The sequence below is a fragment of the Tachypleus tridentatus genome, chromosome 5, assembly GCF_004210375.1.
Source record: "Tachypleus tridentatus isolate NWPU-2018 chromosome 5, ASM421037v1, whole genome shotgun sequence".
Classification (NCBI taxonomy): domain Eukaryota; kingdom Metazoa; phylum Arthropoda; class Merostomata; order Xiphosura; family Limulidae; genus Tachypleus; species Tachypleus tridentatus.
The window spans coordinates 46,178,513-46,465,132 of record NC_134829.1 but is presented as its reverse complement, the minus strand read 5'-3'; the positions used below and the strand labels follow the sequence as shown (position 1 = coordinate 46,465,132).

The window sequence follows — 286,620 nt, the reverse complement described above, 5'->3', positions numbered from 1 at the left end:
GCCCGGCATGGCCAAGCGTGTTAAGGCTCTTTCATAATTTGGAACTAATACACTATAGCGAAGGCACCTAGTTAAAAGCACCTGGGCCCAGCATGGTCACGTGGCTTGCAATCTGAGGGTCGCGGGTTCTAATCCTCGTCGCGCCAAACATGCTCGCCCTTTCAGCCATGGGGGCGTTATAATGTGACGGTCAATCCCACTATTCGTTGGTAAAAAAAAAAGTAGCCCAAGAGTTGGCGGTGGGTGGTGATGACTATCTGCCTCCCCTCTAGTCTTACACTGCTAAACTAGGGACAGCTAGCACAGATAGCCCTCGTGTAGCTTTGTGCGAAATTCAAAAACACAACAAAACAAACAAACATATTAATATACGAAGTACCAAACAAACAACAGACGTGTACGCTAGTAGAGAAGGTAAGAAACAAGGTTTGGAAAGTGCGTGCTGGTAGACAAACAAGCTATGTGACGTGGTTGTCAAAAGTGTAAAACAAACCACATCACTCCAGGTTAGTGTTTGTCATTGTCCAAATTTGCAATAATGCGATCATTCGTCGATACTGCATTGAAAATTTGGTATTTTTCTAATTAACATGAATTATTTAGGTATGTCTGACTCGAGTTTGAAACTGTGGATTATTACGGACATCTGAAAACCAGAGCGCATCACATTTATAGCTGTAACTAAATGAATGCTGGAAACCTAGGTGTGTTTCTTTCATTCTACGTGATCTCAATAGAACGGAACGCTTTAGTTTATTTTGAACAAGGGTCATCTGGAGTTTGACACTATGACACTTTCAGTTGCTCCTTGTGGTTAAACACGTCTCACCGGAACACACTAAACTTTCAGTCTCTTTTTCTCTTAAGCAAATACCACGGAAGCCAATTTATGAATGTGCTGTGCCGAAAAAATAAGTGCAAAGCGCACGTGAATAGCCGTTAGGCTTAAAGGTGAAAAAAAGCCTGACAAAAAGAGACTGTTCTCTGAAAAGATTTTATGTCCGCAATAACGTATTGTGACGGGTCATCACTTAGTGATGCTGATGTCATGGTTCAGCCTCGAGCCAACCATCTGAAGGAGAAGTAACAGTAAATGAATGAACACAAACAAGTGTCCGATGTGCGTAGCCTTTTGTCAGAAAATGAAAAAAGTAAAAAAAAAAATCCAGACGTATTTCGTATTTTAACGTTTTCTGCTATAGTTTACTCTAAATGTTTTTTCCCCCATCTGTAAATATTGTTGAGGAAAGAACCTCACTTCTCTTTGACCTTAAGACAACGCGTTAACCCTACTAAGTGTTTTAAAGCACTTGCATTATGATTAGGAGGGCTCGACTGAAATTTTTGGAGACGTTTTATGAAGAGAGACTAAAAACACTTGAGAGGTGACATAAACTGTTTCGTGTCTATAAAACAAATATATTTCGAAATTTTATCACATAAAACGAATTTATAAATTTATTAATAAATAAACAATAAATGTTATTTCTTAAGCATATGATATAAATCAAGTTAAAACTTACCTAAAAATAAAAATTAATTAATTATTTTTTGATTTTTCACGAAAGTTTCATGAACACTTATTTTGGTCTTTCTTCGCTATTTTTACTATTTTACGTGTTAATTTTACGTGACGACTCCATTAAGTGATAACTGAACAAAGTGGATCGCATGTGTCATAAAGACAACGACCACGAATGCGAGGGTTCATGGTTCGCGCTTCACCACTAAAAAAACAAAGTGTCCCGCACATCAGGACAGTGAATGTGAAAACGACAGTCAAATCCAACTCTTCAATCAGAAAGAATGGTCCAAGAGCAGATTGTAGGTGCTATTTGTTTGTGTTGAATTTCGCGCTCAAAGTTACACGAGAGCCACCTACGCTAGTCGTCCCTAATTTAGTAGTGTAAGGCTAGATTGAAAGCAGCTAGTCATCACCACCCACCGCCAACTCTTGGAGTGCTCTTTTACCATCGAATAGTGAGATTGACCGCACATTATCACGCTGCCACGGTTGAAAGGACAACCGTGTTTGGTATGACGAGGATTAGAACCCGAGACCCTCATATTGCAAGCCACCTGGCCATGCCGGGCCCCTGTTTTTAACTAGGTGCCTTCGCTATAGTGTATTAGTTCCCAATTATGAAAGACTATGCATATTAGCCTTTGTGTAACTGTATACTGAGATTCCAAACAAACAAGCAAACTAAATATAACAGACAGTTTTTGAACCACTCACATTATGTCTGAAATAAACGAACACTTTTCAATCGACTGCAATCCCTCACTTGTTGGCGGATTGGTTTGAAACTTGTTAGGATTATATCTTTGTCCAGATTTTTTCATTTTTTATTTTTAGTATTTTTAAGGATTTTATATAGTCAGAGGTTAAATAACCCACAAATGTATAACTTAGGTCCCTGTGCGGTCATATACACAACAGTCGAGATGAAAACTGTCAGAAGTATAATTTTTATGCGCCTAACACCTTGACATAAACTGGAAAATTAGATTCGCTCATTTTGAGCCTTTTTAGTGAGGTCATAAGTCGCACAAAAGAAATTAATTTGGGAAATCTTGGTCAGTTACTCTGCTATATTTTGACCAATTTTCAAAGGATTTGGTACAAAGATACCTTCTTGCATGATGTTAAAACTGGCCACATTTGGATTGCGTGGAGGAGACATATTACAGTGGTCCGAGAATTGTGGCCTTTTTAATTGCTTCAAGTCTTCAATACTGGTGTAACGGATGGACAGCCTTATTAACATCAGTGCTCTTTACAAAGCATTAAAAAGTGAGAAGGAAAAATAGTTGGGAGTTCATGAAACAGAGCTCTTCCAGTTCGACTCTCACGAAATGTAAATGTAAATGGAAGACGGTATCAGTTAAAATGTAAACGTACCAATTTCGTTTGGTGTGATTCCCAGTATTGTTTACTAACATTTCAGGGGTAACCCCCCACAGTGGCTAAGCAATAAGTCTAAAGGCATATAACGCGAAAATCCATGTTACGATACCTTTGGTAGACACAGCATAGACGATCTATTTTGTAGTTTTGTGTTTCACGGCAAACAAATAAGTTATTTAACAACAAATATCCGTGTAACCTCTGGTTATAATACCCAACATGTTAGTACATCTGGGTTTTATAGTTTATCAACATTTCATGTGGTTGATTAGCTGCTTGTTTTGCTTTAATGTGTGTATTTACAAGAAGTTCCACGTATTCTTCTTAAAACGTCTAAATTTAAAGGCTTACAGTCTGTTGTTAACCAGCGATTCCAAAAACAGTTATATGTATATATGTACAGACACACATAGGAATTCAGACGCAAGACTTTTCTCTACCAATATAGAGGAAACATATCGAAAATATTTCATCTACGTATATTAAATGCAAATAATAATCTATGTGTCTGTCTGTTTGTCATTTATCTAACTACTCCTAAGTCGTTGGGTCAGTTTTAGTAAAACTTTTTAAGGTGGTAGTATGGAACAAAAGACATGCTACTAATGGGTTTAGAACCTCCTGCACCCCAATTATTGCTGGTATTAGGTGCTTATTACTCTTTATAGATGACGCTACGTTCTGACACTGTAGACAATTTTTTTAAAATGTTCTATCCACTGGTGGGACAGTGGTAAGTCTTCAGAGTTACAACGCTAAAATTAGGGGTTAGATTTCTCTCTGTGGACACAACAAATAGTTCGAAGTGGCTTTGCTATTAAAAACACGCACATGCATTAAATTTTCTATAACACATCATATTCATCATCTGAGAGAAGACACATAAACGTCTTATACATCTCAGAGAGTGCGCTAGCACTCTCTATAGCGGTTTGCAATAAAACAAATGGCTACCTCTACTACAACAGTAATGCATAAACTGAGATGAAACTTGTACTCCAACAACTATCATAACGCTGATAGGAAGAGCCGTTTCTTGAGTTATATCCACTTCCTACTTTGATCTGTGACCTTTCAACTTTATCCAGTAAGACGCTTCCGCAGTCAGTGACCACCAAATAATTACTGACATGAAACAATGTAAAAAAACCATTAAAAGATGGGTGTTGAAAGTGGATAACAGAAAGCGCTCCTACAGCCACAACTTTTGTCGCTACCTCTTCCTACGAACTCATCCAACCGTCGAGAAACGTGTACCATATTTTAACTATACACATATTGCGTTATTAAGGCTTAAATAAACTTTGATTGAGGTTATAATATATTATTTTGTAAATAAATTGTATGAAAGTTAAAACTTTTGTACTATCTATCAGAGCATCTACCCACACTTTAAAAAAAAACATGTTCATAGCCCGGACAAAAGAAGGGTTCCTCAGTTCGTTTGGCTATAAAACTGTTTTAACACTTACGTAGCAAATTTAAAAAAAAAAAACGTTTCTGGAGTTTTTGTCAATCAAAACTCGAACAACGTCAGATCACATCTGTTTTACAGCTTTGTTAATGATATTATTACAACAAATACGTACAAGTAGAACTTCAGAACATATGCAGTGTATCAATATAGAGCAGAATATTCCTCTTAGATCACTAGGATCTATAACGTGAATCCGTTTCATAAGAGAACGTGAGCTTTTGTTTATTGTTTTTTCATCATATTGATGCCACAAACATATCTGTTGTGGTGTAATTAATTAATTAATTATACTTGTTATAAAACAATAGTTTTGCTTGTTTGAAATTAAGCACAAAGCTACACATAAGCTATCTGTGCTCTGCCCGCAGGTGCTTAAACCCGATTGTTAGTGGTGTCAGTCCTCAGACATACATCTGTGCTATTGAAGATGAAACAATAGCATTCGATTTATTTTATTTTTAATGATACATTCTTTATTGACCCGGCATGACCAGGTTGTTAAGACGCTCGACTCATAATCTGATGGTCACAGGTTTGAATCCCTAAAACATCAAACATTTTGCCCTTTCGGCCAAGGGGACGTTATAATGGGACAGTCAACCCTACTATTCGTTGGTGGTAAAAGAGTAGCCCAAGAGATGGGGATAGGTGGTGATGACTAGCTGCCTTCCCTCTAGTCTTACACTGCTAAATTAGGGACGGCTAGCGCAGATAGCCCTCAGTAGCTTTGCGCAAAATTCAAAACAAACATTCTTTATCTAATACCTTAGGGACTTTAAATTATTAAAAGAGTATAAAATAAGAGTATTGAAACCACATTGTGTTCACAATATCTATTGCCGACAACGCGTTTCACCCAGTCCAGAGCTCATCAGCCCAACAGGGACGCAACAAAAACAACAGTTGTTATGACGTGAACGCCTTTTTCAAGCTGGCAAAACTGTCATAAGGCATTAACATTAAGTATAATATTTACGCATTAATAAAAATATACTTAAACATATCTGCTGGCTTCTTTAAAATTTGGTTTTTGGTCTTCGACAAGATGTTCAGCCAACGACTCTAGCATACTAAGCTTGCATTACTCATGGGAAGTTCTAAGACATTACTTTGAACAGAATGGCTACAGTTTATTTAGAATCTCTCACTGTGTGTCAGAGCATTTGATTGGTTAGATTATACATCATTTTCAACTTGTACTGCGTTTCCTCTGTGTGTGTCAGAGCATTTGATTGGTTAGCTTATACATCATTTCCAACTTGTACTGCGTTTCCTCTGATATGAAATTCTGACGTTGAAGCATTTTTTACGTTCCCTGAATTTCTAGTGAACAATCATAAATTGAACAATTTATGTTACTCTAAAAATGTAAATATTATGCTTGTTTGTTGGTAGATAAACATAAAGCTGCAAAATGGGTTATGTGTGCCCTGCCCACCACAGGTATCGAAACCTTTGGGAGGTAAGCATTGTGAAAACAAGGTGAAAGTTATTGTACAATGAGTATAATTAGGTAACTATATTTTATCTCGTTACTATGGCGATTAATTGTATATACGTGAGTCTTGTCAGAACGTTCTGCAAAAGAACGCCACAAGTTATTATAAAAGTGACGAAACGTGATGGAAACCTTGCTGATTGGTCTTTTAAAGATAGCATCTAAACTTTCCTTTAACTGACTAAAACATTACATTTCAACTGAAAACGTCTGGCGTGGTCTGGTGAATCAAACACTCGGCTACCAATTTAACAGTCGTAAGTTCAAATACCCTTCACCGAACGTGGCCGTCCTTTCAGACATGGGAACTTTATAACGTGACGGTCAATTTATTGATAAAAGAGTAGCCCAACACTTGACAGTAGGCGGTGTTGACTAGCTGCCTTCTTTGTAGTCTATCGCTGCTAAATTAGAGACGGTGAGCGTGGGTAGCCAGCTCTCTTGTTGTTTGTCGCGAAAATTCAAAACAAACCAACCAAATGATGGTGTTACCTTATTTGCTCATTGGTGTTGTTGTATGTCGCGAAAATTCAAAACCAACCAACCAACCAAATGGTGATGTTACTTTATTTGCTCATTGGTGTTGTTGTATGTCGCGAAAATTCAAAACCAACCAACCAACCAAATGGTGATGTTACTTTATTTGCTCATTGGTGTTGTTGTATGTCGCGAAAATTCAAATCCAACCAACCAAATGGTGGTGTTACTTTATTTGCACGTTGGTGTTGTTGTATGTCGCGAAAATTCAAATCCAACCAACCAAATGGTGGTGTTACTTTATTTGCACGTTGGTGTTGTTGTATGTCGCGAAAATTCAAATCCAACCAACTAAATGGTGGTGTTACTTTATTTGCACGTTGGTGTTGTTGTATGTCGCGAAAATTCAAATCCAACCAACCAAATGGTGGTGTTACTTTATTTGCTCATTGGTGTTGTTGTATGTCGCAAAAATTCCAAACAAACCAACCAAATGGTGGTGTTACTTTATTTGCACGTTGGTGTTGTTGTATGTCGCGAAAATTCAAATCCAACGAACCAAATGGTGGTGTTACTTTATTTGGTCATTGGTGTTGTTGTATGTCGCAAAAATTCCAAACAAACCAACCAAATGGTGGTGTTACTTTATTTGGTCATTGGTGTTGTTGTATGTCGCAAAAATTCCAAACAAACCAACCAAATGGTGGTGTTACTTTATTTGGTCATTGGTGTTGTTGTACGTCGCGAAAATTCAAAACCAACCAAATGTGGTGTTACTTTATTTGCTCATTGGTGTTGTTGTATGTCGCGAAAATTCAAATCCAACCAACCAAATGGTGGTGTTACTTTATTTGCACGTTGGTGTTGTTGTATGTCGCGAAAATTCAAATCCAACCAACCAAATGGTGGTGTTACTTTATTTATAGATCGATGTCTTCAAAGTAACATTCACATCTACTTTCTAGACATTTAACACATCTTCACCTCCCTATTGGGAAGTTGGTCTTATAGACCAGCAAGGGTCACATTCAGTTGGACCTGTCTGTACTGTAGTTTTACTTACTGGCAAATGCTTGTGATGATACTACATTAGTGTTGTAGTAAACCGCACTCGCTCCGAACCCTTCCAGGAAAAATGTTCTCATTAGCATTCTTCTGGACAAATGTTCTCATTAGCATTCTTCTGTTCATTTGACATATGGATGAAGAAAGTTTGTTTATTTGAATTTCGCGCGAAACTGCTCTATGGCAACTTAGTTCTATGTGAAGCGACAGAGACATGAATATATGGCAGCCAACTTTTCAATATATAACTTAGCTTTTAACATCGAAGAGTAACACCGATCGTCGACACTATCTTGAACTGAACGTGCAAGCTTGTTCGGCGACGTGTTTCGATCCTACTACCAGTAAACTGAAGTTGAGTGTTATAATCCTCAGGCTGTAACAAACCCATGAGAGAAAACAAATGTAGATTTTGTGGACAAAGGAAGCTTAATAGGATTTTAAAAACTTCTAAAAGTATCTTAAACTGTGTGCAAGTTCACACAGTCTATATAAACAATGGGTTTCTCAATCTTGGGTAAGTTTACACAGTCTACATAAACAATGGGTTTCTCAATCTTGGGTAAGTTTACACAGTCTATATAAACAATGGGTTTCTCAATCTTGGGTAAGTTTACACAGTCTATATAAACAACGGGTTTCTCAATCTTGGGTAAGTTTACACAGTCTATATAAACAATGGGTTTCTCAATCTTGGGTAAGTTCACACAGTCTATATAAACAATGGGTTTCTCAATCTTGGGTAAGTTTACACAGTCCATATAAACAATGGGTTTCTCAACCTCTTGTAAGTTTACACAGTCTATATAAAAGCAATGGGTTTCTCAATTTTGGGTAAGTTTACACAGTCCATATAAACAATGGGTTTCTCAATCTTGGGTAAGTTTACACAGTCCATATAAACAATGGGTTTCTCAACCTCTTGTAAGTTTACACAGTCTATATAAAAGCAATGGGTTTCTCAATTTTGGGCAAGTTTCACACAGTTTATATATAAATAATAGGTTTCTCAATCTTGAGTAAATTTCACACAGTTTATATATAAACAATAGGTTTCTCAATCTTGGGTAAGTTAACACAGTCCATATAAACAATGGGTTTCTCAATCTTGGGTAAGTTCACACAGTCTATATAAACAATGGGTTTCTCAATCTTGGGTAAGTTTACACAGTCTATATAAACAATTGCTTTCTCAATCTTGGGTCAGTTTACACAGTCTACATAAACAATGGGTTTCTCAATCTTGGGTAAGTTTACACAGTCTATATAAACAATGGGTTTCTCAATCTTGGGTAAGTTTACACAGTCTATATAAACAACGGGTTTCTCAATCTTGGGTAAGTTTACACAGTCTATATAAACAATGGGTTTCTCAATCTTGGGTAAGTTCACACAGTCTATATAAACAATGGGTTTCTCAATCTTGGGTAAGTTTACACAGTCCATATAAACAATGGGTTTCTCAACCTCTTGTAAGTTTACACAGAGTATATAAAAGCAATGGGTTTCTCAATTTTGGGTAAGTTTACACAGTCCATATAAACAATGGGTTTCTCAATCTTGGGTAAGTTTACACAGTCCATATAAACAATGGGTTTCTCAACCTCTTGTAAGTTTACACAGTCTATATAAAAGCAATGGGTTTCTCAATTTTGGGCAAGTTTCACACAGTTTATATATAAATAATAGGTTTCTCAATCTTGAGTAAATTTCACACAGTTTATATATAAACAATAGGTTTCTCAATCTTGGGTAAGTTAACACAGTCCATATAAACAATGGGTTTCTCAATCTTGGGTAAGTTCACACAGTCTATATAAACAATGGGTTTCTCAATCTTGGGTAAGTTTACACAGTCTATATAAACAATTGCTTTCTCAATCTTGGGTCAGTTTACACAGTCTACATAAACAATGGGTTTCTCAATCTTGGGTAAGTTTACACAGTCTATATAAACAATGGGTTTCTCAATCTTGGGTATGTTCACACAGTCTATATAAACAATGGGTTTCTCAATCTTGGGTATGTTTACACAGTCTATATAAACAATGGATTTCTCAATCTTGGGTAAGTTAACACAGTCCATATAAACAATGGGTTTCTCAATCTTGGGTAAGTTTACACAGTCTATATAAACAATGGGTTTCTCAATCTTGGGTAAGTTTACACAGTCTACATAAACAATGGGTTTCTCAATCTTGGGTAAGTTTACACAGTCTATATAAACAATTGCTTTCTCAATCTTGGGTCAGTTTACACAGTCTACATAAACAATGGGTTTCTCAATCTTGGGTAAGTTTACACAGTCTATATAAACAATGGGTTTCTCAATCTTGGGTATGTTCACACAGTCTATATAAACAATGGGTTTCTCAATCTTGGGTATGTTTACACAGTCTATATAAACAATGGATTTCTCAATCTTGGGTAAGTTAACACAGTCCATATAAACAATGGGTTTCTCAATCTTGGGTAAGTTTACACAGTCTATATAAACAATGGGTTTCTCAATCTTGGGTCAGTTTACACAGTCTACATAAACAATGGGTTTCTCAATCTTGGGTAAGTTTACACAGTCTATATAAACAATGGGTTTCGCAATCTTGGGTAAGTTTACACAGTCCATATAAACAATGGGTTTCTCAATCTTGGGTAAGTTTACACAGTCCATATAAACAATGGGTTTCTCAATCTTGGGTAAGTTTACACAGTCCATATAAACAATGGGTTACTCAACCTCTTGTAAGTTTACACAGTCCATATAAACAATGGGTTACTCAACCTCTTGTAAGTTTACACAGTCTATATAAAAGCAATGGGTTTCTCAGTTTTGGATAAATTTCACACAGTTTATATATAAATAATAGGTTTCTCAATCTTGAGTAAATTTCACACAGTTTATATATAAACAATAGGTTTCTCAATCTTGGGTAAGTTTACACAGTCTATATAAACAATGGGTTTCTCAATCTTGGTTGAGTTCACACAGTCTATATAAACAATGGTTTTCTCAATCTTGGGTAAGTTTACACAGTCTATATAAACAATGGGTTTCTCAATCTTGGGTAAGTTTACACAGTCCATATAAACAATGGGTTTCTCAATCTTGGGTAAGTTTACACAGTCCATATAAACAATGGGTTTCTCAACCTCTTGTAAGTTTACACAGTCTATATAAAAGCAATGGGTTTCTCAATTTTGGGCAAGTTTCACACAGTTTATATATAAATAATAGGTTTCTCAATCTTGAGTAAATTTCACACAGTTTATATATAAACAATAGGTTTCTCAATCTTGGGTAAGTTAACACAGTCCATATAAACAATGGGTTTCTCAATCTTGGGTAAGTTCACACAGTCTATATAAACAATGGGTTTCTCAATCTTGGGTAAGTTTACACAGTCTATATAAACAATTGCTTTCTCAATCTTGGGTCAGTTTACACAGTCTACATAAACAATGGGTTTCTCAATCTTGGGTAAGTTTACACAGTCTATATAAACAATGGGTTTCTCAATCTTGGGTATGTTCACACAGTCTATATAAACAATGGGTTTCTCAATCTTGGGTATGTTTACACAGTCTATATAAACAATGGATTTCTCAATCTTGGGTAAGTTAACACAGTCCATATAAACAATGGGTTTCTCAATCTTGGGTAAGTTTACACAGTCTATATAAACAATGGGTTTCTCAATCTTGGGTAAGTTTACACAGTCTATATAAACAATTGCTTTCTCAATCTTGGGTCAGTTTACACAGTCTACATAAACAATGGGTTTCTCAATCTTGGGTAAGTTTACACAGTCTATATAAACAATGGGTTTCGCAATCTTGGGTACGTTCACACAGTCTATATAAACAATGGGTTTCTCAATCTTGGGTAAGTTTACACAGTCCATATAAACAATGGGTTTCTCAATCTTGGGTAAGTTTACACAGTCCATATAAACAATGGGTTACTCAACCTCTTGTAAGTTTACACAGTCCATATAAACAATGGGTTACTCAACCTCTTGTAAGTTTACACAGTCTATATAAAAGCAATGGGTTTCTCAGTTTTGGATAAGTTTCACACAGTTTATATATAAATAATAGGTTTCTCAATCTTGAGTAAATTTCACACAGTTTATATATAAACAATAGGTTTCTCAATCTTGGGTAAGTTAACACAGTCCATATAAACAATGGGTTTCTCAATCTTGGGTAAGTTCACACAGTCTATATAAACAATGGGTTTCTCAATCTTGGGTAAGTTTACACAGTCTATATAAACAATTGCTTTCTCAATCTTGGGTCAGTTTACACAGTCTACATAAACAATGGGTTTCTCAATCTTGGGTAAGTTTACACAGTCTATATAAACAATGGGTTTCTCAATCTTGGGTATGTTCACACAGTCTATATAAACAATGGGTTTCTCAATCTTGGGTATGTTTACACAGTCTATATAAACAATGGGTTTCTCAATCTTGGGTATGTTTACACAGTCTATATAAACAATGGATTTCTCAATCTTGGGTAAGTTAACACAGTCCATATAAACAATGGGTTTCTCAATCTTGGGTAAGTTTACACAGTCTATATAAACAATGGGTTTCTCAATCTTGGTTGAGTTCACACAGTCTATATAAATAATGGTTTTCTCAATCTTGGGTAAGTTTACACAGTCTATATAAACAATGGGTTTCTCAATCTTGGGTAAGTTCACACAGTCCATATAAACAATGGGTTTCTCAATCTTGGGTAAGTTTACACAGTCCATATAAACAATGGGTTTCTCAACCTCTTGTAAGTTTACACAGTCTATATAAAAGCAATGGGTTTCTCAATTTTGGGTAAGTTTCACACAGTTTATATATAAATAATAGGTTTCTCAATCTTGAGTAAATTTCACACAATTTATATATAAACAATAGGTTTCTCAATCTTGGGTAAGTTAACACAGTCCATATAAACAATTGGTTTCTCAATCTTGGGTAAGTTCACACAGTCTATATAAACAATGGGTTTCTCAATCTTGGGTAAGTTTACACAGTCTATATAAACAATGGTTTTCTCAATCTTGGGTAAGTTTACACAGTCTATATAAACAATGGGTTTCTCAATCTTGGGTAAGTTGCACACAGTTTATATATAAACAATGATTTTCTCAATCTAAAGGTTATTAACGTGTTTCTCAGTATAAGTTCCTCCCGGTGGACTCAGCAAACAGCCTGATGTGGCTTTGCTATAAGAAATCACACAGACACACTCAATATAAATCTATTAATAGATTTTGTCAAAATAAAGTTACTTTTGTGACGTATTAAAGTATATGCTAGAAACGTTAACCCACGTGCTTCTTTGTGTTTAGTTTTTCGCATGTTGAGAAATTCATTAAACAAGAACACACACATGTAAGGTAAAATATGCAACTGATAGTTAGGAGCAGCTTTCGGAATACAATATATAATAATACAAACAAGCTTTCGGAATACAATATATAATAATACAAACAAGCTTTCGGAATACAATATATAATAGTACATGTAATGTTTTGGAATACAATGTGTAAAAATACACGTAATGTTTTGGAATACATTGTATTGGGTTGAGGAATAATTCGTGAGCGTTTTTTCAAGTAACAAAATATATTCATAAATGAAACACTTTCGCAAAATATTTCATGTCATTTGGTAGATAATTTTTTGCTCTAATAGATGGTGTGTTTGATTTTCATATGTCTTTAATTTTTGCTTTCATTTTCAGCTCATTAAATGGAATGTCAAGTGGACAAAATCGAGCATTTTCGACACCATCTGCTTTTCGCATTTAATTTCTTGCAATTTCGTTTAAAACAATGCATACTATATACCTAGGTATTACATGAAATAAAGTATCATAATAAATGTTTTGGGTGTAATGTGTTCATGCATTGAAGTATTGTATAGTCTTGCATGTAATGCTTGAATGAAATTATTTAAAAACGCTCACGAATTATTCCTCAACCTAATATAATAATACGCGTAATGTTTTGGAATACATTGTATAATAATACGCGTAATGTTTTGGAATACATTGTATAATAATACGCGTAATGTTTTGGAATTCACTAACCATCGTTTAAACCGATATTTCGTTTAAGTAATTACTTTAACTTTAAAGACAATGTTCCGAAAATTCAGCGCTCTTTCGCCATTTATGAATTTGTATGTCCAAGGTGTGACCGTAGCTTCGTGGGCTCTACAGTTTGTCATTTGAGTTAAATGATTAAAGAGCATGCGCAACATACCCCATACAATGAATCAGCTATTATTCAACATGGTTTCCGAGCTTCTGACTATCTTCTTACTACCCAAGATGTCAGCATTCTGGGAAGTGGGCGAATGAAATAATAAATATAAAAAAAACAACAACCGAGAACCAAAGGAACGTTGTAGATTCACAAACACAGCCAACAGCCTGTTTATTACTTTTAATTAGTGCTAATAAATGTGCTTAACGTTCTTTGTATATTCAGCGAGTACAGACGCCTGGAAGTTATTAGAGAAGAGACATCCGAAAATGTATGTCCAGTTTTTAGATGTAGACGATATAGTAATAGACGAACGTCATAGATGTCGGCAAACACAAATGGTTTGGAAATCTTAATGACTTTGATGAGATCACAGAGATATAGAACTAATTCCACCGCATTAGTTTTTCATTTATTAAGACGTGCGGCAACGTGTCGGGTAGTCAAATACAACCTGTAGGACACGTTGTGTGTTGTGTAATAATTTAACGACATTCCACCTTCTGTAGCTCAAAATGTAGCAATCCAAACTATTAAATATTTTTTGTGAATGTGCTACACTGGACTCTTCCTTGACATGTCAAATTTCTAGGCAATCCATTACGAAATACACGAGATATAAAACATCCAGTTTTTATTAAATTATGCACTTTTTTGTCTCTCACTGGAAGAAGAAACGGAAATATACCTGATAGAAACTTTTTATGGTTTTGCTTTATTTTCAGCTTGGCAAACTGTTAGGTCCTTATAAACTACAGTTATGTGTCAAATTTGACCTAAATATAAGTTACACGGGCAAGATTATTCAACAAAGAACCGCTAAATTTCGATCAGAACCTTATGCGCATGCCTGTAGTGTCAGTTTTTTACTTGTTGTTTTATGTTCACAAATCGTCGCGATGTCTAATCAAAAACACCTTAAGTGTTAAAAGAGATAGTGCGACTTATAGAATTAAAATCAAAGTCGGCGACTAAACTGGTAGCTACACTTATAGCGTTGATAAGACATTTATAGCAAACATTTATTCATCAGTTAGCCAGGTCACGTATTTTGTCTTACCCATCCCCAAGTCCCATGCTGAACAACAATGATAAAATATTACGCGGCCTAACTAATAAATGAATATTTACTGTAAAAATTTTATCAATGTTATAAGTGTAGCTGTCAGTTTGGTCACTGATTTTTATTATATTTATTTAATCCTACATTGAATCTCTTTTTGGCCTCTCTATTTTTCACACCTAAGATGTTCATTATTAGATAAGGTTTAACAGTATTGGTTGAAACTTTTTAAAAATGTTTAGATACAAAATAAAAATATTTCATACAAAATAAACCTGTTTGTACGATCATATGAAGGTTTGATACGTAAAACAATCCAGTGGTTATTAGGAGAGAACAGAAACCTTTATGGTGTTTTTTTTGTACACCAAAAACCTTTGTTTTTTTCAGTCATGCAAATATGATAAGTAACAAGAACAGGTTAAGTGGAAGTCATATCTTTAAATATTTTAAGTTTCTGAAAACGATCGGTCTTTGTAAGTCTTAACACTTTATTCAAATACTTAGTCCATTTTTACCTAATAATTAAACTTGTACTAGCATCACGACATTCAAAGTGATTAGTTTTATTTGTTATTAAACCTTTCATCTCCAATACATTTCCAAACAAGTCCAGTTCAATCTGTAACTGAACATATCACCAACTCATTCCCAATGACCAGTTTAGTTCAATCTGTAACTAAACATATCACCAACTCATTCCCAATGACCAGTCCAGTTCAATCTGTAACTGAACATATCACCAAGACATTCCCAATGACCAGTTTAGTATAATCTGTAACTGAACATATCACCAAGACATTCCAAATCACCAACTCAGTATATTCTGTAACTGAACATATCACCAAGACATTCCAAATGACCAGTTTAGTATAATCTGTAACTGAACATATCACCAAGACATTCCCAATGACCAGTTTAGTATAATCTGTAAGTGAACATATCACCAAGACATTCCCAATGACCAGTTTAGTATAATCTGTAAGTGAACATATCACCAAGACATTCCAAATGACCAACCCAGTATATTCTGTAATTAAACCCGTCAATATCAAGGTATTCCCAATCTGCAATCCACTGTAACTTGCAGTTAAGCCTAATATAACCAAAACATTCCCAATGATCAGGGGTGAAAAAGATATGAAAAACTTAAATATTGGGTCGTTCAATAAATAAAAGCTACCTTGAATCAAGGCCTAAATTTTGTTTTGGTTTTATGGCTTACCCTAAGAGTACAAAAACATTTCATAAATTAGATCCCCCTAGTCTTCTAGGAGCACTCCAAATCAAGACGTTATTAACAAATTATGATAAGTATCCCTTGATTAAAGAGAGATCACCAAACTGAAGATTATACAACAGAGTTGATGATAGCATTCTACAAATTGATTAATTTATGAATTATAAATGATTGATAAATGGGCTCTCTGCGCTCTGCCCACCACGGGTTTCGAAAAGTAGTTTTTTTATCGGTGTGAGTCCCGCAGACATATCTCTGTGCCAGCGGGTGGAACATTCTATAAAACTCAGAATAATAATAAATAAGTAAGATCTTACGTTAATCAAGGCTTGATCTGACAGAATTTCTGTCGTATCTAACGATTAATTAGCAAATGTCGCACCGGAAGTCAACGTAAGAAGGATGTGACCACTAAAGCTATAAAATACGACATTCTATTTCATTTTATCAGAAACAAACATGCGAGATGACTTCATGGCAGCACTATACAGGAAGCAGAAATCACATTACGGAAGTAAAAAAAAACAAAACAAACATGCGAGATGACTTCATGGCAGCACTATACAGGGAAGCAGAAATCACATTACGGAAGTAAAAAAAACAAAACAAACATGCGAGATGACTTCATGGCAGCACTATACAGGGAAGCAGAAATCACATTACGGAAGTAAAAAAACAAAACAAACATGCGAGATGACTTCATGGCAGCACTATACAGGAAGCAAAATCACATTACGGAGTAAAAAAACAAAACAAACATGCGAGATGACTTCATGGCAGCACTATACAGGGAAGCAGAAATCACATTACGGAAGTAAAAAAACAAAACAAACATGCGAGATGACTTCATGGCAGCACTATACAGGGAAGCAGAAATCACATTACGGAAGTAAAAAAACAAAACAAACAAAAACAACTTTTTTTTCCAAAAATAAAAAATTTGTACTCAATGTTTTAAGCCATGACACTCAACCCCTCTTAGTCAAAGAATAATTTTGTTAGACTTATTTGAAGTGTAAGTAAAGCACTGCCATCTATAATCAGAAATCGATAAATGTTAGGATTGCCAGCTAACTGTATAGCCCAGCAAGGCCAAGTGGTTAAAGCGCTCGACTCGTAATCCACGGGATCGAATCCCCGTGGCACCAAACATGCTCGTCCTTTCAGCCGTAGGAGCGTGAGAATGTTACGGTCAATCCCACTATTCGTTAGTAAAAAAAGAGTAGCCCTAGAGTTGGTGGTATGTGGTGACGACTAGCTGCCTTACCTCTAGAATTCTTTTTCTTCTTCATGTGTCAAATCTGCGGCAGACATCGACGACCATGTCATGCCAGACTTCTCTGTTGTCAATCCTCCTTATCAACTCGATGTTGCTCATTGAGTTCTTGGTGACATAGTTATTGAGGCTGTCGATATATTTAGTTCTTTGACACCCTCTGCTTTTCCTTACACTGCTAAATTAGAGACAGCTGGCGCAGATAGCCCTCGTTTAGCTTTGTGCGAAATTCAAAAACAAACAAACAAACTGTATATCATATTTCTTGTCTCGAAATGAAAAATACGTTAATTCTAACGGTTATTCATATTGACTGTAGCACATTTCTGAAATCCAAAGATATGTAAAATACTACAAATCCAAGATGGGTTCCGCGCTGGGAGTCCTATGGTCTAACAACGATAGTTCACCCTCTTTACTGTGTAATATTACAGAGTGGTCCAAAATTATTATTCCTATTTTAAACTTTAAAAGTTAAATAACTATAGAAATATTATTAAAATTATTTTTGTTACTGCAAGTAAAAGATTGTTGTATAACCTAGCTCAGAAAATGAATAGCAATTTCCACAACAATGTTAAGCCTATAGTGTTGTCACGGACGTAGATTTTTTACACCCGATGGGGGTGGATGGTTTTTGCAACCACTTATGTGTGCTGTTCAGTTTGCAAATTGGTAATCTGTGATTACGTGAACCTGAAAGCTGTAAACATGCAGTCACAGAGTAATCTTGTTGCTACGATACTTGCATGTATACTTAGGCCTACTGACTGATACTTACGAACTATTGCTTAGATCGAAAAGCTTAGAAGCATGCCTATATTAAAGATATACATTTCGGCTACTGAAAAAGCCTACATCTAGGCCTAATTATGTAATTCGATTGGTAAGAACACGAGAATCACAAGAACAAACACACAATTTGTAGACCTGTGATGCAATAAAACAATTTAACAGAACAAACTGTAGGGGATGATTGTATGCACCATACCCCCCACCTAAAATGAAGGGGGATGTATACCCTCATCCCCCCAGGATCTACGTCCCTGAGTGTTGTTTGTAGTTTTGAAGAAAACAGGCCAAAAGCAGATGGTATGCTGTTTATATTGTTATCAGCTCTGACAAAAGCACAATAACATTGTTTTTATTCAGTTATAATTTTCACTGCGTTTTATTTGACGCTGTAGTGTGTTGTTTTGAAGTCAATATGTGGTTGTATTTTAAGCCCCCCGATGGAGCAACAGTAAGTCTAAGGAGATAAACGCTAAGTTATGAGGCTCGATCCATCTCTGTGGGTGTGGCTTTCCTCCAGAAAAAATAAACCGTATTTTAAAAGCTAAAAACGGCCATATAATGTCGAATTAAATTTTTATTGTCTTAGACAAAGCACCAGTAACTGGCCATTCAACAAAACAATACTAAATAATCGTCTAGGTAACCAGCAGAATGTCACACGCAGAAAACAAAAAATTCCGCCATGCGAAGCGACACACGATTAACAATAAGATTGTTGTGCCATCTATTGGACTAAATATTTATTGAACAAACTATTCGATAAATTATTTATTCAACAAACTGTTGGGTTAGTTATTTCATAAGAAACAACTTCAAAAATCGTTTGGTTAAGCCAATATTTAGTCACAACTCTACAACTAATATTATTAATAAGAATTAAAAGGTAATAACACAACTTGTTTTGTTTTTTTTTGCTGAGTTATTTCTTCTACTGCAAATGAAAGGTTTTTTGTACAGACCATACACTGAATAGTAAATTACGCAGCAATGTTAAGCCTACAGTAAATCTCCCCTCCCTTTCTATATTCTAATCAGTTACTCCTAATACTAACAAGTACTAGCAGTCCTCAGTCTCACAGTTTGAACGCCAGAAGCTGACATAGTATTGGAAATTAATAGACAGAATATTATCAGTAAAACACTAGATGAAATCACCATTGCTGCTCTCTGAAACTGTACCTGTATTTAGTAAAATATCATATATCCATACCATACCACTGACTAGGGACTGAACGAATAAATGTCTATTTTGTGCACAATCACTGCATGGTTAGAAAGAAAACCTGCAAACAGTAGCATGAGATACGGATATGGAAAGTGCAGATATTTAAGCTTTTAGGCCTATAAAAATTAAATGTGCCATAAAGATCTGTTAACAATTATTCTTTCTACTTTTATTAGTTAACATTAACCACGCAGTATGTAAGAAAACAACGATCTTAAAAGCTACTTTAAAACTCCACTATATTTCTACGTTTATTGTCAACAGATGTCGCTTTTTCATTGCATCTGTCATTCCTTCCTAGGGACGGCTAGTGCAGATAGACCTCGAGTAGCTTTGCGTGAAATTAAAAAAAAACAACAACAAGCAGTTCAAGTCGTGAGATGCTACAGGTTCTTCACTTTTTAAATATCTCGCGTCTCCGACTCTTAAAATTAAATTGGATGTGACGATTGACTTTTGAAATGTTTTATTGTAGCAATAGTTACTGACCTTGAACTCCGACATCCACCATCCGGAAAATAATAGCTTTATTTTCATAAGGCGAGAATTTTCCTATAGATGTGGTAAGTCTTAAGGGGAAATATTGATAACATAAACATACGCATATACATACGCTTCACAAAGTTTCTGGGCTTCCTGATGTTTCTAGTGATGTCATCACTATTGTACAGTGTTATGTGCTCTTGTGCTAAAAATATCGATAACACTGCTGTAAAACAGAGTATCTGATATAAAATAAAACAGAATGTCCCGATAGAAAACAAAACAGAATGTCCAGAAAGAAAATAAAACAGAATATCCCGATTTAAATAGCACAGAATGTTCCAATTTAAATAGAACAGAATATTCCGATTTAAATAGAACAGAATATCGTGATAGAAAATAAAACAAAATATTCCGATATAAACAGAACAAAATATCCCGATTTAAATAGAACAAAATATCCCGATTTAAATAGAACAAAATATCGTGATAGAAAATAAAACAGAATATTCCGATATAAATAAAACAGAATATCCCGATTTAAATAAAACAGAATACTGTGATATAAAATGAAACTTAATATTCCGATTTAAATAAAACAGAATACTGTGATATAAAATGAAACTTAATATTCCGATATAAATAAAACAAGTATCTATCGTTTCTGTTTTACTGACTTCAAAAACTCAGTTTCCAGTGAGATGAATTTTGAGGGTTTTTAATTTTTTTTGTCATGTATGTTTTGTCTCATATTTTTGTTATATATGTGTGTGTTACCTTTACCATAACACGGCTGTTATATTCTAGGGCTCGTACACTCAAAGACAGTTCTTGATCTCTAATGATAAACGTAACAAGAATACAATATTTTGATCCTTTGCTTGCTTCTCTACTGAGGCTAACGAAGATAGTTTGACTAAGTTATTTCATAACGGGATTTTTTTAAAAAATCTACCCTACTTTCACTAATAACGGTCTACCCTACTTTCACTAATAATGGTCTACCCTACTTTCACTAATAACGGTCTACCCAACTTTCACTAATAATGATCTACCCTACTTTCACTAATAACGGTCTACCCTATTTTCACTAATAATGGCTAAAGATAAAAGTGTAAAAGTGATAACGAATTATTTTTCTTTTCTTTCTTTTTGTTATAGAAAGTTCTCTGAGAAACGTAGAATAATATGTAGGCAAAAAATAAACTTCAAATTATTGGATAAGCAAAAAATTTTACCCAACAGGAGCATGTCCACCGACGTGGGGAACACACCCCCGATAAAATGTTATGTCCTTCCAACAGTCCTTCCTATCTGAAGTATTGTCCTTTAATTTTTTTTTTATATTCTCTGTGTTTTGACTTCCATAGTCGCAAACGTTTTATTTTTTGCCACGCCCCTAACTAACCCTTTGATCCCTAAAGCTCTCTACTGCCTGAAGCATGGCTGGCTTTCTTTATTTGCAGATACATCTTGTGTAACATTACGAGAAATCCGAAAACAAACAATCAACTCTGTACTATCACTATGGCAATTTATGCAAGAGAACTATCTCAGTTTTAAAATAATAGAGGTCGCTGTGGCTGAATGAATGACACTTTCATTAGAAGGAGAAAACAAAACACTAGATCCTGTTCTTATAGTCACAACTAGTTTTTAGGTCATAAATATATGAACTACCAGAGAAAGTAGTTTTATTTGTATTAATTTCACATTGTTCTCGAGGTTATTGTAGTACCACGAGTATTGGTGCGAACTGATAGTAGGAACAAAAACAGAGTTGATTATTTGAATTTCGCGTAAAGCTACACGAAAGCTATCTGCGTTACCCGTCCCTAATTTAGCAGTGTAACACTAGAGGGAAGACAGCTAGTTATTACCACCAACGCCACTTCTTTGACTACTATTTTTACCAAGGAATAGTGGAATTGACCGTCACTTATAACGCCCCCACGGCTGAAATGGCGAGCACGTTTGCTGTGAAGGGGATTCGAACCCGCGACCCTCAGATTAAGAAGTGAGCGTCCTAACCACCTGACCATGCCGGACCTGACAGAAAGGTAGAAGCAAACCAAACAAGCCCCTTCTCTGAAAGATTTATAGCCTGAAAGACGGCATATCCTTTAATGTATTGTTAAAGGCTATATGCTCACCGCCTTTCAGGTTAAGCATAATGTTACTCTAACATCATTTCAAGAACGTTTCAGCAAAAGCGAAGATATAAAATCAGGTTAGTCTAGCCTGCCATATTCGACACCAGGGTTTATCACATGGGCTTCGTTACAGCGTAGAGAGTTGCAATTTGGTTTATTTTGAAAGACTAAAGAGAAGACAACTAGTCATCACCACCCGCTGCCAGCTTTTGGGTTACTCTTTTATCAAGCAACAGTAGGATTGACCCTCATGTTACAACGCCTCCATGGTTGAAAGGATGAGCACCTTTGGTGGGACGACAACTCAAACCCACGACCTACAGATTGTAAATCAAGTGTCCTAACCACCTGATCATGCGAGTTCTTAGATTAGTGGTTCAGGAGCTACTAATATCGTCCATTTGTTATGGACAACAACTATTATGGTATGGTTACACATTACGTGAGTGAATTGTAATTATTATCGAGTTCATTGAACTTATTTACACGTCAAAACTAGGGTAAAGAAAGAAACACAATATTTTTTATTAATTTATCATTAATATAATTTTATTATTATTCATTTTATTTAAATTAACTTTACTGTCTTGACGAACAACTAAGCTAGCCTTCTAAAATTTGATTTAAAACACTGAAGTTTCTTCAGCGTTGTGTGATGTAAAACTCAAAGTCAAGTAAATATATATACCGCAATATATTTGAGTGTGTGTTTTTCTTATAGCAAAGCCACACCGGACTATCTGCTCAGCCCACCGAGGGGAATCGAACCGTTGATTTTAGCGTTGTAAATCCGGAGACATACCGCAGTAATAGCGGAGAACAAATATATTTCATTTGAATGGAATTAAAAGCTTTCGGACCAGCCATGTTCCAGCAATTTTAATATGTCCAGTTGTGGATAATCTGAAAACCCAGGGTTCGAGCTGCAACACATCACTGAAATGTTCCACACTTTCAACTGTTTATAATAACTGTAATAGTTTATCCTACTAATCGGTTAAATGCTGCTAAATTATGTTCTCCCTTTGGTCAGAAGTTCTAAATCGAGGGCATCTGTGCTTCAATCTTTATAGAGTCTCTAAAGTGACCGTTTAATATCTGGGGCTGTAATTATATTTCAAATCGGTAGGAAGATGGGGTCATGAGCTAAATGTTTGTACTTGAAAAAAAAACCAACCACAAAGCCATTCTATTGGTCACTACAGCTGCTAAATAATCAAATAATGAAACTCTGTGTTAAAACCACGATAATAAAAAATACAGTAAAAAAATGAACTGGAAAGAAAATACAAACATAAAGTATTGTATCTTGATAGCTATTTACTGCATCAGAAATAAATGTACAATTTATATTTCTCACTGAGCTTGGAATACTTGGTCTAATGTCATATTTTCAGATCATATCTTAAAATCATACGTTTTCTAAGTGTTTTGCTTTTAACGTAATCTATTTGACCAAGTTTATAAACGTTAACTTTATTTTACTTTAAAAAAGGGAACACGTCATCTGCGATCTGTTTATTACAACAGTTTCTGTGTTTTTTTCCCGCAAAACGTCACCTGTAGAATTTATAATTCACACCACCAGGTGGAAAGAAATACTCCAATAACAATATTTTACAGAAGACCACCAACATATCAGACAAGCTGCTTGATTAGCGAACTTACGAACACGTAGGCGGAGCGATGGAAAATTTATATCACTTTTTAACCATGCGAAACCTCTTATCATAATTTACGGTTATACCAGAAGCGCTTGACAATTGTTACCTATGTATATCGTACTGATGGAAGTTAACGATTATTCAAAAACAAAAGAAAATTCTTTCTCGTGATCAATCAACGTCAAGCCAGTCTTCAGGAGTTGTCTTTAAAGTTTCGGTTTCTACGTATAGAGCTAACGTTCTTCTACCTACAAAAAGTTGAATTATACAGATGGTCCCAAGTTAATATGCAGAACTGGTAGGTGATACGAAATGAAGTTAAAACAGAAAAACACAACCTTCATAATATAGGGAACTGGTTAAGAAACCGTACTGTAAAAACTGTTGCGGAATAATTTAAAACAGATGACTAACAAAAGGAGAATGGCTTTATGTGAGGTATAAAAGGAATAGAATGAAACAAGAAAAATGTTTGTTCATAAGTCCACGACTGTACAGTGAGCCTTCTGTGCACGTGCTGTGAAGGATCAAACCACGAAATTTAATGTCATAAACCCTTAAAAAATAAACGCAAGAGAATAATAGAAAGATAAGAAAAACGTATTCTTGAAAACATATTGTTATTTTAATAACTGGTTCACTCATTGTACTCTTTCGCAGAGCCAATAGATGGCACCACACTATAATAAATTGATGGGTTTATCGAGGATAGCTAAATAAAAAAAAATGTTTTGTTTTTTAATCATTACCGAGCCACCGTAAAGCAGCCCAGACTTAATGTTCCTGTCTCCCTTCTTGCCAAAAGTTAATGTTACGTCTGCAGTATCTTTCCGTACTCTTATAACGCTTAAAGCCGTTCCTTTTATATCTGGCTTGATCCGGCATTGTTAAAATTAATTAACATGTGTATAACTAAATTTGGAATCACTAGATGGCACTAATAAAACACAAACCAAATTTTGTTAGATTGGTTTAACAAACGAAACTGGAAATAAGTAGCGGAAAGTACTTGAACAATACCAATCTACGAGGTAACTCAGTCATTATGTCCTATTGTTAAACAATATTGATCAACAAGTAAACTGAGTCAGTATGTCCTGTTGTTAAACAATACCAATCTACGAGGTAACTCAGTCAGTATGTCCTGTTGTTAAACAATACCAATCTACGAGGTAACTCAGTCAGTATGTCCTGTTGTTAAACAATACCAATCTACGAGGTAACTCAGTCATTATGTCCTATTGTTAAACAATATTGATCAACAAGTAAACTGAGTCAGTATGTCCTGTTGTTAAACAATACCAATCTACGAGGTAACTCAGTCATTATGTCCTATTGTTAAACAATATTGATCAACAAGTAAACTGAGTCAGTATGTCCTGTTGTTAAACAATACCAATCTACGAGGTAACTCAGTCAGTACGTCCTATTGTTAAACAATATTGATCAACAAGTAAACTGAGTCAGTATGTCCTGTTGTTAAACAATACCAATCTACGAGGTAACTCAGTCAGTATGTCCTATTGTTAAACAATATTGATCAACAAGTAAACTGAGTCAGTATGTCCTGTTGTTAAGCAATACCAATCTACGAGGTAACTCAGTCAGTATGTCCTATTGTTAAACAATATTGATCAACAAGTAAACTGAGTCAGTATGTCCTGTTGTTAAACAATACCAATCTACGAGGTAACTCAGTCAGTATGTCCTATTGTTAAACAATATTGATCAACAAGTAAACTGAGTCAGTATGTCCTGTTGTTAAACAATACCAATCTACGAGGTAACTCAGTCATTATGTCCTATTGTTAAACAATATTGATCAACAAGTAAACTGAGTCAGTATGTCCTGTTGTTAAACAATACCAATCTACGAGGTAACTCAGTCAGTATGTCCTATTGTTAAACAATATTGATCAACAAGTAAACTGAGTCAGTATGTCCTGTTGTTAAACAATACCAATCTACGAGGTAACTCAGTCATTATGTCCTATTGTTAAACAATATTGATCAACAAGTAAACTGAGTCAGTATGTCCTGTTGTTAAACAATACCAATCTACGAGGTAACTCAGTCAGTATGTCCTATTGTTAAACAATATTGATCAACAAGTAAACTGAGTCAGTATGTCCTGTTGTTAAACAACACCAATCTACGAGGTAACTCAGTCAGTATGTCCTATTGTTAAACAATATTGATCAACAAGTAAACTGAGTCAGTATGTCCTGTTGTTAAACAATACCAATCTACGAGGTAACTCAGTCAGTATGTCCTATTGTTAAACAATATTGATCAACAAGTAAACTGAGTCAGTATGTCCTGTTGTTAAACAATACCAATCTACGAGGTAACTCAGTCAGTATGTCCTATTGTTAAACAATATTGATCAACAAGTAAACTGAGTCAGTATGTCCTGTTGTTAAACAATACCAATCTACGAGGTAACTCAGTAAGTATGTCCTATTGTTAAACAATACCAATCTACGAGGTAACTCAGTCAGTATGTCCTATTGTTAAACAATACCAATCTACGAGGTAACTCAGTCAGAATGTCCTATTGTTAAACAATACCAATCTACGAGGTAACTCAGTCAGTATGTCCTATTGTTAAACAATACCAATCTACAAGGTAACTCAATCAGTATGTCCTATTGTTAAACAATACCAATCTACGAGGTAACTCAGTCAGTATGTCCTATTGTTAAACAATACCAATCTACGAGGTAACTCAATCAGTATGTCCTATTGTTAAACAATACCAATCTACGAGGTAACTCAATCAGTATGTCCTATTGTTAAACAATACCAATCTACGAGGTAGCTCAGTCAGTATGTCCTATTGTTAAACAATATTGATCAACAAGTAAACTCAGTAATTATGTCCTATTGTTAAACAATATTGATCTACAAGCTAACTCAGTCAGTATATTCTATTGTTAAACAATATTGATCAACAAGTAAACTCAGTAATTATGTCCTATTGTTAAACAATATTGATCTACAAGCTAACTCAGTCAGTATATCCTATTGTTAAACAATACCAATCTACGAGGTAACTCAGTCAGTATGTCCTATTGTTACACAATATTGATCAACAAGTAAACTGAGTCAGTATGTCCTATTGTTAAACAATACCAATCTACGAGGTAACTCAGTCAGTATGTCCTATTGTTAAACAATATTGATCAACAAGTAAAGTCAGTAATTATGTCCTATTGTTAAACAATATTGATCTACAAGCTAACTCAGTCAGTATATCCTATTGTTAAACAATACCAATCTACGAAGTAACTCAGTCAGTATGTCCTATTGTTAAACAATACCAATCTACGAGGTAACTCAGTCAGTATGTACTATTGTTAAACAATACCAATCTACGAGGTAACTCAGTCAGTATGTCCTATTGTTAAACGATACCAATCTACGAGGTAACTCAGTCAGTATGTCCTATTGTTAAACAATATTGATCTACAAGCTAACTCAGTCATTATGTCCTGTTGTTAAACAATATTGATCAACAAGTAAACTCAGTCAGTATGTCCTATTGTTAAACAATACCAATCTACGAGGTAACTCAGTCAGTATGTCCTATTGTTAAACAATACCAATCTACGAGGTAACTCAGTCAGTATGTCCTATTGTTAAACAATACCAATCTACGAGGTAACTCAGTCAGTATGTCCTGTTGTTAAACAATATTAATCTACTGTAATGTCTTCATGTTTGCTATTAGTGTACAATGTTGATCGTAAGGTGACTTAATGTTTTCACTCTTGAGCGACACCATCCTACAAAGAGACTCAGCAGGTCATACTGTTGGAAAGCGGCAATGTCCAAGGTGATTAAATGTATCATCCTATTGGACAAAACCAGTCAACAAAGTAACTCAATATGTCACAGTTTTGAACAATATATATTTTCAAAGTAATTCCGTGTGTCCTACTATTGGATAAAAACAGTCAAAAAAGTAGTAACTCAACATCTCTGACTATATAACAATACACATTTTACAAGGTGAGTCAGTGCACCCTGTTTCTGTTATTCAGTATGTTCTACTATCAGATCACCTCACTTCACAATATTTAGGGGCAACATGTTCTGTGCTCAGAATGTGATCCTAAGCATTCATTGTTCGTGGCCTGTTGCAAGAAAAACACAGTCTACAAGTTTAACTCGTGGGTGCGCTATAAAAGCGACGACAAAATCCAATTATTGGGCTAGACAATATTAGCCCAAGAGTTGGTGTTGGGTGCTGCCATCATTCTTGTCGTAGTTAGTTCATAATTATGAACGGCTATTCGCAAACAGCCATTTGTGTAGCCTAATGCGAGGATTTTGAAATAGAATCAAACAATTCAACAGATTTGTTTGGTTTATTTTGAATTTCGTGAAAGCTACACAAGGGCTATCTGCGCTATTTGTCCCTAATTTAGAAGTGTAAGACTAGAGGGAAGGTAGTTAGTCATTACCACCCACCGCCGATTCTTGGGATACTCTTTTATCAACGAATAATGGGGTTGACCGAACTTTATAATGCCCCCTCGTCTTACGAGTCTAGCATCCTAACCATCTGATCATGCTGGGCCTAATTCGATATGTAATAACCTGACCTATTTGAAAAGTGAAGGTTATGTGTCTTAGAAAACATAAAGACTTACCCAGGTAGAAAATAAAACTAATAATGTTGATCGAACTATTAACACTTTAATATCTTGCTTTTTCCAGGATTAGAGTCGAAGGAAGACAGCCTTTATTGTGCAAATAAAAACAAAGATATTAGCTTTTGTGAAATAACATATATCTTGCTCTTCGGAGCAATAGTACTAGATGCCTTGAAAACACTAGTCTGAATCTGAGAGACTGCAGAGGAAGTATCTTGTTACCTCTAAAAGTCAAGTATACAGCAGGATTTGACGTGGCTTCGGGCGAAATATATATCCAAACAGTATTGGCCATCTTCACGAAACTGATGGAATTGTGGATGAGTGAAATACCATAGTAGAATAATCCATTATACTACGCCTTTTGGAAAGAAGTCATTGGAAAGAAGTTTCGATCTTATTTGGCAAAGAAAGAAAGCTCCGGAGATCTATAACGAATGATATGGTAGCCACAAAGTTCAGAGTTAACTAGCCTTGAACAAAACCAGGCATTTTGTGGATTCCATAAGATCTAATCACTCTTAGACCAAATCAGAGATTTTATTAATTCCATGTTTCACAAAAGTACCAACTGTATTGTACTGGGCGTAGCTTTAAGAAAAAATAAAATAAAATTACATCAGAGACTTTGAAAAAATTTTCAGATACAACGCCACAAAGATGCTAAGCTGTTATTGATGTCAAAGATGGCAGCACTAAATATTGGCATTAAATACACTTAATTTTATTATTGGACGACAGTTTCTCGTAATTAATTTCCAATAAAGAAGGTTAATATTTGTAGCAACTCAAGGAAAGCTTTCCATAAAAAAACTCATAAAATGAGAATTGGCCCGGCATGGGCAGGTGGTTAAGGCACTCGATTCATAATCTGAGAGTCGCGGGTTCGAATCCCCGTCTCACCAAACATGCTTGCCCTTTCAGCTGTGTGGACGTTATAATGTTACAGTTAATCCCACTATTCATTGGTAAAAGAGTAGCCCAAGAGTTAGCGGTGGGTGGTGATGAATAGCTGCCTTCCCTCTAGTGCTCACACTGCTAAATTAGGAAAGGCTAGCGCAGATAGCCCTCGTGTAGCTTCGCGGGAAATTGGAAACAAAACAAATAAAATGAGAATATTTAGGAGTTCTAATAGAATTGCACACTATATACAAAGAGTAATAATGTTACAGACACTGTAATGTACGACTTAAAAGTCTAAAAGATTAAGTCAATAACTTGGTAAGTTATTTCACTTGAACACTTCAGCACACAATATGTGATTGTGGAAGATGGCTTTATGGAATACTAAATTAAGAAAATCTTCAACCTAACAGAAAGTACCTATGGAAAAGCTTCAACACTGTTATATTAGTTCACGTACGTGAACATGTGCAATTTAAAACTTTTTAAAATTTTTCATCTGCATAAGAAAAACGAAATTCTGGACGAATTTACAAAATGTAAACCTTGTCTGCACGAGTAAGCCCAGAGCCAAATTCTTATTGTTAATGTACCACTCTATTAGCTAACAATAAAAATATCTCTCAGGTTTATCTTACTGGTGAGGGGTAAAGTGTGCCTAAACAACATATACGTGGAAGTTAAAGGTCCCCAAACCATGATACCCGGAAAAGGCAGCCACATCATAACGTGCATGGATAGACTCAAAACAAGATCTCAATGACTACCTTAACTAAACCTATCTAGAACCAGACTGTTATGTATCGAGAGTGGGTGCAATAGAAGAGGACGAAACCCAAACTGTTTGTTAAGGATTACGTGAGGAATCTGTGAGTGGAATGGAATGTTCCACGTTTCTTCATTTACTTATTCCAAAACAAATAACGTAAACATTTCATATGTTTAGGTTTTTTTTTGCATGTTTGTTTTTGAATTTCGCGCAAAGCTACACGAGGGCTATTTGTGCTAGCCGTCCCTAATTTAGCAGTGTAATACTAGAGGAAAGGCAGCTAGTCATCACCACTAACCGCCAACTCTTGGGCTACTCTTTTACCAACGAATAGTGGGATTGACCGTCACATTATAACGCCACCACGGCTGAAAGGGCAAGCATGTTTGGTGCGACTGGTATTCGAACCGACGACCATCGGATTACGATTCGAACGCCTTAACACACTTGGCCATGGCGGACCAGAAATAATCTTATCAAAACTAACAATTATGGTCACCGTAGTTGAAATATATGTGGTGATCTAAAAGTTTTTGCACTCCTGTTAGGCCTGCAGAGTGAATGAACCAGATATCATTACTTTCTATGTCTTTGGGTCAGCCAGTATTACAAAAATCATTTCAGGAAGAAAGATTGGTCAGTGAGAGAGAATTACACACCAATAAAACAGAATATTGAGTATCAGCCTTAAGTGAATGCTCAACATGAGTTTCTGTCCCCACTTCATGTCAAGCTGGGACTCACGTAGAATTTCATAAAAGGAATAAACAAAGATGGTTTCAAATATTTGTCTGCCGAGCTTCAAAAAATCAATGAAGCAAATATGAGATGAGGTATCTCTGTTGGGCCAAGATTTGGAAGATGCTGATAAGGTATCTCTGTTGACCTACAGATTTGGAAGATGCTGATGAACTATCTCTGTTGAGCCACAGATTTGAAAGATGCTGATGAGGTATCTCTGCTGTTGGGCTACAGATTTGGAAGATGCTGATGAGGTATCTCTGCTGTGTCACAGATTTGAGAGATGCTGATGAATGGTGGTTTTTAAACAGTACTCAATCATAAAGAAGTTGCTGCCTGGAAACCGTTCAAATGGTTGTTAAAAAATTCTTAGGAAACACAGAAATTAAAACTGTGCTGTGATGCTTGATGATCTTATAGGAAATAGAGTTCTAGGATGTCACTAAAGATTCATCTTTTACACTACCATTTAAACGTCTCTCCTAATGATCTAGGTACAATGAGCGAAAAGCACGATGAGCTCTTCCAAAAAGATATATTTACAATGGAACAATGACATCAAGAACAGTTAATCTTGCGATAATGGTAGATTATTGTTGGTTTTAGCAGCGTTAAACTGAGAACATACTTAAAAGGTGAAACAAGTCACGCAGATATTTTGTAATGAAAATAATACCATAATGAAAGTTTTGAACTTTAATGTATTTCTAGAATACAATCTTATTATTGCTTTTTCAAACTGATATTGGTATCCATTGTTTTCTAAAAATCTTAAATGCAAGTTTCAATGAGTAAATAAAGTTATTAAAAAAGAGGTGTCATTTTCAGGACATAATAGAATATTTTTGAAAACTAGAGACAGCAATTCTCAACAAGATTTTTAGAATCAGCATCATCAAATTACTCCAAAACAGTTGCATTCTTAGTTGTTGTCTAATGTTATCTATCGATTTGCAGGATGTCTATCATCGTTATTAAACTAATCAGAAACAGAAAAAGGATCTCAGCTGAGTTTTATGTTTTCACTTTTTCTGATGTATCGCACCTAGTAACTGAACATTATTTTTTTCAGTTACATGTTACATTTAGACTTTGAAGGGAGAAGACCTACTTTTCATGATAAATGTAGTGTCCAAAACTGTCATGAACAAATTTAAGCATATAAATAATTATGTCAACGTAATTTTAAAAGACGCTATATAAAGTTTGTGATTGTTTTTCACTCTTACTCAGGTATTGCATGGAGTGGTGGTTAAAGAGCTCGATTTACAATCCATAAGTCACGGGTTCGAATCCCTATCCAACAAGACACGTTCGTCCTTCCAGCCGTGAAAGTATTATGATTTGATGGTCAATCTCACTATTCATTGGTAAAAGAGTACCCCAAGAGTTGTTGGTGAGTGATGTCAACTATATGCCTTCCATCTAGCCTGGTCTGTTATGGCCAGTTGGATTAAGGCGTTCGACTCGTAATCTGAGGGTCGCGGATTCGAATCCCCGTCGCACCAAACATGCTCACCCTTCCAGCTGTGGGGTTGCTATAACGTGATGGCTAATCCCACTATTCGTTGATAAAAGAGTAACCCAAGATTTGGCTGTGGGTGGTGACTGACTAGCCGCATTCCCTCTAGTCTTACATTGTTAAATTAGGGATAGCTAGCAAAGATAGCCCTCGTGTAGCTTTGCAAAAAATTCAAAATAAAACAAGACTTCTCACTAAAATAACTTTTCGTTCGTATTATTTCAGATAAGTTGAGTGACGTTAGATTTAGTTCATTCACTGAAATAACTTCCTTATCCAGCTTACTCCGAGTGCTTTGGTTCAATATAAAATAATGATTATAGCAATAAATATCTTCTGTTTGTCTTTTTATTGTTAAATCTATAGATTTATGAAATTAACATCATCATAAAATATCAGTATTTGTGTTTCAACACAAGCACGTGTGAAAATTAAAGGAAAACGCAGCCTAAATAGTGTTAAGCCTACAATTGTATCAAGAGAGACTGAGCTGTCCTAATATGTTAACTGTTATACTTCTACGATTCCATCCAGAAGTGATCAAATACTCTCACCCATGAGACTGGTATCAAGATGTTAAAATCTATATTATAACAATAAAAACCACTAGACTATCTCTGAAATAATAAGATTTAGCTTATTCCTTGTCCACTGAAAGGGTTTCGAAGTGTTTATCTCAAAATGTCTCAGACTGATGTAAATTAGGTTCATTCGCCTCTCGTCTTTACAAAACAACGTTTGTGAAACAGATGTTTCTGCTAGTTTTATCATGTTTTTAGACGAGTATTTTAATGACCCAAATACCTTTTAGAAGAATAACCAAAAAGTTTCTCGTAGATAATGTCAATTTGAACAGCTTTCAGTTTACATGTTTTTAGTTTATGTTATTCCTTTTCGTTTTTGTTACTTCCTTATTATAAGTATGAATGTGTTTCAGAATTTTGCTTGAAGCTATGCAGGAGCTGTCTGCTCTTAGCCGTCTTTAATTTTGAAGTGGCAGACTAGATAGAAGGAAGGCAGCTGGTTGACAATAACTACCAGCTCTTCGGTTGAAACATTACATTGTTTCTGTGGCGTTTTCTAAGTGAATGTTTACAAATCGTAAAGTTTGTTATCAATTATGCTTGCTTACAAGCGGTGATGATTAACATTTAACAAAAAATGCATGTGATCGTGAGAAGAACTAATTTATTGACTAGAATTGAGCGACACAAGGCGACACAATGAGTTGTATGTGCTCTGTCCACCACGGTTATCAACACTCAGTTCCCTACGGTGTGAGTCCCCAGACATGTCACTGACGGAGAGGAGGCACGTGACAAGAAAGAGTGTAGATTTCTTCATTGAAAATTAGACGAAACTTGAACTTTTTAATGTGGCCTCACAATTAAATCGGCCCAGCATGGCTATGTGGGTTAAGGCATTCGACTCGTAATCTGAGGGTCGCGGGTTCGAATCCCCGTCACACCAAACATGCTCGCCCTTTCAGCCGTGGGGGCGTTATAACGTGACGGCCAATCTCACTATTCGTTGGTGAAAGAGTATCCGAAGAATTGACGGTGGGTGGTGATCACTAGTTGCCTTCCCTCTAGTCTTACACTGCTAAATTAGGGACGGCTAGCGCAGATAGCCCTCGTGTAGCTTTGTGCGAAATTCAAAAACAAACAAACACAATTAAACCACATAATCTTGAGTCAATATATATATTATTAATCAATCTCTGATAGTTTTAATTTCTGCTGTGTGTTATAATTGCATTATATATCTAATCAAAAAAAGTTTAGGTGTGAAAAAAATGGGGCCAAAAAATAGTCGCATGTGCGACTTAAACGAACAAAATCAAAACTGACGGTCAAACTGGTAGCTACACTTACAACATTGATAAGAACTTTACAGTAAATATTAATTCATTATTTAGCCAGGCTGCGTTTTTTGTTCAACTGGGGCGCGATCGTAAGTCAAACCAAATACGCGGCCTGGCTAGAGTCTTATTGTCAAAACTTATTGTCATCATGGAGATATTGTGTCTCAGGACTGCCTTGAAATTTGGTATGTAAAGAAAGGGTCCAGTTTACCAAATCTACTGAAAATATGAGATTGTCTAGAACAACAAATTTTGAGATTGTCTAGAACAACAAATTTTGAGATAGGGAAAATGGTGGTGGGGGGGTTCTTAGAGCAAAGCCACATCAGGCTATCTGCTGAGCTCACCGAGGGGAATCGAACCCCTGATTTTAGCGTTGTATATCCTATACGGAAGATGGAAAATCGCTAAACTATCACCCCTGTTAATGACACGCGCTGATGCCTACAGCAGGCTGTTTTAACCGCATGACACACGTCCGTCACACTACTGTCTCGATCGTGCCATATTTGAGTATGTAATGGGTCAGTATTTCGAATGTTGGGTTAGTAGTAGAAACATGTATTAAAATCACAACCGGATTATGTATTGGGTTAGTGGCCTAAATACGTATTGGAGTAGTAACCAGATCGTGTATTAGGTTAGTAACTGGAACATGTATTTGGTTAGCAACCGGATCATGTACTGGAATAGTAGTCGGAACATGTACTGAGTTGCTATAAAATGTGTATTGCATGGGTTACTGGCCGATAGTCTTTGTTTCATGATATTAAACAAAACTAGGTCAGTGGGAAATAATATGTGATTTCAAAGTGGTCCGTCCGACTTATATTGTTCATAAAGATTGCTTCATAAAATATATAAGAATCATAAAATTGTATGAAGAAAAAAACTGTAGACGCTTACAAGCTGTTTACAACAACTGATAAAGCTTACTCTAAACAACTATAATCTGATACGTAAATAAATAGCAGTAAAATATAGCTTCTTCTACCAGATGAGTTGTATATATATAGAGAGAGGCTCTAAAACAGGTACACAGTTGTGTACGAACATTTTCCTCTGGAGAGCACTGAAGGACAAAGTGTTCAGTAGAAATGTGAAATGCTGACGAAATGAAAGGCTGAATCACAGATGCATTTACAGAACTTTATGTACAAACAGACTTGTGTGAAAAAGTTTGTAGAACTATGAGAGGCAGACTTCAGGATTGTTTGAACAACGATTGGTTACATTGTGAACACCTCCGGAATTAGCTTAGAATTAACCTAATCATAATCGCATTTTATATGTAATGTAGCGTTAAATAAATTTTCAACTGTATACCTTCACTTTAATTACTTTAAATATATTATCAACTACACAAATATATACCTAGTTTTGGGCTACCTTGTATGTTTGTATACATATATATATATATTTGTTTTAGTTAAATATATGTTTAGAATTATGTATAACTTATGCTGTTAAATGTGTATTGCGAAATTCCCACCTATTCACTAAATTTGTAGAAGATTCACGAGCATATGAATCAACAACTTTTTTATATGTAAGTAAATACCAGTATTGTTGCCTTACATGAAATTTCCAGAAAATCTCTCAAGGAAATAGTTTATATAAGGTAACCACCGTAAAGCGGAGAGACAGTTTTATATTTTTGGTTTGCTACAGTTGGTATACTTACTATAAACGTATGAAGTTATTACTGTGATTAACGATTATTAATCAGGAAACAACAAATATTTGACTAGGAACGTTTATAGGTTACAAACAGTACGAACCGTTTAACTTAGGAGAACTAACTTCGAACGTTAGCGTTTCTGCGATAACATTAAATATTTTCGTCGGTGAAAAGTCAGCTTGTAAACAACGTGAGACCAGCCAAGAATGGAGAACCAGTTAGTTACCCATAAGTAAGGTGTGCCGATATCAACTCGAAATTAGTTTGCTCATCGTGAACCGTCAATAAAATATTCAATTCCAGACCAGATAGAAGACTCAATACTGTTTGTAAATTTGTACAACTTTTGTATATAAATCATTACTTGTCATAACCGTTATTATAAAGTTGTATCATTCTCTGTACATTAAAATAAATTTGTAGTAAGAAAGAAAATTGTGTGTGTGAACCTTCTTAGTAAATATCAGAAAATTGATATATGTCGACATTCTATCAACCTCTGAATTAGTTTAAAAGTTCAGGTTATTTCAAATTGTAATAAGTAACAAAATAAATTGAAAACTCGTCCAAGATAAATTATAATACGTTACCATATGTATATATATATACCCTTCTATATGAAATTAATTAGCGCTTGGTTTGTAGTAGAGAAAACATTACTGAGTTAATAATCTGAAATTAACGTAATGCATCCCATCCAATGGTTAACTTCCATTTTCATCCAACTGTCCATGGGCTTATTTAAGCCCATGTAGAAATGCCAATGGGTGCAGCGTAAACAAATGGTGCCAGGTGAAAGAGAAGTGACTTGTCTGAAGATCACGTCGTGTCTGAAACACACTCTTACTGAAAGCTCTTTTGTTTTAGTGCAAAGCTACACAGTGGGAATTTGCACTCAGTCCAGTAAGAAGAATCGAACTCCGGATTTTAGCGTTATAACCCACAAACCTACGGTTGGCTTTACTGATGGAGCCTTTAAAAGTACCAGAGTGAAATACGTGATGAAACAAACGTATTGGAGCGTTAAGTTTAATTTTATTTTAAAATAAAAATAAAAAAGGTCCCACCAATAAAACAGTTGTATATTTACGAACTTACAACGCTAAAATTAAGGGCTCGATTCCCCGCGATGTCCAGAGCAAATAACCAAATGCAACTTTGCTCTAAAACAAGCAAACCGAGTCTTTAAAAAGCAGAAATTAAAAGTCGTATATCGCGTGGTTTCTAAAATGTAAAAGTCGTATTTCCCTTCAAGAAGATATCAGAGAAGATATATTAAGAGAACAAACATCAGGTTTATTCAGCTGTGCGTGTAATAACGACTCGGGCTAGAACTGTCCTTGTGTATAGCCTACTTGCTACGTTAAGGACTTTTTATTTGCTTTTATTAGCCTCACAATTAGTGGAGATTTAGCTTCGGTCACTCACCTTTCATCGGGGGGCAATAATAATACAATACGGGAATGCATTGTTGTCTCAGACCGCCGGTTGTTGTTCTCTGAACGCCGTAAGCCAGTTTTTCATCACAACAGCTTAGCGTCACACAAAAGATTATTTCAGGTTCTAGAATCATGCCTCTGGTCGTGTTTGTTTTTTTTATTTGCAGTTTAAGCTAAGTTTAGTGGTTCGGAATTTTCTTTTGTTATCCATTTCTTTCTTTTTTTATCGCGTAATTTAAACACGTTTAATTTTTTTCCCTTACAAGTAAATATTTGTATTTTATCCCTCGTTTGCGTATTTTATACATGTAATTATGATAAACATCTCTGTTTTTGTTTTCCCAGGACGTGTTCTATCTCTCTGTTTTTGTTTGTTGTTTTTTTTTCAATACGCGTCCACGCGTTCTATCTCTCATAAGCCAACAACACGATTATTCATAATTTTCGGCCATAAACGCCAGACATAAACACGTATTTATTTTCCTTAATTGTTTACAAAACAACTGTATCTGAAAAAAAACACATCCAGAATGAAGGGGACCATTGTTGAATGACCAACGAAAATTATATAACTTACTGAAACAGACTTACTTGTCTGTGTCTCTAAGAGGTACACACTTTTCACGTGTTTCATTACTCTCGAACTAGTTCATTAATCACCATATTTTAAGTAAAAATGAAATATTATCGTGAACAAAAGCCTTTTCACTGTATTCTGGGTCAGGAAGTGAAAAACGTCGTGCAAATATTCTGGCACAAATTTTCATCTGCTTCGATTGTGCCGAGGATTAAAAATATCTTGTAGTATTGTTTGTTTGTTTTTGGAATTTCGCACAAAGCTACTCGAGGGCTATCTGTGCTAGCCGTCCCTAATTTAGCAGTGTAAGACTAGAGGGAAGGCAGCTAGTCATCACCACCCACCGCCAACTCTTGGGCTACTCTTTTACCAACGAAAAATGGGATTGACCGTCACATTATAACGCCCCCACGGTTGGGAGGGTGAGCATGTTTTGGCGCGACTTGGGCGCGAACCCGCGACCCTCAGATTACGAATTGCACGCCTTAACGTGCTAGGCCATGCCAGGCCATCGTGTAGTAATAAACGTCTATGTTTCTTTATGTTTTATGACCAAGTGGATAATGTATGCGTTAAAATACCCAAAGAATATTTATCAATTAAAATTTATTCACCACTCAAAACTTGTTTGTTTGTAATTCAGCACAAAGCTGCAGAATGGACAATCTGTGCGCTGCCCACCACGGGTATCGAAATCCGGATTCTAGTGTTGCGAGCCCGCAGACAAACTGCTGTGCCACTTTAAACTTTTTAAACACTTACTCTATAACATTTATAATAGTAGGTCTTATTTCTAGACTAATTTAATACACGAACGTCATATAAGGCTTAGCTGGAACACAACTTGGAAAATTTGATTTTGCCTTTGGCAACAAATCAGTGTCATAAAACTGATAGAAGAAATAGGAGATAATACATAGGATAATTAACCACTCACAAATATGGCCTGACCTGAAAAAAACATCGCTATGAACATTGTTCAAGCTACATGGGTTCATGTAAAAACCTAAAAGGTCAAAATAAGACGACACAAGTTGACAAAATGGAAAGAGTGCGACAGGACACTTAGGACAACTTTCCACAGTTACGAACTGACAAACTTCGTGTTGTATGAAATAAAGGTATAACTCTTGTACCAAACAAAGGGCTCACGTGCAAAATATTGACGTTGTACAAACGTATTCACTTTTGTTTTGGAGTTTCTGCGGCTATTTTTCAATACGAACTCTCAATTCAAATTCAACAAGTAACTGTTGTAATCATTTTCTATTAGTATTTCGAAAGTCTCAACTAGTTAATGGTAACTAGAATATTTTTAATGACCTATTTCCAAAAGGTGTTCTTTGGAAGTTAGGAATCCTATTGTAGTCAAAACATTCCAACATATTGATAGAATGAGGGCAACACCATATAATGTTCAATATAATCCTTAACAACGTGGTAATAGGAATTGCTGGAAGTGCCTTAATAAAGCTACTGCTGGGGTAACTTTTTACTCTGTTACTAGTGCAATCGCTTGGTGATCGAGAAATATGGGGCTCGAATCTGCTTGCGTGTAACCAAAACAGATAACACGACATAATCGCAGTCGAATAGTCTAGTCCAGATCCTTATTTTGTGATCGCTTAAAATGAGGTAAAACAGATTTCTCAGTCCGCAAACTAAGATCGGTTAACAATATTCCAGTGCTTTCAAGTTTGTTTGTTTGTTTGTGTTTTTTTTTTGGAGGGGGAGTTCTATAAATCCGGTAAAATTCATGTCCTTACAAAATGAACACAGTCCTAAAGGGTGTGCTGCCCAGATGTGACAACTGTAACCATCTTTGACGCAGCAAAGTCCTCGTAAAGTTGTTGTAAAGACGATTTCCAGCAGCTTTGTTCTAATTCCATACTTTGTTCGTTTGGGAAGCCCTTAAATCACTGTACGTTGAGGACTTTTAGATTTCACATTATAAACTCCTATGAGATCAGGCGTGGCTCAGTTAGTAGTGTGCCCGAACCGCGAATCCGAACTTTCATGATTTCACATTACCGAAAAAAAACTCGCTTCGGAATTCGGAACCATGGATGTGGTGTAAGAACTGCAGTAATTTCCCATTACTTTGGGTGCTTAAAGCAATCTGTGTGTCACGGGATTTCAATCTCGTCACCGAACATTCTCGCCCTTTCAGCTAGCTGTGGGGGAGTTATAATATTTCGGGCAGTCCCACTTTTTATTGTTAAAGTGTAGCCCAAGAGTCGCAAGTAAAGAGTATTGATTATTTGCCTTCATTCTAGTCTATTGCTTCTAAATTAGAGACGGCTATCACGGACAGCTTTCAAGTAGCTTAAAGTAGCAAACATATAAACAAATTATTTGATCAGATAATAACGGGCCCAGCATGGCCAGGTGGTTAGGGGCGCTCGACTCGTAATCTGAGAGTCGCGGGTTCGAGTCCCCATCGCACCAAACATACTCACCCTTTCAGCTGTGAATGCGTTAATATGATACGATCAATCCCACTATTCGTTGGTAAAAGAGTGGCCGAAGAGTTGACGGTGGGTGATGATAATTAGCTGCCTTTCCTTTAGTCTTACACTACTAAATTAGAGACGGCTAGCGCAGATATTCCTCGTGTAGCTTTGAGAAAAATTAAAAACAAACGTATAAAATCGGTGGCTACAGGTGACTAACTCAATACCCCATAACTCTGCAAACTATAGGCAGTTAAGAGGCAGTCCTTTCCTAAAAAGTTCTGAAATAACTAACCAAAGAAAGCTCCAAATTCTAATGAATAATTTCATGACCAGAAGGTCACGTGTGAAAATTTCTGGCACATTCTACGTAAAAGGTATTTTATTCTTCCTTTATAAATTACGTATAGAAAATATTTTATAAATTACGTATACATAGCCATATTTTACGTTTTCCAGGATTTATTCTCACTGAGTACCAACGCATATCATAATTGTCGGGTCATAAAGTTATATAGATGTGTTTTTGTTAATTTGTTTTTTACAGAGAAAATATTTAAGATAAAAGAAATGGAGAAGTTTCCTCCACAAAGAACACTAAACTGGTTACATACGCTTATAGCTGCATATTTTAACGAAACACTCGTCGAACAATAGAACCACTTTGTGCCAGTAGCGATATTTGAGCAACGATCGCAAGCTTTTAGATTCGAATATCGTTGGGAAAAAAAAGTCTAGAACACATTTTGATGGATTACGTTACTCAGATGCTTTATATTTCTCTGTGATACTTACCTAAGTGTGTAAAATAAATCTAATGACGGCATATTTTGAGACACGGCCCGACATGGCCAAGCGTGTTAAGGCGTGCGACTCGCGCTAAACATGCTCGCCCTTTCAGCCGTGAGGGCGTTATAATGGCACGATCAACCCCACTATTCGTTGGTAAAAGAGTATCCCAAGAGTTGGCGGTGAGTAGTGATGACTAGCTGCCTTCCCTCTAGTCTTACACTGCTAAATTAGGGACGGCTAGCACAGATAGCCCTCGAGTAGCTTTGTGCGAAATTCAAAAACAAACAAACAAACATTTTGAAACACACAAGTTTACAGTAAAAGTAAAATAGGTGAGTGACTGTACGGTACTCAGAAAATGTGATATTTATAACAAAAGTACTTTCAATTCATATATATATATAATAAACCAATAGCCCTAAAGATATCAAATACATTAATGGTAAATAGACAATGTTATAATCACCACTATAAAACAATAATTATTGAATTAATACAAATCAAAAACATTAGAAGAAGTCTCAAAAATCAAAATTAATTATCCCATTACCAGTTCTTTCCTCCATTAAATGTCATGACGTCTGACAATAGAATATCCATCACTCGTCTTGATGCTATAGCCGATGACAAAAAGTATTAGTAATAGAATAATTAATTTTGATTTTTGAGTCAATTGTAATGTTTTTTTTTATTTATACCTGCACACATACATTTATATACAGTGTAAAAGTAATGCAGAGATGAGCAGATCTGAAAACGTGAAAACTTTAGGCAGACTCTACGACCAAATTGTTCACAGTGGTGACATCTGTACCACGATTATTAATGCAAAGTTTTCGGTGTTTGATATTCATTCTTTAGCACGTTCTACAATTATAAGTAACAACCCAAGAGAGATGTTAACTGTTAACTGAGAAAGAACTGCTGAACTAGTTCTTTAGTATTTAAAGTTAAACCTTTATTACATTGAAAAATGTTTACTCTTGGAGAGGGTGTTTTAGTTGAGATTAATTATTACGAAACTTATACTAACTTAAAACTATTTATTTTTCTTGCTTAAATAGTACAGCTTATGTAACTAAAATATTAGCTTATACATACGTATATATGGCATTATGACGTCTAATATCACTTCTAAAATAATGCATTGTTTTATTTAACATTTTCAAACAATTATTGAGTGATATAATTCATGATTACGTAAGAACCAAACACTAATATTTTAGAAGAAAAATAAAAATACACTTGCTAATATGTTGCAGCATAAATTTAATGCAATGTCAAATAATAATTACTACATTAGTTTATTACAACTACTCTTAATTTACCTAAAAAAAACAAACTAGCGTGGGCCTACTACCATAACAATCTACTAAGCCTTGAGAACATTGCGTTATTACTGAAGTGTAAAACGTTTTTCATACGATATCGCTCAAACCCAAACTAGTCTCACGTGAAGTTTGTTTGTTTGTTGAATTTCGCTCCAAGCTACACGAGGGCTATCTACGCTAGCCGTCCCTACTTTAGCAGTGTAAGACTAGAAGAAAGGCAGCTAGTCATAACTACTCACTGCTAACTCTTGAGCTACTCTTTTACCAACGAATAATGGGATTGACCGTCACATCATAACGCTCAAACCGCTGAAAGGGCGACTATGTGTAGTGTGATGGGAATTCGAACCCGCGAACCTCAGAGTAGGGGTTGAGCGCCTCAACCACAAGACCATGCCCGACCATCCTGTTTGAAGTAAGAAGTGTAATAATCCTTAGCCCAGCCCAAACTAAAACCTTGGTAATAAACGTTAAGCCTCATTTTACTTTAGTAACTTAAATTTAGGCGTAAACTTCTGGTTCTAACGCTGATTATTTACAACTTGCCCCTTCTCAGTGGCTCAGCTGTAAATCTGAGGACTTATAACGCTAAAAACCGTGCTTTGATACTCGTAACGGTCACAGCACACTTAGCCCTTATGCGACTTTACGCTTAAGAACAAACAAAACGAAACTACAGGTTTCATTTCAATGTAAATATTTTGGACATTTAGCTCAAGAACAACCTATAGTATTTATAACTAATGTTTAAAGTCACAGAATTAAAAGCTACCTGTAAAGGACGTGTAGAATTTGAAAATTAATTCAAATAGATGAAATGAAATACATGAAAGTTTATATGACTAAGAGATTTAAAGTGTAATTCACGCTGTAAAACTGAAACTGTTTAAAATGGGAGCTAATTTAAATTTCCGTTTGATTTTCGACTACGATAGTACACCTTAGCTCTCTGTATATATACATTAATACGTTGTATCTAAGATTTTTATACTTTCCTTTTTGATATATTGTGTCAAATTGGTGAAGCCATTTACCTATAAATACTTGTCGACGTAGGGTCAGTTTCTATATATATTGTCTGTTATGAGTTCATTATATTTTGTTTCTAGCTAACATGACACATATTGATTGGATTCGTTAAATATGTACTGGAAATCGTGAGATTTTATGCGATAAAGAACCGCAAAATATTTTTAACTCTGCGCTTGGTCTACCAAGCGGAACCCTGTGAAATAGACACAATATCCACGTTTTACGTCAACTTAATAAACACGTCTCACTCTGTTGGTTGTCTAACAGAGTGTTAACCTCGTGTTGACCGTTCGGTTTACAGAAAGATGTGAGAACTCATGAACTATTCGACGAATTTTTTTCAGGACATATTTTGCTACTTATAGTTTCGACGCTTTCTCACCAATAACAAAATGAATGTGTACAACATGTGCATAACATTTACCCATAATTCCCATGTGGTTTGTAATCCTCAGCACATGAGTTTGTTTTTGGAATTTCGCACAAAGCTACTCGAGGGCTATCTGTGCTAGCTGTCCCTAATTTAGCAGTGTAAGGCTAGAGGGAAGGCAGATAGTCATCACCACCCACCGCCAACTCTTGGGATACTCTTTTACCAACGAATAGTGGGATTGACCGTACAATTATACGCCCCCACGGCTGGGAGGGCGAGCATGTTTTGGCGCGACTCGGGCGCGAACCCGCGACCCTCAGGTTACGAAGTGCACGCCTTAACGCGTTAGGCCGTGCCAGGCATCCTTAGCGAATGAGAGACTTAGAGGTTTTTATGGGTTTTTTTTTCATTCCGATAAGAGCACTAATAGCGTACTATAAATATATCGATTGATTTTTCATCTTAACTCTGTTAAGAACTTCTCCGAATAGGCAGTGAGAAATGCTATCGGATATAAAGATTAGGTAATAGATTTCATTTCTATAATATTTAGCATTTATCACGCTTGAACCGTAATTACGTGGGTTTATGGCTCGTGACTAATCGCCAAAAGAAAGCTAGATGGTTTAAAAGTAAGTACGGTTATGCACTTTCAGTCCTTGTGTAGCTTTGGGCGAAAAACTGAAAATTCAAAATTTATTCAATATGCGAAAACTAAGTTTTCAGGGCTCGTAACTATGGTGATAAATAGATTCTAGCCTCTGACACGAACGAAGTTGACGAACTTGCCTTAATTAATGGAGAAATAGACACCAACCCACGTGTAAAGGAAGAACCCATCACTGCATGTATAAAAGCGCGAGGCGGGTCACCTTTTCGTTATGAATGCAACGAACGGAACACTCTGTAGAAGGAAAACTAGTACGTACATCAACACAAATTAACGAAGGAATACAAGACAAGAGTGTGCCACTTTGCCTTCTGCATATTTCTTGGAAAGCTGTATTATCTGGCTAAACTTAAAATTATAAGTTGCATAAGGAAGATTTTAGAACACACGCATTTGCATATCAAGAGAAGATAAAAAGAGAGAAAATTCGTACTCTTGGGTATTATTTAAAAACAATATTTCAGTGCTCTGCTTAAAGATTTAAATTTTCACAAATAGTTAATATACTCTCGACGGTTTTTTTAATGTTTTATTTCCCATACCTGGATTAACAAACCAAAGGCCCAACATGGCCAGGTGGTCCAGGCGCTCGACTCGTAATCTGAGGGTCGGGGGTTCGAATCCCCGTCGCACCAAACATGCTCGCCCTTTCAGCTGTGAGGTCGTTATATGTGATGGTCAATCCCACTATCCGTTGGTAACAAGAGTAGCCCAAGATTTGGCGGTTGGTGATGATAATTACCTGCCTTCCCTCTAGTCTTACACTGCAAAATTAGGCAAGGCTAGCGCCAAATTTAAAAAGAACAAACATATTACAATAATGTGATGTACAAACGTGTGTGTAGACTAAAAAACCTTTACGTTTCAGTTATGCTGATAAGTTGTAACTACGATTGTATAACGATAAGTTGTAACCACCATTGTATAACAATAAGTTGTAACCACCATTGTATAACGATAAGTTGTAACCACCATTGTATAACGATAAGTTGTAACCACCATTGTATAACAATAAGTTGTAACCACCATTGTATAACGATAAGTTGTAACCACCATTGTATAACAATAAGTTGTAACCACCATTGTATAACAATAAGTTGTAACCACCATTGTATAACGATAAGTTGTAACCACCATTGTATAACGATAAGTTGTGACCACCATTGTATAACAATAAGTTGTAACCACCATTGTATAACGATAAGTTGTAACCACCATTGTATAACGATACATTTATCTTTTCTATCTTCGTTTCGCCTACAAATTTCTAGTTGATCGTTTCTTTTTGACTTCTGCAAATAGTTTTATTTGTACTCACACTTAATCCTTTATTATCGGAATCCATGCACGTGATTTTAGTGTCCTCACATTTAATCCTTTATTATTTGACTCCATGCACGTGATTTTAGTGTCCTCACATTTAATCCTTTATTATTTGACTCCATGCACGTGATTTTAGTGCCTCACATTTAATCCTTTATTATTTGACTCCATGCACGTGATTTTAGTGCCTCATATTTAATCCTTTATTATTTGACTCCATGCACGTGATTTTAGTGCCTCACATTTAATCCTTTATTATTTGACTCCATGCACGTGATTTTAGTGCCTCATATTTAATCCTTTATTATTTGACTCCATGCACGTGATTTTAGTGCCTCACATTTAATCCTTTATTATTTGACTCCATGCACGTGATTTTAGTGTCCTCATATTTAATCCTTTATTATTTGACTCCATGCACGTGATTTTAGTGCCTCACATTTAATCCTTTATTATTTGACTCCATGCACGTGATTTTAGTGCCTCATATTTAATCCTTTATTATTTGATTCCATGCACATGATTTTAGTGTCAAAAACGGCTCGTTTGGGTCGAGAAAATATTTTACATAGAAGAGCGAACAACGTTTCGACCTTCTTCGGTCATCGTCAGGTTCACAAAGAAAGAGGTAACTGACCGGAAGCTGATCACATGTTTGAAAGGGGTTGTGTAACTGAGTGTCGGAACGTAGAGGGCGATGTTAGATGTTTGAATATATAATTTTATTTATTTTATTATATTAATATAGGTATAAAGGCGTTCCTTTATATTGGTTTATTTTGGGTTTAAGTTGTTGTATAAGTAAGGCTTCTTTAATTTTGCGTTTGTTTATGTTTGTTTCTTTATTTAGTATTTGAGTGTTTTCTATGGTTATGTTGTGTTTATTTGACTTGCAGTGTTCGAAAACGTGTGAAGGTGACTTTTTATGTTCTTTGAATCTGGTTTCCATTTTTCTACTTGTTTCTCCAATACAGAAGTCGTGGCAGTTATCACATTGTATTTTATAAATAATGTTGGTGTGGTGTTTGTCAGTGTAGTTTTACATAGTATAGACCTCAGTTTTGTGCCTGGTTTTGAATAAATTTGGTATTAACTGGAATGTCATATTTTGTTACTAATTTTTGCCAAATGTTGGTTATTTGTTTGCTGATGTCGAGAATATATGGTATACAGCAGTATATGTTTTCGTGATTTTTTGATTCGTGAGATATATTTACTTTAGTTGGTTGATTTTGCTTTCTGTCTAGGTGTGTGCGTATAATGTTTTCTACGGTTTGTGGAGGAAACTTATTGATGTTGATGAAGTATTGTTTTATTTTGTCTAATTCATCGTTAATTTTATCTGGTGAGCATAGTTTTATGGCTGTGTTTATTTGGTTTCTTAGTATGTTGAGTTTTTGTTTTGTTTCATGTGCTGAGTCCCAAGGAATGTATAGTCCAGTATGGGTGATTTTTCGGTGGATATCTGTTTTGAATTGTGTGTCGGTTCTTGTAATTTTGAGGTTAAGAAATGAAATTTGATTGCTTTCTTCCTGTTCACATGTGAAGTTAATGTTGGGATGTATAGAGTTAATGTGATTGAAAAAATTAAGTATGTGTTCTGTAGATCTGAATCCCGCAACCGTGTCATCTACATATCTGTACCAGTATAGTGGTGGATGTAATGCTGTGTTAATTGCTTGTGTTTCAACTTGTGTCATAAAAATATTGGCTAGAACTGGTGATACTGGGTTGCCCATACTTAGGCCATTTGTTTGTATATAGTTTTGGTTGTTGAACATGAAGTTTGTCTTTATCGTGGTGAATTCTATGAGGGTTGCTAACTGGTTACTGGGAATGTCTATAGTTGGGTTAGGGTCTCGGATATAGAGTTCTAAGGCTATCTTGCAGGCTTCAGTGGTTGGAACTTCTGTAAGGAGGGATATAACATCGCAACTGGCCATTAAGGCTTTATGATTAAGTTGATTTAGATTAGACTTGAAATTAAAAGAGTCTTTGATGAATGTGCTGGCTGATGTTACATATTTGGAGAATGCCCATGCTATGTATTTAATACATACATACATCTTAATACATACACAAACATTATCCAAAATTTACAGAAAAAACTACTTAAAGCCATGTTGAACACAAAATACAAAGAACTACATGACTTACAAAAACAAAAAATGAACCTAGACATTCAACTGGCATGCTGCATTAAACCAGAGATTTACGGACTTATACAACGAAACATAAACCAAATCAATACTAAGAACGACAGAGACAAAAAGATCTGCCACAACAAAAAACTAGAAAAACTAAGATGCAAACAACAGAAAAGACACCAAAACGACAAACCGTTGACTTACCTCATAATTAACAGATCCGACCGACAATTAAACACAGACGAGATACATCTACTTAACAAAGGACTCAACTTCGCAATAGCACCTAGGTACATTTCAACCATAGAAATCAAAACATGTTTAGAAGACCTAGCCAGGAGACTTGTAATACTTTCTACAGAGAACAAAAACAAGGAAACAACCAAAAACAACCAGCAGAAAGAAGACAACTTAGATAATTTTAGTGACATCCAACAGCCAAACTTCCCAGGTAAAATTACACATTTATATTTTCCAGAAACACCTAAAAACAACATCTTAAACGATTTTTTCAAAGAATTTTCTCACAAAACCACCAACATAATTTCACAAAACAGAAAACTAAAAAACAACCTTACAAAAATAGACATTAATTCCATTAAAAACCTAAAACAAGACAAAAACAAAAAAATTCTAAAAGCAGATAGAGGTAACGCTATAGTCGTAATGAACACGAATGAATACATCCAAAAAATGAATAACATCCCATCAAACACGAACAAATTTAAACCAATACACACAAATCCAACAAAGACATACGAGACGCAACTGAACAAATTGATTCTACAAATGAAAAAAGCCAACACAATTTCACAAACACTTTGTTCCTACCTAAGTAAAACCGACTCACGCACACCGCAAATATACGGCATCCCCAAACCTCATAAACCAGATTGTCCATTACGACCAATAATGTCCACAAATGAATCGTTTAATTACAATCTTGGTAAATACATAGCATGGGCATTCTCCAAATATGTAACATCAGCCAGCTCCTTCATCAAAGACTCTTTTAATTTCAAGTCTAATCTAAATCAACTTAATCATAAAGCCTTAATGGCCAGTTTCGATGTTATATCCCTCTTTACAGAAGTTCCAACAACTGAAGCCTGCAAGATAGCCTTAGAACTCTATATCCGAGACCCTAACCCAACTATAGACATTCCCAGTAACCAGTTAGCAACCCTCATAGAATTCACCACGATAAAGACAAACTTCATGTTCAACAACCCAAACTATATACAAACAAATGGCCTAAGCATGGGCAACCCAGTATCACCAGTTCTAGCCAATATTTTTATGACACAAATTGAAACACAAGCAATTAACACAGCATTACATCCACCACTATACTGGTACAGATATGTAGATGACACGGTTGCGGGATTCAGATCTACAGAACACATACTTAATTTTTTCAATCACATTAACTCTATACCTCCCAACATTAACTTCACATGTGAACAGGAAGAAAGCAATCAAATATCATTTCTTAACCTCAAAATTACAAGAACCGACACACAATTTAAAACAGGAATCCACCAAAAAATCACCCATACTGGACTATACATTTCTTGGGACTCAACACATGAAGATAAAATTAACGAAGAATTAGACAAAATAAAACAATACTTCATCAACATCAATAAGTTTCCTCCACACACCGTAGAAAACATTATACGCACACACCTAGACAGAAAGCAAAATCAACCAACTAAAGTAAATATATCTCACGAATTAAAAAATCACGAAACCATATCCTGCTGTATACCATATATTCCTGACATCAGCAAACAAATAACCAACATTTGGCAAAAACTAGTAACAAAATATGACATTCCAGTTAATACCAAATTTATTCAAAAACCAGGCACAAAACTGAGGTCTATACTATGTAAAAACTACACTGACAAACACCACACCAACATTAGTTACAAAATACAATGTGATAACTGCCACGACTTCTGTATTGGAGAAACAAGTAGAAAAATGGAAACCAGATTCAAAGAACATAAAAAGTGACCTTCACACGTTTTCGAACACTGCAAGTCAAATAAACACAACATAACCATAGAAAACACTCAAATACTAAATAAAGAAACAAACATAAACAAACGCAAAATTAAAGAAGCCTTACTTATACAACAACTTAAACCCAAAATAAACCGATATAAAGGAACGCCTTTATACCTATATTAATATAATAAAATAAATAAAATTATATATTCAAACATCTAATACCGCCCTCTACATTCCGACACTCAGTTACACAACCCTTTCAAACATGTGGTCAGCTTCCGGTCAGTTACCTCTTTCTTTGTGAACCTGACGATGACCGAAGAAGGTCGAAACGTTGTTCGCTCTTCTATGTAAAATATTTTCTCGACCCAAACGAGCCGTTTTTTGCATATAAATTTCTCAACAAGTGGGTTTCTCGACATCACCTTCATTATTTGACTCCATGCAAATGATTTTAGTGTTCTCACACTTAATCCTTCATTATTTGACTCCGTGCACATGATTTTAGTGTTCTCACACTTAATCCTTCATTATTTGACTCCGTGCACATGATTTTAGTGTTCTCACACTTAATCCTTCATTATTTGACTCCGTGCACATGATTTTAGTGTTCTCACACTTAATCTTTCATTATTTGACTCCATGCACATGAATTTAGTGTTCTCACACTTAATCCTTCATTATTTGACTCCGTGCACATGAATTTAGTGTTCTCACACTTAATCCTTCATTATTTGACTCCATGCACATGAATTTAGTGTTCTCACACTTTATCCTTCATTATTTGACTCCATGCACATGATTTTAGTGTTCTCACACTTAATTATTCATTATTTGACTCCGTGCACATGATTTTAGTGTTCTCACACTTAATCCTTCATTATTTGACTCCGTGCACATGATTTTAGTGTTCTCACACTTAATCCTTCATTATTTGACTCCGTCCACATGATTTTAGTGTTCTCACACTTAATCCTTCATTATTTGACTCCGTGCACATGATTTTAGTGTTCTCACACTTAATCCTTCATTATTTGACTCCATGCACATGAATTTAGTGTTCTCACACTTAATCCTTCATTATTTGACTCCGTGCACATGAATTTAGTGTTCTCACACTTAATCCTTCATTATTTGACTCCATGCACATGAATTTAGTGTTCTCACACTTTATCCTTCATTATTTGACTCCATGCACATGATTTTAGTGTTCTCACACTTAATTATTCATTATTTGACTCCGTGCACATGATTTTAGTGTTCTCACACTTAATCCTTCATTATTTGACTCCGTGCACATGATTTTAGTGTTCTCACACTTAATCCTTCATTATTTGACTCCGTGCACATGATTTTAGTGTTCTCACACTTAATCCTTCATTATTTGACTCCATGCACATGAATTTAGTGTTCTCACACTTAATCCTTCATTATTTGACTCCGTGCACATGAATTTAGTGTTCTCACACTTAATCCTTCATTATTTGACTCCGTGCACATGAATTTAGTGTTCTCACACTTAATCCTTCATTATTTGACTCCATGCACATGAATTTAGTGTTCTCACACTTAATCCTTCATTATTTGACTCCGTGCACATGAATTTAGTGTTCTCACACTTAATCCTTCATTATTTGACTCCATGCACATGAATTTAGTGTTCTCACACTTAATCCTTCATTATTTGACTCCGTGCACATGAATTTAGTGTTCTCACACTTAATCCTTCATTATTTGACTCCGTGCACATGAATTTAGTGTTCTCACACTTAATCCTTCATTATTTGACTCCATGCACATGAATTTAGTGTTCTCACACTTTATCCTTCATTATTTGACTCCATGCACATGATTTTAGTGTTCTCACACTTAATTATTCATTATTTGACTCCATGCACATGAATTTAGTGTTCTCACACTTAACCCTTCATTATTTGACTCCATGCACATGAATTTAGTGTCCTCACACTTAATCCTGTCTTACTTAACTCTATCCAGTTTATTTTGTTTATTCTATTAGTTAATCCTTTATTACTCTACCCATAAAGCTGATTCACCTGATCTAATCTGACCAAGTCTTACTTGACTTGGTCCAGTTGTTATTTGTGTCTGTTTTCAATCGTTCATCTCTTGAATCCATGCAGCTGATAATGACTAATCTCTCTAGTCAATTTTCTTTTACTGACTTGATCTAAACTTGTCACGAGTTAATTAATCTTGATGGATTCTGTTAAATCAGTTTTCGCACCAGAGTTGATCATACCGAGTTCTGTTTACGCTACCTCAATTCTGGGTAATGTACAGTATTTCAGGATTATCTATCTACTGATAGTAAAATTCACAAATGTCTTCATTTGAACTTGTGATGAGTATAATTACCTTTATAGTCATTTCTCACATGACAGGTAATCTCACATGACAGTAACGATATATATTCGTTATCAGTTTTACGGAGTTATTGACTCTTAAAGCTGTAATACTTGGGACTGTACCTCATGGATCAACACCACTAGTATTGGTACCCTAGGCTTATGCCCTCAGTAATATTTACACCGTTTCTTCAGTATTATAAGAGAAGTTAGATATTATGCATAGATAAACTCTGTTATACAAAAGTATTTAGGAAGCTATTAACTAAAGTGAGAACAAACTGATATCTCACATTTATGGTTGTTTATGCAGTTAAACAAGAAGAACAGTTAAATGGTCATTAGCTCAACGTTAACGTTCTTTTCCTCACGTTGTTCAAACCTAACATTAAGCTGTCCGTTGTAAGGATACAACTTTAATAGCTTTTTGTACTATCCGTGTTACTCCGTTGTGATCTGGTTCAGCATCATGATCCTGACGATGATGTGATTGTGTTATTAGGAAGTGTTTTTTGAATGTAACGAAAGGACAGTGCTTGTTATTTCAATAGACAAATCACGGACGTTGCTGTTCCAAACAATTCCCACCGAGGTCTTTCCACTTCTCAGTGTTGTGTCTCGTAAGTGGTGGTTAAAACCGATCCAGAAGAGCTAAACAAACTTTATTATAAAATCCTTCATTCCTTTTCTTTTTAAGGCCTGTTGTCAAAAATGGAATAGGAAAGAATTTTCTAATCCGTGTTGTTAAACGTCGTATGTTATACTTGTAATGTCTGTAAGCTTTTCACAAACATCGTGAAAAGATACAAGAAGAAAACGCTCAACTGATTTTCCTAAACATTTCCACCGGAAACAATACAACCAGGACTTATTTAGATAACATTGGTTTGTTATCTTTAATACTTTTCCTAAACATTTCCACCGGAAAATACAACCAGGACTTATTTAGATAACATTAGTTTGTTATCTTTAATATTTTTCTAAACATTTCCACCGGAAACAATACAACCACGACTTCTTTAGATAACATTAGTTTGTTATCTTTAATACTTTTCCTAAACATTTCCACCGGAAACAATACAACCAGGACTTATTTAGATGACATTGGTTTGTTATCTTTAATACTTTTCCTAAACATTTCCACCGGAAAATACAACCAGGACTTATTTAGATAACATTAGTTTGTTATCTTTAATATTTTCTAAACATTTCCACCGGAAACAATACAACCACGACTTCTTTAGATAACATTAGTTTGTTATCTTTAATACTTTTCCTAAACATTTCCACCGGAAACAATACAACCAGGACTTATTTAGATGACATTGGTTTGTTATCTTTAATATTTTTCCTAAACATTTCCACCGGAAACAATACAACCACGACTTCTTTAGATGACATTGGCTTGTTATCTTTAATACTTTTCCTAAACATTTCCACCGGAAAATACAACCAGGACTTATTTAGATAACATTAGTTTGTTATCTTTAATATTTTTCTAAACATTTCCACCGGAAACAATACAACCACGACTTCTTTAGATAACATTAGTTTGTTATCTTTAATACTTTTCCTAAACATTTCCACCGGAAACAATACAACCAGGACTTATTTAGATAACATTAGTTTGTTATCTTTAATATTTTTCTAAACATTTCCACCGGAAACAATACAACCACGACTTCTTTAGATAACATTAGTTTGTTATCTTTAATACTTTTCCTAAACATTTCCACCGGAAACAATACAACCAGGACTTATTTAGATGACATTGGTTTGTTATCTTTAATATTTTTCTAAACATTTCCACCGGAGACAATACAACCACGACTTCTTTAGATGACATTGGTTTGTTATCTTTAATACTTTTCCTAAACATTTCCACCGGAAACAATACAACCAGGACTTATTTAGATGACATTGGTTTGTTATCTTTAATATTTTTCCTAAACATTTCCACCGGAAACAATACAACCAGGACTTATTTAGATGACATTGGTTTGTTATCTTTAATATTTTTCTAAACATTTCCACCGGAGACAATACAACCACGACTTCTTTAGATGACATTGGTTTGTTATCTTTAATATTTTTCCTAAACATTTCCACCGGAAACAATACAACCAGGACTTATTTAGATGACATTGGTTTGTTATATTTAATATTTTTCCTAAACATTTCCACCAGAAACAATACAACCAGGACTTATTTAGATGACATTGGTTTGTTATATTTAATATTTTCCCTGAACATTTCCACCAGAAACAATGCAACCACGACTTCTTTAGATGACATTTGCTTATTATCTTTAATATTTTTCCTAAACATTTCCACCGGAAATAGTACAACCAGGACTTCTTTCCATAACATTGGTTTGTTTACTTTAATATTTTTATTAAACATTTCTACCGGAAACAATACAGCCACGACTTCTTTAGATGACATTGGTTTGTTTACTTTGATTCCAAAGTACGAAATATTAGGAGGAGATCAAAGTTTGGCTGGTAACTCATGTTCTTCTGTGGTGAAATTGTTAACCTATATATATTTTTCCCTGCTTAGTATTTCGTGACTCTCTATAAGAACTTATCAATATCAATGCTCTCACAAGAACGTTTCGTTACAAGTATTAGTTGTCGAACGTTTCGCCAAGAAATTGAATTATGTCCATTCTAAAGAGTCCATTGCATTACGAAATTGGTCGAACGTGACCCAAAGGTCAGCATGCTAAAATAAAATAGTTCGTATTAGTCCCATTATCATCAGACATTGTGGTTCACACTTTGATGTCATGGGTACTTTATACGGTTGACTCATCAGACATTGTGGTTCACTCGCACTTTGATGTCATGGGTACTTTATACGGTTGACTCATCAGACATTGTGGTTCACACTTTGATGTCATGGGTACTTTATACGGTTTACTCATCAAACATTGTGGTTCACACTTTGATGTCATGGGTACTTAATACGGTTGACTCATCAGACATTGTGGTTCACACTTTGATGTCATGGGTACTATATACGGTTGACGGGCAAATCCCACTATACGGTAAGACATGAGTAGCCCACGTGTTGACGGTGGGTGCTGTCGACCAGCTGCCTTCGCTCTAGTCTAGCAATTCATAATTACGAACGATAAGCGCAGATTACTCTTGAGTAATTTCAAGCGAATAACTGATAACAATACGTTTTGAAACATCTGACGTGACCCAGCATGGCCAGGTGGGTTAAGGAGTTGGAGTCGTAATCGGAGGGTCGTGGGTTTGAATCCCCGTCTCACCAAACATGCTCGCCCTATCAGCGTTATAATGTGATGGTCAATCCCACTATTCGTTGCTAAAAGAGTAGCCCAATAGTTGGCGGTGGGTGGTGATGACTAGCTGCCTTCCCTCTAGTCTTACACTGCTACATTAGGGACGGCTAGCGCAGATAGCCCTCATGTAGGTTTGCGTAAAATTCAAAAAGAAACATCTGACGTGTATCATATCGTGTTTCAGCGTGGAACATGTTGGTCGAGAGGTAGACAGCGGTAATTAAACAATACTTCTGTTTAATGAGACTTCGAACTCAAAGTTTTTGCAGTAAAATACAGTTAGATTGAGTGACATTACTGATTAAATGGTAGGTTACTCAGACGCTGGTAACTTGCTTCAGTTTAAGATAACTCATTGGGAACTGCTTCCTGCCGTGTCATTATCGTGATCGTATTAAGTACAAACATGCACAGAAATATATGTAGATACTGTGTTATCACAAATGAAATAAAACGTTTAATGAGAAACGACCGATGCTTTAGTTTAGGTTAAAAAGATAACTTTAAAATGGAAAGGTAACATTTGAATGTGAAAATTGTTTCACCTAAACTGAGTCAAAAACAACATTTCGTGAAAGGTTTTCTGTAAAACATTTGTTTTTTCTCCTCGAAACGATTCTTCTTAAGATGTAAACGAAAAACAGTCAGAGGTCAGGCTAAAAAAAAAACAACAACACTCAGCACGACGTAAATTGCTGTAACATATACACCATAGATAAAGATCAGCTAATGACCCAGAATTACGACATTTTTGCTGTAGAAATTCTGTTCGTTGTTATACTGAAGAAACAGTGAGATAAAAAGTATTAAACGATCTGATAAAACTTTGATGCGAAAAGTTTAAAACTGTTATTAGCGAATACTCTGTAAACGCGGAAAAATATTCGCGAAAAAATTGCAAATAAAATAGTTGAGAATTTTCCAAACGACACTCCTTGAAATCTGTCATATCCGTATAAATGTACTGTTGTTCATAAATATGTATATATATATATGAACTACAGCGTCACTTTTGGAACACTGCCAGGATAATTCAACCAATATTTAAAACACCTTGTTTCTGTATTTCGACAATATTCTCTCAGTATCAGCCAGTTGATGTGATATTACACCAGTTAATTAAAGTAATTGCTAGCTTGTATCTTTTTCCAGGCGAAATATAAAACGAATAAAATAAAAGGTGAATTTTGGTAAACCGAAATGTATTCAGTTTATTTATGTCTTCCGTTCCATACCTGATTTGCATTTGTGGAGTTTAATAAAGTACACGCTTATGATGTTTCACTTATTACTGTTTGTTGGTTGTTGTTGTTGTTTTTTTAAATTCGCGCAAAACTACACGAGGGCTATCTGCGCTAGCCGTCCCTAATTTAGCAATATACGTAAGGCTAGAGGGAAGGCAGTTAGTCATCTCCACCTAACGCCGACTTTTGGGCTACTCTTCTACCAACGAATATTGGAATTGACCGTAACATTATAACGCTCCCACGGCTGAAAGGGCGAGCATGTTCGGTGGGACGGGGATTCGAACCCGTGACCCTCGGATTATGAATCCGAGCACCTTAACCACTTGGTCATGCCGGGCTATTTGTATAGTACTTGATATTAAAACCTGATTACTCCAATTACTTTTTTTACATAGGTCAGAATTAAAACAAAAATTAAAACGCCATGTGACCCTTAGTAGCTCACACCACTAAGCACGAGGCTTCGATACCTGTGATGATTATAACTCAGAGAATCCATTGTGTATATTTATACTCCTGACACACAAACAGTTCAAAAACGTAACGTTCATAATATAAAATCGTAATATTTTAAAAGTTACGGTTGAAACGACGAAATATTGTAAGAGTGATAGTCCTAAGAAATCTGTTGTTTTTCATATTTTATGACACACACTGGAAATATTTAAACATCTTGGTAATGCAATGAGGATTGTTTTTTTCCTCTCTTTCCCTAACTTTGAGTGCTATTACTGTTTAACATTGTTGCCAAAAGACCTAAAATTGTTGTAAAAACAAATTAACTGCAAATGTAATTTTTTTCCCATACCTTTTAATTTCTATAGGTGAGAAGAATAAGTGAAATGCAAAACATCTGGTGTTAATTTGTTTTTAGTCTTTTCCGTTACACAACAGAAATTTTTAAAACTTATAACGTTAAAAACTAGGTTTCGATACCCGTGGTTGACACGGCACAGATAGCTCATTGTGTTGCTTTGTGCTGATAGACAACCAAGTAAACAAACAATTTTAGGTCCTTTGTTTGGTTTAGATGCTTAGTTTTTTTACTTACCATTAATGTCGTGAACTACTTTCGTGGTTAGGATAACGTTTCACTTCGTCATAGTTAATTGTCAAATATAGACTAAATCAGTCGTTTTGTTATTTTTCACCTATGCAGTTTTTGTTTTGGTAAAAAAAAAGAGATTAGCAAATACATTTCTGATCTATTGGTTTGCCTCTCGTTGGAACAGCAGTAATTCTACAGATTTACAACGCTAAAATCCGAGGTTCGATCCTCATAGTGGACATCGAAGATAGTTCAATGGTTTCCCAGTGTTTAACAATGCTATGCGCGTGTAAACAAAGAGCAAGATCTGAAACCGTAGCTGTACAACTGCGTTATAGAAGTGATTACAACAGTTTCAATCACAGTGTTTCATAAACAGTTCATTTTAAACATGTGTCCAACAATAGCCGAGCTTCATGTTTCTATTTAATATTCCCTTTCAGTTTATTTACTTTGATAGATTTTCTTATAAGCTGCTACTTTTAGTGTAGGTTTTCATGAATAACGTTTGATAAATGTGACGTTTCAATCGCTTGTGCGATCATTCCACAGCGCAAGTTATAACAGTAAACATGTTTCTGTAGAAGATATTAATGTTTTAAATACTACACTCACGGTTTGGTTATTTTTATATTGTTGATTTAAATACAAAATTATTTTTTTATCGTTATAACCTACGTACTTCAGAACGACCGTACAAACAAACGAAACGTCGAACTGCCTAAACAGAACTGTGCTTTCTTTGTTGATGTTGTACACGTTTGCTCAGCATACTCTAACCAGTGCAGAAGTTTTTATACAATATTTATGAGAATTTTAAGTCCTTTTAATGTACCGTATAGTAGCCTAAATTAATTTAGGTGTGTAAATAATATGACAATGCACCCATTTTGTTATTCTATATAAAATAGAGAACAACTGTTTAACTAAACGCCTAACTATATGTTGGGCCAGGTTCTGGGGCTCTCAACTCGTAATCTGAACGTCGCGGATTCAAATTCCCGTCACACCGAACATGCTTGTCCGTTCAGGTATAGAGCGTTATTATATGACGGTCAATCCCATTATTCATTGATAAAAGAACAGCCCAAGAGTTGGCGGTGGGTGGTGATGACTAGCTGCCTTCCCTCTAGTCTTACACTAGCCCTCGTGTAGCTTTGTGCGAAATTCAAAAACAAATAAACAAATACTATGATATACACTACTTGCATGTTTCATCCGTTTATTTATCTATTTTTTAATAATGAACAACTCGTAATACATAATACAAAATATTTTATTGTATGCATGATTATAGGACAATAACCTCAATCAATGCTTTATATATAATCAAACTGACAAGGAACAACTTTTGCATTTTGCCTTTGATGGAAGGAAAAGAAATTCGTAATATAATTATTAAATATGCTTTATATGTCATTTTCCCATTACTTCATTCAAACAATAACAGTACAACGTGTTTATAGATTTTGGTAATAAAGTTATAAAAAATATGGCTTTACACCCCTGATAATCATAAGAGAACTTTTTATTCTAACCGCCCTTTCGCATTTCTCAATAATCACTGTAATCCCTTACACTGTTTTCATTCTGGATGTTGTTTGAACACTTTATGCAGAGCAAGAATCGTTTTCTAACTTCGTTATTTAACTAGCTGGACTTGGACGGAAGTTATATAAATTCATGTTTAATGCAAGGTTAGCTTAGGACATGAAAAGTTGCTTCCTTTATGTGTAATTGTAAAAAAAAACTCCCATAAAAACAGTAAGATGCAAAACTGATAATTTGTACGTATCTCCCCAAGAACCCAATGAACCTCCATATGAAATGTAACGCAGATCTATCGAAAGGAAGTGAGATACTAATGAAAGACACACAAACGCCCATAAAAACCGCAAAATGTAAAAGTGAAAATATTTATAAAAACCCCCGCATGGACCTAATGAACACCCACAGCGATTTTGGTGAAGACCCATCCATACCCTGCGAAGTAGTTAGGTGGACATATACAACGGACAGTACAATTATATTTATATAAATTTTAAAATTGTTTGCACTGTACATTTCAGTATATTCAATTTTAACATAATATCTTACATCTCAAGGCATGGGAAGGTTTCAATCAGAAAATGTCCAAGCAATTCTTAAGACAGCTTATCAACTTAAATATTCCAATATCATGAGAGGCCCGGCATGGCCAAGCGTAATCCCGGTCGAACCAAAGATGCTCGCCTTTTCAGCCGTGGATGCATTATAATGTGACGGTCAATCCCACTATGCGTTGGTAAAGGAGTTGCCCAAGAGTTGGCGATGAGTGAAGATGACTTGCTGCCTTCCCTCTAGTCTAGTCTTACAATGCTAAAATAGAGACGACTAGTGCAGATAGCCCTCGAGCTGCTTTGTAGAAATTTAAAAAAAAAAGTATTATCAGATATATGGAAATCTCTAAAATAAGTCCACACGAAACGATTGTCTCGAATATTAAGTTCAGTCAATCAAATGTATGAGTCAGTGTCAACGGAAGTAGTTTCGTATTGTCAATGCAATAGGTATGTTAGTATTACATTTTTTTAACTGTTCACTGTCTAAAAGAATGGCAGAATGTTTATATGTATATATATTTTAAGAATTGTGTTGTTAATAAACGATTAAAGTCGTTACGTTGGCGTTAAGCCTATTTATTAGCAAGTTAATTGGGCGATACCTATATTTGTATTTTTCATAGATGGCTAAGTTACCGAGGCTTATTTACTACTGTCTCTAATTTTGAGCTACTGAATGAAGGGAAAGTAATACGTTTGAAGCATCTTATCACTCATGCTGAGGGGTTGACTGTCATTCTTTTAACGTACCTGTAACTTAAAATGCGGAGTGGATGGGTGTAAATGTTCTTGTGATATTGTATAAATTCTTACCCACCTCGCCAGCACCGAAATCCATATTGCCAATAAATGAAAAATTACATATCTTTAAAAATACATTTTTTTTTATTTCAAATCTAAGCATGTCATGGAGAAGTTATTAAATTTTCGTAACTGTTCGTTGCTAATGACACGTTTATCCCTCTTGTACAGTTTTATTACCACTTTGTTCACAAATCTCATTTTATTATAATTATTGCAATAATTTCATGTTATATATTAACGTAGTTTTTGTTGTTGTTTTTCTATTAAATTCTTTTATTTTTCTATTAAATTTTTCTATTAAATTTAAAAGTAAATTCATCTAAACATTTTACTGTCTGGATTCGCATGCTATTTACAAATACGTTATCAAAATTGTATGTATTTTAATTTCTACTTTGTGAAGGAAAAACAGTTTAATTTTTGAATTACGCGCAAAGCTACACGAGGGCTATCTTCGATAGCCGTCCCTAATTTAGTAGTGTAAGGCTAGATGGCAACTAGTTATCACCACCCACTGCCAATTCTTAGGATACCCCTTTTACCAACGAATAGTTGGATTGACCGTAACATTATAACACCCTCACAGGTGAAAGAGCGAGCATGTTTCGTGTGACGGGGATTCGAACCCGCGACCTTCGGGTTATGTGTCAAGCGCCCTAACCATCTGACCGAAGGGAAAACGAAATGGATTACTGTATTTTTGACTTGAAACATTGTAACACAAACAAGTATTGCCATTAACAGTTGAAACGGATTCGGAAAGAACTTGTGACCTTTGCTGTTGCCCTAGAACAAAGAGGTTATCAGGTCAACAAAATCCTATTCTTCGATATCTCTGCGTTTCTTTAAACACTCCAAAACACAGATCATAAGGCGTAACAGAGTAATACAAGCTTCCTGTTTAGACAGATATGACTCAGTATACTGCCTACAACAAAGAACGCCCCCCATCTTTCCTCTATTTCAGTGGTTATCTTTAGCAGAATTAACTTCGTTCGTTTAAAGCAGAAACAGCAACATTTCTTTTATAATTTGGGGGCAAATATACAAAAAGGTCATATAAGCATTGCCGTCCCTAACGAAATTTCATTATTTGTTTATTTCAAAGTTAAACCACACTGAGCTGTCTGCTCTGACCATCGAGGAGAACTGAGCATTGGCTTTTAGTTTGTTGTTTTTTTTTAATTTCGCGCATAACTACGCGAGGGCTCTCTGCGATAGTCGTCCCTAATTTAGCAGTAAAAGGTTAGAGCGAAAGCGTGTAGTCATCACCAGCTTGGGCTACTATTTCACCAACGAATAATGAGATTGGCTGTACTTTATAACGCTTCAGCATTATAAGTCTGTAGCAGGCTTAGTGCTGCCCCTCTGAGGACTCGTGATTTGGGACTAAAAGACAACAACACTCTCCGCCAATTCTGAGACTGCTATCAACGTCTGGTCGAGTAGAGGGATTTGTCCTTCACTCTTATAACACAACCACGCCCTAAAGTACGAAGCGCGTTTTGCTGTAACGGATCGCAAAACACGAGCCCTTGAATTCACAGTCCGGGCTACGCCTATCTCTTTTATAGTCTTGCTTTTACGAAACATAATATGAACTTTTTGAAACGACATCATTTGAAGTAAACAAAATAACTTGTCAAACTCTCCTCATAACACTGAAATTACTCTTAACATAATTTTATTTTATATAATTTAAGGTGTATCATAAGTTACAAGAAAACTAGTCTTAGCAATTTTTATTGTTTTCAAATCCCCACACAGAAAAAAAAAGTTGTTGAATGTAATATTTGTTCTTCCTGCACCGTTCCGGTGATTATTGTTGTTGTTTCTGACTGGAAGCAAATCAAGTGAAACATTTCTTATATTTTCTTCCTTGCTTTTAGTCGCTAACTCTAATACGATCTGAGAATAACAGTTGGCTCTATCCGTCGATAACAATTCTTATTTCAAGTGTTTTCAAATTCAACTGAATGATGTCAACATGTGTAAGTTAGTATCAAACCTTACATTTCGAAGTTATTTTGTTAGCATATTAATGTCAAATGGTAAAATGTGGTTGGTATAATTAATATACGATCAATAAATAATCTTTATTGGTAAAGTTTAACTAACCTCACCAACAAATGGGTCACCTGTGAGTCTGAATGTTTATAACACTGTAAACAGGGTTTCGATACCCGCTGGTGAGCACAGCACAGATAACCCATTAAGTAGCTTTGTACTTAAAACCAAGCAAATGTAACTCCTAGTGACTTGTACAGCACATTTGGATAGTAAAGCTGGTGTAGCCATTCTGTGAGTTCTAGTATTATGTATTTTTCAAACTGCTCGGTGTTCGACATCCGGATTTGTGAAATCATGAAGAGGTTTACTTTTCTCACATCTCCTCTAAACAAATGAAGCATCACTATACGGCCCCTGCATGGCCAGGTGGGTTAAGGAGTTTGACTCGTAATCTGAGGGTCGCGGGTTCGAATCGCGGTCGCACCATAGATGCTCGCCTTTTCAGCCGTAGGGGCGTTATAATGTGACGGTCAATCCCACTATTCGATGATAAAATAGTAGCCCAAGAGTTGGCGGTGGGTGGTGATGACTAGCTGCCTTCCTTCTAGTCTTACCCTGCTAAATTAGGGACGGCTAGCGCAGATAGCCCTCGTGTTGTTTTGTGCAAAATTCAAAAATAAATAAAGCACCACGATGTCTAGTGGTAAACTTCAGAACTTCGACCGCAAACATGAGTAACAAGTGATTAAAAAACCAATAGCTTTAATTTCAGTTTGTTTGTTTGATATTAATCAGAAAGCTACACAATGGGTTATCTGGGCTCTGCTCACCACAGCTATCGACACCCAGTTTCTAGCGTTGTAAGTTTGCAGACTTATCGCTGTGCCACTGAGAACTTCAGTTTTACCATTGCTGTGTTTTAACTATGCTCATATTATGGTGTTTTCCTTTTTAGGCAAACCAAGTAACCCCGCACCCCTTTATCTTTCTGACACAGTGGCGAGATCAAAGACTTATAACACTAACTTTGGGGATTCGATTCCTATAGTGGGTATACCGCGGATGGCCTATTGTGCACTCTCAAAATGAAACAAATGAAAGCCACATCCAATAAAATCCCAGGCAGTTTTAAAAAGCTGATATTATAATTATCATAACCAAATTTAAATTCATAACCTCTAATAGTTCGAATACATTCCAATGCTTGATTGGTTTGTCGGTAACGTTTTCCTATTAACGAGGTTCGAAGAGAATATGTAGAAAAACCCATAATCCGAGCGGTTGTATTACTAAAAATTAAGTGTTCCTTTATGTAGTACAATAATTAAAACTATTTGAGTGAAAGTAAACAAGCGTTCAACAATATTTTAACCACACTACGTCACATAAAACGAAGTATTACACATTGCAGTTTACAACTCACATTTCCGGTTTTCTTATCGTTTCCGGTACTCAACCTGTACGAAATATGACTAGCGACCGCGATGCAGATAAACCCGCGAATTGTCACCTTCAAATACGTCATCAAATCACTGAAAGCCGTTGGTCACGTGACTAAGTTACTCTCGTTGAAGAGATCTAGACTTGCAGAAAACGTAGAGTAGAGGACAAGGGAACGTCGTGGGGCCAGAGTATCGTGGGGTAAACAGTTTTTGTATAGCCTAAAGTTGTGTTGTTGTTATTAATATATGATGGATGTATTATCTTGATTGTTATGGGTTAATATTAAGTGTCGATAGATGTTCAAAGTAACTATGAATAATCAAACAAGTAGCCTATGTGGTCAACCTACGCCACACATCTCGTGCCTCTACCCGGAGATCTTAGCCCTGATTTTCAGCCATCTAAATGTACGAGACAAGGGACGTGCGGCACAGGTTTGTTCGGCTTGGCGGGAGGCAGCGTACCATAAGTCCGTCTGGCGCGGAGTTCGTGCTCGGTTACACCTAAGACGGGCCAATCCTTCTTTGTTTCCCAGTTTAGTGCGTCGAGGAATTCGTCGAATACAAATTCTTAGTTTAAGAAGGAGCCTCCGAGACGTGGTCTTGGGTGTTCCAAACCTGGAATCTTTAAATTTGATCGGATGCTACAACCTGAGTGACTCGTGGCTCAGTCATGCCCTCGTTCACGAGGTGCCATCGTTGACAGATCTGAATCTTAGCATGTGTAAACAGATCACAGACTCCAGTTTGGAACGTATTGCTCAACACTTACAGAACTTGGAGATTCTGGATTTGAGTGGTTGTTGTAACATTACGAACACGGGCTTACTGCTGGTGGCCTGGGGACTAAGGCGGCTTCGTAGTCTTAACTTGCGTAGCTCTCGGCATATATCAGACGCTGGAATTGGTCATTTGTCCGGCTTAAACCCAGAAGCCGCCGATGGAACCGTGGCTTTGGAACATCTGGGGCTTCAGGACTGCCAGAAAATTACTGACAACGCCCTCAGACAAGTGAGTTTAGGACTTCACAACGTGCAAAGTATCAACTTAAGTTTTTGTGCTAGTGTGACGGACTTCGGTCTGAAGTTTTTGGCACGAATGTGTGAACTGCGCGAGCTGAACCTCCGAAGCTGTGACAACATCACAGACTTGGGCATGGCTTACCTGGCTGAAGGCGGTTCGCGATTAACAACTCTCGACATCAGTTTTTGTGACAAGGTAGGGGATCAAGGTGTACTCCATATCTCCCAAGGTATTTTTAATCTCAGAGACCTCAGTCTCAGTGCGTGCCCCATCAGTGATGAGGGCTTAAGTCGGATCGCTCGCACGCTCTCAGACCTTCAGTACCTGAATATCGGTCAATGTTCTCGTGTTACCGACAAAGGACTTAGTCTTATTGCTGACCATTTGCATCAGCTCCGCAGTATTGACCTCTACGGGTGCACTAAAGTCACCACAGTGGGACTGGAAAAAGTGATGCAGCTTCCATGCCTTTCAGGCTTAAATTTAGGCTTGTGCCCGTTGTGGGAAAACGAAGACACCCAGCCTGTCTGTGATAGTGTACATGTGTATAAATAGTATATATATATATAAATGTACTGTAAAAAAGCGTATACCCCAACTTACACACACACACATATTTGTATTCACACACTTTCACATATAATATCCTGATAATTTTTGAAAACCGTATATGAAGTGAATGAGACGGTCAACAATTTCCTAAGCCTAACATTGTGACAAAATGTTACGAGAGTGACTGCCTAAGAGATGAGTACACTTTTTTTTCTTCAAAGAAAACTACTGTATCATACGTAAGGTTTGAAATTTCTTTTCCAAATTTTATTTTTGAATGATATAAATCTCACATTTAAACTGTATATGTATTATATATTTCTATATATATATATTTTTTATCCCCAGTCTGCCGTTAACTCGTGTAGCACAGGATTAAATATTTGTTTTTAAAGTCTGTATCTTAGTCTAAGGTGTTTAGATCTACAACTTACAAGAAAACAAGTAATACTTAAATAAATTACAGTAGTCACATCAGTCAGGTACACCCACACTGTGGGTGGAAGACTTTATAAAAACTTCCAAACTTACGGTAAGTGTATTTATAATTAATTCAAATATTATTTTCACTTCTCAGTTTCATTCACTCTTTCAATCAGCTAACATCACGAACGAGTCATTACTTCTAACCAAAATAAGTAAATATTATGTTTTATGCTAACAATTAGTTTTACAAACAAATGGTCACCAGTTCTGCGAAACTTTGATGGGGAGATTGTATGCAGTATACATATAAAACTATTTAGGGAAAGCTTAGATCGTTTGGTTTAAGAAAAATATCGCAGGAACTGTTAGTTTGTTTGAATATATGTTATCAACTGCATAGATACCAGAATAGTATATGTCTCTGTTGTATACCTATTTATTCCTATTGAGGTAATTACATTTATAAAGCAAACAGAACATTCCTACATTAACTATCAAACGGAAGCTTAAGGCTCGTGTACGCTTAAAGAGTTTCTTTTTTATTTCAATCACAACTGGCTTCCCATGTTTATAACATTACACAGTGGTTAGTTTTAATATGTTGATTTCGTATACTATATTGGTACATGTAACTTCACATAGTTGGTTATCAGAGATGTTAAAGAGAGTTGATTAGTTTCGACTTTTAACGAATTTAAATCGTTAAATTTACGTTTCAAGAGGTATTAAAATAATGCCATAGAGATAGTATTTCATAAATATTTGAAGTGGTCGATATTTAAGCTTTCTTGTCCAATTTCCATCTTGACATTCAAATAGTCGAGGAATTTGTCTACCAAAACCAAATACCTTCAGGTCATATTTTATAATATTTTACTTAGATTCGGAGTTAACGCTTGCATTATGGGTAGCGTTGTAGGTTTATGTGTGCAATAAAGAAAGAGGTAACTGACCGATAGCTGACCACATGTTTGAAGGGGGTTGTGTAACTGAGTGTAGAAATGTAGAGGGCGTGCTTAGATGTTTGATTATATTTATTAATATAGGTATAAAGGTGTTCCTTTGTATTGGTTTATTTTGGGCTTGAATTATAAACTAATACAAAGAAACACCTTTATACCTATGTTAATAAATATAATCAAACATCTAAGCACGCCCTCTACATTTCTACACTCAAGTTACACAACCCCTTCAAATACGTGTGCCATAGTTTGGATTCATCAGCGTTTAGTTAAATATGTATGGGCCTTTTTTTTTTTGTCACACGTTCGTATGAAAATATATCGAACCGATGATAAAGCTACGTAGTTAATATTTGGAAGCAAGTTAATTTTTCCCGCTCTTTCGTTTGTATTGACAACAGCTTAACTAATTATTTGTCTAATACTAATTCCAACACGAAATGGTCACATGATGAAAGAGTACATTCTAATACAAAAAGCTATTAGGCGCTGAATAATACAAAACAACCGTGTTTATGCGTCCCTATAAGTAATTAATTAAGTGTCAAGTTTAATAAAGTTTAATACCTTTAACTCTGTATGCAATCAGTACACTGATGAAAGTTCAACAGGAGCAAATGTAACAGTAGGGTTAGTTATATAAGAACTGTTACAAAGTGGCCACAAACGTGGGAAAGTCAGGAAGCTTGGGAAAAAAGATGATATTCGTGAAACTTTCCAAAACTCATAAACATTTCTTCGCCTCTATTTATCTTCGAACATGCAGGTGATTGTAATCTCTACTGCTAAGTTATATCTATTACTGATTTTTTTAAACAAGGCCAGTCACCTTGTTACTTCAATTCGTTATAAGTAGCTAAATCATTTCGTTTGATGATGGTTCTTTGAAAGAGAATGCTGTTTGTTTGTTGTTGTTTTTTTCCTTTTGACCATAAAGTTATCATGTCCCTCTTTGAAAATCGTATTTTATGATAGGTATTCTGAAGTGTTACTACCCGTTAAAAATCAAGTGATATTATACAAGTACAATTACGAGAAGAGATTGGAATACCAATGGGTCCTACATATGGTCGGTTGGTTGGTTGGTTGGTGTTTTATGGCATACATGTGCATGTTAAGGTCTGGAAAATCTGGGTTTGTGTCTTAACAAGTTAGGGAAAGAAATGTAAATGTTATTATTTGCTATTATTATTACACAACATCATATCTTCGGCCATATTGTGTATTCTTTAAATAATGTTTTCTGTTCAAAAATTAGCTTAAGGGCCTTTAATTTACATATTCGTATTTGGTGGTTGAAAACGTATCGCTGCTCAAGTGCATAAAACCGTTTAAGTTACATTACATAATGCAAACAAACTTGAATTTATTTTTGAAAAAAATATCGTTATAATATTAGTTTGCCGAGGGGCTTTGCATTGTTCGTTCTACATGATGGGCTAGGTACCAATACTCTATCTACCACAGGTATCGAAACCCTATTTTCAGCGTCCTAAGCCTGCAGATTTGATGCTAAGCCACTGAGGGGCATTGTTAGAGTGAAGCATAAATTTATGTAGTCATAATAATCATGTGTAAATTATTTAGTTTCACTTGGTCTCTTACAATAACGAAAGACCAGTGTTTGATTTCATATTTCCTGTTTCAGCAATAGCTAAAATACATAAACACTGAATTAATATCTAGCGCAAAAGCGAACTTTGCGTTGATCTCTGTGTGTGACATCACACGGTGAATCATATCTAACACAGAAACATCTTTAATCATAACAATAAGAAATGTACGAACTTTTTTATAAACCTCTGTCAATAACCAACTTAGAGAATGTATGTATAGTTAAATCGATATTTCAAGAAATAAGGCGGGTTGACCACGTACAATTTAGGGGTTGAAGGTCATTGTCACTTCAGTGGGGACATTTGTTTACAGTTTTGCGATTCTGCAGCACCACGGTAAATTTTAGGTATCTGGTTTAATTAACGCTCATTGGGGTTTATGTTTAATTTCCCAGTGTTAGTTTGTTTACAAAAACTGACTACCATAGACCACGAACATTAGTTCGATAGTAAATGGATGGCGTTATGGAAATGTGTTATTTTTACTGGGTTCGGTTCTTCCAATTATTCTCCAAATGTCTTTAGTTCTTGATAATTTTACGAGCCAATACATTTTTTTTTTTTTTGCCTTTGAAACTTTTAATATTAAATATTGAATCAGGTTTGTTTACATCTCTAGATATTAACATTGAAATTCACAGATGATCGCTATTATGTTACAACAAGGTTAGTTTCATTTGTAATTAGTTTCAGTTCCAGAAAATATCTTGCTGTCGGACGAAACATTTTAAAATGAGTTACCTCACTTATAAAAAAAAATTACAATTTTTTTGAGCAACTAAATATCTATTTAAACTTATTATAATGTTATTTAACTAGTAATAATAATATGGTTGTGATTTATAAAAACAAATCACTTTAAAATTATAATTCTAATAAAGGAAATATACAGAAAAGGCGTTTCGGGAGAAATACACTTGAAATTTAACTATTTTTGAGTGTAGTAGAACAAAATCTATCTGTAAAACATACCTCATTTTACAACCAATGACAGTATGAACCCTGACATTCTGTAACATTTTGCAGCTATCAAGTGTAATTGAAATATATATCGTGTCTCTTACATGTTTACTGCCATTTCAGGCCCTCTGTGATCTAATTGTTTTGAAAGAACAATAAACTTCTTTGGACCTTGGTAAAACATAAACTAAAGAGTTTGTTCATGAATATATCCCATTCTGTAAAGTTGTCTCAAAAAACAGCTCATTTAAATTTTCACTCTTTAAAACTTTGTGTGATATTTCAGACTCTCTTGTTAATGGTAACAGAAGTATGTAATTAATGAATTATATGTAGAAAAATTAAATAACTGAATAAATGTATATAAAAATGTAGATGCACATGGGACCTGTGTTGTCAGATTCATGATTGGTGCTTTGAAAATTCTGTTTATATGTATATATCGATACATATGTATATTATATTTTATGACCCTGTAAATCTCAGTTTATAAAAACAGTTACTTTAGTATAATGTGTTGTGTGAATCAATTTATTAATATTTATTAAATACAGTTATGCGGGTATTAACAAACTTGTAAAAAAACACGTTATGTGCCTATGTGAACACGTGGTCTGTTTGTTAGCATTACATTATTCTTTAAACAATGTGAACACGTGGTCTGTTTGTAGCATTAAATTATTCTTGAAACTATGTGAACACGTGGTCTGTTTGTAGCATTACATTATTCTTTAAACTATGTGAACACGTGGTCTGTTTGTAGCATTACATTATTCTTTAAACAATGTGAACACGTGGTCTCTTTGTTAGCATTACATTATTCTTTAAACTATGTGAACACGTGGTCTGTTTGTAGCATTACATTATTCTTTAAACAATGTGAACACGTGGTCTGTTTGTAGCATTACATTATTCTTTAAACTATGTGAACACGTGGTCTGTTTGTAGCATTACATTATTCTTTAAACTATGTGAACACGTGGTCTGTTTGTTAGCATTACATTATTCTTTAAACTATGTGAACACGTGGTCTGTTTGTAGCATTACATTATTCTCTAAACTATGTGAACACGTGGTCTGTTTGTTAGCATTACATTATTCTTTAAACTATGTGAACACGTGGTCTGTTTGTAGCATTACATTATTCTTTAAAGTATGTGAACACGTGGTCTGTTTGTAGCATTACATTATTCTTTAAACTATGTGAACACGTGGTCTGTTTGTTAGCATTACATTATTCTTTAAACAATGTGAACACGTGGTCTGTTTGTTAGCATTACATTATTCTTTAAACTATGTGAACACGTGGTCTGTTTGTAGCATTACATTATTCTTTAAACAATGTGAACACGTGGTCTGTTTGTAGCATTACATTATTCTTTAAACAATGTGAACACGTGGTCTGTTTGTAGCATTACATTATTCTTTAAACAATGTGAACACGTGGTCTGTTTGTAGCATTACATTATTCTTTAAACAGTATGAACACGTGGTCTGTTTGTAGCATTACATTATTCTTGAAACTATGTGAACACGTGGTCTGTTTGTAGCATTACATTATTCTTTAAACTATGTGAACACGTGGTCTGTTTGTTAGCATTACATTATTCTTTAAACTATGTGAACACGTGGTCTGTTTGTAGCATTACATTATTCTTTAAACAATGTGAACACGTGGTCTGTTTGTTAGCATTACATTATTCTTTAAACTATGTGAACACGTGGTCTGTTTGTAGCATTACATTATTCTTTAAACAATGTGAACACGTGGTCTGTTTGTAGCATTACATTATTCTTTAAACAATGTGAACACGTGGTCTGTTTGTAGCATTACATTATTCTTTAAACAATGTGAACACGTGGTCTGTTTGTAGCATTACATTATTCTTGAAACTATGTGAACACGTGGTCTGTTTGTAGCATTACATTATTCTTGAAACTATGTGAACACGTGGTCTGTTTGTAGCATTACATTATTCTTTAAACTATGTGAACACGTGGTCTGTTTGTAGCATTACATTATTCTTTAAACAATGTGAACACGTGGTCTGTTTGTTAGCATTACATTATTCTTTAAACTATGTGAACACGTGGTCTGTTTGTAGCATTACATTATTCTTTAAACAATGTGAACACGTGGTCTGTTTGTTAGCATTACATTATTCTTTAAACTATGTGAACACGTGGTCTGTTTGTAGCATTACATTATTCTTTAAACAATGTGAACACGTGGTCTGTTTGTAGCATTACATTATTCTTTAAACTATGTGAACACGTGGTCTGTTTGTAGCATTACATTATTCTTTAAACAATGTGAACACGTGGTCTGTTTGTAGCATTACATTATTCTTTAAACAATATGAACACGTGGTCTGTTTGTAGCATTACATTATTCTTTAAACAATGTGAACACGTGGTCTGTTTGTAGCATTACATTATTCTTTAAACAATGTGAACACGTGGTCTGTTTGTTAGCATTACATTATTCTTTAAACTATGTGAACACGTGGTCTGTTTGTAGCATTACATTATTCTTTAAACAATGTGAACACGTGGTCTGTTTGTAGCATTACATTATTCTTTAAACTATGTGAACACGTGGTCTGTTTGTAGCATTACATTATTCTTTAAACAATGTGAACACGTGGTCTGTTTGTAGCATTACATTATTCTTTAAACAGTATGAACACGTGGTCTGTTTGTAGCATTACATTATTCTTTAAACAATGTGAACACGTGGTCTGTTTGTAGCATTACATTATTCTTGAAACTATGTGAACACGTGGTCTGTTTGTAGCATTACATTATTCTTTAAACAATGTGAACACGTGGTCTGTTTGTAGCATTACATTATTCTTTAAACAATGTGAACACGTGGTCTGTTTGTTAGCATTACATTATTCTTTAAACAGTATGAACACGTGGTCTGTTTGTTAGCATTATATTATTCTTGAAACTATGTGAACACGTGGTCTGTTTGTAGCATTACATTATTCTTTAAACAATGTGAACACGTGGTCTGTTTGTTAGCATTACATTATTCTTTAAACAGTATGAACACGTGGTCTGTTTGTTAGCATTATATTATTCTTTAAACAGTATGAACACGTGGTCTGTTTATAGCCTTATATTATTCTTTAAACAGTATGAACACGTGGTCTGTTTGTTAGCATTACATTATTCTTTAAACTATGTGAACACGTGGTCTGTTTGTAGCATTGTATTATTCTTTAAACTATGTGAACACGTGGTCTGTTTGTTAGCATTACATTATTCTTTAAACTATGTGAACACGTGGTCTGTTTGTGAACACGTGAACACGTGGTCTGTTTGTAGCATTATTAAACATTGAACACGTTCTTTAAACTATGTGAACACGTGGTCTGTTTATAGCATTACATTATTCTTTAAACTATGTGAACACGTGGTCTGTTTGTAGCATTACATTATTCTTTAAACAGTATGAACACGTGGTCTGTTTGTTAGCATTACATTATTCTTTAAACAATGTGAACACGTGGTCTGTTTGTAGCATTACATTATTCTTTAAACAATGTGAACACGTGGTCTGTTTGTAGCATTACATTATTCTTTAAACAATGTGAACACGTGGTCTGTTTGTAGCATTACATTATTCTTTAAACAATGTGAACACGTGGTCTGTTTATAGCATTAAATTATTCTTGAAACTATGTGAACACGTGGTCTGTTTGTAGCATTACATTATTCTTTAAACAGTATGAACACGTTGTCTGTTTGTAGCATTACATTATTCTTTAAACAATGTGAACACGTGGTCTGTTTGTAGCATTACATTATTCTTTAAACAATGTGAACACGTGGTCTGTTTGTAGCATTACATTATTCTTTAAACAATGTGAACACGTGGTCTGTTTGTTAGCATTATATTATTCTTCAAACAGTATGAACACGTGGTCTGTTTGTTAGCATTATATTATTCTTTAAACAGTATGAACACGTAGTCTGTTTGTTAGCATTACATTATTCTTTAAACAATGTGAACACGTAGTCTGTTTGTTAGCATTATATTATTCATTAAACAGTATGAACACGTGGTCTGTTTATTAGCATTACATTATTCTTTAAACAGTATGAACACGTGGTCTGTTTGTTAGTATTACATTATTCTTTAAACAGTATGAACACGTGGTCTGTTTGTTAGCATTACATTATTCTTTAAACAGTATGAACACGTGGTCTGTTTGTTAGCATTATATTATTCTTTAAACAGTATGAACACGTAGTCTGTTTGTTAGCATTACATTATTCTTTAAACAGTATGAACACGTGGTCTGTTTGTTAGCATTATATTATTCTTTAAACAGTATGAACACGTAGTCTCTTTGTTAGCATTACGTTATTCTTTAAACAATGTGAACACATGGTCTGTATTATACTATTCTTGAAATTATATGACACGTGCTTGTTTGTTTGTATTATACTATTCTTGAAACTATGTGAACACGTGGCCTATTACTTAACATAGTACTGTTATTTCAACTCTGTGGAAGAACTCTTTGTCTGGTTTTTCAGTTGTTATAAATTTTAATTTTCTATGTTCCAATGTGTAACCTTTGAAGAACTATCTATACTGTTTATCTTTGTTCAGTTTTTGATGCTTATTTTTGTCGGTATGTTTTCTGCCTAGTTTACCATTGAAGACATTTGTGAAGTATCGGATTATACAATACCAACATTGTATTTGTTACTCGTCAATGAACTGAGCGCAAGAAAAACCGCCACTGAAGTAAGCTCTCTTTGAAAGTTATCGCGTCTATAAGAAGTGTTTGTGTTTTCTTTTTTAGCAAAGCCGCATCGGGCTATCTGCTGAGCCCACAGAGGGAAATCGAACACCTGGTTTTAGCGTTGTAAATCCGTAGAATTACCGCTGTACTAGCGGGAAGCTTTATAAGAAGAGACAAAGGTGAAAATTGCCACAAAAAAATAGAAGTTTTTCCTATAAGGTACTCTTTTGTAATTTGCAATCAAATTGTACTAAACTTGTTAGACATATATATATATAGTTAACCGTTCAAGGAATACAGAATATGAGAGACAAGTGGCTATTATATATATGTATATACAGGTGAGTAGGTATTTGAATTATGTTTTATCTTAAAGGATTATAATGCCGAATGGTTACTAATAAATTGAATATTATTAAATTGTTTATTATTTGTACAGTTTTACGCTTAATGTAAGGCGTAACCATGATTTTTGAAATAAAAGTCTGGTTAATATTTTTTCTTTATTTATTAAATATTTTTATCTAAAAGCTATCGTCATAATACTCAGTATTTTGGAATATCTCACACGAGAATGAGGATTTTTACCCCTCACTTGTTCCAATACTTTTGAGTGTTCTTGAATTATGTAATATATTTTTTAAGAATGAGTGAGACATCTATACATTTTGCTTACTTTAGGAAAATCCGTATTTTCGCCTGAAACCTAATGTTCAATTTCCAATTCTAATTTTTATTTAAGGACGAATATTCTTAAATTTTACGTGTTGTATTTATACCAAATATATATAACTTCTCTAATTATTGTTTGTTTATTTTGTATTTCGCGCAGAACTACATCAGGACTATCTGCGCTAGCCGTCCCTAATTTAGCAGTCTAAGACTAGAGGGAAGGCAGCTAGTCATCACCACCCACCGCCAACTCTTGGGTTACTCTTTTACCAACGAATAGTGGGATTGACCGTCACTTTATAACGGAAGTATGTTTGGTACGACCGGGACTCGAACCCGCGACCCTCAGATTACGAGTCGAACGCCTTAACCCACCTGGCCATGCCGGGTCTCTCTGGTTGTTCACCTCTACCACATCTTGTGTATACTACTGACAAAATGCTAAGGTCAGAAACCTCTGTTTTTCAGGCGTATAGTCTCTAATTTTCTGTTATAACAGACATAAAGCTGAGCATGTTTCAGTACAACCGCTTCTAGATACTTGGATACCTCTTTCGACTCGCTAACTACTAAACCTTAAATATGTACTTCAAATCTCCTTGTATCAGTTGTTGTTGTTTTTAATATTACCGTGAATTATTTATATTTCACAAATGTTTGCAATCTTTGTTGGTTGTTTTTTTTTTAACCTTTCTCAGAATTAACTCATACATTTTTGGTAAACTTATGGACGTCTTATTTCAAGTTTTAAGGGCTGTAAACTGCCACGCGGTTTGCATGATTAAGGATATTAAATTCCATAACCGGTTTTTTTTTAAAAACCTTTTATGCATCACATTGCTTGTGGTTCCCAATATGTTTCACATTTCTTAATTGACTACGAGGCACCCACATATATACATATATATATATAACATATAAATAAAGAGAACGTTAAGTAAATATTATAGTAAAACGACTGTTTAAAAATAGAGGAACAAACCTGTGATGAAACACGTTTTGATTATCAAAGCAGCCTTAACAACCACAACAAAAAAGTTACCTAGATTAAAATTATCGCGAGGGAACAAGCTATAATGTGGGATATAAAATATGTCCTTGCCTTCAGACAGTTTTGTGCTCAATTCAAGGCCTAACTATGAATTTTTGAAATAAAAAACTGGTTAAAACACAGAGTAGAACTTATATCATTGTAGCCTGTGCCCTGATGAACTTTTAATATATGTAGCGTTTTTTTTTGTAGTTGTTAAGAGTTCTTTTGATAATTAATATAAAATATATATGTACCGTCAACATTACGGTTACTTCCAACAGTTATTTCTGGGTTCCCCTACCTATGTAACAAAGAAAATGAATAATTTCATCCAATGTGTTTGGTCGTTTCTTTACCGTGACTGTTGTAGCAAACAACAATAGCGAACTTGACGGTTTCAGAAAAGACAAGTGACGATCGTAAGCAAAACTAACACCAGCGCATCGCTAGTACATTTGACGAAAAATAGGCCTAAGAAACGTGACTTCGCTTTCAAAGACCAGATCAAAATGTGGGGTAATGAGTTTAATTGCTAATGTTGCCTGATAGAAGATATGGCCACCAAAATGACAAATTAAAATATTCGAAGAAATACAGATTCATTCCGTAACTAAGAAGCACAGAAGAAATGTAGATGAGAAAATTATTAATCAAGAAAACACTTCAGTGTTTGCTCTGCTAGAATTAGTGTATGTATATTGTATCGTTACATGTTCACAAACATAGGGTGCCTCAACTACTTGTTTTCCTCCGAAAATCCACGCCAGAAGTTATTTGAACTTTTATACTGTACTGATGAGTCCGAAGCGTGTCACATTGTATAAGCCTAGTTTTAAAGTTAGTACAATGAATTTAATAAAGCTGTGAAAAAAAGAAAATTCACTTTGAGAAACCCAAGCTTAGATAGCTGGAAACTTTTATCCTATGTTAGTCTATTGAGAGTTAGGTTTGTTGAAGACAAAAAGGGATTAGATGGTAATGAAAATGAATTTATTTGACTAAATTGTAATGTTAAAGCTAACCCTAAGCTAGGACTCAAATGTACAAGCAAGTTGAATGTTTTAAAATGGCAAGGATACAGAACAAGGATACGTTAACGTATGTTTAATACCACACGCATTGCTCAATAATATCACTTCTGTATGTTTAATACCACACGCATTGCTCAATAATATCACTTCTGTATGTTTAATACCACACGCATTGTCCAATAATATCACTTCTGTGTGTTTAATACCACACGCATTGACCAATAATATCACTTCTGTATGTTTAATACCACACGCATTGTCCAATAATACCACTTCTGTATGTTTAATACCACACGCATTGTCCAATAATATCACTTCTGTGTGTTTAATACCACACGCATTGTCCAATAATATCACTTCTGTATGTTTGATACCACACGCATTGTCCAATAATATCACTTCTGTATGTTTAATACCACACGCATTGTCCAATAATATCACTTATGTATGTTTGATACCACACGCATTGTCTAAGGATGTCACTTCTTTTGATGTTTTTCCCATTTCTACCTCCCTCTTAGCCTAATTTCGAACACTGTGTTCTCCTTTCCGACCCCTTATCTCACTAGTGGACGCGTCTATCCTCAGGGTAGAAGTAATATCACACAGAGGCACGTACTTATATATAAATATATATACGCATATACATACATATATATATATACACATATATTCTCTATACACATTGACGTAACGCGTTTATCGAGAAGAAAGTCGATCTATCCCACTAAGATGCAACCTATATATAGTTACTAACAGCCTTCTCAGCTGAACCGCAGTTCCTAGCTAGCACCACGGCTAATTTCACTCACCAGGCTTTTCGTTAGAACATGCCTCCAGTTTCTACATAAACTAGTACAGGCTCAATACACATGTGGGCAAATGCAGACCCTGGTAACCATGGTAACTTGATAACGATTATCCCTCGGCGTTTTAGCGTGTATTTATTTTATTCTCTACGGGTCAGATTTCTGAGGAAAAATCAAAATCAGTATCTACTCAGAGATATTGCAAAATCTCTTGACCTTCGTTGTTCTGTTGTATTTCATAGATGACCTCTGGAGTTCACACTGCATCAGAGTAATTACTTTGAAATTATGTATTTCAGTCGTATTGTCACGTGTTTAATTATTATCCAGTCTCTGCAGTTATTATGAAAACGTAACTGAACAGCATAGTTTAACCCGAAAAAAAATAAAAATAAAAGAGAAACTGTCAGAATAAGTAGATAAGTTAACACATAGAAAACAATCACACGTTTGTGGGTTTATATCAAAAGTATTGCAGTAAAGTAGACCACGTATTCAAGTTTTAATGATATGGGTTATACCCTACTTATTATTTCACTAGTAACAATACAACTCTCACCAAGTTTGAAAGGATTACCTGTTTGTTTGCTTTTGAATTTCGCGCAAAGCTACACAAGGGCTATCTGCGCCAGTCGTCTCTAATTTAGCAGTGTAAGACTAGAGAGAAGGTAGTTAGTTATCACCACCCACCGCCAACTCTTGGGCTACTCTATTACCAACGAAGAGTAGGATTGACCGTAACATTATAACGTACTCACTGTTGAAAGGACGAGCATGTTTGGTGTGACGGGGATTTGAACCCGTGACCCTAAGATTGCAAGTCAACTACCCTAACCACCTGGACGTATGCCTACTGGTAAAATAATATAGATACTCATGGCTGGTTGTTTGTTTGCTGGAAAGAGGTGTGTGTATATTCATGTTCCGTGGGTGTTCTACATTGGTACCTCTGTGCATAACATACATCCAAAGATGTTGCATTAATAAATTAACTTCATATTTCAACCCAATGTAATCGGGCATCATTAAATACAAATTTCAGACAGAAATCAATACCTTGAAACCATAAACATTTACTTTCGTGTATGTTTCCTTATACTGACATTTTACTTGACAAGTAATTTTAGAATATCACATTTTCATGTAATCTGCATGTAGCATTCAAGTGTAACATGATATCATTAAATATAAGCTGTAGAGGTAAGTCACTGACAATAAATGGGTACGATTTTTTTTTTTTTTCTGAATGTAGATAACGTCACTTTTCATACGATGTCACATCCAAACATAACCTGCTATTAGCTTACATTACATGTAATTTTGAAGTAAGCTGTTTTCCCTTACTAATTAGAATATCTTCTCTGTTTGCAACATCAGTTTAGACTCCGAGGATACTGGAAGCGAATAAATACCTAAGAAAGATAGGCTCTTAAAAGTCATCGTATTTTGAAGGCTGAGCCAAATACGCATTAATTTGCTATCAATATTTTAATTGATTTTTGTTTATTTTTAGAATACAACTTGGTTTAATTTGCATAGATTTTACATTTTGTACTAATCTGCTATTACTAGCTAGGCTTTACGATTTTTTATATAATATATATAGATATATTACCAATCTACTATTTCTAGCTAGGCTTAGCGATTTTTTGTACAATATATATATATATAGTTTTACCAATCTACATTTAATAGCTAGGCTCAGCAATTTTTTGTACCGTTAGTGTGGATACATCACTATTTTTTAATGACGTGCAATAAAGGGCAAGGTGCAGTCCATAATCTAACTTCTTTACATGAAACAAGGGGGAAAAAAAAAGCCAGAAAAAAATTAGAGCAATTCTATTATGGCGGTCTACGAATCTTTGTCGTGAGAGGCCGAAGACAGTGATTTTTCCTAAAACGATCAGCCAGGCTGTATTCTTGTTAGGCCTACTTTATATCCATGCTATGCCTAAACATGCTGTGGAATAAAAACTAATAAAGGATAGGGAATCGTAGTGACGATGTAGTTGTAATTCTTATGTATACATTGTGCAAAAAAGAAAAGGAAAACAAATAATTAAAATTAAAATGTAGCTGTATTATAATGGTGTACGAGCTGTTGTGAGAGATTTTATTTAGCACCATTATTATTATTAATAAGTACCAGTTGACCACCTGCTAAGTTATAGGTGTAAGCATATCGTACCTTGCAGAGTTGTCAATTATCTAAATTTAATACGAGTTGTCATGATTTAATTCCAAGTACAGGTTTATCTTTCCCTTTTTTTAAAGACAGTATTTTCATGTGTTCAGTTATAGGCATCAAGACTGAGGCAGGTAATTATTTATTGGCAATATTAGCTTTGTAATTTAATAGTTTACGACTTGGAATCAAACTGTATGCAACATTAGGGTAGATGCACGTGGAGATCGATGACCAAAACAACTTAGCTCTGTAAACTATACCATTGAATACCACGCACGCACTCGATAGGTTTACAGATCCTCAAATGGAGAGTGTCAGACTGTTACAAGAAATAACACAGATACACCCAGTTACCACTTACAACCAAGGTTGATTAGCATAAAATCCTGCACTAGAGAGGATTCTCGATGGTTAGGAATCATCTTCATATGCTAGTGTAAACCCACCTTATGGACGACAGCTCCGTTCAAGTAGGCCCGGCATGACCAGGTGGGTTAAGGCGTTCGACTCGTAATCTGAGGGTCGCAGGTTCGAATCCCCGTCACACTAAACATGCTCACCCTTTCAGCCGATGGGACGTTATAATGTATCGGTCAGTCCCACTATTCATTGGAAAAAGAGTAGCCCAAGAGTTGGCAATGGGTGCTGATAACTAGCAGCCTTCCCGCTAATCTTACACTGCTAAATTAGGGACAGCTAGCACAGATAGCTTTGCGCGAAATTCAAAAAACAAACAAAACAAAGAAACCGTTCAAGTAGGCTACTGGTCCATTGTCACTCATCTGCCATGTTAGGGCTGACAGAGATAGGAACAGAAATGCTGAACAGAGAGTGGTTAACGTATTGCCTAAAACAACAGTACATTAAGAAATAGCACTCAAATGGATATACGTATGAGGAATAAAGCTGGTAAACATAGAAGATAGCCCTCAACTGACAGCGGAAGAAGAAGGACAAGGCCCTAACATCAAACTGATAAACTGTTTGCATAAAAGGTGCGCTACATTCCAACAGTCTCACATTATGATTGGTTACTGTAGTAAATACTGCCTTGAGAAGCTATCCGAATTTAATGGCAACCTACTCCTAAGCTCTCAGACACTGAAGATCTTATTATAACTTGCTTTAACTTAATACCTCATGTTGACCCACAGGTCAGAACAGTCATCGCAGTTTGACACGACAGTAGCTTTCCATTATTTATATTCCACTTTCCACAGTATAGCCACCTACCTCTTATTGCTAAATTTGGATGAACTAACAATAATTGCTCAGCACTACAGTTACAGGCTCGCGTATATACCTTGTTTGCTAAACCTACTTTTGAGTGTAATCTATACTTGTCAAATGGGTGCACAGGAAGACTAAAAGATGCAGTGCTAGAAAACCATCTAGAAACCCACACCAGAATCTCAAATTCTTCTGGTAGCGTTCATACTCTCAAGCACTCTCCTACATCAAGGAAAGTCAAGACAAAAACTTGGCTGACATAGAAACCAAACATATGATCAGGTCAGTTATTTTTGATTAATACAATATCCGACCTTGTGAAGAAGAAGACGAAGGCAAGGCCTTTTTTTTTTTTTACGTAGATACATTGATCAGCGTGACAGTAGTGACGTATACAAGAGAATGAATTTCTAGCTTTTCCCATCCAAGCTACAATTAACTAAATATAATATAGAAACCATTTTTAGCTTGAATAAGATATACAGGACCATTAAAAGATGTAAAGATAGGGTTCTTGATCTGAATAGTGTAAGAATCTACACATTTAAGAAACTCAAAGAGACCAACCTGTTTAAGGAAGCATCACAGTATAAACATGGCAGGAAAATAGGTAGAATCTCTGAAATATGGACTGATTGATGCCTTTATTCAGTCCTTACCAAAATCCATAAAGGATGTTTTTTAAAAGCCATTGAATCATTGTAACATAAAAATGTTTAGCATGATCCCAAACAAGGCTGAAACTAAACAACTTGGCTCTCAAACTGAAGCTCTTCTACGATTATCATAAAGTAGTTTTGAACCTGGAAGATGCCCACAATACAGTCCAGCTAACCATTTCTGCTGACAACGTACTCAGAATAGGCATCAGTGTAAGATGGACTATAACTGCAGTAACTACCAGAAAGTACGTAATGAAGCATATAAACTGATAATACTATGTAACACAAATTTTGTTCCTGGATAGTATGTGTTATTTCTTAATTGCTTATGTTGTAAAAGTACAGAAAATGGTCATTATTCCCTTCAAACTTTACTTTTGTGATCTGGATAATAAAATTTAGAAATTAAATCTATTTTATATGTAAAAACGGAAAATTTTCATTTACATAAGGTCTGAATAAAACAACATAGGAATCAAGATTTACATGTATTTATACTAAAGTTATATAAAAATGAACAGAAATGTTTACAAGTGATTAGTTTTTCGAGATTTGCGACTGTAATGTAAATCACTTTCACGTATCAGCCCCCATCATGTTTTCGTTATACGCTCCCAGGTCACAAAAGCAAAGCTTGAAGAGTTTGTTTGTTTGTTTTTTTATTTCGCACAAAGCTACTCGAGGGCTATCTGTGCTAGCCGTCCCTAATTTAGCAGTGTAAGACTAGAGGGAAGGCAGCTAGTCATCACCACCAACCGCCAACTCTTGGACTACTCTTTTACCAACGAATAGTGGGATTGACCGTCACATTATAACGCCCCCACGGCTGAAAGGGCGAGCATGTTTGGCGCGAAGGGGATGCGAACCCGCGACCCTCATATTACGAGTCGCACGCCTTAACACGCTTGGCCATGCCGGGCCAGCTTGAAGAGAAAAATAGCTCTTTTCAATTTACTTTAGGCATAAGCAATTGGGAAATAACACTTTCTGCCCAGGAACAAGAAAAAGTCGAGATTTTGTTATATAGTGTAATCATCATTAATATCAGTCGTTACTACTTGTCCTCTTCATCTGAACCATCCCACATTTACAGTCTAACCACATGTCACATGCTAATCTTTGCTGACAACATTCTAGTGTACATTACGGTCTCTGGCAAAATCGAAAGTAACCCGTGAGGGACAGAGCACAGGTCGCCCACTGTGCAGCTTTGTGCTTAATTCTAAACAAACGAACAAACAGTTAATATACTTTTGTCCCAATTGTTTCAGTCCTGGACAAACAACAAACTCTTTAAGGCAGACAAAGATGAATATTTCTAAAATTATGACCGGGTCTTACGTCTTGTTATGTGATAGACAATAATAAGTTTGATTGGACCCGACTAGTGACATGTCCTGTATGTTGTATGCCAACTCTGACGCCTACGTCAGACTTTTTTTTTTTTAATTTCATGTGCTAGCAGTGTTTGATGACGTTTGTAAGACAAATACGGGTATCCATCGTAATAAAACAATACTGAAATGCTGGAAAGTTTTAGGTATTTTTTCGCCAATAAAAAACTGAGGGTAGAAGCGATCGTGAGTACCTTTGCATATTTGGTTAACTTATAAGCTGTTTTCGTTTCACTGACTAGTTGTCAAGATTGTATAATAACATTATATATCACTCGATTCTTGATTCCAAGATAAATCTGTTTCAGAAAAAAAAAAAGAACAAATTAGACGTAAAATTATCAAAGAAATAAGAAGTTATTTAAGTATATAATACTTAAAACTAGGTCGTTATCGTTTCTATCTTCATAACGTTATCGGAGAAGAACTAAACCGGATGTAATTTATATGGAACTGGTTGTGTTCAGTCGAAAGAAAAAGTTCCGCCCACGTGAGACATATCATGAACTGATTTCCACAACTCTTTTCTAGCGTAAAAAAAAAATCATTCTGTTTCTCTCATCGTCTACTATTTCTATTTCTGGTCCATGTGTCCAGTTTAATAAAACCTTTTTATAACAAACTCTCGGGTTTTTCAAATATTTTTGCCCCTACGGCCACCAGTATATATATACATATATATGTATACATTCCATATGTATTTTCTAGCGAACGTTAATTAATTTCAAAATTCATTGCTGTATTACATAAACCTTATTTATATTAGGCGACGTGCCCCAACCTCTTACAAGAAATCGATATAGGCCCTCCCAGTAGCACAGCTGTATGTCTGCGGATTTACAATGCTAAAAATCGGGTTTCGATACCCGTGGTGGGCAGAGCACAGAAACCCCTTTATGTATCTTTTTGCTTAATTACCAACAACAAATCGATATAGAATAATTCCTATGATTCTTAAAAACAACTCAAACGATATTTAGGTCCAGCAGACCAGATACGTTTTCCGACCGACAACGTACTAAAGAGCAAATATATTCTGTAGTCCTAGGAGAGTCCCAATAGATGACAAAGATTAATCCAACACTACGTTTGTGTGAAATCACACTTGTGCAGACAAAGACCTGTTGGAGGTTACAATGAACTTTTTTTTTATTGTGGTTTTTGTTTGCTGTTTAAGTACAATGATTCCTCTCCCCACCCAATATTAGATAGAATAGACTGGGCTGATTAAATCATTTATATAGTATTATTATTTGTGGTCGGTTTTCACTTAAGTAACTTGTGGACTGTTGCTACGCGAGCTCTGATTATATGTACTGTTACCACCTGGCCCCTCATTATATTTGTTGATTGCTATCACGCGGGCTCTTCCTACGTATACATGTTTAAAACTAACACAATCCAACATCATTCGTACACTGTATCTTAACAACTTTTATACGAGGGAAAGAATTGTCCCGAAACGTTGTGCCAACAGTATTATAGAAGTATTGTACACGATACAATGTCTTTGGTGAACTTCTTAACGACTTATCTGTGTTTTAGCTCTGAATTGGGCAATTCATTTAAGGTAGATGTTAAGGTCTTGACCCCAGCACCATGTATATTTGAAAGTTTTCTTCCATAGCCGATGATGCTACGATAATGGAGGCGAAACATAGTTTTATTGCATGGTGTCAATTCTATTCATTGTTAGCTGTTTAAGTTTTTAAAAATGGTCACACATTACGCCCTATCCTGCACTTCTATTACCATAATTCGTCAAGTTCTCGAAATCACGTATTGATCAAAGCTTTTTTTTTTTCTTTTTTTTACGAGGATGAGGGGTTCAAAAGATAAAGTCCTGTTGGTTGTTTAAGAACATGTTTTAATATTATCTCTTCCTCCGATTTCAGTAAAAATACCAGGCCTAATTTTCACGTGGCGAATCTATTGTTATTCAGGTTCATCTGGTCAATGTTAGAGTTATGTTAAATAATAAATGCTTTCGATGTTCCCTAATACGTACGCGAAATTTCATCATATGTCATTTGTCACTGAAGTTTAATTATTGTAAGATTAGAAATGTTCAAACCTTATTATGATAATAATTTAAATAAGATGCCAGTTTCATTCAAACCGAGTGTTTGTGTTTATTCAATCCATCCTTCCGATAATTGTGTTAAAGAACGTCGTAACATTATTTTATAAGTTTTTGTGTAGCGCAAAGTTACCAGATGGATTATATTATCTGTGCTCTGTCTACCAAAAGTATCAAAACTCGAAATTTAGCGTTATAAGACTTGCCTCTGAGCCACCAAGTGCTGGTTATAATGATGAACAGTAACCTAAGTTACTATTTAGGTACAGGCGAGTTTTCCCAAATACACTTCCGCTGTAAGAGGAATAACGGAATATTCTACAGACATCCAAAGATAGGTAGTTCGTAAGTTTGTTTATTTTGAATGTCATGCAAAGCTACACGAGGCCTAACTGCGCTAGCCGTCTCTAATTTAGCGGTGTAAGACTAGAGGGAAAGCAGCTAGTCATCACCAACCACCGCCAACTGTTGGGCTGCTCTTAATAAGAAAAGATCTCAAAGCACACACTTCTTCCACCCGTAGTGAACCCCTGTGCATAATTTCTGTTGGCACCTTCTCGATGTATTGATTCTTCCAGAAACACGTGCTGGTCACTACACCTTGCAGTTCCCACTACAGGTACTCCACAGAGAGAAATGTGCGTCTTTTTTTTTATTATTATTATTAACAAGCGCTTCCAAAGGTAAAACGTCGTCTCCCGGTAGTACAACGATAAGTTTACAGATTTACAACGTAAAAATCCGGAGTTCAATTCCCCGCGGTGAACACAGCAGATAGCCAGCCCACTGTAGCTTTGCTCTGAAGCAAAGCTGTAAGGCCTTTTTATTACTTAAGTACTCAGTTTTATGTAAATACAAAACAGTAGGTGCTGTCATACTGAAATCTGACCTGTTTCTAAATTTACAGTACTCCGTTGAGATAGCAGATTTACTACGCTGAAATCAGGGATTCGATTCCCCTCTGTGGACACAGCAAATAGCCCGATGTGACTTTGCTATTTAAAAACAACAACAAGAAAACATAAATAATTCAGATGAAACCGTTTACTTTGCTTAGTAAAGCGTCTCAGTCAGTATCTAAAGATATTTTGTTTTCAAGTTTTTTACTTTAAACAACAAGGCACATATTGTTAACAGTTTATTTTGAATACCAATCTTTCCAATATTCGTAAATTTACAATAAACTGTTGACATTGTTTCGTACATTACATCTAAATGTAAAGAATCTAATTAGTAGTTTTTTCTGCCTTTTAGGCATACAAAATCAGGGATTATCCCAGCCATAGGCTTACGAAGTTTAAGTTGTCAGATAGGTTTAAAGATTTATAGGGAAGATGTGGGATTAGTTTAAAAAAGATGATAGAAAATCTGATTGGTTTGAATTTCGCGCAAAGCTACACGAGGGTTATATGTGCTAGCCGTCCCTAATTTAGCAGTGTAAGACTAGAGGGAAGGCAGATAGTCCTCACTACTCACCGCCAACTCTTGGGTTACTCATTTACCGACGAATAGTGGGATTGACCAAATATCATAACGCCCACACGGCTGAAAGGGCGAGCATGTTTGGTACGTCAGGTATTCGAACCTGCGACCCACCTGGCCATCCCGGGCCGTAGGAAATCTCAAAGGGTTTTTATTTTAGAGCAAAACCCGAATTATAGCATGGTAAGTCCGCAGATACGCCGCTGTGCCACTGGGGAGCTTTGTTTTAGAGGTAAGCAATATGGTAAAATGGGGATTTTCCCCTTAAAGAATGTTGACGGCATGGTTTGTTTCTTTTTTTGTCGAATACTGTGAGGTCGGCAAGTGTTCTTTATAAACGTTTTCCTTGCTTTTGTTTTTATAAGTGACAAATCCTAGCAGTGTTCCTGGCTCTGAGCATTTGTTTGGAAATATTACATTTCGCCGCACGTTTAATGTATGCGAGAAACAACTCAATATTCTGACTGAGAAGAAAAGGATTTTGGCAAAGTGGTGGATAAATCACTAAAGCAGCCAAAGCAATATTCTATTGCTAATAACAAAGCCAATAAGATTTTACGATGTATTTATAGAAATGTTGATTGCAAATGAAAATAAGTGATTATTTCTCTGTAAAAATCAGTAGTTATTTGGAATTCAGTGTACAGGCCTGGATTTCTTGTCTAAAAAAGGACGTTGAATTACTGAAAAAGGCTTAGAGGAGGATTACTGTAGGACCTTAAAAAATGATTCAGAGTTATCTTAAATTAATAAACTGAGATCTTTTACTTTTCTTTGTTTGTTTTTGAAACTATATATAATAAGAAGTGATCGTATTGAAGCTTGCAAGACTGTTTGGATGATCGATAGTGTAAAGACATTTGTTTTCTTTGTACTATATACTGAAGGTAATAGAAGAGGATCCCAGAAGTTAAAGATGGAAAATACGGGCTTGGCTCCAGTTAAAAGAGTTTTGTTTTTCTAACGGTTTGATTGCCTTACGGAACGGTTCGGCAATAGTGTAAGTCGACACTTTGCAGAAGTTTTAGCGGGAATTACCTCTAAAGTAAATGGTGGGTTAAGGACTGTTTTGGAAGGCCCAATGTCTCTTGTTGTCCGTAGATTGTGGAGACTTCGGAAAAGTCCGTTTGTTTATTTGTATACAAAGTATTTCAATTCTGTTCACAACTTTTTCTCTAGTTCTTCCATGAAAATATTAAACTAGACCACTTTCTAATCAAGACCCCTAGTCAAGGTTATGTATGACACGCTCTACGTTACAATAAACAATTAGGGCAAACTCTATGCCACAATCAGAAGTCTGATCAGGGTCAGAATTGCAAATTTTCATCGCATTCGAAAGTCGAAACCATTAGAGCAAGATCGCGACACGCAATTATCACAATCTGGGTCACCAAGAACTGTCGTCGACTCAGAACTGACGTTGTAGGGTCTCGATGCTGGCGTAAAAAAATCAGGGCTACCCGATGATGGTCGTGGTAAATCGATATCACAACCTCGGTCTCTAAGAACTCTCAAATTGTCATTAGTTCAAAAATGGTGTTATAGTATCTCGAGTCTGACGAAACCACATTATAGTTTCAATTGTATCAACAAAGAAGGGGGAATCTTCGGTTATTCAATGAAATAAAAAACTAATTTGATACAGATTTCAGATTTTCGGCCGTTATTCTATTACATAAATAGTATGATTACGTCATCATTCTAATTCTGCTCGATGTCAAGTTTCATATCAGCCCTTTTGTAATTTTAAAACACCAATTATAAACCGGGAGTAACATAAGAATACAGTATAGTTCAATATTACTGAACTAAATCTAAAAAACAAAATGTATTTTATCTCTTTTTCTTTTCTTTCTTTGTCAGGCTTGACATGGTCTCGTGGTTAGGACTCTCGATTCGGAATCTGCAAGTCGCCAGATCGTACCTTCGATCTTTTAGACGTGGGGACGTTATAATATGATGGTCATTCGAATACTTGTTGGTAACCAGTAGCCCGATAGCTGACCGTGGATGATAGCAGTCAGGTATCTATACCATCACAGGCCCGGCATGGCCAGGTGGGTTAAGGCATTCGACTCGTAATCTGAGGGTCACGGGTTCGAATCCCTGTCTCACCAAACATTCTCGCCCTTTCAGCCGTGGGGGCGTTATACAGTGATGGTCAATCCCACTATTCTTCGGTAAAAGAGTAACCCAAGAGTTGGCGGTGAGTGGTGATGACTAGCTGCCTTCCCTGTAGTCTTACACTGCTAAATTAGGGACGGCTAGAGCAGATAGCCCTCGTGTAGCTTTGCGCGAAATTCAAAAACAAGACAAACAAACAACTAAACAAAGTTGCGAAAAATTAACGAATCAAACAAATAAAACCTCTTTTCCTTTTTACAATTTCATCGAAAGAAAAACCTAAAGAAAATAGGCAACCTATAATTTTTGTCGCTATTATATTATATTATATTATATTATATTATATTATATTATATTATATTATATTATATTATATTATATTATATTATATTATATTTATCTTTATAAGTATTCTGCTTCCACGAGGTGCATCTCTTTCGCTTCTGGTCGCGTTGATACGTTTTTCGTATTAGGTTTCTATTTGCGACGAAAACCTATATTGGATACTGAATACATGTTTATTGTATAACGTTTACTTTACTTTAAATAAAATTTAAAATTGCGCAGAAGTTCATTTGTGTCCATGTGTGTGGATGAGAAAGTTTTATACATTCAAATTTATTTAAGAATTCTTAGCGAGTTCCGGTTTGGTTCCAGTGTGACTTCAAACCTCGCCAGAATTTAGTTGTAAATATAAAGAAGAAATCGATATCCTTAATTAAAACCACTGCGCGTTCAAGACAACAATTTATTAATAGCGGTTCGTCATACATTGTCGCATTATCCCCTCGTATCTGCGGAGACCCGTATAACAGGATATATCTCAGTGGTCGACTGCAATAACGTTATATGATATGTTTATAACCACTAGTTATCTTCACTTTTGTAATGACTAAGTTATCATTAAAGATACCAAACAGCCCAGTATTTATAAGTAATAGACAGGTGGATGGATGAATAAATACCAGAGAGATAAGGGGGGGGGAGTAATTTGAGCTTTTAACGATTACATAGCAGAAACGAGAAACCCTATTTGCCACATGTACTTATCAACGTGATATGTGTGTTTTTCATACTTTGTTATGGAAACATAAAGTCGAAAGAGTGTTCTAACTTTACCGATGTCCAGTACAATGTATGTGTCAGGTTAAATGTTCCATCACAAGGAAAAACCTTGTTTTCAACACTTCGAATCACCCTCTTATACTAAAAATCATCTACTGGAGTTCTCCAGGTAATAGTCTTTTAATTTTGTGTTTAATATAAACTTTCGATAAAATTATTTTGTCAAACAATTTTAACAAACTAGGTTAGAGGGCGCTACTTCCGATTCTGGTGTATAAATTATTCCGCTCCCAAAATGGTTTGCATGTTATCGAAAACCACATGTAGAGCAACGAAAACAGTAACATGAAAAACAATCCCAACAATGGTTTAATAGAGAGAAAAAAACCGGTTTGTATACTATAAAAAAACAACAACCAAAATCGAATAGTAGAACAATGAGAACAATCCAGACGCTGACTTAATGAACAAAAACGTTTTTGTATGCTATAAAAAAACCAAAAACTATAACAATGGTGACAATCCAGACGCTGACTTACCTAATAAAAGCAAAACACGGCTTTTACATGCTATCAAAAACACAAAAAGTAGAACAATGAGAACAATCCAGACGCTCGCTTAATGAACAAAAAGCGGTTTTTATATGCTATCACAAAAAAGAAAAACAGAACACTGAGAACAATCCAGATAGCTCACTTAATGAAAAAAAAACAACAACGACTTTTATGTATTGTCAAAAAAACAGAAAGTAGAACAATGAGAACAATACACACGCTGGCTTAATGAACGAAAAACGTTTTTATATGCAATCAAAAAAAGAAAAATTGAACAATGAGAACAATCCAGAATTCTAGATGCTGGCATAAAGAACTGAAAACGGTTTTTACATGCTATCAAAAAGAAAAAAAAAACAACAATGAGAACAATCCGGACGATGGCTTAATGAACAAAAAACGGTTTTTACATGCTATCAAAACACAAAACAGAAAGTAGAACAATGAGAACAATCCGGACGATGGCTTAATGAACAAAAAACGGTTTTTACATGCTATCAAAAAACAAAACAAAAAGTAGAATAATGAAAACAATCCAGACGATGGCTTCATGAACAAAAAATGTTTTTATATGCTATCAAAAAAGAGGAAAAGTAGAACAATGAGGACAATTTAGACAATGGCTTAGTGAACAAAAACGGCTTTTACATGCTATTAAAAAAGAGAAAAAATAGAACAATGAGAACAATCCAGATGGCTGACTTAATAAAAAAACTTTCATGTACTGTCAAAAAAACAGAAAGTAGAACAATGAGAACAATCCGGACGCTGGCTTAATGAACAAAAAACGGTTTTATATGCTATCAAAAGAGGAAATATATAATAATAAAAATGATAAGAAAAGAAACCAAAAGTTTTATCAATATGGTATCACCTTTTGTACAAATTATCTTCTATACAAGGTTTAGTTTTCTAGCTTACACGTATTTTATGACCTTTGAGAATTAAATGTTACTTCCAGCTTTGGGTTAACGACATTTACTTTTTGGCCTTAATGTAGAAGATAAGTGTTTTTATATAATGGAGGAAAGCCCCACGAAAATTATGGAACCCCAGAAAGTTGCTTGACCTCTACCAGCTCGACTCTACGTATCTAAACTAAATATCGGTAGGGGGCACCAGCAAGAGGGAGGAATCTTCTCTTCCAGAGTGGCACCTCAAGGTCAGTGTTGCATACTTTACCCAGTCGCTCCGCAACTGCTGTTGTCGCGACAATGTACCAGCCTTGAAATACGGCGTATACAAGTGGTAACTGTAGCACAAAGAGTGTGTGTACTTCTTTACGTAGCTTGCTCAAGGAATGTGTTTTAACGCGAAACTAAGACAATAATAAATAACACATTCTTCCTCACAACAGCCAGCATTTATTTAACCTTTGATGAGGACAAACATTACGTAGGTTCTTGATTAGTCTTGTGTACGGTTTCGTTTTCCAGTCATCCTTAACAAATATTTTGTCTCATTATTGCGGTGCGAAGAAAATTATTTTTAATTTTTACGACCTACAGAGATCCTAACATTAACTTGTTGTTGTTTTTTTAAGAAATTAGAAATGAAATTGCAAATACTCTCGACACCGTACGAACTTCTGACATTTTGTTTATAACGTGCGGATAATCACTTTTATCGTTTAAACACTGCTTCTAATAATAGTAAACAAAGTTACCATAAATCACTGGGGCCTAACATTGTGACGGGAATGAGGATGGAGGGAGATATCAGTCTTGTAGTTGTTGTTAATACTGTATGCACACGAACTGAAAGGAGGGCGGGGGGCGTTCTTCTGTCCTACGTCTTAGGCATCTTTTATCACAAATACAGGGTGTCCCAGAAGCTGGGTCCACAGGAAAAAATACACAATTTATTTTTTATTTATTTATTATTCAAACTACATGCCATTAATAGCCATAAACATAAAATTTCTTGATACACTGTACCATCACTGTATTTTATATCCTGAAATACGTACGACTAACATTAAAATATGTTTAAGAATATATCGTCTATTTTCAGCATGGGTCTAGACTTCTGGAATACTCTGTATTTCTGAATACACACATACAAACACAAGTGTTTGACATTCTCTTTCATATAAGTTTACCCTAAACTAGTTTAGCTCACTCTAGAAATATATATCAACTTACACATTACCGCACGTGCGGTCTCTGAAATAACCTTCTTTGGTTTGTATCAGATCGAGGAACTAAATCACATACTCCAAGTGACAAAATTATTTATCATCATACAAAGTATTCTTTCGATTCTCGTCGTAACTTTACAAAGTATTGTTTCGATTCTCGACGTAACCTTACAAAGTATTGTTTCGATTCTCGACTTAACCTTACAAAGTATTGTTTCGATTCTCGTCGTAACCTTACAAAGTATTCTTTCGATTCTCGTCGTAACTTTACAAAGTATTGTTTCGATTCTCGTCGTAACCTTACAAGTGACTGACTGTATCGTGTATAGAACACTTGAATCACGGCTGAAACTGCAGAAACTTACACCAAGGACATAGTTTTAAAAGAAAAATAAGTGTGCTTATGATATTAGTGATATATTTTATTTACACAGTAGTGTGAAATAAAACACTAAAGTTTTACGCTGATGTTTTACTGTTTTATCTAATTAAAAAGCGTTAAAACGAGACATGTAAGCTATTATCTTGAAATGTTCGCATCGCTACCCTGTGATTTCCAAGCCTGTACCTGTCATTTTTTTTCTGCACATGTTACCCTTAACAATTTCCACGGGTCGTCCTGCCCTCGGGGTCGTTTTTCAGTCTTTGTGTTCTTTTTTTTTTTTTTTTCGCAGTGGGATTTGACGTGGCAGATTCTTATCGAACATCAATCATGCATGAATGTTTGCTCTGCTTTCTCACATTAAGGCTTCAATTTCGTAGCTTCACCTTGGTCGTGGTATACTCGCTTTTTTAAATTAGGTTTCTTTCTGTTTTGAATTTCGCGCAAAGCTACACGAGGCCTATCTTCGCTAGCCGTCCCGAATTGAGCAGTGTAAGACTAGAGAGAAGGCAGCTAGTCATCACCAACCCACCGCTAACTCTTGGACTACTCTGTCACCAATGAATAGTGGGATTCATCGTAACATTATAACACCGCCTCCACGCTGAAAAGGCGAACATGTTAGATGCAACGGGATATTCGAACCCGAGACCCTCTGATTACGAGTCGAGCGTCTTAGCTCCGTGGCCATGCCAGTCCCTTTGAATTATGTAGTTGCATATAATCAGGAAAACTGGAATATTAAAACCATGAAAACAATGAAATGAAAAGAAAAACTATCAAAGTTATACGATTCGCCTATGCGAGCCATATCCTTCTTACCACTTCTACAAAAGAGAAACTATCAAAGTTATACGATTCGCCTATGCGAGCCCTATCCTTCCCACCACTTCTACAAAACATTGTGTTTTTTATTTCAAGAATACACGTGGAATAAATTTTAAAAAATCTTTCGTGTGTTTAAGTTGTTAAATCGTAGAAACGTAACTTTGTTTTGTCTATATAATAATGTAACGAACAGTTTCAGTTATGGTAGCTTATAGTTAAACCGAAGGTAGGAAAATACCAAAAGTTAGGTTCAACTAAAATGAAGTTGAAAATGATGCATGTATATGAATACTCAGCTATGTGACTGAAGAAGAAAGCGCGTGACCTCTACCGACAACGTGAAATAAATCTATCATCCATCCCCTGCTAAGGTGTGGTACTAGCTTCGCTTTGTCGGTCAAGAGTTGGCGGCGGGGCAGACCTCGAGGGAGTGGATTCAGGAAGGAAAAACAAGATACCTGTAGAATGGTCTTCCAACTTGCTGTTCTTTACCAGTAACAAAGAATTGTACCTGAAATCTTTTTGAAAACTTGCTTTGATATATTCAGTTATTTTAACCCCAATATATCCAATGCAGTTCAGCCATCACAGTCCGTACGTACAGTACAGAATAAATGAAAATACACGGAGAGACAGTGAATTTCTAAGGTAATTGGTGTGAAAATTTTTTAACTCTCATGTTTTTTTATAATTATTAATCACAATAAAAATAATTTAAAAATACGATTTACTTAAAAAATAGATTGTAACCAAAATATGTAAATATCTAAAAGGTTTTTAAGTCCGTTTTACTTCACCATGTAGTAACCTAAATTAATTTAGGTCTGTAAATAATGTTATGACATTTGGTCGAATTTATTATTTAATATTACACAGCGGTCCAACTGTTTAATAATTTTATATATATGTTAAATATTTTCTTTTATGCAGTCCACAGCAGAGGTACGGTCGACCGTAGAATGGATTAGACTTATATATTGTAGATTCTCCTTTCATTTTCACTACTGTAGAACAGAAGTGTTTAAAAATAAATGTAACTGTTTTTTTGTTTTTTTTAGTAACACAACAGTTATAACACGTCTAAATATAGTACAGGCTAAACAACTTTCATATTGTTTCACATAAAACGTCTCTTTCTTTGTCTTATATAGGCCATTATTTAATTATCTTTATTGTTTGATTTGATTCATTATTCAATGTTTCATTGTTTAATTACGCTTCATTGTTTTATTATGTTTCATTGTTTATCCGCTCATTGTTTTATACGTCTATAACAAAGACGTATTTTATTAGCTACGTTTCGAATATACCCATTGTCGTACACTATAGCAACAGGTACTTACGTTGTAACATTGTTTCACACAGTATTTTTAACAAACTACTGACGTTATATTATCAAAACAGTAATGCGTTCTTTTGCTGTAACATTGCTTCACATGGTTTTAACAAAGTAATTATGATACATCAAAACAGTAATGTGTACTGATGTCGTAACATTGCTTCACGTGGTTTTAACAGACTGACAGCGATGTGTTATCAAAACATTGGTTGGACATGTTGTAACGTGGTTTGACATCGAATTATAATGCATGCTATTTAGTCTCTCTGCTGGCTATCTCATTCCACAGTTGTGGTCGAATCATCACTAAAGTCGACCAGGACAATAAAATATCAAACGCCTGTCCTCCCCGGGCTTAAAAGTCTTGTTCCGAGCAACACCAAAATTAGCCAGGATAATAAAACAGACCCAGGAAGTTTCCTAAAGTGCTTACATTTTTTAATTACCTCCCGGTTGTAATCAAACGCTGTCCCCGGAGTTAAAGTTTATAAGGACATCCGTAAGAGGTTGTTAACAAATGGCTAATTGCTAATTGCATGCCTTAAACAGATTATAATATACATTTAGGATGAGATATTAAAGATGGAAGTAAATATTCAATAATAATATTTTGTTTGTGCCTTATTTCCGCCATACCAATTTTTTATGTCTCCCTTGTACCGATGATTTACTGTCCATAGGACGAGTAGGCCTGCTAGTGTTTTTATTTTAAATAACACTAATAAATATTTTAATGGATTATCTGCGCTCTGTTTTCTTCAAACCTCGAGTAGTGTTGTAAGTTTATAAATTTTTCGCTGGCCCTCCGGGAAACATTGTACAAAGTGTGATTGTTTGTTTGTAGTTTAGATCAAAGCTACACAAAGGACTATCTCTGCTCTGCACAAGACGGGTATCGAAACCCAGTTTCTAGCGTTATAACTCTGCAGACATACCCACGTGCCACTGGGAGGCGTTGTACAAAGAAGTATTAAAAACAGAAACGTAGACTTGCGTATTATGCGTACCGAAACCAACCAGAATAGACTGCATAATTACCGACATGAAAGATGCTCAAATCACGCACTCTACTTGATATTTTAAGGTGGGTGTGGCGTAGTAGTTAGGTGTTGGGTTGTGTGTCTGAGAGTGTACAGCTTACATCCAGCAAACGTAACAAAAGGAAATCCTCAATAGCCGCGGTACGTAAAATTCGTTTCGGCAGAATCAGAGTAAAGTAGACCACGAGATCTTTTTTTTTTTCGTCATCTTTTATTAACTATATTCTGTGCGCCAGCTATGCAGTGTGGGATACGCGTATATCTGATTCAATTTTGTTACTCGAGATCTCGACCAGCCTACATCTCAAATTGAAATTCTTTAAGGGAGAATGACAATAAATTAATCTACGAGACCATGGGCGTGGTCAAATATATCAATGGAAAGTGTTTGACGTCCTGAGTCGAAAACTGTAATTAGATCTTAAGTCAGTCAAGAGATGGAGGAGCTATTAGCTAAAAGCTTGTACTTGAAAAAAACACAAAAAAGCACAAGAAACTCTGAGCCATTCTACGAGCTGATATTATTCGGCTTAAAAAAGAAGTGCTCCGCGCTTTAAACCAGTTGATGCTTTATAAGAGTGAAGGTCACATATTCGATTAGAGTATCCAAAACATTGGCGGTGGTACTGGCTAGCTGTCTTCCTGTTGTTATATCAGTTCGAAACGAGGGACAGCTAGCGCAAGACCCCCTTCCCTCGTGGCCCAGCGATACATCTGCAGACTTACAACGCTAGAAACTGGGTTTCGATGCCCCCTGGTGGGAAGAGCACAGATATCCAAAATAAATGATCTGATATATTATCTGCAAATATCAGGTAACTTTTAACAAATTAAAACACAAGTTGAAGCACTAACGACAAGCGATAAGAAACTCTACAGACATGACATTTAAAACTAAAAGAACTAGCAACACAGTTAATAAACGTACGGAGTTGAGGATTTACTTAAAAAAAAACGTTTGAAGTTTTCAACTGAACGAAGAAGAACATGCACTACAAGATAAAGCAGAGAATAATATATGAAATGGATTCTGGTGATCATTTATCACGACAGGGACTTGCCGCTGGCTGCTCTGACTTCCCCAGTTATGCTCGTATTGTCGTATAAACAATCGTGAGGGAAGAATTGGAAGAAAACAAAAGCATCGCCTTTCTTTGTATGTGTCTATATTACCATTTTAAAATACAGATAATAGTGGAGCCTTTATTCTATATTTTTATTTCAAGTTGTTAAAATTCAAATTAATATCAAATGAATTACTTTAGTTGGAAACAAAAACTTGTGACGTGGTAACGTTATGTTAGTGAACTGTATCACAAAAACCAAAACGAAACAAAAACTTAAACAAAAAAAGAAACATAAACTGTTCACGTTGAATGAATCTTCTCATTTCTGCTCTTTACCTGCAGGTAGCCTTGAACCTTTCCATAATTAAAAAGAGTATTTGTTTATATGCGGGAAGGTTACTGTATACGTAAAGTTTTATGAAAATTTAAATTTAATCTAGTGATCGAGAACTTACGTTTTCTTTTTTCATTAAAAGCGAATCATTTCCACAAAACACGATATACGTGTTACAAAAAAAATGAATATTCCTTAAAAGCGAATCATTTTCTCAAAACTTGATACGCGTGTTACAAAAAACAAAATTGAATGAATGTCCCTTATCTTAGTCACTCTTAATTTATCGAGACAAAAAAATGAAATGCTGCGTATTCGTTTACAATATTAACTACTGATATATACAGTAAACAGTGAAATCTAACTGCACTTATATCATAATATAAGTTGTCTTAATATTTCTATGCTCTACAGTCATTATGTTTGTTCGTTTGTTTTGAGTTAAACACAAAACTACACAATGGATTATCAGGTATCGAAACTCGGTTCTAGTGGTATAAGTCCATAGACACACCACTGTGCCACTTGAGGACCAATCATTGTGGCATATAACTAAAGCTAACATTATATTACAATATGATAAGGCTTAATATTTTCTCGTTATGCAGTCATTGTAGTATAAAGCTAAGATAAGCATTATATCACGATACAATTAGGCTTAACTTTGTGTACTGATTATTATCACTTTCGATTCATTATTGTAGTACATGCTTTACAGATCTTCGATAAAAAAAATAATAAAGTTTAATTTTGTATGATTTACTAATGTAGCACTCGACTCGTGATCTGAGGGTCGCGAGTTCGAATCCCCATCACACAAAACACGGTCGCCATTTCAGCCGTGGGGGCGTTATAATGTGACGGTCAATCCCATTATATTCGTTGGTAAAAGAGTAGCTCAAAAGTTGGCGGTGGGTAGTGATCATTAGTTGCCTTCCCTCTAGTCTTACACTGCTAAATTAGGGACGGCTAGTGCAGATAGCCCTCATTCAAAAACAAAGAAACAAACAAACGTATGTGATGTTTACCAGAAATCAATACATTAAACTTACACATAACATTTGGATATCGACAGAATTTCTAATCCTACTGTTTGAGGGCTGAGAAGATAAACATAACAGTCCCAAAATACATATAGGTTATATCAAACGGTATAACTTATTAAATAGTCAATCAAACATTTATTTCCTGTCAAGTTTCGTGATAGTTTCTTCAACAATGTTAGTGCCATATATCGTGGTGAGAATAAATGTTATAACAAAGTGTTCGTTTAAGTGTTGGCTATGTCAAAACCGAGACTATTTCAGCTCATGATAAGAAGTAATTATGTAATATTGATAAATGCATTAAACGTTGTTGAAATTGAAATTGTCTTCAAACGGTAAGGTATGTATTTGTTGGAGAGAATTACTGCTGTCGGACATTTATTTAATATTGATACATATTTATACACTGTTAAAACGCTTCTGTAGAATTTACACAACGAAACATAAAAGTTATTACAAAACTACCAGTTGTTGTTACTTAAACCATCGTTAAATTAAAATAATGAAGAAATGTCTACATTTGTATTTGCAACTTTAATGACAGCTCATGCGTACCTGACCAGAGATCCCCTAGGGATTAGGTATAGCCACTGACCAGAAGTTGGGTAACATATGCCGCTACAGAGCATTTGTCCAGTTCCTGAAACAGAATAACAGATTAATTGTCTATCTTACAATGATTTACAGCTACAAATTCGTGTTGAACAGCATCATTGCGACTCTAACCTTGGATCTTCCGATACGCAGTCTGTTATGCTAATAGTATAGCTATCTAAGCGACTTTCGGCCTGTCAGCATTAGATTATTTCAGGTGTAATATTATACATGATAGTATGATTTTGTGTTTTGTCTCCTATTTTGATGGTAAAATATGTTGTTTTTGCTAACCTTTAATTTGTTTTCTTAGTTTATAAATATTTTAAAATTTGAAAGTGAAATCAAGAATAGCACTTGACTACATTTTTACTGAGAAGCCCGCCAACGACTCAGCGACAAGTCTGTGAGATTATAACCCTAAAACCCGGATTTAAAATTCACAGTGAGAAGAGAATAGACGGCCAGCCCATTGCGCTTAACAACAAAGTAATCGAAACCGTGTTTTCTTTCATTTCATATCACGAGAATAGAGAGAGAGAGAAAATAAATTTTAACTAGTCACATTACATAAAAGTATATGTTCTGTAGAACTGAAAACAAATCAAAAGAGATTCAAAACACGTGGTTTTTGAGCGATTCAATGTTTGGGTTTGATTTTGATCTGTAATTTACGATTAGCATTGTTGATTTTAATTTCGCGCAGAGCTACACAAGGGCTGTCTATGCTAACAAGTCCCTAGTTTAGCAGTGAAAGACAGCTAGTTATCACTACCCATTATTAACCCTTAAGATATTATTTTACTAACTAATAGTAGGATTGTCCGTAACATTATAACGCTCGCGCTCTTAAGAGGCGATCATATTTGGTGGGACGGAGATTCAAACCCGCGACCCACAGATTGCGAGTCAAACGCTCTAACCACTGGCGGGATCAGAACATGTAAGCAATATGTTTAGTTTATAACTTTTAAACTAAATTTTCTCTTGAATATGATTCACCTGTTTATTAACCCTTGCGTATTTCAAAATAATTAGTTCAGTACGAGCGTGTTACGTGCACGAATATGATTTATCTCTTTATTTACCTGTCCAGTATAGATGTGTCACGTGCGAAAACAAGCGTTATGTCACAAAATCAAATGCTTTTGTAGATATACCGGTATTAAAGTATGAATATAAAACTGATTAATTTCCTACACGTGATAGTGTTACGTCATGGCGCTCCTCTCTGTAGAGTAGAGATACAAACACTGCTCCGTGTATCAGATTATGCACACAAGTTGAACCGTAAATTATCATGTATCGTATTATAACATCCGCGGGTACAGTTCTTTCTAAAGGCTACATACAGATTCATCGAAGATAAATTACGTCGATATTAAACTATAAATCATCTCTGATTGGTTAAGGTAACCTATCAGAAGCTGTCAGGACATGTTTTTATTATAATCAAGTAGCTTGATGATATAATTCGTCTTTAAACAAGAAATTGTTCTGTCGTAAGGTTTCATTCAACCGCACAGACTTGAAAGCTTTGGCCCTAAATCAACCATATGTCAATTAACACAAAGAAGTCTGTTAACATGTTCAGAATCAATGCAATATTTCTCTAAAAATGTGCATTTTCTTCGCATTATCTGCATCAGTTGAAGCAAGCTCGACTTAAACGCCCCCTAGTGATGTTATCATTAACCTGTCCATATATATATATATATATAACATCAATCCGATTCACCTGTAGATGCAAACAACGTAACGCTGTCACATCAGACTATTATTTCGTCTTTTATTAATTTCTTCTACCGATTTCGTGACTTCAAAAGTCACTCTTTAGGAAATGATTTTACTGAGAATATAACAAGGAAACATAGAAATAACACCTTTCCACTAGACATAATATAAAATAAGTGCATATACCTTCCCAATGTATAAACATATAATAAGTCCACGTATGAATTACTTACGTTACAAATGTTCGAAAGTAAATTAACTTAGTCAATATATATATATATATATATATTATTCAATTAAAAATTATTCTAATTGTACAATTTATAATTATTATTACAGGAACGCCATTCATTTATCCTATAATATCATAGATTTACTTGTTGTTTATGTGACTTTTGGTAACTGTTTTCACTTCTGATTGACTCTGGTGTCTCTGCGGCAAAAGTTTCAAAGCGTATAATGCTAAAATTCTAGTTTTTATACCCGCATTAGATAAAACATTGTATAGTTTTGTGCTTAACAAGCAAGCAAACACGTGAAGGCTACATAACGCTTTGGTTGCTTTACAACTAAAGGCTACATAACCTTTGGTTGCTTTACAACTGAAGGCTACATAACGCTTTGGTTGCTTTACAACTGAAGGTTACATAACGCTTTGGTTGCTTTACAACTGAAAGCTGCATAACGCTTTGGTTGCTTTACAACTGAAGGCTACATAACGCTTTGGTTGCTTTACAACTGAAGGCTACATAACGCTTTGGTTGCTTTACAACTGAAGGCTACATAACGCTTTGGTTGCTTTACAACTGAAGGCTACATAACGCTTTGGTTGCTTTACAACTGAAGGCTACATAACGCTTTGGTTGCTTTACAACTGAAGGCTACATAACGCTTTGGTTGCTTTACAACTGAAGGCTACATAACGCTTTGGTTGCTTTACAACTGAAGGCTACATATCGCTTTGGTTGCTTTACAACTGAAGGCTACATAACGCTTTGGTTGCTTTACAACTCCGTGTATTTATTTGTTCTAGATGGTTGTAGGTGAATACAGATAGAAAGACAATCAGTAGAACGTACACTTCTGACATGCAGCGTTCATCATATTCGTGCCTCAAAAAAAATGTGTGTGTTTTCTGTCATAATCAACGGACACGAACAGTATTTGGCAGGACAACGAGAAATAACATTCTACGTATGTTCACCCAGTTGCATCAAAATTTGATAATTTTTGACTCAGTTATAGAGTAAAAATAGTGTAAAAAATTGATCCCATGTTAACAGTTTCTTTTGAATTTCGCGCAAAGCTACACGAGGGCTATCTGCGCTAGTCGTCCCTAATTTAACAGCGTAAGACCAGAGGGAAGGCAGCTAGTCATCACCACCCACTGTCACCTCTTGGGACTACTCTTTTACCAACGAATAGTTGGTAAACATTATAACGCCCTAAGGCTGAAAGGACAAGCATGCTTAAGTATGACGAGTATTCGAACCCGAGACCCCCATATTACGCACCGAGCACCCTAAACACCTGCCATGCCAGGCCCCATGTTAACAAATAGGGATGTTTGTGAATTTTTATGACCTAGCTGTAACATTGATCTTTGACCCTCCAAAACTAATCACTTCTGAGATGGGTCATAATCCAAATACATACGCTGCTCGCCAAAATCTTAAGACCAATGAACATGAAGAAAAAATATGCATTTTGCGTTGTTATACTCAACCACTTATTTGAGTAGAGCTTCGAAAGATGAAAATAAGAAAAGGGAAAATAAAGATAAAAACTTTTTTAGCATTTAATAGGGAAAATGTGAACACTATGAAATTAGCCTAAATACCAGCTGGTCAAAAGTTTAAGACCATACTAAAACGAAGCGTTAATCGGTAAACAAGTAACGAAATTTAGTCATTTGTGTTTAAGCATAAGCGTTGTCAACATCTTCCACTGACATCTCTTGTGACAATAGGTAAAAACATGGCAAAGGCTAAAAAGGTGACAGTGGCAGAATTATCGAGCTGCAAAAGCAAGGTCTCTCTCAATATGCCATCACTGGTGATATTGAGCGTAGTAAAACTACTGTTGCAAATTTCTTAAAAGACTCCGAGGGATACGGAACGAGAGTGTCAAGTGGTCGGTCCAAGAAAATTTTGCCGGCGTTGAGCAGGAGGATTCGACGGGTTGTCCGGCAAGACACCAGCCGATCGTCGAACCAGATTGAGGCCCTTACGGACGCATAATGCAGCTCAAGAACAATAATATGGTATCTACGAGAGAAAGACTTTAAACACCGTAAACGTCTTCAAAGGCCACTCCTCCTTCCATACCACGAAACAGCTCAGTTAAACTTTGCTGAGAAGCACCAAACATGAGACGTACAAAAGTGGACGAAGGTTTTGTTCTCTGCTGAGAAAAAAATTTAACCTGGATGTTCCAGATGGCTTCCAACGTTATTTGTACGATAAGGATATTCCACCGTAGACATTTTTTACACGACACAGTGGAGGAGGTTCCATCATGATCTGGGGTGCATTCTCCTTCCATAGAACAATGGAGCTTCAGGTTATACAGGGGCGTCAAACAGCAGCTGGCTACATTGGCATGTTGGAGATAGCATCCTTATTGACTGAATGCCCTCGCTTGTGTGGAACTGACTGGATCTTTCAGCAGGACAACGTTAAAATCCAGAATGCCCGCAGGAAAAAGAACTTTTTCATGGCGAATAACGTGATTCTTTTGAACCATCCAGCGTGTTCGCCCGAACTGAACCCCATTTAAAATGTTTGGAGTGGATGGCAAGGGAAGTCTATAGGAATGGACGTCAATTCCAAAATGTGCATGATCTTCGTGAAGCCATTTCTCCCCCTTGAAATAACATTCCAGCCAGCCTTCTGCAAACTTATATCGACCATGCTAAAGCGAATGTTTGCATTTATTCGCAATGACGGCCTCTTGTTCGGCATTTCCTACGCTGTTTAGGACTTCTTTTTGGTATGGTCTTAAATTTTTGACCAGCTAGTATTTAGGCTAATTTCATAGTGTTTGTATTTTCCCTATTAAGTGATAAAAAGTTTTTATTTTTATTTTCCCTTTTCTTATTTTCATCTTTCGAAGCTCTACTTAAATAAGTGGTTTAGTCTAACAACGCAAAATGCATATTTTTTCTTTATGGTCATTGGCCTTAAGATTTTAGCCAGCAGTGTACCAATTTTGTCCAAATTCACTTGGCCGTTTTTAAACTATCTTGTTGAGAAACACAGGGGTGAAACATATAACTTCCGTTACTTTCGGTGGTGGAAATAACAAACTGACCTTTTAAAACATATCTTGTTCCATTTATGATATTTCTAATATGTGTTTCACGTATTTGAATGAGTTTCTTTGACGCACGAGTTGAAGTGTTTCACGTCGTAGTTTTTACCGAAAATATCGTTAATGTTTGTTTGTTTGTTTTGGAATTTCGCACAAAGCTACTCGAAGCTATCTGTGCTAGCCGTCCCTAATTTAGCAGTGTAAGACTAGAGGGAAGGCAGCTAGTCATCACCACCCACCGCCAACTCTTGGGCTACTCTTTTACCAACGAATAGTGGGATTGACTGTCACATTATAACGCCCTCACGGCTGAAAGGGCGAGCATGTTTGGCGCGATGGGGAAAAATATCGTTAAATAAAATTAACTCGTTGCAACATGTAAACGTTTCGCAGTGTAGGTTTATATTTCAAAGCGCTCTTACAGAATTCTTTATTCCATAAGTGGTATCTTTAGAAACTTTTCTTTTCAATCTTTTTCTAATATTTACTTTCAAATATGAACATCGAGAGGAATTACTGTCATTAAAAAACGTAAGTGATTGCTGCTGTATTTAATCAGTCATCAAACTTGTGGGCACAAGTTACCATTACCACAATATGAGTGAAAAAAGAATGTTAACTGCACAAACAAAGTTATATACTGCACAAACAAATATATATATGTAGTGCACTAATGTGTTGAAATCCGTTGATTACACTGTACAACAATGTTTTTGAAAAGTTATGTTATGTTATCTGAATCTATATTATTTATTTATTTACTGGTTTTATCCTTAAGTTATTGAAAGTTTACGTTGCTCCTTAGTAGCAACGTATAGTTCATCCTCATATAAAGTATTCCTTTTAAACATATCAGTTGTTTATTCCAAAGAGAAAAATTGTTTGTCCGTTTGTTCTCGAATTTTGCGCAAGCCGTCCATAATTTAGTAGAGTAAGACTACAAAGAAGGCAGCTAACCATCACCACCCACTGTCAGCTCTTTGGCTTCTCTTTTATCAACGAATAGTGGGATTGACCGAACGTTATAACGCTCCCACGACTGAAGGAGTGAGCATGTTTGGTGTGATGAGGATTCGAACCTGCGATCCTCGAATTACGAGTCGAGTGCCCAAACCTACTGGCCATGCCGGGCCTAGAGTGAGCTAAGTCTTGTATCACGCACTAGTCTTTCAAGTTGCCTTGTTTATCTGCACATTAATTCGAAAACTACATCGCTTCTTTCCTATGTATAGAAGCATAACTCGTCAACACATTCTTGAAATATATATCTTGAAGACTATTTTCCAGAATTCAAGTATTCTTCCGCAATATACCACTTCCTCAGAATCGTTACTTTTGCGAATGGATACAACTGCATTACATACTAATTTTATTTTTAGTGATTTTGATATGATTTTGAATTACTATGCAGTTAATTTAACCGAGTTTAATATAAGCTTTGTAATTAATTGTTGTCTTGCCATAAATTATATATTGTAAAGATATATTGCAAGATAATCAAAAGTTCAATTAATATTTTGCCCAATATAAATACGCCCCCTAGCGATAATCTGTAAAGGTGTGGTCAGGTAATCACACTTGTCTCTAGCTTCATTAACGTTCGTTCTAAAGTGTTATTTATTTCCTATTACATATAACACAGCTTTTATAAAACACGGAGAAATATATTGTAATACAAACAAAAAAAGACGTCGACAGAGTCAGCGTGCTTTGACATGGGGATCAAATCAGTTTCTTTTAACACTTTGTAAAACACTTGTATAAAGAACTTGCAGCTCACCCTTTTTGTTAGAGCTCTGTATTTAATAATGCAATGAGTATTTTAAAGTAAAAATATGACTGTTTAGAAGTTGAGTTTTGTCTACCAAGTCTGTGATAAATTATCTCAGTTGACGTGTCTAGCGTTGACGTAACGGTCGTTATATTTCTACGTGTAATTGACTAGACATATGTTGGTGACAAGTGGTCACTGTTCTGAAGGGTTCCAAATAAATTGGCTATAAATCATTTACTTTGATAAACCCGTATTTTGTCTTTCAATTCGTTACGCCTCAATGTAACATATTTGAAACTCCTATAGAAGCTGTCGCTAAACAACAAATATCACAATTTTATGAATTGTAAACCAAGTTACAAGTTAAAACTTGCCGAATCCTTTGAACAATAACTTTAAAATATGTTTTTAGAGGTCAGTGTATACTTAAAGGTCTGCAGTAGGTTGGGCTTCCTGAAGTTTGCATATCCACTGTTTCACCCTTTCAACAGTGAACGTAAGAGATTACTCCTCCAAGACCACTTAGCTGCACGCGCCTGCTATAAAAGACATACCAAGGGGAGTTGAAACGCTTATAACTCCCCTTGCGTGTCTTCGTGGTCACGTGACCACTTATATAAGCAGGGGAACAGTCTACATCAGAAATAGTTCGTTTTTTTTCTCTCTAGTTTTTTGGTTAACAAAGTTTTGTTGGTTGGACCCTTTTTTCACATTTTGTTTTTCATATAAAACTTTTAGAACGTTGATTTATATGTTACTTTTTTTTTTTTCAAGAGACATTTATTTCCAAATTGATTTTTACATGTTTTTGGTGTGTTTTAAAGTGGGTAAATATTTCCACGTGTCTGTGTATGAACACGATAGCAATAAAATGTTTGTTTGTTTTTTAATTTCCCGCAAACCAGAGGGAAGGCAGCTAGTTATCATCACCCACCGCCAACTCTTGGACTACTCTTTTACCAACGAATAGTGTTACTGACCGTCACATTATAACGCCCCCACGGCTAAAAGGGGCGAGCATGTTTGATGTGACAGGGATTCGAACCTGCGACCCTCGGATTACGAGTCGAACGCCTTAACTCACCTGGTCATGTCGGGCCTACATTAAAATGAGCTGTATATTTTTTGGTTTCTACAAACTAAAATAAAGCTTTAGTGGAAATAATTCAATAATATTGTAACTCCTGAGACATTTAATTCACCGAAGAGTTCAAAATATTGCAGTAACTAAATACAGGGTGGTCTCAAAATAAAACAATTCCCACTCGTCATAAACGTGAAGTGACTGAATATGGTATTCCACAGGAAGCATAGGCCTAAAACAGTTATCTTTGGAATCTCCAGTGATACGTTAAAACGAACTACAATTTCTTACACGCATCTTTTAAAGTCTCGTAATTTTGAAGCCAGGCCGTATAATTTAAAGCTGGTCTAGAAATATCGTTTCGCTCTGTTCCGTTTTGTTGATGAATTCTGAAGATAAAAAGGTTTGAGGACACGAGTTTAAGATTTGGATAAGACAAGCTGGTCTCCAGTTAAGACGGTTTTATTTCTATAACAGGGTGGATGGCTTTATGTAATGACTTGCTGTCAGGGGAGGCCGGCACTTTGCAGGTAGGAACGTAATCAATGAGTTCCTCAAAAATAAAGGTGTACTTAAATTTTACTTTTTTCAACGACATCCCCTGAGGATCCATTGGCCCCTTGCTGTCCGTATATTATAATTCCCTCTTTCTTATTTAGTACAGAGTAGCCTATAAATTACTCACTGTCTTCCCATATGCTTCTTTTTATATTCTTCCGTCATTTTCTATAAATTAACTCTTTATTACAAGCTGTTTCTTTCTTTATTGCGTCAGTCTTTCTAGTTTTTGTCTGATGAAGTTCATGTTAGTTCGTCAAGAATCTCTGTCACAACTTGCACTCTATGCGAACATTCATAAAACGTTAGAAAGATGTACAGTTCTTTAAACACGTGGCCCGGCATGGCCAGGTGGGTTAAGGCGTTCGACTCCTAATCCGAGGGTCGCAGGTTCGAATCCCTGACGCATCAAACATGCTCGCCCTTTCAGCCGTAGGGGCGTTAAAAATGACGGTCAATCCCGCTATTCGTTGGTAAAAGAGTAGCCCAATAGTTGGCGGTGGGTGGTGATGACTAGCTACCTTCCCTCTAGTCTTACACTGCTAAATTAGGGACGGCTGGCGCAGGTAGCTCCCGCATAGCTTTGCGCGAAATTCAAAAAACAAACAATCTTTAAACAGGATGTCCAGCAAGAATTTTTTAAAAAGAAAAATTACTATAGTAAAGTGTTCTGTTATTGGTAAGAGATACAAAACTATGTTAAGCCTCGTCAACCGACAAAAAAGATCATTAGTGCGAGAAAGACAAAGTGTAAGACAGATTTGGACATGAAATACAAAAACCTGTAGGAAACTAACACTAAAAATTAAATTACATCTAATAATAAAATAATCGTCGCAAATGAATTATCAGATGTTAAAGAGAGAAAAAAACAGCAACTTTTATGTGGACTACTAAATCAGTGAATAAATACTTAGTACACAATAGATATAATTACCTGGACATGGGTGTCACCATTAAAATCATCTCAGGAACCACAACGTTCGTGTGCGGTCTTGGGGCTTAACAACAACCAAAACGTAAGACATCCCAAATGTTGGCAAAATACAACTTTAGTTACATGGTCTCTCGATAAGCACTGATCTTCATAATAGAAATAATGCATGACTGCTGTTATTATATATGAAGTTTAGAGAACAATTATGTTATTGTGAAGAAACTAGAATACCCATCTTTTATTTTTCGAGGAGCAGTTGGCAACAGATTTATCCAGTTTTATAAAACGTAAATGTTAGACAATAGCGTGTCCATCAGGAGACTAGTGTGTGTTGTTTGCTGTACTGAAAACACTCAATATACTGCAGTAGTCCATAGATGTGATGAACATACTGTTTTGTTGTTGCTGTTTCAGGAATTATACTACAAGAATATATCGTTGTTGCTTTGTTTCTCACTAACTTATAGCATTCATTCACCTCTCAACTCCATCAAGGAACATAGGGCCGCAATCGCTTGCGGATTCTTCAACAGGTATTTAAGTGAGTAGGTTGTTAGCCCACTGCACCGAGCCGTCCCTAATTTAGCAGTGTAAGACTAGAGGGAAGGCAGCTAGTCATCACCACCCACCGCCAACTCTTGGGCTACTATTTTACCACCGAATAGTGGGATTGACCGTCACATTATAACGCCCCCACGGCTGGGAGGGCGAGCATGTTTGGCGCGACGCGGGCGTGAACCCGCGACCCTCGGATTACGAGTCGCACGCCTTACGAGCTTGGCCATGCCGGGCCAACTTATAGCATACGAATATGTAATTAAACCTCTCGAATCATCTTGTCAGGATGTGACAGGGAAGTATTACCCCTCATCGGTCATCCTGGCTTAGGTCGAACTAAGTGACGTATCGAATGAAAGACCAATGTTTCATAAATCCGCTAAATTTAGGTAAATATGCAGTCTCAAACAGAGAAGTGTCCAAGTTCTTTAGCAGCGTAAAATTGCAAATATGTGGGATAAGGCTGATGGGTTTTATTTGTTTTGAATATCGCGCAAAGCTACACAAGGGCTATCTGCGCTAGCCGTCCTTAATCTAGCAGTGTGAGACTAGAGGAACGGCAGCTAGTCATCACCATACGCCGCCAACTCTTAGGCTACTCTTTTACGAACGAATAGTGGGATTGACCATCACATTATAAACGACCCCACGGCTGAAAGGGCGAGCATGTTTGGAGTGACGGGAATTCGAACCCGCAACCCTCGGATTAAAAGTCGAGTGCATTAACCACCTGGCCATGCCAGACCAGACTGATGGGAGCAGGTGCAATTCATGAAGCTTGTGTGAATGGGTTTTAGGTTAGATTAACTGTTGGGTTACACTAATCTCAAATTATAACATTCGTTTATGGTAAAAGAAAATATTAAAGGTTACGTATTACACCGCACATGCTGTGTTTCTAACATTACATTCTATCTTTACGACAGTAATTTTAATATGAGTGGTCCTGTGACATAGCTTTAATGAAGCAAGTGATCTTACTGCCAAATGTCCATGCGATGTCTTTCAACAACGTTTCTCGAAACGTACCCTACAACAAGAAGAAGAAACGTCTTCCAGCCGTAGGAAGAGACAGAAGCCAAAGTTCTAGTATGTTTACACTGCATGATATACCCTTAAAATAACAAAGTTCTGGTAATAATGGTCTCATTCTGCCTCTTCCCTTGAAGCTTAAGTATAGAAGCAGAAGTTTTCCAACTCTAGGAACAGGCAGAAGCAGGCCATTAAAGCCAAAGTCCTAATAAGACCACACTGTCTAAAATACAGTTGGAACAACAATCATAACAAATACAAACGAACTTAAACAAGGGTTAGAATAATTCCTGTTAAACAAAGTAAATTATTTTAGTTTGTTTGTTTTGAATTAAGCACAAAGCTACACAATGGGCTATCTGTGCTCTGCCCATCACGGGTATCGAAACCCGATTTTTAGTGTAAGTCCGCAGACATACCACTGTGCCACTGGGGGTCAATTATTTTAGTATTAATTTAAGAACTATTAGGTAACTTCTTTTAAGAGGGCTATCTGCGGTAGCCGTTCCTAATCTAGCAGTGTAAGACTAGAGGGAAGGTAGCTAGTCACCACCCCCACTGCCAAACTCTTGGGGTACTCTTTTACCAACGAAAAGCGGAATTGACCCTCACATTATAACGCCCCCACATGGCTAAAAGGGCGCGTACGTCTGGTGCGACGGGGACTCGAACACACGACCCTCAGATTAGGAGTCGAACGCCTTAACCCACCTGGCCATGCCGGGCCGTAGTAAAAGAAGTTATTTAAGAAACCTAGTGGTTCAAAACAAACAAAAGAAACATACATTCATTACAAATTTCATCGAAATGTAAATTGGGTTGGATAATAATCAGAATAAAAAGAAGTGAATATATTAAGCCTATTTTTATTTTCAAACTGAAATGTATTAGTGACTTGCTGGCCGAATCCTTAACTAAAGAAAAATTGTAATACAAATGTGTTTGTTTTGAATTTCGTGCGAAGCTGCACGAGGTCTTTCCATCTGCGCTAACCATCTCTAATTTAACAATGAAATAATAGAGGGTTTGCTTGTTTGTTTTTGAATTTCGCGCAAAACTACACGAAAGCTATCTGCTTTAGCCGTCCCTAATTTAGCAGTGCGACGAGGATTCGATCCCGCGACCCTCAGATTACGAGACAAGCGCCCTAACCACCTAAACATGCTGGACGCAAGAGTAGACGGAAGGAAGTTAGTTGTCACCTTCCACCGCCAACTGTTGAGCTACTCTTTTACCAATGAACAGTGGAAGGATAAGCCGTGATATTATAACGCCACCACAACTGAAAGGGATTTGGTAGAACTGGATTCGAACCCACGACCCACAAATTCGAGTCGAGCGCCCTAACCACTAGATATTTAATACCTAAAATGCTTACGTTGTTTATAAACACAATGCGTGTCATGTTCGTTCTGTTAACTGTTTCACTTTCCAGACTTGATCTCATGCTCACCTAAAACACAATTGACCCCTTAAGGTTTGTTTTTACAATCCAGTTAGAAATTGAACAGTAAAACAATATAATATTGGGACTATACGAGCCAGCAAGCTTTTTTTGTTATATAGTACTTTAATTAGAAGTGGCCGCCGCTATGAATCGCCAAACTATTGTAGCCCTTGATTCATGATAATACCATTTTCAAAATATTTATCACTGAACTTTTTTCTAGTGAATTCTACAAACCAGTGGTTTGCAACCTATGGTACGCGCATCCCTGTGGGCACACGAGGACCATTCAAGAACGTTAAAAATGAAATGAAATAAATCTCACGCCTCAAAATTGAAGGGCAGTGTCTGCCAGTTACCATTGTATTCTATAACCCAGTGCTCAGCGTTTAGGTATTGTCAACTCACCCCTAAGTCACTTCTTTCGATTTAACTTTTTTCCATTAACAATAAATCACTCTTTGTTTGCAAATTATATGCGTCAGAACCACTGCTTCAAAGGTCAAACTGGGAGTACATAGCCAAGAAGATCGTGGAGAGCTGATATAAACGCTTCACGGATACGCTATCCGTATAACGTCACTAAAATATGTATATCATGTAATCAGTGAAATGAAAAGCTATACCATAAAAATCCCTTTGAAAATGATTCAAAATAAATATTTATTTTTTGACAAACCTGAAGTATCAGTTATTTCAGTCTTAGCTTGAATTGTGTATTATAGAAAGAAATCAATTTCGCACTTCTAAATGCAAGGTCGATGTAGCACATTGACCACATTCGTATCCATCGTTGTTCTGGAGCACTTCTATATTTTGCATAACCAATTCTTATTACCTCCAATCCCATGACCATAACAACCCAGAATAGTCCCTCTTGTGATATTTAAAAATTATCTCGTAACAAACAAGTAATAAAGTAGAAACTGTTTAATATATTTAACCATACTGAGTTAACGATAACACAACTGACGATATGAGTACTGCGTGCGCAGTAAATTACATAAATTTGTTTGTTTGCTTTCGAATTTCGCGCAAAGCTACACGAAGACTTTCTGCGATAGCTGTCCCTAATTTAGCAGTGTATGACTAGAGGGAAGGCAGCTAGCCATCACCACCCACCGCCAACTTTTGGGCTACTCTTTTACCAACGAATAGTGGGATTGACTGTAACATTATAACGTCCTCACGGTGAAAGGGCGAGAATGTTTGGTGGAACTAGAATTCGAAACCGTGACCCTCAAGTTACGAGTCGAGCGCCCTAACCACCTGGCCACGCCGGGTTCTTTGCCTGATTGAAACCTAAGCTTCTCCTGTTCTCAGGATTGAAGAAAAGGAGACAACCTCTTAATATACTTAGTGAATTCCTTATTGAAACGTAATTACTCCTATATCCCACCTGAAAGAGGAAACAACCTCTTAAGGAACGAACATAATAAATGCCTTATTGAAACCTGACTATTACCATTCTCCGCTTGAATGAGGACACAGTCTTCAAAATCTCAGTAGCGATGTTGTACAGAACATTTTATGATAATTTACATTATTAATTACATGGATTTAATGCATACTTTCTTAGTAAATTTGGTATGATATAAACCTGTTTTTTAGACGTCAGTGTGAACAAGTTAAAAGCTCTTAGCTTCGAAAGGTTGGACGAGTCATCTTGTGCTTTTCCCGTATGAAACATCAGAGCATGGTTTACCCTAATCCCAGTGCTATATGATCATAACTTTGTTTGTATAGTACTTTCTTGTTTTACCAGGCCCTACAATATATTGCTTTTCACATCGGAACAAGTAAATTATGGGATATTTTGTTCAAGACATAATGTTCAATCAAGCACTATTTCAACAGTTAAATGAATATCATACCAAGTTAGACCTAAATAATAACGTTCGATCACGTCGACCTCCGGGGAAAATTCAAGGGTGATACATATGTTTATGATAAAACTCAAGGTTGATACATGTATTTATGATAAAACTCAAGGTTGATACATGTATTTATGATAAAACTTAAGATTGATACATGTACTTATGATAAAACTCAAGGTTGATACATGTATTTATGATAAAACTCAAGGTTGATACATGTATTTATGATAAAACTCAAGGTTGATACATGTATTTATAAAACTCAAGGTTGATACATGTACTTATGATAAAATGAACCGAGCCACACGTTTATTTTTTTATATGATATTGTGGCATTTGTACGATACGCTGTTTGAATAATCCATGTGTCATATAAAGATAAGGACAATAATTTCATTACAATAGGAAATAGCTCATGTTTAGGAATAATCCATGTGTCACAGAAAGGTAGGGACAATAATTTAATTACAACAAGAAATAGCACGTGTTTATGAATAATCCATGTGTCACAGAAAGGTAGGGACAATAATTTCATGAAAATAGGAAATAACTCGTGTTTATGAATAATCCACGTGTCACATAAAGATAGGGACAATAATTTCATTACAATAGGAAATAGCACGTGTTTATGAATAATCCATGTGTCACAGAAAGGTAGGGACAATAATTTCATTACAATAGGAAATAGCTCGTGTTTATGAATAATCCATGTGTCACATAAAGATAGGGACAATAATTTCATTACAATAGGAAATAGCACGTGTTTATGAATAATCCATGTGTCACAGAAAGGAAGGGACAATAATTTCATTACAATAGGAAATAGCTCATGTTTATGAATAATCCATGTGTCACATAAAGATAGGGACAATAATTTCATTACAATAGAAAATAGCTCGTGTTTATGAATAATCCATGTGTCACAGAAAGGAAGGGACAATAATTTCATTACAATAGGAAATAGCTCATGTTTATGAATAATCCATGTGTCACATAAAGATAGGGACAATAATTTCATTACAATAGAAAATAGCTCGTGTTTATGAATAATCCATGTGTCACAGAAAGGAAGGGACAATAATTTCATTACAATAGGAAATAGCTCATATTTATCTAGGGAAGAAAATTTTAGATTTTCGAGAAAAGCTATTTTGAGGAGTTTAAATGGAAAAATTATACATATGAACATCACTTCCATCATTCACTGGCTTAGTGACGCGTCTGAAGGCTTATAACGTTAAAACCGAGTTTCGATACCTGTGGCGAAACCTACAGCTTTAACAACGAACATCTCCACTTAGAATGCTCCTCCAATACTGGGTAAAATTCACTGTGAAAACTTGGCGAAGTTCAGTTGTACGAAAAGAAAAAAAAAAACATTCTCCGGGTTTGTTAGAAACAGGTTTTATTCTGTTTTTGTTTTTTTTTAGAGAAGGGGCGGAGTTATTGGCTTGGTTTACAAACACAGCTCGTCAGCCATATGAAAAAAAAAATAACGTTATCCTGTTTGCCTTCTTTTCAGTGAATGTTTGATTAAAAATCTGCTATTTTAGCAAGATAAACAGATCGATTTTATATAGTGGAAAATAATTCAGATGTTAGAAACGTTTGTTCCTTTTTCAGCTCTTCCATTATCAAAAACAGAAACCTGGATTCGGGAGTTAAAACCCTAAAAAAAAGTAAAATCGTTACCTCTAGAACTCTTATACAAAAGAAGATCTGCTTATATTCACAATCCCAGAGTGCATGACGAACCAGTGACGTCATATAAGCAGCATGATCCACATAACTTGTAATTGGGTATCTCTTCCATTTCAGTATGATTTCATTTCAGTATGATTTATTTATTTCAGAATAAACCTTCAGATTCCTTCGTTTTCTTCACTCACTTTATCAGAAAGTATAAAAGCAAATAAACACGTATCAAGATATTACGTACTTTATCCAATGGAAGGCGTATGAATTGTAGGCCTTTACAGAATTATCATAGCGTTCGATTACATTTACTTTATTTGCACCAATTATGAGAAACGTCTACATGATACACAAGCAAAAGTACCTCCCCAGTGACAGGAAAAGTTTATCTATCAATTTAAATTATTTCGTGGAAAGTTAATAGTGTTGTATTGTTTGTTTCAGTCAATGTTCTGAACTACCTATACTACCTACTGTGAAAAGTAATTGTTGAACAGTTCAGTCATGTGTTACGACTCATTCAGCAATAATATACCTATCTACATCTTTATTATTTAAATTACGTCACGTTTTATAACGTTAATAATAGTATGGTTAATCCCTAACAGTTTAGTGTGGAATATCCTGTTTGAGAAATAGAATTTGGTATCAACATTATTCATGTCTGTTCTACTGTCATTTAAAATGTTAATGTTGAGTTTTGTCTGCGTGCACAGCTTTTCAAACTGAAGACAGATGAACTATAAGACAGACACCAGGGTTCACAATATATACATATAAGATAATGAATTTCACGAATCTATCACGTCGATAACTGTGATTCTACACACCCGTTATTTGTATGACATTATATCACAATAGTCTTTATAAAATGTTTAACGACTATTTCTGTAGTGTCCAATAAACGTCGACCCACACACGCCCTGGGGGGAGAAATTCTCTACTGAAGGCGAGTTTAGCTTAATACTGGACGTTATCAGGCTAGTTTGACATGAAACATGTAGTTCCCCGTGATGAATACGCTGTTTATGTCATTATTATGACACACAACACTTTATGCAAACGAAGCATGCAGTTGTTTGAGTGACATTACCTGACAATAAGATCAATAATATTCTAACTAAAGATTTATTGGGAATATAAGGTTTTTCTTGCGTGAAAGACGTTGCTACCGAGGAGCATTTTGCTCAGTATCAGAGCTCATCAAGTCGGCTGAGCATGCAACACATATAGATAGCCTTGGTCTAAATTATATCTATATCAGTCGTTTATAGCAAACCAATCACTGTGGATCATAGTGTATGTCTTTACTAATTAATGTAAATAAACAACAGGCTCTAAAACAGACGCCGTTTACAAAATGAGAGGCACGTGAACCGTCTAATTGAAGTCATGAAATAAACTTTAAGCCAATAAGAAAGAGTTTCATCAGTCTACCTACAAATAGGCCGATACAAGTCACTTGGACTACGTTCAAAGTTACTTTCTGTTACGCTTATCTGAAGTAATATACGAAAATAACTATTTCATGGGTATAAAAACACTGGAAAAAAAATGGCGTACCATTCTATTTGTGTACGTAAGAAAGTCCACTCTTAGAAAAATTGGTGCAGCCCAATATATTTAATTATTCTTTCAATAGAATACTCTCTTGCTTATGTTTGTCTTTCGCCAAATAATAACATAACAAATATCGTTTCACGTAGAACAAGGTACACAAATTAATCATTTTTCTCACACAGAGAGGCAAAGACATATTTGAAGGACGTATTGAATGGACTGCACCTGTACTGGGAGTTTTTCGACAACGTTTTGAGGTGGTCACGTGCGCTAGCAGTTCGAAACGTCGTCCATGAACTCCAAATCTGTTCTTTTAACAATGGCTCTAAAGTAAAATTAAATCTAATAATAAAATAAAACTGTTATAACAACTCTCTTTCACTCAATAACGTAAAGCAGTTTTTGGTGTGTTTTTTTTCAGAATTGATGAAACAGGTTTAACAATCCTCAAGTTGTTTTATGTTGTTTTTTTTTATTTTCATCGCTTATTCGGTTTTAACTATATTTGACTCTCCTTTAACAATAAATATATCCGAAAAAATTAAACATGTTAATTGTTAAAACCATCAAAGAAGAGTTGTGCTTTACTACACGTTGTCGTTTTCTTAATGCAAAATCTATACAATAAATCATCAGGGCTGTGCTTACCGCGTGTATCGAAACTCAGTTCAGATTCGTAGTTTACGAACACCAGGTAAATAAGCAAAAAATCTGATTCACGTACTAAACTTCTGAAAACTCAGTAATAAAACCGCCTGTTCATTAATTCCTTTCTTATACCCTATATAAAATACTAACACATATCTAAAGTGATGAACATAAATAAATTCATACTCAACAAATTCTAGCTTCGAACAGCACCTGAACTGAACGCATTAAAAAGTTAACTTCCACCTAATGATAGTGTATGTTTCGTATTGTACATTGTATAACTACATAGTTTGTATTATAAATTTCCACGTGTTGTTGTCTTACTGAAATGTAGATTTATGAATAGTTTATGAACATTAACCAACCCAGTATTTTAATGGCAAATGCAACACTATGAACGTGCCAGTAGACACAATAAAACAAGTAATAATCCAATGTCATGGAGGGTCAGGATGTTCCAAATGACAGGGAGGGTCAGGGTGTTCTTAATGTCAGGGATGGTCTCAATGTCATGGAGGGTCAGGGTGTTCTCAATGTCAGGGAGGGTCAGGGTGTTCTCAATGTCATGGAGGGAGGGTGGTCAGGAGGTTCAGAGTGTTCCCAATGACAGGGATGGTCAGGGTGTTCTTAATGTCAGGGATGGTCAGGGTGTTCCCAATGAAATGGAGGGTCAGGGTGTTCCCAATGACAGGGAGGGTCAGGGTGTTCCCAATGTCATGGAGGGTCAGGGTGTTCTCAATGAAAAGGAGGGTCAGGGTGTTCTCAATGTCAGGCAGGGGCAGGGTGTTCTCAATGAAAAGGAGGGTCAGGGTGTTCCCAATGACAGGGAAGGTCAGGGTGTTCCCAATGTCATGGAGGGTCAGGGTGTTCTCAATGAAAAGGAGGGTCAGGGTGTTCTCAATGTCAGGCAGGGGCAGGATGTTCCCAATGTCAGGGAGGGTCAGGGTGTTCTTAATGTCAGGGGCAGGATGTTCTCAATGTTAGGGAGGGTGTTCCCAATGTCAGGAGGGTCAGGATGTGTTCAATGTCAGGGAGGGTCAGGGTGTTCTCAATGTCAGGGAGGGTCAGGGTGTTCCCAATGTCATGGAGGGTCAGGGTGTTCTCAATGAAAAGGAGGGTCAGAGTGTTCCCAATGACAGGGATGGTCAGGGTGTTCTTAATGTCAGGGATGGTCAGGGTGTTCCCAATGTCAGGGGGTGTTCTCAATGAAAAGGAGGGTCAGGGTGTTCCCAATGACAGGGAAGGTCAGGGTGTTCCCAATGTCATGGAGGGTCAGGGTGTTCTCAATGAAAAGGAGGGTCAGGGTGTTCTCAATGTCAGGCAGGGGCAGGGTGTTCTCAATGAAAAGGAGGGTCAGGGTGTTCCCAATGACAGGGAGGGTCAGGGTGTTCTCAATGTCAGGCAGGGGCAGGATGTTCCCAATGTCAGGGAGGGTCAGGGTGTTCCCAATGTCAGGGAGGGGCAGGGTGTTCTCAATGTTAGGGAGGGTCAGGGTGTTCCCAATGTCAGGGAGGGTCAGGGTGTTCCCAATGTCAGGGAGGGTCAGGATGTTCTCAATGTCAGGGAGGGTCAGGGTGTTCCCAATGACAGGGAGGGTCAGGATGTTCTCAATGTCAGGGAGGGTCAGGGTGTTCTCAATGTCAGGGAGGGTCAGGGTGTTCTCAATGTCAAGGAGGGTCAGGGTGTTCTAACTTGTAAAACACGTTTAGTCGTTTTTTAAATCAGTCGTTTTGTATGTTTCAATTCCCTTGTTCAATAATAAAAAGAAACTAAACGATAGTACATAAATAACAACGACATCGTGTTATTTATCAGACATCAGATATGTTTAAACACAAATTTTTATATCTTTTAAACGAATCAAATTAATTTTGATGAATCATTTCGGATCGGATGAAAAATATTTTCACTTTCAAAACATTGAAACTTAGGGGTTTTCTCGATAGTTACAAGATAATCATCTGTCATGAAATGAACACGAACTTGATCTCAACCGTTACATAGAATAATTCCTCGAAATGTTTGTTTGTTTCGACATTTCGCGCAAAATTATTGGAATGCTGTCTGCGCTAGTTGTCCCTAATTTAGAAATGATAAAGTATAGAGAATAGCAGCTAGTCAACATCACCTACCCCAACTCTTGGATTTCTCTTTACCAATAAATAATGGGATTGACCGTCACATTACAATGCTCTAATGGTTGTAAGGGTGAGCATTTTTGGCAAGAGGTTTCGATCACTAGAACTGCAGATGTCAATTAAAGTCCCCTACCCACAAGACTTTATCAGATCAAAGTTGGATATGTATAATATAAGTTATAAAACGCTTATTATTTTTATCATAGTGTGCTGATTTGCTAATTATTATGTGATTAAATGTTAATTGTTATTATAATGTGGTGTGTACATTGAATAACAAACCTTCATGCATTGTACAATAATATGATACATATGCACGTAGGAGAATGTGTTTTTTTATATCAAAGCCACATCTGGCTATCAGCTGAGCCCACCGAGGAGAATTGAACCCATAATTTTAGCGTTGTACGTCTGTAGACTTGCCGCTGTACTACGGAGGGCAATTTCAAACAGACTTACAGCATTGATAAGAGTTGACAGAACCTGACATGGTCAGGTGGTTAGGGCGTTCGACTCGTAATCCGAGAGTCGCGGGTTCGAATCCCCGTTACACCAAGCATGCTCGTCCTTTCAACAGTGGGTACGTTATAATGTGATGGTCAATCCAACTATTCGTTGGTAAAAGAGTAGCCTAAGAGTTGGCGGTGGATGGTGATGACTAGCTGCCTTCCCTCTAGTCTTACACTGCTAAATTAGGGACGGCTAGCGCAGATAGCCCTCTTGTAGCTTTGCGCGAAATTCAGAAACAAACAAATAAACTTTCGTCAGTTAGTGAGACTGTTTTACCTACCATCATGCCTCAAGCTGCCAATTTGAGTTCATTTTTTTAAGTCGCATACTCAATCCTTTTTTGCCAGCACCTTTTTCAACAGTAATTTTAAAATCGTAACTATATTATTCGGAATGTACCTATACCCTACAGAGCGAGTCATATTTTTTAAAATATATGGTGGTAGTTTTACTTTTCTGAAAGAGTTTTAATTACCCCCACTGACACAGCGGTATATTTACAGACTTACAACGCCGTACCTTTGTGTTTAACTAGAAAAAACACACAACAAAAAACAGTGTTAATAGTTTTCTCTATACTAACGCCATGGAATCTAGACTAACGGTTTCTTGTCATCGCCCCATGCAATAGGTACATCAAGCATTATTATTTATGCTAATTGATTTAGCTAAATATCATGAAACGCTAAATGCTTTTTAATTAGGATAGTTAAAGAAAAAGTAATTTGTGCTGAAAAGTTGACAATAAATAATAACCGTCTACCCGTAGAAAGTTCTAATCTAGTTTGGAAGGCCTCATCAATATTTGTGTGGTCTGTAAGTTCTTTCATCTTATAGTTTTGCTGCTCTAAGTCAGCCGTCTTTAATCCGAATAACAACAACTTAAAAACAGTCCATTTTTACTCTGAGTTGAAGCTCTAGTGACAACGTTAGACCTATAGCTCACGCGACCTTTTGCGTAGGCGAACACAAAACGTTTCGTCAAATTTGAGGGGTTTTTGTTGAATAAGTTTGCAGGTGTGACGTATACTTACACCAAATGAGACACTTAATTGCAGATTGAAAGATTTTTCAGTGTATTTAAAAAATTCCATAAAAGTTAATTATTTTTTTCCATCGAATAAAGTTTCCGTAATTCTAGAACGATAAGAAAACAGTGTAAGAAACTTATTCACAATTAAAGATTTTATATTTCAGATAATTCTGAATGGATTTTCTGGAAACTTGGTATGTGAAGTGAGAAACCAGTAGAGTACATACAATGAAAATATACGTTAGCTTGGGTTACCAAATTCCAAGATAAAGAAAGTAGAAAATCGTTAAATAGTGCTTCCAGCAAGTTGTTTTGGCTACACGAAACACTATCATGTGTTCTAGCATATCGCTTGACAACAACTATTATGGTGTTAACTTCATTAAGTTAGTCAGGCGTATTTTTGTCAGTTTTATTTACGTGACAACATATCAAGATTAAAGTAAGGATTTGTATTACGTATTTATTTTAACATCATATATTATTAATTATAACTTTATCAAATTAACATGTTTATTACCTAGAAAACTGGAGAACCAGAAAGTTTGTCTTCTTGATTGTTGATGTTAGTTCCGAAAGTTAGGGAAGCAAATTATGAATTTTTGTGTCAGTTCCTGTCACTTCGGGGAACTAAGAAAACAAAAGTATGTGTGTTTCCCTATAGCAAAGCAACATCGGGCTATCTGCTGAGTCCACCGAGGGGAAATGAAAGGGTAATTTCTTTGTTAGTTCTGTTTATTTTGGGTGAAATAAGGAAAGAAAAGTGTGATTTCTTTGTTAGTTCCGTTTACTTTTAGTTTAAGGAATGAAATAACTTTGGGTGAAATAAGGAAAGAAAAGTGTGATTTCTTTGTTAGTTCCGTTTACTTTTAGTGAAATAAGGAATGAAAAGTGTGATTTCTTTGTTAGTTCCGTTTACTTTTAGTGAAATAAGGAAAGAAAAGTGTGATTTCTTTGTTAGTTCCCTTTACTTTGGGTGAAATAAGGAAAGAAAAGTGTGATTTCTTTGTTAGTTCCGTTTACTTTTAGTGAAATAAGGAAAGAAAAGTGTGATTTCTTTGTTAGTTCCATTTACTTTGGGTGAAATAAGGAAAGAAAAGTGTGATTTCTTTGTTAGTTCCGTTTACTTTTAGTGAAATAAGGAATGAAAAGTGTGATTTCTTTGTTAGTTCCGTTTACTTTTAGTGAAATAAGGAATGAAAAGTGTGATTTCTTTGTTAGTTCCGTTTACTTTTAGTGAAATAAGGAATGAAAAGTGTGATTTCTTTGTTAGTTAACTTTACTTTGGGTGAAATAAGGAAAGAAAAGTGTGATTTCTTTGTTAGTTCCGTTTACTTTGGGAGAAATAAGGAAAGAAAAGTGCAATGTCTTTGTTAGTTCCCTTTACCTTGGGTGAAATAAGGAAAGAAAAGTGTGATTTCTTTGTTACTTCCGTTTACTTTTAGTGAAATAAGGAAAGAAAAGTGTGATTTCTTTGTTAGTTCCATTTACTTTGGATGAAATAAGAAAAGAAAAGTGTGATTTCTTTGTTAGTTCCGTTTACTTTGGGAGAAATAAGGAAAGAAAAGTGTAATGTCTTTGTTAGTTCCCTTTACTTTTAGTGAAATAAGGAAAGAAAAGTGTGATTTCTTTGTTAGTTCCGTTTACTTTTAGTGAAATAAGGAAAGAAAAGTGTGATTTCTTTGTTAGTTCCATTTACTTTGGGTGAAATAAGGAAAGAAAAGTGTGATTTCTTTGTTAGTTCCGTTTACTTTTAGTGAAATAAGGAAAGAAAAGTGTGATTTCTTTGTTAGTTCCATTTACTTTGGGTGAAATAAGGAAAGAAAAGTGTGATTTCTTTGTTAGTTCCGTTTACTTTTAGTGAAATAAGGAAAGAAAAGTGTGATTTCTTTGTTAGTTCCATTTACTTTGGGTGAAATAAGGAAAGAAAAGTGTGATTTCTTTGTTAGTTCCGTTTACTTTGGGAGAAATAAGGAAAGAAAAGTGTAATGTCTTTGTTAGTTCCCTTTACTTTGGGTGAAATAAGGAAAGAAAAGTGTGATTTCTTTGTTAGTTCCGTTTACTTTTAGTGAAATAAGGAATGAAAAGTGTGATTTCTTTGTTAGTTCCCTTTACTTTGGGTGAAATAAGGAATGAAAAGTGTGATTTCTTTGTTAGTTCCCTTTACTTTGGGTGAAATAAGGAATGAAAAGTGTGATTTCTTTGTTAGTTCCCTTTACTTTGGGTGAAATAAGGAAAGAAAAGTGTGATTTCTTTGTTAGATCCGTTTACTTTTAGTGAAATAAGGAATGAAAAGTGTGATTTCTTTGTTAGTTCCGTTTACTTTTAGTGAAATAAGGAATGAAAAGTGTGATTTCTTTGTTAGTTCCGTTTACTTTTAGTGAAATAAGGAATGAAAAGTGTGATTTCTTTGTTAGTTCCCTTTACTTTGGGTGAAATAAGGAAAGAAAAGTGTGAGTTCTTTGTTAGTTCCGTTTACTTTGGGAGAAATAAGAAAAGAAAAGTGTAATGTCTTTGTTAGTTCCCTTTACTTTGGGTGAAATAAGGAAAGAAAAGTGTGATTTCTTTCTTAGTTCCCTTTACTTTGGGTGAAATAAGGAATGAAAAGTGTGATTTCTTTGTTAGTTCCCTTTACTTTGGATGAAATAAGGAATGAAAAGTGTGATTTCTTTGTTAGTTCCCTTTACTTTGGGTGAAATAAGGAAAGAAAAGTGTGATTTCTTTGTTAGTTCCGTTTACTTTTAGTGAAATAAGGAAAGAAAAGTGTGATTTCTTTGTTAGTTCCCTTTACTTTTAGTGAAATAAGGAAAGAAAAGTGTGATTTCTTTGTTAGTTCCGTTTACTTTTAGTGAAATAAGGAATGAAAAGTGTGATTTCTTTGTTAGTTCCGTTTACTTTTAGTGAAATAAGGAATGAAAAGTATGATTTCTTTGTTAGTTCCCTTTACTTTGGGTGAAATAAGGAAAGAAAAGTGTGATTTCTTTGTTAGTTCCGTTTACTTTTAGTGAAATAAGGAATGAAAAGTATGATTTCTTTGTTAGTTCCGTTTACTTTTAGTGAAATAAGGAATGAAAAGTGTGATTTCTTTGTTAGTTCCCTTTACTTTGGGTGAAATAAGGAAAGAAAAGTGTGATTTCTTTGTTAGTTCCGTTTACTTTTAGTGAAATAAGGAAAGAAAAGTGTGATTTCTTTGTTAGTTCCATTTACTTTGGGTGAAATAAGGAAAGAAAAGTGTGATTTCTTTGTTAGTTCCGTTTACTTTTAGTGAAATAAGGAAAGAAAAGTGTGATTTCTTTGTTAGTTCCGTTTACTTTTAGTGAAATATGGAAAGAAAAGTGTGATTTTTTTGTTAGTTCCGTTTACTTTTAGTGAAATAAGGAATGAAAAGTGTGATTTCTTTGTTAGTTCCCTTTACTTTGGGTGAAATAAGGAAAGAAAAGTGTGATTTCTTTGTTAGTTCCGTTTACTTTTAGTGAAATAAGGAATGAAAAGTGTGATTTCTTTGTTAGTTCCCTTTACTTTGGGAGAAATAAGGAAAGAAAAGTGCAATGTCTTTGTTAGTTCCCTTTACCTTGGGTGAAATAAGGAAAGAAAAGTGTGATTTCTTTGTTACTTCCGTTTACTTTTAGTGAAATAAGGAAAGAAAAGTGTGATTTCTTTGTTAGTTCCATTTACTTTGGATGAAATAAGGAAAGAAAAGTGTGATTTCTTTGTTAGTTCCGTTTACTTTGGGAGAAATAAGGAAAGAAAAGTGTAATGTCTTTGTTAGTTCCCTTTACTTTGGGTGAAATAAGGAAAGAAAAGTGTGATTTCTTTGTTAGTTCCCTTTACTTTGGGTGAAATAAGGAAAGAAAAGTGTGATTTCTTTGTTAGATCCGTTTACTTTTAGTGAAATAAGGAATGAAAAGTGTGATTTCTTTGTTAGTTCCGTTTACTTTTAGTGAAATAAGGAATGAAAAGTGTGATTTCTTTGTTAGTTCCGTTTACTTTTAGTGAAATAAGGAATGAAAAGTGTGATTTCTTTGTTAGTTCCCTTTACTTTGGGTGAAATAAGGAAAGAAAAGTGTGATTTCTTTGTTAGTTCCCTTTACTTTGGGTGAAATAAGGAAAGAAAAGTGTGATTTCTTTGTTAGTTCCGTTTACTTTGGGAGAAATAAGGAAAGAAAAGTGTAATGTCTTTGTTAGTTCCCTTTACTTTGGGTGAAATAAGGAAAGAAAAGTGTGATTTCTTTGTTAGTTCCCTTTACTTTGGGTGAAATAAGGAAAGAAAAGTGTGATTTCTTTGTTAGTTCCGTTTACTTTTAGTGAAATAAGAAAAGTGTGATTTCTTTGTTAGTTCCGTTTACTTTTAGTGAAATAAGGAATGAAAAGTGTGATTTCTTTGTTAGTTCCGTTTACTTTTAGTGAAATAAGGAATGAAAAGTGTGATTTCTTTGTTAGTTCCATTTACTTTTAGTGAAATAAGGAAAGAAAAGTGTGATTTCTTTGTTAGTTCCGTTTACTTTTAGTGAAATAAGGAAAGAAAAGTGTGATTTCTTTGTTTAGTTCCGTTTACTTTGGATGAAATAAGGAATGAAAAGTGTGATTTCTTTGTTAGTTCCATTTACTTTTAGTGAAATGAGAAAAGAAAAGTGTAATTTCTTTGTTAGTTCTGTTTACTTTTAGTGAAATAAGGAAAGAAAAGTGTGATTTCTTTGTTAGTTCCATTTACTTTTAGTGAAATAAGGAAAGAAAAGTGTGATTTCTTTGTTAGTTCCCTTTACTTTGGGTGAAATAAGGAAAGAAAAGTGTGATTTCTTTGTTAGTTCCCTTTACTTTGGGTGAAATAAGGAAAGAAAAGTGTGATTTCTTTGTTAGATCCGTTTACTTTTAGTGAAATAAGGAATGAAAAGTGTGATTTCTTTGTTAGTTCCGTTTACTTTTAGTGAAATAAGGAATGAAAAGTGTGATTTCTTTGTTAGTTCCCTTTACTTTGGGTGAAATAAGGAAAGAAAAGTGTGATTTCTTTGTTAGTTCCCTTTACTTTGGGTGAAATAAGGAAAGAAAAGTGTGATTTCTTTGTTAGTTCCGTTTACTTTGGGAGAAATAAGGAAAGAAAAGTGTGATTTCTTTGTTAGTTCCGTTTACTTTTAGTGAAATAAGGAAAGAAAAGTGTGATTTCTTTGTTTAGTTCCGTTTACTTTGGATGAAATAAGGAAAGAAAAGTGTGATTTCTTTGTTAGTTCCATTTACTTTTAGTGAAATAAGGAAAGAAACGTGTGATTTATTTGTTAGTTCCGTTTACTTTTAGTGAAATAAGGAAAGAAAAGTGTGATTTCTTTGTTTAGTTCCGTTTACAAAGTCATTAATATATTCTGTTTATAGCCAAATGAACTAACAATTAGATGAATATTAACATTGTTATTAAGATATCCTTGGGTAACAATGTTATTAACATATTCTGTTTGTAGCCGTATGAACTAACAATTGCTAACATACTTAACACAATTAATTCTTCAGTTCAAATGCTCGCTCTTATTCTTAGTCTTTCACGAATAATGTGTTTGTAAAAGAAGCAGCAACATACTTAATATTACTCCATTTTGACATGCGCATAAATCATCATGTTGTCGTGTTTCCGGTTTCATGACACGTGTATTATTATCATCAGTTTTTGCTATCACGATGCTGTTGACCACGCGTCGTAACAAAACAGGAAACTCTCAAGTGAAAGTAGTATATCTATAATTAAAACCAACAACATGGAAACGTAACAGGACTTCTTTCGGTGTTGTTAACTTTCCAGTTCTTGGAATTCTGAGTAATTAATGATCCAAGAAGTTTTGGTTTTCTTGTTTCTTGTTGTTGTTTGTTTTGTTTTCAGTCGCGTGAGAAGGACGTTTATCGTACTCGGTAATTACGTCTTTATGAAGTAACATTAACTACATGTTTCAAACGCATAATTGTTATCTGTGAGAAAAGAGAAAACCCTCGTCACATTTATTACTAACGAGAAACACAATAATAATGTGTACGTATCATTAATTAAAGATCTTTTACCCTCAGGAATATCACATATAAATACCCATTACACACTTACAGCCAGTGACTTGTAATAATTTCCGTGCACTGCCTCTCTAACGAATCCATCTACGATGATGATCTATTATAATGGTTGTACATGTGGTAACAACCATCACCCAGAGTTGGTTGGATTTAAAATAGTCCCTGAAACAGAGCACATATCCACTTTTCGGTTTTGATTTCTATCAACCAAAGTTGGCTGGCTGGATTCTGGTAATGTTTTTGTGTTTGGTAATAGGAAACTGTCCGACTGTAGATTTTTTTTTTTCCAGAGAATAGGGGAAGGGGGGAATAAAAATACTCCAAAATAGGTTACATTTCCACTTTAGGAAAAATAGAGTTTTCGCTTTGAATTTAAAGACACGAGCATTTAATCAGTCACAAGAGCCTGTTGTTACCTTTCTAAAAGATGAATATGTAATTAGTCTCAATGTACTTGGATATTTAATAACAAAAGAAAAGTTAGAAGGGAGGACGTTATACAACGTTGCCACTTATACAATTTTTACTTCTTTTAAGAGGACTCTCAGCTAATAGTCATAAAACCGGACACAAATTTGACATTCAATTTTGATAACTTTCCAATTTTAAACTTAACTGAAAACAAAACCAAAATTCCTAAAGGAGTTGCATACTTTGATTGTTAACTTGTGAACTTGTCTTATTATTAGTGATTACACACATACGTCAATAAAAGAAATCAGTTGTAATTAATCAGAATTAATTAATGCACAGACCACAACCGTCTTATATTTATATAAGGGCCTGGTATGTCCAAGCGTGTTAAGGCGTGCGACTCGTAATCTGAGGGTCGCGGGTTCGCATCCCCGTCGCGCCAAACATGCTCGCCCTTTCAGCCGTGGGGATGTTATAATGTAACGGTCAATCCCACTATTCTTTGGTAAAAGAGTAGCCCAAAAGTTGGCGGTGGGTGATGCTGACTAGCTGCCTTCCCTCTAGTCTTACACTGCTAAATTAGGGACGGCTAGCGCAGATAGCCCTCGTGTAGGTTTGTGCGAAATTCAAAAACACAACAAACAAAAACAAACAATATTTATATATTAAAGACGATAAAAACTGGCTGCTGTATACAACTTATTTCTTTCAATTGTGAAATCTCGTTGCAACGCGTTTGTTCAGTGTGCAATCTATATAAGGTCTCATTTGCTTTGCTTGTTTTTGGCTGCTAAGCCTATTCTGCCTTTTTTAATGAATATACAGTTCAGTTCAGTTTATTTCTTTTTGGAATTTCGCGCAAAGCGTCGAGAGGGCAAGCTGTCACTAATTTTTAAATGATAACACAGCTAGCAAACACTACCCACCGCCGACTCCTGCGTCACTCTTTACCAACGAAAAGTGGGATCGATCATTACATATAACGCCTTTACGGTTAAAAGAGGGAGCATGTTCGGGTACTGGATTCAAACTCTCGGCCCTCAGATTGCGAAACGAATACCGCCAGTCCACGCTAGGCCTAGACTGTTCAAAAAGAATGTAGATCGATTTAAGCACCACAGTAAGCGCAATTAGTCGTATTGTTGTTTCAAATTTATTTTAAAAGAATAATAAATATTAGAAGAATGCAAGTTACACTGATGAATGATAAGTAACTTCAGGACATAACCTTTGCAATTACGGCTGAACTTTATAAGCCTGTAAGCCAATTTTGAAGTTAAACGTTAGTATTCTATACAAATGTTAAGGTATAATTAGAAATTTTTAGCTTTCGTGTACAATTAACAACGTTAATATAGAGACTTTTGCATAATTTTAACATAATTCCAATTACCTTCGCTCAGCTATGGTTGAGAACTCTTAAACTTTCAAACGTCTACTTTCAACTTAGTTAAAAAGTGTCCAATAATCTCACCAGGGTTGTATCTTTCCTTTGGATTGTTATCAACTTAGAAAACGACGAAATTAAAGCGTTAAAAGAACCTTAAGTTGTATGTACTACTGTTAAATTTCGCGTAAAGCTACTCGAGAGTATAAGGCATTTACTGTTATACATTTATTTTAGTATTTAAGTTTGTAGGCCCGGCATGGCCAGGCGTGTTAAGACATTCAACTCGTACTACCAAAAATAAAGAGCTAGCTAATTTATGAACCCAGAATTAATTCGCTCATTATGAACCATTGATAAAATATTCTGTTCGAGATAGAAGACTTTATCCTGTTTCTAGAACTTTTGTATATAAATCACTATGTATAATAACCATTATTATAAAACGTATTGTTGTTTGTTTGTTTTGTATTTATACACAAAGCTGCGAAAAGGGTTATCTGTGCTCTGCCAACCGCGGGTATCGAAAACAGGTTTGTAGCAGTATAAGTCCGCAGACATTCCGCTGTGTCACTTGAGTGCGTATCGTTGTTGATATATTAAAATATACTTACGTTAAGAGAGAAAATAGTGTGTATCAATCTTGATGGCAAATATCAAAAATCTGATACACATAAACATCCAATTTACATCTAACTTCAGTGAAATTCCAGGCTATTTCAAATTGTAATACGTAACATAATAAATCGGAGACTCGTACGAGATGAATTACAATACGTAACAAGCACTATTTAGTTTATAAGTGATAGACTAAAGAGAAGTCAGCTAATCAACACTATTCATTGCCAACTCTTTTACCAAATTAAAAGTGAGATGAACCGTCCAGATATAACTCGCATACGGCACAAAGAGTGAGCTTGTTCGGGGATGATATTTGAACCTGCGTCTCGTAGATCGCGAGTCGAGCTGCCTAATCTGATTTCAGTGTTTGAATGTGTCCAAAATACATAGTTCTAATATAACCAGGTGGTTAAGGCGCTTGACTCCTAATGTGAGAGTCGTGTGTTCAAATCTCCGTCACGCCAAAAATGCTTGTCCTTTTAACCGAGGGGGGCATTATAATGTTACGATCAATCCCACTATTCGTTGGTGAAAGAGTAGCCCAAAAGTCGGTGGTGAGTGGCGGTGACTAGCGGCCTTTCCTGTAGTCTTAGACTGCTAAATTAGGGACGGCTAGCGCAGATAGCCCTCGTGTAGCTTTACGCGAAATTCAAACGGAACAAAGAATCCAAAAAACGTTACGGTAGTCACACGCGAACAAAATATTCAACGTGTAACAAATAGAAAGGAAAAGAAAAACTGCAGAACGCTTTTTATGGTATAATTATTCTTAGCACCTTGCTTTCGGGAGATTTCTAGGAAATTATATTATATTGTCTTGAGGCTTTTATGGATTACATCTGCCTGTAGTTCAGTGTGGATGACGTTTCAGTCTAGACAATGTGATGCAGACCATACAGGGAATGGGCTGTTGTCCACACGGAGATTCCAGTCGAATGAGTCGGTAGAACCTTTTTTAATTTAGTAAAACATCTTTACATTCGTGTGTGTGAATAAACGATAAACCGACGTTAATGCTTAGAAGCATGCATAGGTTAAAAACTCCACCGAAAGAAAACAAACAAACAGCTGTTCCACAAACACTTAGCATTTATGATTGGCTGAGCTCTTTTAAGACAAAATATGCTTAAACTTTAATATGCAATACACAACTAATTCCTTCTACAATCTGGTACTAAATACCATCTGGTACTAAATCTGATCTCTTTCTCGCTGTGTGTGTACAGTGTGGAACAACAGCTAGTGTATACTTGTTTAATTTAGGACGTAGTTAAATTTCTAACGCCTTTCTCTGGAAAACAACAACAACGTGTAGAATAGTTTTAACTTCGTAACATTTTCGTTAGTACCATCCATCTGCACTAATCGTATCAAACCAACTACAACAACCGTAACTACCAATTATACCGAATGTGAAATACCAACTATTCAGTTGTATGCTACCAGACATATCAACCGTATAAAATGAACTCTACCAACATCAGAGTGTTATAAATACTAGCCGCATAAAACCAACTTTACCAATCATATGGCGTCAACTAAACCAACTGTATAATACCAACTCTGTAAGTTGTATAGTACCACCTACAACAACTATATCAACAGTATGATAACAACTATACCAATCTCAGAACGGCTGGTATGGGTATTAACACTTTTTTGATAAGCAAAGAGCAACATTTCGACCTTTCTAGGTCATCTGTAGGTTAACAAAGAGAGTTTGCAACTGACCGTTGCCGGACAACCATAACAGCAATGTCAAACCAGCTACTTCAACCGCAGAGCTCCAACTACAACAACCGTATTGTTCCCACACTGTACATTGTTTTCCTTTGAACCTGTGAATACTGACAGACATCAAGAACACAATATTTCTAGTTCTTATTGATAAATATTTAGTTGTAAGTTAAGGTAACATTCTATATTTTATTACTCAAAGGCTTTTCAAACAAAAGTAAAGATTACATACCCTTTACCACCAGAGGGACATGCATTTAAATTATTTCCAACAGCTAGGGCTTTATATACATATAAATATATATTTAAACACATACATATATAGATAGATATATATTTTAATTTCGCAATCTGTAAAACAAAACACTGTTTTAACTTATTGAGAAACACCGTTATTCAGGAAAGAATGTTCCCATTTTTTCTATCACACATTTATATACAGAAAAATGTCCCTAACAAACATATTCTATCATTATAATCAGGAACATATTATTATCTAATCGACTGTAAAAAAAAAATTAAGTTAACAAAAAGCCAGACTTTGACATCGCACTAGAATTAATTATTGCTTTTAGCGCAAAGCCATTCAATGGCGCATCTACACTCTACCAATCGCGAGAATCGAGCCCCGTATTTTAGTGTTGTAAGTCCGAAACGTACCGCCGACCTACGGAATAAGGCGGATGGTTGGAACAGGACCAAGTGATTGAAATCTAGTATGTTATGTCAGCTAACCGTGGTACTCCAAGTATATTGTTCAGAAAAATACACACCTTTCAGTTAGCAGTACGTTTGAGTAAAGGTCCAGTTTGACCAGGTCGTTGAGGCGCTTAACTCGCAATCTGAAAGTAACAGGTTCGAATCCCCGTCACGTCAAACATGCTCGCCTTTTCGGCCATGGGACGTTATAATGTAACGATCATTCCCACTATTAATTGGTAAAGAGTAGCCCAAGAGTTGGCGATAGGTGGTGATGACTAGCTGCCTTCCCTCTAGTCTTACACTCACAAATTACGGACGGCCAGCGCAGATAGTCCTTTCAGTAAACTCGTTAGGATCCCAGGGAAATTATTGAAGTTTGATATGGTGGTTAATAAAGTTACTGTTGTAAAAAAATTCTGTCTTTTTTCTCTATTTATTTTTACACAGTAGAAACTGTTGTAGCGTTCTGGAAAGTTTCCAGTTCATTAATTTAACATTTTCCCCCTGTTTTTATATAAACGCACCAGCATCTTTACACCATTATTATCAAGTTTTGATGGTTTTTGTTTTACGATGATTGTAATCTCGAGAGCTTGAAAATCGTTTCGTGGGTAGCAATTAAATCTGTAAAAATGTCGTGATAATAATAATAGTCACGGTTTTTCATATGATACTTGCAGCCATCAACGTAGGCGCCATCTGCAGCAATGAAATGGAACAAAAACAGAAATTTAACACGCAGGTGTCCCAGTATGTACTGCATGTGTATATACATAACCGAACTTGAGTAATACTATTATACACATACATGTATAATTAAGCAAATGCAAAAGTCGTGTTACTTTCACCAGTTAAAGAATAATACAAAAGCGAGATGTTTGATGTTAAAGTATTAGAAATTATCAAGATGTGGTGATGTTACAGAGAACTCTGATGAAATAAATATAAATCTATATAAATATCACGCTCGCATTTATCGGTCAGAATCACTTCTCGCAAATGTCTTGATCAAACGTTACAAATCTGATATTCTTAGAAAGGATTTTGTCGAAGGAACCCGGATCGCATATTGGCTTTTCAATTAAGAATCATCTTATATCATTTTTGTTTAGCCAAACTCTCAATGCAACGATTATGGTATACGATGGCACAACGTCGCTGTCATAACATTAAAGCTAGTTTCAGTTTCAACCTTTTTTTTTTTTTTACTTGCAAAATATTTTACATAAACATCACTTAACCTACGCGTAATTTCCGTTAACAAATGAGCATTAAGCTAACTTTAATTTCTATGGCTTTCTCGACTTATTTAGGTTTAAAATACGTAGGCACAGTTCGATCAAAGCCATATGGTTATCGCTTCGTGAATACGCATTCAGGCGTCTCTGCATACTCAGCTATGTTTGCCTTCATTACAATTTTGCATTTACTTTACTTTGGAATAACATTGGTTCGATTCATAGACTGCTATAAACACCTTTGAGCTACTTTTTTTCTTTACTATGGGTTTTATTTTTTGTTTTACCTCGAAAACCTTGTAATACACTGAACACTTATAAATCTTTCCCACTCTATACGGCCCCTGCATGGCCAGGTGGTTAAGGCACCCGACTCGTAATCTGAAGTTTGCGATTTGAATCCCCGTCATACCAAACATACGCGCCCTTTCAGCAGTGGGGGCGTCTATAGTGTGACAGTCAATCCCATTATTCGTTAGTGAAAGAGTAGCCCAAGAGTTGGCGGTGGGTGGTGGTGACTATGCTGCCTTCCCTCTAGCTTCACACTGCTAAATTAGGGACGGCTAGCGCAGATAGCCCTCGTGTAGCTTTGCGCGAAATTTAAAACAAACTAAACCTATTCTATACTTCATTATAAATTCAAGTACTTCATTGTTTAATTCACATGTAGCTTTATTAAATAAAATTACGTAATTTTATTAAATCAACTTTCGTCTGTGTGAAGTTGTTCATCTGACCGCGTAACATTTTTTCAAGTAGACCAGAATTTATCGATCTCATACGTAATACCAACCGGAAAGCGTAGCTTGAATGGCGTGCGTGAAAATGACAGAATAAGGAGAATTCGAGTGAAGGTCATAGAAACTATCGCAAATATATTGCGTTTTACGTCTATTTCTATAATAATTTGTCTTCGTAAGACTAATATACAGATGGAAATTACTTTATTAAAACAATATGTTCCATTATGTCCAGTATTATCTACACTCACTGAATGATGTCATTAGAAGTAATTTTTCCAAACTGGGGTCAAAGCCCATCTGGACTAGTCAGTCACCAGTTTTAACCACTTGCACCACAATACAGTAGTGTACTGTCTGCTAGTTAGCAAGTAGAAACTAAAATTACTACACGTTAGGGACGTTTAACGTTGTAATTTGTACTGTCGTGACGTCAGTAAAACGTTCGCATGCCATGCACGAATCACGAAGAATTATCCACTGAATAGGCTACAATACAGCATGACGTATGAACTAGAAAAGCAAGGAATAAAAATATTTTAGCCTTAAATTTTGCTTTCTAGAATACTTTCTAGAAATATCAGGAACTACATCTGGTATGAGTATTTCGTTTTTTTACACGTGGTTTTGACCACCATGATCGAAAGAGAGAGCTATCTGTTAAAAAACTGAATGATTTTGACCTTTTTTATCTTATTTTTAGATATACTACGTAAAATGTAATAATCAGGAAATATTAGTTAAGTGTTTAATCTAATTTCACTGTTCTTATAAGAAGAATTTCCTATCTTTCTACCTAAAAGACTAGGAAACTTACTTTTACCTAATGTCTCTTTGTATATTATCTAAAATATTTCTAAACCTAACTTTGTTATAGTTAAGCATTATATTAACACGATAATTTATTATGACTAATACGCGTTTGCAATTTTCTTTTGAAGTGATTGAGAGACTATATGTTGTTAATTAGCCAAAAATTAGGTAGCTGTATTATATTGACACCTCGTTTAAATAACGTAGTGTTCATCTGAAAGTACTTCAAAACATTTTCGAACAACTTCTTATAGTAAGTTAATGAGTTTTATTACATCCACCACCTTAAACACAACTCACAAATAAAAGGTTTTAAAAAATAAAAGCTATTCTACGCCATAGCTTTCAGTTAATTGTTGAAATATATCTTTAATTATTAGAAAACAAATATGTATTTCTAAATACCTAAAAAACATATGAATTTTGACTAACAATATTTATGTTCGAAGAAAAATAAAACAAGTTTTAAAAACACCAGAGGTCGCTAGTTGGGGTATTTATTTCTTTTAAATATTTTTTATTTGCTTATTGTTAAGTCTAAAGCTCCACAAATGGCTGTTTGTGACAGGCTCATCATAGGTATCGAAACCAAATTTATAGTTTCATAAGTCAGTCATGTGGCAAACAAAACAATAAAATTTTTTTGTATCAATTCTTATAGTGGATCAGCAGTATGTATTTGTATGTGTGTTTTCTTACAGTAAAGCCACATCGGGCTATTTGCTGAGTCAACAGGGATCAGCAGAATGTTCATGAACTTACAACACTAAATTTCTTGGTTCGATACCCCGCCACGGAGACAGCCCATAGCTTAATATGTATTTTCTCTTCAACACATAAAGGCTTAACTTTATTCAGTTGTTTAAAAGATGTAACAGGAATCAAATTATGGAAACAGATAATTTTGGTAATATAAATACAGAATGGACGCTCACACAGAGCAAAATGTATTAATAGATGTTATTTAAAACACCACATGCACGAATAATTTACAGACATTAACAACAAAGTCTAAACTCATACTTAAATTAAAAATATTGCAAACTGCCTCACTCATATTGTGTATTTAACTATTTTTTTTATTTCTAGAAATGTTTCAAGAATATATTGCTTTCAATTTTTTCCAAAAACATAAACATATAAATAAATAAATATATTTTTAACACGCAAATTTTTATGTAACTTTTAAAAATATTATGATTTTTTAAATTAAATGTATTGAAACAAGTAATTTGATACTATCCATTGTATATGGCTTATTTTATTGCTGTTGTTTTTGTACTGAGAATTTAATATATGTAGTATATAATCAGTGATGTCGAAAAAACTCCTCACAAACATGTGGTCAGCTTCCGGTCAGTTACCTCTTTCTATCTTTGTAAGCCTGACGATGACCGAAGAAGGTCGAAAAGTTGTTCATTCCACGTAAAACATTTTCTCAACCCAAACGAGCCGTTTTTACACATATATGCAGTATATACATTTTGACGATTGTTTCAAATAGGCTTAATGTGAGTATGTTGGATTCATTGACGTTTTTCGTCTCAAACTTTGAAAAACAAAGCGTTGAATGCATAGTTCTAACTCCTGCTTCTGCGAGTTCAATACGTCAGATTACTTCTGCACGTGACTCTTTTAAAGTTTTATTTTTCGGTTTCAAGAAACATTGCAGCAGAATCTGTATTTCTTGTAAGCATCGTGCTCGGTTTCATTGTTGTTCGAAATAAAAATTAAACTTGTGAAGTAATAACAATTCTGTATTTATATGTGTAATGTTTATCAGATTTTTTTTTTTATTCACCACATTAATTTCTAATCGTGGCTTTAATCATTCAACTTAGAAGAACCTATGTTCAATGTGTTTCGACAGTAAACCTATGTTCAATGTGTTTCGACAGTAAACCTATGTTCAATGTGTTTCGACAGTAAACCCATGTTCAATGTGTTTCGACAGTAAACCTATGTTCAATGTGTTTCGACAGTAAACCTATGTTCAATGTGTTTCGACAGTAAACTTATGTTCAATGTGTTTCGACAGTATACCTATGTTCAATGTGTTTCGACAGTAAACCTATGTTCAATGTGTTTCGACAGTATACCTATGTTCAATGTGTTTCGACAGTAAACCTATGTTCAATGTGTTTCGACAGTAAACCTATGTTCAATGTGTTTCGACAGTATAACTCCTTCACAACTAGCGCTTCGTGAAGAATGTTTATGTTTATGTTTATGTTTATGTTTATGTTTAAGAAGTCCTTCACTCAACCCTTGCCCGGCATGGTGAGGTGGTTAAGGCACTCGCGTCGTAATCCTAAGCGTCGCGGGTTCGAATCCCCGTCACACCAAACATGCTCGCCCTTTCAGCCTTAGGGGCGTTATAATGTGACGATCAATCCCACAATTCGTTGGTAAAAGAGTTGCCCAAGAGTTGACGGTGGGTGGTGATGACTAGCTGCATTCCCTATGGTCTTACACTGGTAAATTAGAGACGCCTAGCGTAGATAATCTTCGTGTATCTTTGCGCGAAATTCAAGACAAACCACCTACACTTTACAGTTTTGACTAAACGATCAGAAGAGCACTTACATTCGCATCTGAATATAGTTTTAAAATGACTATTTAATATCTTTATTTATGGATTAAACTGAGATTTATTAATATTTCACGTGTACGTTTTTTGTAATTCGACTCAAGTAAGGTGAAAAAAAACAATACTTAAATATACCATTTTAATTCAAACATGACCAAAATGAAATTATTCACATATTGTTATAGTTTTTATACTAATTATTTCCTAAAATCAGGGGTTCGATTCCTCTAGGTGGACTCAGCAGATAGCCAGATGTGGCTTTGTTGTAAGAAAATACAGAAACAAATAATTATTTCATTCGAAAACTAAAACAATAATTAAATAATTTTAATTCAAACATGATCAAAATGAAATTTCTCACATATTGTTATAGGTTTTTTGGTTTTTTTTACTAATTATTTCATTTGAAAACTAAACTTCAGAATATAAAAATCATGTTTGTTCGCGGTTCTTCACGCGCTTTCTGGCACCTTATTACGATATGGCTATTCTATATATCTTCCTTTTGTTTTATATGCTTGAACGAAACCGTTTTAAATCGCCAGTTTTTAGTTTTGCTTTTTAATATTACCATTCAAGTTTCGTATTTTCCTCCTTTTAACCGTTTATTTCGTTCTGTCTGTTTAGTTTGTTTGTCTATTTATTTCGTTCTGTCTGTTTAGTTTGTTCTATCTGTTTATTTCGTTCTGTCTATTTAGTTTGTTCTGTCTGTTTAGTTTGTTATGTCTCTTTAGTTTGTTCTGTTCTAACTGTTTATTTTCCCTCGTCTGTTTATTTCGTTCTGTCTGTTTAGTCTGTTTCTTGTTCAGTCGTCCTCCATGTTTGTACAACGTGTTCTACTGAAATCACTCAAAAGTTGTTACTTATTATTCAGTTTGAATGAACTATCATGCAAAAACTACATGTATCTTATGTGATATTTTGAATTTCGTTTTTAAGATGTAATATTATTTTTATTATATACCGTCTCCGTTTTTTTTAATATAAGTATTCCATTACTATTTCTTTTAATCATTTTTCCTCAGTAGTTATACAGTTTCTGTTTTAATGACAACTTACACGCTTGTACATATATAACTCAATGTTACAAATTTAAAACGCTAAGGTATTCGATTGTTTCTCTGTGGACAGATCGCAGGTAGCCTAGTGTGTAGGTTTGCTCTAGAATAACAACAACAGCATTGTAGACCTGTCCTATGTGATAAGCTTGAAGGTTTATAACTCTAAAATCTAGAGCTCGATCCGTAGTGTGGACATCTTTGTTCTTAACAAAAAATAAACAAGCAAATGAAGGTGCTTAAATTCACTACAAATAAAAATAAGAAAATAGAAAGAGTCTGTTTGTTCTTTTTCAAGTTCGTGCAAAACCACTCGAGGGCTACGTGTACTAGCTGTCCATAATTTTAAACTGATAGTGTAATAGACTAGTCAATAACAACCGTCGTCAACTCGTCGGATACACTTTACGAACTAAGTGTGGGATTTACTCTACATTATAACGATTTCACGGCTAAAAGTGAGCATCTTCGATGAAAAGAATTTAACTCGCGACCTTCCGGTGGGGATCCGGCATGACCACGTGATTAAGGCACTCGACTCGTAATTCGAGGGTCACGGGTTCGAATCTCCGTCACACCAAACATGCTCGCCCTTTCAGCCGTGGGGTCGTTATAATGTTACGGTCAGTCCCACTATTCGTTAGTAAAAGAGTAGCCCAAGAGTTGTTGGTGGGTGGTGATGACTAGCTGTCTTCCCTCTAGTCTTAGCCTGCTAAATTAGGGACGGCTAGCGCAGATAGCCCTCGTGTAGCTTTGCGCGAAATTCAAAACAAACCAAACAAACCTTTAGGTGACAAGAAGATAGCTCTGGCCGCCAACTCATGACAAACTTCACCTAAATACAAATTGGGATTTTACTTTAAAAATCAGCATTTCTTCGAGTTATTACTTTGGTGTAATAAAATATTTTAACAGAAAATATCACAACCCTACTTCTGATGAATACAAAAATAAACACTTTTACTGGTGAGACTAACAAGTAAAATATTATCTTTTTGATAACACAAATTAATAAATTCCTCAAAGGAAGTAACTTACGCTTGTGCTGCCATCTCATGTTATATTTGAAAACGATAAAAACAGCACTTCTTATATGACAGTTCATAGTATTTCGAAGAACGAGCTCTAAAACGTATATAACACTCCTGACAGTCTAAGATACAGACGTGCAAATCCATCATTACTTTAGACGTGGCTTTTCACAAAATTGGAAATCTAGAAAGTTTCACGTTTACAGCACGATTTTCATAAGAACTACTGAAATGATCAAACTTGAAGAACAAAACTGAATCTTTATTCTGATATTTACCAACGGCTCCATGAGTATTGGCGTGACAAGAGCATAGTGAAAGGCCTAACATCAGTTCATTTATTAACAAGAACCGCGCGGAAACGCACAAGTGCATTTTAGGGTTAAGTGTTGTCAGCCCCTCTGGGACTAATAAATAAAACCAAGTTTTTTTTTATCTTTTAATTAGTACACTTAAAATTCCTCGAGTGAAAAAAATGTGTCTCTAGAAGGCGCTTTATGTATGTATATTATTTGCTAAGTCATAACGGAGTTATCTCGTGTAGACCATTCTGCCTTCTTATCCATTCATGTTCCTATGGTCCTTCTCGGGAAAAAATATTAATTGCGAAACGGTTGTTCTCTCGCTTTCTCTTTCTGTTACTACATTTTTTTGGATTATCTTGAAAACCTCGACTTCTTTCCAGTATCTGCTTTTGGTTTTTTTTTTAGAACCTCATTTTTTCACCTTTCTGTTTCATGCTCTAATTACTTGTTTATTTCTTGTAATTTCACGAGTTTTAAATTTTTCCATTACATTTATTGAATATTTTTCTATTCTTTGTTTTCAGCTCTTATCTGTATCTAAGGGGCCCGGCAAGGCCAAGTATGTTAAGGCGTTCGACTCGTAATTTGAGGCCAGCGGGTTCGCATCCCCGTCGCGCCAAACATGCTCGCCCTTTCAGCCTTGGGGACGTTATAATGTAACGTTCAATCCCACTATTCGTTGGTAAAAGAGTAGCCCAAGAATTGGCGGTGGATGGTGATGACTAGCTGCCTTCCCTCAAGTCTTACACTGCTAAATTAGAGACGGCTAGCGCAAATAGCCCTCGACTAGCTTTGTGCGAAATTCAAAAACAAACAAACAAACTGTATCTAAGTTCTTCCTTATTCTTTTTTTTTCTAATTACAATTTTTGAGCCTTTCTTTCTTTAATATCTGCTTGCCTGTGGCTTTGTAGCGCTAAAAATTGAGTTTCGATACCCGCGGTGAACAGAGCACAGAGAGCTTTTTGTGTAGCCTTGTACTTAACAACAAACACACATAATTTAATATTTCCTCTTCTTCTTTTATCTTCTCTCACCTTTAACGTTTTCATTCAATTACTTTGTCTTCACGTTGTCTCTTGCGTAAAGGCCTGGCATGGCCAAGCGCGTAAGGCGTGCGACTCGTAATCCGAGGGTCGCGGGCCCGCGTCGTGCCAAAAAACATGTCGCCCTCCCAGCCGTGGGGGCGTATAATGTGATGGTCATTCCCACTATTCGTTGGTAAAAGAGTAGCCCAAGAGTTGGCGGTGGGTGGTGATGACTAGTTGCCTTCCCTCTAGTCTTACACTGCTAAATTAGGGACGGCTAGCACAGATAGCCCTCGAGTAGCTTTGTGCGAAATTCCAAAACAAACAAACAAACTCTTGCGTAAATTACGAAAGTGTCAACAACGTTTTATTTTTGTAAATTTTTGAAATTTGTTCTTTGCCTCCATTATTTTAAATATTTTTATTTTATTTATTTTTAATCCCATCTCTTGATTTTAACTTTTTGTTTCTATTATTGATTTACACCGTTCTTGTCTTTCATAAAATAAATATTTCTATTGTCCAGTCTTTCTTGTTATTTACCTAACGTCTTCATCTCTCGTTCTCAAATATATGTGGTCCTATTTCTCACGAGTGATGCTATCCTGTATCTTATTAATCTGTAATATTTGATTCTTGTAGTAAAGACAGATATTCCCTAATACTCTCTAACAACTAGCAAGTATAATTCTCTAAATACTCTCCTGGAATAAAAAGGTTTTGAAATTTGAACTTAGTTTTTTTTTTAACATTATTCTTACTTCAGTTCTCCTCGATGTATCAGCAGTAAGATGGGAATTATAACTAATATTCGTGTCTCGAACTCCGTGACGGGCAGGACAAACAAACACAATATTTCGCTTAAAACAAGTGAACAACAAAAAGCCTTCATTGTAATTCAACTCCAAAGTTTCCGCATCAAAAATTTCCGAACTCTATAACTGTTATTTTTCATTATATCCTCTTCTTGTATGCAACCTAAATCCAAGTCTTCGCTTACACAGTTTAAAGTGAAATAAATAACTAGTTTTTTGAATAGGAAGTCAGCTTCACTGCAGGAGAGCTATTCAAGCATTTTTCTCCTATACGTTAATACACCAAAACCGTCACGTCTACATTTAGAGAATGAATATTATGATACTGTAACTTCTCAAACCTTTTGAGAACGATAAAAACCAGTTTTTTTTATAAACAAGTACTCGCTTAAAAGCACTGAATGTGTTTAAAAACAATGGAATTAATTAAGACTAATTAGGCTTACCTCTTCCCCTTCATTATTGATACGCTATTTTCATTTCTATCAACTCACTATTGTTTCTGTTATATATGTTTGGTTTGTTCTTATATTTTTACACGTAGTAGTTGACTGCATTCACTAAATTTCCACTGCCTATGGACTTTATCAGGACTCCAGAGTTCATTATGCTCTGAAAAATTTCAAACAAGGGTTAGAAACGAACCGAAAAGGCACGGCATGGCCAGGTAGATAAGATACTCGACTCGACAGCCCTTGTGTAGCTTTGCGCGAAATTCAGAAACTAAACCGAAGAAGAAAGGTCCATCTTACGAAAATGTGGCCAATAACTTTTAAAAATCCAAATTAGAGTAAACGTAAACAAAAAATAACTTAAGAAAAGGAAAAACAAATAACTCCTCAGAGGCTAAACTTTTAAACATTGAGTTTAATGTAAAACTAACTGGACCATACGCTACAGACTGATGGTGTATATTACTGAGTTAAATGATAATGTTTTCATAAGTAATTATGAAGCAACATTCTATTGAAACTTACGGTCCGATGCTTCATGTAACAAAATGTTCTTCTATCAGATTACAAGTGTGTTTACTGCACCACAAGTTCCAAAATGTTTCTTGAAATAACTAATGATGAATATTTTGTCACGGTTTTTGATCTCTACAGTGTGTGTGAAAAATTCTGACACCATAGGTATTTTATATAATTTCACAGAGTATGTTCCACTTGTTGTCTTTGTAACTCGACACACGTTTGGATTAACAGCAGGAACAACTCGACCTTATTGGCCCGGCACGACCATGTGGTTAGGGGACCTCGACTCGTAATTTGAGAGTCGCAGGTTCGAATCCCTGTCACACCAAACGAGCTCATCCTTTCAGTCTTGGGGAATTTATAATGATAATGTTACGGTCAATCCCACTATTCATCTATATGTGCGAAGCCCAAGCGTTGGCGGTGAGTGGTGATTACTAACTGTCTTCTCTCTAGTCTCCCACTGCTAAATTAGGGATAGCTAGCACAGATAACCCTCGTGTAACTTTGAGATAAGTTCAAAAGCAAACAAAAAAATCGACGTTCTCAGGCTTTGACAACGCTAAAATCATTCAAGTGTCTGAAATTAAGAAAAACTGCTTATCATCTATGTTTCCGGATGTTTAGAATGTATACAAACAATGGTCTTAACTCTATTCAAATAAATACGAATAACTCATACGTAGAATAAGAATATTGTTAAAGAATCGTCCTGATTATTTGTTTGTTTGTTTTCTTGAATTGTACGCAAAGCTACACAAGGGCTATCTGTGCTAGCCGTCCATAATTTAGCACTTTAAGACTACATGGAAGACAGCTAGTAATCACCACTCACCGCCAACTCTTGGGCTACTCTTTTACCAACGAATAGTGGGATTGATCGACATATTATAACGCCCCCATGGCTGAAAGGGTGAGCATGTTTGGTGGAACGTGATTTCAAACCAGCGACCCTCAGATTACAAGTCGAGTGCCTTAACCACCTGGCCAGGCCGGGCCCGAATCGTCCTGAATGACCACCTGTTTCATTGCATTGTTTCTTAATTAAAAATAGAAGTGAATGCTTGTATTCTCTGTTATCTCATACAGAGGTGAAAAGAGCGTTTCGTTGTTATGTTCTAAACAAACCAACAACGTGTCGATGCTGATGTTTTACAAATTTTCACTATAAGTTTCACAATGAACGAACACGTCACCATTGTGTTTTCAGTTGTTTAAATATTCATGTTGTGTTTTGCACCAAAAATCAGTGATAGTAAATGCTACGAGTACGTAAAACTGCATATTGTGTTTTACGATAGAAAAACTACAGTCATTTAATGCTACGAGTGCGTGAAACTACATATTGTGTTTTACAATAAATAACTACAGCTAGTGAATGTTACAAGTTAGTGTTTCGATCTCTTCGAAAACTAAGTGAAATCATATAATGATTGAACGCGAGTCGTAAAGCGACGTTTTTCGTAGAAAATCGTATATCTAAAGAACCCTCAATGTAATTATTAAAATACGTTAAATACGTGGCTTTTATGTAGAAAAAAAAACGAATTTGCTGTTTTAGCGCAAAATCTTCTCAATCCTTATTGGCCGCGGGTATCGAACTTCGAAAATATCCTGATAAACACTGAAACATGTTTGTTTATAACAAAATTACTAAAACTTTCTGACGCCATCACTAATTTTGAATTAGTGACCACGGGAAAAACAGTGGGTGGCACGGTCAGCTCTTGGGTTACTCTTTATCAACGAATGGTGGAATTGACTGTTACTTTATAACTCCCACGTAGCCAAAAAAAAAAAGAGAGAGAGAGAAAAGCAAGCGTGTTTGTTTAATATTGGATCCCGCGACACCCACATTACGAGCCTCGCGGTCTAATAAACAAGCGATGCGAGGCGAAGCTCTGAAACTTGCGGCAAAAATGTGCTTGTAAACGGCACTCTACTTATAGTTTAGGCATAAAGTACGTCTTCCATTCTCCGTTAGTAATCATATCATACAACACGTACTTTTTACATTGTATTATCACGATGGTTTTTAACGATAGGCTGAAGACAAACTAAATGTAGTTTTATAGAGTTCACAAAAAACCCTAACAAAGGATTATTTATATTTTACCTCTTTTTTTTTATTATTGTCCAAGTAAAATGGTTCTTTACTCAGAATATGATAAAGGAATTTTGAAATTAAACGGCACTTTAAGTTTCTCATGAGCAAAATGACCAGGTCAGAGATATTTAAGAATGGAAAATAGCCAGCCTTGCCCTTGAGCCCAGAGATTTGTTGTTGGCGTTTGTAATTAAACACAAAGCTACATAAAAAAGGCTATATTTGCTTTTCCCACCACGGTTATCGAAACCCAGTTTTTAGCGGTGTTAAGTCCGCAGACATTCCGCTGTGCCACTAGGATGGAGCCTGACCAGTCAGTTTGGAAGAGAATAGCATGTGATTCACTGTAACTTTTATAATGACCTACAACTAACTGAATTTATTGATCTTACAAGCTACCAATACGCTAAGCTGGACTCCTTGTAGCACTGAGAAAAGCGTTTTGTTTTCGTTATAATTTTTTTTCTTTTCTTCTTTTGTTTGTTTTTTTACTAATAAAACTAAGACTATCGTACAAAATCGAGAGCGAGATTATTTTTTAATTTTAAATTTTAAGTCAAACCATATTAGTCACAGTAACGAACCTAGAAGCACGAAGAAAAACCTATGGTTCTTCCCACGATACCCAACCCAAGCAGGAAATAGCTGTCGAGATACAAAGTAAAAATTAAGAAGGGGCTGTAATGCTATCAGCTGCTACAGCTGCACAAAATTAATCCGGTGGGAAGACACGACTGACACAAGACAGCTGAAGGATTGTTAATAAGATAATCCGTGGAGTACAAAGGATAAAAAACAAAATCACTCTTCAGATCAATTTTAAATATAGTTTTCATGTTCTGTTTACTGAGTTGGTATCATAAAAGCTCAGCTTTTAAAAATCCAGACATATTTAATTATGTACAAACCTTTAGCTGGCTACAAAGTAAACATGACTCTTAAGTGAAGGATGGGACAGTGAGGAAAAAATCTGACAGAAAATGAAATAAATAGGAAGTGTAAGTTAGAACAGGGAAGAGAAAATAAGGAGATAAAGATGTGCCACACACTACATGATGATAAATGGAATATTTTCTGCGAAAGCATAGAACGCCACCTACTTAATTTTTCCACCTTTTTTTATTTTATGTTACCAAGTTTTCGGCAGTGTTATTTTCATTTCTTTTTTTCGTTTCGTTTGTTTGTTTTTATTTTCGCGCAAAGCTACACGAGAGCTATCTGCGCTAGTCGTCCCTAATTTAGCAGTATAAGACTAGAGGGAAGGCAGCTAGTCATCACCATTCACCGCCAACTCTTGGGCTACTCTTTTACGAACGAATATGCTCACCCTTTCAGTCGTGGGGTTGCATGTTTGTTGTGACGAGGATTAGAGCCCGCGACACTCGGATTGCGAGACGAGTGTCTTATCTACCTGGTCAGGCCGGGCGTTCCTTTCTTCTTCACGGGCAAACTGAGAAAAAGAAAGTTTCACCTTTCGAAAGCGCTCGGGTTTTGGGGTTTTTATTCATACCTACCAAGATTTCGTAAACTCGCGTGTTTTTCTAATACCACGAAGTGGTCAAATTTTGTTTTTGTTATAATAGGGTTTTTTGGGAAACAGTATATCATACACTGAGCTTTTTTTATTATATGAAAAGTAATTTGTCAGATATTTAATACAAAACCATAAACATGCTTCACAAAATAGTTGGACTAAATCTTCTAGTTTTGACAAACCTTATCAACATCACTGACTTGATTCTGCGGGTTTTTGAAATACTAAACATCAGCTGATAATTCGATATGATTTAGAGGTTGCAGAAGTAAGTTTTGATGGACCTTATCAACATGATTTACTCGAACTTGAGATCTCTTCGAACATCAACGGAAAGCATCTAACTGATAATTTTGAATGATTTAGAAATCTTTTGCAAAAGCAGGTTTGTTTTTTTTATCTGTTTATTTTCTTTTAGAGCTTTATACACTCGTGAGAATTACGTTATCACGGTCCTTTCTCGACAACCCACTTTCGTCTCCAAAATTAAAAATAATAAATTACCTTATAATCTAGACTTTCAAGCCTGGGTTGTATCAAGCAACCATTAGCATGTCCTTTGTCTCTTTCTGCTTTAAGCAGCCGAGTGCACACGCTGCCGTTAACAATTGTGCTTTTTTACAAGCGGAGTCATAACGGTTTTAGCCTAAAAAGGTTTCGGTGAACACATACACACACTTACAGATTCAACCACAAAAAATGATTTATTCATACACTACGTTAAGTAAGATCATAGTTCACTACATTGACAAAATATTGTCCGAATTGACCGTTTATTTTCGATACTCGTGAGTTAAGCTGTCTCCCAGAGTTTTATATTTCGAGCGTTGCGCCAAAAGCGAATACTGCAGGAAGAAGAAGAAGAAAAAAAAAGCGCCCTCACTCCAAAATCACACACTCATAAAAATTACATTTCCTGGCCTAAATGATCTATATATATATATATCTTTACACACAAGCGCGTATATATATTTTTATATTAATATTCGAGGTTAATTACTTGCGATCTTTCTGTAAGGTGACATGTAGATATATTGGTATTCAGAAGTATTTTAGCTCACGTTATTTCCACTACAACATTCTGAAGTCGTAATTGAACTACTAATGTTTTGTAAATTAGTTAAGTGTTGTATGCGTTCCACGCTTTGGCAAATTCAAAATATCCGTACTATCCATTGTGATTAACCATCATGAGTCTTTATCTTGTTAAAGTACCGTTAAATTATCTGAAATATTACAATAGGTTGAAAAAAGTCGATATTATTGATTACCAAAACAAAACGAAACTTTTACTTCTGGAGACATAGTAGTTTACACACCCGTTACCTTTGAGTTTTGTTTAAAATGTTCGTGAAAATATTCGATTTTTTAAAACATTCGTGCTTGCATTGATCCCAAACTCAACTCTTAGAAGTGAATTTTAATCACTATTACTTACTTTAATAAATACGCTTTCTCTTCTCTCGCTGTTTTTTACTGCACACATACTTCAAGTGAACAAACATTCGTAAGATAGAATTTCTATATAGTGATTACCCATTCAGGCGAGGCTTACATTATTGATCGACGTCACAGGTCCCAGCAAGCCTAACCAAGTCAGTCATAGAAAACACTGCCCAGCAAACAGAGTTGATTTGATTGATTGATTTAGTGTTTTATGGCACAAAGCAGCTAGATTATCTGCGCCAGCAAACAGAGTGTTAAGAGGTTTTATACCAAGTCTCAAACTTAAAGTAACTGATCCAAGTACACATTATGTGTACATAGAACGAACAACCGTCAGATAATCTGTTATGGATGTCAGGTTTGTTTTAAACAGCTTTTGCGGTTTTCTGTTCATACGAGGCCAAGCGTGTTAAGGCGTTTGACTCGTAATCCGAGAGTCGCGGGTTCGAATCCACGTCGCGCCAAACATGCTTGCCCTCCCAGCCGTGGGGGCGTTATAATGTGACGGTCAATTCCACTATTCATTAGTAAAAGAGTAGCCCAAGAGTTGGCGGTGGGTGGTGATGACTAGCTGCCATTCCCTCTAGTCTTACACTGATAAATTAGGGACGGCAAGCGCAAATAGCCCTCGAGTAGCTTTGCGCGAAATTCAAAAAACAAAACAAACTGATCATACGAAAACAAAAGAACAAAATTGGACAGTGAATAAGAATTAATGGATTTTTTTTTCAGTATCGGACAGTTAGAGTTGTCCCCTCTTACCGGGGGAATGTTATTGTTTATTTTCTAAAATTTTATTTTTGACTGGCAGTATAAACGTGAATGATTATTTCTGGATGAGATTTACACAGATAAAGGTGCACCCCCACACCAGTGGCAGAGCGAAATGCCTGTAGATTTATTCTGCTAGAAACTGGGTTTCAATATCCGTGGTGGGCAAAGCACACACAGCCCTTTGTCTATCTTTGTGCTTAATAACAAACAACGACAAAACACGTGCAGTAGACACGTAAACAAAAACTGAATAGGTAGAAACCAAATTTTTCTTTTTATTAATATATGACTGCAGTTCAACGTATTAACCCTAAATCATATACAATTGGTTAGTATTCACCTGACCTCGTTCACTGTGTTCTTTTCTGCCAAGTACAATGGTAACACAATATGCTTTTGACAATTAGGCGGTAAACCTGTTTATAAAAGTTTTTACGACATACCCATAGATATAGGTTTCGTATGTAACAATAACCACAAGTAAAAACATTTTAATTTCATCTGTTATACAGACACTTCGTACCTCTGAATATAGCCATTGGAAACCTGCACCAGCAGAAAGACGACTTCAGGGGGAAATTGAAAATATCGATATTATACACAACGGTTTATTTGTTGTTAAGCGCAAAGCTGCCGATAGGTTACCCATTTTCTGCCCACCACATGTTATGGTCATCCTACTTTAGCGTTTAGCCTACAACGCAAGATAGAACAAGATACAATGAATGAACGGATGAACCTCTTTCCGTTGCACGATGCTGTAACTCTCATATATGTTCTGCAGATTAAGGAAAGCCTATGTAGAAATATTTTATACAATTTATAAGGATCTGCGGTATTATAAATTAAAATATAACGACATACGGTTCATTTAAAAATGGCCAACTTCCGAGAATACATTTCGTTTCCAATGCCACCCGTAACCGTGGTTGCTAAGTAATTTATGTTATCTTATGCATACTTTAATAGCAGCTTTAATAATATGAAACAGTGTAGCTATACGTAATATAAAATTTAAAACACAAACTATTAAACATATAAATATATGCAAACGAATACTCGAAACTGTAAATCTAAAAGTCGGTATTTTTATACCTGTCATATTTTTTAATTCAAAAGCTCACAGATTCTGTTATCCGAATCGTATGAAAAACTTAGTTAGACACGTGGTTTGGAGCACTCTGGGAGCTGAAAAGTATATCAAATACATAAACATTACTTATTAAATACTGCTTCATTTAAAGTTTTTTTTTTTTTTTAATTTCGCACAAAGCTAAGCGAGGGATATTTGCGCTAGTCGCACCTAATTTAGCAGTGTAAGTAAAATTAGAGGGAAAACCGCTAGTCATCACCACCAACCACCAACTCTTGGGCTACTCTTTTATCAAAGAATAGTGGGATTAACCGTGATAGTATAATGTCCATATAGGGTGGTGGTGGTTAAAGGTGACTGAACTGTAAAATTCAAGGCTCGCGATTTCATGATTCACATATTCATGCCACCTTTGAACTATGAGTGCTCTATAAGAGTGACAGTCAAATCCGTGTATTCTATCAGTTTGGTTTGTTCTGAATTTCGGTAAAAGCTACTCGAGGGCTATCTGCGCTAGCCGTCCCTAATTTAGTAGTGAAAGACTAGAGGGAAGACAGCTAGTCATCACCACCCACGACCAACTTTTGGGCTACTCTTTTACCAACAAATAGTGGGATTGATCTTCACATTATAACGCCCCCACGACTGAAAGGGCGAGCATGTTTGGTGTGACATGGATTGGAACCCGCGACCCTCGGATTACGAGACGAGTACCTAAACTACCTAGCCGTGCCAGGCCATATTCAATCAGATAAGAGGAGTTCACCACCCATCACCAACTCTTGGGCTACTCTTTTACCAATGAGTAGTGGGATTGACCGTCACATTATACCTCTCTTAAGGGTGAAAGAGCGAGCATGTTTGGTGTGACGGGGATTCAAACCAACAACTCTTAGATTACGAGTGCCCTAACCGGTTGGCCATGGCGGGCCTAACTGTAAAATGCTACAACTTAAAACTAAAACTTAAAAATAACTAACTTAAAGTGCCCAGCAGGGTCAGATGAGTTAAGGCGTTCGACTCGTAGTTTGAAGGTCGCGGGTTCGAATCCCCGTCGATGAGCATGAACACTTATAACTCTTTCTCACTCTATACGGCCCGACACGGCCAGGTAATTAAGGCACTCGACTCGTAATGTGAGGGTTGCGGGTTCGAATCCCTGTCACACCAAACATACTCGCCCTTTCAGCCGTGGGGGCGTTATAATATGACGGTCAATCTCACTATTCGTTGGTAAAATAGTAGCCCAAGAGTGGCAGTGGGTGGTGATGGCTAGCTGCCTTTCCTATAGTCTTGCACTGCTAAATTAGGGACGGCTAGCGCAGATAGCCCTTGAGTAGCTTTGTGCGAAATTCAAAACAAACAAACAAACAAACCTAACTTAAGAAAAATAAATAAAACTGTAGTAGGACATAAATATAGAGTATTTGTCAGACGATAAATTAAAGGAAAGTAATTAGCACTTGATGGTATAAAATTACTTAAAAACATTAAAGAAAAGAAGATTTTATAAAATAAAATTACTTCTTAACGTAAAAGAGTAATAATAATTGAAGTTAGAGTAAATTTAAGGATAACCGTGTTTGTTTTAGAAGTGTCTCTCCGGAATCGTACCCCAGATTTTAGCCCTGTAAGTCTATAAACGTACAGCTGACACAGTGGAGTACTGTAAATTCACTGAATAAGTTGGTGAAACGGTATCTTTAAAAAATAGGATCCTCTGTGGCAAATCATAGGGTTTATAAAGCTAAATTTCAGCTGTCGATGGTTGAGGTGTGCAGAGCAGGAGACAATTTGTACAAAACCTGAAATCTGGGAAACGAATCACCACAATTATCATTGTGCAAAGCTAAGCGAACGAGCAACGAAAAAGGATCTAATTTCAGGATTTCGTATTTACTTGGTTGCAATGTCGTACTTGTAATTTTAAACAAGATAGAACCATTTTTGTTCCTTGTGGTTGGTGTATGAATTCATTTTTTCTAAAAAACCAAGAACAAAAAACTGTGTCATATTTCTTGTAATCACTAGTTTCTTTACTTGGAACTAAGCACAAGGCTGTACAATGGGGTATCTGTACTCTGCTCACCACGGGTATCGAAACCCAGTAACTAGCGGTAAGAGCCCCAGGCATATCGCTGTGCCAGTGAGAAGGCATACTCCTTATTGATTATAAGAGTGAATTTGTTTGTTTGTTTATTATTTTTGCGCAAAGTACACGAAAGATATCTACGCTAGACGTCCTTAATTTAGCAGTGGAAGACTAGAGGGAAGGCAGGTAATTATCACCACTCACCATCAACTCTTGGGCTACTCTTTTTATTAACGAATAGTGCGATTTACCGTCAAATTATAACGCTCCTACAGTTGAAAGGGCGAACAAGTTTGGTGTGACGGGGATTGGGACCTGTGACCGTCGGATTACGAGTCGAATGACTTAACCACCTGGCCATGCCGGGCCTACATGGACGTACAACAGATAGTACTATTTCATTTATGTAAATGGAGCCAGTATCTTAGATATGCGTGTGATGTATTCATGACGTCATATCTACACCCTAAGAATGGAGAAAAATAAAGTTCTCACAAAAAACGGAGGAGAAACGGAAAAATCGTGACCCCTATGGCAAATATGCATGCACATAGGATACAAATTTCGCAAAGTTTGGGGTTACACATCGCGTAACAAAATGTTTTTCTAGTATCATTCAAGCAAGAGTTCCATTATAGTAGGATTATTTACACTGTCATATGTAAGCACTTCACATGGTATAGTGCTTTTTCAAATTCTTAGGTTTAGTCAACTAAATAGCAACTGCAAGAGAAGTAAAATAAAGTTATTATCTGTCTAAATATGTTTTGTTGTTGTTAATACTTTGCATGTAATATTTACGATAAAATAAATACAACATGTCGCATTCAACTCGTCTTTCTTAATTAAATCACTATTTTTTTCAGCAAAAATACTTTATTAGAAATTCTGATTTTTTTTCTATACAAAAGACTTGCAATGTTTACTGAAAGATTGCTAAATTTCTTGAAGACATAAAAATCGTACCGTATCGGACGATGTATCGATACAATTGTATCGGCCTGGCATGGCTACGTGGTTAGATGCCCTAGACTCGCAATATGAGGGTCGCGGGTTCGAATCCCCGTCCCACCAAATATGTTCGCCCTTTCAGCTGTTGAGAGAGGGGCTATAATATTCGGTCAATCCCACTATTCGTTGGTAAAATATGTAACTCAAGAGTTGGTAGTGGGTTGTGATGCCTAGCTGCCTTCCTCTAGTGTTTTACTGATAAATTAGGAACGGCTAGCGTAGATAGTCTTGTGTAGCTTTGGATGAAATTCCATAAAACAGTCGTTTCAAAACTTTACGATACAATATCTAAATATATGAGATGTATGTATTTGATATATTTATGTCAAACCGAGTCATTTATTGAAGGTGACACATTTCCACGATCCTTTCACATCTTGTTAAACAGAAATATCCATATATTTCTCTACATCAGCGTGCACACAAAAGCAAACAGTAGCATCATTTTTGCTTTAGAATAAACGTAATTTATTACATCTTGTTAAGCACGTGGTCTATGAGATATAATTTTTTCTCAAAGTTCTTAAGTGACGAACAAACTGAACTTTTAATAATTAAAGTCTTTAAACGCTAATTAAAATCAAACAATTAAAGCCATATGTATATATATATATGTATATGTACATAACTCATTTTTATTGTTTGTGTTTTTGAATTTCGCGCAAAGCTACTCTAGGGCTATCTGCGCTAGCCGTCCTTAATTTTGCAGTGTAAGACTAGAGCGAAGGCAGCTAGTTATAACCACCCACCGCTAACTGTTGGGCTACTCTTTTACCAACGAAAAATGGGATTGACCGTCACATTATAACGCCCCCACGGCTGAAAGGGCGAGCATGTTTGGCACGACGGGGATGCAAACCCGCGACCCTCAGATTACAACTCGCACGCCTTAACCGACCTGATCATGCCGGGCCGTCATTTTTATTGTTAAGTTCTGTTAATATGAATATAATACCTCGTGTTTACGGTTTATTAGTACAAAGCAAGACCACTATTTGCGCTAAATGTAATATCAAAAATTAACTATTGCATAAGACAAAACAGTTACAACTATACAGCCATTAAACCAGCGATTAATTGCTAAAGCCTTATTAATAAAAGGAACGTTAATAGCGAATCTTCGAAATATGAGTAAAGTTACAGAAACTTCTAAAGAGAAGACAACATAAAAATCAAGCAGAAAACATAATTACACAGTTCTGTTAAATACTTTAACATTTATGACACTTGATTAAAGTATTTCACTTCATAATGTAAAATGAATTGTGAAGTATCACTGCAGGCGGAGATGTTAACGTATTTTGCCAATTCCTTTTCAATTGGTTGTAAACCAACAATAGAAACAGTTTAGTGCTTCTAATATTTGAAATAGCAAATTAAATTGTCTGGTGAAAATGTTTGTAGGTACAATAAATAATACAAATATGCTATTGCTGTCTTCTTATGTAAATGGACACTGTTTTTTTGTGTGTTTTTTTATAAAGTGACTTGGAGATTTTCTAATGATTGCTCAAATAAGCAGACTTTCCAAAGCTCATTCTCAGCTACCCACGTCTGCCGAAGCAGAGACACATATTGTTCATTTCTTTGTGAAGTACACAGAATCTGTATATTACTACAACATTGCGTTTTGTGCTTCTTCGCAAGCACGAGCTGTTCCTTCTTTCGCTAATGCTTTGTTACTTGAGTAGGTGCCAGAGTCCAATAGGTTATACACAGTAGATTATTTATATAAAACTAGTTTAAAATACCAAACCATATATTTACTAATTAGTCCTCACGGGCCAGCTTTGTTTATTCGAAGTTAAGCCTAAAGTTACACAACGGGCTATCTGTGCGCTGTCCACTATGGGTTTCGAATGTCGGTTTCTAACGTTGTAAGTCCGCTGACGTATCACTGGGGAACCTTTACAGACCAGGCGACTGATTATATCACCATAACCATCCTTTCGCGATATCTGTCTGTAAACATCTTTTCTTTCTTTTTTTGTAGATATTTGATTAACACTAAAACTACAATTCAGACAACTCCTAAACCGTGATCTGACTGGCCTTATTACACTGGAAACATTAAGCACACAGGTATTCTCAAAGTTACCTATATTTTATATATAAACGAACATAAAGCTAGTACATATGAACAGTGCTAACATATATATAAACAGTGCTAACATATATATAAATAGTTAGCCAACAATAACAATGTTTATTGATTCAGCTATTTCCGATCGTACAGTATGTATGTGAGTACGTGTGTTTTGAAGTAATCGAAAATCCAAACCTATCTTTTAAGAACGGGCCGACGAGTAACATGTGTTCGGTTACAGAAAGTGCATAACCTTTATATGTTTACGGTATTGCATGCTACAATGGGTAATTAATCTCGATTATAGTGGGTGCATGAAGGTAAAATGTAGTTAATCATGCATCGAAAGTTTCTCTGTCTTTACCAATTCAAAAAAAGTTCAACTAAATACGTATTAAACAACAATAAAGTACTGTAGTCGTTAAATTAAGTTAATAATCTTACAATATAAAAACATTTTTCTGCACTTTATAACGTGAAGTTTAATGTACGTAAATGAAAACTGTTCCAAGAATAAGTTAACCCTAAATAGATATGACATATATAGGTTTGTAAACTGACCCTTTTTTGTTAGCTATTTTATAACGTATGCACATGAAAATTGTTCCAAGAGTTAGTTAACACTACTTATATTTAGCATCATATAGGTTTATAAATTAATTCTTCAACGTGCTGTTGCAAATATGTTTCACTACAGGGATACTTTTACCAGTTGTATCTCTTCGTCATTATTAGTTTGTATCAGAAACAGTAAAGTTGAAGTATTAGTCGGTGAAATTATTTTGTAGAGAGTTCGTGTCACAAAAATGAAAGTAATTTTTATAGTTTACTTTACATATATTACATAGACACGCATAAAACCAAGACATTTTTGCAGCAGAAGTAGAAGACTTGTAAAATGAAATATTTGAGACGGTATTTATATAGAAAGATAATTTTATCTATGTAAAATATACTGAAACAACGATGTTGTTTTGTATTTTATTTTATACCGTCTCCGTAGGGCCGAAGTAATACTATAGCAGCTGTTTCATTTTTCTAGTATAATATCCCAAAAGAAAGTTCATAATTCCACCGAATGCAATTTATGCAATTCAGAGTCGTTAGTAATATGTATAATTTCTTTTAAGCCACAAACTGAAATAAATAATATAGTAATACTTCTGTCTACTTACCTTCTTGTTGGTTACAAATAAAATTTAGTTTATCACTGGTGGCCAAATTTGGTTTGCAAGGAAACTTTTCTACAATGAAGTAATCGAAGCTCGTTTTCCTTCATTTCGACAAGGTATGGCGAAGTCACATGGGGTACACCCGTTCACTGCACCATGAAGCAGACGAACATCCGGGAACTGGACTATTTGTGAAATGGTAGTTTAAGAAAAAACATTGAGTGACACTTTTTATCAAATCCAGACGATTTTCGAAGTTATTGAGAAGATACAGTGAATTTATGTTAAAACGTCTGAATATTGTAATCTGTAGATTTATTAATGTTTGCCTTGTGTTTTTCTTTTCACTATTTCTATATATATGAAAGAATCAGAGCAATTTTATTTCGTTAAGATTACTTTTATGACAGTTTTCTTTCGTTTTTTTTGTAGTATATCTGTCTAAAAAACGTTTTGGACTCTCCAAAGAACGCTGGCCTGCATTTTCTTAACATCCCTTTAGAGAAAAAAAAAAAACAAAAAAACTTTTGGTACATTGGCCTTGTAACTCTTATTGGTTGAACATTCCTAAAATGTTTTCAGTTCATGAACATCAACCCTTTGTTTCATTTGTATCCGTATACAAATCTTTTGTTTTGTGAATCCACTAAACTCTAATTGCCGATTATCTCTTAAAAAGCGTTTAGTTCATAAACCACCTAGCTAACAAATTATCGCAACATAGACTTACTAACTATAGGACTTGTAATCAAATCATGTCTTGTTTTATGATTTATCTGCGTGCACGTGAGAAAAGTTTTCAAAGAGCAAACAAAATAGTTAGTGTTTCAGAGCTTAAAAAACGAGTATATCTTTATTTTTCTTTTCCATACAAAAAAACACATACATAGAAAAGTAAATATCAGATGTATGTTAAGCACCTTAAAAAATCAAAGTATGTTAAAGAGCTTACAAAGTGAGATGCATAAAAAACATGTGAGTTAAGAAACTTAAAGAAAAAGTAATTAAGTTAAAGAGCCTTTTGTTTATTTATAGTAAACCAAAGCTACATCACTCTATCTTCTCTGTCCACGGCAAGGGATCGAACATTAGGTTTTAGCTTTGTAAGTTCGTAAAACTACCGCTGTCTCAGGAGGGGACGTTTAAAGAACCTGAAAATCGGCATGTACAAATAAAGATGTACTTTAAAAAAATTGAAAAAATTAAGTAACTTAAAAAGAACTTAGAAACGAGATGTCTGCATAAAGGATTTATCTTAAGCCTCTTAAATATAATAATAAGTTAACTATAACATGTTTTCGGAAAATAAACAACTCCAGTCAGGATAAGCAAAAGAAATAAAGATACTACTACAGCTCCTGATTATTAGGCCTAGAGTAGTGGCACTTCATTCCAGCAGTACGTGTTTTAAGCATAAATAAATAATGGTAATAGAAAGAAACCTTCACAACTAAATATTGCATGTAATTTTCAGCTATCTCACCGGTTGGAACATATAACTTGCAGCTTCAGTGAAAAAGAGCAAAAATGTTAGATTTCTAAGTATCGTCTATCGTGCATGTGGAAGATGATAACATACAAAAAACAACAACCAGAAAATATACATATTTTACTAAGTGCCCTCAGGCAATCATTAAATATATAATATGCTTCTCGTTACCTGGGATATAGCGGATTGTACAGTGTTATAAGATATGTATTTCATACGCTTTCAGCATGTCTGCAAACAGGTTCTACTGACCACAATTTTTCAACTCCTTTTTTGGATTTGTTCCTTCACGCTGAATGAGTGCAGAATATTAAATAGAATTACCTATACACTCCCATAGAACGGTTGTTGAGTACAACTTATATAGATGTCGCTATATTTTTTTTTTATTTATCCACGGATATCTTAAAACATTTCTCATGTAAGGGGACGAAGAGGAACTACAAAGTTCCTGAACACCCCAGTTGGAGAGAGAACTCTTCTGATTTTTCTCTCTCTAAACTGAACCCCTGCCACGTTAGTTTAGTTTAGTTAGTTTTTTATTTAACTGTAACGATTGCCGTTAGAAGAGAATTACATGATAATCGGTGCCTAATGGAGGCGTAATGAAATTACGTATAGAAACGAAGTGAAATTCGTAAAGGTTAGTGAAATACTTTCTGTGTATTCTCAATAATATTCTTTAGAGATGAAGAATAAACATTTTAATTTCTTCTTTTCAGTTTAAGTAAAGAATCTCGTGGTACATCGTATTCAATTTTCTTTACAATGCACTTTTACAAATCCCATCACTAATATTCTAGCTAACGATACATATCCTAATTTAGCTCACTATGTGCACCTGACGAGGTAGATTTTGTTTTCGAAAACAGGTTTCCAGTTTTGTAAAAACAAATATTATCATCTCAACTGTTATTATATCATTTACATTTTTCCCCTGAATCATGTGCGGGTACGTATATGTTTGTCTGCTTTGGTAGAACACTTGTACTCTTTGAACCGAAAAAAAGAAGTCCTTAAAATAGCATTTTCCGTTATTAAATGTAAACCGTCTTTTTTTCTCACCATTTCAAATCTTTCAATAGTTATTGCCTTTACTGAAATTGAAAAAGAAGAAACCTGCCTTTCATGGTAGTTGGCGGTGGGTGGTGATGACTAGCTGCCTTCCCTCTAGTCTTACACTGCAAAATTAGGGACGGCTAGCACAGAGTAGCTTTGTGCGAAATTCCAAAAAACAAACAAACAAACAAACAGCCTTTCATGGATTGAGTTGTTTTGGTGCAGTCTGTGCCTTTTATTGTTTTTTTTTTTTCACTATTAGAGACTACTACATTACAAACGAGATGACGCTCAGTACTGTTATTACAACTTAGTACTGAAAACTTCAAACGTGGTACAAAATTTTAATATCCAAATAAAAGATGTCAAACAGTGCAGGTGTCCAATGTGACAGTTATAAACTATGTTTAACCACACACCTCCATATAGGCAGATGATGCAATAAGTTTACTACACAGTTACTACGTACAAAGGGTATTTTGGAACAAGTTAAACCAAGAAACTGTATACAGAATAAACAAAACTGGATAAAAAAAACGTGGTTTTTATTGGTTTCCTGATATACATAAATCAAGAGAAAAAATATTATGACACATTGGCAATCAAGTGATGGAAAATGGAATGTGAAAACTCGCAGCATGTCACATGCACACACCTATATCATTCTGAACATGTATATTATCAGGAAATGTGACATATGAGGCTGTTTGGATAACAACACAGAAACCAAGTTTACTTCCAAATAATGTGGGATCATTTTGGCATGACAAATACAATGTTAGTTTTGCCCAAACATGAAAAAAAGGTTCTTGGTTTATTAAAGTAGGAGCCCAAAAGGAAGTAAAAGATTAGTGGGTTAAGAAATAAAGGAGGTTAACAAACGTTTTATTAAGGTTAAGCTACAAGTTTATTTAGAAAAATAAAAGTATTATCAAGTGATGTACAGACTAACAGAAAATGGCCGTCAAAAACGAGGGGAAGTAGTTTCATCTCTGCACTTTAAGCTTCATATGAAAGACAGATAATTTCCTAAAGTCCTAAATCCCTATTTGTAAAAAGAAATGTTTAGGCAGAAACAAAAACAAAGGAGATAAACTATATGATGCTGCATATTGAGATGTAATCCAAATTTTTAAACACATCTGTTTCTCTATATTACCAGAGATGCTATGAAATATGAGGTGTAAATATACTAACTAATCTGCTTAAAGATAAATTACTGATTACATCTACAGACAAGAAGATGAAAGGGGTACAAACTTAAAAAACAAAACAAAAATTGAATAATTATTTTTCTGGCTAAATCTGCACAGTCTTATTAATGTATTGAATGTAACTCATTAAGTTTACAGTAATTGCTAAAACCTTAATTTTTCCACCTAGCTTATAAATACATTTCTAACTCAGAACTACATGTTATAAAGCAGTAGTTCCAAAACTCTTTCCATTCTGTCATTCTATTTTAAAATTATTCCACACAGCACATCATAAGAAAGTATGATTCATGCAAGACTACAAAGAACGAATCACTTTTCTGTTAGTTCGATGGGTGAATTTGTTTTCCCATGTAAACAGTCTATCCACCACTGCTTATTTTATTCCATGGAACTCTTGGATTCCATACGACATAGTTTAGGGAAAGTAGCATGATGAGACATGTATGAAAACTCTAAGAATGGTATGGGAGTATCAAAACAAAACAGTTTGATTTATCGAAGCTGAAATGGTTTTGTATGTAGTGTATATAAAATTTAACATTCCAGTGTTGAAACTAAACAAACAAAGGTATATGTATCTTCAACTATTTTCTTTGTTTTAAACATTCAACTCCTACTGGCATTTTAATTTAAGAAGGAATTCAGAACCAAAATGTAAAATGATCATCTGACAAGAAACCAGTTGTTTTTTTCTCTTCTTAATAGTTCTAGTTGTGTAATAATTCTGAAATATTAAAATGTACATTTTTCATTTCTTTTCCCTACACTCTTACCAAGTACACATTTCCAACGTACCTTACAACAAGAACAATTACAATTTACAACTGTCAGTGGTAAGTATTTGGGTTTCACTAAGTAGCTTGAGAATACTCACAGTCATGGACTTTGTTAGCTTTTAATGAACAGCTAAATATCTACATACATAACAAGAAGGTACACTTGTTCACAACACTGTTTATGACTTATAACAGTTCATTCAGAATTTTTACCTGCGTACAACAGTGATTCCTTTTGGATTACACACCACACTTGATATCAAAGAAAACAAAGAACTCAACATTTATTTATACACTTATCACACTCACTAGTCTAAAGTTCAGGAACTCCTAAGTGATTAAAAAATGTAATTTTATAAATTTCTTACCTGCTTCTGGAATCAAAGACAAGTATTGTATAAAAAAACGGAATAATTCTATTTACTCCTCTCAAGAAGAAGGCTTTGGACCTTAACGAATTTTAAGCATTTCATGAAAGAGTATTTTAATATTTAAGTTTTATTGATAAAAGTTTTTGTCAAGAGTTGTATGACAAAAATTACTAAAATAACAAATATGACACAATTTTTAATAACTAATCATTCTCTTTAGTCACATTAAAACTTTTATGCCATAAGTTTATCATGCAAGGCAATTTTTTGAAAACAGTCTTTTAAAAACACTGTATGAAATAAAAAGTTATAAAGCTATAATGAGAAGGAACAAATTACTTCCATGAAAATTTAAATTTTACATTTCAATTTTATACGATTTATGTCACATTTCTGATTAATATAAGGAAATTTATCATAAAGTAAGAACAAATCATTTAATACCTTTAAAATATTCAATAACTAGATGTTAATTATAGGTAAGAAAGTTGAAATTGTTGATATTCTGATGTCTTAATACAAGGTGTATATTCTCATTTTGTTTATAAAACAATCACTGATATTTTATTCTGATACAAATCAAGAAGCACAGAGAAGTAATAAATTTAATTAGGTCAGTTTTCATTGTGTTCTTTTTTCTGTAATAAACACAAGTGGCACCAGGAGAACAATAAATCCAACGTGTTTTTCTTGTAACAGTTTTCTCATCAGAGTTTTGTTGATAAAAACTTACAAACTTACTCCTGTAGAATAAAACTGGAAAAGACAATAAAAAATGATTCTAACTCTGTAATTATCAAAGAGCCAAATGTAATTTATGTACATTTCCTCTGATTAATAAACATTTGTATTTTGTACTTATGGCAAAGTTACTAAGGCTTTCTGCTGTTATTTCTAATTTTGAATTACTGACCAAATGGAAGGCAACCAGTCAGTAGCACACTTATTACCCATGCTAGAGGACTGACTGCCACTCTTCTAACACCCGCACAGTTTTAATTGTGGCTGTAGAGTTCTGCCATAGGACTAACCCATGCTTTTAATTATTATGTCCTTTAGATTGGAACTACAGTAAATCTTAATTATTAAAATTAAAAGTTGTTTTCCACATTAATCAGTTTCATGTTACTATTAAAAAAAAAAAGGATTATAAATAATATGTTATAGAAAGATTAACTTAAATATGTTAGAAAATATCCCTACTGGAAGTTCTGCAAAAAAAACTGGATTGCACAAATCAAACCCAGAAAAACATACAAGATATTAAGAAATTTTATTCAATTTATTTATATCCAAAACGGCTCGTTTGGGTTGAGAAAATATTTTACATAGAAGAGCGAACCCAAACGAGCCGTTTTTGCATATAAATTTCTCAACAAGTGGGTTTGTCGACATCACTGATTATTCAATTTATTATTTACCCTGATAATAATTTCTTCTTCTTATAAGTAAGAAAAAACTAAAACTAAATAGTTTATGGTTTTTTTGTTTTCAACAAACTTTTATTGTATTCAGGTGTTTTAGGTAAATTTCCAAGACAAAATACTTATTGCCAATGATGGGTTTATGTTAATAAGAAGGATCTCATGGCACATACAGAACATTTCTTGTGTTGGACACCTTACTCTATTTCAAAGTCGAATAATTACTAGAAATTCAATTTATGCCTATTTCGCACAAATTTTCCTGTGAAAACTGGTAGTCCCTGAGAATATAAAGGGTGACTGCCCAAGTATTCTAAAGATCTGTTAGTCCGAAATTAAAATTGAATGAATAAACAAATTCATAGGTCCCTAACAGACGACTTCAATTACATATGAAAATTTTAAACAATGCAGCTTGGAATAAGTTTGCCAAACCAGCTATTGCTTACTACTTACTATCATTTTTACTATAAACAACAGAAGTGTTTGAATCAAACCAACACTGTAGTTTGCAGCTCATTGCACTTTGTTAGTGTCAAGGACATTTATTGTTACAGCACTGTGAAATAAGAATCTTGAATTTCTCTCACGAGAGGAAGATTACCAAATCCAACTTTGATGAGTAATATGCCGACTTTGCAGCTAACACTATCTATTGCATATGAGAAAATAACATTTGGAAAATGATGATAAATATTATCCATTCATTCATGAAAAACTGCAACATCTTACATCATATCCTAAGGTGATTTTGTCATAAAATTTCACAAATGTGACCAAACTATCAATGTAACATTTAACTGTTAGAAAAAGAATACATCTTTGGAGTAATAGATCCTTGGACTAATGAACCATCATCAGATAAAGTTAATTGCAAGTTACTTCCATAATAAAATAATATTACTGTTTAATTCAAATTCCTTTTTTTTTTTGAAGTACAGTTACAAATCATTTAACTACATGAAATGTTTATCAAATTGTTTTGGAATAGAGCTAATAAAAACGTACTATTCGAAAATATCATACTATGAAAGTAAATAAAGGTTTATATGATCAAAATATGAATTTCATTAAATATCAACATAGCTTATGACTAAATAAAAGAAAAGGAATATCTTTGAAATATCCTTGGTAGTTTTTCTAAGATATTGAGGGTCTAAAAATAAAGTAAATAGAATGACTAACTTATCCCAAGCAATACCAAGTAATAACTATTTTCTAATCCATGAAGTACAACAGTAAGAATATTAACTTCTCAACAATGTAATTAGTTTTCACTGTAATTAAATCAGAGAAAAACCAAAACCTTTAATATCACATGCTATAACTAAGTAAGGCACTACCCATTGAAATGAAAACTAGTGTTTTATCTCTGACACCATTTTCAATATATTTAACTTACAGATTTGGATATCTGACCACTAGAGATAAACTACTACAAGTCGTTATTCACCTTGTAAGTTAAATGAGAGCAAATAACAACTAACTCTTTAAAAACAATAGGAGGTATTTAAATCAGTTTGCAGATACTGGAATATTCATCACACAGTATGACTTCATACTATTCAAACTGTTTGAATATGAGATATTAAGATTTAATCATATGCTTCTGTGTCAAGTCCAAAAATCCTTGAAGTGCTAATCAAAATGTTGCCATATTTCCAAAGCAGGATCTCTGGGATGATCCAGATTTAATGTGTTAAAACAAACTGAATATTTCCAATCAACTTCTTGGAGTTGTTACTGTATTGTGTTAAAGTGTAGTTATTTACAAATATCTAAATTATCACTTTTTTCACACAAAATTCATGAAAATACTTAAACAAAGAAGAAACTGAACTTACAAGGAAGGTTTTTTCAGCTGAGCTAGCTATGCATAGAAACATATAAATTTTGTTTACTTATGGAATCATCCACTGTTTTAGAAAACTTTTCTTAACATTCTATAGATAATGAAGTAAGTGTTTGATTTGTTCTTCATTATTACACAATTTTTTGAAAAACTTTAATTTTTTAAAAGCAAAATGCTTGAAAGATAAGAACATTTATGATAAAACAGACAAAACAACAAGCAATTTGAACAAAGTGTTTTTGTTTCAGGAAACAAAGTATCAAATATCACAAGGAAAAAAACATAACCATAAGAATGCCATTCTGATAGCAAGTATGAAATAATTATATACATCACTCATAATTTCGGATAATTTCTAGACTTTACATTACTTATTTTTAACCTAAAAATGATATAGAGGAAGACAATATCAACACAGAAATCACAACATTTTCTAGCTATACAACTTTTCTAATAAAATTCTATTTAACTGCTAAAAGAAGCAATTTTTTAAAGCACAGTGAATACAGTACAATACTAAAATAAACAAAATATACTACAGTTTTCACTTCTTTTTTAGCTAGTTTACTATGTTTATACATGCAGTATAAGGATCCATCATACTGCCTAAACTGATAAACAGAGTGTTGGGTTATAGTTTCACAGATGAAATGTAACACACACAAATATCACTATGATAAGCTAAGTCGAAAATCTCTTCTATACACAACACAAAAACCATAAACACATGGGGGAATAACCTTCTCTTAAACACATTCCAATCAGATTTACGTGTTAAATCTTGCTTCTTTACAGAAACGTGTAGCTGGGTGTTTTGGTGATAATCCACATACCATAAATCATTTTACACAACAAAAACACTTTAAAAGGCAATACACTTTTGTTCCTTGAGAACCCCGATCTTACGATTGATGCTATTTATAGTCACTATTTGACTGCAAAACCACTAGTGCACTTCACTTTGATTCAATGTGTTTAAACTACAAAAATGACAAAGAAATATACGATTCAGACATTTTTTTAAAAAACAAAGCCACTTTTCTTCTTTTCAAGTAATTAATAAAAGTTAGCAGCAGTAGGAAAGAACTATAATATGTTAATTAACAGCAATAACTGTAGAGTATTAGTAAAAATATGTTTATATATAACACAGCTCTTGCGATATTGATTCCATACATGTCGACCAATTTATCAACTGTTATCCTAATCTGTGCAATGTAGTAGTAGAATTATGAAAGGAAATTAATTAGAATATAAAACACAATATTTAGTTCGTTATTTTCAAAAAAACAGAATAGCAAGGAAAGAAGAAAAATTATAGAAATTGCCCACAATTGAAATCCGATTTTTAAAACCATATACCTGTTAGTGTTTTTGTTTGCCTTTAAGTTGTTGCTTTTTAAACTGAATGTTTACAAAATTTTTCTCTTCTTTTTTAGTACAAACTGTTCAGTGATCAGAACTAAAGTTTGTCTAATCCTATAATAATAATTATCATCATTGTATAATAATTATTATAAATATAATTATAATTATAAATACAATAGTAAATTATAGTAGATTACAAAACGTCGGGAAGTTCTCATAAACTAAAAAGATACAGTGAAATTTTAATCTTTCTCAAGATTCATACCACAGATAAAATGCAAAGAATTTTAAACAAAATATGAGAAACTGCTGCACATATATTTTAAACAATGTCAAAAGTTTTGAACAACTATCATAACAAAAATGATGAAAAAGAAATTATGAGATGTCTCTCTATGAATTACAGACCTCAGAATGTTTGTGCTTTCTCTCCACCTGCAACTTGCTTGAAATAAAGTGATATTAGGATACAAGCTGTGAAGTTCAATGAAATGTATGAAAATAGTAAACTAATTTCAAAATAATAGTTAATTTTTTGCAGTTTTGTGTCCCTCTTTACCCCCTGTACACTGATTGGTCGTCCCATCTTTACGTCAACTCTTTCAAACGTCCATTTCCTTGTGTTTCTTCAGGTCTTTGACAAAATTTCTGAAAAATAAAAAACAATTATTACACATGTTGGACATTTTTGAATAATTAAATAACAGAAAGAAAATAGTATTAATAAATAAATAAAGCAGGTTGCCTTTTGTGTTTGTTTTTTTACTTATGAGTTTTTCACTTCATATTTTTTAGATAAATTATTCAAATAGAGACAGATCAAAAAGGATAAAAATATTACCATTTTTATTACAATTATCACAGTTGTATATATTTCATATTTATCTTGCATGTGTTTCAAACTGGTCATTTTCCTCTAATAAAACAGTTTTTGGTAGTCAGTGATGTCGAGAAAACCCACTTGTAGAGAAACATATATGCAAAAACGGCTCGTTTGGGTTGAGAAAATATTTTACGTAGAAGAGCGAACAACATTTCGACCTTCTTCGGTCATCTCTTGTTCGCTCTTCTACGTAAAATATTTTCTCAACCCAAACGAGCCGTTTTTGCATATATAGTTTTTGGTAGTCTTACATATAACGTGTTACATAATTGTAATAAATTTACAAATCATAAAGATTTTTCTCAGTACTTTAAAGATAATTTGAGATTGTGAAAAATATATTATTATTATTACATGCATAATTCAACACACTTCAGTATATTACATGTGCTCATCTTAAAGAAGTTTCTAGAGTAAAATCTAGGATAGTGGTTGCTCAGGTATGCACAACATTATAATATCAGTTTCAACAAGAATCTATACTCACTGTGTTAGTTGATATTATGCCTGTCAAGATGGTAAGCTCTTTTCTTCAGTATCCTGGAACATTAAAAACTTCACTAAACATGCTGTAGTGTATTATATATAAAATCAAGGTTTAATTATAAAAACAAACTTTAAAATCATGATTAAAATGAATAGAAAACAAAAAGGTTTATAATGTAGCATAACATTTTGAAATAACATAGACCTATTGGTTCACCTTGGCTGTTCCGTCTTCTAAACTACACTAAAACTATCAAAAAATCAATTAAAAAAAATCTTAAAGATAGCCCTCGTCATTTATATTCTTATTTTGAGTAAGCAGACCTCTTTTGTGCATTTTGAGTTAGTTTTACAGGTTTTAAAATTCAAATCTCCAGTAAGCAAAAAAACTAAAAACAGAAATCACAGGAGAAAAATAAAAAATAATGGATTATAGTTATCCTAACAGCAATTAGTTGTTCTTGAAAGCAGTTTTAATCTGAATCAATGCACTTAAGTTAATCCAGGATAAAGACTACAAAATAATCAGCTCTCATCTTTACATCAAATCTGTAAAACCAAGTGTGACACACAAATGAAGATTAAGCAGCCTGTTTACAGGTATGGACAATTCTATAAAACCAAGTGTGACACACAAATGAAGATTAAGCAGCCTGTTTACAGGTATGGACAGTTCTATAAAACCAAGTGTGACACACAAATGAAGATTAAGCAGCCTGTTTACAGGTATGGACAGTTCTATAAAACCAAGTGTGACACACAAATGAAGATTAAGCAGCCTGTTTACAGGTATGGACAGTTCTATAAAACCAAGTGTGACACACAAATGAAGAATAAGCAGCCTGTTTAGAAGTATATGCAGTTCCAGAAATATAGATGTTTCCTGATTAGAATAAAACTCACAGACGTCTTTGTTTCTGAATGTTCTTTCTCTTGAGCATCTTCAAAATTTGTATCTTCTTCCCAGTCTATCTTTCCATTGGTAGAAACAAAATTTTCTGCTATTTCCTTCAGTAAATGCATCCTGTTTTCATTCTATAGAGCAAAGAAATATACATATATATTTGTACTATATACTAGTTTTCTGTTCTGTATTTTTAAAACCTGTACTTAACCCTATTCAATACGTGCACTAATTAACCAGTAGAGATTCTAAGGGTTAGACTTACTCTTGTCTCATTTAGAATTGTTAACCACAGGAAGCACGATTAATCAAGAGCAGCATCCATTGCCCATGTGATCACCCTTAACCAATCATCAGGACCGGTTATCAAAGTTATAACATCTGAATGTTTATAAAGTTTGAACTTTTTTAACTGTATGTAAATAAACAACTACTGAAAAGTAGTTAAACTTAGACAAAGTTTTGTTGGTTTATTAAATTTATTTTCAGATAATGTATATATACTAACTGGTTAGTCAAGAACTTTCAAATGTAAGGAACTGTCATAATACAGCAATATAAAACAGTGATAAAAATCCAAGATTGGCAAGCAAGTTGAATAGTTTTAGGCAAACTGCATCAATGAAAAGAAGCATCTTAGTAAAGTACTGAAAAGATGTTTGTTTGTTTTTTGAATTTTGTACAAAGCTGCACGAGGGCTGTCTATGCAAGCTGTCCCTAATTTAGCAGTGTAAGACTAGAGGGAAGGCAGCTAGTCATCACCACCCACTGCCAACTTTTGGGCTACTCTTTTACCAATGAATAGTGGGATTGGCTGTTACATTATAATGCCCCCACAGCTGAAAGGGTGAGCATGTTTGGTGCAACAGGGATTCGAACCTGTGACCCTCAGATTACGAGTCGAACGCCTTAAACCACCTGGCCATGCCGGGCCTAAACAATTTAGAGAGATAAATTTGCCCACAAGTACATTTGTTTCTTGTGTGTTTTCCTATAGCAAAGTCACAACAGATACCTACCGAGTCCACAGAGGTAAGTCAAACCCCTGAATTTAGCATTGTAAATCCGTAGACTTACTGCTGTACCAGCGAGGGATCCAAGATGATGTATAATAACCCAAGTGACAGTTATAAGTTACCATAGATGGTGATTTTGTTGAGAAAATAATTATTTTTATCCCATAAAAGTTTAATTTTCTGATTAAATTATTTTAATAATAAATTATAAATGAAAAACAAAATAAATTACAACCATCCACACAATGAATATGATCCTGGAAAAGAAACACAAAAAAATACCTCAGATTTCATTTTGTCCATTATCTGTCGTTTCTCTGCTTTTAACTTATCAACCTGCTCGGCTGTCTGCGCATTTTTAATTCCAGACACCTCGAGCCAAGCAAGATGGGCATCTTTTTCACTTAGAGCTGCAGACAAAGCTTTTTGCCTTTTGAAGAAAAAAGTAACTTCTTATATTTAAAAATCAATGATGTTAAAACTAATTCCAAGTGTCAAAAATCAAAATTTTCTACTACGATTATAGTACAAGATCACCAAAGTGTTGCAAATCATATTATTTGAATTGCTCTCTGTTCTGTGCAAAAATAAAATCAAAAACTAATCCAGTAATTAATGGAATATTTTTAATGTTTGAAAAAATGAATGAAAATATTGCAGGTTCATCAGAACAAATAAAACATTGGGGTGGGGGCATTCAGAAGTAATTCAATTTATCTGATAGTCGACAAAAACAATTCAAAATATTCAAATAGTTGACACAGTAACAAGTACTGTATTGTACATCGAAAAATGTATAACATACAAATTAAGTTCTTTTCTGTACATTACAGAGTTGCATATTCACACACACTTACCTTGTTGTGTGCATTTGATATGTCACATTACTTAAAATGGGTTTTGTAAATGCTGACTGCATAGAAACTCTAAGTAAAGAAATTTTGTTCATAAGATACTGGGGAGGAGATCTCAATGATATTTGGGCCTCTAAGTTTAATTATTGGGGGCACTCGCTCAATGTATTTATATACTTGTTTTGTCATTTGGACATTTTTTTTACACTTTACACCTTCAGGGTAGTTTTGATGATTCACAAAACTACAACTGTTTTTTCATTCACCATCATATAGAAAACAAAAAAAAAAGTCCAATGAACTGCTGTTTCTTTCAGTGTCCCACATTAAAATTGAAAGTATAGTTCAAAAACTATCAGAAACCATAGAAAGTCTGCATGTTCTAAGTTCAAGTACTCCTGGTGATCATTGAGTTTATAGAGTTGATTCACTTTAGTGTACAATTATATGTTGTGATGTGTGACATCTTTGAATAACATAAGAAAACAATGTTAGATGATGAAGTGATATGGTTAAATAACTTGTCAGCTTCTGTGTGTGTTGTATTATAATACAGTGATGACACATTATCAGGCACTGATCAATATTACAGATGCATGTCAAGCTACTTACTAATTTGGATTGTATTAGTTCCATCAGTAATAAGAGAATAACATGCTGTACTTTGATTTGTACAACTCAACAGATGGTTCTTGTAACATAAACCAAAGAGCATGAGTGATAACAATGTGAGACCTAGGTAAAATTCATATGAAAAATGTTTTGCACCACGAACCTGATCCATAAATATATCCATGAAAGTTTTATTTATTCTACAAGAAAATAGAAATAAACAGTTGAGCTGAAAACCTTTCATGGTCATAATGTTTCACTGCAAACTCCATCACTATCCTTTGGATGTTGGCAAAATGTTTTTGTATTTGTATTGCAAGTGTTCTCCCAAACTTTTATCACTGCACAGGAATTCTCTGTTACATACCTCACAGAGTATTTAATTTTACTTCCTATCTTTTACATTATACTGAGTATTTCTGTCCCCTTCCACCAGGTTGTGTGTAGAGAATTAGGATTTCTGCATGGACACTTTTCTATTTGTAAAGTAACATTCACCACACAACGTATAGAAGTTTGTGATGAAAAGAGCTACATGTATTATATAGAGGACCCAGCAATACAGAAGTTGGAAGGACTATTTTGTCCAGGTTATTATCAAGCATCCATGAAAAGTATGCATCATTTTAAAGTGGCTTATGATAAAGTATGGAAGTAGAAGACATTTCAGATTATGAGAAGCTAAATAAATGAAATGGTAGAAGTGAAAATCCTGATAAAGTGATGAGTATTCACCTTTTATTAATGAACATAAACTGAAACAGGCTGAATATATAGTATGGCTAACTTACATGTATTAACTACTTAATCAGAAGTTTAACAGCTAAATAAATACTTTTAATGGAGAAAAAAAAATCACTTCTAATGTACAATAAAAGGTAGAATTCTAAAGTTATTCTAGCAAATATCTCAGATAATTCTCAGTTCTTTGGTACTCACTTCATTTCAAATGTTTCTTCTAGATGGCACTTTCTCTCTGAAACTAGTTTTTGCAGTTCAGATTCCTTATTCTTGAGTGACACTTTTAAGATTGGACACTTTGTGCAACGAGCATTATGGGCATTCTGAAGTGCTTTTAATTCAGCTACCAGCTTACAGATCTATTAAACATATTAAGTACAGACACTTTCCACTATCAGTATTGTTTAATTTTATATCCTTGATCATTAATATTAAACATTAAAAACAAGGGGTAGCATTTCAAAATAAGTTCTTACAAACAACTAACTTCAGTGATAACCAACACGTAAACTGCTGAAACAGTCTAAAAAAGAATCCATAAGCATCCTATAACTCAGAAAAAATCTAAATTATACAATTCTTACTGAATTTCAGTTTAATTATAAGATAATATAAATTGATATTTTTACTTTTCTACAAACTTTTAATCCAATGTATTATGTGCATGATTATTCACCCTTTCAAAATTCATATGCAAACAAAATCTTATTTACTTATAAAATCACTTCTTATAAAACAAATCATACAAAAAACTTACTCTCGTTTCTGCTTCTTTGTAAAGAGATTCCTTCTGGGCCAAAGCAACTTCCCTATCAACAGTTATACGAACACTCTCCCTTAAACCTTCTTCAAGTTCTTCAATTCTCTGTAGCTGTTGTAGAGCTTGTTCCTGAGTTATGAGCATCCAAAACAGCAAAGATGGATGGCAGGGGATAGGGGTGAAGTGGGTGTGTGGGACAAAATACAAACAAGACAACAAACTTGAAAATAATAATAAAAAAGAAAAAACGTGGTGATGAACAAATATAAAAAATTTTCAAATGAATCTTCATAACCAACAAATAAAAACAAGAAACTATTATTTAAAAATAAATCAAGAAACATACAGATTAAAAAAAAACTAAAAAGAAAGGTAAAAATGAAGGCACATTATTGGTGGTTTGATTTTTGAGACCAGAAACAAAATTAAAATCATAATAAAAGACTGTAATAAGTACACATTAAAAAAGTCAATGAATAAAAATCAAACGAGATTAAAAGAAACTTGAAAAAAAACTAGCGGCACCTGATGGCTGTTGGTTGTGAAAAGAAGGGAATATATATTAAAGTAAGGAAAAATAATAAATTATTTATCACAGCAAATATATAAAAGCATCAAAGTAATAAGTTCAATCTCTATTGTCCTCAAATCAATCCTTAATTTTATGTTAAGTTATGCTTCCTGGTCAGAGTTGTTTTTTTTTTCTGTCAAACACAGAGTTTCATCTGGAAATTAAGGGTTTTTTTTGTTGGCATATGATGTAATTTTCTGACATTTGCTATATCTTGTGTTTTTGTTCGTAAAGAAAGCAAAACATATTATATAATGCAGATTTTTATAAAAGTTTCTAATTTGTAACCAACTGTTATTAAAATATTTGGCCATTTCTTTTCTGCAAGAAAGCTTAATCTGTATTGAAACTAAAAGTTTGAATAGACAAATTAGCATATGCTGTTATTAACTTAGATTGATACGTACTTCACGAAGGTGTTTTATCTTTGAGATAACGAGTCATGGAAGATTCAAGGCAACACTATCTTTACAAAATCTGTTGTAATAACAATTCCTCATGTTGGATAAACAGAATTACAGAGTCATAGGTTTAGGTTTTTATCTACACTAACAATGCAATGTGGATTTTAAAAATAAAATATTTAAACGTCAATGAATTATGTTTGCTCACCTGTGCTTTAGCCGATTCTTTACTAAGCTCACCCTCTCGAAGACGGGCTTCTTCTAACAGCTGTGCACTTTTTGTCTTCTCTGTTTGTTGACTTCTTTTAATATTATTGAGCTTAGATTCTTTTTCCCTCAAAGAACTATATCGAAATAACAGTGAATACAAATGAGGTAATTAATATTATTTCAAATTCAATACAGTTCCATATTGTACAAAATAAAAAATCAGAGCAACCAATATACATTGCCTCATGAAAGCTGTATTGATTCCTGGATCTAAGTTTACAATTATTGACTGCTTCTCTATTATTCACCTACAAGTCTGTATCTATGGAAACATTTAATACATCTGCAAAGTTTATGGAAATACAAGCATGAAGAACTTTAACAAATTGTATTGTATTTAATTTTAACAATTTTTTTTTTCACTACAAAAGGCAAACTTGAAATACAAAGACAATGACGTGACTTTATAAAGTAAATTCAAAGTTCAAAAACTAACTTTTAACTACAGATATTCATGCAAAAAAGGACAAGAAAGACTGACTTTACAAGTTCTATTTCATATTCAATTGATAATTAAAAAATATTTGGAAATATATACTACTTATTCTAATTAAGTTTACTGTTGGTTAAGGGTCTGTTGGACCAACTTTGCCATTAGCCACAGCCACATAACATGTTAAAAGTAAATGGTAATAATCCAACTAAGAAGACTAGAACTTTGTAACTAAGATAATGTATATAACAATTTATTTATAAAACACTACAATCCTTCAATTTATTGTCATTGTTTTCTACCAGTTTTGTGAAGATTACTCTTCAAGAAGTAATTTTTGCAGACAATCTACAATAAAAATGTTTAAACACTACTTATTTGCCAATTAAAATGTGGCATTTCAAAGTTTTTTTTTACTTATGGATTATTTGTCAATTATATCCTGAAGAGTGAATCTCTGAAGTCATAAAAACAATGGAAAATAACAAAAAATATAGAAGAATTTGAGGATTGTAGTTTTTCTTATTTTAATCTGCATATGGATACTTGTATGTGTTTTAGTGATAACTTATTTATGAATAAATAGAAATGTACAGTGTCAGTGTTTCTGGTTAGACTATTAGGTTTGTTATTATTTTTTCAACAACGTTTTGATTGTAATTATACCAAAGATAGTGCAGTTAAAGCAGTTTACAGTGATACAAAATCATGTCTTTACCAAAGACCAAATCAGCTGAATGTACAATCACAGAAACAACTTTGAAGTTTAAGTTTTTAACCTTAATGAATTTAAGCGAGATATCTTAACTGAGTAAATATATTTTAACATTAATTTTAATTTTCATATTATACTTAAGAAAATAAATAAATTACAAGATGATTTTTAACAGAATTTACTCATATCATATAGTTAAAATAACAAGAATAGTGCGTTTTTCTTATAGCAAAGCCACATCGAGCTATCCACTGAGCCCACTGAGGGGAATCGAACCATTGATTTTAGCCTTGTAAATCCATGGACATATCGCTATATTAGCAGGGTATGTACAATAAGAAAATAAACTAGCAGCTAACTAAATTTTAATGACTAATTTGTTTGATGCTTCCTTTCTTATGATAAACATCAATAAATCCATTTAGTCCTTTTGTTAAACAACACACAGCTTGAAACTTGTCTCACAAAAAGATGTGTAAAAAGTGCTTCATCTATCCAGTCTTACACTTGAGTTTAATCTCTCCTGTATTGAAACAGTGTGAGTAGCTTTAAAGTTTATTGATAAAGGGCATAATAAAATAATATTTTACTAGGCTGTAAATAAATTATTATTTTGGATTAAAAGAGACTAACAAAGAAGAATTGCTATTTATCAGTTACATGAGCTATACTATTTTGTTGAGGACCAGCATGGTCAGGTGGTTAAGGTGCTCAACCTGTATAATCTGAGGGTCACAGGTACAAATCCCCATCACACCAAACATGCTTGCCCTTTCAGCTGTGGGGGCATTATAATGTGATGGTCAATACCTCTATTCGTTGGTTAAAGAATAGCTAAGTGTTAGTGGTGGGTGGTGAACTACTCTTGTCTGATAGAATACAGCCCGGCATGGTCAGGCAGTTAAGGCGTTCGACTTGCAATCTGAGGGTCGAGGGTTCGAATCCCCGTCACACCAAACATGCACACCCTTTCAGCTGTGGGGGCATTATAATGTGACGGTTAATCCCACTATTCGTTGGTAAAAGAATAGCTCAAGAGTTAGTGGTGGGTGGTGATGACTACCTGCCTTCTCTCTAGTCTTACACTGCTAAATTAAGGACTGCTAGTGCAAATAGCCCTCTTGTAGCCTTGCGCAAAATTCAAAAACAAACAAATCTATTTTGTTGGATTTTTAAAATCAACCTGTGATTACAACCTTTTGTTCATGATCACTAAAATACACTTACTTCTGTAAATCTTGTATCTGCTTATTCAAAGAAAATTTATCCTCCTCCATGTTGGACATGATTTGTAACAGCCTTTCTAGTTCTGTGGATGAATGTTTAGCTTCTTCTTTGAATTTTTCCACTTCTTTCTGACCTTCCATTCTGAGTTTTTCTAGCATAGAATTTTTTTGACGTAGCTCAACAATTTCTCTGGTTAAAGATTCATGCTGTCCCAGTCCTGCCTAAATTTTAAGACACTTGATTTATCAAGAGAAAATTATATATTTGTCAAAACAAAATCACATTTTACTTCCTTCATCATCTCCATTTATATACAAAAAGTTCTCTATCTATAGTGTATTTGAAACTTGCTTCTTAAATTCAATTCTGTCAAATTCAGTTTTAAGAAATTTATAATGTTTTTCTACTCTTATAATTAAGCAATCAATTTCAAATGTTATTATATTTCTTCCATTATTCTATATTAAACAAGAAAACAAAGACTCATCAAGCCTAATGTTTTTAAATCATAATATTTTACTTAAAACCCAAATAATTTTGTGTTAAAAATGAATTTTTGTCAACCTGAAAATATACGAAAGAGAACATCTCACCCAAAATGTAGAAGTATTAAAATGTAGAAAAAATAATTAATGAAAACTGATTGTCTAATTTTCTTGAAAATGCATACAGTTCATACTACACCTAATCTGTGATGTTTTCCCAAAATTGTTTTTTGCTCATGTAGTTTCTTATTTATTGATTATTCCTTCTGCTATTTTGTTCAATGATGAAGTTCTCGTTGCATTAAAAAGATGATCTCACCTTATATGTAGAGCACATTGGTTTTGAGTATTATGAAACTGACACAAGCTTCCACTAGCAGTGACATACAGATGTTGTGAATGATTGTTGAGAGTTACGGTAAGGGCCAGTCACGTGAGATATAACCTCGTGGTCTGACCACCAAATAAAAAGCCATCCTTACGCTTGAAATTTAATTACAGCACAAAGAGGACACAGTAGTCTATCTGGATCTAACCAAGGAAAAAGGTGGGAAATGGAAGGAAGGAAAACTGGTGAGGAATAATCCTCCCAAGCTGCTGACATTTTGGAAAGAAATAATTGCTCTAGTTAAAAGAGAGTACATGTGGAATGTTGATGACAAATAAAACTGACCTATGACATCCACAGGCTAATAGAGGAAGGAAATAGGTCTTAAAAGATATGTGGAAAATCAAGCACAAGGACAGTGGTTCAAACAGAGGCAATAAAGAACCATATTCACATCCCAATCCAGAAGGATCACATGCTGAGGTGGACAGCGACAAGAGGAAAAATGTAGGAATTGTAAAATCTTTACAGTAGTAGGAAAAATGAAAAGTGTGGGATGAGGCAATCCAATTACCTTTGAACCAGGAGAGAAAAGACCCCAGATCAAAGAGATAAATGAGGACATTCATAATGTGAGGTACCCTGGGTCTAGGATGAGTTCTCCCAATGACAGAAAATGCTATACTCCTGTTGATAAACATTTGTAGAAAAATGGTGCATGAAACAATTAAAAAAGAAGCTAGTTTCTGAGAAAAACCAGATTTCCTCTTTAAGGGCAGAATAAAAACCAGGAATGAAGCTAAAGGATATGAAAAGCTGAATAAAATGCAGATGATTAAAGCTGACACAGAAGGAATGGAATACGAGAAAGAAATAATGGAGGGGTAATATTAGAGCTGGAGAAGCTATGGGAACCACAGTTGGGGAAGCCAGTAAGGAGCAATCAGCAGAAGGACTTGACACAGAGTGGCATAGATAATTGAGATCATCCTGTGGAGAAGATAGATGGGAGGATAAACATTCAGGTATTTATTGGTCTAATCTTAACTGAAAGAACTGACAACCAGAGCAAAAAGAGGAGGAACCAGACATCAAAATAAAGGTAATTCAGTACTGAGCATAATATTAATGTCTTATGACTGATTATAATATAAACTTAAAAAGAATTGTGTGAAGGTGGATACTATGATAAATAACACAAACATCTTAACTTTCACACTGTTTATTTATAACCTTATCACCACTGTGCCTATTCCATACATGGACTATAGTCCTGTATTCAAGGCTCGGCTTCGTGCCACTTGGCAGTTAACTTGGAGTGAGTAACATGACAACAAGCTTTTCCAAATAAAATCCAATATTGGACTTTGGCCGTCTAGCTTCCATAAGGTTCGGAAGGAGGAAGTTGTTCTAACTAGACTACGCATTGGTCACAGTTTTTTAACTCATCATTTTCTTTTATCTGGAACTGATGCACCAGTGTGTAGTTTATGTAACACTCAAATCACTGTAAGCCACATTTTACTTTCTTGCCATCATTACGACTCTCAACAACGGCACTATTTTAAATATGTTCTGTCCCAAGGTTTGTCCATAACATTAGACAGTCTTATTGGTGACATTGACACTGTCCACCTTGATAAAGTTATTAGTTTTTTTAATGGTCATTAATATTTTTAATGTCATTTAAGTGTTTGATATTTATTCATTACACCTTTTTGATTGTGGTTCCCTTTTAAGGGTCTCAATCTCTCTAGTTTGATTTGAAATTGGAAAATGGCCATGACACTAAATAACTCGACACCAGGACTGGAAAGGCCAACTTCAGGTGACTAACGCTGCTGTTTGAACTACCCGTTAGTCGTCCTGGTGAGTTATTACTACAATTTTGCTGCATGTCTTTTAACACTTTTATTACTTTAGTTTTTGATACTGGCCATAATGACACATAACCCAGAACCAGGACTGGAAAGGCTAATTTCAGGTGACTGACAGTGGTTCTTGTACTTACCTGTTAGTCTTCCTAGTGGGTTATGATCATTACCATTATGAAAGTCTTTTTACAAGTTCTATTACTGTAGTTTCTCTCTTAAGATTGTAGACTAGATATCAACATTGGTTTTATGCCATTTATGTTTTTCAATTGCTGTTTTGTTTTACCTTCATTTCTTTTTATGAATTTTACTACATTTACTTTACTTTTACCTTTTTACTGAACATTTGGCAAATTATTATTACAATTTTACTACATGTTTTTTAAAACTTTTATTACTTTACCTTTTGATAATGGCCGTAATGACACATAACCCAGAACCAAGACTGGAAAGGCCAACTTCAGATGACTGACAGTGGTTCTTGTACTTACCTGTTAGTCTTCCTGGTGGGTTATGATCATTACCATTTTGCTAGAGAAAGTCCTCTACAACTTCTCTTACTCTGCTTTCTCTCTTAAGATTATAGACTAGGTGTCAACATTGGTTTTAAGCTATTTATGTTTTTCAATGCTGTTTTGTTTTACCTTCATTTCCTTTTATGAATTTTACTACATCTACTTTATTTTTACCTTTTTAACGGACGTTTGGCACAGATAGCCTAGCTGCTTTGTGCCATAAAACACTAAATCAACCAACAACCCAACCATTTATAACCTATTATTATGGTATTCATATTACCTCATCACATATTTTGTATAAACTTTAGGAACTCACTATGTATATACTTAAAACATGTTATACATTGTGTGATGCTCATGATAGCTTTGTAGGAAGAGGTAGTGCCAAAGTAGTGTTTTAAGTGTGCTGTCTGTTACTTGTTTTCAACTCCCAGTTCTTAATGCCTTCTCACAGTGCTTCATGTGATTAATTAATCAATAGTCATTGGGCACAGAAGTATTCCATAGGCCAGAGTTGAAAGGTAATGGGTCAAAGATGGAAGTGGGTATAACTCAAAAAATGGATCTTCGTATCAGCTTTATGGTGGCTGCTGGATAGAAGCTTCAACAAAGTTTATGTAGTATTGCAAGACTGCAAGACATTTCTGTCATTGTATTCCTTCATAGAGAGTGCTAGTGCATTTTCTGACATGTATAAAATGTTTACACAAAATGTAATAAGGATGTGGCATTATCTATGTCTGTAGTTAATGTTAATCTACATCAGAGATAATAAATTCTCAATAACAGTAATAATATAATGGGGTAGTAGGAGGCTGTGAACCCTTATTAGCATACTGCCCCTTGTTCCAAACTACTGAGATTGGCCTAGTCGTAGTTATATGAAGGACAAATAGATAGACACATACATATTTTTATGCTTTATATATATAGAAGTGAGTAGCTCACCTGTTTTCTTTCTTGTTCCATATAAGCTAATGCCTCTTTCAGTTTTTTTAGCTCCTTCTCCAAGATATCCACATTATTCTGTTTTCTTCTAGTTGTTTCTGTAATGTTGTGACTTCAGAATTATGCACCAAACTAATTTTGTTTGAATCATTTTGTTGACTCCGTAAGGCCTGAAGTTCTGCCTGATGAATAAAATGATTACTTTTTGTAGTTAATTTTATGATATTATTTGATGTAAATATATAAAACCTAAATACAGGATCTATCAATGTATAAGAAACACTGCATAGTTTAAAGCTACAGTTAGAAAGCTGAGAAGGGCTTTGACAATTTGAGAAATGATGGAGTATCTCTTGAAATGGTCCCTCACACTTTAAAGGCATTTTAGGGGTTTAGTGTCCTTCACATGGGTGAGAATCAAGTGCTGGAAAACAGGGTCCATTGAATAAGTACTTAATTAATAAATCAACTCAGTAAGCTTATGCCCATTGGTTTAAAAAACTAATTAAAATATGTGCCTTTGTAATATTTTTAATATATCTTTTTAGATACTCATATTAGGCCAGTCGCTAGCTAATGCACAAGTTAATATCAGCAACAAGTAGGTTTACAAATTTGGTGGTGTTGTCAAAGGCTGCCAATTTGTAATACTGCAAAAGAGGTATTATTGAAATGTTTCAATGTATTTGATATGTATTTATTATGATCTGTATATTTATTTTAAATTATAATTTACATTCTTGAAAATAAAATGTGAACTGAGTCACATTAAAGGTGTATTTTATTATGAGCAGAATTACAATGCTTAAACAGCAGAAAAAGAGCATATAGGCTTTCAGATTTAATTATTTTAGACCCATAATTTCTTGTACATTCTGCAGGAATTGTTTCCATGATGTCCTATTAATAATCAACATACCTTATATGATTTATAGTCTATTTATAAAAGATTAATAACAACACGGTTTGGGTCAGTTTTTCAGCCAAAGAGATATAAATGTTATTGAACACTACCACTGTGCAGTGGGTAAATTCAGATTTCTGGCAGGATGCTGGCAGTGCCTCCTGGGGTTTAAAAAGTGAAGCAGGTCTATAATATTAAATTAAAAATATTATTTATGTTAGGGTTATTAAAGTATTAATTAGAAAATCAAATTGGCAATAGCTAGAGTTTTACATTTGGAGAAAAATTTCTTCTTAGAAGTTGATACCATAAGAAGTGTAATTGGAAGTAAAAATTCAAATTTTTATGTTAAACATTTTAAAAGTTAAAAATATAAAGATTCAAAAATCATAAAAAAGTGTTGTACATTCAGTTTCCTAACAATTTGATGATTTAGAATGATATTTATTTTAAAGGAATTTAAAGATAAGACTGTAAAGTTAGGTATTCAAATTGCTAAAATTTAAAGTTAATATTATTTTGTATCAAGAGTGATGAAACATGGTTGTGTATACTAATTACAATGATGGAGATAGTTGATAATGACTTATAGTATGAATGAAAACATATGGATGTTACTAGTAGCATATTTAAGAATTAATTAAAATTAATAGTAAAATAAAAAATGAGCTCACTGTACTTAATATGTCTGTTTCTTTGATTCGTAATATGGGATTAACTACAAAAAACATGTCTTTCAAGCTATTATCTTAACATTTGGATAAATAAATGACGTTGCACCTCGCACTGTAAAATATTGGTTTTACTAACAGTAATCATACTAATGTTTATAACTTTTCAATTATTCTTTGTGTGTCATGGCTAATTAGTAAATGTATTTGGAAATATATATATATATATAATTCACAACAAACAGTAATTCATTATTCCAAAAACTTAACTGCTAAGAAATGATAAATTACTTTATATAAAAAACACAAGAATAAATTAGAACTTAAACATTCTCATTAAAATATGATATACAAGTTCTTCTTAGGTTTCTTTATTAAATCAATAATTAATGTGAAAAAATGTAAATAGTAACAGTAAAAAACACAACAGGCTTAATGAAAAAAAAAACATAAATGTTTTCTGACATTTTTCAGGGTTTTTGAAGTTTTTTTTCCCAGTGATGAAGTACTGAATAAAATAAATATAAACATCAATAAGTTTTATAGAAAGAAGAAAGGAGAAAATCCGTTACTTTCTTCAACATAAAAATATTACGACAAAACAACTGCATTTACTTAGTCATGCACATTGTGTTTCAACTGACGAGTTATTCCTCACTATAAAATATATAAAATCATAGAACTGTGCATATAAAAGAAGGCAGTAAAATGTGTCAAAATCATAGAAATAATTATTAAACAACAGAAACAGCAGTCAGAAATAATGAAAAAACAAAATATGATCTTGAAACAAATAGTGCAATGCTCTATCGCAAAATGAACCAAAACTGAAACCATGAGTTGGGAACTCCAAATGGCTGAGCAATGTCCACTAACCTCCCTGTTTTCCAGTTCTTGCACTAATCTCTCCAACTGATTCTGAAATCTCTCTCTTTCAACAGCAAATGACTTTGTTTCTTCCTGTGCTTTACTAAACTGCTGTTTTAGCTTTCTCATCTCTTCATGTAACATTGAATTTTCAGTTTTTTGTTTTTCAAAATCTTGATAAAGTTTTTCGATTTCCAGGGGCTGATTTTGTTCAGAAGTCTGACCTTTACTAACTTCTCTTGTAGCTTTAATAGTTCTTTTTTATATTTTTGAATTTCTTCATTAGCTCTGTTTGCTTCTTCTTTCTTTTTCGCAATTTCCTCTTGCATTGACTTTAGTTCTAAATCTTTGTCTTGTGTCTGCAAATGTTTTTCTTCTTGTATCTTAAGTAACTGTTGTTGGTATTTCTGGATATCTTCATTAACTCTTTGAACCTCTGCCTTATGATTTTCAACTTCGAGCTTCATTCTCTCCATTTCTCTGTCCGTTTGCTGTCTCAAAACACTTTGGTTTCCAGCCTCTTCTTGTAATTTTGTCACCTGCAATTGGTATTTTTGGGTTTCCTCTTTAGCTTTTCTAACTTCATTCTTGTGCTTTTCTGCTTCTTGTCTAAAACTCTCCAACTGTTTTTCGACTTCCTGTTTCCTTGCACTCAATCTTCTGACATCTTCTTCAATTTTTCCTAAATGTTTCTGATAATCCTGAATTTCTTCATGTGCACTTTGTAGTTCAGATTTATAGTTTTCCACCTCTGTCTGAAGTTTTTCCACCTCTTTGCGAGTTTGATATTTTTGCTTATCACTTTCTTCTTGAGAGTTTGCTAAAAGCTTCTTATATTTCTGTACCTCTGCATTCACTTTATCAATATCTGCTTTACGATTATGCAGTTCCGAATGTAATCTTTCAAACTCTCTCTCAATGTTTTGCCGTTCCTCTTGGAAACTTGTTTCTACGGTTTCTTTGTTTTGAGCCAGAAACTGTTTTAGCTGTTCTTTTTCATTTTTTGTGCTTTGAAGGTCTTCATTAGTCTGTTGTAACTGCTTTTGGTTTTTATCTATCGTCAGAAGAGCTACACTTAATTTTCCTTGAAGTTCTTCATTCTCTTCTTCTGTTTTGTCACATTTTCTCTCTAGTTTTTGGAATTCATATTGTAACTTTTCAAGCTCTGTTTCTGATCTTGCCAAAATATCTTGGTTTTCTTCTACTACTTCTCTGTATTTTTGAAGCTCTTTTTCATATACAAGAATCTCCTCATTTAATCTGTCTTTTTCCATCTTGATTAGTTGTAGCTCTTTTTGTGATTTTTCAAAGTTTCTTTCTAGCAACTTATTTTCTGCCTGTAAGTGTTCCAGTACACTTTTATCATGTTTCTGGGTTTCTTGTAAACTGGCAATATATCGGTTAGCATCTTCGGCATCTTGTTTTAACTGAGAAACGCCTTTCTGTAAACGATTATTTTCAGACTTAGTTTGCTCAATTTCTGATTCATATTTGTTCACAAGCTGCCTTAGTTTTTCGGTTTCGTTGGTCGTTTGCTGACGTTCTTCATCTGACTGCTGCTGGTTAACATAAAGTCTTTCTAGTTGTGCTTGTGTACGGTCTAAAGCAGCTTGAAGATCTTGTAGTTCTGTCTGCAGAGATTTTTTTTCTCTTTGTACTTCCTCTAAATCTGTAAGAAGATGACTTAGTTTTTCCTGTAAAACTTTATTATCTGTTAATAACTTCTTCTTCTCCTGTTTCAGTTCATCTTCTAATAATATTTGTTTATCATATTTATTTTTGAGCAGTTCAAGCTCTATTTGTTTTTTATCCCTATCTTCTGTTATGTTTTTTAAATGTATACGAAGTCTCTCCACTTCTTCTGTCAAATGTGCATTATCACTATTTAATTTCTCAAATTCATCCTTTTGTTTTTGTTCAGAAGATACGTAGTTCCTAATTCTTTTCTGTTCAGCATCTAATTCAACATTCTTCTTCTCTGTATCTATTCTTAAATTATTCAGTTCCATTTCAAGTTGTTTGACTTTTTGAGAAAGTTCTTTATTTTCGTCAAGCATTTTGTACATTTCTTGTTCGCTCTTATTTTCCAATGCAGCGTACTTTTCAAGTTTAGTCTTAAGAGAGCCTAATTCTGTTTTCAGTTTGCTTCTCTCTGTGCGAGTCTCATCTAATTTAGATTTTATTTCATCCAAATTTGTGACAAGTGTTTCAATTTCCTTTTTGTGGTTATCTTCAACTGAAGTACATCTGAGAAGTTTTTCTTGTATTAACACAAGATCTTGGTGTTCTTTCTGTTTTTCCTTCTCTAATGTTCTTAAGTCATTATTTTGTTCATCTAATTCTGCTTTTAGCCTTTCATTTTCTGAAACTAATCTTACAATTTCCTCATGCTTATCCTTAGTTAAACTATAACTGTAAAGCTTCTCTTTAAAGGACTCAAATTCTCCATGCTTTCTGTCTTTTTCTCCAAATGCTTCTTCCAACTGTGAACTCAACTCAACTTGATCACTTTTAAGATTTTTATTTTCTGCTATCAACTTTTGGATTTCATTTGCTTGTTCATCGTTCATTAATACATAACTGTTTAGTTTCTCCCAAATTACTCCAATTTCTCTGTGTTTTTTATCACTCTCTCTTCTTTCATTTTCTAAATCAATTTGCAATTCATCTACGTTTAACTTCAGTCTTTGATTTTCACTTACCACATTCTCAATATTACTTCTCTGATCACCTTTACTCAAAGTGTAATTTTCAAGCCTCATTTGTGCTGACTCCAAGTCTCTTTGTTTTCTCATTTTCTCTCTTTTTAGCTTATCCACTTCAGTTTGAATATCATCTAAGCTGTTCTTAAGTCTTTTGTTTTCTGCAGAAATTCTTTCAATTTCTTGTTGTTGCTCTTTGTCCCTGGAAATATAGCTATTAAGTTTTTCTTCTAAAGATTCTATTTCTTTAAGCTTTCTGTTTCGGTCTAGTTGAACCCTTTCAAGTTCATACAGTAACTTATCATGCTTCATACTCACTTGCTGATTGTTAGTCAACAACTTACCCATTTCTTGCCTATGATCACCATCACGTGATGTTTGCTTATCGAACCTTGCCTGAAGTAACTCCATGTCAACTTCTAACCTATCTCTATCCTTTCTTGTTCTTTCAAGCTCTTTTTGTGCATGGTTACAAATTTCTTGAAGACCATCCTTTTCTGTTGCTAGTCTCTCATTTTGGAGCTTTTGTTTCTTTTCACGTGATGCATGTAAATCAAGTTTCTCTTGGATCATTTCAATTTCAGACTTAAGTCTGTCTCTTTCTCTTTTTATTCTTTCCAATTCTATTTCAAATTGTTCCACGCTATCCTTCAACTTTTGGTTTTCTTCTGTCAGTTGGTCAAAATCTTGTCTTTTATTATCATCATACAATCTATACCTATGAATTTTTTCCTGAGCAATTTCAAGATCTTTTTGAAGTTTTTCAATTTCCTTTACATGTTTCTGATTTTGACCTTCAAGTTTCCAAACATCAGTTTCTCTAAATTGATATTGTTGTTTAATTTTTTCCAGTTCATAGTTTATTTTATCATAATCTTCATGTTGTTTGCTTTTCTCTACCTCTTTTTTCCCATCATACAGTTTGCTAACTTCATCTTGCAAATTTTGAATTTCCAAAACCAGTTTATTTTTTTCTTCGTAAACCCGATCCAGATCCATTAAAGCTTTGTCATACTTATTTTTCAATTTTTCTATATCTGCCTGACTAACTTCCAATTTTTCATGAGAATCCTGGTATCTGGAAATCTGTGTTTGATACTGCCGTATTTCAATTTCCATATTATCTCTCTGAGATTCTAGCTGACCATTTTCATTTTGGGTTCTTCGGAGCTCAGTTTGGAGTCTTTCTACCTTTTCGTACATTTTCTCTAAATTGGTTTGTAACTTCAATACTTCCTCTTCATGTGAATTTAATGTTCTTCCTGCTTGAGATTTAGTTTTATCAAGGTCTACAAACATACAATCAATCTCTGCTTGTAAGCTGTCTTTCTCATATTGAACTTTCCGTAGTTCTGTTTGGGATTTATCATACCTATCTTGTAAAACTTCCAGATCAAGCTGACAACGATCAAGTTTACTTCTCAGTTTTTCTTCTGATTCTTTAAATCTGCGCAGCTGAGTATTTGCTCTATTGTAGTTTTCCTGAAGAGTCTCAAAGTCTTGTTGAGACTGCTTATGGTCATCTTTAGTTTGAATGGCAGTTGTTTTGGCTTTTTCTAGCTCCAAAGTTAGTCTTTCCACTTCAACTTGTGCTTGTTCTAACCTTGACTCCAAATTATATACCTCAGACTGCTTTTTATCCAATTTGTCTTGAATTTTTTTATTTTCAGCACGGCATAGGTCTCGACTGTCTTGTACTCTTTCCAGTTGTTCCTTCAGTTGATCCTGTTTTTCTCTTAGCATTTTTGTTTCATTATTGAAACCTTCATATTCCATTTGGTTCCTTTCCATTTGAGTTTCAGTTTTTTTCAGTCTTTCCTGAACAACTTCATATTCAATTTGACAGTTTTCTTTTTCCTTCTGAATTTTAATCAACTGAGCCTGAAGAAGATCAGTCTTCTGTTGCAATTTTTCTATTTCATTATGGCAATAATCCTTCTCTCTCTGTAAATTCTGATATTGAAGTTGTGCTCTTTCACATTTTTCTTTCAATTTTTCAGCTTCCTGTTGAGTGGATTGCTTTTCTTTTTGTAACTTTTCAATTTCATTTTTCATGTGTTGCATTTCTAGTTTGATGCAATCCAGCTCACTCTGAGTTTGCTCTCTTTCTTCTTGAATAATACTCACATTACTCCTGACTTTTTCTAGTTCATCCTGAAGCTTATCAGACTCTACCAGTGACTTATCTAAAGCAGACTGAGTTTTCTCATGAAGCCCTTCTAACTTATTTAGCGCTATCTGAACCCGTTCCAGTTCACCTCGTAGTTTATCTGATTCTGTGAAAGCATTATCTCTCTCAACTTGAGCCCGAGCGATAGAGTTCTGCAATCTGTCATATTCTTCTTGAATACTCTCTCTCTCTGACTGAGCATTTTCTAACTTAGCTTTGAGTCTGTAAATCTCCCCCTGAGATCTTTCAACTCTCTCTTGAAGCTGTTCAACTTCTCCTCTCGATCGATCTTGCTCTGCTTGATTCATTCGAAGTTCGGCCTGAGCTCTTCTAAGCTCACATTGGACTTTATCCAGTTTTTCCTGTAACATTTCTACTTCGTTCGACTGATAACGTTGGGATTTCAATCCGTACGTTTCTTCTGACCTACTTAATTCTGCCTTTAATTTATCGAGTTGTTCACGTAAACGGTCATTCTCCAAACCCAAACGAGAACTTTCACCTCTTCCTCTCTCCAAACTAGAATGTGTTCGGTTCATTTCAAACTGAAGTTTATCGAGCTCAGCCCTAGCCTGCCCGAGCTCAGATTGAGAATTTTCAAGTCTGACTTCAACCCTATCTTTCTCAGAAGCTGTTTTTTCTAACCTCACCTGTAATTTCTCCATCTCACTCTCTAATGTGTGCATCTTCATCTTGTACTCGGCTATCTCTCGCTCATGAAACTCCTTTTCTTCATTTCTTTCCTGCTCTGCTCGATCTCTTTGATCCCGAAGTTGGCTTATTTGTTTTTCTTTATCACTGATGGCTTCTTCCAGACTGGAAACTGCTCCCTCAGATGATGAGTGGTGAGCTTGTAAGGCTGTTAATCTAGCCCTTCCCATGTCAACTTGGTTGTCTTTTTCTCTTAGCAAATCCTCAAGGTTTTCAATCTAGCTTGAAGAAAATTAAGTCAAAAGTCCTTCTGTATAAACTTAACATCATATAGTGTACTGAGCTCAGATGTTATTATAAATATTCAGTTTGAAATCTGAAAATTAAATTTATTCATTAAATAAGCTAAAAATGCAATATGTATGTCATACCTGATTTTAATGTCAAACTTCATTAACAATCAGATCATATAATACAAACATATATCTAAAACTAAAAGTTTATTCATTCACAAGATTTGTGTAAACCTTCACATAAATCACTCACCATTCATGATTTACTGATATGTGCTTCTAGAAGGTTCACATTCTAAAAAATAAAATATCTAGAAACAAAAAATATTAACAACAATAACAAACAAACAGGTGTTTAATAACCAGTTTTGTTTTTGTAAATATTGATATTTTACTTAGAACTTTAATAATATACTGCTAATGATTTACAGATTTTCTACTTAAACCACTGGATTTTACTTTCACTCATACAAGACTGGACTTTCATAGTTCATGGTGTTTACTATGATACAAATATGTAAGGACAAGTATGATACATTAAAACAATTACAAATATGAAAATTAGCAAGTAATGTTACAACCACAACCAATATTAAGTTGTGAGTAGAATAGTATCTATCAGAACCACCCTTTGGCATTGCCTGGCATTTTGTAGATTGTGTGGTTGCTTTCAAGAACAGCATTTTCCAGTGCAAAATATTACAATCAAGGGTTTAAAATTTTAAAGACAGCAATATCCTTGGTACTTAATATAATTAGAAAACAAAGGAATATGGATCAACTTAGGTTACTAGGACCATCCAGAAAGAGATTTACAACAAGTCACACCAGTCATGGTAGGCAAAGTGTAGCATTTTAGAACAAATGACTATCCATAAACACAAAGATCAGTTGCAAGATCCATTCATGTATCTTAAACAACAGTAAGTAACATGGCCTTCACTTGGAAGAGTGACACAAGTCACCTATATACAAGTTCTACTGTTGCATAACTCAAGCAGCTGGAAATTAAATTGGTATTCGTGTTATTCTGTAAGAAGACGTTGTTCAAGTCACCATAAACAGAATATATGGATTTTTGTATGACTTACTACTGAAGTGAGTGCTAGGAAACTGCCACAATTGTACACTAGATGACTGATGGAAACCATGCAAGAAAGATGACTGTGGATCTGACATGAAAGACAGAGCATAACTGTACGTAGCAACATGGACAGTAAAACAGTGTTGAGTTTCAAAACCATCTCAATATAATATACTCAATTTCTGTATATATTTAGAGTAATGCCACTATAAAAAAAGTTAACAATATTTTTCCAAAAATATTCACAGAACAGAGAGACGGTAATAAGAAGACTGGCAGTAGTTAAAAATGTTTTTCTAAGACAATCATTACGTTTATAGTGCAAATTAGAATTGTTTTCATCAATATAGTTTTCTATCACAAATGTTTTGTGCTTTTTTTTGGAAAAAAAATCTTTATCCGTGCTGAAAATTAATGCGAACTATATTCTACCTTTCTTTGTAAAACGTTTATTTTCCTGTCTTTAATTTCCATGTGATCCCTTAGTTCCTGATTTTCATGTGTTAATTTGTTCTTTTCTTGTGTGCTTAATGTAGTCTGTTGGGTTTTCTTCTCTATTATCTGGTTTTTCTCTTCCAGTTTCATTCTCAGTTCTTCAACCTGTACAAAAAAAAAATTTTACTATAATGGATAAGAAAAAATCATTTATTTTCTACTTAGCTATGTCTTTATGACAAAGACAAAGCACACAGTATCATAAAATTAATATTATGAAAACCACAAGCACTTTCAAAAGGTACAGATTTCTTCTTCATTGGTAAACAACAGGTCCATTCACTATGATGTAATTACTATAAGTGCAACATTAAGTGCAATATTGTTGAAAAGACAATCTTTCTTCTGTTTTGGCATTAAATAAAATATTTAACTTTTGTCAGATTTGGTTTCAGTATCAGTTTCAAAACTAGTCCTAACAATCCAGTACATATTTCAAACAGCTGTGTTATAACTTGTCAGTATTTTCTTTCTTGCTCTTATGATAGCTATAAATTTCTAATAATGAAATAGAACACTAAAAATACGTCATACGCTTCATGTAAGAATAGTTAAAAGTACAACATGGAATGAACAATTAAAATATATTTCAACTAAAGTTAATTGAAAATTAATTCAACCCAACATGTCAAGTAACTACTGAAATACTACAAAATTTCTAAAAAGAGATAATAGAAACAGAAAAGAGAAGTAACAAATAAAAATAACAAATGCAAATCAATAAAGAAATGAATTTACAAACAATAAAATTTGTTCAGCCATACAGATAAGTCATTAATGCACTTGTCTTTTGTGAGCAATTAAAAAACAGAGAATAAAACAACAGTTAATTCATTAATAGTTCAAATATTTTTACATTAAAACTATTATTCCCAAGGGAAAAAATATTCAGTTAACTGCTAAAATATATATGCAAGTAATAAATCTCAGGATATGTCATATCTTAATATTACTATCAATTTGTTATGCCTGTATAAAACATCATTTTTTTTTCAAGCTGATTCAAACATTTTTAATCCCTTATCATACATGGAAGGGTTTTTATCCTTACCATATCAAAAAAACAGGTGTGAAGCACATGGATGGTGAGCGAGACATTTTTCATATATATACTGGTGAAAATGATGAATAGAATGCATAAATATATGAACAGAGATGATGTCTAGTGTACATAAATACACAGGTGGAGATGATAAAAAGTTAAGCAAGCAAAAACTAACAATTTGAAGTAATTGTTTAAAAGATTAACCCTTCTTTTCATGTTATGTGCCCCCTAAATTTTCGTTTTGAAGTCATGGACATATGTTAATTTTGTTCTTTTTTAAAATGCATAAGTTTTCTTGAGCCACCTGTAATTATTATAACCAGTTTCAAAAAAAAACAAAAACTTTACTAAATACATTTGATAGACTAGTTTAATTTTGAAAGAACATTAATATAAGAAAATAAAAAGTAACAGGTACATGTGTCAATACAGAAGATATCTTAATGATTATTTATTGATTTATTTCATTACTTACATCAGCCTGAAGCATATTGTAGTGCTCTTCTTTGGCACATAGAGATTCCTTGAGCACAGCTATATGTCGCTGATATTCTTGATGTTGTTCTTCTAACGTTCGCATCTTCGCTCCCATTCCTAAAATTTCTTGATCTCGACGATTCAGCTCGATTCGTAGTTCCTCAACCTGTAGAACTAACTTCAATCACAAACAGGTTGTCGCAAACAATTAGAATATGAGTTTTAGTTTAGATATTACGTCCCAGTCGTACATTATAAAACACCGTTATATAAACTATTCTTTAGCAAGTTAAAAACATGCCAAAACATCCCTAGCACTTACAACAGGTGGACCTCTTGTTTTTTAGGAATACAGGCAGATCTATCTGTCAGGTTTGTTTTAATGTGATTTACCAGATTTTTGTATTTCTTTAATGCTTATTAGTATAATAAACTATTCTTTAGCAATTATATCTGGAAGAAAAAGATGTTTTATGAACATCATAAAGCAGTCATGTTTCAGCCAATGCCTTCAGTATATTACAAAAATTAAATGATGCTGTTTAGAAAACAAATTTTATTTTATTAATGAAAGATCAGACATCAGCTGATTTCTCAAATAAAACATATAAAACATACAAAGTTGTGCTCAATTTTGATACAAAAAATATAAAAATCTTATTAAAAAATTAATCAAACTAACAATATTGATGCAAGCTATATTTTAATTTGCTAGCTAGAGGGAATAGATGTTTGTTTGTTTTTGAATTTCGTGCAAAGCTACACAAGGGCTATTTGTGCTAGCCATCCCTACTTTAGCAGTGTAAGATCAGAGGGAAGGCAGCTAGTCATCACCACCCACTGCCAACTCTTGGGCTACTCTTTTACCAACGAATAGTGGGATTAACCCTTGCATTATAACACTCCCACGGCTGAAGGAGCGAGCATGCTTGGTGTGACGGGGATTTGAACCCGCAATCCACAGATTATGAGTCGAGTGCCTTGACTACCTGGCTATGCCGGGCCACAGAGGGCATAGAACACCTAGCAAGTTCTAAGATTTGATGTCAGGATTTTTCAGAGCACATTCAAACATAGATTATAAGCTTATCATTCCAAAAATAAATAGTTTAGTTAGTTGAAATTTACTTGAAAGATAGTCAAAGATAAAAAGATATTTTGTGAATAGTGTAAGGTAATCATACCTCGGTGAACCCCACCAGTGTCCTACAAAAATGCAACAAAACTGCTAAAGAGCAAAATTTTACTTTTAATAAAAGATCACAAATCAGATGATTGTGCAAACAATACAACCGATACAAGCGGGTGCCAAATTTTAATAATGAGGTGTTTTTTTTTCAATAAAAAAATCCAAATGCACCTTTTAAATTAAAAATGGTAATAATTATATAAAAAACATATTATCCACCAAATAAACCATGAAATATATTTCACACAGAAATGCTTTGAATAAAAATGATGCAACCAGATTACTTTATAAAATACTAACGTGTAGTCTATGTCCATGTATGTAACGTTATTTAACACTTAGCAGCAGGGCACAGATACTTTATTTTCTGCATTTAATTTTGATATAAAAAAAAATACTAGAAATACCAATCACTTCCAATGATGTCAGACCTTTATATATCTAATCTTTATAAAACATGTTCATTCAGAAAACATTTCATTTGAGAATGTTGTAGAAATTTAGAAACTTGAAATCAAAATAAAACTTCAGGCAGATTTTGAAATGGGCAACAATAGTAATAGTAGTAGCAGTAAAACTTTTGACTTTGAAGTTTGAAGATACTTTTTTCAGATAACTGCCAAAAAAACATCAGTAAATATTGATAGCTCTTCAGGACAGTTCAAAACCAAATTCAAATTTTAAACACATATTAAACATTGGTTTCAGAAAGTCTATAATGGTCTTGTTTTCCAAACACTAATTTTTAGTTGAGACATAACATTTCACAGAGTGAGTGTTTCAAGTACGAACATTTAGCTCACAACTCTTCCATCTCATGATTAATTTCAGATTTAATTACAGTTTTATACTCAGGAGGCCAGGTCCTTTCAACAAGGTCTCAGAGACTAATTCATTTTAATCCTGCTTAATCCTAATAAGAAATAAAATCAAAATCAGATATGCATGAACACATGATGGTGCACAAAAATATAGCAAATAAAGATCCCATTCATTAATTTACTCTAATCCTGCCTAAAAGAATTTAAAATTTGGATAAAAAGTTACTAGTAATTTGTACCTAAATTTTGCTATCTTTCATCCAATATAAAGTTAGAATTGAAGAGCAAATTATTAGGTATGTGTGTGTGTGTGTGTGTGTGTTTTCTTATAGCAAAGCCACACTGGGCTATCTGCTGAGCCCACCAAGAAGAATCGAACCCCTGATTTCAGCATTGTGCACCCGTAGACTTACCATCGTACCTTTGGGAATCAAATTATAGAAAGTTACATCAATGATAATTATTTATCACAGAAAAAACTAATCTACATAATCTAGTAGGATCTAAAAATTTTACCTCTTAACAACAAAAAACTTGTTTGATTTTCTACTAATGTGTATAATACCTTTTCATTTGGAAAATTATATCATTAAACAGTAACATTACAAATTAAATATTCCACAATATTTCTCTGATATATCTAAGAATAAATTAGGAATAAAAGTAATAATGGATGTAAATGCAAAAATGTTAATTCACAATTTTAGAAGAAAAACTATATTTTATACTTTTTTTTATAGGTGGCCAAAGGGCAGCTTGGGCTTTCTCAAGGTACTCCCATTCCCTCTTTCAAGGCATTAGATTTACAGATTTCTTCCAACATGTTGACCCTGAAAAGGGGTCATCAAGTTATACTTGAGCTTTGTAGTCTGCCAAACTTTGCCTCCTCTATAGCTGACCACTGTTCTCTGACTTCATCTCCAAAATAAAAAAAATTAACTTGCACTCCTGATGTAACTTGATGCAAGACTTAAGTTTCCATGATAATATTATTATACTCACTCACAAGCAATGCAAAGAGGGATACAAATACCCTTGAACATACCAGTTCAGGAAGGACCTACTTTCCTTTCAGATTAAATCCCTGCCACAATATAAATAAACAAAATAAGCATTACATTATAAAGCAGATCAATGTTCTAACTATGTGGTACAATTAGTCAGTGTAAGTATTGTATCAGATAATGTGATAATATACAAAGGTTGGGTTTCTTTCTTTCTAGTTCTTTTTCTTGCCTAACTACATGAGTCAAAGTTATGATGTGGATTTAGGAGTTTGAAGCTCAGTTCTGTGATATGTAGAAATCCAAACTCAGCATTTTCAAACTGCAATTATATTCTTCTAAACTTGTAGATTTCCAATTAATAATCCCTTGTTGTTAGTAAAGACTCTTAGAACTGAAGCTTCAACTGTTCTTAGTATAGAATAAAACATTCACTACAGATTATAAAGATATATTAGTAATATGATGAATTAACTTTCCCCAAGGTAATTTTTTTAAATAAATTAAATTTATTGTTTCTAATGTGAACTTGTAGCAGTCTTAATATGTTACTGTCATTACCAAACTACTCACATTTGTTAGTTTTTATAACTGTTTATTTTGTCTTTATTTATTCACATAAAATAAAAAGTAAGATACCATTACTTTCTACAGTTTTAAGTACCTAATTTTCAACCAATAGGAAAAGTAGACATTTTGGTTTTTCCCAGAAAGTAGAGACGGACCGAAAATAAATTAAATTTTCGTGAGTTCTTTTCTAAATTATTGAAATAGCTGAATTTTACCTTTCCCAGTTCCCTTTCTCTGTTTTCTAGCATTGCACCAAAATGCGAGACTTATTTTGTTCTTCTGCAAGTCTTGTTTTCAGTCTCTCCACCTCTAACTTCTCCTCTTCTAGCATTTTACCTCCTGTCAGACAAAACACATATTACTATACATTATAAAATAACAGTGACCAGAAAACGTTTTCACTTCTTGGTTCAAGCACTAGAACATCTGTGTTATTGTATGGTTTGAGTTTCTTGTAATTACTTACATAGAAGGTAGAGTATGTTATATTAAAACAATTTTGTAACCTCATAAGATAATTTAAGTCCATGTTATTATGTCCAAGATAATCTATCCAATGACTTTGCACTTTGAAAAGAACTTTGCAACATACTTCCATTACAAAAGACTTTGAGTTTGTCATGTACAAAGTAAACCACTCCTCCATCATTGTTTCCACAATCCACCTAGTGTATAATAATAACATTTCCTAGCAGTACAATTACACAGAAGTTCAAAAGTGTTGTGCCCAACAACTTACTAATACAACTTCACACAAAACAGCTTGAATATCAGTTTCATTCTTCGTCCACTTGATGTGTGAACTGAAAGTGTGATTCAAAGCCGTGTCTTGAAGAACTCATACCCTGTTGTCTTGTTTCTGTACAAAGCTGGTATTTCTCTGTGGTACTAACTGCCCACAACATTGATCTGATAATAATCACAGTTTAATTTTTCTAATCCCTAACTTCCCACAAGCACATTATCCAGTGGTGACCACACATACCTTCAAAAAGAAACTTTGTGACATGTTTACTATGATTAAAAATAGTTTTCATTCTTTAAGTGGTAGGTAATCACGTGAGTCCAGTTACATTTACCAAGGTACACATACTCTTTATAGTGTTTCCACATACTGCTACTTTACCCAGTATATACCATAATACAATTTTATACAGTTGGTTTTCCTCTACTGAAAATATAGTTGAAGCAACTTGTATACACATGACCTGGGCCACTTTTTTAAAAGAAGGTTTTTCCTTATTATATTGTGTACTGTTACTTGGAGATTCAGAACAGACTTTACCATTGATCTTTGTTTTGGTGATTCTCACTTGTTACAAAATGCTAAATTTTGCTTAGCCTGGCTGAGATATTACTTACTAATGTTCCTGGTTTCCCAAAATGATCCATATTACCTTTGTTTTCCAGTCCTGTTAAGCACAAGGAATATCAGCATCTGAACACATATGTATGATCTGAGTGCATGAATATTTTTCACATGTTATACACCCTTCCCTAAGGTGATGCAGTTTTGGTAGCATTACATTCAAAAATGGCAAAAATGTCAGAATGCAGTTCTAATATATGACATTTCATCAATTATGGATTTCATATGATTTCCTGATTTTCATATTAAAATTAATTTTAATATTACAATTTCAACCCTCTGCTCTTTTGTACAGTGCCTTGTACAAACAGCTTTTAACTAGGAAGGATACCTTTTATTTTATTTTCCAAACAAAATGTCCCTGAATTACTCACCTACACCTTTATTCTGTAACATTTCCATAAGTTTCTTGATGCTTTCATCTCGTGCACTCAGAGTTTGTTTCTGTGTTCCTATTCTCATTTCAAGTTCCTGTTAAATGATAAAAATACAAGTTTATCTCTATTTCATGAACATAGATTTCAAATGTAAGTATACAAAATACAATATATAAAATAATTATGAAAACTGTGAACAAAAATGGCACAAAAGACAACTATTATGGGACTACCATGTGAAAATACTGCTCCAGAGTTACGTCACATATTGTGATTGGTCATCTTCCAACTAATCAGAAAGTTGCACATCAGATAAAGTCTATTAAAGTAGTCATACTATATGTCTAGAAGTACTAATTCGACATTCTAGTTATGGTTAGTAGGACTGAGATATTGCATGACAAATCAAAGTTTTATTTGGGTAAACATACTCCATAAGAAATATTTTAGCAAAGCTCCTTATTTCAATAAGACCAATGTACAAAAGTTTGAAGATGGTATATGAAATGATTAAAGTTGAAAGACAGATTAAGATTAAGAAATGATCTTGCTAATAACATGTTTCTAAATACAAGAGTTAATGTCACATTGAGAACAGTAAGGTGAATATAAACATGAATTACCTTCAATAAAGATGTATCATTCAAAAACTACAGTTGAGAATACTATATAAAACCTAAAGGTGAAATAATAATTGGACCACAAACAAGTAATACAAATTATTCAGTATTGCCAAGGATATACTATTACAGATTTATTTTAATATTGATGTTTGTTTCAGTTAAATACATACTCAGATATGCATGTAACTGATACTGTTAAATCTGTATTGTGAAATTCTCATCTGTTCACTATAGCTGTAGAAGATTCTCGAGTGTAAGAATCAAAAATGTACTACGTGTGTATGTAAATACTAGTGACTGTCAGGATTGTTGCCTTAGCTGAAATTTCTGGAATAATCTCCTCTCAAGCTTACAAAAGGTAACCAATGCAACAGAGAGAGAGATGATTTATGCTCATTAGTTTGAAAACTACAGATATTTGACCAGGAACATTTATAAATTTCAAACATTATAAACTGTTTAACTTCAGCAAATCAACTTCTATAAAGACATAATACAACTTCATCTGTGAAAAACTCACATGAGATCAGTGAGGAGATATCTAATTCCCCATTCAATGAAATGTAACAATGTCAGCTCAGAATTAATTCACTCATAGTGAGCTGTCAACAAAATATTCAATTCAAGGCTAGGAAGATGACTCAGTATTGTTTGTAAGTTTGTAAAACTTGTATACAAATCATTATTTGTAATAACTGTTCTTATAAACTATATTATTGTTTGTATAATAAAATATATTTGTATTAAGAAAGAAAATTTTGTGTATTAATCTTGTTGGCAAATGTCGTAAATTTGATGCATATTAACATTTAATTATCTTTTAAATTAAAATTGAAACTTAATTCAGTTTCAGGCTATTTGAAATTGTAATATGCAACATCAATTGGAGGCTCATCTGAGATAAACTAGAATACGTAAAAATATCAACTAAAAGTAGTTTATTCAATGGCAGAGAAAAAACAAGGTGAAGGATCAGTAGAAGTCAGGAGCTGCAACTCAGCCAAAGATGTTGATAACCTGCACAAAATTGATGATGCCTTGACTGCTGACAGGTACAGGAAGATTACAATTCATAAGCTATAACTGAGAAATAATGACTCAATCAGCTAAAGGTTTGACATGGTAGACAGAAAAAGAAATACAGTATTAAAAATCACCTAAAAATAATTATTCCCTCACTATAAAAATTCTTAAAATTTTAAGATAATTACAAATGAATACTTTCTTGACTATTTGCACACCATTACTGTCCAAACACATTTTGTTTTACATTTAATATTTTTATTGCAAGTTAGTGTCATTTTATATCTACATTTATTTCTATAACTTTTCATTGTTCTGTTGTTCATTACAGAGAGAAATGACATACTTAAAATAAAATTAAATATGTATTGACTTTTAATTATTATTAAACAAACATAACAGTTATCATAAAACATAAATATGCATGAACACAGAGCAATTAAGAAATGGTGCTCTTTTCTGCTACACCCTCGGTTAAGATTTAAATTCTTTTCAAATTTTGTTTTCAAGGTTCTCAGTTTGAATCCACATGTTTGACCAAGTGAGACTTTAATTTCATAAATTATGCTAAATTTGAATTCACTAGTTGGCAATTAATCAACTATGTTGCTGTGAAGATAACACATGACATCCAGAAATAGAAACTTATCTTTACTGTTGGCAAGTCTGATAAAGGTCAGGGGTCTATCTAGGGTCATCCCCTAGATTTTAACTCTCTGTGGACACAGATCTTGAATGTAAGATGTTTCATGTACAACTTTAGCTTTGTTCTTATATTCTGTCTTAAATTTAAAACCAAGTTTATTCCTTTAAGACAGGATTATTTTTTCAACCATATATATATAACTCAATATACTTTCTTTTAAACATTTCTTTCATTATGCTAGTTAATTTATTTAACTTTTGTATCAGCTTTCAAACTCAATTTTAACTTTTTTTTAAGTAACTTGGGAAAGTTTAGTTGTTTTGTTAGACTGTGATTTAACTTCTTTTTATTTCTGAAATTCAAATTTAATTTAACTTCGGTTTCACATTTATTTCTAAAAGTTAGTTTTTATTTTAACTTACAGGAGAGATACATCAAATTGATAAGTTTAGAAAATACAATTTCAATCTTGCTGTTATCAGTCTTCTATATAAATATTTGTGTCCTTTAAAATTCTTGGTGTTGAGTTTCTTCTTCTTAATAATTCTGGTTGTGGACTGGAAAGTCTGATATTCTACAAACCTCCAATTAGTAGGCCTAACTGACTACTGTGCAGGTGAACAACTTTACTAGTAATACCACATTACTGACCTATACCAATTATTGTTATAAACCAAATACTATTGATAATATTTCAAGCTTCAAAAATCTATCTGAACTTAATTTCTTAATGAAAGAAAATCAGCTCTCAAGAAAACTAGAGACTGCTAAACAAAATTAATTATGCACAATTATTTAAAATAATGAGGTTCTAAGACGTTCACATTCATTTAACACTTTAGATTTATACTGATAAAGGGTACACAAAACAATTAGAGAGGAATAAAAATGTCCATGACTGATGAACCTCTGAACTGAGCTCCTATTTTAGATATATAAATATCTGTTTTATTCAGGAATATTTTATAACAATACTTTAAAAATTTCAAGCAAAAGCAACACAAACTACTTGAAGTATAAAAGAAATGACAAAAATGCATTTTTTATCCTGAAGTTAAGTAATTTAATCATTTTATTAATAAACCAATTTCATTTTAATTGATTGCACTAAAAGAATGAAAATTCATTAACAACCTAGAAGGGTGTTCACATAAGTTACTGCACAATAGAACCTTCACTGCTTTAGACCAAAATCTGTAATCGCATGAATTATGTCTAATGATTTAAAAAATATTTTTGTAAAACCAACTTGTTACGAGTCTCAAAGGTATTATAATATTCTGTTATCTATGATGTTAAGAAAACAAGTAGGATAAAAAAAATCAACTTAAAAATATAAACCCTGCAAGTCAGTTTCTTCATAAAGGTGAATAATCAACTGTTTAAAAGTGCTCGAGTTTTGGGTATTGTTTTGAAAATGTCATGAATGAATTACCTGTAAATACCAGAATAAATTTTACTTTATAAAACAGAAGTTTACTTTTATCATTTACAGAGAAAGGGAGTTTGTTTATGTAACAGTAATTCTCTTAAAATATAAATTATAAATTTTACAGTTTGATACAAAAATAAATAATTATAACTGTTCAGATTCTTTGTTTTACAAAGTTAGGTATCATATGTTGTTCTCTCTTAAATTCTAATGAAATAATATCTTAATTTTTAAAGCTTTTATCCCAAGAAAAAACCATGAAGGAGCATTAGATCTGGTGAGTAAATATTAAAACAAAATAAATCTAGTGCTAGAAGATGTGGATAAACCTTATGACTGCTTTTCCTTACCACACTATGAATGGTTCAGCATGTTATGAAATTAGAGGAAGGCAGCAGTACTAAAACTAAAAAGAAACAGGAACAGTAATTAGCCAGGAATTTGTGTTCACTTCAGTCTTTTTTGTTTTCACTTTAATTAGAATGTTAATCCAAAAGATAATCTATAATAACAAGGCACAAAATGTACTAAGTTCTTGGTGAATTTCTCACACATATAAACACACACATACATATATATGTACATATATGCTGCTACATTACAATAATATACAAAAAAACTAGATTATTATGGTACAAGATACATTCTTTATCAATAATTACACAGCAAGAAGAATATCCATCCTTTTCCTGCCATATGTGGGTATAAAGAATAACTTGTTAACATTTATCACATAAGATCAAAAACCTTTTATTACAAGCAAACTGCAAAAAGTGTTACTAAGTTTATAACGAAATGAAACATACTCTACTACAGATTTTACAATGTTGTAGTAATTACTTTATGTTAATTTATAAGAACTTAGAAAAATAAAAATAAGCTTCATTGCTTGTTACCACACAATACGTGCTTTAATCAGTACCTGTGACATTTTTCACCCCAACCCAGGACTTATCAGGGATATCAGATAAAGTTGTAATCCAAATGTTTTATTTTTATTATCAGTAACTTGAAGAAATATTTTTCAGGCATGAAACAGGTTAAATGTCTGAGCATTAATATTTATCAATTTTTTGAGTCAATAAACATTACAATTAGGCTTACAATTAGTATCAACATCAAATTATTGGAAAGATTTAAATTAATCTATCAATTTAAGTTATATCATGGACTTTTTTAAAAAAAGGTTAGTTGTGTTGAACTCCTGGTTTCACTCAGAGTCAATGTTCTGAACTACTTGTACTACCTACTATAAAAAGTAATTGTTGAACATTTCAGTCATTCTGAGAGATGTTCAGCAATAACATACAGTAAATCTACATTTTTATTATTTAAGTTACATCACAAATTTTATAATGTTAATGATAGTATGGTTAATTCCTAACAGTTTAGTGCAGAATATCCTGATTGTGAAATATAATTTAACGTCAAAATTATAATTTATATTCTACCGTCATTTCAAAAGAGAATGTTGAGTTTTGACTGCGTGCACAGCTTTTCAAATAGGAGACAGACGAACTATAAGACAGACACCAGGGTTCACAATATGTAAAAGGTCTCAACACCAAACTGTTTATTATTAATATTTTTTATTTACTTTATCTTGAATTAGCTTTACTCATCATTCAGAAACAATGAAATTCAATAACATGCCATAACATTCATGGATAAAAGTGAACTTGTTGGAAAATTTATGCTGTACAATTCACTGAACTAAACAACTGAAAAACAATTCAAAGCTAGTCATTATTTAAACAGTTATCATGACCTTCCCTAAACTTACTTAAATTTACCATCTCCACCACACCTGAAGATAACCCATTTTAAAGGTTAAATGTCTTGTTAGAAAAATAAAACCATTTTAGCTGAAATGATTTATCCTGTTAAAATTTATATTTGTGTTTCGTAGTCCTTTCATTCTCACCATTAAGATAAAAAATGATGCATCAACACCGTCAATTCCCTTAACAATCTTTAACGCATCAATCACATTTCTTCTAACTCTATTTTTTCAAGAGAAAACAATCTCAGAGATCATAACTTATCCCCATATGACAACCTTTCCATCCTAGTAGCTATTCTCTGAACTCTTTTCAACAATTAAATGTCCTTCCCAAAGAGTGGAACCCTAGACTGAACAGATTACTCCAAAAGTGGCCTAATCAGTAACTTATACAATAAAATTATAATTTCTTTACACTTATATTCAGTATTTCTGCAAGTACAGCCTAAAAGCTTATTTTCTCCATTCAACAACACACTGCTTGGATGGCATAAGAGATTGATTGATCAACACAACACCAAGATCCCTTTCTACCATAGTACTGTCAAGGTTATTCCCATCTGAATTATATTTATAACTGAAATTATGATGACCAAAATGCATTATCTTGCAATTATTAGAATTAAAACCCATTTCCCAGTTATTCACCCAACTCATCAAATTATCTAAGCCTTGTTGTAAAGCAGCAACATCTAAAATCCATAAAATAATTAGCAAATTTAAATAAATTATTCAGCATATTTGTCGTTGACTTATATCAAGAAGTCCAAAGCTCCTCACACTGATCCATGAGTACCAGTCTTGTGACATTAATCTGGTTCGACTGAATTTCATTTATAAAAATCTTCTTCTTTCTTTTACCCAATCATTTCTTCTGTTCAATGAGTCAACTCATTTCCATGTCTACAGAAATAATTTTTGAACAAGCTTTGCCAACTGCTTTCTGAAAATCCATGTCCCCCTTATGTAAATAAGCAGTAAAATTTTTGAAAAAAATGTTAAATGTTAGTAAAGCAAGATTTTCTACATTTTGGCTATGAAAAAAGATCTTAAACTTTTTAAAATTACTTTACAGGGCATATTTTACCAGACTTTTAAAAACCATTCCCAGATCCAGGACAATGACTCACTTCCATGATTACTGATTCTTGCTTTAAAACAAACTAACTTTTGATGTCGCATTCCTATTCACAAATACAGAATTTGATACTTTGTTGCAAATATTTGGCATTTCTCTGATAAAGCATAAGATGCACACTTTGTGAAAGGTTGTAACTATAAGACTTAAATGCAATAATCAAATGAAGTCAACCACCAAAACTTCTCTAATTTTTATAAATATTCAAGAAGTTTTAGAACAATGTTTCAATTGTGGGCAATTGCTAAAAGATTTTCTTTACATGAATTGAATCATAATATTTTTTGTTTTGTGTCCAGACAATTTTTTGTGTGTGTAAGTATGTCTTTTGTATTTTTCAATCATTTTATGAAGATTTTTTAGCATCTTGTATTTGACTAAAACAATATGTTTGATAGCTGTTTTATTGAAATAGAACCATTTTTTTTTCTAATGAGATGCTAATTTTATGCAAAAAAGTGCCAAACTTTTTGCAACAATGTGTAATTTCTCATCTTGAAAAATACAATCTATAATTATCAAATTAGATTCTCACTTTGAAACAAACCTAAAATTGCAAACAAACAAACTTTCAAGATGTCTTTAAAAAACTAATAAAAAATAAAAAAAGGTTGATTACATAAAAAATATTTCAGTGAGGCATTGTCCTTTTTTTTTTCTAAAACCTGGTGAGACATTGTGCAGTGAGGGTGAGACATTCATTGTCCATATATCACCATTCCTACCACTGACATAGGAGTAATAAGTTTATAACTGCTAGAACAATTTTTATCCCTCATTTAAAAAAAGGAGTAATATTAGCCAACTTTCAATCCCTTCCTTAGTGCTGGCTTAATATTCAAGAACTTACAAGTGGTTCACATATCCATCCTTAACCTCTTTCAAAAGCATTGAGAAATATTATCTGGCTAGAGAGATTTATCAGTCATTAAACTTCAAAATTGTTTCTTAACAAGTTCAAAGCCAATATGATAATATTGTTTAATTTTGTTTCATCTAGCAACTGTTGAGGACAAAAATATTTAAACCTTCATCAACATAAATTAAAAATTAATAACCTAGATATTTTATGATCATCAGACATAAGGTTTTACTGAGCTCCAAAGGCCCTATTCCCGTTCTAATTTTTTGATTACCTTTAACATTTTTAAATAAATCTTTATAGTTTATATTTACATTTTCAACCAATCTTTTTCACAAACCCTTTCCAATTTCTTAATTTTGAGTTTGACCAACTGACTTGATCTTCTATAATATTTTTAACCTCCAATCATAGCACTCAATTTAAACTTTTTAAATTTATATATTTTCTTTAACTTCGAGAGTCAAGCTGGTTTTTGACTTTCAGCTATCTTTTTTCTCCTAAATGATTGTGAATATTTAGAAATTTAATTTTTAATTGTCTCAAATTAGCTTAGTTGCCTGATTCACAACAGATAATTCTTGTATCATCCCTTAAAATTTTTTTTTTAAATATAAACAAAATCTCATTATTTCTGATCTATGTATGCAGTAAAGCATGAAACCTAACAGATTAATGATCACTCTAACCCAGTCTCTAACCTCTCAATCATTTTATTATTAAAAGATGACAATAAATCTAAACTAATAGTTTCTGTACCTCCTTTACGATTTTCTCTAAACTTTCACAGGCTGTGTGCTTGAAATTAAAATTATGAATTCATCAGAAGCTGTTTGAACAGAGGTTTGAACATAGGTCAGTTAGCCACGAATGCTTTGAAAAGCATCCAATCATCATAAAATATATAATAGCCTAATAAAAATTTTTAAAAATGTCCTCCAGTTTTTAACTGAGTGCACAGGTTTTTGTTCAGTGAGCTGAGCCTGTATTGGAGACGGACTGTGGGTTATGATTTTGAATTTACTAAATGAATCACCACAAATGTGGCAGAGTTTTAGTAAAATGATCACATACAAAAAAATCACCTGTTACAAAATGATCTGTAATTAGGGTACGTTTGTCAGTTGAGGACATCATTCTGCCTCAAGCTCGGAGAAGTAGGAATATAAGGTGATATCCATATGGTGAACAAGAATACATGCTGTATAATTTTTATAGCCTCTATAACTAAAGGAATATCTACAATTGTTTCAGTATCCCAGTATACTGCACCAGACACTTACCTTCCTGTACCACAAACTGTTATTAAATTAGCTGAATAGTACAAAACTCTGATATCAAACTTATTGTGCCACACCATGCGTAACTCTGTAAAAGTTACAACACGCACATCTCAATTCCCACCCACGCACATAGGTTTACACTTATTTTATGATACATACTTTATACAATTTATTATATAAAGTGCATGTACAATCACATTATATTTTATTTATATGAAAAATCTCATTAAACTTAGCACTGAAGATTTAAAAACATTAACAAGTAATCAGATTCATAATGAACAACAAAATATTTAAAGTAAATCCTGTACTTAACTGAACCAATTTATTAAATCCTTACTTTTATTGTTTCTCGAAGAAGAAATATTTCTTTTTTCATGTGGTCCTTTTCACTGTACAAAGCTTCCAAGTGCTGTTGTACTTCCGGTTCAGGATTTCTGATGTGGGCAGTTCTGAGATCTTCTTCAAGTTGTTTTATCAACTGATTCAGCTTCTGCAAGAAAAGAAGAAAATGTGTACTTAGAAACGTAGACAACAAATTTATAAACAAAGGAAAAAAATGTTTTGTGTCTCATATTTGACCTTGATGGACTTGAAGAGCACATAACACTTTGAATAGGGATAACAAACTATTGCTAATGCTATGTTTTTCAATGAATAAGATTAATTAATTGGGAAATGTGTTAAAATTCTTTAGTGTCCTGCAACCAACATGAGTAATTCCAAGACACTGCGTGAAATAGATGGAAGCATCTTATGGCATTTCCTTTTGTGTTTCAACTGATCTTAATGTTTCCGATACTTGTGTAATGGTCAAGCTGTGAATTGTCTGGTTAACACATGAAAATCTGATATCTCAGATGCTATGGTACATAAAACTAACATAGGCTGAAGACCCTGAATCCACGCCAACTCAATGCAGAATATTTAATAACTGAACCCATGATTTAAGTGCCTTATTTCATTTCAACAGAACACCGATAGTGTATTATGGTTCACACCAGTGTGAAAATATGAAGAAATTTCTCACTGAAGCTTATCACTTTTTTATAATGACTTAACGTATAAGGACCTCTTTCAGTAATAATACTGCACAATCATTAACACTAGGAGTTAGATTTAGATGTTGAATGTTTTGCTGTGACAGAAAGTTGTAACACTAAATAACTGTCAAAATATCTTGCAACCAGCACAATTGAATTTTATAAACTTAAAAGAAAAACCAATTTTCAAAATCTCCAAAACTCAGACTTGATATATGCTGGTTGAAAAAATATGAATGCTTTAGTTTTCTTTGTACTGATATCTTGTGATGGGATAATGCTATCGTAACTGTTGAAAATCTTTTTAACACAATTCAGATACAAAAGTATATTATTTTCTCATAGGTTTTCACTGCAAACATACCACTGAAAAACACTTAAGGAACCAATTAATTTTACTAACAAAAACATGAACTCAACTTAAAAAGTGTATAATTTATAAGACTATAAAGAATTGATGGTGTTTTTTTCCATAACAAAAAACATTAAATAAACTTATTTAGTGTATAATTATAAATATTTACAAGGAACCAACTTCTTTTCTTCTATACTGAAAACAAGAAACAAACATAGAAACATGTCATTTATAAATCTCAACTAAAACATTTTACTGTTTTTTTAAGTCGCACTTTTAAATTGAAAAATATTTTATACAGGAATAGGCTTAGAATGTCATATCTATCACTATACATTGCTGCTATTATACTGTAGTTATTAATTAAAGCAATCCAGATGGTTTAGGCACCTAGCAGTTTATTATTACACTAATTTGAAATGATATAGATCTGAAAGTCAGTTATATATTTTTTGTTTTTTTTTTTCTTATACTTTAGTCACTATTTTATGTTTCCTTCTTAGTTATCTGCTATTTATCTCTAATTTATCTGCATGTTATCTCTTACTTCATAATTGTCACATTTTAACTTTTCTTCACTCTTAAATTTACCTAAAACACCGGGCCCAGCATGGCCAAGCTCGTTAAGGTGTGCGACTCTTAATCTACTATTCGTTGGTAAAAGAGTTGGCGGTGGGTGGTGATGACTAGCTGCCTTCCCTCTAGTCTTACATTGCTAAATTAGGGACGGCTAGCACAGATAGCCCTCAAGAAGTTTTGTGCGAAATTCAAAAACAAACAAACAAACCTAAAACACCTGTTGGCCATTCTAAGAAGTAGCTTGAAATTGTCTAAAGTGTTCATCTGATTGCTTTGGTTTGTTCTGAATTTCGTGCAAAGTTACTCACGGCTATCTTCACTATCCGTTCCTAATTTAGTAGTGTAAGAGTAGATGGAAGGCAACTAGTCGCCACCGCCCACCGCCAACTCTTGGGCTACTCTTTTACCAAGTAATCATAGGATTGACCATCCCATTATAACGCTTCTACGGTTGAAAGGGTGAGCATGTTTGGTACAACGGAGATTCGAACCCGCGACCCACGGATTGTGGTTATTTGAATACACGTTTATCTTGTGTCTTGCGCCCACTTATCACTTGTGTATCTACTCATCATTTGTATGTTTTAATTTATCTATTAACCTCTTTTATTTTTGATCCTGTATTTCTTGACATTTATATAAGTTTATGCTACAACTCTTCCATTGTTATTTAACCATCTATTATTGTATTTATTCGTTTATTTACTTTGTCTATCTATTCATCCAATATTTTGTTGGTGCACTGGTCTATATACTTATCAGCCTGTTTGTAGAGAAAACATTTCATATCTTATACGTTTCTGTTTAGTAAATAATTGTTGTTGTTTCCCCCCCCCCCCTATTTAGCCACGTTTCGAAACAAACATGGCTGAACAGGGAAAGAGCTGAGGAAAATTTAGGAGTAACTTTTACAACTTCCAATTAGGCATGTGGGTACCATAAAAATATATTTCAGTGGGAAAAATAACAGAAAATGAGTTAGAAAAACGGAAAATTTGACAGATAACCAATACGTTTTTTAACACGGTTTTGTGACATTACAGAACAGAACACTTTTGTGCACTACGAATAATGGCGTTGATTAATTTATGACATAATAAAATGGATCGCGCATTAATACATAATTGAACAGCCTATTATTGTGTTTGGGAAGAAGCAGCGTTAGTTAATACGTCACAAAAAAATTGTTTTTGTGATCTGTCACTAACAACATATCTTTAATTTTCATAACGTACTTTAAATATTAAACAATTAAGGATAGAAAACTTACAGAATAAAATTCGAAACGATACAAGTGTCACCTAGTTAACGAGGTTCTCACTAGTAAGTGACATTGAAAAGAGCTCTATAAATAGATGGTTCTATAACGTTCTTGAGCAATTACATAATATATAGTACCGTGGAGGTTTAAACGTTAATAAATTCGGGTTCTTAGTAATTTCACAGCTTTGCTTAAATTTATCTATCTAATAATACGCACATACAAATAGTACGATAACAGATGGACTTAGCTTTCGATTGTATCAACAGTAATTTCCATTCCAACACGTCAGATACAGTAATATTACGGATTAAGTAATACTATAGTCCACTTAATTATTTTGTTAACGTGTTTCCTAGAAAATTTATATTACTTATGCGAAAGATACAAATATATCAAAGCACTGACAGAACCAAATTTTATCATATTTCTGGCATGGAATTTCCCAAGCTCAAAAATAACTTCCTTTTTTAAAACCCCTTTACTGATTATTATCACTGTTAATATTTTGTCTTATCTATTTGCTCTTTTATTTTCCTGGAACTAACGTTATGTAACTACGTGCCAAACATTTGCGACGAGCTAACAAAATCGAGTGTTTAATGTTTAATATAAAGGATAAATTTTTAAAGGCCTATTTTACTTCTTCAACGTGTAGATATCTGATCTGTAGTACATACAAACGTCATTTGTCACTTGGGTACAGTTTACATGACTCCATTTAAGATATTAAAAGTGTCTGAGAAATCATGCTGTTAATTAGTACAAAACATTTGATTTAGGCTTGTAACACTTAATTAACTGAACTAAAAACTGACAGAAATGTATGAATCAGTCAGCGGTAAGCTTACCGACTTAAATCGCTTGGTTCGACACTCCGTGTTGGATAAGGCGCAGACAGCTTAATTAAGTAGTTTTTCACTAAATTAAACAAACAGATCGAAACTTAATGCTAACTCAACACATTTCAAACTGACTACTGGTGCTGCTAACGAAGTGGAAATAAGTCGTAAAGAAATAAAAATGATTGAGTAGAAGGAACAAAAGTTAGAATAGAATAAGTTGTTACTTATGAGTTAGCGAGAAGAAATTCTGAAATTTACCGATTTCTGTATGTATTCTGACGCCGAAAAAATAATACGTAATTTCACAAGCATAGATAAAACTATAAATTTGACTTATAAGTAAAAACAATTCTGATGATTCGGGAAAAAGAAACGAATGATCAGAGACTAAAGAGTTTTATTTATGTAACCATATACGAGTGAATGTGTTTTTGTCTGCAAAAATGCATATTAGTGAAGTTGTAAATCGATTTGATGTGAAAATCAACACAAAATATTTACTACTCATTACTGTATGAGAAAAAAGTCCACCACCCCTCACAAAATGTTGAGCATGCCCCAAAACTAATAGCCTCATCGAAAAAAACACCCCCTTTCTTCCACAGATCCGAGATACAGAACATAGGGACCACTGCGCCAATTTACCCTTAGAGCTTTAACTTTCTTCTGTATTATTAACCCTACAAATTATACTAATAACCAGCAGCTTAACTAATACTAACTCTGGCTAGGGTTATTATTATTACAAGATATTACCTACAGTAGTTTAGAATTACTACAGTTGACAAAGTATAGTCGTGAAGGTCTTGTATGGAATGACATGTCCGACGTGACTGTCACACATAAACACACCAATCGATTTGTTTGTTTGGTTGGAACTATAACTAACAGCTTTTATACGTCAGATGTTTTTATTTCATTCATTCAACTATTTATACATTCATTTGTCTGTCTCACTCTCGCATTTTTTTCTTTCTAATAAGCAAAATTATAAAGCTTGAAAATGACAGTTATTAAACGTAAATTTTATCGAAAAAAGTGGCATGATACTACAATGGGTTGAAAATATTTACTACTACCCTTTCGTTGAAGAAAAAAACACTTGTTTTTCATCGTTTGCAACATTACTTCTCATATTCGCGTACAATTCAACATAAATCATAATTCAGTAATGTTGAATATCAAACGTTTTAGTCATTTTAATGAACCATTTTCATAACGTTGTTTTAAAAAAAAATCAACAAACAAATATATATATATTTTTTAAAGCCAATCGCCTGTTTGTTTGCTTCTGCGAAAACAGTCGAGTAGCAAAGAGAAACATTCTCTGCGGGGGTGAATTTGAAAAGCAGTGAAGTGTCCATATTAGTTAAAATAAATAAACTGATATTAACGGGCGTGTATTATATAAAATAAGTTGGCCCGGCATGGCCAAGCGCGTTAAGGCGTGCTATTCGTAATCTGAGGATCGCGGGTTCGCATCCGTGTCGCGCCAAAGATGCTCGTCCTCCCAGTCGTGGGGGCGTTATAATGTGACGATCAATCCCACTATTCGTTGGTAAAAGAGCATCCCAAGGTGGTTGGTGATGACTAGCTGCCTTCCCTCTAGTCTTACACTGCTAAATTAGGGACGGCTAGCACAGATAGCCCTCGAGTAGCTTTGTGCAAAATTCCAAACAAACAAACAAAAATAAAATTAGTAAATTATGCCACAACAATCAATATATTTATATACACACATTCGTTTTACGGTACAAGTAAACTTCTTTCGTCAGCTAAACAAATTTGAAAACGTGCCAAAACAAACACTGTATCAAGGTCGGAAAATGGTAGCAGGTCATACGTGTTACTTGAGAAATGGAAGCTTTACTTGCATCGACCTTTAAACGACAATCTGGAACTAATGTACGTATAAAGGAAAACAAAGAACAACAACATCGAAACAATTAAATTGTCGTCTTTCTCCTTCCATTAGAGAATGAAACGTGTGAATTCTTAAGTGCGATTTTAACCATAATTTGTGAGATACAGTTTCTGTTCACAACTCAAACCGCACAGAAGATTACAAACTATGCGATTTTCGCGTGAGTTTTAACCGAGTTTCGCTGGCGGTTACAACTCTTAATATTAGCTTAAAACTCAAATATTAATTTCTTCCCTCCGTTTATTTACAAAACATTTAGGTCCGGCATGGCCAGGTGGGTGAAGGCGTTCGAGTCGTAATCTGAGGGTCGCGGGTTCGAATTCCCGTCACACCAAACATGCTCGCTCTTTCAAACGTGGGAGCATTATTATGTGATGGTTAATCCCACTATTCGTTGGTAAAAGAGTAGCCCAAGAGTTGGCGGTGGATAGTGATGACTAGCTGCCTTCCCTCTAGTCTTATACTGCTTAATTAGGGACGGCTAGCGCAGATAGCCCTCGTGAAGCTTTGCGCGAAATTCAAAAACAAACAATACATTTAAATGAGATTTTGCAGTTCAACACCAAATCCAAACACTTTAAAAATTACGTCAGAGTAGTATTTTCAAGCACGTGCTTCTAAAACATCTGTAACAACAAAAGGAAAACGTACTAGTAACATATAAGAACTTGTTTGAACGAAGCTGTGTGTGTTCTCTTGCTTTTTATTCGCTTTCTTATTAAGATAACGCACAAATTTCAGTAAATTAAAATGACAAAAAGTCATATAAAGGCAACAAATACAGCTACTAAAGTAACTGTGGCAAAAGTAAATGCAGCATTTAGCCAACATAAATATTTATTTTCAACTGGAAATATACTTAAAACACGGAATGCTAACTTTACCAATAAACGCAGTCGTAGTCCATTAATCTCCAACAGATAATTAGATAAATTTATTTAATATTTTACTGTGTAAATCAGTTTTGTTTTTTATTACTTAGATTGAAATCCTAAAAATGGAGAGAGAAATGGATTTTGAAGTGTTTTTTCTCCGAAGCACTTAGTCGTAAATATTTGTCCCACGCTGCTACGGCAGTAAGTCTGTGGATTTACAGCGTTAAAATCAGGGGTTCGATTCCCCTCGGTGGACACAACAGATAGCCCGATGTGACTTTGCTACAATAAAACACCCACACCAACGTAAATATTTTATTTATTTCTAAAGTTTCAATATTTGTTTGTGTGGGGAGAGGCTGTGGTTAGTGGCTTTGCGAAGTTCGTTTTAACACTATTAAATTTAAACAGATAAAGGATAATGTACAATCGCAACAGATGTGATATATATGTCTCTCTGTAAACAAACTACAGTGCATTAAGCACGCTAAAGTAACATAAATACAATTACATTATCAGAAGGGTAAAGGCATTCTATCTCCCTTTTGAAAATATTCTAACTTATAAATGTTCATTAAATTTGAAATACTTCTTTGAATATATATTTTAAAGAGCCTGTGTTATTTTTATGACACAGTAGCCTAAGCTGGTATATTGAATTCGGCTAAAGTGACAGATTAGGCAAGTTTAATACTAGTCTACTAGACATGACCTGCAAAACACTCGCTGGCGTGTTTATGTTTTTCGCTTTAATTTTTTTGTTCTATTATTTTCGAGCACGCTATTTGAGCTACACTTTCTTGTATGCACTATGTGTTAGATCGATAAATCCTGGGCTATTTGAAAAACAAAGTTACGCGGTCACACAAACAAATTTAGTAGACGTAACCTTATTTAATAAAACTACACGCAAGGAAAACAATAAGGTAATGGTATTTGTAACACTATACAGAGTATGAAACAGTTCCAGAGTTCATTGTATTGCACGGTTTTACGAGTTGAAATAAACGAAACCTAAAAAATAAAACAATGAATGAAACCCGTAGTAACGAAAAAAGTAGCTGAAACAAACCGAAGCCAACTTATTGTAAAGTAAAGTAAAGTTGTAATGGAAGCAAACGTAGCCGTATTGCAGAAACGTCTTAATGCGCGTTAAAAAAGTGATAAGTACGCCATTTTGAAAGGACTATGTATGTGTGTTTTTTATAACTTGAATAAATCGAGAAAGCCTAAAGAAATTGTATTTAGTGTATTTTTGCATGTGGGTTAATTGTTGTTTGTGTGAAATACTTTGTAAATGATAAAAAAAACAACTAAAGTTGAAATTGAAGCCACCCTCACGTGATGACCACGTGCCATCGTGTACAACACTCATTGCATTGACAAGTTTCATTAAACAAAAAATAGGTATGGTGATTCTCAATTGAAAAGCCATGATGCAATCTGATCTGCTCGGGCAATGACCTTTCTAACGATATGAAATTTGTAGCATTTCATCGAGAAATGTGCGAGAAAAGTTCCAAGCGAACAAGTGCAAGCGTGCTATTTACACAGAGACTGTCTATGGGCTTAACTTATTTTTTCGTTAAATTAAAACATTCCAGTCTCAACCAGAAGCCTTGATATAACTCCTCAAGTATAAAACTTCTGTCAAGTTGAAATCACGAGAACATAGAGCCTTACATACAAGACTTTCATTTCACTGAATATAGTTTTACGATGTGATCTGTACAGAAGTAGTGAACATATTTCTCTCTCGTAAGTGAAAGTTAAACTATCATAATACAAACATACACAAACATAAAAGTGTATGAAACATTGTACAATTTAAAGAAAAAACCTAAAAACACATGTTGGTTTAAATGTGTCTGATCGTGATCAAGCAATTCAGTACAATAAAATCAGTAAGGACAGACATTAGTTATGATAAAATCTCTGTAAAGACAGAAATAAAAGGATAGAAAATAGGACAAAATAATCGCCTGAAACAAATATAATACCATTGTCTTGTTCTGTTACATTTAATAGGACAGGAGAAACTCTCTCTCTTTTTTTTAACATTGTCTTGCGATCTAAAACATCAATAATAGAGAAATAACATCCAAATGATCATTCACTGCATTCTGTTTTTATCTGTTCTGATATATCGATTTATGACATTAAGTATACGCTTCTAGTCATTTTGTTATACTGCATTGGTTTCAATAACTTACAAATCAATTTTCAGCCTTGATATGTTGTTAGCGGTAAGTTTACGGACTTACGAATCTAAAATTATTGGCTCGATCCTCCCCGGTGTACAAGGCGTAAATGACGTATTGTGCAGCTGTGTTCTAAGACAAAATATATGTCGGTGCGAGTCCGCAGACATATAGCTATGCGACGGGAGGGGGCGCTTTGGTCAAAAGTTACTGATAATATAGTGACTTCAAATGCACGCCTCAAACTTCCCGATCATTCTACGTTGATCGTACAGTTTCTAATGGATCAGGAAAGTGTCCAACAAACCTTGTTCTTAGGATCAATACATACGTATAGCTTTAGAAGAGTCATTCGAATTGCTTTCAGTTACGATATGGCTTTACGGTAAGTTAACTGACAAAGACACTTTAATTAACACGGAAAATTCTCCGTTTTATATTTGATGTGACAATGATTACATTCTATCGTTATTTTTATTTCAATGATGGAAATCGTTTACACAGAGTCAACTAACGTTTCGGTTTATACGCGTGTTTTAATCACCTTCACGCAAACGCTGTTGGGTTCTATATATACTCTGACGTTGATTAAGTCGGTAAAGGTTTGTTTGCCTTTGATCTTTAACGCAAAAGTACACGCGAGGGCTACTTGTGCAAAGTCAAGCTTAACCCTCAGTTAATAAGTGTATAAAATGCAGCTAAAACCAGAACCACCAGTCCAAATTCTTAGGCCTCTCTTCCCTGATCGAATAGCAAAATTTGACCGTCGCTCTTATAACGCATCTACGACCCTAAATTTCTAAGCACGTTTTTGAAGCAACAAACCATGAATTATAAATTCTCAGATGCTGGACACGCTAATTACTATGACACGCAGAGCCCCCAAAAAAAAAAAAAAAAAACTTGTTACGAAATAGTTTCTATACATTTTAGTCCGAACTGTATATTATTTACTTGGTGGAAGTCGTAAATTTAGGAGCTGAAAATTCTGTAGGAAATGTTTTTTATTACTGTTAGTTTAATAACAAAATTAATTTACTCTCACTTCCAATATATATTTTTATATATATTCAGTGTGGTGGAATAGCGAATAAAAATACTTGTTAATATTCGTAATGCAATCATTTCTCAAATCAGGAAATAACAAAATAACGGGAAGTTAAATTTCTACCTTAACCAGCCTTGTTCTTTTTAATTCACTTCTTTAATATTCACCCCTTCGTTCCAAAATACATTTAAACCGTTGGTTTAAAATATCTTATAAATCACATTATTTTACCATATCGTAAAACTTATGTCAAGAATTTAGAAATTTTAAACCTGACTGCACACGTTCTAATTCCCGAACGACACAAATATTAATATTGAAGATTACCTGCGTAAAATTCAGTCGCAGATTGTGAATACAAAGGAGCCCCCTTGAATAACAACCAATCAAAATGAAGTACTTAACTAATGTAGTCATCGCTAGTGACACGAAGAACATTACTCGACGACATAATTTAACTTTGTCCAATCAAGCTGGATGTCTGACGAATTTCAAAAATAGTGAAACAAGCGGCGTGATATAATCAACTATACTCCTATGTAGAATTTGGGTTACTTGGACCATTACATATAATAACAACGAACACCAATCAGAAAATATAATAGCATTTGATTTCCCTTTCTCAGCTAAGTTAGTTTTAAACAATGACAAGAAACAACAGTAAAACAGTATTATGTTCTATCTATCAAATACGACATATTTCTGATATAGGAGTTTGAAGCAAAAAAATTGCTTCTTAATTTAAAAACGAAACTATTGTTAACAAGTATATAACACCATTTTCATATCTACTGTTTCATAGCAGAAACTATCACGTGAGTGTGTTAATATTGAAGATCAAAATTATATCAAATTGTCAAACAACTGCCTTTAATTAAGAAGTATTTAAACTGGAGGTCAGAAAACAAAACAAATAAACTTAAACATGTACAGAATCCAATGGTAATGATCAAATGAAAGAAGTATTTAAACTGGAGGTCAGAAAACAAATAAACTATAAACATGGAAAGAGTCCAATGGTAACGATCAAATGAAAAAAGTATTTAAACTGAAGACTACAAAACAAAACGAACATACCAGCTAAAACTATGCAGAACCCTAAGATAATAATCTAAATAAAAACAAATATTTAATTCGAAGGTTAAAAACGAGACACACAGACCAACTTAAATTGTTCACTTTCGCACAATTCAGGAACACGAGTATGTTTGTTTGTTTGTTTTTGAATTTCGCACAAAGCTACTCGAGAGATATCTGTGCTAGCCGTCCCTAATTTAGCAGCGTAAGACTAGAGGGAAGGCAGCTTGCCATCACCACTCACCGCCAACTCTTGGGCTACTCTTTTACCAACGAATAGTGGGATTAACAGTCACATTATAACGCCCCCACGGCTGAAAGGGCGAGCATGTTTGGTGCGACCGGGATTCGAACCCGCGACCCTCAGATTACGAGTCGAACGCCTTAACCCACCTGGCTATGCCTGGCCTGGAACACGAGTAACGACAAATGCCAGTATTCGGCGGATGGTGTTCAAGTTTATTCATAAGATTTTTGTTGCCTTTCGAATTCGAATCTTATGCTTCTAAAATGCATGTAACAGTCGAGATACGGTTGGGTCAAGCCTGTAACGTTCAAAAGGTAAAATTCACGACGAAAAATATACGAAAAATTATAATTATTTTAAAATGTTAACTAATGTATCTTTTTTTTTTTTTTTTTATAAATATCTCCAACAATTCGGTGCAGCACACAAACAAGACTCAAGCTATTCGTTGTTCTTAACGATGTATTAATTCTAACCTTCGGAGTTCTAATATTATGTTCTTAGTTTACTCAAAGGTGACTCGTTTCTTTGGTCATTCATACCACGTTTCACTTCATTTACACATGTACCTAACAATATCCCTTTGTGACTAAATTTAAATTATGGAACTAAATACTTGTAACTGTGATGGTTTTAATGTTTCGTTATGGTTTCTATAGAACCATTTTCATATAATTTATATAAAATTACAAGAAAACTAAATTTGAAAAGTTTTCCCACAATACAGAAGGAATCTACGTGACTTAATACAACTGCTATTACTGCGATGAAAAAAAGAAACAGATACACGTGCACACAAAGCCGTAACTATAGTGCATTAAATCTAATGACTGAGAGACTACGTACTGGTGTGTATTATGAACACATTTATGTCTCTATGTATTACGTCGTTATCGCATCAAAATTGTACATATCTAAATTTTACTCCACGAACATCACAAAATGAATTAAAGTGTTTTATTTAATCGGTTTTGTGTTGGCACTCTGAGAAAACGACTCTACTTTTATTTGGATACGAAAACAATAAAATGTGTTGCTAAACCACAACTATAAAAAAAGTGTTGTCCAGACTTGGGTGTTAGCGATTACTACCGAGTTATGAAGGGCTGGGCGTGGCCAGGTGGGTTAAGGCGTTCGACTCGTAATCTGAGGGTCACAGGTTCGAATCCCGGTCGCACCAATCACGCTAGCTCTTTCAGCCGTGGGGGCGTTATAATGTGACGATCAATCCCAGTATTAGTTGGTAAAAGAGTAGCCCAAGAGTTGGCGGTGGATGGTGATGACTAGCTGCCTTCCCTCTAGCCTTACACTGCTAAATTAGAGACGACTAGCACAGATAGCCCTCTAGTAGCTTTGTGCGAAATTCAAAAACAAACAAACCGAGTTATGAAGCCCAATACTCGAGTTGGGAAGCCGCTCAACACGGTCTGTGTTTCCAGTAGGTGGTGCGTTATAAAAGTTACCTACAATACTGGATTGGCTTGGAGATTAACGTGCACGAAACACTGCTCCATTCAGGGAATAATAATGTAAGGAGAATTTAAATTTTTACCTTAACGATGTCTTTATTCATATGTTTTTATTCATTCCTTTAATATTCACCTGTTCGTCTATAACTACCTCTATAGTTTCAAATTATATTTTAATATTCATATTTTCCATTCCAGTATGATATAATATAGGGAACCAAACTAGTGCACGTTTCGCGCCTTTTTTTCAGGTAAAAGTGTTTGTTTGTTTTTGAATTTCGCCCAAAACTACTCGAGGGCTATCTGCGCTAGCCGTCCCTGATTTAGCTGTGTCATACTAGAGGTAAGGCAGCTAGTCATCACCATCCACCGCCAACTCTTGGGCTACTCTTTTTACCAATCAATAGTGGGGTTGACCGTCACGTTATAACGCTCTCACGGCTGAAAGGGCGAGCATGTTTTGTGTGACGTAGATTCGAACCCGTGACCTTCGGATTACGAGTCGAACGCCTTAACCCAGCTGGCCATGCCGGTACTTGGGTAGTGTTGATCAGCTGGCTTTCCTCGAGTCTATGAATTTTGCGAGATATCGATTTTTTTTTTGGGGGGGGGACAGGAGTAGTGTAGTCAATATTCGTTCGCAGTACAATCGAATGTTTCCGTCTTTTAGATAAAAAATAACACTGCTGAAAAATATAATGATTACTTTCGTGAATTTCTCAAGGTATTAAGATTCATCAAGTCATCCCTTAAGTGATGTCTAATTTCAGGTTCAGAAAAAGAGAAAGGATTTCTGACGCTTTTAATGTTACTTAATCATCAATGTATGCTCAATTATTATTAATTTCTTCCTGCCAACGATTCACAAGTTTCTGAATGTCACTTCTGTAAAATTCTTGGGGTTTAGAGGAAAAGAATGTAGAGAGGGTAGTTTTGACATCTTCATGTGTTCCAAGCTCTTTTCCATCAGGATAGTTCTGCAAACTTCAGAATAGATGATAATCAGATGGAGCAATGTCTGGAGAATAAGGAGAATGTGGAAGTTTTTCCCAGTCTAGCTCTTCAATCTTTACAGATGTGATCCTTGCTGTATGGGGCCGTGCATTATCCTGGTGTAACACAACACCTTTACGTTTGATCAAAGTAGGCCTCTTTTCTTTCAGTGCAACATTCAAGCTCTCTAACTATTGACAACAGAAGTCTGATGTAATCGTTACATTGAGTGGCACAAACTCAAATTGGATCACACCAACAATATTCCACCAAACGCTTAACAAGAATTTCCTAGGATGGAGATCCATTTTAGGCTGTGCTTTAGCCAGTTTACCTGCACTGAGCCATTGTCTGCGGCGCTAAACATTTTTATAAAATATCCATTTTTCATCTCCAGTCAGTCACTAACCTCTCCAACAAAGGTAAGTTATGATCACGAGAATGCAGAGAAGTGCAAATGTCCACTCTTGCTCTAAGGTTGGCTTTTGTCAAATCATGGGGGATCCATTTTCTAAGTTTGGACACCTTTCCAAGCTGTTGCAGATGATGGTGAACTGTTGAATGGGTTGAATTAAGCTTCTGCGCTAGTTCTTCAACTGTTACAGCACAATCTTCATCAAGTGCAACCAACAGCAAGTCATCATTAAACTCAACAGGACGACCTGAACATGGCACACCACTTAAGCTGTAGTCACCTGATCTGAACTTCTGAAACCACCTTCGACATTTTCTTTCATTGAGAGACTCCATAAATACCTTGAATGTTTCGTGTAGTTTCTGCCTTTTTTAAATTCATAGAGCATTATATGTCTAATTTGCTCCACAGACACATCCATCTCCATAAGGGTTTATTTGATTAATGATCTGAAAAAGTGGAATTGGGTTAGTTTCTTTTATTTGTCTGAACATTTCTATACACGTCCTACTACATATTTTAATCATTAAAGTCTTCTACAAAGACAGAAATGATGATGCACTTTCTGTATTAAATTTTCGGACATTACTTATGGGATGACTTGATAGTTTAAGCTTATGGATGCTAATTTTATTACTATCATTACTTTATCGGCATGATTATTTCAAATATATTTATAGTCGAATCCGCCAACGATTCCAGGTGGTTCAACAGTAAGTCTGAGGGCTTAACAGGCTACAACTTTGGTTTTGATACCTGCTTTAAACAGAGTGTAGAACACATCTGTATAGTTTTAATAATTAAAGTATTTAGCTAGGAGGATTCCTTAAGTAAAACGTAAATCATTTAGTTCGAAGCCGATAACAGCATCCTACAAGTAAAACAGCTAAATGAATCGTGGTTTCTCTTCCACATTACCTATTTAAAAGTGTACTTGGATAAGATTTTCTTTTATGAGTACCTAAGGTACTTATAAGAGTCTGAGTCTCGCTGAGCAGGTATTTGGGTATTGATGTTAAATACCCAGGAGGGTCAGGTACATTAGACCTCTTCCTGAGACTAAGATCTCATTGGATGTTTTGAACTTGATGTACTTGAAGCACATTGTAATAACCGCTCCTTTCTCTCGCCTATAAACGTGTCAAAGTAGGTGTTAATTCATATGTACTGATAATGTCTTATACCTATTGCATTTAGTGACGTAAAATTTTACGATCTAATTCCAAAGGGCTTGACATGGCCAGATGGTTAAGGCACTCGACTCTTAATCGGAGGGTCGCAGGTTCGAATACCCGTCACACCAAACATGCTCGCCCTTTCAGCCATGGAGACGTTATAATGTGATAGTCAATCTCGCTGTTCGTTAGTAAAAGAGTAGCCCAAGAGTTGGCGGTGGATAGTGATGACTATCTGCCTTCCCTCTGGTCTTACACTGCTAAATTAAGGACATCTAGCGCAGATAGCTCTCGTGTAGCTTTGCACGAAATTAAAAAACAACAACAAACAAACAAACTAATTTCACAGTTTACAGAATATATTTATGCATTCCTTTTCATGTCCATCCGTTCAAGAACCAGTGGACCACTTGATAACTGAACAGAACGAACCAAACAACTTTATGTTTTATGTCAATGTGTGAGTTTGTCTAGATTTGTAACCCAAGGCGTTGTATTTTATAGAGAAACGCACACTTGTAATGCACATGAGAGATAATTTGTGTTAAATACGAGGGCTGTTCAAAAAATACGCGGACTTACATCATAAAACAAAATGTACTTTATTTAGAAGTTACAGGTCTGGGACCCCTTCAAAGTACTCTCCTCCCCAACGCACACACTTATCCCAACAGTATTTCACTTGTTGAAACAGTCCTGGTACGCTTCTTTTGTAATGTCCTCCAGCTCCTTCGTCGCATTTGCCTTAATCTCGGGAATCGTCTCAAATCTTCTTCCTTTCAAGGGTCTTTTGAGTTTGGGGAACAAGAAAAAATCGCAAGGAGCAAGGTCAGGTGAGTAGGGGGGGGGGGAAGAACCGTGATCGAGTGTTTGGACAAAAACTCACGAGTTCTGAGGGCTGAATTTCGCAGCAACGCGGTGCATCTTCAATTTTTCGGTCAAAATTTCGTAACAAGATCCAACTGATATCTCACACTCTTCAGCAAGCTCCCTGACAGTCAGACGTCGATTTGCCCGCACCAGGGTGTTGATTTTGTCGACGTGTGGGTCGTCAGTTGACGTGGAAAGACGTCCAGGACGCTCATCATCTTCAATGGACTGTCGACCATCCTTAAAACGTTCATGCCACTTGAAACATGCCGTACGCTTCATAGCAACATCACCGTAAGCCGTGTTAAGCATAGCAAAAGTTTCAGTCGCAGATTTTCCAAGTTTAACACAAAATTTCACAGCAAGTCGTTGCTCATTCGGGTCATTCATTCTGAAATCCGCCAAACGAAAAAATCGCACTTCACTTAAAACCGCGTAGCTGATACACAAATGAAGATATCTGCAATCGGGAAATGGCGTCGTAATCAGGTGATCTGTGCGAACCTAGTGACACCAAGCGGATTCCCCTGGAACCAACTGGAGCCGCGCAATTCAAACAGTCCGCGTATTTTTTGAACAGACCTCGTATCTCCTGTTTATAACTCTTGAACGATAGCTGCTGATAATCATTTAAACAGATAAGTACGCTTGTACGAAGAAATAATAACCATAAAAGTGCCCTCCCGTGGCCCAGCGGACTCACACTGCTAAAAATCGGGTTTCTTGTGTGTCTTTGCGCTTAATTCCAACCAATACATAATAAAAGTTATTGCAGTAAGTACGTTGATTGCCTGACCTCGGAAGATTTTGTTGGAAAAACCTCGAAAGGTAAAACTAGTACACAGCAAATTTTATTACACTTAATTAAGCCTTAATTTTAAAAGGCTCATTCATTGTCCAACGTAAATAGCTTTCTTTCTGAGCTCTATAAGCAAGCCTTGCATGGTATTTCAATGATGATCGTACTTTTATAACGTATTCATTCTTTAGGTTGCCTCTTTTGCAATATTTTAAAGGTCATAGGTCATGCCATTTTTAGTCCTCGAGGGTACATCGAAATATTTTACTTATTCTATGATGTTTACTGCAGGTTACGATCACTTTCAAAGAAGTTGTAGGCCTAATTTCACCAACATCGTTTGAACAGAAATTCCGACTGATTGATTGTTTGAAATCAAGCACAAAGCTACACAAGGGGCTGTCTGTGCTCTGCCCATAACGGGTATGGAAACCCGGTTTCTAGCACTGTGAGTCCGCAAATATACTGTTGTACCACCAGGGTAGGGTCAGAAATTCCAAGAGAAATGGTAAGTCTAATTTACAGTTACAAATAAACTTTACTAATCCACTGAATAACTGAATAAACACGATACCTCTGAACACAAAAACTGAGCTTTTAACATCTCGTGATCATCTTATGTATTCTGAGACTATTTTTGTGAGTGTTCTATAGCTCGCGTCATCATCTTGATTAGTAGCTACCTCTAGCAAACGATTAAATTGTAATATTGAAAATATAGTTTAAACCAGTGTATAATTATACACCAACCAGAAGAATCAATGATCTATCTGCTTCTGTCTATATATCTAGGATAATCTTATTAAAACTAAAACTACATATTTAAAAACATTCAAACTTCTTAAAATCGACAATATAAAGAGTTTCACGTTCTTGTCACACTCACACACACACACATATATATACGAAAAAGTATATAATTAATAATTATAATAATTATTGTTGATAATTAAAATGATATTAACATATTGCGGACGAGTCACGAGTTTACTCGTGTTTTGTGCAAAGCTGTAAACCGTTAAAACGTTGAGTTTGAAAGAAGACACATTTTATTTCGTTCTGAACGGCTATCATTTTTCTGATTAGTTTCCTGAATTTTTTTTTTTTTTGCTTACAATACCTATATATATTTTACAAAATGGCTTCTCGCAGAAATCCTAACGTGTTGAGTGAAGATGAGATAATTTGTCAGATCTTCGTAGCGAAGGTGAAGATTTTGATGAGGATGTGTTGGTCTGGTTCATTCTGACTGTGACTCTAGCTACATTGATGTTGTTAGACCGACAAAGATGAAGATTTTGATGAGGATGTGTTGGTGTGGATCATTCTGACTGTGACTCTAGCTACATTGATGTTGTTAGACCGACAAAGATGAAGATTTTGATGAGGATGTGTTGATGTGGATCATTCTGACTGTGACTCTAGCTACATTGATGTTGTTAGACCTACAAAGATGAAGATTTTGATGAGGATGTCTTGGTGTGGATCATTCTGACTGTGATTCTAGCTACATTGATGTTGTTAGACCGACAAAGATGAAGATTTTGATGAGGATGTGTTGGTGTGGATCATTCTGACTGTGACTCTAGCTACATTGATGTTGTTAGACCGACAAAGATGAAGATTTTGATGAGGATGTGTTGGTGTGGTTCATTCTGACTGTGACTCTAGCTACATTGATGTTGTTAGACCGACAAAGATGAAGATTTTGATGAGGATGTGTTGGTGTGGATCATTCTGACTGTGACTCTAGCTACATTGATGTTGTTAGACCGACAAAGATGAAGATTTTGATGAGGATGTGTTGGTGTGGATCATTCTGACTGTGACTCTAGCTACATTGATGTTGTTAGACCTACAAAGATGAAGATTTTGATGAGGATGTCTTGGTGTGGATCATTCTGACTGTGATTCTAGCTACATTGATGTTGTTAGACCGACAAAGATGAAGATTTTGATGAGGATGTGTTGGTGTGGATCATTCTGACTGTGACTCTAGCTACATTGATGTTGTTAGACCGACAAAGATGAAGATTTTGATGAGGATGTGTTGGTGTGGTTCATTCTGACTGTGACTCTAGCTACATTGATGTTGTTAGACCGACAAAGATGAAGATTTTGATGAGGATGTGTTGGTGTGGATCATTCTGACTGTGACTCTAGCTACATTGATGTTGTTAGACCGACAAAGATGAAGATTTTGATGAGGATGTGTTGGTGTGGATCATTCTGACTGTGACTCTAGCTACATTGATGTTGTTAGACCGACAAAGATGAAGATTTTGATGAGGATGTGTTGATGTGGATCATTCTGACTGTGACTCTAGCTACATTGATGTTGTTAGACCGACAAAGATGAAGATTTTGATGAGGATGTGTTGGTGTGGATCATTCTGACTGTGACTCTAGCTACATTGATGTTGTTAGACCTACAAAGATGAAGATTTTGATGAGGATGTGTTGGTGTGGATCATTCTGACTGTGACTCTAGCTACATTGATGTTGTTAGACCCACAAAGATGAAGATTTTGATGAGGATGTGTTGGTGTGGATCATTCTGACTGTGACTCTAGCTACATTGATGTTGTTAGACCGACAAAGATGAAGATTTTGATGAGGATGTGTTGGTGTGGATCATTCTGACTGTGACTCTAGCTACATTGATGTTGTTAGACCGACAAAGATGAAGATTTTGATGAGGATGTGTTGGTGTGGATCATTCTGACTGTGACTCTAGCTATATTGATGTTGTTAGACCCACAAAGATGAAGATTTTGATGAGGATGTGTTGGTGTGGATCATTCTGACTGTGACTCTAGCTATATTGATGTTGTTAGACCCACAAAGATGAAGATTTTGATGAGGATGTGTTGGTGTGGGTCATTCTGACTGTGACTCTAGCTACATTGATGTTGTTAGACCGACAAAGATGAAGATTTTGATGAGGATGTGTTGGTGTGGGTCATTCTGACTGTGACTCTAGCTACATTGATGTTGTTAGACCGACAAAGATGAAGATTTTGATGAGGATGTGTTGGTGTGGATCATTCTGACTGTGACTCTAGCTACATTGATGTTGTTAGACCCACAGAGATGAAGATTTTGATGAGGATGTGTTGGTGTGGATCATTCTGACTGTGACTCTAGCTACATTGATGTTGTTAGACCCACAGAGATGAAGATTTTGATGAGGATGTGTTGGTGTGGATCATTCTGACTGTGACTCTAGCTACATTGATGTTGTTAGACCCACAGAGATGAAGATTTTGATGAGGATGTGTTGGTGTGGATCATTCTGACTGTGACTCTAGCTACATTGATGTTGTTAGACCCACAAAGATGAAGATTTTGATGAGGATGTGTTGGTGTGGATCATTCTGACAGTGACTCTAGCTACATTGATGTTGTTAGACCGACAAAGATGAAGATTTTGATGAGGATGTGTTGGTGTGGATCATTCTGACTGTGACTCTAGCTACACTGATGTTGTTAGACCCACAAAGATGAAGATTTTGATGAGGATGTGTTGGTGTGGATCATTCTGACTGTGACTCTAGCTATATTGATGTTGTTAGACCCACAAAGATGAAGATTTTGATGAGGATGTGTTGGTGTGGGTCATTCTGACTGTGACTCTAGCTACATTGATGTTGTTAGACCGACAAAGATGAAGATTTTGATGAGGATGTGTTGGTGTGGGTCATTCTGACTGTGACTCTAGCTACATTGATGTTGTTAGACCGACAAAGATGAAGATTTTGATGAGGATGTGTTGGTGTGGATCATTCTGACTGTGACTCTAGCTACATTGATGTTGTTAGACCAACAAAGATGAAGATTTTGATGAGGATGTGTTGGTGTGGATCATTCTGACTGTGACTCTAGCTACAATGATGTTGTTAGACCGACAAAGATGAAGATTTTGATGAGGATGTGTTGGTGTGGATCATTCTGACTGTGACTCTAGCTACATTGATGTTGTTAGACCCACAAAGATGAAGATTTTGATGAGGATGTGTTGGTGTGGATCATTCTGACTGTGATTCTAGCTACATTGATGTTGTTAGACCTACAAAGATGAAGATTTTGATGAGGATGTGTTGGTGTGGATCATTCTGACTGTGACTCTAGCTACATTGATGTTGTTAGACCCACAGAGATGAAGATTTTGATGAGGATGTGTTGGTGTGGATCATTCTGACTGTGACTCTAGCTACATTGATGTTGTTAGACCCACAGAGATGAAGATTTTGATGAGGATGTGTTGGTGTGGATCATTCTGACTGTGACTCTAGCTACATTGATGTTGTTAGACCCACAGAGATGAAGATTTTGATGAGGATGTGTTGGTGTGGATCATTCTGACTGTGACTCTAGCTACATTGATGTTGTTAGACCCACAAAGATGAAGATTTTGATGAGGATGTGTTGGTGTGGATCATTCTGACTGTGACTCTAGCTACATTGATGTTGTTAGACCGACAAAGATGAAGATTTTGATGAGGATGTGTTGGTGTGGATCATTCTGACTGTGACTCTAGCTACACTGATGTTGTTAGACCCACAAAGATGAAGATTTTGATGAGGATGTGTTGGTGTGGATCATTCTGACTGTGACTCTAGCTACATTGATGTTGTTAGACAAAGATGCGTAACGTTGATGTGGCCTCAACTGATTCGGAAACACAAATTAATGATTATTGTACAAATGTTCCTGTTAGAGATTTGTTTCCCCAATGTGATAATAAAACCTGATCAGAAATGTATAATCCACCGAACTTGGAAATGTTTGAAGGAAATCCAGGGGTCACTATAAATCCATCCGAACTTAGAAAGTATTGCTTCCGTGACAAGTCTATTGTTTGTTAATGACTTGTGTGAATTGTCTTGTCAAGCAATGTGTACTGACCATAATCAAACTGCAGAGAAACATCAAATGTCATCTAAATGACTTCAATGGTTTGAAGTTACACCTACAGACATGAAGAAATTCCTAAGCATAATTCTAATAGTGGGACAGACAAGGAAATATAACTGGAAACATTATGGTCAAAAGACAATGAGACAAAACAGATTTGAACACTTTGGCATTTCAATGCTAATCAGAAAACGGATGAGTCTTCAGACAGAATCTTCAAAATGCAACCAGTACTGGATTATTTCTTCAATAACATCAGGACATAAATCAAAGCAACATTTGTCATTTGACGAGGGTATTATTCCATGAAGAGGGTGTCTAAGATTCTAAACATACAACTCTACAAAAATAGTAAAGTATGGCTATAGGTGAGAATGGTGTGTGGGAATGACACAGGTTATATTTACAACATGGTGAGGATACCAGGACAATACTACAACAGTACTTCCACTGCAAACCTGTTCCTAGAACATAAACCAAGAGTCTGTAGAACAATAAGAGTGAATAGAGGGTTGCCACCAAGACTGAAGTTTCAACAATGATAAAAGGTAAACAGCTTCCCGTAGACAAGGTGATGTTCTTGTTGTCATATGGAAAGATAAGAGGAAACGTTTTCAATTATCTACGTTTCATCTGTTTCTAGCACAGGAAATAAAAATAGAATAATTGGAGAATAAATGGAAAACCTGTGTGTGTTTTCCAATACAGGGCCCACATGAAAGATGTTGACCGTGTAAATTAGTACCTCTCACAGTACACCATTGTTAGAAAAACAGTAAAACAGACAAAAAGTGGTACTTTATCTAATGAATTGCAACATTTTCAATACGTACATAATCTACAAAACCCTGAATCAACGGAAAAAATGAACTAAATTATAAACAGTGTCTCCTCTTTGTGGCATCAGAATGGATTTCTGAAAAAGACAAAGAAGGTTCAGTGGAACTAGAAAAGAACGAACCCAGTCCATCATCTGAAGGTCCAAGGAGAGCCCCACATAAGGATCCACCAGGAAGACTGTCTGGTGACATGAAGCAGCATATTTCTGTGTTCATTTTATTTACAGGAAAAAATAAATAAAATTCCTGATAGAGTCTGAATAGTTTGTACTGCCTACGGAGAAACAAGTGAAATACATTACGTATGCAAGTTTTGTACGGTTCCTCTCCATAAAGGAAAACGTTTTACAATATATCACATCTTAAAATTTACTTGGTGTCTTCACGTGCGTGCTCTGTAAATTTCAAATAAATAACATAAAATATAGTTCAGTTATGAACAAACTAAAACGTGTCCGTCTGCTCTCAAGCTTAACGTTTTATTAACAAATAATGCACAAAGACACTCTGCACTAAACACGAGTACATTCGTGATCCGTCCATTTCGTGTTAACAAATGAACGTAAGAAAACTGACATTATGTAAAAACTGTGATTTACTTGGCTTAAATAACCATACAGACAAAATTATTTAATATAATATGAACTGACTAGCACCATTAGCACAAAATGTCCCTACTGAATTTGAAACAGTAAAAACAAAACTACGAACATGAATTTACGAACGAATAACGTTAACTACAATAAAATCAGCTACACAGAACTTTAGTTAATAGCATAACCTACGTGTAGGTAGGTAGTGACTTATTTGATTTTAGATTATAGAAACCAACTAGTCTTCAGGGACTGCTGCTACATTGAGAAAGCCTTCTTTCTGGACTAACATCACATGACAAAATCTGCGCTAATGAGACAGGTGTTTCGTAACGGTTCATGGTGTTTTCATATAGATATTTAATTATGTAAGAGTCAAAACTAGTCCACCCAGTCGCCCCCCGATAGTACAGCAGTATGTCTTCGGATTTACAACGCTAAAATCAGGGGTTCCAGCCCCCTCGGTGGGCTCCGCAGATAGCCTGATGTGGCTTTGCTTTAAGAAAACACACAAACACGCAGTCAACCCAGTATGCCTGTTTAAGGTTGGTCTTGTGCCAGGCCTGCTTCTAATGTAGGGTAGTAGCTATCAAGCAATAGTTTTTACAAATGTTTGCCAATTTGCCCAGCTTAACTGGCAAACTCGAAGTTTCTTAAATTAAATTATAAGCGATACTTGTAAATCTTCAGAAACAAATATGCTTTCAAATGTACAACAGAAAGATTGGGAAAGTAGACATGGTTCGGTCATAGAAGCATTCACGGATTTCCAATGTACAATCATCAGAAACTGTTCTGTTTTAATATTATCATACTAAATAAACACGTGTTGATTCATGGTGACCAACAGATACCAATTACGTTACACAACACTCTGTAACTGAGAAGATTACTAAACTCAACACTGAAACAATGTGTGTACACTTGAAGACGATGTTTGTTTGTTTGTTTTTGAGTTTCGCGCAAAGCTACACGAGGGCTATCAGCGCTAGCTGTCCCTAATTTAGCAGTGTAAGACTAGATAAAAGGCAGCTAGTCATCACCACCCACCGCTAACTCTTGAGCTACTCTTTTACCAACGAATAGTAGGATTGACCGTTATAGTATAAAGAGTTATAGTTGAAAGAGCGAGTATGTTTGGTAGGACAGGGATTCGAACCCACAACTCTCGAACGCCTTAACCACCTAGCCATGCCGGGCCTTAAAGACAATGACTGCTCGTATATTAATACGATTTTACACGCATAAAGCTTATTTAGTCACAATCTGCCTGTAGCTTAATACATTACAAGCACCCAGTTTTGACTCTGAACGTGCAATATTTATTAAGTAAATAAAGTAAACACAACACATACATCCTAACGTACATTTATATACGAATGAATTTGCGTGATTTTATTTTCGGGTGGCAATAGAAGGTAAACATTTGAGAGACTTCCAACATTTGTAAACGTCTCTGCTGATGTTAAACGGTACGTTTTTAAACGTATGATCTATTTTTGGTTGACTGTTTCTTTTTACCAACGATAATACTTACACACGTTGTTTACTGTCGACCTTATTATAAATTATAACCTCCCCCCAAATAAAAGTCAATTTTTCTTACAGTAAGCAACATTCAGGGTATATCTTGTATTAGCACTGATATAGACGTTAATGAAACGATTTACTGATATCAAATACACACACACACATATATATATGTATATAATAGATGGAGTACCCATCCCCTGGGTTGGCCCGGCATGGCCAAGCGTGTTAAGGCATTCGACTCGTAATCTGAGGGTTGCGGGTTCGAATCCCGGTCGCACAAACATGATCGCCCTCCCAGCCGTCGAAGCGTTACAATGTGACGGTCAATCCCACTATTCGTTGGTAAAAGAGTAGCCCAAGAGTTGGCGGTGGGTGGTGATGACTAGCTGCCTTCACTCTAGTCTTGCACTGCTAAATTAGGGACGGCTAGCGCAGATAGCCCTCGAGTAGCTTTGCGCAAAATTCAAAAACCAAAAAACAATCCCCCGGATCGGAAGTTTTGTAAATTCATGAGTACTTAAAGATTGTTGACACTGAAAAGTTGCTTCTCTTATACGTAATTGAAAAAAAAAAAATTAAAAACTACAAAACACAAAATATGAAACCGCGAGTTTCCATGTATCTCTGCATGGACCAAACAAACATTCATGCCAAATTTAGTTGAGATCCATCAACAGGGGGCGATGTAGTTGTAAAACAACTTAAAACGTCCATAAGAACCGCAAAACTGAAAATGTGTACGTTATGTCCCCAGAGAGCCGATGAGCATCCACATAAACCTTTGGTGAAGATCCATCTACAGGGTTAAAAATAGTTACAGTAACATATAACAGAGAGTTATGTTATATCTATATAAATTAAGAAAATAATTATAATACTCCTGTGACCATCAAAGAGTCGCGAGACCCTATGTTGAAGTACTCAATAGGCATAGTAAAAATATTCATACTACAACTTAACAATGATATATCATTTTATTTTAAAAGATGATTTTCACTAACTTTTATTTGTTTCTCTACCCAACAATCCCGAAAATGGTAAGAAACCATCACTAAGATAGCAAAGTTATTTGAAACCAAAAGTATTGCAACCGTGACAAATCTTATATTTGGCGATGACTTGTCTCAAATGTTTCAGTCCAGATAGCTCTGAAAGTATTTTAACACTAACGTCAGTTTAAACCTAAAATCCACTCTGAAAGATTGTTCATCTTTCTTCTTGTTTTAATCTAGATAACTCTAAAAATATTTTAACACTAACGTCAGTTTAAACCTAAAATCCACTCTGAAAGATTGTTCATCTTTCTTCTTGTTTTAATCTAGATAACTCTAAAAATATTTTAACACTAACGTCAGTTTAAACCTAAAATCCACTCTGAAAGATTGTTCATCTTTCTTCTTGTTTAATCTAGATAACTCTAAAAATATTTTAACACTAACGTCAGTTTAAACCTAAAATCCACTCTGAAAGATTGTTCATCTTTCTTCTTGTTTTAATCTAGATAACTCTAAAATATTTTAACATTAACGTCAGTTTAAACCTAAAATCCACTCTGAAAGATTGTTCATCTTTCTTCTTGTTTTAATCAAGATAACTCTAAAAATATTTTAACACTAAAATCAGTTTAAGCCTAAAATCCACTCTAAAAGATTATTCATCTTTCTTCTTGTTTTAATCTAGATAACTCTAAAAATATTTTAACATTAACGTCAGTTTTAACCTAAAATCCACTCTGAAAGATTGTTCATCTTTCTTCTTGTTTTAATCTAGATAACTCTAAAAATATTTTAACATTAACGTCAGTTTAAACCTCAAATCCACTCAACGTGTTTCTGTAACTATATTATCCTGGTTGTATGATACATTTAATATACATTTTTACATTGTTAACACTGTAACAAAATTATCCCAGTTGTATGATACATTTAATATACATTTTTACATTGTTAACACTGTAACTATATTATTCTGGTTGTATGACACATTTAATATACATTTTTACATTGTTAACACTGTAACAAAATTATCCCAGTTGTATGATACATTTAATATACATTTTACATTGCTAACACTATAACTATATTATCCTGGTTGTATGATACTGTTAATACACATATTTACATTATTAACTCTGTAACTATATCATCCTGGCTGTGTGATAGATTTGATATACGTGTTTATGTCCCTAACACGTAACTCAAATTAACACCGAATCTTTGCTGTGTTGTTTGTTTTTCTTTAATTTTGCGCAAAGCTACACGAGGGCTACCTACGCTAGCCGTCTCTAATTTTGCAGTGCAAAACTAGAGAAATGGCAGCTAATCATCACTACTCACCGCCAACGCGTGGGCTATTCTTTTACCAACGAATAGTGGGATTGATCGTAACACTATAATGCCCCACGCTGAAAGGGCGAACATGTTTGGTGTGACGGGAATTCGAACCCGTGACCTTCAGATTACGAATCGAACGCCTTAACCATCTGGTCATGCCGTGCCTTGCCGTGTTGAGTTCTAATTAAGTGGTAATTGATTATATATATAACCACACACACACAAATTTATCATCAAAAGTCAAAATCAGATTTTCAATTATCTACGCGTTTTTGTTTTATTTCAAGAAGACAAGTAATTTCGCATCATTAACGAAGTCTGCAATACTGACCACGTGTTATATGTCACGATGTTACGTACATGCAACCTAGATGTACGAGAGTCCCTCTGATGAACTTGAGTGAAAAAACAACAACTCTAGGTAGAATATATCGCAAGTGACAAGCGTACGATTTTGAGGTTTAAAAATTGATAAATTATCTCAATTTTCAAACAAGCGCTAAAAATCAGTTCAGTAATAATTCCTGTCTGGTTGAAACTAAATATTGGAATATTTATATCGGGTTCATTGACCTCTGACTATGATACATAGAGGGAGAGTAAAATAAAAAATATTGTAAATATATATATATATATATATATATCACCTGAAAAACAGTATATATATATATATATATCAGAAAACCTGAAAAGTTGAAATGCTCTTCGAAATTAATAGGTGATTAAACGTTTTCCTTAAAGCTCTTTGTGACGGCTGCCGTATAGCAGCAAATAACCAACACTGCTGTGTGGTGGCGAGTTGAATGGCCCTAAGTGTATTTTTGGTCAAAGATCAGTACATATAATTGCATTCAGTTTGTCCTTCTTCGTTGAGGATGTCACAGATTAGGTTGTAGATGCGGATACGAAAGGTGAAAAATTAAAAAGGCACGATATCAGACCATAAAGTGTAACCATATTCTTGTTTATTATTTAGCACACTGTGCTCTCTCTGCCCGCCGCTGGTACACGAGTATTTCAATCCAATTTTTAACATTGTAAGCCCTCGGAGTTTTCGCTGAGCCACAGTGAGACATTATGGTTCGAATGTCATTGCTATTTTTATGGTTTCACGTAAATATATAGATTGAAAGTTTCTACCGCCTAAATTAATTCCTGGTTACAAAATGAAACTTTGAGATAAACCGCAAAACACTTACCAACGTGTATAGAGTGAAAACAAAATTACAGGGTGAGGGTGAGTAAAGCACTTACCAACGTGTATAGAGTGAAAAGAAAATTACAGGGTGAGGGTGAGTAAAGCACTTACCAACGTGTATAGAGTGAAAACAAAATCACAGGGTGAGGGTGAGTAAAACACTTACCAACGTGTATAGAGTGAAAAAAAAATTACAGGGTGAGGGTGAGTAAAACACTTACCAACGTGTATAGAGTGAAAACAAAATTACAGGGTGAGGGTGAGTAAAGCACTTACCAACGTGTATAGAGTGAAAACAAAATCACAGGGTGAGGGTGAGTAAAGCACTTACCAACGTGTATAGAGTGAAAACAAAATCACAGGGTGAGGGTGAGTAAAACACTTACCAACGTGTATAGAGTGAAAACAAAATTACAGGGTGAGGGTGAGTAAAGCACTTACCAACGTGTATAGAGTGAAAACAAAATCACAGGGTGAGGGTGAGTAAAGCACTTACCAACGTGTATAGAGTGAAAACAAAATCACAGGGTGAGGGTGAGTAAAGCACTTACCAACGTGTATAGAGTGAAAACAAAATCACAGGGTGAGGGTGAGTAAAGCACTTACCAACGTGTATAGAGTGAAAACAAAATCACAGGGTGAGGGTGAGTAAAGCACTTACCAACGTGTATAGAGTGAAAACAAAATTACAGGGTGAGGGTGAGTAAAGCACTTACCAACGTGTATAGAGTGAAAACAAAATCACAGGGTGAGGGTGAGTAAAGCACTTACCAACGTGTATAGAGTGAAAACAAAATCACAGGGTGAGGGTGAGTAAAACACTTACCAACGTGTATAGAGTGAAAACAAAATTACAGGGTGAGGGTGAGTAAAGCACTTACCAACGTGTATAGAGTGAAAACAAAATTACAGGGTGAGGGTGAGTAAAGCACTTACCAACGTGTATAGAGTGAAAACAAAATCACAGGGTGAGGGTGAGTAAAGCACTTACCAACGTGTATAGAGTGAAAACAAAATTACAGGGTGAGGGTGAGTAAAGCACTTACCAACGTGTATAGAGTGAAAACAAAATCACAGGGTGAGGGTGAGTAAAGCACTTACCAACGTGTATAGAGTGAAAACAAAATTACAGGGTGAGGGTGAGTAAAGCACTTACCAACGTGTATAGAGTGAAAACAAAATTACAGGGTGAGGGTGAGTAAAGCACTTACCAACGTGTATAGAGTGAAAACAAAATTACAGGGTGAGGGTGAGTAAAGCACTTACCAACGTGTATAGAGTGAAAACAAAATTACAGGGTGAGGGTGAGTAAAAGCACTTACCAACGTGTATAGAGTGAAAACAAAATCACAGGGTGAGGGTGAGTAAAACACTTACCAACGTGTATAGAGTGAAAACAAAATCACAGGGTGAGGGTGAGTAAAGCACTTACCAACGTGTATAGAGTGAAAACAAAATCACAGGGTGAGGGTGAGTAAAGCACTTACCAACGTGTATAGAGTGAAAACAAAATTACAGGGTGAGGGTGAGTAAAGCACTTACCAACGTGTATAGAGTGAAAACAAAATCACAGGGTGAGGGTGAGTAAAGCACTTACCAACGTGTATAGAGTGAAAACAAAATCAAAGGGTGAGGGTGAGTAAAGCACTTACCAACGTGTATAGAGTGAAAACAAAATTACAGGGTGAGGGTGAGTAAAGCACTTATCAAACCGATTTCCAAGTCTCAATACATCGTCCATGTAACCACATCTGGTGAAGTTTCATCTGACGATTGTGAATCTTGACAATAATCGTTCACTGCAGATCCCATTAAGAAAGGTCCCACAGTAAGGTTACCATATCTCCAACAAACCTCTCCTGCCTGCTTGCTTTCCATAATCCATCTCGGTTACGACGAAAAATATCCCAGCGCTGTTTTAACACAGCATTCACACAGAAATTCATGGGCTCTGCATCTGACGAGTTGACTCGTATGTTTTTGTAATGAATAGCACAAATACTGGTTTCATTCCACAGCTGACCGATTTGATATTATTTAAGCTTAAACGTAATTTAACTTAGATTTGTGGGCTCTTCCCAACTGGTGTTTCCTAGAGCAATAGTTCCCCTTCCTCCGCACGTGTGTTTGATTTTTAACTGAATGAAAATAATGTCTACAACTAAGCGATGGTGTTTCACTTGAATGGATGCGAACTGATGAAAAAAATGAAAATAAAGCCGCAAAGGAGGCCAGTGAAAGCCCGTAGTTCCTGGTTATTTTCGCGGTTTTCAGATGACATGATGGTATATTTTATTTTCTTATTTCTGATAAGAGGTGCTGTAAGCGAGTGACCAAAGCAGCCAGTGCAATGAATATTCTTCATTTCGATTGATTAGTTAGTAAAACTTAATCAAGGGTTAGGCATCACTGAAAACTTGTTTTAGTGAACTCACGCACTATCGGCCTCGTTTCCAGGCGAACTTTTTCTTGATTATATTACATACTGTTGATTTTGACACGTGGACGGCTTATGTCACTGACATTTAAGTTCACGGATTTTTTCTTTTACGTTACAAGACGCTTCACGTTTCTTATAAAAACCGAGGTATGACTGGTTTCAGGTCTCTTTCTCGATGGTCCTAGTCTCCCATATTGATCCATATTCCTTTATTTTTCAATGTCATTAAGTACAAAGTACCTATCTTGGAAATTTTATATATGAGTGTATGAATATTAAGCGTCGTAAAAGATTTATTTATACCCTTCCAAAAAAGAGGCGATTAATTTTTGATGGAATCATATTAGCTACATAGTACCCAACAAAGTTAAAATGTACTTATGATATATACCAGCAATGGTTATCAGATGGCATGTCCATTTGCATATTTAAAATCATTAAATATAACGTACTTAATTATGAAATAATCTCTTAAACACGTCGCCTTTCAGCCAGTTACGTCACTCTACAGAAACAAAGATATTCCTTGAAAACCTGAAGTCTGCGGATGCTAGTTATACGGAATAAGAACATCTCTATGTAATCAGATGGAAAGTTAACAAGTAAAACTGGCGGGATCCAAAATCTCAATTTAATTTATTTTGGTAAATGTCCGTTGAAAACAATGCGAAGAAGTGGTTAAACAATGCGGACACGTGCGTTTTGAGACTGTAATATTTCTCTCTCTGGTGTTAAATCCATCAACGTGAGTGGATCGCGTTTCCCTGGCTGCATACATGTTTACAGTAGAAATGATATTCCTACACAGCCAAGCTTCATTCAAAACGAGGTGGGGAAGGAGAGACCATTAAATAATATGACAACGTGCGCGCGCGCGTATGCATGTGGTAAAAAACGTTTGTTTTAAGAGCTTAAACTTGGTTAAACTGGGGCTTCAATCTTATAGGAATCTAGCAAAGTTTGCATGAAATATAGTACTCAAATGGACTTTATCCTACTGAAATTTGCAAACACATGCATTAATAACACACATGTGCATTACTAAAGCATTTTTTAAAACTTCAGTATGACGACACGAGCACATGAGATATATTTTGTTTTGTGTGTACTTTAAACTCATATGCAAGAAAGTTCAGTCGGCCCGGCATGGCCAAGCGTGTTAAGGCGTGCGACTCGTAATCTGAGAGTCGCAGGTTCGCATCTGCGTAGCGCCAAACATGCTCGCCCTCCCAGCCGTGGGGGCGTTATAATGTGACGGTCAATCCCACTATTCGTTGGTAAAAGAGTAGCCCAAGAGTTGGCGGTGGGTGGTGATGACTAGTTGCCTTCCCTCTAGTCTTACACTGCTAAATTAGGGATGGATAGCACAGATAGCCCTCGAGTAGCTTTGTGCGAAATTCCAAAACAAACAAACAAGCATAAGCTGAAGCACATTGGTTTATTTCTTTGTTTGTTTTTGTCGTCTCCGATTTGAAGGTTGACAATCATTTACCTCAGAAATTCATGCCTCTCATGATGACCATTGTGATTTTGTCGTTGTTTATTTGGTACCTTTTAAACACAAAGCTACACAACGGACTATCTGTGCTTTTTCCCACCACAAGCACCAAAACCCTATTTTTGGCGTTCTAATCCCACTTAATTAGCGCTGAGCTACTGGTGTTTTCAAGCTAAACATCACCCAATGCGATAAATGGGATAAACGAACAGACTAAACACTCCTTGTAAGATTCTGGAACAGCCGTCTCTTATTTATAACTATAAAGATCAGAGTCGAATGGAAGAGTTGAATGTCATAATTTTAACGCCCCACAAGCTAAAAAAAAAAGTGTAGAAGGTATTCAGCGATAAATCGTAAATCGCATCTCAAACCTCGGGTCTTCCAGTTTGATATCTAGTAGGCTACACTGAGCTCGAAATAAGTGCAACGGATGTACCTATTACGATTAATTTTGTCTCTAAAAGTTTTTGTATATTTTTGGTTTTAATCAAAATCACAATTTTCACGCACTTTTTCTAATTTATGAAATCGTTGCACAAGTTTATCGTAATCTATAGAATCCAATCTCAGCGTTGTGTCACATCTTTTATTTCAAGATGGAAGATTCTGAACCACTGCTGTGTCATTTATGGAATACAATAAACGAAAACAGAATTCGATAATTTTAACAGCTTGTCTCTAACAAGACATAACGAAAGAAAGACCTTACTTTTACTTAGTTTCGGGTCACAGTATTCTATTACACCGCTAAACATCGACTGTATTAACTCTATTATATTCGACTCAGAAGTCTGTCAATTGCAGCTGCTACTATTCATAAACATACTGGTATATATACACACACACATATATATATATATATACTACCCAAGGCGTTATTCTGAATTGTTTTTTTTTTTTTTTCTTTTCGGATATTTGCGCAAATCTATCTAAATGCTACATGTGCTACCTGTTCCTAACTTTAAACTAATAAACTAGTGGGAAGGCAGTAAGCCAACAGCATCCACCGACAACTCTTGTTATCCTCTTGTTCGATTGAACACTGTGAGATGACGGTCACCCTTATATCGCACCACAGTAACAAACTGTAGAGCGCAACTGATTCGATGGTAACGGAACGCGAAACGTTGGTTCTGCAGCACAATCCGGTACGCCAACGACTAGGTGATGTTCAGTTCACAATTTGACAGCGGACATCTAATAAGCTGTTCGTTACTACGTAGATTACTCAACAGACTCTTATTGCGTAAAGTAAAGAACCAGAAGTAACGTATTATGTTACAGTACAGTTCATTCCAAGTTTAAGGTTAAAAGATTTGTTAAGAAGGATAGACAATGTTCTTATACTACTGAAATAAAAAGCACCCCAGTGGCACAACGGAAGTCTGCAGACTCACACCAATAAAACCGGGTTTCGATACCCGTGGTGGGCAGAGCACAGATAGCCCATTGTTAGGCTTTACACTAAATTTTAAACAAAATAACTAAATTTAATGTTTGCAAATACTTAAGATATAGTTTATTAGCGAATAAATTTCATTCTTTATTTTGCCGGGACCCGGCATGGCCAAGTGGTTAAAGCACTTAACTCGTAATCCAAGGGTCGCAGGTTCGAATCCCCCTCACACAAAACATACTCGTCCTTTCTGCCAGCCCCGGCATAGTCAGGTGGTTAAGGCACTTCTCTCGTAATCCTAGGGTCGCGGGTTCGAATTCCCCCTCACACCAAACAGCTTTGTTCTTTCAGTCGGCCCTGGCATGGCCAGGTGGTTAAGGCATTCGACTCGTAATCCGAGGGTCGCGGGTTCGAATCCCCATCTCACCAAACATGCTCGCCCTTTCACTTGTGGGGGCGATATAATGTGACTCAATCCCACTTTTCGTTGGTAAAAGTTAGACCAAGAGTTGGCGGTGGGTGGTGATGACTAGCTGCCTTAGCCTCTAGCCTTACACTGCTAAATTAGGGACGGCTAGCGCAGATAGCCCTCGAGTAGCTTTGCACGAAATACAAAAACAAACAAATCAATGTTCTTCCTAAGATAAAGAACTCAAGGCTAAACACAACACTCCAGACTTGACTTAACCATTGGCCAATTCAATAAAGAAATAACCTATTTAAACTTGTTCTCAGTATTTCTCTGTATAATACTCTCTCCAGAAACTAACAACAGACGACAACTGACAGCACTTCTGACTGTCAGTCTTGGTTGACCATTCTAATCCAGTGAATTTAAAAAGCCTAAAGGCCTAGAGAGCGAGAAACTGTGAAAGAATGAAGAATGGTTTAATCGCTGTTGTGAACAAATCACTGTATCCTAAGTTCTTTATATGTGACGTATTTAGTTATCCACTGTATCTAAAGTTGTTGGGTCTGAAGTATTTAGCTATCCACTATATGTAAATTATTGTGGCTGAAGTAATCAATTATTCATATCTCCAAAGTTTGTTGTGTCTGATGTATTTAGTTATCCACTGTATCCAATGTTTGTGTCTGAAATATTTAGTAATCCACTGTATCCAAAGTTTGGGTCTGATGTATTTAGTAATCCACTGTATCCAAAGTTTGGGTCTGAAGTATTTAGTTATCCACTGTATCCAAAGTTTGAGTCTGAAGTATTTAGTTATCCACTGTATCCAAAGTTTGGGTCTGAAGTATTTAGTTATCCACTGTATCCAAAGTTTGTGTCTGAAGTATTTAGTTATCCACTGTATCCAAAGTTTGGGTCTGAAGTATTTAGTTATCCACTGTATCCAAAGTTTGAGTCTGAAGTATTTAGTTATCCACTATATCCAGAGTTTGTGTCTGAAGTATTTAGTTGTCCACTATATCCAGAGTTTGTGTCTGAAGTATTTAGTTATCCACTATATGTTATCCACTACACCCAAAGTTCGTTGTGTCTGAAGTATTTAGTTATCCACTATATCCAACGTTTGTGTCTGATGCATTTAGTTATCCACTGTATCCAAAGTTTGTGTCTGAAGTATTTAGTTATCCACTATATCCAACGTTTGTGTCTGAAATATTTAGTTATCCACTACACCCAAAGTTCGTTGTGTCTGAAGTATTTAGTTATCCACTATATCCAGAGTTTGTGTCTGAAGTATTTAGTTGTCCACTATATCCAGAGTTTGTGTCTGAAGTATTTAGTTATCCACTATATCCAGAGTTTGTGTCTGAAGTATTTAGTTATCCACTACATCCAAAGTTCGTTGTGTCTGAAGTATTTAGTTATCCACTACACCCAAAGTTCGTTGTGTCTGAAGTATTTAGTTATCCACTACACCCAGAGTTTGTGTCTGAAGTATTTAGTTATCCACTATATCCAGAGTTTGTGTCTGAAGTATTTAGTTATCCACTATATCCAGAGTTTGTGTCTGAAGTATTTAGTTATCCACTATATCCAGAGTTTGTGTCTGAAGTATTTAGTTATCCACTATATCCAGAGTTTGTGTCTGAAGTATTTAGTTATCCACTATATCCAGAGTTTGTGTCTGAAGTATTTAGTTATCCACTATATCCAGAGTTTGTGTCTGAAGTATTTAGTTATCCACTATATCCAGTTTGTGTCTGAAGTATTTAGTTATCCACTATATCCAGAGTTTGTGTCTGAAGTATTTAGTTATCCACTATATCCAGAGTTTGTGTCTGAAGTATTTAGTTATCCACTATATCCAGTTTGTGTCTGAAGTATTTAGTTATCCACTATATCCAGAGTTTGTGTCTGAAGTATTTAGTTATCCACTATATCCAGAGTTTGTGTCTGAAGTATTTAGTTATCCACTATATCCAGTTTGTGTCTGAAGTATTTAGTTATCCACTATATCCAGAGTTTGTGTCTGAAGTATTTAGTTATCCACTGTATCCAGAGTTTGTGTCTGAAGTATTTAGTTATCCACTATATCCAGAGTTTGTGTCTGAAGTATTTAGTTATCCACTATATCCAGAGTTTGTGTCTGAGTATTTATTTCCAGTTATCCACTATATCCAGAGTTTGTGTCTGAAGTATTTAGTTATCCACTATATCCAGAGTTTGTGTCTGAAGTATTTAGTTATCCACTGTATCCAGAGTTTGTGTCTGAAGTATTTAGTTATCCACTATATCCAGAGTTTGTGTCTGAAGTATTTAGTTATCCACTGTATCCAGAGTTTGTGTCTGAAGTATTTAGTTATCCACTATATCCAGAAGTTTGTTATCCACTATATCCAGAGTTTGTGTCTGAAGTATTTAGTTATCCACTATATCCAGAGTTTGTGTCTGAAGTATTTAGTTATCCACTATATCAGAGTTTGTGTCTGAGTATTTAGTTATCCACTATATCCAGTTATCCACTATATCCAGTTTGTGTCTGAAGTATTTAGTTATCCACTATATCCAGAGTTTGTGTCTGAAGTATTTAGTTATCCACTATATCCAGAGTTTGTGTCTGAAGTATTTAGTTATCCACTGTATCCACTATATCCAGTTTGTGTCTGAAGTATTTAGTTATTATCCAGAGTTTGTGTCTGAAGTATTTAGTTATCCAGAGTTTGTGTCTGAAGTATTTAGTTATCCACTGTATCCAGAGTTTGTGTCTGAAGTATTTAGTTATCCACTGTATCCAGAGTTTGTGTCTGAAGTATTTAGTTATCCACTATATCCAGAGTTTGTGTCTGAAGTATTTAGTTATCCACTATATCCAGTTTGTGTCTGAAGTATTTAGTTATCCACTATATCCAGAGTTTGTGTCTGAAGTATTTAGTTATCCACTGTATCCAGAGTTTGTGTCTGAAGTATTTAGTTATCCACTATATCCAGAGTTTGTGTCTGAAGTATTTAGTTATCCACTGTATCCAGAGTTTGTGTCTGAAGTATTTAGTTATCCACTGTATCCAGAGTTTGTGTCTGAAGTATTTAGTTATCCACTGTATCCAGAGTTTGTGTCTGAAGTATTTAGTTATCCACTGTATCCAAAGTTCGTTTTGTCCGTCATTGTATTTACCTGCTCTTAATTTTCTGTTCACATGTGAAAGTTTTGAATACAGATTAAATCTGATGTTATATCCCTACCTTTTCAGAGAACTCTCCTAGTTAGTGAAGTTTAACTTTTTCACACCCGCAGGTTAATCGAAATTTGCTGAAAAGATGTCACATTATTATTTTCGAATTGAGCAGGTTATATTAACTGAAATTATTTGTTTGTTTTGGAATTTCGCACAAAGCTACTCGAGGGCTATCTGTGCTAGCCGTCCCTAATTTAGCAGTGTAAGACTAGAGGGAAGGCAGCTAGTCATCACCACCCACCGCCAACTCTTGGGCTACTCTTTTCCAACGAATAGTGGGATTGACCGTCACATTATACGCCTCCATGGCTGGGAGGGCGAGCATGTTTAACGCGACGCGGGCGCGAACCCGCGACCCTCGGATTACGAGTCGCACGCCTTACGCGCTTGGCCATGCCGGGCCTAACTGAAATTAATAAACACGTTTCATTTGTTGGGAGTAGACTAACTAACTTATATATTAAATAATTCTGGTTCCAGTAACTCGTATTTCTCAAACTGCCTGAACCCCTGAGGCTCATTGGTAAGCCTGAAGGCTTACGAAGCTAAAAGTCAGGGTTAAGCACTCGTGGTGCACAGAACATAAATAATCCATTGTGTGGATAAAACAACAAGCCAAACTTCACTTGCCCAACAGCAGCTTGCAAATACGTGTTTGTTTGTTGATAAACAAAATTACACAATGGATTCTCCGTGTTTTGCCCAGCACAGCTATCGAAACTCGATTTTTAGCGTCATAAGCCTTCAAACGTTCCCACTAAGCTTCCGGGAGGCAATAAGCAAAGGAGTTAGAACGTTTGGAATTTGTCACGAACTAGTCTCACAAGTCATAAATATAAACGAACCGTACTTCTGAATTTAACCCATCATGTTTCTGGAAAGGATAAAAAACAAACTGGACTTAAAGGTCTTAATTATACTGTTGAAACATAAGACGTGATATAACAGTACTAAATTATAGCATAAACAAGACACAAACAACAAATAACCTGCAAGTACTTGGAGCCTGCATAGTACAAACATTACAGAAATTATTCAACAAAATAATGTGTATATGTTAAGTCCATATTCCGAAATAAATTATTTCCCGGAACGATTAGAAACTTCTACGTGAATAACACATTTCTAATCTCCAAGTCCATTTAGCACACATAACTTTAACTCGTGTCTATATATACATATATATTTATTTATGCTGCACTTAAATGTATACGCTTCGTAAACGAGAGCTGTTTTCATCTACCTGTCTACCAAGAAGTAAACAAAAGTTCGGAGATAAAGAACATATTGAAATCACTATCATTGCGTGACAAGTCACTAATGGATCTCGTAAATTACATATAATCAATTGCTTTATACTACTAAAAGACTTATAGAATCTATGATTCAAATTTAAGGGTGATAATCAATAAATCAAACCGTTGTGTATGAGAAACAGATTAGATTTAAATTTAAGTCCTTTTGAGTGCGATTAAAACGTTATACCCATTGTAATATGATGTAACACCATTTGCACGCATGCGCAGAAGATTTGCACGAGCGCGTGATTAATTTGAAACTGTACATCTGTTTAATACTCGTGTGCGTGTAGAGTGATAATTTACATGTAGATAAGCGTGTCTGACAACAACAATAAACTCGATATTCAACGTTTTGGAGATGGAAAATTTAGACTCATGGTCGAATAGTTGAAAGCATATATCTGGTCCAAGTCATACTATTCTGACCTGCAACAAGACTATCTACCCAGCTGTATGACAGGTGTCAACTATTAGCGTGAGGTTAACCTGCAATGAACAGGCAACCCGTCTGGAGTCATTGGTTCCCATTTTTATTCGCTTATGTTATGTGAAACCAAAGTTTACAAACACCGCCACTATGCGACTTACAAAGACTCAACAAGGACTAAACGTTTAGTTTCTGTCATTTTAAGTTGCTCGTGTGTTCCGGAAATGAGACAGCCTTATTTAGATAAGGAGGGATAAGTTATGAGAAATGTGAAAATTTCGAAATAGGTGTGTTTGTTTAAGTAGTGTTGCATAAAATATACTGAGAACTATTTGTTGTTAAGCGCAAAGCTACTCAGGTATCGAAACCAGATTTTTAGCGTTATAATCTCTGAACCTTGCTAATGAGCCATTGGGTTTTTTTCTTGAAAACTGAATGATTCCAGAAAATGTGTCGGTTTGGTTTGTTTTGAATGTCGCGCAAAGCTACACGACAGCCATCTGCGCTAGCCATCTCTAATTTAACAGCGTACGATTAGAGGAAAGGCAACAAGTCACGACCACCCACCGTCAACTCTTGGGGTACACTTTTATCAATGAATAGTGAAGTTGGCCGTACATTGTAACTCCTCGCGGCTGAAAGGGTAAGCATGCTTGGTGTGACCGGGATTCGAACCCGCGACCCTCAGACTGCGAGTCAAGCGCCCTAACCACCCAACCATACCTGGCCGAAATGAGTCGATCGTGCAGCAATAAAAACAAGCTCTAGCGGATGTATATGAAAATAAATTTTTCTTAATACACTGCAGTTCAAGTACTGATTGAATAGATACATATACGTATATATACATGCACAAACGCTGTTAAGAAAAATACTTTTTTCAGGAATAACAGTCATCAACACTTCTGTTTATTGCATATAAGTCAGCCCCACCGGTCCACGTGTGTTTTAGTAGGGTCTAACAACTTCGTTTTACCAACTATTTACTGATGCTACCATTCCACGAACACACAGTAGTCTCCTGACGACTTAGAGGTTTGTTGTTTTTTTTTCGGCGTGCATGGCACAGATAGCCCATTGTGCAGCTTTGCACTTTAAACAAACAAAAACAAAACTTATAAACAATGGTATGGTTGTGGCATATACAACATTTGTTATATATAAATATTAAATTATATTATTTATAGCTGTAGTTTTGGGAATATAGTTTGAAACTAAATAATTTGTTTGCTTTGAATTTCGCGCAAAGCTACACGAGGGCTACCTTCGCTGAAACCAAATGAAAATGAAACGTTTTGAAGTTAATATGCAGTTTCTCCGAACTAATAATTACCTGTCCTCTCTCATAGGTTACTTAACTGCATTTATTTTGTTTAAATCATCGTTTATTGCTTGTGACTCCTTGATGACATAATGATATTTATATCGCCAGAAACCAGGATTTCGATATCCGTGGTGGGCAAAGCACAGATAGGCTTTTGTGTAACTTTGTGCTTAATAACAAACAAACAAATTAACTTTTGTGAATTAATTTACAAATGAAAATCCAAGTGACAACAAGACATACAATAATCAACTATTAGATTTTATTTAGGGCCGAGACATAATCCTATTCGAAGGGAAACTTAAATAGAAAATAGATATGTAGAATTACATACAAATTAATAAAAAAAAACAATGATATGGAAAAAGAATGATTATTTGGCAAACAAATTTTAAAGATTTCTTTCGGAAACTAATTATAAAAGATGTATGCGCCAGCAGTCCCAAATTTTGAACGGACAGATTACAGGGAAGGCAGTTAATTCACAACACTACCCCCGTTAATTCTTGGGTAACTCTAATGGAATAGCAGGATTTTATCTTTACTCTTTTAACGCACTTATGGTTTCGTTTGAATTTCGCGCAAAGCTACACGAGGGCTATCTGCGAAATTCAAAAAAAAAAAAAAAAGGACAAAGTTTTAGCTCATAACTCCGCCATCTCTTGACCGATTTAAACTCTAATTACAGTTTTGGAGCCAGGAGGTCAAACCCTTTCGATTGATCACCTGACCATGCTCAAGGTCTCGTATATTAATTTATTCCAATCCTGCCTAAAATAATTTCAATTGGGAGGTAAGGCTGATGGAGATCCTGATGAGTCATTAAAACGGAACCGGATATACGTGTATCTGACGTTTGATATTTACTGTCGCAAAGAAACATGGCTAATAAAAGGGAAAAAAATTACTCTAATCCTACCTAAAATAATTTGGAATGACGTGAATATTTAGGATTTCCCCTTGTTTCGCAATAAAAATGAGTTCAATGTGATGAACACTTTGCGATGTTATTATATGTTTGTGACTTAAGTCATACCGCATTTAGCTGCCTGAAACGTTTGTGGTCATATTAATTAGTCTGGAGTACAGGTTAGTACAGTTTGAAAATAACTAATCATTTCTTTACAGAAGTAACATTAAGACTTGCTTGACAATAGAGGTCGTCCTATACACCCAAACTCAAATAAGTATACTTAATTTGCTCCAAAAAGTCTGGGTCGTCTTATACATCGGCAAATACAGCAAGGATGATAAACAACAACATTTTCTAGGCATGGTGATATAAACAAGAGTTGTTTTAGCTTCGGATACAGATATACTTCTTTCTTTTGTTTTTATCTTACTTATATTTAAACTGTCTGCGCATACTATCCTGTATATAGGTGACGTCGTGTCTGTTCCAATAATACTATTTATTTGTTTTGAATTTCGCACGAAGCTGCAAGACAGTTATCTACACTAGCATTCCCAAACTTAACAGTGTAAGGCTGCAGGGAAAACAACCTGTCATGACCACCCACTGTCAACTCTTAGGCTACTTTTTTACCAACGAATAGTGGGATTGACAGTCGCATAATAACTCTGCCACAAAACTAAGAACAGTATAGTCTCAACCCTATTGACTATTTATAAAAGTGATAACTAAAGTTCCGTTGTGTTTTATTTATTATCTATTTAAGAATACTCCACAGGAGGCCTTATTATCACATAAATTACTATTACAAAGGAGACAAATACGACAATTAAACAACACTATTATACATTGAAAGGTACTTCAATAAACCTTTTCGTTATTGTTTATATCAAAGGGCAGACAACAGTACAACGTTCTGAACGTGGACGAATAAGTTTAGAATAAACAAAGAAAAAAATACATTCATATTATTATAAATTATATGTTTCAAATAATCAAAACTTATTTGCTTTATTAACAATACCTTATGTTTGTTTTTTGAATTTCGCACAAAGCTACTCGAGTGCTATCTGCGCTAGCCGTCCCTAATTTAGCAGTGTAAGACTAGAGAGAAGGCAGCTAATCATCACCACCCACCGCCAACTCTTGGGCTACTTTTTTACCAACGAATAGTGAGATTGACCGTAACATAATAACGCCCCCACGGCTGAAAGGGCGAGCACGTTTGGTGCGACGGGAATTCGAACCCGCGACCCTCAGATTACGAGTTATGAAAGCATTTTTTTTTTAGAATAATTCTACGTAATAAAAGAATATTGTTACCCTGATGATAATACATCAGTCTGTCAAAACCATTTATTTTTAATCTCATCTGTTTATCTGTCGCAGTGTTTTTATTACACCCGCATAGGTTTAAGTTTCAAATAACATTTTACATAGACTAGCAGAATAAAACGAAGACCGACTTATTGTCATTGGTGAAAATTTTGAAAGGGCAACCTCTACTTGTACACTTACTTTATTCACTTTGAACTTCAGTGACCACAACTTGATAATTAATAGATGATATTGTTATGCTTTTGTTTGTTATTAAGCTTAGCAGTATTCTTAGATGTGGAACTCTGTACCAAAGATATTTCACGCATTATATTTCTCTCTTGTAAAGAAAGATGTTCGTCAGTCGCCAGATAGTCTGTTATAAACATACCAGCCACCTACACACTCACAGCAGTGGTGTACACGCACACAGAGCAGATAGTCTCGAGCGTTTGTCACGTCATCACAGCGAATTACATTTATTTGTTAGAATTAAACGCTTGAACATTCTGTCCAACTGGTGTTGTTTTTCTGAAGTTCAGCATACTAGTCCGGAAGGAAAAAAAAACATCTCACAGAAACTTTTGTTATTTTAGCTATCCAAGTTTGATGTTAACAGACAGATAAGCTATTTTCAGCTCAAAGTTTTGTGCAGTTTAGGCACATCAAATTATATACAGTTCTCCATACAAAGTCCATACGATTAAACAGTTCCACACCTCTGAATTATGAGTATATTTGAAAGTAATTACTGCACTCAGATGTATAGTTTGTTTGTTTTTGAATTTCGCGCAAAGTTACACGAGGGCTATTTACGCTAGCCGCTCCTAATTTAGCAGTGTAAAAGGGAAGGCAGCTAATTATCACCGCCCACCGCCAACTCTTGGGCTACTCTTTTACCAACGAATAGCGGGATTAATCGTCACTTTGTAACGCCCCCACAGATGAAAGGGCGAGCATGTTTGGTGCGATGGGGATTCGAACCCGCTAGCCTCAGATTTCGAGTCGAGCGACTTAACCATGCCAGGCCCACTCAGCTGTAAATCCCTATAATTTTAAAGGATGTAGCCATACGCAAACATCAAGCAAATAACACGTTTTATTTTCGTATTTCACAACAGCCTTCACCGGTATAAGTGTTTTTTTTGTTGTTTTTTTGCAAGAAATAGAGGGTGTAGATTTTTTTTTTTTAGCAGTACCTTACATTTATTTTCTACAACAATTTTCTAAGGCCAGATTTACATTACATTACTGTGAAATATCAGCAATTAATTGATTTTACCGGACGTTATGGGAAGCCAATATTCTTTCATTCAATTTAAAGGTGTGTAATGCGTACAGAACGAAGTCTATGACAAATGACGTCAAATAACGTCAATCAATACCGTCCAATCGCAACAGCAACAAGATACAGAAGTGGGATGTCTGTGCTCTGTCCACCACGCTTATCAAAACTTGGTTTCTAGCGTACAGATTTACTGCTGAGCCACTAGAGGGCCCAAATTTTAGCATTGTTAAGTCCGTAAATTTACCGCTGACCCAAAGGGGTGAGGAGTGAGAAAAATTTAAGAGACGTGATGTATAATTATTCGAATGGCCGGAATGGCCTCTTTAAGTACATACTTATATATATATATATTACTAATTTACATTTAGTAAGACTGTTTATTTTTAATTAGTCACAAAGCTATACATGGGTCCAGCACTGGTATCGAAACCCGGTTTCCGGTGTTTTAAGTCCGCAAACATACTGCTGCATTCAATGAGAAGATTTTCCAAAGCCATGATAATTAAAAAACAACAACAAAAAACATGATGATTTCAGAAAAGTTGATACCATAAATAAACTGTGGACGTCTAGGTTAAGCCTAATTTGTTACTGGTTATTATGAACGGAACTAAACACAAACAATACTGATAGAACTAAGTTTTTAAAACGAGGAAGCTTATATTCCAAGAGCAACAAAAAACGTACCTCTCAATAGATTTAATGAGACATAACTAAATAATGGCTCAGGATGTTAGCACTAACGATAGTACTATTCTATCTCTTTTATCTGAAGGTCGGGGGTTCGAATCCCCGTCACACCGAACATCCTCGTCCTTTCAGCCGTAGGGATGTTATAACGTCACGGTCAATCACACTATTCCTTGGTAAACGAGTATCCCAAAAGTTGGCGGTGGATGGTGATGACTAGCTGCCTTCCCTCTCGTCTTACACTGTGAAATTAGGGACGGTTAGCGCAGATACCCCTCGTGTAGTTTCGCGCGAAATAAAAAAAAACAAAAAACAATCTTTTTTTTTCTTTCTCAATACTTCATGAATGATCGTTTGTCGTGAGGTACAGAGCTGAATTAAATTACAAACTTTCGCGATCATTACAACTGTAAGATGAAGCCAAACGCAAAAGTATTTTAATATACGGATTTCGCAGTCTTTAATATCAATATTTTTTTAAAGAGAAGATGAACAAGTTAATGGAAAATTGTGTAAAAAAGTAGCAAGCGAGTAAAGACTGAAATTATTAATTCTAAAGCCGCAACTTTCCATCCACGAATACAAAATGAAAATACCAAAAGTAGAGGTGGCGAAAGTTGGAGAACATTTGTTAAGATATAATTCAACTCTGAATCTTTATTCACGAGAGCATCAAAGGGTGTGTGTTTTTTAAATTAAAACATCACTTTTAAACTAATGTAATTGTTTAATGCAAAATTTGTGCTGTGGATTTCATGGCCGGTACATATTATTTTTAGTTTGCTGTAAAGGGTGTTTGTTTGTTTGTTACTGAGAAAAGTCACAAATAGGCTATCTGCATTCTGTACACCGTGAGGAATTGCTTATTTCTTGGTTTTTCAATTTTGCGTAAAGCTACTGGAGGGTTATCGACACCAACTGCTCCTAATTTAAAAATGTTAGACCAGCGAGAAAGCAAGTAGTCAACAACACCAACCGCCAACGAAAAGTAGGATTTATTGTCAAATTATACACCTCCTTTGAGCATATTCCTAGACTAGATTTTAACCCCGTGTCCTGCAGATTGGAAGTCAAGTGCCCCAAACACCAAAACATGTTAGGCCAAGGGGAATCAAACCCAGGATGTTTGCGTTTTAAGTTCATAAAATCACTGACGATCCACCAAGGTCTTTATTGGAAACAAGGAGTAAAATTTGTCAAACAATTATACTACATAAAACACATAAAATCTATTAGACATTAAATAAACTAATATACTGGTTAAGAATGGTCACTAAGCAACACGAAAGACGAGCGATTCTTGTCAATGAACAACCAGAAGTAAAAGGAACATGAATCAGTGACACGCGCCGATCACGTGACTGGTAGCGATTCTTGTGGTAAAGCACAATCTACTGAAATGTCATTCATACATCAAGATTATTTTATAAAATGTCTTATAAATATTTGCAACAAGCGGTTAATAAGCGATGTCTTATTTACTAAAACTGTTTTATCAAATACGAAATTCTTCCATACTTGTATTATACCAACTTTAAAATAAAGGTTGTATTTTGTAAATGAAATATTCATTTGGAAAAACTGACACGAATGTTACGGTTAAAGTTAAAAATGGCTCATATAATTTTAACTGTGGTGAAAACGTCAAAGAAAAGTTGAAATAGGAGGACTTAAAGGCATCATATGACTAACTAGTGATACAAATATAAGGTTACATCATATAACTAGTAATACAAATATCAGGTTACATCATATAACTAGTAATACAAATATCAGGTTATATCATATAACTGGCAATACAAATATCAGGTTACATCATATAATTAGTAATACAAATATCAAGTTACATCATATAACTAGTAATACAAATATCAGGTTACATCATATAACTAGTGATACAAATATCAGGTTACATCATATAACTAGTAATACAAATATCAAGTTACATCATATAATTAGTAATACAAATATCAGGTTACATCATATAACTAGTAATACAAATATCAGGTTGCATCATATAACTAGTAATACAAATATCAAGTTACATCATATAACTAACTAGTGATACAAATATCAGGTTACATCATATAACTAGTAATACAAATATCAGGTTACATCATATAACTAGTGATACAAATATCAGGTTACATCATATAACTAGTAATACAAATATCAGGTTACATCATATAACTAGTAATACAAATATCAAGTTACATCATATAATTAGTAATACAAATATCAGGTTACATCATATAACTAGTAATACAAATATCAGGTTGCATCATATAACTAGTAATACAAATATCAAGTTACATCATATAACTAACTAGTGATACAAATATCAGGTTACATCATATAACTAGTAATACAAATATCAGGTTACATCATATAACTAGTGATACAAATATCAGGTTACATCATATAACTAGTAATACAAATATCAGGTTACATCATATAATTAGTGATACAAATATCAGGTTACATCATATAACTAGTAATACAAATATCAGGTTGCATCATATAACTAGTAATACAAATATCAAGTTACATCATATAACTAGTAATACAAATATCAAGTTATATCATATAACTGGCAATACAAATATCAGGTTACATCATATAACTAGTGATACAAATATCAGGTTACATCATATAACTAGTAATACAAATATCAGGTTACATCATATAATTAGTAATACAAATATCAAGTTACATCATATAACTAGTAATACAAATATCAAGTTATACCATATAACTGGCAATACAAATATCAGGATACATCATATAACTGGCAATACAAATATCAGGTTACATCATATAACTAGTAATACAAATATCAGGTTACATCATATAACTAGTAATACAAATATCAGGTTACATCATATAATTAGTAATACAAATATCAGGTTACATCATATAATTAGTAATACAAATATCAGGTTACATCATATAACTGGCAATACAAATATCAGGATACATCATATAACTGGCAATACAAATATCAGGTTACATCATATAACTAGTAATACAAATATCAGGTTACATCATATAATTAGTAATACAAATATCAGGTTACATCATATAATTAGTAATACAAATATCAGGTTACATCATATAATTAGTAATACAATGATCAAGTTCTCAAAAAGATTTTAAACACCTTCTGTAGTTCTCGGAATTTAAATTCTTTCTCTTACTTTCAAATTTCCGAAATTTGTAAATTTATAAAATAGAATGAAGAAAATCACCAAAACTTAAAAACTATTTACAGACTTTTATTCGATATACAAAGTACAACCTTTGTTATACCTGGAGAAACAAATGTAACAAACACGTAAGAGGCATGAAAGTCATCTAGTTGTTCACAACTTAAAATAAGTGTCCATTTTAACAGTTAAAGTAATGTGTAAACTGCTAGATTTCAGTCCATTTTAACAGTTAAAGTAATGTGTAAACTGCTAGATTTCAGTCCATTTTAACAGTTAAAGTAATGTGTAAACTGCTAGATTTCAATCCATTTTAACAGTTAAAGTAATGTGTAAACTGCTAGATTTCAGTCCATTTTAACAGTTGAAGTAATGTGTAAACTGTTAGATTTCAATCCATTTTAACAGTTAAAGTAATGTGTAAACTATTAGATTTCAGTCCATTTTAACAGTTAAAGTAATGTGTAAACTGCTAGATTTCAGTCCATGAAGCTTTCTTGACAGTCACACTATACTCGCCCTTTCAGCCACGGGAATGTTATAACGCGACGGCCAATCCCACTATTCGTTAGTAAAGAGTAACCCAAGAGTTGGTGGTGAGTGGTGATGACTAGCTGCCTTTTTTCTAGTCTTACACTGCTAAAGTAGAGACGGTCAGCGCAGGTAGCTCTCGTGTAGCTTTGAGAGAAATTCAAAACAAACAAAACTTACCTAAGAAATGAATAACTTCACAGAATCAGATGGAGTTCAATTAATTCACAAGGCAGATACCGTTTGTTTCTTTGTGTAACAAATCAGTAGACAATTATCAAGAGTTGACATGGTTTAAGTTTTGCAAACTATTAAATTCACATATTTTTCGAATCATTATATTATCGGTTATAGCATTATGATGAAACGCGATAATTGTTCATAATTGAGATGACAAGAAATTGAGCAATATCTTAATAGAATGTTCGAGCAAAAAAGTATCTCAAACAAAGACTTTTAAACTTTTACTAGCCTATTATGGTTGTAGACATAAAAATGCGCAAAAATCACACATGTTAGACTTACAAGAAAAGGAAAATCAGTCAAAACGATCCATTTGTATTGTTTGTTTTGGAATTTCGCACAAAGCTACTCGAGGGCTATCTGTGCTAGCCGTCCCTAATTTAGCAGTGTAAGACTAGAGGGAAGGCAGCTAGTCATCACCACCCACCGCCAACTCTTGGGCTACTCTTTTACCAACGAATAGTGGGATTGACCGTCACATTATAACGCCCCCACGGCTGGGAGGGCGAGCATGTTTGGCGCGACTCTGGCGCGAACCCGCGACCCTCAGATTACGAAGCGCACGCCTTAACGCGCTAGGCCATGCCGGGCCATCCATTTGTATGGTAATTATTGTTTGTTTTTTTGCCAGCGTATAACAAAAACAGCTTGGTATATTGTACTCAAGCCTTTTGAAGAATACCAAATCAGGTAATGCGAAAATCGTAGAGGTACTGAGAAGTTGATTTGTTTCTTCTATATTTTACCTAAGCTAAAAAACAGCGTAATTTTAGTATAAACGATTGTATTATGCCTTGAAATCAGCTTGCTCACAAATATCTGGTGTTCCTTTAAAAAGCTTAATTAAGTACAGGGTGAGTCACGAATTACCAGTCAATTAATAGATGAACATTGAATAAACGAAACATGAAGATACTCAAAGTTTTGAACACTATACGGTTAGTATATTTAGGGAGCCGACCCTAAAGTGAAGTAGTAAAAAAATACACGTAGTATTAAGTTCTATCACACACACTTGTAGAATAATTATTTTAAAAAACAATGGTTAGACGTATATGTTTGTTTGAAAATAAAGCTTTTCTATCGGTAAAATTTTGTACGCGTTTTTTTAGGGTTGTATCATAGTCTAGACATATATTTGCCCATTGCTATGAATTATGTACAAAAAAATTTAGTTACATAGAGAATATATATGCTCACTATATCATCAAATGAAGATCCGTGATGATCTACAGCTGAAGCATAATATTTCACATCTCGAACTATTACCATCAAATAGTCATTAGCTGTAGTAAATCATCATGAACCGTATCTGCTAGCTACTAGTTTTGTTTATTATAATTACAATGTATGTAGTTGGCTATCACATTAGGTGATACTTTGCCCATGATCTGGCATGGCCAGATGGTTAGAGTGCTTTACTGCTATCTGAAGGTCGGGAGTTTTAATTTCCTTTGTTGATAAAAGTTAGTGGCGGGAGATGACGACTAACTGCCTTCTCTACTGAATTAGAGATGGATAGTGCAGAAAGACTTTGCGAGAAATTAAAAACAAACACACAATCGTACGGTTTCCTCGAGATTAATCCCTAACGTTTTGTAAAAATCAGCCGAAACTGAGCATGTAATAGGCAAAAGGTCTAAACATTTTACTATTAACGATACCTACTTGGACCAAATAGTTTATTGACCAAACTAAAGCGTAAGCCACATGCAATAGAAGTTATTGTTTGGTAACTTTATTTGCTTTCAAAGCATACACAATAAACAACAAATTTCGTTTGTAGCCCCATTGGGTGAGATAAATTTGCAGGATTATAACGCTAAAACTCGAATTTTGATGCCTGCTATAGACAGAACACAGATAAGCTCACTGTTTCGCTTTGTACTTAAAATAATTTAACTTCGTGTTAAAACGATTGACGACAACAAGTAGATCGCGTATTTTTTGTAATGATTGAGGCGTTATTATATACGCTATAAGTTTTGTTGTCCTGGTTCCTTTGGGAAAGAAAAACCTGAGGGAAATGGAAGATTACAAGTAACTAGTTGCTTACATTACAAGTGTAAAAATGTGTAAACAGAAAAGTAGGAATGGGAACATCAAAAAGAAAGGAAACAAGGTAGGAATGGATGGGATGACATTACAACAGTCGATGGTTTTTGCAAATTCAAAATGGGTGTGGCCATCATTCTACCCATTCTTATTTTGTATTTTACTTTGAACTTTGTGTGGACTTTAATGAAAACGAAACAAGTATTTAAAGCTTTGAATTTCACGCAAAGCTACACAAAGGCTATCTGCATTAGCTGTTCCTAAGTTAACAGTGAAAGACTATAGGGAAGGCAGCTAGTCATCACCACCATCCACTGCTAACTCTTGGACTACTCTTTTACAAACGAATGGGATGACCACTGAAAGTGGGATCATGCTTGGTAGTATGGGGATATGAACTCGTGACCATCAGATTGCGAGTCCAGTGCCCTAATTACCTGGCCATGACAGACCCTATGGACACAACTGTGATAGCCTATAATATAAAGAATTTTCTGTACGAACATCTGACTTGTTTTGAATATATTATTCAGTGGGCTGTGTGCTGTTTGTTTATCGTTTCAATTTATCGCTAACAGCTCACAGACACCTACCGTAAAAACTCCTGCCTTTTAAAAACCTGATATTTGGCGAGTTAGCTAGGATTTTACAGTATTAAACGACAGTAAATGAACATGAAAATGACAGAGAACGTAGGTCCACATACACATAACTGTATTGGTTGTGAAAACAGTGTAGAGATCATAATCACGCTAAATAAATAAGTCCATTAGTTTTGATAAATGGACAGAGAGAGAGATGAGCAGCTCTGGCTAAAAGAATGATCAACGAGAGTTTGTTAAACAGCAACAAAACCTAGAGAGAGAGAAAGAAAGGTATAGGCATAGAAGAGAGGAAGAAAGGCTGATAAAAAGAAACGACTTGAAATAGAAAGAATATGAGCACAAATTGAGAAAGAAAGAAAGGAGAGAAACGAGAGACTGCAGGTAAAATAAGCGAGAGCACAAAGTGAGATCTCAAAGCTCACCCAACAGAAAGACGAAGGGTCCAAAAATCATAACTAGAGTTAGAGCTTGTCAATCCAAACTGACCATATCTGATGATACGTATGCTTTCTTAAATAGATAAGAAAGACTTACAAAGTTAGATCTGCGATAAAGGTGACTGGACAGTCTGTCTCAGCCCACTTCTCACAGGAAAATTCTTATAAGTACATGCAGGCATGACGTCAGAAAATGCCACATCAAATGACGAGTTAACAGTGGCATTACTGAAATGCTATGAACTTACCAAGGGAAAATTTTTCGGAAGTTCGTAGAAGTCAAACCTGACATTGAAAAAACTGTATTTCAGTTTCTGGTACGTTTATGGAGATACTCTACAAGACGAACTGTTTGTTTATGAATTTAATGCAAAGCTAGATGAGGGTTATCTGTGCTAGCCGTCCCTAATTTAGCAGCGTAAGACTAGAGGGAATGCAGTTAGTCACCACCACTCACCGCCAACTCTTGGGCTAATCTTTTACCAACGAATAGAGGGATTGACAGTCACATTATGACGCCTCCACGGCTGAAAGGGCGAGCATGTTTGGTGTGATGGGGATTTGAACCCACAACCCTCAGATTACGAGTCGAGTGCCTTTTAACCACCTAGCTATGCCTGACCTAGGTGCTTCTGACTAAGTGCCATTGCTTTAATCTATTAGTTCCCAATTATGAAAGGCTATACATTGTAGTCTTAGCGTTACTTTATGCAGAAATTCCAAACACACAAGCCACTTGTTTTGCGCCCTAACCACTTGGCTACGCCAAGTCATCAAGATGAATTGACGTAACCATGTTTAAAACTAGTTTTGTGGGACTGGCAAGTCCACTAATATGTGAACAGTTCATGACTACATGCCCCACTGATATGTCACTATTCCTAAAGGAAAAAAATACCAAAAGACGTGGATGAGGTGATCAAACTAGCAAAACAGCATGTGGAAACTCATGGATGGATGTGGAATGACAATCCACGAATAACCAGTTCAAGTTAATAACAGGAGTGGTTGACCAGAAGCAAATTACCCTCAAATATGACGATAACTCAACGAACAAAAGGAAAAAGAGATGCTATATTTGTTATAAAATGGGGCACATTATGAATGAATGCAAACCTCTCACCAACAAGTAGTAGTAGAAATGTCCACAGAGCAGCTGCAGCTCCCTCTAGAAATGGTGCTGGCAAGAAACAAGAAAAGAACGACTAGAAGAAACAGAATAGAAACAGCCTGCCAAGTTAATTGCAAGAAGGAAATGTTATTTCCATGATTAAACAGGCACGACTGATGGTCAGCACAAGTTGGCAAGCAGGTCAACAATTAAAGTAGTGATTAGAGCATATGACAAACATTAAAAAATGCCAACAAATCACAACATGCCAGTAGATGAACGCTATATTTGGGACAAGAAAGTGAAAGTCCTATGAGAGACTGGATGCAGCAGTGAGAACCAGTCTGTTATTTGAAGACCAGATGATGGGCAAGATACGTCTCTGTGTGAGCTGACTGATGGAACAGTGAGAAAATTTTTCACAGCGAGAATAAAAATGGGCACTCCTTACTACATGGCAGACCTTGAGACCATGTATATGGAGGCAATCACCTATGACGCGGTGATTAACAATATATCAGGCCAAAGAAGTTCGAAGGAACCAGACAGAATGGAGACTGATGATGCGTCTCCAGTTACAATAAGAGCTCAGGAAAAGAAAGAAAACCAAGACAAAAAGCCCATTGAAGTATCGAAAAGTGACATCCTGATCGTAGGTCTGTGGGAACTGAAAGAAACACAGAAGAAAGATCTTTCCTTGCAGAAACTTTGGGATATTGCCATGGAGAAAGACATGCACAAGACCAAAAGAGAATAGAGGACCTTAATAGAGTGCTGGGGAAGTTAAACATATCATAGCATCAATAGACTAATGGATTCAAATGATGAAATTGGCTCACGAATTGACTCTGGGGGATACCTAGAACTGCCAAAACTTTTATTGACTAGATGTCATTGAAGATGTGACCAAATACTGCAGCTCACGTGATATCTACCAAAGGACAATTCCTAGAGGGAAGGTAGCCAAGATGTCAATGGTTGGATGCCTTTCACAGAATAAATGTTCATCAGAGTAGTTGTGGAGTTGATCAGACCACTAGAACCCGTTTTTGACAAGGGCAACCAGTATATGCTGACATTAGCTGCCTATGTAACACGTTTTCCAAAAATCATAGCACTACCAAAATAGAAACAGAGATGGTAGCAGAAGTCTTCCCGAAAATGTTCTGCAAAGTTGGCTTTCCAAAAGGTGTCCTGAGTAACAGAGAGACACAGTTTCTAAATAACTGATGCAAGAGGTGTGCAGGGTCATCAGCACTAGGCAGCTCTTTACCAGCCCATACAACCCTAGATATAATGGACTTTGTGATGTGATGGTGTCGATGGAGACTAGGCTGAAGAAAATGTCCCAGAAGAGACAATGTGACTGAGACAGGTACCTGAAGGCAGTATTACTTGTTTCCTAATAAGTCCCACAAGCAAGTACAGGTTTTTCACCTTTCCAGTTGCTGTACAGAAGGAACGTGCGAGATCCAGTGCAGATATTGAAAGAGCTGTGTGCATGAGAAGAAGAGTTGGAACATATACCAGTATGATTTAAACCTCAGAAACAGACTGGAGGAGACCCACAACTTGCTCAGGAAAGGTTACATGCATTTCAAGGCAGTCAGAAGCATTTCTGCATAAAGAAGGCCAAAGACTGACGTTTCAAGATTGGAACGTAGATCTTACTTCGAGCCACAGACAACGACAAACTCACCATACAGTAGAAACAAGGACTTTTTGAAGTACCCAAAGTGTTCAACAGAGTGGACTATAACGTGAAAGTGGATGGGAAGACCAAGTTCTGCCACGCTAATACGTTGAAGAGGTACTTCAAGAGGAAATACAACCTAATGAGTAAAACTGTTGAGGCACAGATGAACATGGCAGATGTGGCTCATAGGTGCAGAATTAGAAAACAGTGGCTGTTACAGAGGATGGAGACCTAATAGTTTTAAGACCATCGGGTAGAAATGAGACATAAAAAGACAACAATACCATTGAAGAACTGTCTGGAAAGCAGAAAAAAAGAGTTACAAGATCAACTGTGTCACTTTGCAGATGTCGCCACAGGCAAGACAGACCTCGTGCAACATAAGTTTGAGACCATGACTTAGGATCTTTTCAAAGGGGCGTCCTACCAGATGCTTCATGCGATGACACACCTGATGAAGCAATAAGTCGAAGTAATGCCATAAAATGGAATCTTTGAGCTTTCAAACTTATTCTACAGTTCATTAGTCGTAATCGTAAAGAATTTTGCTGATAAACTGTTGTTTACCAATTTATTATCACACTTCTTTTAATATATGACTTATATGTACGTCCACAATTGTGGATCGAGAGTATAAAAAGTTAATGTGAGTAAAAATAATGAGAAAAAGTTGAAAGCCTATTTTTTTTATAATCGGAGAACAGTAAGCAGACAACGATAACAGAAGACTGAAAGAATGGAGCGTATAATTTTCAACAGTTTTATACCTTTTAATTGTTAATTATCTCATACAGGTTCACGGGAATTTGTAAAAGTTTAAACGTTTGTTTCACGCGAATTACAACATATTAAGTGTGTGAAAAAATATAACATTTCTTAATAACGGCCCAGCATGGCCAGTTGGTTAAGGCATTCGACTCGTAATCTGAGGGTCGCGGGTATGAATCCCCGTCGCACCAAATATGGTCGCCATTTCAGCAGTGGGATCGTTATAATGTGACTGTCAATCCCATTATTCGTTGGTAAATATTATTCGTAGCTGCCTTCCCTCTAGTCTTACACTGCTAAATTAGGGACAGCTAGTGCAGATAGCCCTCGTGTAGCTTTGCGCGAAATTAAAAAACAATACAATACTCTAAATAATACATCAGGTGTGCGTAAAAATAGATACTGTTGCAGATTTTTTTGCTTTTTTTTCGAGGTCGCCAGTGGCACAGCGGTTATGTCTACAGACTTACAACACTAGAAACCGGGTTTCGATACCCATGGTGGGAAAAGCATGAATAGCTCATTGTGTAGCTTTGTACTTAACTTAAAACAAATTTTTTTATAAACACCGGGACCAGGAATGCTGGTGGGGGTCATCCCCCTCACCTATAATATGTTTGTTTTTAAATTTCGCGCAAAGCTACACGAGGGCTTTCTGCGCTAGCCGTCCCTAATTTAGCAGTGTAAGACTAGAGGGAAGGCAGCTAGTCATCACCATCCACCGTCAACTCTTGGGTTACTCTTTTACCAACGAATAGTGGAACTGACCGTTACGTCATAATGCCCCCACCGTTGAAAGGGGGAACATGTTTGGTGCGACGGGGATTCGAACCCACGACCCTTAGATTAAGAGTCCAGCGCCTTAATTATCTGGCCGTGCCGGGTCCTTATAATTTGTTAAGATTTTTTTGTAAATCTTTTTCTGCACAATCCATCACTTTGATAACCAAAACGAAATTAGGCTAAATTCATTTTTCAAATTATTTTGTGTTTCTGTATAAATAGTAATTACTTGTAATATTCGTATTATTTTGTGACTAACCGTTTTATACTTGAGTGAGGTAAACAGAGACATATATGTGTAATGAAACATTTTATTCATGATGGAACCTACAACATGTTTTGACAGAACATTGGTCTGTTTTATTTCGAGTTTGCAGTTCACAGTAAATAATTTAATTTGTACGTTGGTTTTGCACGCACGTCATCCAATGCTCGTTGTCCTCTGATTTTTTTTTCTTGTATTATGCATACTAGTAAAAACGTCATGGCGACTGTTTGTGCTAGTAATTACTAATTGTAATATTGACACCTTATTGAAATGTATTTTTTAAGCAGACACTTTCTAAACATGGATTTTTTTTTTTCTGGAAAGTGATCGAATGGTGATCTTTAGTTATACACAACTTATTGCATCAAAATGAGGTCAGTACACGCGGCCCGGCTTGGCCAAGCGTGTTAAGGCGTGCGACGCGTAATCTGAGGGTCGCGGGTTCGCATCCCCGTCACGCTAAACATGGTCGCCCTTTCAGCCGTGGGGGCGTTATAATGTTACAGTCAATCCCACTATTCGTTGGGAAAGGAGTAACCCAAGAGTTGGCGGTGGGTGGTGATGACTAGCTGCCTTCTCTCTAGTCTTACACTGCTAAATTAGGGACGACTAGCGAAGATAGCCCTCGAGTAGCTTTGCGCGAAATTCAAAAAATAAAAATATTTATGTAGAGAGTTCATAAGTTTTACTGATATAAACTGAATAGTTTTATGTGTCGAAAGTGGTACAGTTTATTGCAAAAAAAAAGGTTTTTAAGAACTCCAGTCTCTCATCATGTCAGTTCTCGTGAAACTCGTGTTGTTGTTGTGGGGAGATTATTTATCACAGAACATAGTTTTCGATAAAAGCAAAAGGTTGTAGAACATACAATAGTTTTTTTTTTCCAACTGTCTTAATCTTTGTTACGAAATTTTTTCTGGTGTCATTAAATAGACGACGTAGAAGTTTTGATTACACGCCTGGATACTGATATACAAACTACGTCCATTATAAGATATTCAACACGAATTTTCTAAGCCTAGACTGAAACTACATCAGCAAGTATGTTAAAATCCTTGTGCAAAGCCACTCAAAGTTCAAAGTCTACATGTACAAAGTTGTCTAATTTTGAAGAAATAAATTTAAAGTAAGGTACCCCAGTAAATATCACACACCGCCAACTGTTGGGTTATTCTTGTGTGGTTGAGTTGTAAGATATGGTCGTCTTGTTTGTGTAGCTCCTACACCATCATCGTGCATAGCGCAATTTTACGGTAACGGGGTGCGAATCCTGAACCCTCGAGTTCACAATCTGAGCACGTTAATCACTAGGCCACGCCTGGACCCAATCCTAACAAATAAATTCTTGTTTTTCAAACTTTAGATGTAAGTATTATATTTGTTTGAAATTTGTTCATGTCAGCCAAAATACCTTTTCAAAGAACACGGTCTCTAAACGATACACAGGGGTCGCCAAGCGCTGGCACAGGAGGTCCATGCATCATTGTTTGTTTTTGTTTTGTTTTTGAATTTCGCACAAAGCTACTCGAGTGCTATCTGTGCTAGCCGTCCCTAATTTAGCAGTGTAAGACTAGAGGGAAGGCAGCTAGTCATCACCACCCACCGCCAACTCTTGGGCTACTCTTTTACCAACGAATAGTGGGATTGACCGTCACATTATAACGCCCCCACGGCTGAAAGGGCGAGCATGTTTGGCGCGACGGGGATGCGAACCCGCGACCCTCGGATTACGAGTAGCACGCCTTAACGCCCTTGGTCATGCCGGGCCCCCATGCATCAATTGCATTTTACAATGCCCGAATTCCTAATTGATGCTTTAAAAAAAAATCAGAATAGATTTAATATCTGTCTTCATCGGGATTCTGTTCATGTTTTGGAACAGGGAGGGTCAGGTTCAGTGAAGACGTTTTTCTTCCATCACAATAGAAACCCAAGATCGATATCATAATGAAATGCCGAAAATTTTCACGTCTATGAGCTCGACCCTCGAACCTTCGCAAGCCTCTCATTTTATATTTAACTATGGTATTCCATCCCATCAGGCCCGGCATGGCCAAGTGTGTTAAGGCGTTCGACTCCTAATCCGAGGGTCGCGAGTTCGAACCCCGGTCGCATCAAACATGCTCGCCCTTTCAGCCTTGAGGACGTTATAATGTGACAGTCAATCCCACTATTCGTTAGTAAAGGAGTAGCCCAAGAGTTGGCGGTGGGTGGTGATGACTAGCTGCTAAATTAGGGACGGCTAGTGTAGATAGCCCTCGAGTAGCTTTGCGCGAAATAAAAAAAAACCACAAACAAGCCATCCCATCAACACTGTACCTTAATTTCATTTTTAAACTATCACTAATAATTATAATCGTAATTTTTTATATAGTTATTGTACACCTAATTAGCTCAATTCTGTTACAAAAGCGATACATTGAATACTGTAATGACATAAACAAAATAAAAGTAAAAAAATAAAAAGTGTCTCTCAGTGAGACCCAAGGTAAGATCCATGGCGTTAAGGGTCGGACGAGATTATTTTACATTTCCTCTGGTTTATGGGTTCAAAATTAAGGACAACTGGAACAGATAGCCCCGTAAATAGTTTTGCTTGAACATCCAAAACAGACAAACCAAAAACTGTCGAAAGCCGACATGAATCACTTGCATTTTTCATGTTTGTGTTTGTATGTGTGAAAACAAGAAAGTTGACAAAACATTTCAATACAGTTATGAGCCCAGTTTTATACAAGCCATTATTCATAAATTTTAAGCGAGCGTACACTGTTGTTGGAACAATAGTAACACTATGTTACACAAATTTTGTTCCTGGATAGTATATGTTTTTTCTTAATTGCTTATGTTGTAAAAGTACAGAAAATGGCCATTATTCCCTTCAAACTTTACTTTCGTGGCCTGGATAATGAAATTTAGATATTAAACCTATTTTCTACGTAAAAACGGGAAAATTTCATTTACATAAGGTCTGAATAAAACAACATATGAATCAAGATTTACATGTATTTATACTAAAGTTATACAAAAATGTTTAGAAGTGAATAGTTTTTCGAGATATGCGACTGTAATGTAAACCACTTTCATGTATCAGCCCCCAAATAGTTTCCCATCATGTTTTCGTTATACGCTCCCAGGTCACAAAAGCAAAGTTTGAAGAGAAAAATAGGTCTTTTCCAGTTACTTTAGGCATAAGCAATTGGGAAACACTTTCTGCCCAGGAACAAGAAAAAGTAAAAATTTTGTTACATAGTGTGTATCATTCTGTGAAAACAAAGGGAATGAAGCAGTGAATAATGTTTACATACCTGATTTTCAGATCTTAAAATCTTCAACTGATCGTTTATTAAAGTATATTTCGCCGCTTCTTCTTTTCTTAAAGCACGTTCTTTCTTTAGTTCTGGACTCCAGAAAGTTTTGATGCTGTGCATGCTAGAACCTAGTTTTTGAGTTGTAACGTCTAATTCGCGTTTTACGCTGTCATATTGACTTTGCAAGTCATTCAGTCTAGACTGTATCTCAAGAATAAAGTTATCCCTAGAATAACTGGGCCTTTCAGTAGTCGGAGCTGAGGAGGTGTGAGTGGTTCGTGGGATGTGGTGACCGCTGTCTCTAGCATATCCGTCCATATCTAGGGCAGTTTCACGATCTCGATAATAAGGATCGCGTTCCATTTCTCTGTCCCTGTACCCCGAACGCTCCAGAGAACGTTCACGACCTCGGGAGTGTCTGTTCATCTCTACGCGATCGAGTGATCTTTCTCTTGGTTCTCGTACTGGGACAAAACCTCTTTCTTGATCTCGTTCCAACGAGTGGTAGTTTCGTGCGGTCCCCCGAGTGATCGATCGACTTCGGTGGCCCGAGTTTTGGGCGGAACTGCTGGTTCGGACGTCCATAACGGGGCTATCAGGGTCGTCACTGTAGTAGCCTTGGCTAGCGTGAAAAGCGCTACCACTTAGGGAATGAGAGATGTAATTGTTTGGAGGTGCGTTTAACGGACTATTATTGCTGGACCTACTTACACGATTTTTACGAATCTGTGAAGGCGAAGAATGAGCACGTGAAGCAACTGAGCTGCCTTGTCCGGCAGGCGACTGCGTTGTTGATGTGTAGCTCTTAGCAGCCAGTCCCTGTCCTAGAGTCGCCATCTCTTGTCTGCGAGACATTCTCGGGGAACGCTGCGGCACACCAGCGTAAGTTTCTCGCGACATTGTCGATAAAAAGCCGTCTGCCTGAGTTTATTGTCAAAAATGTTAATCTCGAAATTTCCAGTGGCGTCTTCATGCAGAACATTCAATCAGCAAATGCGCTCTATGTTCGAAATTCTAATATTTTAGTGACTGAATGCATGGATCGTTCGTTATCAAGAGCGTAATGCATTACGCACTCTCTTAGCATCCTCTCATCTTCACATATCGTTCAATGTCTTTGAGCCAATCATGGAAACCACTGGGTTGATTCATTCTAATCTCTGTAAACAATAAAACGTGAAATAAGGAAAACGAAAATTTTGCTGTTGTGTTTTTTTATATAAACCTGCAAGTGTTATCTGTTAATTGAAAAGTCGCTACAGATTAGTACAAACTAATTTTTTTATTGTGTTATATATGTATACGTATATATTAAACAGTGAAATTCACAAAGCTGCTTTTCTTAATATCTATCGCTGGTCAAAGTTTGTTAGGAAATGGCGCCATTCGACGAGGGTCAACTAATGGAGAAAAAGAAAATTAGGCTTAGACGTTGTAAAGAGTTATTATAATTCATCCAATTACAGTTCGACTGATATATGCATATATATATTAAATTGAACTACGATGTTTAATTTTATTTTTTAGAGGCAAGCTGTGTTTTGTAATAGTTATAAAAATAAAAACTTGTGACCGAAAAAAGTAAAAAATAATCAAGTATGTATTACTGTTAATAGTAGTATATATATATATATATATGATAAAACTAAGAGCTAGGTAGCTCATTGAAGTTTCAGATGCTGATTGTCCAAATCCAGGGGTGCGTATTTGATTTTAAATTTAAGGCTAAAGGTAAAAATGGTCAAGTCTAGGCTTTACTATATCTGTAGTTGACAATGTTTTCTGGTGATTAGAATGTATGGAACACTTAACAGTTTTCCTTCTATTTTTAATTGACAAATCCTGACATATCAACCTCTGAGTCTGATTCATGGTTTAGTGAAATTTAATATTCAACAAATTTTGTGACTTTAGAGAAACGTATATGTCTTTTGACAGCATTATAATGTTAAAGAACAATATTATGTAACATGAGATGTATGTATGGAATGTTTGTGAACTTGTAATAATTTCACACAAAAGAAACATTATAATTGATAATATTGTTGGCACATACTCAAGCATGCCACATATTCTGCATGGAATTTAGGAAAAAAAATTCAAAGTAAATTTTGAAAAGCTTATTAAACAGTGAGACAGATATGATGAAGTGTAATTGTTAACCAAGTACCACATGGCTTGTTTGTTCTTCCACTTTTCTTGCTTATCTGTTTAGAATAATAAAGCTTGTTAAAACCCTTTATCAGTTACTGCTGACCACGAAACTTTGTCCAACGTTAAAATGGGCACAAACCACCTGAAATTTCATGGGCTAAGCATGACCCAGGGGTTAGCATATATTTAAAGAAAAATTGTTGGTGTTCCCTTATCACAAAAATATATCCTTCTACACCCATTTTAGCCTTTGACACAACTTAAGGATTTGATTAGACAAGTGCCCCAACTGTTGGTGGAAGGTGTTGTTAACTAGCTGCCTTCCCTTTAGTCTGTCAGTTCAAAATTAGGAATGTCTATGTGCAGATAACCCTTAAGCAGCATCTTACAAACACAAAATAAATTCTACCATGTATTATTTTTTAGGCATAATGAACTATAGTAATAAATTGGTGTGGGTGGAAAGAGACAGTATTTTTAGAAAAGTTCATTTTTGTGTTTCACAGTCCAGAGCCAAATTTTACATATATTCTGTTGGTTGTAATAATATTTATTGTATTTAGTGATTTACATTCTGAAAAGCCATGAATATTCTTACAAATTATTTATGTTCTGTTATTGTCATTACATTGGTTTGTCGTGTTGATTTGATCTCAAAAACATACCCTTATCATTCATTTTTTCCCTCTAGCTGTATCTCTAACGTGTTTTCTTTCTACAGCATATATATGTGAATATGATATGTTCATTGCAGTATGACATGTAATTTAATAAGATTTATTGATGTTTGTTTGAAATTCATAAATTAATAAAATTTTAATGGGTCAAAAAGGAGCTTTAGTCCATTAATAATGTCTCTTCCAGTCCATAACTCCAAGCATCCACAACTACTTCCAGTCCATAACTCCAAGCATCTCTAACTACTCATGTATTTATCCAATGTTTTCATGAACACAATTAAATTTTCTGCTTCTACCACCATATTTGAAAAGTAAATTGTAAATGACTCCTTCCCCTAGTCCTATTGCTTTCCCTGCTAAATGCTAAAAAGATTTGAGGGTTACCGATACCCTTAATAACCTTAAACACCTCAATTAAGTCCCCTCTGATTCTTCTCTTCTTCAGAGAAATTAAGTTTATATATTGTAGTTTCTCCTCACAGAACAATCCCACTATCCTAGCAGCCCTTCTATCCATGAGGAAGGAAGCCCAGAACTATACACAGTACTCTAAATGAGGCCTTGCAGGTGATCTCTGTAGTGAAACAATATCACTTGTTTTGTATTTCTATAGATGCTACCCAAACTCCTATTAGCCCTATTGCTAGCTATAATACACATATTTAGAGTACTTTTTTTTCAATTACAGTACTTTATGTATTATTATTTAAACTGTAACAATAATGTAAACCCTCATACATCACCTTAGATTTTGGATGGTTAAACATCACGTGCTGTGTATCGGCTCAGTGTATCAGATGATCTAAATCTCCCCGTAAGTCTCCAACATCTCTGATACAGTTAACCACCCCAAAAATCGTAACGCCATCTGCAAACATCAGTATTTTGTTCGTCATTTCAGAGTCAAATGGAAAGGCAAACTTAAGAAATACTCATGTACAGCTTAAGTACATTTGATATTCATTAGTCCAAGGTATAGTAAATTATATTAATAAATGTGTGCAAAAGTAATATAATAGTTCTTAATACTAGTAGATGAAATCCATTTTCAGGTGACAATAACTTGTAATACTTTTTTGTAATCAGCTTGTAACACTTCATTACACAATTTTAAAACAGAATTTGTATATTTATTGCATAAAAAAACCTACCAGTAGTGTAGATTAACAAAGTTTGTATCGGCTCGTTACCACTGTAACAAAAGTAAAAATGTAATGCTTGTAAATGAATTAGTTGACATTCTATATATTGTAAAATTAGAAACAAATGTGATGAAAGGATAGAGAGAAAGATACTGAAAACTCTTCTCTAATATACAAAGCAGTTCAATATATAAAGATTTCTCATATCAGTTTCTGGGTTATTTTCCATGCTATAAAATGACAGTCTTTGTTTACTTGAATTTTTAATGTCAGACTTATTAATACTCTTTATAAAATCACTCTTTCTATTGGAGCCAGTCTGGGCTGTCTGTGCTCTGTCCATTGTGTGGCTTTGGGTTTAACAACAAACAAACATGGTTATGATAATTCGATTACTTGTGCAGTTGAAATAATCAAAGACCATAATAGGTAGAAACTGTAATGTTGATTAGATGGTTATTTTCACAAGTTGCAACACCATTTGATTAACCTTAACAACCTTCATTAATCAAAAATCAAAATAGTAGAATTTCAAGTACTGAAACAATGTAGTAATAAAAACGTCATAATTAAAAAGACTAATTACTGGGTAGTTGAAAGGATTGGTTTCATGACTGATTAATATATATGACTTCCCTAGGTAACCAATAAATCAGTTAAGTGTCCAGCTTTACTAACTTTAGCAAGTTATCAGTTATTACCCCTTATTGTTTGTGTTAATTTAACAAACCATTAACACTGTGTTTAGTTGAAACTGTATGTGCAGAATACGATAGGATTACAGCACTTATAAATTGGTGCACACCTGTGGACTCGGTTTTGCCTAGTTGTAAGCATGACCAGAGTATGAATTTGTGGAATCACGGTGCTACAAAAATACACTGCACTTGGAGCCCTTGGTGTGTTACAAGAATGGTTATCAGACCCCACTGTTCATCACACAAGAGTAGCACCGTGAGTTTGCTGTAGGTGCTATTTATTAGCACCCTGTAATCTATCAGCTCAAAATTAGAGGTGGGTATTTGTAGATAAATACTTTGTGTGAAATTTTGAACTAAATGTACTCAGAATATATAGTTATTAAGTGCAAGGATTTTTGTAGGTTAGAAAAATGGTAAATCTCGTAAGTGATAAAGGCTAGAGTTCATAGTGTAACTGTTAGAATAGAGTAGATTAAGTTAATGTTTTTACTTGATTATTAACAGTAGCAGATTGTTTTAAAAGATAGTCTTAAATCTTGAAAAGGTATAATATAAAAAATTAGTCAGGATAGGATATTCACTTACAAGTAATCAGTAAGGTTTGAAGAACTTGTAGTGTGTTTTTTAAGATCTTTTTAATTGGAATGATTAATCTGAAACAATTTGTTGGAATGTTTTTCAGAGTTGATACACACGTGTATGTGGGTGTTAATAAGATAATCAGAAATGAAATTTGTAATTTAAAATTGTGCAACAACGAAAGAATAATGGAAAATTATGTTCTTGTATAATACATAAAAAGTTGTCTGCACAATTGTTCAGATGTAGATGTGGTTTTTTTTTTAATGATGCTGTATTTCATACAATATAATGTTTTTGTGTGTGCTTGATTTATTGCGTTGTTTGCAATATTAAGAACCGATGAGTGAAAACAAAGTTGAGTATGTTACTTGTCAACCATACTACATTTTATATTTACTGTGGGCTTTTGTCCATTAGCAGAAGTCATAGGGCCAGCTATGAATCGGAAGATACAGTTGTGGTCAAGGCATTATGCATATGATCAGGTTTCATGAAAACAATAGTTATAGTATGAATCAGATTACATAAGTGAATTGTAGTGATTATCAATTGTTATTTTAACATCATTTATTATTATTTGACATGATTTGACCTTAATGGTATTCACAAGAACTGACAAACTAGCAAGCATGTTCATGTTTTCAAGGTTGATAAACCCAGGAGTGAAAGCAAAGTATAATACACCTCAGCCACACTATATCTGCTATATTCAGTACTGACAAAGTCTTTCAAATACCACGGATCACCAGATTAGCTAGGACACAAAAGACACTGTGGTTTAGGTGTCATGACTGAACATCTTACTGATGCATTAAGCATATTGTGCATTTTCTATTTTCTTAATTTTAATATAGTGTTTGAAATTGATAACTTGTCCTAGCATTTTCAGTTTTTACATAACATGTGTTCTTTATGTGTCATTCTTTTGAGGTAGCACCTAATCTGCCAGTAGGAGGGGGGGGGGCAGCTATGGCTGTAACACTGTATGTTGTACAAGGATGTCAGCAGCAGTGTCCTCTAAAGGTAAGTTATGCTTGGCATTGAGGTTTTTTTTTATGTTTCAACAGGATTCACCAACACCAGTGCAGCTGATACATGCTTCCTGAGAATATAGCATTATAGAATTCTTAACTAGCTCTCTCTCAAAGTCCAGTCTTCTGTTTAGTAATTTAGGTTTAACTTCTTTCTGTAAACAGCAGTATGTATTTAAAATTTAACCTGTAATATTAAATGGTTCATAATAACTGTCATTTAAATGCATCAGAATCATTCAGAGAGTTAATTATATTGTCCTTTATTCAATACTTATTTTATTTTGGTTGCTTCTGATTATAAATAAAGATTGTTTTTTCATTATTTCAGCATGTGTGTGTGTATGTTCTACATCTTGCCCAGTTTCTACATCATTCTCATCAGGCTTGATATGGCCTGTTAGTTAAGGTGATCAACTTGCAGTCTGCATGTTGTGGGTTTGAATCCCCTTCACTAAATATGCTCTTTCAGTTATGGGAGCTTTATAACATGATGACCAATCTCATTATTTATTGGTAAAAAGAGTAGCCCAAGAACTGGCAATGGGCAGTGTTAACTAGCTGCCTTTGCTCAAGTTTCTCACTGCTAAATCAAAGACAGATAGTGCAGGCAGTATTTGTGTAGCTTTGCATGAGATTCTAAAACAAGCATCCTCATTAATTAAATCACTTTTAGAGAAATACGGATGTAATGAAGATATTATCACATCTTGTTTTATTGAGCAGACCTGTCTTATTGCTGTTAGAGAAATCAGTTTCATTTCAAAATATCACAATTAATGTGAAAAAACCAACAAAAAACATATTTTTTAGAAGCTCAACAATGATTGAGTAATAAATTATTTAATAAATAATTTCATTAAATCAGTAAAAGTTTACCACTTTATCATTAAATGTATAAAGACAGACCAAAGAAACATAAACTCCAAATACCTAGTACCAGCTGTAAGAGATATAGGTGATTTCAACATGAGGTGGGCCATATGTTGTTTGTAGAGACTTGAATCAGTCAGTGTAGTGGCAGACAAGTATGTTAAAGTACAAACTAATACAAGGATGTTCAACTGTTTGAAGCTATAGTTTTATTGCACAAGTGATTAGTGACTTACCAGATGATACAGCCCTGCATGGCCAGGTGATTAAAGCACTCGACTCGTAATCTGAGGGTCATGGGTTCGAGTCCCCATTACACCAAGCATGCTTGCCCTTTCACTCGCAGGTGCATTATAATGTGACTGTCAATCCCACTATTCATTGGTAAAGGAGTAGTCCAACAGTTGGCGGTGGGTGGTGATGACTAGCTGCTGTCCGTATAGTCTTACACTGCTAAATTAGGGAAGGCTAATGCAGATAGCCCTCGTGTAGCTTTGCACGAGGCCTGGCATGGCCAAGCGTGTTAAGGGGTGCGACTCGTAATCTAAGAGACGCGGGTTCGCATTCCCATCGCGCCAAACATGCTCGCACTTTCAGCCGTGGAGGCGTTATAATGTGACGATCAATCCCACTATTCGTTGGTGAAAGAGTAGCCCAAGAGTCGGTGGTGGGTGGTGATGACTATTGCCTTCCCTCTAGTCTTACACTGCTAAATTAGGGACGGCTAGCACAGATAGTCCTCTATAAAATAAAAAGCGAGCATGTTTGGTGCGACGGAGGTTCGAACCCGAGATTCTCAGATTACGAGTCGCACGCCTTAACCCTCCAGGCTGTGTGAAAATAGGAATTTGTAGTTAAGTAAATAATGTCTTCATTATTTTCGATCTTGTTTCCTCACTTTTTAATATCTTTATTTGTATGGTAATAAATTTCCAAATTTATATTTACCTTGTTTGCTTTATATATATATATATATATATATATATATATATATACTTATTTATGGACAAAGGATTACTTGATATGGTAGCCAACTTTACACATTGTAATGAAAATAAGCATAGCTAGTAGCCAGTTCACACGGTTCGTGATGATTTATTGTAGCTATTGACTATTTGATCATATTAGCTCAACGTGTAAAATATTAAACTGCAGATGGAAATATATTTGAAAATTGTAACGAATGTACTGCTACACATTTATTTTAATATCTGCGTTTGTTTCAGTTTGATCCATGTGGCGTATGTTATTGGATGTGTATTGCGCATGTCCTGCATGTTCTCTAAATTTCTAGATGATTCTCTGGGGCAAAAATCAACAATATATGTTTTAAGAAAAAAGTAGTGTGTCTCCGAATAATGTTGAACTTTCGAGAATCTTGCCTAATGAGTATATAATATCAAGCCATCGTATGACGCCAAGAGATGGTAATAGAATATTGTTGGTCAGCTTCAGTCAGCTCGCTATTAGCCTCTGAAGCTATAAATGTGATTGATGCTTATTGATCGGAAAACTAAAGAATTTGATCAGGAACGTTTATAAATTTCGAACAGTAAAAAGCGTTCAACTTCAGAGAATTTACTTACGATGTTAGTATTTTTACGAAGCTATCGTATAACTTCAGCAGAAAAAACTCACGTCTGAAGGATAGAGCTAGCTAGCATTCCCATCAAATAAAGTGTATTAACATAAAAGTAAAGCCGACATGGCCAGGTGATTAAGGCGTTCGACTCGTAATCTGAGGGTCGTGGGTTCGCATCCGCGTCGCGCCAAACATGCTCGCCCTCCCAGCCGTGGGGGCGTTATAATGTGACGGTCAATCCCACTATTCGTTGGTAAAAGAGTAGCCCAAGAGTTGGCGGTGAGTGGTGATGACTAGCTGTCTTTCCTATTGTCTTGCACTGCTAAATTAGGGACGGCTAGCGCAGATAGCCCTCGTGTAGCTTTGTGCGAAATTCCAAAACAAACAAAATATTTGTAAAAAAGCTGATTACAAGGAATAATCATAACTGTTTACACTAGAATTATGATGTTTATCACCTTATGTAAAACATAAAAGAAACAAGTCAACTTTTCAATTCCTGTACAATTTTTGCAGTACCTTATTGGGTATTCAACAAAAGGTCTAGGTACTATATACCAAGCAGTTGTTTTGTTGTAGGTTGGCAATAAAATAATTACAAACTGTACCCTTTGAGTGGATTTTCCTTTCCGTGTTAAACTAACACGTGTTCTTTTTGCGCATTTTTTGTGTACAGTTTTAGTAGTCTAGTAAAGGTTTTAAAGTGTTGTTTGAACTGAGACTTTACTGCTTAAGGTACTTTTTATTCGAACGTTCTATTAAGGTTTTGTGCGATTCCTTACCATTCCTATTACGACTGTGCTACTTCATGATAAAGAATGGCATGACTTTAAAAGTTTGTAGTTTTAAAACGCTCCGCTAGATGGCAACATGTTTTTGATTTATATTTTTTAAGTTTTTTTTTGTTTTGAATTTCACGCAAAGCTACTCGAGGGCTATCTGCGCTAGCCGTCCCTAATTTCGCAGTGTAAGACCAGAGGGAAGGCAGCTAGTCATCACCGCCAACCCTTGGGCTACTCTTTAACCAACGAATAGTGCGTTTGACCGTCACATTATAACGTCCACACGGCTGAAAGTGCGAGCATGTTTGGTGCGACTGGGACTCGAACCCGCGACCCTCAGATTACGAGGTGAGTGCCTTAATCCACCTGGTCATGACGGTCCCGGATGGAAGGAGATCGAACACTTTCTACCTCCTACTTAACATATCAAACTTCAAGATTTTAAAATTCTCACAACACTGACTCACGTTAATATTTAAATTCTGATTTTTTAAAACTTATGGAGTTGTCAAACTATTTAACTTGAGCTGAAATGACGTATTTTAATTCAAATGAGACCGAAGGGTCTATTTAATATATTATAAAAACGGCTGGTAGGGGGTATTAAAACTAATTAAAATAAAGTGCAGGACAACATTTTGACCTTCTTAGGTCATCTTCAGGTTAACAAAGAGAGTTAGCAACTAAACATTGTTGGGCTCGAGTTTTAGGGACGACACTGTAAACAGGTATGATATTGTAGGGGGCATTGCAGTAGGGTTGATTTAATGGTATTTTTAAACAGTATCAGACCGCTGCGAAGTTGATTGGGTTGGTTTTTGGAATTTCACACAAAACTACTCGAGGGCTATCTGTGCTAGCCGTCCCTAATTTAGCAGTGTAAGACTAGAGGGAAGGCAGCTAGTCAACACCACCCACCGCTAACTCTTGGGCTACTCTTTTACCAACGAATAGTGGGATTGACCGTCACATTATAACGCCCCCACGGCTGGGAGGGCGAGCATGTTTGGCGCGAACCCGCGACCCTCAGATTACGAAGCGTACGCCTTAACGCGCTAAGCCATGCCAGGCCCCCTGCGAAGTTGAACAAAAAGAACTTGAGATAATTTCGAATTTTTTGTTAATTAACAAAAATAAATAGGCGCTTCTTAAAGGTGAAGAATCTAATAATTTTTCCTTTTAATAAATCTTTCACACCCGAACTTTTGCCCACCTGTAAATAAATAATTATAAGAACCCTAAGGGAATATTTGGGGCTGTAACTCCAGACTCGAGCGTTTTTTTAAAAAAAAAGACCGTTATGAGGTTTATTGTTTTTTAACTAATTTTTTTTGCGATTAGGAAAAGGTCAGAAATATTTATTCGCAGCCCCATCTGATCCTTAATTCGCTAATACTTTAAGGCCATGCAACCCTTCAGTCGTTTTTCCAAAGACTGAAGCATACAAAATTAGTTGATACATTTAAATTTGTAATTTGGCTTGTTACGTATATGAATATGGAATGGATGACAAAACGCAAAATAAAATAAAAATAATTTACTGAATATTTCAAATCACATCGTTATTTTAGATGAATGTAAATTATAAAATATTTGTCCTTAATAAATTTAGATATTAGTCAAAATTACTCGCCAGATGTCACATTAGGTTGCAGAAATAATGCCAAAAAATGTGTAGATCTTTGTTATTGTTTGTTTTTCTTCTTGTTGATATCGTTAGCTGGGCGTGATCTTTTAACCATTATTCCAGACTGCGAATTAAAGGTTCGAGCTTGATTTTGTCTTTTGGTTTCGCACAAAGTTACATAAAGAATTTCTGCGCTAGTTGTCCCTAATTTTGAAGCGATAAGACAAAATTGAAGGCAGTTAACATTTGGGATTGATTTTACACTGTTAAGCCTTCTTGGCTGAAATGTCGATCACATTCGGTGACAAGAACTGAATTCGCAAGTCGAGTGATCAAACCACCAGACCTCGAGCCACAACATGCCAACACACTCCACACTTTCAGTTGTGAAGATATAGACAACTACAATAAAAAGTCCTACTGCTTGATTAAGAATAGCGTGTAAGAAGTTGACTAGTTATCGTCTCTATGATTAGTACTTTAAAAGTTAGAGATGACTATGCCTAAACCTTTAGATCTTATATCTGGCCGTTTTGCGTGTGACTTTCAAGTTTAAAATACCTAGTGTTGCTGTTGGCATCTGGTGGCAGATAAGGAAAGCATAAAAGTCAGCGGCATTATATTTAATTTACTTTTAATATTTTAAGAATGTTTATCTTGTTTTGTATTTCACAATATAGTTCATAATATAAGCATTAAGATATAATATTCAATAAATTACATTTAGGCTAAGCGCTTTTCGGCCAATAGTCAAAAGTGGCATTTGTCTTTTAACACGGCAATCCGTGTTTGTCAAATAGTAATCAGGTTTGAAATAACGAGAAATTAAAAAAAAACTATTTCCATAAACGAAAATGTAGTCTGTTAGAAGGAACGAGCAAATACTTGTCATCTATTAAAGGCAAAATTATGTACGAAGAAAATTTTAGTAATTAATAAGTCATTTTCACAGCTGTATCAGCTAGAATATGATTTCGTTGTCCGTAGCAACCTCAGCCCAGATAACATGTTATGTAGTTGTGCGCTTGGTGACGAACCTAACCATTTGAAAATGCTTAAATATGCATTTTTTTTTTTACTGCATTTCACTACGTCTAGAGTTATATACGTATATATTACACTTATAAGTTTCAATATTAAATTTTCAAATGTTTTATTATTTTCGCAAGTATAATGAAATATAATTATTTTATAACGTTTTGCCTTCTCTACAAAAGTTTATTACTACAAGATTGCCTGGCATGGCCTAGCGCGTAAGGCGTGCGACTCATAATCCGAGGGTCGCAGGTTCGCGCCAGAGTCGCGCCAAACATGCTCGCCCTCCCAGCCGTGGGAGCATTATAATGTTACGGTCAATCCCATTATTCGTTGGTACAAGAGTAGCCTAAGAGTTGGCGGTGGGTGGTGATGACTAGCTGCCTTCCCTCTAGTCTTAAACTGCTAAATTAGGGACGGCTAACACAGATAGCCCTCGAGTAGCTTTGTGCGAAATTCCAAAAACCAACCTTCTCTGGGACATATTTCTCTTGTTTTAAGGGTGACTAATGATAGAAGCAAATTTCGTAAAGAACGAATAAATCTAACGTGTTAGGCTTAAACATATTTTACACTTTCATCACGAAAATATTTTAATTTTTATGAGAAAAATTCTTTGAAAATAAATGAATACATTCTTAGGATGTTAAAGGTAATTTGATAATAAGTCGGTAACTGAGTTTTTCTTCTACATCATTGTTTTACCTACTTCTTGGCACAACATGGCCAAGTGGGTGACGCACTCGACTTGTAATTCAAAACAAACCAAACCAATATGTATTTTTTTCTCGTCACTAGGGTAGTAAAGTAAATTTTATTTCTCATTCATTTTTTTGGTAAATGTGAAGATTACACTCATGAATTACAATTTATTCTTCTGAATTTTAACAGTTTTGATATTTTAAAATAAAAAGCGTAAATGTAAGTCATATTATACATTTACTTTTTTTTTAATTTCGCACAAAGCTACACGAGGGCTATCTGTGCTAGCCGTCCCTAATTTAGCAGTGCAAGACAATAGGAAAGACAGCTAGTCATCACCACTCACCGCCAATTCTTGGGCTACTCTTTTACCAACGAATAGTGGGATTGAGCGCCACATTATAACGCTCCCACGGCTGAAAGGACGAACATGTTTGGTGTGAAGGGAATTCGAACCCGCGACTCGGATTACGAGTCGAGTGCCTTAACCACCTGGCCATGCCGGGTCCTGTAGATAACTCCAATCTAACTTTGTTCTAAAGCAAATAAACCCCTACAGACTCTTTTGCTACATTTAGAATTTCTTCTACGTTTAAAAAAGTTTGTAAAGGAAAGATCCTGTGTTTTGACTCACTTTGTAATGACGAACGTCATTTAATATATAATTACCGACATTAACGGCTTTTTAAAGATATTATCCTGAACTGTTTATGCATCCATAATATTTTGGGGCCGTGTCGTTTTTGGTTACAGGGCACTAACAGCATAACGTGTCACGCACACACGTGAAATGTGACAAAAAAGAAAATGCCATCAATATAGAAGTAAATCCCCATAATCACTCATGAGATTTATGTTATACAGTAATTCCAAATTACGTTTTGTTTTTGCAAACATTTTTGCCCAGTAAGTGCTGCAACACGCACAAACATTAAAATTACTTAATATCATTCACCATAGGGAAACTTGTGATGTGATTACATAATAATCATCATTTGTTCCTCGGATGATTATGGGTATTATTATTTGTTCTATTCAGGTTTTTACACTGAAAAGGTTAACCAAATAAAATAAAAGCCAAAACTGAAACCAAAACCATCTCGCCAATACAAAATATCCAATTGTTTGATCCAACTATAGGGCTTTATGATCTAACGATAGGCCAGTTATTTAATACTCCAATCGATAAAGAAGAAATCGTTGTTGTATTATTAAAAATGAGAAAGAAACAGGCCAATATAACAGTCGTGGTTTAACGGTTCAAATTAACCTTAAAACTCCATAAAGATTTGTTAGTTATGAATTGTAAGTATTCATGGTTTATCAAATAACTTGTTTTATTTTGCTTACCTAAATGAAAGATGAACCTAAGGGCACTTATAGGCATATATTTTGCAAGTCAGAGAATATTTTAACATCCAACGTTTCCTTCAAATTCTCCGATAAACATTTGATATTAAACTTTTAAAATTTGTCAGTCAGTGGCTCTAGCTTTGAAACAAGGGACCGAAAAACATAATTGTTTTAAAAACTTTATTTTAAATAGTTAAATATCAGTATATTGTTAAGTGCAATCATGTTTATACGTATGTGCTATTATATCATATAATTGCAACGACAAGCACCAGCCAATGGTGAATCTGAAGGCTTACGAGATTAAAAACCAGGGTTCGATGCAAATAGTTCAGTGTGTACCTTTGTGCGTAATAAGAAAGAACCAAAACAGGCATGCTCAGAGAAATATATAGTAGAGTGAAAATGGCTATATAGTTGTTTCATTTAGTGCGTAGTTTTATTTTAACATTTATCTAAAATAAACAATAATTACATTGGATTTAATTGTCTTCGTAATCATTTCTTTACTCTCAATCGTATAACATGAACTTTTGGCACAACCTGTCTTATTGTAATTATCATTCTGCAAGATACATTTATGCAGGAAAACATGAGCCATGTTGACAAACCAACTAAAACAAAAAACAACGACAACAACATATGTTTCTACAAACACACTTCATAAATAAGGCAGACAGAAATATGCCATTAAACATTACAAACATCGCATGTAGATGGCGATCGTTTGTTTACCAAAGTCTTTGTGCATATTTATTATAACTACGCGACAGAAGCCCTTGTGGAAATTAGTTGAAATTTCTTCTCATTTTTTAAAATTAAATACCGGTACATAAATAATTAATAACATGTCTGTAATATATATAAATTTGTAATTAATCTTGTTTGTTTAACAAATAACTTACTCAAATTTCTTGAGTTACAGAACGACATAGAAGTCCTAACATCACAATGACGAGGCTTATTAGACATAAGTGTTTGGTATTTTCAACTCTAACGACACCTTACTTTTGAAACGTTTTCGCTTCAATAAACAATATTTTTGAAATATTTAAGAATGAACAATGAGAACCGCTAACTGTGTGCCTCTTTTGGTCAGTTACCCTAAATTAGAGATGGCTATGCCTTTGGATTTCTGTCCTGGTTGGTCAATTAACACCTGCAATTCGTATCCGAAACCAATGGCGTAACCATTCTTATTTTAGAATAACTGACCAAAGTGAGGCAGTCAATCGGCGGTATACACCGACTACTGTTAACCATTATAAACAATAGTGTTTATGAAAATCAAAATGCCTTATTATAATATAGAAAAACAACAACAACATTTATTTCTGTTCCAACAAACAGTTCCCAGTAAAGCTTAAGGTATGGCTACTAACCCTTTTCTATTAACCCTTAAACAGGAGCCAGCATCAGTTGATGCTGCAATCTACAATATTCCCGCTGCTTAATCTTGTAATTTTCTGCAAATAAAATTATTTTTATGCTATATTCAAAAATGTTTTTATTTATTCACTTTTGAAAGTGTAAATGTTATTCTCCTAGCATAATCTTTACAGATATGTTCTAGGATAAAAATGTATTTGCTATAATTACCCTTTATGTCCTTTTAGGGTAACAAGTACGTAATATATATGTGTACATTACGCGTATGAATGACAATGCTTGGCTATTTTATAATGCACCAAGCACATACCAGATACAGGTATGTTTCGTTTGTGGTAAATGTTGGAAACTACAATTGAAGTTTGATTTCTAACAAAACGTATTCAACAGACTGTGCTTTAAGGCTAGGGACATGCACGAGGGTACAACCTGGGGCACGTGCCCTCCAATAATTGATTTATGGCTTGTGTGTATGTTGGTATAATATTTGAGTTTCAAACATCTTCCATTTCCATTAGCGGTCAAATTTAACTTCCTACAAACGCCCATATTTAATACATTATTTATAGAGTGTATCGAACTTGTATAAGGCTGAGAAGTTGATTTGCAACAATTACTATCCATGTGTGTGGATCTGGCATTAATGTTGTTTAGGGTGCTGGACTTGCAGTTTGTGGGTCACGGGTTTCAATCCCCGTCCCACCAAACACGCTCTCTCTTTCAGCCGTGGGGAAGTTGTATTGTGACGGTCAATCCCACTATTCATTGATAAAAGAGTAGCCCAAGAGTTCTCGGTGGGTAGTGTTGACTAGCTGCTTTTCTGCTTAAGTCTATCACTGCTATATCACGGACGGCTTGTGGACATGACCTTTATGTAGCTTTGCGCAAAATTGAACAGAAATTCTTCTTTGTACGAATCATACATCTGTAACGAAAGCGCGTCTGTTACTTTATAAAAATAACTTTTACCTATACATATGTAAATAAAAATGTTTGAATAGGTTCAGTTATTTATAAACATATGTCCGCAGGAAACAGTGTTTAGTAACAATGTACAAATATTTGTTTGTTTTTGAATTTCGCGCAAAGCTACAGGAGGGCTATCTGCGCTAGCCGTCCCTAATTTAGACTACAGGGAAGGCAACTAGTCATCATCACTCACCTCTAGCCCTTGGGTTACTATTTTACCAACGAATAGTGTGATTAACCCTCACATTATAACGCTCCCACGGCTGAAAGGGAGAGCATGTTTGGTGTGACGGGGATTCGAACCCGCGACCTTCGGATTACGAGTCGAGTGCCTTGTCCATCTGGATATGCCGGGCCTTATACAAATATTTATGCATGTGCGTGTGAGTTTACGGTTTTAACCTGTTTCTGATATGGAGATAGATACTAAATCTGGTAACAGTTTGAACTTTCTTTTTAAAGATACGTTTACTGTTGAGCATTTTAACTCAAATTTTAAAACAGACACATAATAAAATGTTTTCAAATAACATGATCATGTCATCAGTTAATATCAGCTGTTTTTATTTTATAACTTAGATTTATTTATTGACAGAAAATATGTTAGCATTATTATCAATAATATAATTCAACAACAGACATACACACAACAACAACAACATGTCTGTGGTTAAAAGCTACGCTCACTTTTAAGATGGTTACTGATAAAAATTTTGTTTTTTTCTTTTACAATTTTCGAGGGTCATCTGTGCTAACCGACTCTGTTTTCGTACTGATAGACTACTATGAAGGCAGCTGGTTAACAGCACCCACCACCAACTCTAGTGCTATTCTTGTGTGTTTGAATAATATAAAATAATATAATTCAACAACAGACATACACACAACAACAACAACATGTCTGTGGTTAAAAGCTACGCTCACTTTTAAGATGGGTACTGATAAAAATTTTGATTTTTTTCTTTTACAATTTTCGAGGGTCATCTGTGCTAACCGACTCTGTTTTCGTACTGATAGACTACTGTGAAGGCAGTTGGTTAACAGCACCCACCACCAACTCTCGTGCTATTCTTGTGTGTTTGAACGAATAGTAAGAATTCACTCTTATGGCGCAACGACGGCCTCAAAGGGCGGAACGTGCTTTAACAGTCACGGACCCCAAGCCTTTGGATTTACAATCCGAGCACACTAACCACCAGGGCTCAACCAACCATTCAGCCGAATATTCTAATCGTTAATATAAATGTTACATTTTGCTTTGTTTTTCAGCCAACAGGGGCGTATACCAACGGGACAAAAGCTACCGACGACAAAGGCGGAATGCAAAAAAAAGAAGTTAAAATTAAATTGTCTTCAATTTTCCGCTAGAGAAGTGTGTATCACGAAACGTATAAATACTCTGTTTCACACTTTTATATTGTAGTGAATTCCAGTATAAAAGTTTTAAAGAGTGAACGGTCGTATTTTTATCCAATCCAAGTGATACAGCCAACATCGTGTTTCTGTGTTAAGAGACATGGGCGAGTCAACCTATGATTATATTACTACATAGTCTTCTAATGCTGTTGTGAACAAAGTCTCTCCAGTTCTGGTTCAGTTACCGCTAAAATCTTACACTTTGAACTGCACGTAAGTACTTAATATATCTCACTTTCTATTTTTTACATAATGTGCTGATCTCATGAGCATGAACCAACGTAGCAGTATATAGGCGCATACCGTCTCTTTACTGTTCTATAATGTATTCTGAATAAAACTGAAAAGTTTGTAGTTACGTATATTAATAACCCAAACACTGGTAGATTTAAATCTAGGGTTAGCCGACTTACAATGCTAATATTGTAAGAAACAAAGTATAAATAAGGCAAACAATTAACACTCCTACGAAAAGACGTTTCTAGTCCTGATTTCTCCAAGCCCGTTCCCCTGGCTGTGGTTTTGCTAGATAGTAGATAGGGACAGTGGGAATCTCGTTAATCCATTCATTAATGGATTTAAATGGCAATTTCATTTAAATACAAAATTATTTGCCTAATATTAATAACCTTTCAAGTACCTCTGGGGCCTATTAGGCCCCACTTTTCGTAGGAGTAACGAAACTCCACGTGACCACGTGAAGTAGAACTTTCCATCCACTTTATATATATATATTTGAGTGATTCGTAGCATATCAAAAAAACTTTTTTAAAGTTCACATGAAAGTGATAACGTAAGTACATATTATGCTGTCTACATAGTGAAAATACGGTACACACACACACAACTATCTGTATAAACTCTTAAAACTTTAAATAACTACTTATATTGATTACAGATACATTATGTTTATTACTGGCTACGCTTTTAACTCCGAATTTCGACTTTGAATTTTTATTTGTTTTTACTAAAGAAAAACTGTTTTATTTCATGTAATATTCTATAATGGCTCGTTTGTATTTTTCTCTCATATTTTTGACGACGTAAATTCTTGAGTTTTGATCTATTAAAAAAAAGCTGTCTCTGATAGTATACAATTATGGATCATTTTATTATTTGCCTACTTTTTAGGTTAGGTTTTCGGCTACTCAGTGGCACAGTGGTATGTCTGCGGGCTTACACACTAAAAACCACATTTCGATACTCGTGGTGGGCAGCGCACAGATAGCCCATTGTGTAGCTTTGTGCTTAATTCAAAGCAATTAACTTTAGGTTTTCGACTTCGTAAAGCCTTCACTAAAAAAAAATGAAACAAATTATCTCAAGTATTAATTCAATCACCATTCATGTGTTGTTAGTTTTTCAAAGCGGAGATCTACATTAAAAGCTAACTGCGCAATGTTCACCGCAGGGAAAGGGAACAAATTTTCGCGTACACGTGTTTTGTTTTTTGTAATTTACATTCAACCTCATATTCCTCTTCTAATTAGCTATTCTGTATTCAAATTTGTCAATTAAAACCTTGCTTCAAAGTATAGAAAGGCCCGGCATGGCCAGGTGTTTAAGATACTCGACTCGTAATCTGAAGGTCGTGGGTTCGAATCCCCGTCACACCAAACATGCTCGACCTTTTAATTGTGACACTCAACCCCACTATTCGTTTGTAAAAAGAATAGCCCAAGAGTTAGCTGTGGGTGGTGATGACTAGCTGCCTTCCCTCTAGTCTTACACTTCGAAATTAGGGACAGCTAGCATGGATAGCCCTCATGTAGCTATGCGCGAAATTCAAAACAAACCAAAGCGTAGAAAATTTACGTTCTTCATGTTGACTTTATTAAAAATAAATAAAATGTAAAAACAAATATAATATTCCACTTTTCAGTGTTGAAAATGTTTCCTCCCAAAAAAGAAAACAAACGCAGTGTAAATTATTAGGGACATTGAGCACCATTGGACAGATTTCCTGTGGAAAAAATAGCAAACTAATTAACAAAACTAGAAATTGTCTAATGCATGGTGAAAAGTATTTTCACCAGGTGGCTTAGCGGTAAGCCTAAAGCTTTCTAAGTTTTAAAAGTGAGTTTCGATACAAGTGGGGAGAAGAGCAAAAACCCATTATACAGTTTTAACAACAAAGAAATAAAAGAACTATTTATTGAGATGAAAAAAATATATTTTATATAAAGGATACAGTGAATTCACTTCTTAGAACAAGAGGCCTTTTTATAAAATCGAAACTCAAAAAAGAACTTGCAATGTTTATGTGCCCTGTGCCACCAATGTGTAACTTACAGATATTTAGTTTGCTTAGTTACCAATTAAACTGAAAAAAGTTTCTCAAAGAAGTTTTTATTTGACCATCAGAGAGTCTAAAACATAAAACCAAAGTTGTTTAGTTATTATGAAAAGATATGAATTCGATAATGTCATTTTAAGGGGTTTACAAGAGATTATATAATATATATATGTAATATCAGAGTAATAAAAAACAGCACCCGAACCAGGTCGTTACAAGGACCCGGTTTGATAAAAAAAACATCTTCAATATTTATGGATGGAAGTCCAAATTAAGGTATGCGTAACGCTCATAAACCAGTCTATTTCTAGTGGTAATAAGAATTTATCTAGAATAGTTATCGAGAGCTTTAACAGCAGGCTATCTAAGCTATATAGGCGGGAGGCGGAGCGAGCAATGTATTAATAGTTTGAGTATCAGTGCATAGGTTAAGATGGTAATGTTTTAGTTTCGATTATTAGGAGAACAAGTTCTAAAATATCATAAAGTAGTTTTTTTAAATAAGGAAGTTTTGATCCAAAAGTTGGCGAAGTTATGACTCGCGTTCAATATACGTTTTGAAATTGTAGGAATCAGGTGACACGATTTAGAAATTAGGCCTAACAATCAGTAGCTTTCACACATTTTGTCGAAACTAATTAGAGTGTTTAATTAAAAAATACTTTTCATTTTACGTATCTCACCTTTTTACCTTTCTCATTATGATGAAGTGATCAACGAACCAGATTAACACACTTCTACACATGTGAAAGTCTGGTATTGTAGAGTACAATCTGTCCAATCAGTTTTTCTACTCTTAACCTCTAACACTGGCACTAAATAAGATTACCATACACTGTTCTCTATGTGTGGAAGTTTGATACAGAATTACAGACTGTTACATTCCAGTCATGTAAAATACAGTTAAAAATAGATTAAAACAGTTCGACACGTTCAGTGTTTGATAAAAGAAAATACTTTTATTGAGATTTATATTTTCTCTGAGAACAGTTCGAAATATTTAATATTGTATAAAAAGCATCACTCATAATAAGTTCTGG

At 34.9% G+C, this 286,620-nt stretch overlaps 3 protein-coding genes and 2 long non-coding RNA genes across 8 annotated transcripts; 3 read left to right on the top strand and 2 right to left on the bottom strand.

Moving 5' to 3' along the window:
* The first annotated feature begins 64,370 nt into the window (after positions 1-64,370).
* LOC143251082 (uncharacterized) lies at positions 64,371-157,057 on the top strand. Of its 4 annotated transcripts, XR_013028490.1 has the most exons (6): positions 64,371-64,438; positions 74,448-74,546; positions 75,377-75,662; positions 88,016-88,128; positions 88,995-94,872; positions 156,473-157,057. It is a non-coding gene; the product is annotated as an uncharacterized LOC143251082 (long non-coding RNA). The 4 variants fall into 4 exon arrangements; XR_013028491.1 differs by lacking the exon at positions 88,016-88,128; XR_013028489.1 differs by lacking the exons at positions 88,995-94,872; positions 156,473-157,057 and having other exon boundaries at positions 88,016-88,953.
* Positions 64,384-70,288, top strand: LOC143251081 (F-box/LRR-repeat protein 14-like). The gene has a single exon (XM_076502442.1). It carries the CDS (start codon positions 64,537-64,539, stop codon positions 65,815-65,817), a length of 1,281 nt encoding a protein of 426 aa, XP_076358557.1. The 5' UTR covers positions 64,384-64,536; the 3' UTR covers positions 65,818-70,288.
* Positions 157,058-157,538: 481 nt separating the features above from the next.
* LOC143251079 (uncharacterized) lies at positions 157,539-198,009 on the top strand. The gene is made up of 2 exons (XR_013028487.1): positions 157,539-158,488; positions 194,051-198,009. It is a non-coding gene; the product is annotated as an uncharacterized LOC143251079 (long non-coding RNA).
* Positions 159,433-187,894, bottom strand: LOC143251248 (uncharacterized). Its single transcript, XM_076502693.1, has 10 exons — positions 182,510-187,894; positions 179,942-180,053; positions 175,789-176,009; positions 173,352-173,487; positions 172,166-172,297; positions 171,607-171,767; positions 169,484-169,631; positions 168,185-168,316; positions 167,283-167,335; positions 159,433-166,560 (listed from the first exon to the last, which is right to left on the bottom strand). The coding sequence occupies exons 1-9, from the start codon at positions 187,792-187,794 to the stop codon at positions 167,306-167,308; spliced, it is 6,357 nt and encodes a 2,118-aa protein (XP_076358808.1). The 5' UTR covers positions 187,795-187,894; the 3' UTR covers positions 159,433-166,560; positions 167,283-167,305.
* LOC143251078 (uncharacterized) lies at positions 195,098-271,876 on the bottom strand. The gene is made up of 4 exons (XM_076502441.1): positions 265,264-271,876; positions 205,761-205,913; positions 196,628-196,724; positions 195,098-195,223 (listed from the first exon to the last, which is right to left on the bottom strand). The coding sequence occupies exons 1-4, from the start codon at positions 266,164-266,166 to the stop codon at positions 195,126-195,128; spliced, it is 1,251 nt and encodes a 416-aa protein (XP_076358556.1). The 5' UTR covers positions 266,167-271,876; the 3' UTR covers positions 195,098-195,125.
* Between the last annotated feature and the right edge of the window lie 14,744 nt (positions 271,877-286,620).

Bases quoted from the DNA above. Each gene is read 5' to 3' on its own strand.
- LOC143251081 (XM_076502442.1), top strand. From the start codon at position 64,537: ATGTTCAAAGTAACTATGAATAATCAAACAAGTAGCCTATGTGGTCAA.
- LOC143251248 (XM_076502693.1), bottom strand. From the start codon at position 187,794: ATGAACCGAACACATTCTAGTTTGGAGAGAGGAAGAGGTGAAAGTTCT. The intron at 169,632-171,606 runs GTGAGTACCAAA...TTTCTTCAAAAG, and splicing joins GAAGAAACATTTGAAATGAA to GCAAAAAGCTTTGTCTGCAG. The intron at 167,336-168,184 runs GTGAGTTTTATT...TTAATGTTCCAG, and splicing joins ATTCAGAAACAAAGACGTCT to GATACTGAAGAAAAGAGCTT.
- LOC143251078 (XM_076502441.1), bottom strand. From the start codon at position 266,166: ATGTCGCGAGAAACTTACGCTGGTGTGCCGCAGCGTTCCCCGAGAATG. The intron at 196,725-205,760 runs GTAAGGATTTAA...ATCATTTAACAG, and splicing joins TTCTTCGAGAAACAATAAAA to GAACTTGAAATGAGAATAGG. The intron at 195,224-196,627 runs GTGAGTAATTCA...TTTGTCTGACAG, and splicing joins GTTACAGAATAAAGGTGTAG to GAGGTAAAATGCTAGAAGAG.